General features: G+C 45.4%; 8 protein-coding genes and 1 pseudogene across 20 annotated transcripts; 3 read left to right on the forward strand and 6 right to left on the reverse strand.

Moving 5' to 3' along the window:
• Positions 1-12976: 12976 nt before the first annotated feature.
• Positions 12977-42740, reverse strand: ARL3 (ADP ribosylation factor like GTPase 3). 2 transcript variants are annotated; one of them, XM_043925511.1, is made up of 6 exons: positions 42581-42739; positions 36656-36799; positions 33005-33121; positions 23537-23587; positions 21754-21939; positions 12977-13255 (listed from the first exon to the last, which is right to left on the reverse strand). In XM_043925511.1, the coding sequence occupies exons 1-6, from the start codon at positions 42581-42583 to the stop codon at positions 13208-13210; spliced, it is 549 nt and encodes a 182-aa protein (XP_043781446.1). In that variant the 5' UTR covers positions 42584-42739; the 3' UTR covers positions 12977-13207. The 2 variants fall into 2 exon arrangements, with proteins under 2 accessions (XP_043781446.1, XP_043781447.1); XM_043925512.1 differs by lacking the exon at positions 23537-23587 and having other exon boundaries at positions 42581-42740.
• Positions 42741-42872: 132 nt separating this feature from the next.
• SFXN2 (sideroflexin 2) lies at positions 42873-67645 on the forward strand. 8 transcript variants are annotated; one of them, XM_043925506.1, is made up of 13 exons: positions 42893-43002; positions 45781-45918; positions 57710-57871; positions 58043-58213; positions 59321-59419; positions 60155-60230; positions 60553-60638; positions 61905-61965; positions 62315-62381; positions 62968-63017; positions 63319-63368; positions 65399-65446; positions 66307-67645. In XM_043925506.1, the coding sequence occupies exons 3-13, from the start codon at positions 57711-57713 to the stop codon at positions 66404-66406; spliced, it is 969 nt and encodes a 322-aa protein (XP_043781441.1). In that variant the 5' UTR covers positions 42893-43002; positions 45781-45918; position 57710; the 3' UTR covers positions 66407-67645. The 8 variants fall into 8 exon arrangements, with proteins under 8 accessions (XP_043781440.1, XP_043781441.1, XP_043781445.1 ...); XM_043925510.1 differs by lacking the exon at positions 45781-45918 and adding an exon at positions 57391-57592 and having other exon boundaries at positions 42988-43002; XM_043925505.1 differs by lacking the exon at positions 45781-45918 and having other exon boundaries at positions 42873-43002.
• A 4049-nt stretch (positions 67646-71694) lies between these two features.
• Positions 71695-130824, forward strand: WBP1L (WW domain binding protein 1 like). Of its 2 annotated transcripts, none has more exons than XM_043925346.1 (4): positions 71695-71888; positions 116637-116739; positions 125692-125853; positions 127154-130824. In XM_043925346.1, exons 1-4 carry the CDS (start codon positions 71799-71801, stop codon positions 127897-127899), a joined length of 1101 nt encoding a protein of 366 aa, XP_043781281.1. In that variant the 5' UTR covers positions 71695-71798; the 3' UTR covers positions 127900-130824. The 2 variants fall into 2 exon arrangements, with proteins under 2 accessions (XP_043781281.1, XP_043781282.1); XM_043925347.1 differs by lacking the exon at positions 71695-71888 and adding an exon at positions 94703-94952.
• Positions 82543-82656, reverse strand: LOC122709747 (annotated as a pseudogene).
• LOC122708799 (NADH dehydrogenase [ubiquinone] 1 subunit C1, mitochondrial-like) lies at positions 112834-113317 on the reverse strand. The gene has a single exon (XM_043925348.1). The coding sequence runs from the start codon at positions 113300-113302 to the stop codon at positions 113072-113074; it is 231 nt and encodes a 76-aa protein (XP_043781283.1). The 5' UTR covers positions 113303-113317; the 3' UTR covers positions 112834-113071.
• A 6626-nt stretch (positions 130825-137450) lies between the features above and the next one.
• LOC122709499 (steroid 17-alpha-hydroxylase/17,20 lyase-like) lies at positions 137451-143581 on the reverse strand. Its single transcript, XM_043926919.1, has 8 exons — positions 143132-143581; positions 141400-141538; positions 140944-141173; positions 140076-140162; positions 139471-139686; positions 138985-139154; positions 138379-138482; positions 137451-137882 (listed from the first exon to the last, which is right to left on the reverse strand). Exons 1-8 carry the CDS (start codon positions 143426-143428, stop codon positions 137596-137598), a joined length of 1530 nt encoding a protein of 509 aa, XP_043782854.1. The 5' UTR covers positions 143429-143581; the 3' UTR covers positions 137451-137595.
• A 15010-nt stretch (positions 143582-158591) lies between these two features.
• LOC122708760 (protein MIS12 homolog) lies at positions 158592-160560 on the reverse strand. Its single transcript, XM_043925242.1, has one exon. The coding sequence runs from the start codon at positions 160299-160301 to the stop codon at positions 159696-159698; it is 606 nt and encodes a 201-aa protein (XP_043781177.1). The 5' UTR covers positions 160302-160560; the 3' UTR covers positions 158592-159695.
• A 3529-nt stretch (positions 160561-164089) lies between these two features.
• Positions 164090-192556, reverse strand: LOC122708757 (steroid 17-alpha-hydroxylase/17,20 lyase). 4 transcript variants are annotated; one of them, XM_043925234.1, is made up of 10 exons: positions 192527-192556; positions 175299-175336; positions 169750-169990; positions 168037-168175; positions 167584-167813; positions 166715-166801; positions 166110-166325; positions 165624-165793; positions 165018-165121; positions 164090-164521 (listed from the first exon to the last, which is right to left on the reverse strand). In XM_043925234.1, exons 1-10 carry the CDS (start codon positions 192539-192541, stop codon positions 164235-164237), a joined length of 1527 nt encoding a protein of 508 aa, XP_043781169.1. In that variant the 5' UTR covers positions 192542-192556; the 3' UTR covers positions 164090-164234. The 4 variants fall into 4 exon arrangements, with proteins under 4 accessions (XP_043781169.1, XP_043781170.1, XP_043781168.1 ...); XM_043925235.1 differs by lacking the exons at positions 175299-175336; positions 192527-192556 and adding an exon at positions 192301-192406; XM_043925233.1 differs by lacking the exons at positions 175299-175336; positions 192527-192556 and having other exon boundaries at positions 169750-170199.
• A 1876-nt stretch (positions 192557-194432) lies between these two features.
• BORCS7 (BLOC-1 related complex subunit 7) lies at positions 194433-205286 on the forward strand (the record flags this gene model as incomplete). The annotated part of the gene is made up of 5 exons (XM_043925243.1): positions 194433-194642; positions 202261-202323; positions 202427-202470; positions 203595-203615; positions 204402-205286. Coding segments are annotated over 5 exons (390 nt in total), but the record flags the coding sequence as incomplete, so codon positions are not given.
• Positions 205287-205601: the final 315 nt, after the last annotated feature.

A 205601-nucleotide genomic window follows, 5' to 3' on the forward strand; every position in this document is an offset into this window, starting at 1 on the left:
TGGAGGAAGAGAAGCCAGGAAAATCTTGAACGCTGGGAAGCATGGAGGTTGGGTGGCAAGGTGAAAAAGACATCCTACCCTCATCCCCTTTGGCAGAGCTTCTCAAAGTTCGGTGTGTCAGGAGCTTGTTAAAAAGAGCTGATTCCTGGGGCCCTACATGGACTCAGTGGGAATCACTGAGGGCAACATGCTTTTGTTTTGTTTTTGCCGAGGCATGCTTAATCTTAGCTCCCTAGACCAGGAATCAAACCGAACAGGGATTGAACTCTGCCCTCGGCAGTGGAAGCGCAGAGTCCTAACCAGACCATCAGGGGATTCCCAAGAATCACATTTTTAACTTCCTGGTAATTCTGACACATTCTGGGGTTTGAGAAGTGCTGCCATGAGGGACTGGCCAGGGACCTGCTTGTCAGACCTGTGGGTAGGGTGGAAGGATGGGCAGGGCACACCAAGCCCTCTTGGGGGAGGAGCCAGGTGAGGGTGGGTGGGGGCTAATTTTTTAAAATCTATTTTTAATTGAAGGATAATTGCTTTACAATATTGGGGGCTGATCCTTTAAAAGATCTCTGGTTTGTTGCCTAACACTTTGCATAGATCTGCTTATGTGTAAAGTAGAAGGGGCAACCTTTCCTGGGTGCCTTGTTCTCTTTCCCCTTGTCTGGGTGGAATCAGGGCCTGAACGCCTCCCACCCCAGAAAGGCTAGAGCAAGACAGGGAGCTATGGGTAAGTCCTTCACCAGGGGTTCAAACTTCACCGACAGCTAGTCACCCCCCTTCTCAGGAAAAGGGTGCAAGTCCGTCCCTGTCTCCCGGTCAGTAGGGCTGGCCAGACCAAAGTCTTGGTCTTGCTAAGTTCCTCCATCCTCCTATCCTAATGGGGTAGAAAATGACTCAGTGTGCAGTGGGTGGACCTTGATCACCGCTCCCCCTTCCCCACTTTGGCAAGGAGCCAGAGCCAGGAGCGCAGGATGACAACAGCTGGCCTGCCCCCTTCTCTTCTGCACCTGTTTGGGACTATTGAGGGGAGGCAGATGGCTAGAGCCTGTACAGTGCTCCTCCAACCCAGGGTGGAAGGATGCCTGGGGGCAGGTGCTGCTGGACAGATAGACATTTAACTCTACTCACATCTGCTCCCATCTCACTGTCGCTTTCTTTCGCTTTCTCCGGTTGTCAGGAACCCTGGGACATTTTCTGTGCCAGGAGTTGGGAGCCAAGACGGAAAGCTGCCCGATTTCTTTCCCACTTGGCCTAGTTTTGGTTTAGCGGATGGAAGAGGTTCTTTCTCCATGTACATCAGTGAGACTGGGATATGGAGGGGAGACTCTGGTGGGAGTGGGAGGGTCTTGAACCCCACCAGGCCCCACCTCTGAAAGCCCACCCCAGCAAACAGACACCCAGGTACACAGGCTGTAGGCAGCCAAGCAGCTAACTGTGTGTAGTATGGCCAGGGGTGCCTGGGCAGCCAGGGAGCCCAGGAGAGGCTAACCCCATCCAGCTGTCCCCAGCTACCCAGCTGTCCCTGGCTTTGTCGAGCAGCTGTCACCCACCTCCCAAAAGTGTCAGAGGAGGGGCAGAGGAGGCCAGGAGAGCTGGAGCTGCCCCAGGAACCGGGCCGGGGAGAGGAGGTGTGGGGGGCCTTTCTCACTCTACGCACTCGGGACACCCCCACCCCCGCACCCACAGGCACGCCCTGTGCCTCCCTCCGCGAAGCGCTCAGGCTCAGAGATACTGGCTCTGCCCCCCGCAAGCAGTGTCTTCCCGCCCTCCCCAGGGAGGCCATCACTCCTCCCCTTTCCGGGCAGGGCAGGGCAGGGTGTCAGGAGCGGAGCTCTTCTCCCCCACCCCACTGATGGCTCCTGTGGGCCAGATGTGCGGAGCCCGCAGGGAGGCGACCGCCGGGGGGTTTCCTCCGCCCGCCACCCCCGCGGGCCCGGGCTCTTTCATGTCGCTGCCCTCCCTGGTCCCAGCCCCGGAGCTGAGCAGCTGCGCCCCGCTTTCCGCCCCCAGCCTCTCTCCCAGCTGTCTTTGGGGTGGGGCCGGGCAGCTGGGGAACAGCTGCAAGGCGTGGGGTGGGGAGGGGGGGTAGTTCGAGTGCCCTCCCGCAACAGCCGGAAACAGTCTCCTTGCCCAGGCCGGGTGCAGGGGGAGGGTAAGGCCTGGGGGATGGTCGGCCCTTGCGCCTCTCCCCCCACCCCAGCGCATCTGGCCTGGCCTGCTGAGTGCGGGGCAGACCCCAGATCAAAGCCCCCTACGGGCTTCAAAGGGCACTCTAGGGGCGGGAGAGGAGGGTGGAGCAGTGGGGGAACACTCTGAATGGGGAGGCCGCTGAGTCAGTGCACCAGGGCCCTCTCTGGAGGCTGAGACCCTAAGTTCTAACCTCCTTTCTGGGTTCTTCTAGGTCCTGTTCACATACACCCACTCCACCATGCCCTTTCCTCAGACTCCTTCATCTGCTCCCATATGAGGGTGGGGGAGAACCCGAGAACACTTTCAGGATCAGACCTGGCCCCCTGGGGGATTTCCTACCCCATCCCATCTCCGCCTTCTGTAGATTGGGTGTGGGGTGCTGGGAGGTCCAGGAGTTGCCCTTCCCCAGCCTAGTGCTCCAGGCCTACAAGCAAAGGGTGCTGTGGGGTAAAAGGGAGGAGGAAAAATGATTCCTGGACATCCCTGGACAGACCCACCACACTTTACCCATCTCCTATAGCGAGGTTCTCCCTATAGGCTTTTGGAAAACTCTTCCTTGGAGGGGCTTTAGCAACAGTGGTCTCTAGAACCTAGGATCTTGGTACTGATTCTAGAACTCTCTGAATCCAGTTTTTTTCAGTTAAAGAGGCAAGGAAGGAAATAGAGGACACTCTTCGGTTGCCCCCTCCCTTTCCTCTGCTAAAGTGCTGAGGCAAGAGCCTGGGATTTGGGGCTAAGATTCTGGAAACTTCGTTAGAGGCTGCAGGGAATGGGAAACGGATCAGTGTTAGGAGGCAGAGGCAGCTGGGGCTGGGGCTTCTGGTGAGAGGTGAGAGGTGAGAGGCCCCCAAAACGGGGCCCGGCCTTCAGGATACCAGCTTCTTCCTCCAGCATCTGTCTTCCTCCAACACTCTACCCCACCCACCTGCCCTCCAAAGTCTTTCTTCCCTTCCAGGGCAGGATGTATTCACTCTCTGCTTGAATTCCTCCAGGGACAGAGAACTCACAACCTCGAGACACCCCTTCCATGATGAAAGCTCTTACAAAGAACAAACAAATCTGGTGGCTAGAGCTTTGGCCTCTACCACATTCTCCAGTGTATGAGAACCACATCCCCTGAGTGAGGAAGGCCTTTACAAGCCCAGGACTTCTTCCCTAAAATTCCCTGTCCCTGGCATTTATGATGCCGGGACTTGCCAAAGGACTTCTGCACTGGGAGGCTGGATGTTTCCTCCACAGGCGACCAGTTTTCCTTAATTGCTGTGTGGTTAATTCCTCTCAACTGCAGCAAACTGGGTTATTTATGATTTCTCTTTGCACTTAGATCTTCAATAATTGGGTCTTTTTTGAGAGAGAACCCATCTGCTCAATGCCATAGGTTATTTCTCATGGTTTACATTGAGGCAAGAAAAGGGTGATGTGTGGGGTCGGGTGCAGCGTAGTTTGCAACAGCCTGTAGAATGGGGTCTAGAGGTGGTATGGGCAACATCTAAGAATTGCAGATAAGAAGTGGAATGAGGGAGCAGGCTCCCAAGAACCATGCCGTAAGGGCAGTGTAGACTTCTACCCCACTTGAAAAAAAAATGGGAGTGAGTCACTTGACATATGGGTGTCCTGGCTGCCTGGCTGTGAGTTGAATACTGTCCTCAGACACTCTCCATGTGTGTGCCTGCTGCAGGGCACTGAGCAAATGGGCAGCTCATGGCTTAATGCATAGGGACTCTCCCTCCACACCAAATGCCATCCCTGCCAGCTGCGGCTCCCTGAGCCCCACCTGTCAGGTCATCTGCTTAGAGTCAGTCCTCCAGTAGCCCATGTGGTTCCGTGCCCCAGTAACTGCTCTTCTGTCTGCCTGGATTGCCTGTCCAGCCTCAGAGTCTCACCTTCTCTGTGCATTCCTCCCCACCTCTCTAGAGGGGGTATGAAAAATAATGAAAGATGTGTGTGAGATCCAAGGTGGGGCTGGTATAGGCCGCTTTCTAGCATTGATAGTTATCACGATGTTCAAGTTCCTTTGGGCCAACCACACTCCCATGCACTTAGCACTCTCACTTGATATTCTAACTCATTGTGATTTACGGGTCAGGTTAGAGGCTGCATAGCTTATGTGTCCGAGTAGCCTGTGCGTCCCTGGAGGACGTGAAATATTAATCATCTTTGACTTTTCAGAGCCTAAGAAACAGTGCCTGTTTCATTCATTCACTTATTCATTTATTCAACTAATAATTATTGCTGTCCTTCTAATATCGGCCTCTATTCCAATGCTGGGGATACACTGGTGAATGGAATACACAAACTCCACTCTCTTGGAGCTAATAACTTGGTGGGAAAGAGCTGACAAACAAGAAGTCAGTAGAGGGACTTCCCTCGTGGTCCAGTGGCTAAGACTCTATGCTCCCAGTGCAGGGGGTCTGGCTTCAATCCCTGGTTGGGGAACTAGATCCTGCATGCTGCAACTAAGTGTTCGCATGCCACAACTAAAGATCCCATGTGCCTCAACTAAGACCTGGAGCAGCCAAATGAATTAATAAATATCTTTTAAAAAGAAATCAACAATTGTGAGTTGGTGATAAGTACCAAGAAGGGAAGTAAAGCAGGGACAGGGCTTGTCAGTAGGAGTAAGGAGGTATGGCAATTCTTATATATGTAGGTGGTTGGGGAAGGCTTTGCTGAGAAGGTGACATTGAGTGGAGATCTTAAGAATATGAGGAGGCAAGATCTGGGGATATTTGGAGCAAGAGAGTCCCAGGTGGAGGGAACAACCACAAAGGCTAAAGGCAGAAGACGCTTGTTTCAGAAAGAGCAAGGAGCGAGTGACTGGAAAGGTGGGTGAGGGGCAGAGCAGGGAGTGATGAGGTCAGGAAGGCATGAGTGAATGGGGGCGGTGACCGGGGGTTTAGGAGGGGGCCAGGACATGAAGCACTGTAGGTGCTCTGCCTCCACTCAAAAGATATCTGCTGAATAAATGAATGATGGATTAATGAATGAACATTGAATGCCTGGGCCGTCGGGGCTCTGAATGTTTCCCAAGGGAGCCCTGTGGGCTAGAGGCTGTCAGGCCTTCGTCCTGGGGAGGCGGGACTTGAATTGTGCCCTAAAGGAGGGGTGAGCAAAACAGAAGAGAAGACAGACATCCAGGAGAGGAGGTCTCTATGAACACAGGTGGGGAGATGAATCCCTGTCAGGGGCAGCAGGGATTGCTCATCCGGAGCTCAGGGTGTGTGTGATTGACAGGTTGATAAAAAAAGATTTGAGGTCAGACTAGAGGGGCCTCTAACGATAGGATAAAGCTTGACCTTGCGTGTCCCAGAGCAGTGGGGCCTCCACAGGCATCTGAACAGAGGAACTGAGTGTTAGAACAATGGCTCTTCTGAGCAGTAAGGGGTGAGCGGCCAGGCAGTGGGGGGCAAGGGGACCAACTAGGAGGCAGTGGGAGGTCTAAAGGAGCAAGGAGGTTGGGGGGTGGCGGTCAGGGTGCAGGTTGCCCCATCCTGAACAGCAGGAAGGACCGTGGCTGGACCTCTGGGTCCCGCTGCTCAGGCCGAGAGATGGAAGCTGGGGTCAGGCCTGCTCCTTCCCTGCCAGCCAGTCGTGGGCCCCAGAGTCAGCAGAAAACCCCGGCCCTAGGGAGGAGGAGGCGGCGGCGCAGAGCCAGAAGCTGCTGAGGGAGCGCTGGCAGCAAGATGCCATTGTACGTCCGCAATCAAGATACTTCAGAGGAAATCAAAAGCACCAACTGGGGAAATGATGTGTGCATGCTCTTGCTTTCTCTCTCTCTCAAGCACACACACAAACTTCTGCCTCCAAAATGGGTCAAGTGAAGGCTGTGGGCGTGGGCTGGGGAGGAGGGGCTGGAAGGAGAGGAGGCCCAGGGCCCCGAGCAGCCTGAGCGCTCATGCCCACTCACCCTCCTGGCATCGGGGTTGGCAGCAGCTGCGGGGTGGGGTGGGACGTGAGGATAAATATACACCTCCCCATGCATATGGATAATGCACACAGCTGCCCTGCCTGCTTTGCGCTCATTAGGACCAACTGTTTCAGGAGCGGTGGCAGGCGGGTGGGAGGGGGTGATGTGCCCATTCACAGGCTGGGGGTAGGGGGGCTGCTTGCAGCTGTGCAGACACCTCCCCCTGCCTGGATCAGCATCCCAGCCCCTGAATTGCCCTGTCCTCCCTCTTTTCCTTCCTCCCAACCTGCTGCTCTCCAGATCTGAGGGTCTCAGGGTGGGAAGGGGGCCTGGGGAGTGAGTCAGGAGGAAATCCAGGCTGCACCCCCACCAGAGCTGGGGAAGTTGAGGGGATGGTTGGATTGTATGGCATCCTCTGGCCCCAGGATGGGCTGCTGCTTGCAAACCCAAGCTCCTTATCTGTTTCTCTCCCAATGCCATCTGTAGCATCCAGGCAGGAAAACTGCTTCGACCCTGTCATCTGGAGGCTCCGGGGAAACCTCGTTCATATTCGAAAGCTCAGACCAGGCTTGCTCTGTGGCCCCAGATAGAATCAGAGGGTCTTGGGAGTGATGGTGCGATGGCACAGGCTTCTGCCTTCTCGGCAGCAGTGCAGGCTGGTGGGCTCCAGTTCACCAGAGCAGGTCGTCCAGGAGAGACTGGGGACTGCATTGGTGATGTGACTGTTGAGAGCCTGGCCCAGGGAGATGTCTGGCTGATGTAATAAGTATGACTGGCCCCAGCTGAGGGGCCCTCAGCCAGTGCCAAGACTTGCACCCTGGTGGGGTCAGGGGGGCATCCTTTCCCATATGGGTGTGCGGAGGCTGCGTGACAGCCTTGTCCAGTCTCAGGAACTTGCATTCCCATTCTGTTAACAAGGCAAAGATAGGGGCAGGCAGTGTCTGTGTGTGACTCTGCAGTCGGCCCTTTCTCTTGCCCTCCAGTGATCTAAGTGGGCTCCAGGGACTTCTACCACTTTACTGCAGCCCGTCTCTCCTCCTTTGGGGCCAGGGCACTGGGTGGGGGCTGCAGAGCCCTGGGGGAGAATGGAGGTCCAAAGGGTCACAGCCTCCCCAGCCTTTTTCCTTTGTTGTCAGGGCGGGGCCTGGCCACCGCCTGCCCCCTCTGCTGGTGGCCTCCAGAGCAGCAGCCACCTCTGGGCTCTGTGAAATTTCCTGTGGATCTTAAAGGGGTGGGTGGCAAAGTGAGAGAAAGAGAGGTAGGCCTCGGCCTGGTTTCCTGGAGCCCCGCTCCCCACTGTTCCCAGCTCCGTGTTTAGTCAAGAAGGCACCCTGGGGAAAAATGGTCTTTCTAGTTAAAGGGAACCCCAGCTAAACCATTTTCTTTTTTTTTTTTTAACCATTTTCTAGTTGTGTGATTCTAGGCCAGTGACTTAAGGTCTGAGAGCCTTGGTTTCCTCAACTGGAAGAGAAGGGTAGGAATGGTTACCCTGTGGGGCTACAGAAGGATCCAATCAGTGAATGACTAACAGGAGGAGTCGTTTGTTGATCTAAATGGTGGTTCTGCCCTCAATCCTTGCAGCTCTCAGCTTCAGGAATCCACCTGAGTTCTCCTGCAAACCTTGTCCCTCCTTGACTCAGCTTGCTCTCTGCCTTTCTGTCATTAATATTTCATTTCTTTACTGAAGGCTTTTTGTCCCTGGGACACTGGGACACTGCTATTCACTCTGGGAAAAGAAACCTCTCCCTGCTCCTTTGTGCAGGAGCCCTCAGCTCCTTTTCTGAGTTCAGAAGCCAAAAGGGGAAAAGGTTTCATGAGACAGGCTTGGGGCCCAGCAAACAAGCCCAGGTGAAAATCATGACCCTGCCCCATTCTCCTGGTGTGATCTTGAACAAGTAAATCCAATTCTGTGAGCCCTATCCTCAAACTGAGTGATAACACCTACAGTTATTAATGTTGTTGCAAGGATTAAATGAATGATAACGGCCAACTGCCTGGTACAAGTGGATGCCCTGGTCTGACCCTGCAGGGGCCTGGTTGTTGGCTTATTACCACATGCTCGTGTCTGTCTGGTTCCGGACACACGCACACACACACGCACATGCACACGCACACACACACACGCACACAACACAGGACACAGTGCTGGACCAGCAGATTTACTGCAGGGAACAGGAGCTCTCTTCCCCTCCTCCCTGCCCGACTCCCATGCTGCAGCTTCTCCGTGTTCTGCAGGGTTGGAAAAGGAAATTACTGAACAGATTGCAATTAAGGGGGAGGTGGGGGGGAGAGAGAGACAGAGGCCCTGAAATGCAGCTTGACTGAGCGCTAAACTGTGTTTTTGCCCGGAGCCAATCAGGAGCCACTGACAAGAGCCTGTTCCCACTTACAAATCTAATTGCAGGAGGTGGGGCTAGGGTGGCCCAGGGAGCCCCCTGGAGAGAGGAGGGGGCTGCCAGCACCTCTGGGAAGGCTGCTGGCCCTCGCAACATGTGGGGGACAGTGTGGAGGGCAGAGGTTCTTGGAGGCCTGGGAAGGCCTAGACTCCAGAATTTTTGCCTGTTATTATAATAGCTACCCATGATTTAGTACCTTCTCTGCACCAGACATTCATAACTTCATGTAGTTTCTCGGAGACTCAACAAGGTAGGTGATTACCTCATTTTACAGGAAGAAACTGAGGTACAGTGTTCCTACTATGTGCTAGCTGTTGCCTTCTATCTACATCTATTGCCATTATATCTCTTTTCAATCTCTCTACCAGTTTTGTCCCGTTTCACAGATGAAGAGGCAGGACTCCAAGAAAGGAAGCAACTTGCCTGAGATCACAGAGCTGATTTATGGATGGGCAAGGATAGACTTCTGGGTCTGAGTCCAGGGAACACAGTTTAATTGTATCTCTCTGTCACTGTATTGAGCAGGGCATTCTGGGTAGAATTGTCAGATTTAGCAAAACAACACAATCAAAACTGGGATGGCCAGTTAAATGTGAATTTCAGGTAAACCACTTTTTTTATGAGTATTGTGTCTCAAATTGTGCATGGGATGTACTTATATTCAAAATGATTCTTTGTTTATTTGCAATTCAAGTTTAGCTGAGTGTCCTGCCAGTTATCTGGCAACACTAGACTTTCTCTCTCTTCCTGCCTCCAGCTCCCCTCTATTCTGCCAACAGCTTGCCTTTAAAGGCCAGCCCTTGGGACCAGCCAGGCTGGTATGTCTCTAGGCTGCTGAAGTGAGGCTGCCGGAGGGGAAGACAAGCTCTTCTCCAGAGGGCAGAGCTCTGGACCGGAGCCCACTCTGCCTCCTACTGTGTGACTTTGGGCAAGTCTACTCCCCTCTCTGAACCCTGTCTAAAAGGAAATAGTATTAGGTAATAGCCAGTGTCCTTGCAGCCCCATTTTTCCTAATTTCTCCCCTTTTTTCTGTCTGTGCAAAGGACGGTACCAAAAAAATCTGATTGTGCTGCCATGGGGACAGAGGACAACAGTTGGGACAGGGGACCCCCACCCCCACCCCCGGCCAGCAGCACTGATCAGAGAAAACCCCTGGTGTGGACTTGGAAGGCTGGGGGCTGAGACAATGAGCCACTATTGTGTTACTGTCTTTGTCCTGGGGGGGTGGTGGCAGCTTGCGCTGCCTTCAGACCTGGGTTCCCGGCCCACTGGCACTAATGACTCTGTGATCTTGGGCAAATGCTTTAACCCAGGCCAGCGCCTCATTTTCCTTAGCTGTAAAGTGGGACTAACGCTGCCCTATGATGTCAATGAAGGGTCTGCTATGTGAGAAGGGCTTAATAAAGGGTTATGTTTATTGGTGGTGATGGCGTTCGTGTCACCCCCTCCTGTAGAAAGCACCCTGAGAGATGCTGACCTCTGAAAGGATGAGCTCACTGCAGCCCTCTCCCCTTCTAGCAAAGGACACGACGCTTTCCAGGCTGCCTTCATTTCAGCTAAATTTTATTTGTCGGATTTTTGACAGACGTCTAAATTATACATTGAATTTTCCACATGACCAAATACCACGTCCCTTCCTTTGATTATCATTTTCAAAAGAGACTAAAAAAAAAAAAAAAGAACTTTTCGATGGAGCAGACTGAACCCTGAAACCACATGGAGTGCAGAGCTAAAAATAAAAGGAAGTAAGAACTGGCCCCTGAGAAGGAAAGAGAAATCAAAGCAAACTCTGACGGGAATCAAGGGACGAGTCCTGGCGAGGGTGACATGGTGTCACCCCCGGGCCAGGCCGGATAAGGAGCGGCCGACAGCGAGGGTGGGGCCCAGAGTGGCGCAAAAATAGCCACGGCTTTAGCCCAGAGGGGAATAAAAGAAATTTGTTAAAAGCCAGGAGAGAGAGAAGTGAGCGGGAGGGAGGGAGGGGGCAGGACCGCGTCCTTCCCGCAGTTTGGGAGCTGCGGACCTTAACCCTGGCACATCTCTACCCGCCAGCATAATCGCTGACTTTCAGCTGTGCGCCGACATGTTCCCCAGCTCAGCCCACATCAATGACACCCTTGTTTCCATAGTAACCAAGGGAGAGTGAAGGGGAAAGGGTGTGCTGCCCTGGGCTCGGGGAAGCCAGCCAGAAGGAGCCGCACGGAGGAGGTTGGGAGGAGGGGAGGGGAAGGACTTTTTCCCACAGCTGGTCTGAGCACACATCCTGGGGCCCCTGTCCCAGGCCAGGCCTGCCCTCTGGCCTCCACCCCTCTCCCCTCCCTCTGCACATTCAGATGCAGTCGTGCCCAGAGCCACTCACCACTGAGACTCCCTGGGAGTGGAAAGACCCAGCATCCCCCTTCTAGCTTACAATTCTGTCCTTCACGGTGGGGGGCCAGGGGCGGTGGGGGGGGGGAGTAGGGAGAGAGGAAAGGGGACTTTAGAAGCATTTTGTTTTTACAAATGCCTGCTTTCAAACTCTGCGATTTTCAGGCTCCTCTCATCTACCCTGTGAGCCCCGGGAGGGTTTGGTAGGGCTCAGAGGGAAGATGAAAGCCTGTGACATCCACAATGTCTCTGTGTCTTTAGCTGAAAAGCAAAGCTGAACATTCACAGAGGCTGTTATCAGACAAGGCAAGTGGCTTCTGCCTGCTGGCTGAGGCCCTGGGCAGGGGCCCCTTTCAAACAGTTCCCTAAGTTGGTGGTAAAAGGACAAAAATATTTCACAGACCATCCACTGCTAGAGTCCAAGTTCCACATCGCTGTGTTCGCAAATCGCAGACCTCAAAGCAGGCATTTTGCCCCTCAGATAACATCCGTGCTGCACTACTCAGAGGGAAAAAACATTTTCACGTGCTAGAGCCATATTTGCAGCCAGATTGAAGGGGGATTTCTGGTCCCTTGTAATTCTGTTTTGCCTCCTTTCAAAGGCATCTGGGTAAGACAGACAAGCCTAAGGAGGCTGCAGGGAGCAGCAAGCTCACAGTGGTTTAAAAACCCTCACCTTTTGTTTTGCAAGTCCTCACAGGTCTGTCCACAGCCACCCCAGGGCACCTTTTCATGTCTGGCCTTGTTAATGACTTTCACCCCAGACCGCCTTTGAAGCGGGCCATGCCTCAGCCTCATGGGCACAACTTGGTCCAGAAAGGCTGGGAACTGAGGGCCAGGGGCCGGAGCAAACCCTGCTCACATGCCTTGGTGGGTTTGGGAAGGGCTGCCTCCCAGGATGTGAAAAGCAGCTGGCCAGGGACCCATCAGCCACTGGATGGTCTCTTATTCATTCTCTGAAAACCCTGGAGGCCAGGCACCAGAACAGAGCTCGGTTGGGAAGCCATCTTCCCTTGTCTGAAGGTTGGCTCACCTTCCCTTGTCTGAAGCTGGGGACTTCTTATGGCTCAAAGAAACAAGCTCTTTTTGCAACACGGGGCAGGAGAAAGCTCCTGCCATTCCTCCCGGATCAATCTACAGAGGACACATTTTGCTGGAGAGAGGCTGAGGGGACCAGAACCTGGGGTGACTCTGGCTTCTCTGGGCAAGCCCCCCCAACCCTACCCAACCAAGCTCCTCCTGGCAGCAAGCGCTCTCCACCCGTGAGCAGCCCACACCACCAAGTTGCCAGCACTGTAAAAATTGATCTCTTCTGAAGATCGATCTGCCTGGCTTTTCTCAGTGGAGCAGGTTCATGGTAAAGCTGCATTTATTTTTAAAATCTGATAGCAGCGGCCTATTGTGATCATTTAAACATAGAATTCTTTGAGCTTTAGAAATCCCTTCTATGGGACGGCCATGGAGAAGGCAGCTAATCTCGGAGTCGGCTGCTCACTGCTCCATTGAACTGGAGAAAGCCTGTTTACGCTAGCCTGAGCCCTCCATGTGAGGGCTTTTTAAAGACCTTGTAATTTTTCTGGAATTAAACCTCCCACCTCTCCTTACATTCCAGATGTCATTACAGTCAAAAGTGGTAAGAATTTGCTTCCCTGTGTGGCTGGCTGGGGGGCTGGGGACGGGGTATGTTTCTGTGGTGACTTGTCTGCAAGAAAGGCTTTTTTTTCCCCTTTCCAAAGGGTGAGGATTACATAGTCTCTTACCTGCATGACAAGATGGTTTAATCATCGGCTGTTCCTCACCTCCCCCTCCTCTCCCTGGCCCCTGCAGCTTCCCACCCAGACAGGCTGCAGCCCTGGTAATGGGTGATGGTAGAAATCACTGACCAGCAAGAGCAAACACTATCTTGGCTCAAAACCACAGGGGAAAGTAAGGACAGGTCAGGAAATAAGTGACCACAGCCTAAGCTGCTGCTCCTCTTCCTCTCTCCCCCACCGGTTTTTTTTTTTTTTTTGAAAGAAAAAAGCCCACTGGAATTGTCTAAACTGCAATGCAATCTCTTGCTCATTTAAAAGATCTCATTTTCTAATCATGTGCTTTGAGACATTTAATACTATTTCAATTATGCAGAGGAAATAATATAATTCCTTTATTTGAAAAATGATACTGAACCTCAGAGATCAGTTAAATCTACGGCTGGAATGGGGATTCTTTTTAAATGGTGTTGCTCCTTCTCTTCATACAGCTGTAGCTGTACACAGATGGAAAAACATTTGGTCAGAAAGCAGCAAATTAGTGTTTTTCAGGACAGAATTCAGCTCCCGCAGCTCCCACATCTCCATTCGTCGAGATTTTATTTCTTCTTTGGGTTGACATGTTTGCAGACCCAGTTCATGCCGTCCTTTGAGGGAAATGGGTAGAGAGGCAGTGTTAGTTGTAAGAAAGGCACCACACACTCCAGCCCTCGAGGGGAAAGAGGGTCCCGGGTCCGCCCTCCACAACCATGGGCTCAATGGTGCTTGCCTGCCCCAGGGGCCCACCTGGGTGACCAGGGACAGTGACCTCCTAGGGAGGAGTGGGGAGGCCTCTGAGAGCTTGAAGGGAAACGGGAGGGGGAGTGTCAAGAGCCTGAACTTGAGATGGGTCCTCAGGAACTCCCTCTGAAAAAATAAACACATCTGCCTGGATCCCAGGCCTGATTGAGGAGCTATCAGGACAGATTCCAGCCATTTTTGGCTTTTTCTAAAAGCTGACCTTTGCTAGGGCATTAAATTCAATAATAAGCCACCCTTCTGGTACCCCGGTGTGTTTACAGTGTGACAGTGTACACTTAGGCTAAATTAAATTTCTTTTTGGAAAAACAAACCAACTGCAGTGCGCGTTACTAGATACACACTGGGGCAATGTGTATTCATTTCTCTCTGTGCAGCACCAGGGAAGGTTTAAAGGGGCCTGGCCTGGTTCTTGCAGCTTTAAGCAGTACCAAGCAGAGGGACTGGGGAGAAGGTTCCCTTAAAGGCACAGTAACCTTGAACATGTCCTCTCTTAGAAGGCTGGAGGAGGACAGAGGTAAAATCCACACAATGTCTACGTACAGCCACCTGGCAGGTGGCGTATCTTGTGGATGCCAGGCCCACCAGAGATGACCTCTTTTTCAACCCCCTTAGGAGCCATCCCTGAATGCTTACTCTTTCCCCAGAGTCTCTGTGACCCCCCGAGTTGTGTGGAATTCTCCGAAGTCCAAAACAAAATCAAAGGAGGCCTCTGCAAGGCACCCCCCTCTTTTTCCCCTGCTTCTGTCACACACGGACATCTCAGGGCATACATGACATTCAGAGCCCTGCATTTCCTGTGACCAGGGAGCTAGTCGTTGAACCTGAACAGCTGAGACAGCTTAAAGTAATAAATATCAGCTGACACCCTTGGCCATTCGGAGCATTAATCCCATAAACAATACATCATGGCAAAACAACCAGCAGGCATCCTATCTCCTGGCTAATCTGACCATAACCTGAATTTACAGTGATTAAAACTCCGCCAGTTGCCATCAGAGCACTTGGTTGGGAGAAGCAGAATATCTGATGGCTGTCCCAGAGCAGACCTTAGAGGAGGCTGGCCACGGCCCACTGCACAAAACCACACAGAGGTGGACAGCACCTGGCAGCGGCGGGGACTGGGGTTTGCGGGGGGATGGCGAGGTGAGAGAAGGTGGACTCCGATTACAACTGGGTTAGCTGCTTACTCTGAAAAGCTGAGGCCAGTTTTAAGACCATTTTTATGAAAAGGATTAATTTAAAGAGAAGGATGTTTAATTTTAGGAGCTAATTGGTTTCCAGGAAAAAAAAAAAAAGATCACCTGCCAGGAGACAAAAAAGATTTTACAAATAAAAGAGGGATGAATAAGATAACCATCTTCTCTTTGCCTTCGAAGGTGAATAGCTCAGCACTTACGTGGCACTTTCCATCTTTAGGAACCCGCACAAACACCATCAAAGGTGCGTACCTCAATATTCCCTGCTCTATAGAGAGTTGCACTATTTTATCAAATCATCTTCTTAGAGAAATCAAGAGCAGTGTTCCCACTGAATACTGTCTTCCCTCTTGTTTTATGGCTGATTATAGAGGGGGCTGGGCTTCTTTTATTGTATGTAACTCAACATGAATGCACTCAAAGAGATAGGAAAAATATTTACTCAGCTGCAGGAACCCAAGGCAGAATGTGGAGGGTGAGGGGCAGCTTTCTACTGGGTATCTGTTATGGAGGCCGAGGGGATTTAAATGGGGAGCCCTGCTGAGGGGCAGTGTCCTCCAGATGTGTGTGTTAGAGCCCCAGTCCTGCCAGCAGAGGGCGCTCAGAGGTCGGGCCCCACCAGCTGACCTGCTGGCCCCAGGGGGTTCCATAGCTGCTGCCTGCAACCCCGGAGTGTGGGAAGCTGGGGAGACTTAACTCTGCTCTGGCTCGGGAAGGCTGCCCCATCTAAAGTGTTTGGAGGCTGGGGGTTTGTGCCTTTCCTGTTACTGCCCAGAGGAGAACCTGAACTGGAGCTGGGAGGTGTCAGGGAGGCAACAGTCAACAAGGATGTTACTTCTAAGGTGCCCACTGGTAAGGAAAGACTCCTGAGGGGAGGGTCCATGCCAGACTGGCTTGGGGTGGTGTTTACAGAACTTCACATGATGGCTGGCCTGCTTGCCTGCTAAGTTACTTCAGTCGTGTCTGACTCTTTGCAACCCTATGCACCATAGCCTGCCAGGCTCCTCTGTCCATGGGATTCTCCAGACTTCTCCAGTATTCTCCAAAAATACTGGAATGGGTTGCCATGGTCCTCCTCCAGGGGATCTTCCCAACCCAGCAGCAGACACTTAATTGATATCTTTTAATCCCTGTAACAACCCTGTGAAGTAGGTACTTAGGGATGAGGAAATGGGGGCACAGAAGAATGCGTGGCAAAGGCGGGCCGTGAACCCAGGTAATTTAGTTCCAGTGCCCGCGCTCGCGCACCCCTGACCATTTCTCAATGACTGTGGGCAAGTGCCGGGGAGGAGCTCTGTCTCAGGCTTAGGGAGAAGCTGCGCTTACCCTCAAGTTGGCAGAGGGAGCAACTGCAGTTTTTTTTCTTATGACTTTCAGCTGAACACAGGGGTATGAGATGGAACAGCCCCAGACAAGCACCCGGCGTGGCTCTGCTGCAGCTCTGAAGGTGCCAGAGGTGGCCACTCACCTCTCAAGATTCCTAGGCTGCCATGTACTGATACTTGTGGACTCCTACATTTTTATCTCGCAGCATGATCCCAACACATTAACTCTCTGCAAGCCTGCAATCTCCAGCGGAATCTCTCTCTTTAGAGACAACATCATAGCAAAAGGAGGAACCTTAAATCAGCAGCCACATCACTCTGGCCTTAATTTAGCAAGGCTCTGATCTTCTTTTAAACAGATGACTGAGAAAAAGGTGATCGTTTACCTGAAGCAGGTTATTGCTCTGCTTCCAAAGAAGGAAATGAACTCGTAGCTTTGTTTAAGGGTTGAACCTTTACTGTCAACTGGTTTGACCAAATTTCTGCAAACTGGATCTCCCTCACAGGGCTGACCATCTCATGGTATAGTCCTCCCTTTTTGCCTCCACTGCACCCCCCCCTCGGACCAACCTTGCTGAAACTGAATTTGAATTGATTGGCTTCAATTCAATACTAGAGACTAAGGAGAGGCACTGAACCTCAAATACTGAGCTTTGTCTGGCCTCTTTCAGAGGAAATAACTTCTACCATGTCATGGGATTATTCCCTACTAACCACTGGGAAAAATGGAAGGTGGCCCCTCACCACATGGGTGGAAACCTACTTGATCACAGATCTCTCCATTTTGGGATTAAAGGCATGATGCCCTTTCTATGGGAAGAGAGCACCCCTCATACTCTGATCTCTCTGCAATGCATCCGTCACTGCTCAGTGGTAGGAAGGAAGCAGTGGCAGCCATGGTCGGGTGGGTCTGGTTGTTTAACGCCACGAGGACTACACCGTCACATCAGTAATTGCTCAGGCCCGTGCTGAGCAATGCAGCCTATTCCTTTGTGCCACTGGGCCCCCAGGGTCAAGGAGCAGCTGGAGGCAGCATACATAAAATATTGCTTGCTATTAATACTTTTTCTGGTGACAAAAGGCACTGCCCCAGAGAGGTAGCAAAATTGCATGGCCCAAGCTTGCTTTCCTAGTCTACAGAGAGGGTTGAAAATTTAAAAATAAACCTGAGGTCTGACTTGCAGATAAGCAGTTCCATTCACCCTGGGAGTCAAAAATAACTGAACCAGGCCTAGAAAGAAGTTGTAAATATTATTTAAAAAAAAATACTGAAATTCTGTTGGCATATTAAGGAAAAGGTTCCCTTGGATCAAGGAAAAAGAAACAAAAACAAGAACCTGGGCTAGTGAATGTTTAGAGTTCATCTGCAAGGCACTCTGAAGGACAGCTCACACGTCAGGACTCAGATGGCTGGAGGCCCTTTCTGTGAAGGTGAGAGCTCTGGGAGCCAGATTACGGCTCCTGCTCAGAGAAGGAAGACAGGGCATGTGGGAGCGATGTGAAAAGAAGGTATGGATGTGAGGTGGGGGCATGGAGAGCGATACCCAGGAGGACCTTCTCCTAGCTTGAAGCTACTGGTGTAGGCAGATCTCTCTTATGACTAAGGTTAGAGCCCAGGTTGAAACTGCTGATCTCTGCTTTGAAAGGAAATTCTAAAGCAGTATAATTTTAATTACACACACACACACACGATGTTCTGGGGAGGCAATGTCTTCAAACACCCGAAACTACCACTGCCAGGGAGAGCTGTGGTTTGGGACTCACATTCAGGTCTGCAGGTGGAAGAGGGACTGATTTCTTTACACCTTTCTCTGGCTCTCAGCCAGATCCTTTGTTCACGATTTTCCAGACACCCAGGGAAAAGCAGAGAAGAGTCCCAGGGTTAGGTGTTGTTTATGAGAAGCCCTGGCAGCCCTGGATGCAGACGGAGGCTGCCCCATATTTGCAAGGGGGTCTGCCAGAGCGGGCCGTGGCTTTTCCCTCCTGGACACAGTTCAGTTTCTCTTCGCCCTGCCTTCATCTGCTTGACATAACTGGGTCTCTCTGACCACTCCTCTGGACTACGGGGCTCTCCCTGGCAGAGTTTCCAAGACTGATGCTCTCCTTCAGCTTTTAGTGCCCCTTACCTGCCTCTGCTCTCGACAGCTTCCCCTGAAAACCTGCTTTAATTACGTGATGGGCTGCCTCCTCATCACCATCAGCCAGGCAAACAAAGACCGGTTCCCAACTCTCTAGAAGCCCGCAAAGCCAGTTTCCACATCCAGAGCCAGGAACTGCCTGTCCTCCTTATAACAACTGCACATATTTGCCATCAGGTAGAACAAGAACCTGAAATCCATCTCAGGAATCACTAACTCCCACAATCTCGAATCATGTGTTTAAGCTGCTCGGCTAAGGAGAAGTGAGCTCCCTGCCCGAGTGTCTCCTTACCTAGCAGATCTGTTCCCCTGACTCACCCACTTGAGGGTTATTTAGCAGCAGAGGACAGGTTTCACAAACGCATTTGATCAGGTATACACATATATCTGGAACAGTAACAGAAATTCCAGGTTTTTTGTTTTTTTTTTTTAACTTCTGTACATTTTCTTTCAGGGTCATTAGGGCTGTGGTACCAGTTGCTTGACCCCCCGTCACGACTAAGCATTTTGGCAGCTCTGCCCATTGCTGACCAGCTTCCAGGGGGACCATGGGTGGGAGGGTGGAATGGGAAGATGAGATAGGAAGTTAAGGAATTTTAAGTAACTTTTTCACAGAATCTCTGTCTGAGAGTAAAGTCTTTCATTTTTAGGAATACTTAAAGCCTTAATTAGTACCAGTCATTAAAAGGCCTGCTCTTGAACTAAGCAATGCAGGGAATTCTCTTTTTCAAGTGAAAAACAAGAAATTGGCTGAGTGGGCAAGAGCTTAGGTCAAAGGTATTACCTAATAGGGACGTGGTCAGTCAGTGCCTCACAATGAATGTTGTTTCCACAGAAAACTCCACGACCTTTCTCCAGTCCCCAAAGGTTGCCATTAAAGGACAATAGACAGCAGATTCCCTTCTTAATTAACATTTTTATTAAATAACCCATTTCAAATAATGGTTAAATTCTCTAAATTTATATCATTCTATTAACCATAATCTAATCTCATTAACCTTGAAATCCCAGTCTTAACTACCCAATTCTATACACCATGGTACTATCTACTAAACTAATTAAGTGACCTTCAAACTATTTCTCCTCCATATCAGATCATTATTTTTCTTGCTCACGGTTCTTTGCTGGATCTCTCGTGATCTCTCACTTCCTGTGAACCTAGTTTCTGAAGGTCCCTGATCTGGGAAGAACTTTCTAACAAAGTCAAACCATACAGGACTGTCTGACTTGATTCCTGCCTGCCCCCACCCTCTATCCAGTAGCTCATGCCTCTTTCCCAGGCTGAAGATCCTGTGGCTTAAAGGGAACTCCATTTCTATGGCAGTTCGACAGCTGGGAGCAGGGAGTCCATTCTCATCTCTGCCTAGCCAGGGTGGGAGGGGTGGAGGCTGGAAGGATAACAACCACCACGGCCTCCCACCTCCTCTGAGGAAGCACCCTTGGCCTGAATGCCGCTCCTCTAAAGACTGATTCGAGGGGACCCTAGTTCCTCCTTTTCATATCCCTAAGGCTGGCTGAGGAAACAAGAGCCTCACTGCTAATTCCAGCTTTGGTTTTTCTTCCTTTTGACACTCTGGCCAAGAGAAAAAAGATCACAGAGCTGTCAATTCCCACTTTCTTAGGAGTATGCTTACAAAAGGTATTTCTTTTCTTAAGCTCCACCTTTAGAGTCCCCAGACGCAAGATCCTCTACTTTCTATATTTGGGCTCTAAACAATTTCAGAGAGGCATAGTCCTCTTGCTGAAGTGGTCTGTACAAACACAAGAAAGCTGTTTCTTTTCCTGGGCCTTACCCTCACCAAGATAACCCTAGGCCCCATGAGCGCCATCTTATGCACAATTGAGAGAAATACTTTAGGTAAAACTTGATTTTTGTTTAAAAGTGAAAAGCTAAATAAAATGATCAGAATTTACCTATTCAAAAACATCCTGGGTTGTAAGACTTGTTGGACCAACTTGTAAATTAAGCTGAAAAATACCCAATTAATTCAAAACCTGATAGATACATACAACCATATATGTGACTGTAATTTTATAGAGGAGACCTGAGAAGAATAAAATTAATGATAGTTTCATTGCTGAGTGGGATTAGAGGAAATGAAAGAACTTTTTAGTTCTTAATTTTATGTAGTACTTTGATATGATTAACAATGAGAATATATTGCTTTACTTATGTATTTTTGAACACACTGTGGGGCTTGTGGGATCTTAGTTCCCTGATCAGGGATCAAACCTGGGCCCCCTATATGGAGTCCTAACCACTGGACAGCCAGGGAATTCTCAAGAATATATTGCTTTATAACCACAATCTAGTAAAGAAAGGAAATAGATGAGACTTAAACCTGCCCCCTCCCCAAACCTAAACCTCATAGAGACTCACAGAGCTCCTGCTTTCCTTTTGGGGACATAGCTGAAACAACCTCTGGCTACATCACACACACACACACACACACACACACAAGAGCTTCTGAGAGCAGGTATGGAAGGGTTTGGAGCAGGGGGCACTTGTCTTGTGCTAACTGGTCTACCCTCAGATCCAGCAGCAAAGCACTGAAGGGGCCCTGGCAGTTTGTCTAACACAGAGGGAAAAAAACAGGCAGCGCACAGATGGAACAAGTGAGATAACTCTAGGAAGGGATTATTTGCTGGAGATAAAAGCGATCAAATTTGTCAAATATCTGCAGGGAAAGGGAAGAAGAGTGTTAGGAGGCAAATGGAAAGACGCTGCCAGACAACGATGGAGAACCAAACCAAGATCATAGTAAAGCAAACTGGCCACACCACCAGAGACACATGCCCTACGGCGATGAGGGGAGACACCATCTCTCTAGACGCTGGTGCTCCCTCACAGCACCCTGGAGCGGTACTGTCCCGTTCTCATGGTACTGGGTCACCACCCTGGCAGGTATACCAGATGTTGAAAATGAGGCTTATGGGGCATGCTGGGGGCTTCAGAATCAAGAAGCGGTCCTAGAGGGCTGACTCCAAGGGTTGACTGGTTTGAGGTTGCTTGGTAGGACGCATTGGAGCTGCAACTGTTGATCATTCTTTGAGGATACTGCCTCTCTGGTGTCTGGGTTACCATCGTGTTCTGTCCCAAATTAATATCAAATGAAGGGGAGCCTGCTCTTCTGGTACACAGTTCTTGGTGTAAAGCGTAAGGCTTTTAGGCGGCAGAAACCTCCTTGTGGGACACCAACCCAAAGCAGCAGGAAATAGACACCAACCCTGACGGCAGTGGAGACAGCCAACAGAAAAAAACAAAACACTTCTAGGATAACTAGTGTGTGGTTGATGGCTCTGTTACCTTGAGAGTGCAAGGTAACAGGGCACTGGTATTAGCATCCATAATACCAGATGCAACACAAAACCCTCAACCCAGTCATCAGAGAATCCTAGAGTTGGGAAAGCATTTTTGAAATCTTCTGTTCCGACCTCCTCCCCAGTGGGGCAGCCTGTTGCTTGTGTGGGGTCGTTTATCTCTGGCTTTCTTGGACCAGTTAAACGATATCAGATTGGTTGCTAAGGAGGAAAGAATCAGATGCCTCCAGGCCCTCCACATCCTGGAATGGTTCATCTGCCCATCAAAGGCTATTTGTTTCATATCTTTTTCTATCTAGATCCGTGCAACCAATGAGACAGGCTACCTTGGTTGCCAGGTGACCGAGCCCTCCGGTAACCTCACCTGAACGCCCTCTCCCGTGAGAGCGGAGCAAGACTGGATCTGCCAGAACCGGTCACGGACGGTGTGCAGGTTCAGCCCTTCTGCAATTTCAGAGGCAGGGGCTGCTGTCAGCAGATCCTGCTTATTAGCAAAGATGAGCACGGGCACACAACTTAGCTTTTCTTCCTCCAGTAATTCAGCTAGTTCCTGGATCATTTGGGGAATAGATGGGGAAGGGGGGGGGGATGAAATCTATGATATTTAACCATGCACTTCTAATTGAAACTAAATAAAAGTTAAGCTGATCAACTAGCAACTTTCAAGGGCAGTGGTTCTCAAACTTGAGCGAGTGGAAGAATCCCCTGGCAGATTCCCGGGCCCACCCCAAAGATGCTGACTTTGGAAAGTCTAAGCCAGGGCCCAGGAATCTGCATATGCTCCTACTAATAAGGTAGTTCTGTTATAGGGGGATTCATAAATCATACTTAGAGAAACTCAAGGGAGAACAAAAGTTGTGGTTAGACATTTAAAACTTACCCAAGGTTATTATATGCAAATAACTTTCAATGCATATATATACACACATATACATATGTATATATGTATGTATATGTACAGATACATATGTAGTTTTAAAAACTTGAATAAAAATGACAGTTGCTTTACAGACTATAATTCTGATTCATCAATCTCTATCTCCAAAACATGCATGCGTGTGCATTACACTTCCTTAAACCCACATCCTAAAGTAACTGCATTAGCCTATCTGACAAGGTCACTGAGTTTTAGGTGATAGTTTGGGATCTAAACTGTATGTTAATTCTGTCTGCAGCAAGTCTGGGAGAAGGTATACACTTACCTAAAAGCCAGGACCCACCCCTTCTCCCCTCGACCCACATTTTAGCCACTTAAAACACTGGAGCTCTAGAGAGAACTAGATGGTTTGACAGGCAGATCCCTGTCTGACACCTTTCAGCCCCAAGTTCACGTGTAGCGCTGGTTCACATGAGTGATGGTCCAGAAATCATCAAGGTATGGAAGGGAGAGGGGCTGTCTCCAGGCGAGTTCTCAAACTAATTTCCAGGGAAAAGGAACATAAATGTGGGGACTTCTACCTTTGGAAGGCCATGTGTGGTAGTTTAGGTCACTGGCCAAGGGCTGTACTAAAATGTAAAAATATAAGCACACTTCCCCAAAGACGTCCATGTTACTGCTCACTTATTATCAGTGTACTAAGCCTGGGTAAAATGGTCTATATCCGCTGCATCTCTATTAAAATTGCATTTGCTAATTGTATCATGTAATCACGCTGACATGCACCCTGCACTGGAAGCAATATTCAAAGTATACCTATCTCTTGGCTTGAAAAGAAGAGCAGCTTAGTCTTGGCTTGCACATTTCTTCCCATACTTTCTAATTTGTTCAAGTAACCCTCGGATCAATTAAGTTGGTATTGAAAAAAAATGCACATAGAAATGGTAGGTGAACTGTCCTTTGGATTCACTTCTCTGTGGCCTGGGAAAAAACCTGGAGAGCTTTTGGGCATGGTGGTAAGTTCCACTTGCTTGTATCTTGTTTATTTAATTTGATTAAAACTAAAAGCCTTTAAATGAAAAATTGTTTAAAGAATTCTCAACTAATTTCTTTTTAGGCAAGTGGTATTTTGCCTACTTGCCAGAATGACTGTCTTGTTTAAACTGCAGAGGTTAAACAAAAAATACTTTTCCTCACTCTTATACATTTACAAAGTGGATTAATGAATACCCAATTGTTTGGGAAATATCTCAACAGAACAATTATTTACCTGACCTGTCTCTTCAAATCTTTTTCTGTCTGCGCTGTCAATTACATATATCTGTAAAGTGAAAGAAGAAGGTTATTTCAATGAGCAGATATGGAAAAAGACAGGGCAGTACATATATCTGTAAAGTGAAAGAAGGTTACTTCAATGAGCAGATATGGAAAAAGGGCAGTTTCTAGCGAAGGAGCAGATGATTCCTCATTGGCAGAGTTCATGTTAGCACAGCATACAGAAACTGAGCTGGTCACTCGTGTCAACAATGGACACAAAATAAACTGATTAATTAATTAATTAAGACGCCGAGAAGATACCTCTGGCAAAGCTCCAAAGTAAGAAGTAAGGTGAGCCAAGCAGGATAAAAATAGCTACATTTAATGGGAATTCACTAAGCATTCTTTATCCTAGATTTACTCTATTAATCCTCATTATCACTCCATGAGATAGATTTCATTTTTTTAAATATCTATTTTTATTTATTTGTCTATGCCAGGTCTACTTGTATTGTGAAATGTGGGATCTTTAGTTGCAACATGCAAACTCTTAGTTGCAGTATTTGGGATCTAGTTCCTTGACTAGGGAAATGAACCTGAGGCCCCTGCATTGGGAGCATGGAGTCTTTACAGGGACTATAAATTAAGTTTTTCCGAGGAGCTTCACCTTAGTGAAATTAGTTGACTCTGTAGGCAGAAACAGGTTAACAGAGGACATTTACACCTTGGGAAAATATATCACTGATGAGGCGTCCCTATATTTAATTATTTTAATGAGCATGTGACACTGTTAAGAAATAACCACAGAATTCTTCAAAACTTGTACACATCCACGCATGTGTGCTCAGTTGCTAAGTTGTGTCTGACTCTTTTGCAACCCCGTGGACTGTAGCCCACCACACTCCCCTGTCCATGGGATTTTCCAGGCAAGAATACTGGAGTGGGTTGCCATTTCCTTCTCCATCTAGATTTCATTTTTATCCCATTTTATACATAAATAAACATAAGCCGAAAGAAGTTAAGTAACTTGGCCCAAGTCATGTCTAGTACTTGACAGAAAGGAGATTCAAACTCAGGCATACGTGACAACAAAGTACCCAGTTTTTAAAAAATGATTTATTTGGGTGGGCCACATTTTAGATGCGGAATTTTGACTTGAAGCATGTGCAACCTTTAGTTGAGGCATGCAAATTCTTAGTTGCAGCATGTGGGATCTAGCTCCCTGACCAGGGATGAAACCCCGGGCCCCTTGCATTGGGAGCATGGAGTCTTTGCGACTGGACCACCAGGGAAGTCCCCTCAGTTGTTCTTAAACATTCAGCTATTTATTCTGTGTCCAAAAAAGGAAGGGATGGTGCTTGGAGACATTTACAAATCCTGTAGTGCTCGAACGTCATCCTTGTGGAAGTACCATTTTGATTATGAACTGTAAGCTGTCTTCAGGTTCCAGTGATGTCCCCCTCATTCCTACCTTCAGAGGCTGGGAGGTTAAGATCAAATACTGGAAACAGCAGGTGTAGAGGCTTTGCCAGAGTAAGAGAAATTTTGTGACTTACTGTAAATTACAAATCCCAAGCTTTCTCTCCCATCACTGTATTTTATTTCTTGCATAAATAACATTGATATAACAATAAGGGAAATTAGGTAAGATCAAAAAAGAAAGAAAAATTACCTATAGTTACAGAACCCAAGAACATTTATTATTTTAATTTCCTATGAAAGTTCCCTTCTAATTCTTCTTCATATGGAAATTTAAGAAGAAAATCAGGTATATAATTTTGTAGTCCTTTTTAAAATCAGTGTATTAAATGTTCTCCCAGTTGCTAATCTTAAAAATTATCAAAATTTCAAACTCTCTCTAAGGAAGTTAGAATTGTTATTAAACTCGCGGTATAATGGAAACATCCTTTTAAAATAACATATTTATTTAAAAACACAATGAAAAACAATCTTCAGCTCCCACCTTTACGAGGCTTATAATTCTGTGCTACTCTGAAAACTTGCACTCTCTTGAAAGAAAAAAAAATTAAAATTCCTTTGCTTAAGTTATTGTTGTTTAGTTGCTAAGTCGTGCCTGACTCTTTGCAACCCCATGGACTGCCAGGCTGCACTGTCATTTAGAGTCGCTAGTGTTAAACATTATACCAGGGACCAGGTTCAGCCTTTTCTCTGAAGACTACCCTATGTTTCCACTTGTGTTTCCTTCAGGGAGAATCACAGGAAGAGGAAGGATGGATGTGTTTGGTCTCAGTACTTATTTGTGGTCTTATTATTGTTATTGTTAATATTACTCTGACTCAATGTCAATGCATACCACAGAGATACAAAATTTGATACTGTGTGGTAATTCACTTTGCAGAACATGCTGGTAGCTTATTTTTCCACTGGTGTGTCTCACATTTTCAAAGTAGCACACACAGTATAAACACAGATGTAGAAAGAAGGAATGCAATGGGAGAGTGAACCTCAACACAAAAGATCTGATTAGAACTACTTGGGAGTCTAGAGTGGATTAAAATGATATTCACTCAGGCAAGAGAAGGAGATGATGTCTGGGAGGGAAAAAGGGTCAGGTGATGCCTGGGAGGGCGATCTGGGCTCAGGTTACAAAGCAGGAAAACATGTGCTTGGGGGCAAAAGGTATGAGTAAGAAGGTAACAGTAGAAGAGGCTGAAAATACAACTAAAGATACAGTTAATGGGAATTCACTGGTGGTCTGGGGGTTAGGATTCAAGGCTTTCACTGCCTGGGCCTAGGTTCAATTTCTGGTCAGGGAACTAAGATCTCCCAAGCTATGCAGCGAGGCCAAAAAAAAAAAAAAAAACCAAAAAGATAGTTAAGAAATCAGTGTTTGGAACTTCCCTGGTGGTCCAGTATCTAAGACAGCACTTCCAAAGCAGGGCGTCTGGGTTCGATCCCTGGTCAGAGAACTAGCTCCCACATGCTGCAACTAAGAGTTTGCATGCCAAAACTAAGACCTGATGCAGTCAAATAAATAAATAAACTTCAAAAAAAAAAAAATCAATGTTTGATAAGATTAAAAACAGATGGGAGAGAATAATCAGAAACTAAAAGAGAGTTTTAACAGTAGACAAAGAAAGATGACCAGTCAAATACCAAAGAATTCAGAGGCTTAAAGTCAACAAGAAGGAAGTTTTAACTTTTAATTATTTGCTAAATTACTTGCTGGGCTTCCCTGATAGCTCAGTTGGTAAAGAATCCACCTGAAATGCAAGAGAACCCAGTTTGATTCCTGGGTTGGGAAGATCCCCTGAAGAAGGGAAAGGCTACCCATTCCAGTATCCTGGCCTGGAGAACTCCATGGACTGTATACAGTCCATGGGGTTGCAGAGTCGGAAATGACTGAGTGACTTTCATTTTCAAATTACTTGCTATTTATTGCTTTGACATGAAATTTCACAAAAACATTTTCATTAAAAGATTCCAAAGGAGGATTTTCCTAAGCTATACATAAATTTTCCCTATCATTTAGCATTTTTCTTACATAACTTTTATGAAATTTGAAAACTACCGTACCATAATTCCAGGAGGAAGGCTATAAAACACTGCCCCACTTATTAAAAGGGCCAAGTGAAAAAGTCATAAGCACAAGCCCATCTCGTGATCCTACAAATCTGTTTTTCTGTGCTGGCACATGCCTCTCCTCCTGGTAACCCCCTCCCCAGCGCTGCCCAGTTTCTTCACGCAAGTATCTGTTTCTGGTCAATAGCTAAGGATAAGTGTTAAGGATAACTGTTCAGTCGTGTCCGACGCTTTGTGACCCTGTGGACAGAGGCTTCTCTGTTCCTGGGATTCTCCAGGCAAGAATACTGGAGTGGGTTGCCATTCCCTTTTCAGGGGGTCTTCTCTGACTCAGGGATTGAATCCAGGTCTCCTGCACTGCAGGGAGATTCTTTACCGTCTGAGCCACCAAGGAGGCTTCCCGCTCTGGTTAAGAACAGCCTTTTTTTCTTCCTTTCTTTTTCTCATTAATAACATGGGTGTTAAAAGAAAAAAATAACATAGGTGTTGAACCAGTCATGCAAAATATATATGTATATATATTTAAATTTAATCCAAAAACAGATAATCAAAAAACAGTATCAGAGAAAGTTAAATACAGTGCTTTTAATTGATCTTATAAAACTCTATGGATCTTCAAAAATTGTCATAAACCTACTCCAAAACTGATAATCCATGGCACTCAGAATGAGAATGATGCTTTAAGCAAAGCCAATTCACATCTTCATTGGCAACGGCTTTGACATTTTTATTTGGTTGAGGGAAGACCACCTAGAGGAAAAGATTTTCTTCTGGATGGAAGTTCAGCCAACTCTGCATTATCTGGAGACTGATTATCCAGCATGTGAATGGGGGGCTCTGTGTTTCTCCTCTTGCTTCTGGGCCTCCTCCCTCCTGCTGCCACCTTTTGGCCAATTTATTGCTCCTGAGTATTTTTCCACCAGAGGGGTAGGCAGAGACAAGAAGACATGACACTAAAAAGTGTGGCTTTTTATTGAGCACAATAAAAAAGTCTAAGCAAAAGTCTAAGAGGAGGTTGAACCTGACTGACAAGGAAGTTTTCTGGATAATCTGTGGTTTTCAGTTATGTGTGCTCTAGTAGTACTGATGCTCAAAGTGTGAATGATGTGATGGAGATAATACAAGAGACGGTTGTGGAGCTCTATCTCACTTGATGTCATTTGGATATGGAAATGATGACAAATTTTATAAACTATGTTGTGTTTAAACATAAGACTAGTAATGATAAAGTAAATGGAGTTTGGTAGTAATATTAACATATACCTTGAAAAAAAGTGATGTGCTTTTAATCTATCAAAAGGCCGTTATTTCCTGGCATGAGAGAAAGGGAAGGCATCCTACACCCTCCTTTCTGTCATACCTCAGGGTTAATTTCTTAGTCACTTCCCGCAAATTAATAAAGCTAAAGTCAGATGTTCTCTCAGTGTCATCATTCCTGAGAATAACTCTGTACTTTCAGGAGTTGCTCTGATTCTTTCAAACCTCTAGAGAAACATACAATGTTCTAAAGTGGGAGTTGGCACTCTTTCTGTAAGGGGTCAGGTAGTAAATATTTTCAGCTTTGTGGCCCATACAACCTTTTACAACTATTGAACTTTGCTGCTGCAGTGCAAAAGCAACCATAAAAAGTAGGTTAAAAAAACAAAAAAAGAATGTGGCTGTGTTCTAAGAACTTTATTTATGGGCACTGAAATTTGAGTTTCATATCATTTTCAAGTGTCATGAAATCTTATTCTTCTTTTGATTTTTTTTTCCCCAATAATTTAAAATGTGAAAACCATTCTTAGCTCATGAGCTATACAATAACAAGAGGCAGGCTGGATCAGTTTGTCGACACCTGCTCTAAAGCAAGAATCTATTATGGCATTCTAGAAAGAATTGAAAAGAGTTAACCAGGCAACGAAATGTGTCAAGCCTCAACCCTGGTCTTCTAGGCAGCGTGGAGTCTAGGATAATAGGTCTTTTCAACCAACAGTGGAAGACTATTAAATACAGACAACCAACCAATATAACCCATCACCACTGCCACTCCAAGCTGCTACAAAACGGGCAGACAGGCTAAGAGTCACAGGGCCTTAGAATCTGACCCTGGGGACTCAGCTGCTCCTCAAGACTTATTTAATCTCAAACGACACTGGAAAATAACAAAAGGTTTGACTCTGAATCCAAAATATTGTCAGATATGGCAGTGCAGTATACCTGGAGAAAGCTCCTATAGGGTTATTCTGAACTGATTTTACGATAATTCCCAGATGCTCTCTCTCAGCTAATGGGGAGTGCAGAATCCAAGGTCATATCACAACTCCCTTGCAGTCTATCCTCAAGGTGTTAGAATGATTTAAAGTTACCCTGACCTAGAAGTTTCTGAGACCTCTTCATGGAGCCTTACAGACATTAACGTCCTCATATACAGCTCTCATTTGGACATTTCTTTCAAAGTACCTAATGGAGCAGGTGAACAGATAGAACTGTGATTTCTCTCAATCACCTGCTGTTCCCCTACTCTTGACTCAAAAAAGCAAAAGAGAATCTATAGCTTTTTCTTCCCTCCAGTTTTATTGTGATATGATTGGCATAGAGCACTCTTTAAGGTGTATGGTATAATGATTTAACTTGAATCTATAGCTTTTTTTTTACTAGCCTTATATCCTGCAAACTTGCTACAATCACTTATTAGTTCCAGGAGTTTCCTGTTGATTTTTGGGATTTGAAAGACCGAATGTTTAGTTTTTCTAACATGCAGTTTCCTATAACAATTTAAAGGCTGATTTCTACACTTCAGGTATTTATAAGTGAAATAATATGATGGCTTATATTTGATTTAAAATACTTAAAAAAATAAAGTGGTGGTAGGGGAGATGAAACAAGATTATCAAAAGTGAAATTAAGGAAGCTGAAGGATGGGGTTTCATTACTTTTTTGACCTCTACATAAATTTAAAAATTTCTAAAATGATATTTCAAAGCCAGATACATTATTTCAGATTACAGAAGAAGTCTCTTTCTGTATTAAAAGGGAAAATTTTTCTTTTCCCCCCAACATTTCTCTTCTGTTTTCCTAGAAGGTATACAATACATTTTGGAAGAATAGTTGGCTGAACAGATGGATAAATGGATGGATGGACATGTCTCATCTTCTTCTTATCCATTTAAATCTTCAACTTGGCACCAGGAATATACTGGAACTTACCTTCATCACAGGCCAGAAATATGATGAGCCTTTGTGATGCCCATCTCAGTACCTCAACTGTGTTTACTGATTTGATGATAGTTCAATTTTATATTTTGGTATTATTTCCCATTTAAGAATTGGGAATAATAAATGAAATTGCTACTTCTCATAAACCCTCTGTGAAGCAGATGCTCCATCCTCTTCACAGAATTAATAAGCCCCTGGACTTGACCACAATGATACAGAACCTCAGAATCTGAGAGCTGAAAGGGAATTTAGAAGTTATAGAACTCCACATTCTACCTAATGTCGGAATCCATCTATAATGATGATCCATTTCATTTATTTGGTACTTTTCTAAGCACTGGGGATAGAACAGCTGGGAAAAAAAAAGGCAAAGTTCCTGTCTTCATGGAGCTTACATTCCAGTGGGGGAGAAAGGTAATATATAAAGATGTGTCTGAGGTGAGGGACTATACCATGAGAATATCTAAGGAAAAAGAATTCTACCATTGGAAACAGTGATGACAAAGGCCCGGAGGTGGGAGCATGCCTGTTTTCTAGGAATGGCAAGGAGGCCAGTGTGGTTGGTACCAGGTGAGAGGAGAGGGGCTTGAAGCCAGCAGCTGGGGGGCTTTGTGGGCCACTGCAAGAACTTTGGCTTCTACTCTGTGCTGGGAAGCATGTTTTGACAGGATCACTACAGCTATGGTGTTGAGGAGAGACTTCGGGGAGACAAGGCAGAACTTAGGAAACTAGTTAGAATGAAATTGCAACAACCATTGCATGTTAGCAGTGGAGGTGGAGAGAAGTGGGCAGATTCTAGAAATGCTCTGAAGGTAGAACTGACAGGTTTGGCTGACAGAGCAGATGCAGGGAGTGAGAGGAAAAGGGGCCCAGGGTGAGTCCAATGTTTTGGGATGAATGGGACTGCCATTCACTGAGAAGACTGGAGGAGAAGCAGGTTTGGGGAACGGGTGGATGAAGATAGGAATTTGGCTTTTGACACACTGAGACTGAAGGGAATTACTAGCCATTGGTGTGCAGATGTCAAATAGTTAGCTGGCTGTATATGATACTGAGTTGCGGGTTGGAGAGAATAGTTTGGGACTCACCAGCACGTAGGTGGTGATTCACACCTTGGAAGTGGATGAGGTCACCTAAGCTGAGACTTAGAGAAGAAAAGCACAGGCCTGAACTTGGGCACTCCAACATTTGGAGGTTGGGAGATAAGGAAAAGACAGCGATGGAGATCGAGGAGGGGTAGCAGTGGGTGTCAGACGATGAGATGGCTGGACGGCATCACAGTGAAATGAATATGAACTTGCGCAAACTCCGGGAGATGGTGAGGGACAGGGAGGCCTGGCGTGCTGCAGTCCATGAGGTTGAAAAGAGTCAGACACGACTGGGCAGCTGAACAACAACAGCAAGCCAGTGAGACAGGTGAAAAACCAAGACAGAATGGAATTCTGGAAGCCAAGGAAAGACAGTGCTTCAAGGACAGCATTCCAGCTCTGTTCCATGGGTTGACAGTTCTAGTGAGATAAGTAATGAAACCTGAACATGGGACTCGGCACTAAGGATTCTCAGTGAGCCTGAATGGAGGGTTCCGAGTGCCTGCACGGAGAGGAAGTGAAGACAGAGAGCACAGAAAACTCTTTCAAGGAGTTTGTTATAAAGAGAGGCTGAGGAATGGGACAGTATCTGGAGGGGGGGGATGTACAGGAAGACGAGTTCTTTGTTTTAAACAAGAGCAACTACAGGATGTGTGCATGCTGATAGGAGTGAGCCAATAGAAAGAGACTCATTAGGAAGCAGTCTTACAGAGGGAAGCTGTCTGAGATGCAAGGCGAGTTCTATTGACTCTGAGGATATCAATGTGTTTTGCAGCTTATTGTCCCTCATCATAATTAAATTCAAGCTTTCAGTCAGAGGTCAATGGAAATATTATGTAACATTTTTTCCTACCCAAGCTCACGAGAGGCCCTGGTGTTAGGGTATGACCATGAGAGTGAGTGGCTGAGGTGGGGTGGATGACAAGCTCGCTGGAGGGGAGCTGAAGGAGCTGAGACTGAAGTATCGGATAAATCGTACATAGACAGTGAAATTTCCAAGAATCCTAAAACAGTAGTTCTAGAGAACTTGGCAGTGAGCAGGGAGCTCGACTCAGCCTCTGCCTGCGTGAATGCTGCCTGAGCTGGGAATCCCAGTGCATGAGCAGCTTCTACTTCTGGACAGTCACAATTATAGGAAACTTTGTCCTTATTCTGCGTTAAACCCTAACAATCCCCAAAGTGCTCTTTGCCCGGTCCTCTAGAACTAGTCACAATGAAACTAACTGGAAACAGTTCTAAGAACTTTCTCTTCCAGGAAGGACATCTTCAGGTCTTTCAACCATTTCTCATACATCCTGGTTTCCAGGACCTTCACTATCTTGATTGCCCTCTTTGGGATATACCTGACTTAATGATTTTCTTGGAGTGACGGAGTCAGTGGCTCTCTCTTCTGACTTTTCTGTTGTTCCAATCACTATGGTAATTAATAAATACTTTATTTGCCAGGGTGGGTGTGGGCACAACACTGTTACTGAGCGACAGCAAAATATCTTACACAAAGCTCCACAATCTGTCTGCTAGCCCTAAATTCATCGTGACAGAGAGCAATGTTGTGGCAACGGAATTATTGACAGGATAGATCATCACAGGGTAAATGTTAGCAAGACAGGGCAGAAGAGATTATGAACTGATGAATCTGAAGGAATACTTACAAGAACATCAGTGTTTTCAAAATAATTCCTCCAGTATGGTCTGATTTTCCTCTGTCCGCCAATGTCCCAGACATTCAGTTTAAAACCTTGTGATTGTACACTTTTGATGTTAAAACCCTGAAACAAAAACACCAAGTTATTTCAAAACAGAAGGGATATATGTATACCTATGATTGATTCATGTTGCAGTTTGACAGAAAACAACAAAATTCTGTAAAGCAATTATCCTTCAATTAAAAAAAGAAAAACACACCAAGTTTTACTAGACTTTGAGATCACATTTCTGACAAAGGTACATTTACCAGCTATGTTATTTGTTAATTCTGAGATACTCTGCGGGATAAGAAACAGATGATATTGAAAACAGTTTGCTCTGATAGGGAAGAAAAATGTACTTACATGTGTTCCCATCACTTGGGTTGGAGTTGGTGCTCATGACATCATGCTGAGTGCACACAAGCATGCCACTACTGGGAATGAGAACTACTCAGATAATAACACAAACCACCTTCAATCCCCATCAGTCCTCAAGATGGTAACATTTAATAGGATATTACATGTAACTAACAAACAAAGCTGAATCTGCAGACTCAACAGAACAGAACTAATGCGAAATTTAAAGAGTCAAGAGCTACAGTCTGGAAGACTGGATTCTTCAAGAGCAACTCAAAATGAAAGAAATTTTCCTCATATGAACTGATCAGGAAAAGGAAGGAGCTGAACTTAGGACACGAAGGGGGAGGCTGGTTTCTAACTAGAGTAGTAGCCCTCGTGCGGGTGGTGATGAAAACAAACCAACAAAATGAACATGTGAAACTGTTCTTTAATAGGTATCTCTGATGAACTTGAAAGGTTCATTTTCAGGACAGTGATGCCAGGTGGAACTTTGGGGCAGGTGAGCCAATCAGGGGCAGACAGAATGGTGAGCTGGGAGTTTGGGTGCAGAGAAACAAACTAACAAGAACTTTGGGGTTTGACGAGAAGGCATTTTATAAGCAAGAATTTAAAAAAAGAAAAAAATCTTCTGGCAAGAACAACATAGTGAAATCAGGATTTGAAAAACCCAATCAACAGCTTGCTCCTATAGAAGTGACATTTCATCCAGAAGAGCTGGAGTTAGGTGGGTCTGCAGATGCCTCCACAAACATTTGCCTCTCCTGGCAGCTTGCCAGCACAGAAGGACAAGACACAGGCAAGGGTATAGGAACATAGCCACCCAATTTCCACCAAGGAGACTCAGTCACTGGAGGACAACTGGGGATGATGCTGACTACAGCTCCTCGAAAATGCCAATGACTGAGTAAATTAGAAGTTTTAGAACTCTTAAGGGAAGTGCCTTACGCTTATTGTAAAAGGTAGCTTCATTCTGACTCATTGACAAAACCACTTTTATGCATTTAAAAATCCTACACTTAACTATGTTATTAAATGTCAGACAATGAATCCTTTCTGGAATGAGGGAATAAATAAGAGTAAATCCTGGAATTTGACCATATGTTAACTGTCTTAAAAGTCTGTAAGTCACCAAACCTAACAAATCTGCTAGAAATTATTCTAAAGAAATAATAATGAATGGGTGCAAACATTTAGAGACATGTACTGTAATAGTACTGACATATAGAACAATGTAGAAAGACGTTCAAGACGTTATTATGAAGTGAAACAGATGATAAAAAACAGTATACTCTGTATGAGCCATTTTCCACTTTTTATTTTCAACATGCCCACCAAAAAAACCTAAAAGGATACAGTTTCAAATGTTAACAGTGGTTATGTCTGACTGGGCATTATAGGTGATGTCTAGTTTCTCAATTTTACATATTTACATATTTTAAATTTACTATTGTAAGCATCTATTATTTTTTCTAATATAAAATAAAAACACATCATAGGTGTGTTTTAAAAGACTAAATACAAAAAAAAAAAAAAAAAAGACTAAATACAAAAATACATTTGTTCTAAATACAAAACCTTGACTTAATATAGTAACACATCAAATAGAGCCTGAAAATTAGAACTGGAACTTGGGGTCCATAACTAGGACTTGATGTTCCTCCTCTCAGTATTGACCTCCTCATTTCAGTGGTGCTCTTGACAGAGACAGCCTATCTCTAATACTTAAAAACAAAACAAAACAAAACAAAACAAAACAACGTAGTCCTTCTTTTTCTGGCAGAAATCCTGACACACTAATAGGTGTTTTCAGCTCGTCTAGACTAGACTACTGTAATTTGCTCCTCCTCAGGCTATACATTAAATTTGTTCAGAAGCTGTAAAATTGCTCATTTGGTAGCAGTTGAAATGACTTTTCTGTAAAGAGCTGCAAATCAGTTAAGACTCGCTGGCCATCAAGTATACATACCAGCATGGCCATTCAAACAAGACATCGAGCTCATCGTAGGACAGTGACAGAAAATGCTAAATAACTCTGGTTTTGCTAAAACCTCTTGTCCAAACACTTCAAAGTAAGACCAACAGGGCTGTAATTAGTTAGGAAGCCCAAAGGCCTGGCCAAAGGTCAAGTTTTCTCAGGATTTCTTGTAGGAAAGGAGACCTAAAGAAACCTACTAGGGTTCTTCCAGGCAGGACTTGTCTGCAGCATCCATGCTGGGAGTACCACTAGCCTTGGCTTTTGCTTGCTTAGCCTTAGAAAAGAGGAGGGTTGATGAGACTGGATTTAAAAATATGGGCAGGGACTTCCCTGGTGGTCCACTGGCTAAGACTCTGTGCTCCCAATGCAGAGGACCTGGGTTCGTTCCCTGGTCAGGGAACTAGATCCCACATATTGCAACTAAGAACCAGAGCAGCTGAATAAATAATAAAAATAAAATAAGAAGCTTAAAAAGATAAAAGTAATTGGGTTTTTTCTTTTAAAAATTGACATACGTTTGTATTTATGAAGTCTGAAAAATATACACTAACAGTGGTTTTTCTCAGGGTACTCTGCTTTTTTTTTCTTTCTCTCTGTGCTTTCTGTATTTTCTACATGTATTGATTTCAAAATCAGAGAAGAATAACCAGGATCCCTCTCTGGTGTTCTTAGTAATTACTGTGTTCTAAATTGCTTAAGTATCTGTGAATTTGTAATATTGGATCTTCCACAGAGACTACTTGGAATAAGATTTCTAAGTTGATGTGTATTTTTCTACAAAATCAGAGAAGATAAGGCTATTTCTAAAAAGGAATCACTTAGATCTGAGGGAACTGATGTGTCTTGATATGTATAGACATATATATTTAAATGATTTCTTTTTAAAAAATTGTTGTAAAATATACATAATATGAAATTTACCATTTTAACCATTTTTAAGTTTGGTTTACTGTTGTGTAACCATCACTGCCATCCATTCATCATCTTGCAACTCTGACACTCTATGCCCATTAGACAATAACTCCCCATCCCTCCCCATCTCCAGCCCCCTAATCACTACTGTTCTCTTTCCTGTCTCTATGAATTTGACTACTTTAACTATCTCATATAAATGGAATCTCTTGATATGTTTTTGAAATATGAGATTATTTTGAAATTGCATAGACTTTTCTCAGTAACAAAACTTACAAACAGACACAACTCTATTCCCCATTTTGTCTTTCACTTGCTATTAGCGTCTTCCATGTGTCACGCAAGCATGGGGGCGAGGCAGAGCTCACCTGTGTCGGTGTGATGTGGCTGATGTCTTCAGATGCCAGCTGCTTCAGAAGAGTGGTCTTGCCAGCATTATCCAAGCCCAGGAGAAGGATTCTCACCTCCTGGTCTGGTGCACTTTTCAGTTTGCGCAGAATTGAGAGTAAGCCCTTGAATAACCATGAAGAACAGAGGTTACTTTGGGGGCACTGACTTTGATATTACTGGGTATCTGAACATCTTCTCCTTGACAAGAGTTCTTGGTTGTGGAGAGCTTATTGTTACCCATTTTAACATCATTTATTCCATTTGCTTATACGTTTTTGGCAGAAGCACTTTAGTAAATTCAGCAACTTAATAAATAGCTTAGCTCATTCTTGTTCCTCTTATTAATCCAGCTTAGCAGTTACCTTAGATCTCCTGGGAGTATGTACTTGTAACCAACTCATATTCCTGAAGCCCTTTATATACACTTAAGAGTACAGACTCACCATATCTGACTGTAGGAAACTGATTTTTTAAATTTTTTCCCTTTATACTAGAGTGAAGTTTCTTGTGGGTAAGGACTGCAGCTTTCATCTCCCACAACGCCTGGCACGACACCATGATAGTTGCTGAACTAAACAGAATTACCCACCCAAGTTAATGCATGATTTCAAGGTACTATTTCAAAAAGTCATAGAAAATTCTACTTGGGCTTTTTAGAAAAAAGACTTTGTTTCAGTTCTTGTTTAAGCCTTCATCATTCAAAATACTCTATCATCTTCTAACTTTCACATGATCCTTACAGGATGCACATTACAGATTTATCTATGTTCTTCAGATGAAGAATCTAATATTTAATACAACAGAGACATTGAGGAATTGAAAGGTCATTTTGGAAGCAAAAAATATCAAAATTTAACCAGGATATTTTTGACTAGTAATCTCATATTTTTGTTTCTGGTTTTTGTTATTACTCTTTTTAATGGATGGAAATAAGTCATGTTGCTTTTTAGCTAAAAACATAAGAAAAATCTTATAAGATAGTTGTTGTGTCTTGCAGCTGACAATCATTTTCCAGTGAGGCATAGTTACATCAAGAATCAAAGAACCCCAGAGTTTAAAGGGCATATAATCTAATCTCCCAGCCCAAGCGGAAATTCCTTCAAACTGAGTCTTAGAATTATATAAAATGGTTATGTTTTTATCCACTTTGCATCAGGAAATAACTCAAACCAGTCAGTTCACTAAGATCAAACGCTAATTCTGTGAAATAATTTTCAACAATTGAGACTTTGGACAATGATATGCAAATATGCATAATTATAAAGAATTCCTTTCTGCTTCAGATACACTTTGTTTACCACTTCTAGTCTTGTATTCACACTGATCACATTAATCTCTCCATGCCTCAATTTTTACCAGCAATAAAATGTAAGGTTTAGGTTAAGAGACAAATTCTATCCCACAAGATTTTGAGAATAGAGAATGAACAGATTTGAAACAAACAAAAAAAGATAAGCAAGGGTTTTTTTTTTAATGGCATATTTTTTTTTCTTTTTATCTAATCCAGCCTTGAATTATTTGACACTATTCCTTTTTAAAACTCTATTTATGAGCAATCTCCCTAGCTTCTATTAGCTACATTGCAATCACTCATTTATAATACCACCTTTCAGAACAGTTAAAATTAGAATTCTGAGATCCTCAGGGGACTGGTGATATAAAAAGGCTAAGAACAGGGAAAATACATTGTACTATTCCTCCTGAGTTCCTGATTAGATGTCCTCATTACCCCTTCCAATAAAATTCTATAATAGCTGGAATTTATCACATTGGTACATTAAACAACAGTATAAGAAAAGAAAGTTCTTCTCATGCATCATTTACTAGTGAAGAAATTATGAAAAAAGGTATGTTTTCTATAAAATATTTTCAAGGTTTAAAGTAAACAAATGCTTTATGTTTTTCCTCATGTGTCTTTTTCAAAAAAATCACTAAATACAAATACTGCTTTCTATAGGCTGAGAGCTTTTACATACTCATTATGTTCGAAATTGAATGATTAAAAGAAAAATATAATTTCTATTCATCTTGAAAGGAGAGAAGCAAAGCATGGGTGAGAAAGAAAACATTCCAACTACAGCTAAGCATTATTAATCTAATGGTATAAAAAAATAATATCTCTACATTTCCAATGAGCAATTTTTCCTCATTAGGAGACAATAACTTCACATGTTTCACTTTTAAATGAAATTACAGAGAAATGGAAAGTTCAGCTAATATTTTCTTCCAACAAAATGACAAATGGCATCTCAAGCATGGTCTCAGCAAGACAAATGCAAATACAATACAGCATCATATTAACCCAACTCCTGAGGACAGGGGATCACAGGATTATCAGGGTTTGCTAAATAGGGAAGACGGTATTTATAGATATCAGGGTTCTGCCTGAAAGGGACAAAGTAAGCTGATTTAAGAGACTGGACAAAAGTGCAGAATAAGTCTACTCTGTGCTTCTATTCATATATATTTATATTTTAATGTCAAACGAAGGGAAACAGCCATTATAAGTCAATTTTATTATGGGGCTGAGTTTTGAGGTATTCAGTTCAGTTCAGTCGCTCAGTCGTGTCCGACTCTGCGACCCCATGGACTGCAGCACGTGGACTGCAGCATGCCAGGCCTCCCTGTCCATTACCAACTCGAAATACAAGGAAATGAATCTTTAGTGTACTTTCGGTCAATATAATCTATTCATTCATTTATCTTAAACACCCATAATGTGCCCCAACCAAGTACAATGACAACAGAGATAGGATCTCTGTGTAGGATGTGTACTCCTATGATGTGAAATAAAGGCAATTTAAGAAAGAGGAACTTTAGTTAATTGGGTATTGTGGGTTATCAGCAATGTATCCACACAAGTTACCGCACCCTGGTGGACAGAAGCATTCTGACTCAGCCACAAAACATTTGAACAGTTTTTTATAGGCAAATCATGAACAGATATGCTGTTAACGATGGATATTTTATCTGCCTCAGTTTAAACTCAGCCACTGGCAGAGGCCTAGTGTGCTGACCTAAAATGACACAAACTAGGTCATTCAAAGAAACTGGGATGATGGAGAGGGAGACAGGAATATGTTGGTACATGGAAAATATATGTGGCTGTGAGGAGCAGCTAAAAATTAAGTATTAAAATTAGTAAGCCAACTGGCAAGTACATGCACTCCCCATAACTACCTTAAACGGAACAGACTTTAATTTATTTTTACCTCACCAAAAAAACACTGGTGCTGCCCAATGAGGCCTTGTTAATTTCCAGGAACTCCTATAGTTTTGTTAGGGAGAACTTCACCCAAATCTTGTCTTCTTTCTCCTTATCTCTCTACTAAATAAATACAGTGTTCCCTGAGGAACAAAATACTGGCATCTCCTCAGTTGGAGTGGGTTCTTACTTCATCAGTCTTAATGAAAAATACATTATGGGCTTTAGAGTTTCATAGACTTTTATTCAACATCCCAATGGGTAACCTCCGGCATAGCTTTATCTAGAAAATGGGAACAATATTTATATCTCAAGAAAAATGCTATGAAGATTCAGTCAGATGATGTATGAAGCATGCACACAGAGGGAACTCAAAACAGTTGTTGTGTTTATATGTTTCTACTTTTCACCGACCATTTTTGACCAGAAAACATAAACTTGGGAACAATCTTCAAATGTCAAACATATTTGATAAATACCACTAACTTTATATATTCAGAAATTACTCCATAAATAATTCCTGAATGGAGGATTCATCTATTAAATAACAGTGATTAGTTATGCACAAAAATTACTGTCAACTTAGTATTTCACCAAGGACTTGGTATCCTAAGGCAGGGGTAAAATAGCTGACCTTCTAGGGGTTCAGAGAAATCAATAATGGGTTTTTGTTGCTGTAGTCCAAATTTTAAAAGAATAAATATATATTAGTCATAGCTGAAGGATTAAGACAATAAATAAACCTGGAACTCTTGTAGAGTTACTATGGGGACTCATGGTTATCAGATATGACATACTTAATCATACCACTGACCCTTTAAATTCCTTGTTCCACTTACAGTTCTAAGAATAGCCATACTTTTGGAGATGGAAAAAAAGTGTATTTTGGAAATCAGATGAAGACTCCTGAATAATTTGCCCTAATTCCTTATTGTTTATTGTAGGAAAAAAAATAAAAAAAGAAAAACAAAATCTGTCTTGATCACTGAATACAACAGTTGTATACAATAGTGTTGTATACACTGTCAATTTGTTGTATAAAGTGTCAATCTGTACCTGGAAAAATAAGCAGTGGCTAATTTATTGTGGCTTGTAATTATAAATTAAACAATCATGAAATTACACAGGCCACTTCACTGATAAACTGGGAAAAGTTAGCCAGCTGTCATGCGTTTCTCCTTTATGATGCCATCCCTTTCTCTGTTGGCTTGGCATGCCTTTTTCATTTCAATTCTAGTTATTTTCTGTGTAAATATTTATGTTTGTACTCATTTGTTGAGAAAAACTTAGCCTTTAAATGGACAGCTCATGTATAAACGATTAATAAAAAGCAAACATGTAAAAATCTGTTTAGCCTGAGGTTAATAAAACTGCAATGTAGCAAGTGTTGAAATGTGATTGGCAACTTCAGATCCAATAATGTTACTTCTTTAACAATCTGACAATGTTAAATCAATTGAAATAAATTTTTCCTATCAAAATTTACTCATTGGATGATCTAACCAAGTGTACATGTGTTTGTTTTTTTTTTTTCCTTCTGGACATCTAGCTTTTTCTTCATAAATCAATAGAAGTGGTTCAACAGTTCTAAAAGTCAAAAAGGGACTGGAGTTGGGACAGGGAAGTAACTATAAGCTTGAGTGCTAGCTCTCTGCAGTTGGTAAATTTATCAGTCTGCTCCAAACGCTCCAAAATAAAATTTTTCTTCCACTAGTTTTAAAACCACTCAATTTCATTTTAATACCCTCCAATTAACTGCAGAGAAATCAACAAGGAACAGTGTCAAGCGTCAAATACGTCACATAATTTACGTATTTGGGAAAGCTTTATTCTGGCTTGAAGAGAAAAAGCTAGCCCCAAATTGATGGTCTCTCTCCCTTTTTAATCTACTCCAAACTGAGATTAAGGCCTTTGCTTCTGGTGTGGTCATATGCAAAGGAAGGTGACAACAGGTCCGAAGTAAATACTAAGGATCTGGCAGCAAATCTGCCTCCACCAACACGTACTGAACAGGAGACTGGCTATCACCAACAACCAGACCTTGCAGAACCCTCAGCAAATAAAAAACTCGGGACTGCAGAAGCGCGCCCGACACGCAGACACAGAGACTGCTTAAAATACACGAGACAACCCTTCCGAGCGGCACCTCTTTGTGTCCGGGGATTTACACCCTTACCCCCCAAAGGCCCTCACACAGCAAAGAACAGGAGAGCTAGGCTACCATCTCCCCTGGTACCGCCAGCACGACCTCAAAGACAGCAGCGCTGGCCCTTCTCCCCGCTTCTAGCCGGGCACTGGTGAACCCCACTCTCCTGCGGCACTTGGAGGCCGATTCCTTGGGAAGATTTAATCCTGCGTGCAGAAGCTGCTCTCCGCAGCTCCTAGGATCCGCCCTCATCCCAATCCCCAGAGTAATGATGGAGCCCTGGCTGCGTACCGCGACAACCCAGCACCCTTCCAGACCCTTCCCCTAGTTTCGGACAGGTTGCAAGCCCCGCCTTCCTCCCCAGGCCCAGATTCCCTCCAGGGCCCACACTCGGGGCTCCCTGCCGCCCCCCGAAACCAATCCAGGACCCGGACATCAAGCTGAGCGCCAGTCCGTTCTCTCCTGTCTTTAAGCGCGGTGGCCTCCCTTGGGCCAGGGGGAGGGAGGCAGGTGACCGACCAGATCCGGAGGGACCCAGGCCCCCACACTCACCATCCTCCCGCCGAGTCCCTCCTCCTCCTCCTCCTCCAGCCTCCCCCGTTACCAGGGGCAACTGCTACGGCGCCGCCCCCGACGTCCCCCGTACGCACGGCGGAGGAGCAAAGCAGCAGGACGGGGCGGGGTCCAGCTCCTCTTTCCCCAATGTGCGCAAGCGCGCCAATGTGCCCTCCCACTGCGCAGGCGGGCTGCTGGAGCGGCCGGAGTAGGAGGCAGGCTGCAGAGACCTGGGGAATGGTGAAACCTCGCCCACGTGGCCGGCGGGGGCCACCCGGCTTGTGATTGGTCCAGAGGGAGGGCGTGAGGGCGGGGCGAGGGGAGGTTCCCGGACGGAGGCCAGAAGTGCATCCTGGCCTGGCTGCCAAAGCGCGCTGCTTCTGGAAGCAGCTGTGTCAGTGCGTTTCTCCCGGGACCAGGTAAGGCTCTTGAGAGGAGGCCTCCTGCAACATCTACCTGTGCCAGGTTTTATTCCCTACAGCCCAGGAGGGAATTTGCGTTTCTGTCCTGACTCTGCCCAGGCGAGGCTGCAGCGCGGGCTGGGCTTCCACCTGCCAAAGCCACGTGGCAAGAGAAGGAGCTACCTGTGGACCTCTATGGCCTCCAGTACCTTCGTGTGCCAGGCTGAGGAACGGGGGCGTCATGGGTTGCGCACCCGTCTCCACACATCTGTGTTAGAATCCGGGCTGGAGGAGTCCTCGTGGTGGGAGGCTGCCTACAGGAGGGCAAGAAGCTGCCTGAGGACTGGCCGTGAGGGCTGGGATGAGCTGATCGCTTACGGGGGTGAAAGGCGTTTGGGATGGATGGCTTTGCTGAACTAAGTTGGCAGGGTCGGTGCGCCGCCTGCAGCCCTGAAGGAGGCAAAAATGGGCCTCCACTTCTAGGCAAGAAAGAGTGAGAGAGATTCTGGGTGCTATTTCCCACCCCTTCCCCGTGCAGAGGACAGGAAGAAGAGTTACCATATTTGTGCCAGGTCCTAGTCTATACTCTGGAGACACAGCAGGGGGCTCAATCTGCCCTCATGGAAGTTACATCCTTCCTAGTGAGATGCTTTTCATACAAGATTTCATTTCATTCTCACAGCCCTAGAAATTGGTTATTTAAAGGGTTAAGAGTGGGGACTTGAATCCAGTACTTTCTGACTCTTGAGGAATTATTATTTTTGGCCGCTCCTTGCGTGGCATGTGGGGATCTTTGCTCCCCAACCAGGGATTGAACCTGTGCCGTTGCAGTGGAAGCAGAGTCTTAACCACTGGAATGCCTGGAAAGTCCCTGGGCTTAGCTATTGTTAATAGTTTCCTCCAGGTTTTGGGCTTTGCTGCTTTTAAGACCAGCAGGTTTTCAGCCTAGTTAAGATCCTTGGAATGAAGGCAGATTTTCCCTGAATGGTTCTTAACAATTTATGTATTCAAGTCAAGTTTCCACCTATCTCTAGCCTGCTGGTTCTTCTGTGAAAAAGGCAAAGCAGACTTCTTTTCCGAAATTGCTTGGAGTCTAACATCATGGCTGCCAGGGAGTCATTTGATTGTACATAGGCATATACTACCAGGGTCTGCTGGTTTAATTATTAGTCTCATTCTCCGAGTTGAGCTAGGTAGCCTTGACACCAGCCCTTGACTTCTCAGTGGACTTTGTGTTTTGAACTGCTTGAGTCTTTGACTGCCTTGATCTTCCTCTGATGGGAGTACCAGCGATGATGTTTTGTTTTTTTCCCCTAGTAGGGGATTCAAATAGATCTTGGGTGCTTCCCCGCCCTTGCAAAAGGACACTCTAGAAGAGTTTGGAAAGCCTGTTTCCCAAACTCTGATACTGTCTGCTTGAGAAAATCAGCTCTCCCTGGAAGGACGAGCATTGCTTAAGGAGAGTTAGTAGGTTATATAATTTTTAAAATATTTTCCCTTCTTCCCTCCCTTTCTCTCTTTCTTGAGACAAGCACCTTTTAATGGATAAGAGGACCCATCTAGGTGACTCTAAGCCTTGTGACTTTGTGGTCTCTCTCTCTCTTTTTTTTGTCCACTCTGCACTGCCCCATTGGCAGTGAAGGGTGGAGTCCTAACCGTTGGACCGTCAAGGAATTCCTGTCTAAGCCTTATAACCTTGGGAAAATACGGCTCTAGCTGTTATCAGATTTTTGGATAAATAAGACTACATCTGTTTCCTGCTCACATTTGTATCTGCCACAGTGTAGGACTATGTGTGCCATAAACGCTCACCACGCTAGCTCAATGCATGGGAACCTCGTTGGCATCAGTTTCTCCATCTGTAAGCTGAGATCTTGGATCCCTAATGTTTTTGAGCTGTGACATTCTCTAATCCTGGAAGGAAAGGGAAGTATTGGTCAGTCACCTGTTTGATTTCCACCTCTCCCCCATTCCCTGTAGTGGAACCCTGGATATCATAGTCACCTTTTTAGGAAGTATTAGATATGGCTTGTGTAGGAGGACGGAGTGTAACTGCTGAAAACTCAGCGACCAGTAGGACTCAGTATAGGAGGGGTAGACAGTTTGCAGCTTCATGAAACAAAGCTTGTTCTTACTTTTGTAACAAAGGCAGGTTCTGAGTTTGACAAAAAAAGAAAAGATGTGGGGGACATCCTTGATGTCTGGAGAACCCAAGAATAAGTCGGAATGCATTCCGTGCAGGCAGTAAGTGTTTTTAGAGGGCAGATGAGGACTATAGCATGCACCTTACGTCTGTCAGGGGAGGCAGATTTTACACTGATAAACATCAAGAAAGTGACAATTACAAAAGTCCCTCGTGCTGCAAATGAGGACAAGATACTATGGGATTATGTAACCGAAGGGCTTGAGTTTGCCCTTAAGGAATCACAGAACTGTCCCCTTGGGGGCCAATGGAATGGGAAAAAATGTTAAGACATAGAATTTAGATTTTTTTTTTCCTTTTATGTTTTACGTAAGACAGGACAAGGATGTTCCTTGGTAATGAAGGCAAAGATTCTTGCATGACTTAGCAAATGATTACACATTCATGGTAGAAGTGCTTTCACTGCGAAAGAAAGAGGATTTTCCAATGTTGGATTGTTCAGTTGAGAGTGGAGAGGGATGGCCGAGAAGTGTGTGTGTTGTGTGTGTGTGTGTGTGTGTGTGTTGAAGGGGAGGCATAACATTGGGACTGTCTCCATCTGGTGCAAGTGTGGGGCTCTATAAGCCAAGGCTTACTGTTTTTCCTTCCTCTAGAATAAAGGGGAACTCTTTCCCCCTCCTGGCTTCAGCTGGGACTGGGTGAAATGCCTTTGGTCTTTGGACCAGCCCCCCTGCAGGAGCCATGTCAGCCTGTCCTTAAAGGACAGAGCCTGGAGCTTCTCCTGGGCTCTGGTAGGTGTGAGAGGGGGACGTGTCCCCCACCTTAACAGTCTAAAAGTTGATGTCTGCTTTCGCTCTACCTCATCTGTTGGCTGCTTCTGCCTGCTCCCTCTCTAGTTGTGCTCAGATTTTTGATGGGTTACCTCTTAAATATAGTGGTCTTCCTGGGTATTTCCTTGGATCACTGCTCTTCCCAGTCTGCAATTTCTCATTTGAAAACTTTATCTTAAACCACCCCCATGTTGCTCCCTCCCTGTTTTACTTCTAACCCTGGTCTCCATGCTGGGTTTTAAGCCCAAATATCCAATTGCTGACTGACTGGACCTCTTCTTTAGCAAATACTCGAGTTACTTTGCTGGGCATTGAGGCAACAGTGGTGAGCAACATGGACACGACTCCTGCTTTAAGGAGCTAATGGCCTAGTGGGGGACGGTGGGCATTAATTCAGGTAAAACCAGACTATCACACATGGCATGGCTCTGAAGGACAAGTACAGAGCCAGGAGCTCATAGCAGTGCATGCGAGGGAGGAAGGGCTCCTTCAGAGACTTCTCTGAGTGAAGGTTTCAACCAAGATCTGAGGGGTGGGTAGGTGCTTGTCATTCACACTCTCTGCAGAGCAAAAGGCTACTTTTGGAGGAGGGCAGGGGAGTCCTTGAGATTATTTGCTAATGCACCTGCTTTTAAGGCTGCTATTTATTCTGAGGTGACTTTGCTGTAACTTCCCTTGCAGCTGTAATAACCCATGGGTCTTTACTGAGGTAGTGTCTTGAGTGGAAGTTCCCTTTCATTCTACTATATAATATAAAACATTTATTCTTTATTAGGTCTATGGCTTCCGTCAGCAATATGTTTCCTTCCTCTAATGGGAAATCCTGGCTTTGTTTGCTCAAGTCTGTGAGTGCCTTGGATCTACATGATTGTATAACTCAAGAAGATAGCTTTTATTTTTTAATTATTTTCTTTTGGCCACACTACGTGGCATGCGGGATCTGGGTTCTCCAACCAAGGATCGAACTCGCACCCCCTGCAGTGCAAGTGTGAAGTCTTAAACTGGACCACCAGGGAAGTCCACCTAGCTTTTTTTTTAAAAAAAACATGTTAACCACTATCATTTTCACTTTATATACTTTGGCACTGAATTATTACAAAAATTACTTCTGTAACTTAAAAGTTTTCAGAATGAGAAAAACAAATGGCCAAAAACATGAATAGATGCTTAATCTCATTAAGAATCAAGAAAATACAGTTTAGGAGCTTCTCTGATGGTCCAGTGGTTTAGATTCTGTACTTCCACTGCAGGGGGCACAGGTTCGATTCCTAGTAAGGGAACTGAGATCCAACATGTTGCACAGTGCTGCCAAAAAATTTTTTTTTAATAAATTTAAAAAAGAAATATAAATGAAAATGACAATATTATTTCTGCCCATCATATTGGAAAGGAAGAAAAGATTTATTTATCCATTTTGGTAAAAGTTTGACTAAAGGAGCATTATCATATACACCTGGTGGAAAAATCAATTTGAATTATATTTATAAAGATTTCATTTAAAACATGTACGTCCTTTGATCTGGCAATTTCACTTCTAGAAATCTTTTTTTTTTTTTTTTTAAGAGATCTATCTTAAAGGTATAGTTGTGGCATTTCCCTGATGGTCCAGTGGTTAAGACTACACTTCCAATTCAGGGGGTGCAGATTTGATCCCTGGTCCGGGAGGGAACTAAGGGGTTTCCCAGGGGGTGCTAGTGGTAAAGAACCTGCCTGCCAGTGCAGGAGACATAAGAGATGCAGATTTGATCCCTGGGTCTGGAAGACTCCCTGGAGGAGGGCATGGCAACCCATTCAATATTCTTACCTGCAGAGTCCCACAGACAGAGGAGCCTGGTGGGTTACAGGTCATGGGGTTGCAAAGAGTCGGACATGACTGAAGCAACTTAGCACGCATACCAGGGAACTAAGATCCCACATGATGCAGTCAAAAAAAAAAAAAGATATAGTTGCCATATACACAAAATAATGTGTATAAGGATATTGTCAGCAGTGAAAAATTGAGAATAACCCAGATGTCTACCAAAGGATGAAATTAAGGCACATGGAATAGTATGTAATAATTAAAGAGTGAGATGGAGCTGTATATATAAAATGGAGAATTCTCTAAGATGCGAAGCAAAAAAGTAAGTTGTGTATCAGTGCCGGTTAGTTTATTGCTCCTTAGCTCCAAATCTACCCTTCTTCATCGGGTCTTGTGATCCTGGACGTTGTAAACCTTTTTCCTTTGTCCTCCGGTATGATTTTAAGCTCTACCAGTAGAGGGCGCTGGAGGAGCACCGATGAGAAAGGGGTAGTCTTCCCGGTGCCTGGGTGCTTGCCTCCTGTCAAGTTTCAACAACACCCTACCTGGCAGCTTCCGGTTGAGTTCCCTCAGCATCCCGGTGCGCAGCTTCCCAGAATCTCAGTGGCTTCCTGGTGAGTTTCATCAGCCCTCCGACTCAGCGTTCCAGGTCATCCAGTTTCCTGCCTGCCAGCCCTTCAGGGAGCAGCACCTCAGCAAACTTTGAAGAAGACTGCCAAGGCGTGCCTGTGAACTTGTAATTCAATATATATGGAAGATTCTCAGGTGATTTTTTTTTCCAAGAAAAAAAGACAAATGATATAGAAGTTAAGTCTCAAAATTATTCCTTAAGAAAACAAACAAAAACAGATGAGCAGGTATTATTTAGTGAAGAGGGAGAGGAAGAGCCTCCTGGACCGGCATTTGCAAAGGAGAAGCATGAGGACTTCCCTGGTGGCTCACACGGTAAAGTGTCTGCCTACTGCAGGAGACCCGGGTTCAGTCCCTGGGTTGGGAAGATCTCTTGGAGAAGGAAATGGCAACTCACCCCAGTATTCTGGCCTGGAAAATCACATGGACGGAGGAGCCTGGTAGGCTACAGTCCATGGGGTCGCAGAGTTGGACACGACTGAGCAACTTCACTTTCAGAGACAGATGGCAGCCTCTTGCGTTTGAGGAAGTCTCGTAGCACTTGAAACGCAACATGAGGAAACTCTAACTCAATGTTTTCTCCCTTAAAGCCAGTTTTTCTGTATTCTCAGCATGTTACTGTCCCAGTCAGAAACCCTATCACTCTAGGTATTGTGATGGCCAGAGGAACTCACCAGGACTCCCTCTCTGTTCTGCTTCCAGTTTGAGGGGCTGCTGAGGGAGTGTTATAGCCACGCTTTCTGGGAAACAAACTCACTCAGAAGGACAATGCAGATAGTGGAGTGCAGTTTATTACGCCGGTGGGCCCAAGGCAGAGTCTCCTCTTAGCCAAGGACCCCGACCAGCATTTGTGAAAATCTTTTATACCCCATGTGTATGATATGTACGTGTCCAAACCCACTACCCCAATTCCCTTGAGACTTACATAAACAAAGGAAGGGTAAATACAACTACAATAACCCCATCATTCACGTGTTATGTGTTCAAACAGTCAATAATCAATAAGCCCGCAGTTATATTCCAAATAGTTAATAACTGATAAGCCTGTGCTTACATTCTGATAGATAGTGTCCGGAGGCAGGGGTGATTAGTGTCTGTTTTCTCTTAGGTGATGAGTGACCTGGATATGATCTTCAAGGTTCCCCTGTCCGGAGGGGGTCTTATCCTTCCATTGTCGTTCCCACAGGCACTAAGCAGAGAATTCAGAGTCCACTGGAGAGGTGGCTGAGCACGATCAGCACAGACAGGCCTGAGATGGAGTCCAGGCCCTATGAATTCCTTCTTCATTCCCCTCTCTTGATGCTCTTAGTTTCCGTAACGAGCATCATTCATTGAGATATATTGTACCTTAGCCCTCCTGCCACCCACATGAGAGAATGTTATCAACCTCTGTGTCACAAAATTCACAAGGCATTGTAGGAAGCAGGGCCCACAGAGCAGTATGATTAAGATTACTATAACAACAGTTACAATGGTTTTCCACCAGTCTCCCTTTACCCAGGAGAGGACTGAAGTCCAAAAGGGAATATTTTCATTAGACATGGCTTTCACTTGATTTTGCATATCCTCCAAGGCAGTAGATACATTTCCAGACAGGTCAGGGATGTACACGCAACATTCGACTTTAATTACGGTGCAAGTCCTTCCTTGGGCTGCTGTGAGTATGTCTAATGCCATCCTATTTTGAATTACTGCCTTCCTCATCTGAATTTGTTCCTTGTTCAAAGCTTGAATGGCTTTTGTACTGTCTAAGAGGGCCTGTTTAGTGAAATTAGTTAAGGCCTCTACCTTAACCATGATATCCGTTGTCCCTACAGAGGGTACAAACAAGGCAGCAAGATAGTCATACCATTGGAACACAGATTGTGTCCATCTTGCATGCAGATAAGGCAGGTTTACTGGAGGCTGGTGTAGGCTAGGCTTAATTCTGCCATGGGCAAAAGCAAATCCTAATGTGCAATGCCCCACCCAGCCAACTGGTAACCATGGCCATAAGTTAAACCCACAGAGCCACTGGGTCCCATTGGGGGCTACCCAGCGGATTCCAGGATTATATTTCCAGTCGGAACCAGGCCACTGAACAGACTGATTGGGGTGATAGGTAATTTCCAAGATTTGCTTACATTGTTCAAGGGACAAATAACCCATATATTTTAATTCTTTTGGGTCTAGGGGGTGGTCTCCAAATCCAACTTTCTGTTCTTTTTGTTCCCAGCAAATAGTAGCAGGGGTAATCAACTGTCCTTTCTCAGGAGTCATCCAGAAATATTCATCTCAGACCTGGTAGTATTGCTCAAGGTACCGGGAGGCCTGTCCCCCTTTTGTTAAGGGAGCCCTTTTCCTCTTTAATTTTCATATATGAGGTATAAGCCTTTGTTATCTCCATAAGGCTGGTGTTCATGTTAAAAGTAACCCTATGTCCCTGGCCCATTGATGGCTTCTTCTTATACCAGGAGAGCAAAGAAAGGTTATGGTTGGTGAGAGAGAGGAACGGAGTGGCGATCCCCACCAGGGGAGTCTGTCCATTACTGACAGGGGCATAGCCCCACATACCCAACAGTTGGCAGAGTTGTGGCCCACGAGATGAAGACGTTGTCCTGTGCAGGAGCAGTGGTCAGGTTCAGAATTGCATTGGTGAGGCCGAGCAGCAGGAGTCGTTTACCCAGCTCCATCCTGTAGAGGGCTCGTCCGGGACCTCGTTTTCTTCTTCCTCCTCAGAATGATCTTGGTTTCCCGTGGGTCAGTGGGGTCCTTCTGGGTGGTCCACTTGGCGTCCTCCGGGTCAGTGTGGTATGCCTTCTTTGCTCTGGTGTGATGGATCAAGGGACAATACCTGCAACTTTAACTGCAGTAGGGGTAGTTAGAATAACATAAGGGCCCTTTCACCAAAGGGCTAGCAAATCATGTTCCCAATCTTTGACCCATACTTAGTCACCAAGTGTAAACTCATGAATCTGTTCCCCAAGGGGGAATGGCACCCTTTCTTGTACAAACTTAGTTACCCGATTTATTACCTTACCCAGTTCCATCTGCTGTGAAATCCTATCCCCCTTACCTGAGGCAAATTTGTTGACACCTGTTTTATTATGGGAGGAGGCCTCCCATACACAATTTCGTATGGAGAATAGCCTTGGGACTGTGGGGTCATCCTGAGTCTGAGCAGAGCCATCGGAAGCAAGTCCACTCAGGAGCAGTCAGTCTCTCTGATCCACTTGGAGAGTCTCTTTAAGTGTCCGGTTGGTTCATTCCACTATCTCAGAACTCTGGGCCTATATGCAGTGTGCAGTTTCCATTTGATGTTAAAAGTTTTGCTTACTTGTTGTACTAAATCAGCTGCGAAAGCCGGGCCATTGCCTGATCCAGTGCTAGTAGGAAATCCAAATCTGGGAACCATTTCCCTAAGCAGGCACCAGGCTACTTCTGATGCTCTTTCAGTCCAGGTAGGAAAAGCTTTTACCTATCTCAAGAATGCACATGTCATGACCAGCAGGTAATGGTAGTGTTGGTGAGGTTTCATTTCAGTGAAGTCCACTCCCAGGTGTTCAAGGGGCAGTGTGCCTTTCAGCTGAATACCCAGAGGATTTTGTCTGAATACCCGAGAGGCAGTATTAACCTGTGAGCAGGCAGCATGGCCTAGGTGGGTCGCTTGGTGTGTTTGGCTTACCAGAGTGTGTGCCAGCTCCTCCGGTACCAATAATTTGTCACTTGACAATTCCCACCATCTCTTTTCAGTCTTGATGGCCCCTTCTGCTCTGGCTAACCCAACAGCTGTTGTCCTTGTTTTATCAGGCTAGTGCCATCAGTATATAGGACCCAATTAGGGTCTGGAACCTTGAGCCCTTTTTTAAAACAAACCCCAGATACCTTACCTCCTCTTTGTAGATTGTGCCTTCTTTTTCAACACCCGGTAACCTGCTTCCATCAACAGCTGGAGCAGTGCATTTGTCCCTTTCCAGCATTTTTCCTTGGTCTCAGGCAGCCAGCAGCAGTTCATCCCCGTATTGTAGGAGCTGACATCCATACTCTTCCGGATGGAATGAGTCCAGATCAGAAGCCAAGGCTTCCCCAAAGATGGCTGTGGAGTTAGCCTTTGTTATCTGGTGCTCCCGACTGAATCTTCCCATTCAAAGGCAATGATGGGCTGTAATGCTGGGGTGAGGTGTATGCAGAAGAAGGCATCCTTGAGATCTAGGCAAGTGTAAATGTTAGTCCTCGGTGGGAGGAGGCTAAGCAAGGTATAGGGGTTTGGAACAGTGGGGTGTAAAGTCACAGTAGCCTGGTTGACTAGCCTGAGATCTTGTACAGGCCTACAGTCCTGTCCTCCTTCCCTTTTGACTGGCAGGATTGGCGTACTCCAAGCCGACTGGCACTCTACTAGAATGCCTGTTTGTTTCAATCTGTTGATGTAGGGCAATATGCCGGTTCAGGCTCCATCCATAGCGGGTACCGGCGCCCTCTAACCAGAATGGTACCTGGTTTGAGTTCCATTATCACTGGGGCGTGATGTTCAGCCAGCCTGGGGGGAGGGGGGCGTTGTCTTCCACCCAGACCTCAGGGAACAATTGAGTTAGCTCTCTCTTGCTCTTTCGGCCCACCCAGCTCTGCCTTCAGGGGCTCATGCAACCTCCACTCATCTTGGGTTGGCACTGAGAGAGAGGGCAAATAAGTCACAGTCCGTCCAGAAGGTGGGCCTCTCCTCAGGGGAGAAAGTCACCTGTGCTCCTAGTTTGGAGAGCAAGTCTCCTCCCAACAGGGGTACTGGGCACTCAGGAATGTAGAGGAATTCATGAATCACTTGGTGCCCCCCCATCTGACATTTTCTGGGCTGGCAAAATGATTTAATCATCTCTTCTCCCAACACCCCAGTTACAGCGGTAGTCTTTTTGGACAGTGGTGCCACAGGTTTTGTTACTACCGACAGTTCTGCTCCTGTATCCACCATGAAGTCAATGTTTTGGTCCCCCACTTTTACGGTTACCATGGGCTCTCAGGGACCAGATATCTGAGCCCTGGCAGCCCTAGTTAATTTCCAAGTCAGCAAGCCCCCAAACTGCGGGAGCTTCCTCTTCTTTCCTTGCCTTAGGGCATTCATTCTTCCAGTGGCCAAAAGCTTGCACCAGGCACAATGGTTTGGCTGTAACGGGGACCGGGGCCTCCCTTGGGACCAGTTGAAGGACTGTCCTGTCCCTGGGGCAGAGGTTTTCCGGAGGGCCCGAGATAGACTTTTCCAGAGCAGCAGCTAGCACTGTAAGTCTCTTGTCTGTTCTCTTTTATTCCCTGCGGCTCTCTGGCGGAGCGCAGTCTCTGCTTAATTCCAACATCTCCCTCCCCCTCTTGTCAGTACTCACCGGGAGAGGCGGGTATAGCTTGGGCGGTTCGGTTGGAGCCGGATCCTGGAAGTGTTGGCCAGAGGCTTCTGTCACCGGGATCGGAGCCTGCCCAAACGGCGGCTCTACGAACTCCGGGAAAGCTGGCGGAGGAGCAGTGGCTGTTGCAGAAACTTCACCTGGCCCTGGATCGGGCATTAAGGCGGCCTCCGGTCCTGGTGAAGCACTGGGAGGCAGGCGTGTCATTATCCAGCATGGGGGAGGGGTCAGGTCATCCCCGTCCAAATCCTGTAGAATTTCCTTTTTTATCATCAGTCAATTTTTGTGCCATTAATATTTTTCCCTTTCCCTTCTGGATACAGAACCTTGTCCAAGTAGGAGGGTCTCAAGCTAACCCTAGCCATGAGTCAATAGATGGGTATTGAACCAGGTGTCCTGGCTCTCCTGTGACTACTGTATAGATTGCTTCCATTATTTTTAAGGTCACGGTGTTCTCTGGTGGCCATCCTGCTCCCATAGGGGTCCATTCGACCTCACAGAGTATGTGGAGGCAGTTAGGCTTCATCTTCACCCCATAGTCTCCTCCTAATCCCTTCTTTAAATTTTTAATCATGCACTCCAATACAGTTGCCTTAGATTCACTTTCCCCCATCTTGCTTACCTTCTCAGACCTTCTACTTTTTCTTTTCATTCTGTCTACGAAGTTCTCAGTACCCTATGTACTTCTGATATTTCCACTCAGTGACACTTAAATTGCCATTCTGCCTCCTTCCTAATTGGGGTGAGAAGAGCCTTACCTGCCAGATCCCAGAGGGAGAAGGGGGATCAGCGTATCTTCACCTGCCAGTCAGCACAGCTGAACCAGAACATCACATGGTCCAAGACTGTTTCTCCCTTAAAGTCCACTCTGCCTTGGTGGGCTTGATCAGGTGCGGATGAAAACACAGATGGGTTAAATATCTCATGTCCCAGGCCATCTCCGGAAAAGCCAATTCATACTCACTTCTGTATCCCCCTCCTTCTAGCCTAACAATTCCGAGGGGGTCAAGAATTTCACAGCAGACGGGACACCTCCTGGGGGAGGGCAGAATACGAGCATACAAGGACCAGTTTCTTATCCTAAAAAATCCCCTGGCGATCGCTTGGTAATAATTTTCCCCGAGACGGCGTGGACACACCTCCTAAATGTCCTTCACAAATTTCCTTCCTAAACCCTATCACGCTCGTCGACTTGTGTACCAAGCAATCGCCACCTGCCTATTCCAGGCTCCTGTGGGTCCCCACTCCTTCTAGTCCCTCCCAGGGGGGTGATCAGGCCCCATCTTCCACCCTGCTGGGTGGGTTCCTCCTCACCTGAGCGCTCAGTTTCCCTGCTGCCGTCCACTACCTGCTGACGTGAAAGGTCCAGGCGTTGAAAAGCAGAATCCTTCCAGAGGGGCGAGGCGCCTTCCCCCCTCTAGGAGATTCAAGCTACAAAGCCTGGGGGTGGCCTCAAATGAGACCTGTCTCCTCAAAGCGAGGAGTTTCCTGGCCCATGCACCAAATGTTATAGCCACGCTTTCTGGGAAACAAACTCACTCAGGACAATGCAGATAGTGGAGTGCAGTTTATTACGCCGGTGGGCCCAAGGCAGAGTCTCCTCTTAGCCAAGGACCCCGACCAGCATTTGTGAAAATCTTTTATACCCCATGTGTATGATATGTACGTGTCCAAACCCACTACCCCAATTCCCTTGAGACTTACATAAACAAAGGAAGGGTAAATACAACTACAATAACCCCATCATTCACGTGTTATGTGTTCAAACAGTCAATAATCAATAAGCCCGCAGTTATATTCCAAATAGTTAATAACTGATAAGCCTGTGCTTACATTCTGATAGATAGTGTCCGGAGGCAGGGGTGATTAGTGTCTGTTTTCTCTTAGGTGATGAGTGACCTGGATATGATCTTCAAGGTTCCCCTGTCCGGAGGGGGTCTTATCCTTCCATTGTCGTTCCCACAGGCACTAAGCAGAGAGTTCAGAGTCCACTGGAGAGGTGGCCGAGCACGATCAGCACAGACAGGCCTGAGATGGAGTCCAGGCCCTATGAATTCCTTCTTCAGGAGAAGTAGTCACTTTGTAATATCCACAGGCCTTCTTTTGGTTATTAGACCAAAGGCTGATTCACATACTGTGGAGAAGGGATCTTACAAATGTAATTAAAGTCCCTAATTGGTTGACTTTGAGTTAATCTAAGGGGAGATTATCCTGGGTGGCCTGATTTAATCAGATGGAATCCTTTTAAAAAAGGGCTGGGCCCCCTCCAACCTGAGGTTAGGAATCCTAAGAGGTAGGTAGACAGACAGGTAGGTAGATCTCCTATTGATTCTGTTTCTGTGGTTGAGCTCTGACTGATAGAATTCCTGCTATACCCAATCACTTGGCACATCCTCAGATTTGGCTACTTTAAAAGCTTCTCTGCTTTTGGTCTTCCTTCCAGATCTGGTGCATCTGGGTTCACTTGAGCCCAATTTCTTCTTGCCTGGATTATTGGGGGGTTCCCTTCCAGCTGGTCTCAGCGTCCTCTGAGGTCTTGCCACACCCTGTTTACGTTCATGTAATTGCCTAGACTGTTCTTTCTAAACTACACATCTAATCTTATCACTCTTCCTGAAATTTGTTAGTGGCTTCCTGAAACTTCCAGGCAGAAGTTCAAAAGCCATAGCTTTTTTACATGACTATTTTTTTCTCCTCTCTGGCATATAGATCATACGTCTCTTGAAAATTTTTTTTAGTGGTTGCCCTAAAGTTTGCCGTATATATTTACAACTAGTCCAAGCCCACTTTCAAATTATACTGTCCCACATCACGGGTGGTCCAAGTACCTTAGAGTCTTCCCGGCTTCTCCATCCCATCTATTATAGCATTGTTGTCATTCCTTCTTTTTTTTTTTTAAGTAAAGATTTATTTATTTTATTTTTGGCTGCACTGGGTCTTTATTGCTGTGTACAGGCTTTCTCTGGTTGTGACAAGCGGGGGCTACTCTCTAGCTGTGGTGCGCTGACTCCTTATTGCCGCACCATTATGGAGCACGGGCTCTAAGGCATGTGGGCTCAGTAGTTAACAGCGCATGGGCTTAGTTGCCCCACAGCATGTTAGCAGGGATCCCCTTAGCAGGGATCGAACCTGTATCCTCTGCATTGGCAGGGGGACTTTTAACCACTGGACCACCAGGGAAACTCCCATTCAGTTTTTTAAAAATATGCATTTATTTATTTATTCAGCTGTACTGGGTCTTCATTGTGGCATGTGGATCTTTAGTTGCACCATGTGGGATCTTTAGTTGTGGCATTCAGGACTTTTCATTGTGAAATACAAACTCTTAGTGGCATGTGGGATCTAATTCCTGACCAGGAAACAAACACGGGCTTCCTGCCTTGGGAGCACAGGAGTCTTAGTCACTGGACCACCAGGGAAGACCCCCCATTTCCGTCTTTATCTGTGCCTGTTTCTACTTTCGATGTGATCCCATGTCTTTTCTCCTGCAGAATGATCTCTCCTACCTTCTGGGGCTTCACCCACATTCCACTTCTTTTGGGAAGCCCCCCCTTGATTTTTGTGACCCCGTCCCCAACTCAGCTTCCTCTTACCTTGTGCTTATCGTAGCCATCCGTGTTATCTGCTGTTCCACAGGTGGGCTCTTGTTCTCCAGTCAGACTCAGCTCTCCAAGGACAGACCCTGTATTATCCCTTTCCCCTTGCTTGCCCCCCGCATGATCATGCCCTGGGCTGGCCACTGGCAGGCACTCAGGAAACATTTGGTGTCCAGTGGCCCAGATGAGTGACAGTTCACTGGGCCCTTCCTGACCTGAGTGAGGCGATGCTAGTGGCTGGGGTAAGCTGTCTGTCTCCTATAGTGGGAGGTGCTCAGGGCCTTTGGGGAAGGTTTTGATTCGGGGGACAGTCCTCATTTCCCCTCTGTTCTGAAGTTCACAATTTTGTGTATGGGCAGGATGGAGGCTGACCTGTCTGACTTTAACATTGATGCCCCCCGTTGGGACCAATGCACTTTCCTGGGGCGGGTGAAGCACTTCTTCAATATCACGGACCCCCGCACAATCCTGGTACCAGAGCGGGAGCTGGACTGGGCCAAAGTGATGGTGGAGCAGAGCAGGTGAGCGGCTGGGGGATGGGCCAGGACAGCATCGGTGGGTGCCCTAGGGGACAGGTGGAAATGGAAGATGAGGGGATAGGCAGAGAGCTCAGGGAGGTGGGGGAACCAAGAGCAGGATGACTCAGGGCGGAGGTTGGGAGGTAATGCCCGCCTGTTGTCTTTGGGTGACAGGATGGGGACTGTGCCCCCGGGCACCCAGGTGGAGCAGCTTTTCTATGCTAAGAAGCTGTACGACTCAGCCTTCCACCCTGACACTGGGGACAAGATGAACGTCATTGGGCGGATGTCCTTCCAGGTCCCCGGCGGCATGATCATCACGGGCTTCATGCTCCAGTTCTACAGGTGCGACTGGGGAGCAAGGCAGTGCCACTTAGGCGCCACTTAGACCTGCTAGGGAGGGAGCCATAGTAGGATAATAGTAATAGCCATCTTTACTGATTCCTTACCGGATACCAGACACTGTGCTCAACTGTTCGCATATATCACCTCATTTAATCTCAGCAGCCCTACAGAGAGGTACTGTTTTCATCTTTATTTTACAGATGAAGAACTGCAGTTTTAGAGAGGTTATGTAACTTGCCCATGTGCACCAGCCAGGAAGTAGTGGTGCCTGGCTATATGAACTGAGGCAGTTCTCTCCAGGACACTCAATGACTGAACTCTTCTACTCCTTTAAAAAGTACTATTGAACAATGAATTTAGTGTATTTTTATAACATAATATCCAAAAAATTAAAAAATGGGAAGACACTTTCAGTCCAGTTGGAGAGAGACTTTCTCTGTTCCCCTTCCTCTTTTCCCTCCACCTCTTCCCTCCCTAACACATTCGGTTAGCCAATTGTTGAGCCAGACCTTGGGCCAGGTAGAAAGTAAAAGTGTTAATCGCTCAGCTGTGTCTGACTCTTTGTGACCTCATGGACTGTAGCTCACCAGGCTCCTCTGTCCATAGAATTCTCCACGCAAGAATACTGGAGTGGGTTGCCATGCCCTCTTCCAGGGGATCTTCCTGACCTGGGGATCAAACCTGGGTCTCCCACATTGCAGGCAGATTCTTTACTGTCTGAGCCACCAGTGAAGCCCACCCCTCAAGGAGCACCCAGTTTTGTTGAGACCAAGAAGGAAACAGTTACAGTCTAACTTGCCAAGTGGTAGGCTCGGGGCAGAATATGGGGTGGTGGGAGCAGACATCATAGAATGACTAACTGTGTCTCAGGAAGGACAGGGAAAGGGTCAGGAAGGTTCCAAGGAAGAAGAGATCTCTCCAGAGAGCAGGATTCAGCCGTATACCAAGAGGCTGGGGATGTGGATGTTCCAGGCAGAGGGGCAACCTGTGCAGAAGAGCAGGTACAGGAGACAGCATGGGAATGGCCTGGGGAGTGGCAGGTTTGATTGGTGTCCCCAAGCCCTCCTCCCATCCTCTTCCTGCCTCCCTCCGCCTCTCTCCTGGTAGGACAATGCCAGCAGTGATCTTCTGGCAGTGGGTGAACCAGTCTTTCAATGCCTTAGTCAACTACACCAACAGGAATGCGGCTTCCCCTACGTCGGTCAGGTAGGAGGCCTGAACCCCTGCTGTCTGTGTGGGCCTGGAGCTGTCTTCTTGCCTTGGGGGGAACAGCCCTTCTTAAGGGGTTCCAGGGCTGTCTGTCCTCCCTGGGTGGGGCCTGCCCTGGGTGGGTGACCAGGTCTCTCTTTTCAGGGTTTGGAAGTACTAGGTGGACTAGGAGAGTATCTTCTTCCTAGATGAATTCAACATTCACTCATTCATTCATGCTACCAATATGTCTAGAGTGTGTATTAGGTGTTGGACAGGGTCCTAGGGGCAGGGGATACATTTGAGTAAGATATGTGTGGTCTCTGGAGTTTAAGGTCTTTTTAGGAAAATAAGCATAATGGTCTCAGTCTGTGATAGCTGCCATTAAGGAAATAAACAGATGACATGCTGGAGAATGGCAGAAGGGCGTCTGTACAGGTAGGCTGGTCAGGGAAGTCCTTTCTGCAGAACTGATGTTTCAGCTGAGTTTTGAAAGGTAAGGATTTAGCCATGCAAGAGCCTGGGGAAAGATTCCCAGGAGAGGGAGTGGCAGCATGCAGAGGTTCTGAGCAGGCAGGCACTTGGTGTGTTTAATGTACTGAAAGGAGCATCTGAGTGAGATGGAGGGAGATCCCAAGCTGAAGCTGAGGTTTTCAGGCATGAAGCCACATTTCCAGCCTTTATCACTCAAGCTTTGGTCCTGCCCTCAGCCACCTGGAGTCCCCACTCCCAAACATCTCTCTCCTCCACTAGGCAGATGGCTGTTTCCTACATCACAGCCACAACCACCGCAGTGGCCACTGCTGTGGGCATGAACATGTTGACAAAGGTACAGTCTGGGGCTGCTATGGACATGGTGGTCACAAGGGGGCAGCAAAGTCCTAGGGAAAACTTTTTTTTCCCCAGGTATGGGTGGTTTCCCAGACTGGAAGAGTTGGGTTTGGGTCAGAGCCTAGCCAAGTAGTGGGAAGTTCAGCAGGGCTGTCCCACGTTGGTTTTTCTCCGGCCTTTGAGGGAATTTGGGTTCCCTGACTGGATGTCAGGATATGTGGCAGTAGTGAGGTCTGATTTCTTATTTTATCGTCCTAAAGCCCCTTCCACCGCCATCTTCCAGGGAGCTGACCTACTCCCCTTGTCCTCTTCCCCCACAGAGAGCCCCACCCCTGGTGGGCCGCTGGGTGCCCTTTGCCGCCGTGGCCGCAGCTAACTGTGTCAACATCCCCATGATGCGCCAGCAGTGAGTACAGGGATCCCTTTTCCTCCCTGTAAACCGCAAGGTCAGCAGGGACAGGGCAGGCGGCCAAGGCAATGGGTGGCTTTGGTGGCTGAGGTGGGGGTGGGGAGGGTGCATCCGAGGATCGGTGGCTCCAATAGTGATGGCTGCAGGAGTGGCAGGTGACCTGGGTTTTGTCTGTGATGAGTGCTGTGGGAGTCATTCTCTGGATGGATTTGGAGGTTTAGCATGGACCTGCGGGGTTTGGCACCAGCTCAAGTCCTTTCAACTACAACTGTATTTAAGTCGTGAACTTGGCCTACTTCCAGAGCCCTGGGGATGGCTCACAGAATGAAATGCAGCAGAGCGAGGTATCCGAAGATAAAACAGAACCAAGAAGCTCTGAGGGAAGCCAAAGGGGTAGATAGATGTTTTCCAGCTGCCAGGCTCTAAGCTTCACAGCAGGAAAGGGGAAAGGAGAAACCCACTGTGTCTCACAGCTCTTGTTCCTTGACTAGAGAAAGCAAAGATATTCCCCTGCCACAAAATTTAATGATGTAATCGATGTAAAGCACTCAAAATAGCACCTGGAATGTAATGTTAAGCATTAGCTACTGTTCCCACAGTTGCCATTGATGCCTTCCTGGTCATCACCGATGTCATGAGGCACATTTTCTTAGGACCAGTAGTCAATGGAAAGTGATCACAATCACCCTTGTAGAAAGAGCACACCGTAGAACAGCCGTGTGTGCTCTCTACTCGACTCCTCTTCCCCTCCCCCATCCAGTTGCTCCTTCCAACGAATGAATGAGTCCCCACCACCACCCACCTGGTCTTGGATGGAGTGCTGGCTTGAATATAACAGCCAGAGCGGCTCATGTTTGTGGATGGGTCATGGAGTCAGGCACTGGACCCAGCACTTGGCAGGCATCATCCCGTTTAATCCTCAACGAATCCTATAAAGTGGGCACGGTGATTATCCCCATTTTGCAGATGAGGGTAACTATGTCTTTAGAAGGACTAGGGAACTTGCTCAGGAGCATACACTTGCTCTGCAGCTTCCAGATCCAGCCTAGGCAGCCGGCACCTGGCACTTGCTCTCTGAGCCTTTCCCCTAGATATCTGCGGTATCACTCTCTGGAGTGGGGAAGGCCGCTCCAAGGGCCAGGCTGCAGGAGGTGGCTTCCTAGAGCTGGAATGCCCTGGCCCTGGTCCCCTGGTGTGTCACATCTCTGGCGGGCTTCCAACACACCCCTTTCCCGCGTCCAGCACCTCCTGTCTGTGTTTTAGGGAACTCATCCAGGGAATCTGTGTGAAGGACAGGAACCACAATGAGATCGGTCATTCCCGGGTGAGCAGAGGCCTGCCCTGGGGGTGGGGGGAGGGAGTTCCCTCTCAGACCCTGTCCTGTTCTTAGCACTCAGAGCAGGCCTGGGCTAAAAACCTTTTCCCTAGCGCCATCCTCCTTCCTCATCAGTCTTCCCTCCATATCTCTGTTCATGTCATTTCTGGTCCTGAAGCCATAAGAATGTGGCTGGGTGGGAGAGGGTCAGGTATGGTCACTTAACCCCTGACAGGTCCATCCCTTCCCCTTTACCAGCTCAGACTGACCGTGACTCTGACCCTGGCCCAGCCCTCTGATGCAGCCTGTGGACTCCGTATGAAGTCATAACTGACAGCTTACTTTTTTCTGTCCTCAGAGAGCTGCAGCCATAGGCATCACTCAAGTGGTTGTTTCTCGGATCACCATGGCAGCCCCTGGCATGAGTAAGAAGGGGAAGCCCTCCCATCCTGGGGGACCCTGGCTTATGTGATGGAGACCTCAGCCACACTTGGGGTGGGGGGTGGGACCCCAGCCTCTATAGGCATTCTTCTCAAACTGGTTTGCTTGAGTGTTGAGAGCCACTGGAGAGTCATACCGTAAATCCTGGAATGTCAGTTAATCAGAGATTTGGTGGAGAAAGTTGTTTTCATTTAACAAATATTTCTTAAGTTCCTTCAATGTGTTGGGGAGATAGTGGTAGAGAAAATAAGTTCCCTGCCCTGGTTTTGCCTCCAGCAGGGACAGGTTACAGAGCAGGATACAAAACATGCTTCAAAGATGGTTGGTTGTGAGAAGGGTGTTCTGGGCCCATGGTACCCATCCTCCTATGGTTATAGGACTGCAGGTCGAGGAGTCTGGGAAGCATCTTCTTCTGGTACTTGGGGGAGAAGTGGGTGTGGCCATTCCTATACATCCTTCTCCCCAATGAAAAGTATTTTCTGGAACTTCTGGGTAAGGAGGGGGAACCACTCAGTCTGTGATCTGACTTCAGAAGGGGAAGTGTCACAGCCTTTTCCCTGCCTCTTCCAGTTCTGCTGCCGGTCCTCATGGAAAGACTGGAGAAGCTGCGCTTCGTGCAGGTGAGTGGACTCTCCTTTGTACCTTCACTGCCCGGGGCCCCAACCACACCCGTGCTGGGGGTCCCTGACCCTCTCACCCTTCCATCTCGTTCCCATCCCCGCACTGCACTCCAGGAAGGCCCCTCCCAGTGTCCTGGCTGCCCGAATCTCAGCCTTGTCTGCTAAGAGCAAGGAGACTCCCACCTCCGCTGCAGAGCCAGGGTTTCCTGCTTGTGGGTTTCTAGCTGGCTTGCCGATGTGGGGTTCACCTCGAAGTATGTAAGTCCCACGTGGGTCTGTCTTTTGTCTTGTTTCTGCACAGAGAGTCCGGGTTCTGCACGCCCCTTTGCAGGTTCTGCTGTCCGGGTGCTTGTGAGTAACGTGTTTTCTCAGTTGGCGTCTGTGGTGGGGCACCCAAGATCTGTCTTCCTATGTCACCCATGTGGGAAGACATGTACTCCTTTACCTGACTTCAAAAGCACCCAGGCTTGAACACCTGTGGCCCCTCTGACTCGTCCCATCTTTCCAAGGGCGCTGTGCTGGCCCTGTGCACACACCAGGGTGTAAAGCAGAACCCTTGGGTGTCCTCCATCCCCAGGGTCTCCCCTCCAGCCTTAGGTCTGCAGTAGTTTTAGAGAAGAGACAAAAATGATAAGATCATACAACCACAAAAGAGAAATAAAAATTATGTGAAGTGACAGAGGGGTCAGCTCACACCAGTGGTGAATTTACACAGTATTACATGTCATCTGGGCTTCCCAGGTGGCACTAGTGGTGAAGGACCTGCCTGCCAATGCAGGAGACTTAAGAGATACGGGCTCAATCCCTGGGTCGGGAAGGTCCCCCAGAAGGGAGGGCATGGCAGCCCACTCCAGTATTCTTGCTTGGAGAATCCCATGGACAGAGGAGCCTGGTGGGCTACAGTCCATAGGATCGCAAAAAGCTGGACATGACTGAAGTGACTTAGCATGCACACGTCAGTTATACCTCAATATATCCGAATACAGTGAGACGTGAAAAATGACAGAGCCTGGGCCCGTCACGTGTCCCAGCCTCGCACAGGAGGAAAGCACCATGACTCCCGGCAGCGGTCTTAGGTGCCTGCCCTGGACTGGACAAGTCCCAGCATTCATCGTGCTTTGTGAGGCCATGAGCTAATGACCACAACCTAAGCTCGTGTGTATTGGATGTTTCCTGTGTGCCCCCACTGTGCTGATGTTTCCTGTCTATAATTTCACCTGATTCCCTGAGCCCTCGAGGTATACATACTGTCAGCGTCTCCTTTCCCAGATGAAGAGACTTGCCCAAGCATCTCTAGTTGGTAATTGCTGGAACTGAGATTGGATCCTTAATAAGTCTAACATTATGCTAGACTGTCTTCTTTTTTTTTTGGCTGTGCAGACTTTTCTCTAGTTGCAGTGAGCAGGGGCTACTCTCTAGTTGCAGTGCACAAGCTTCTCATGGCGGTGGCCCCTCTTGTTACGGAGCACGGGCTCTAGGCTGAGCGGGCTCCGTAGTTGCGACTCCTGGGCTCTAGAGCACAGACTCAGTAGTCAGAGGTGCATGGGCTTAGTTGTTCCAAGGCATGTAGGATCTTCCCATCAAGGACTGAACCCGTGTCTCCTATGTTGGCTGGCAGATTCTTTACCACTGAACCACCAGGGAAGTCCCCACAGACTGGCTTCTGCAAATTGATTTGCCACTGAGGGAATAGTTACCATGGGCTGGATGTGTCCCTTGTGTTACGTTGTTTAATCCTCACAGTAACCCTGCCCAGTAGGCACTCTTGCCTTCCCTCCCCTGGCTCAGAGGGAGCTTGCCCCAGATTGCACAGCTAAGAAGTGGCAGAGCTGGGACTTGAACCCAGGTCTATTAGATTCCCAGATTCTGTAAAATGTAGTCCTGGGCCCACATCCTCTGAGAACTTGAGAATAAAGATTCAAGCCCTTTCCTGGACCTACTAAATTAGCAATGCATTTGAGCAAGCTCCTAGAATTCCTTGTGTGCCCCATGAAGTTCCGGAGGCTCTGCCCTCATTGTTCTCCAACAGCCCGGGGGTTCAGCAAGTACAGGAGCCTGACCCTGAGTTCACACCCTCCTGCTTTCCCCGAACACCAGAGGGCACCTATGGTCATGAGCACCGCTGCTTACACTTCCTGGTGTCTCCATTCCCTTCTTCATCTGCTAGAATGGCAGGTGGGTGGGGGTGAGGGGTGCAGGGGGGCTGGTTTTATCCTGTGCTGGAGTAAATCTCCAGGTACCTAGAGACCAGAAGAAGGGTTGAAGGGAGAGAAACTTTGGGTTCAGCTCCCCCATCCTTTGGGGAATCTCAGCCACGGAGTGTGGATGAGTCTGTGAGATGCCAGACATCCCCTAATGCTTTGGTTTCTCCTTTCTTCCAGTCTCATCTTCATGGTGCCGGTGGCGTGTGGGCTGTTCCCGCAGCAATGGTATCAGCTGTTCATTACCTACTTGTTTTTACTGAATTGCCTGTCCCTGCTCTTGCTGACCTGCCTGCTGTCCTGAAGAAGAGGGAGGGGCAGGCAGGGCAGCATCTGTCCGGGGACAAGTGTGAACTCTGTAAGTGTGAACTCTGGGCCTCTTGACTCCAGGTGAATGGGAAACCAAAACAGAGCTCCAAGGGGCAGAGGGATTTTGCTCATTCCCAGTGGAGCACAGGCTGCCTTGGAAAGATGGTAGGGGAACAGTAAGAGACTTCCTGTCCCTGCTGGTTGAGTTGTTAGACCCATCTCCCATGGCTGGATTTGGTCTTTGAAATCGAACAAGAGGGTAGGTACTCATTCTGGCTGATGTTTGCCGGAGGGTGGATGCCTTGGACCTCTCAGCTTCCCTTGCGTGTCCTGGGAAGGGTGCAGGGGGTGGTTGAGAAGAGATGATGACAAAGGGAAAGGGAAGCATCAGATGGGTGTCGGGCGGGGGCAGGGTGGCGGAGAGGACTGACTCCAGGAGACCAGATGTAACCTGAATGGATACAGAGAAGATGCCCGTCTCCCTTCTCCTAGTACTCCCAGCTCAGTAGTCATCTACACCTCTCCTGTGTTCCAATCACCGTGCTTGTAATCTTGGAGAAGGTAGAAGTTTGGCACCAGGGAGAATGAAGTCAGAGCTCAACAGAAGTAAAAAGCCAAAAAGTAAAAAGCAACATACTGTGCCCTATAGAAGCCATTTGTAATTCTGATGGAAAAATGGGCAAGGGCTTCTTAGAGGTGGCAACTATGTTGGATTTTATCTCAGGGAAATTTGCTGTCCGTCCAGGGGGCAGGCTCATAACGCCCTTCTCTCTTCTCAGTGAATTACCGGTTTCCTATCTGGAACCTGAGCTCCAGGACACCATCAAGGCCAAGTACAGAGAACCTGTGCCTTATGTCTACTTCAATAAGGGCCTCTGAAGGCCTCACCCCAGCATGGACCAGTCCACATACCAGCTCACAGAGAACCTGTGTCTTATGTCTGCTTCAATAAGGGACTCTGAAGGCCTCACCCCAGCATGGACCAGTCCATACACCAGCTGTGGATTCCTGTGCCTCATTCCTCTTTGCCGACAGGGCCTGCAGGCCGGCGTGGATTCGGGGGCGAGGGGGTGCAGTGGGAGGATGCCTCATGCTTCTACCCAGGTACCTAAATTTATTGGACTCCAGAGGATAAAAGCGACCAAGGGGAGAGAGGCCAAGGCTTCTATCTGCTCTTCCTGAACCCCCATCTCCTAGACACCAGGAGCTGAGACCCCCTCGGGGAGAAGGTGCTAGGTCCTGAGGGTGACGCTCAAGTAAACCGTTTGGAATAAATTCAGAAACCTGAGATTCTGGTTCCAGCTGGGGTTGAGGAAGGGCCCCCTTTCTCTTCCTCCTCATCTGTTCTCAGTCAAGGGCACCCTCCCCGCCGGGAGGGGGGTGTGGTTCTGGCTCCCTCAGAAAGAGGGAGGGGAGAGGCTGGGTCACTTTGGACCTCCTCTTTGTTCTTGCCCACTCTCCTCCCCAGGGCCCCCTGGGCAGAAAGCTTCTTTGGGAGTCTTGCTAACCTTGAGAGTTTTTATCAGGCACCCAGGAGTTTTTAGTGCCAACCCTCTCCCCACTTCCCAAAAAACACAGGACACAGTGAGGCAGCAGAGTTTCATGGTGCTTCAGACCCTGTCTGTTGACACTGGCTTTGTTCTCCTAAAATCATTATCTGATTCTGCTTCTCTGTGTCTGAAAGATAAAACCACTGACTGGGTAAAAAGGGCATAGGTACGCATTAACTGCATGTTTCAGTGGGTATAATTTCCTGGCTGCCTCCCTTCCTCAGCCTGTTGGGTTAAACACCAAAGAAAGACTGGTGGGGACTGAATAGGAAAGGGAAGTTTTATTTGGACGCCTCTGAGAGGAAACCAACCAGGACCAAAGAGCCTTAAAGGACACACGGCCAAGTGTAGCCACTCTCCCTTCCCCGCCAGGGTGCTCTAGGTTATTTTGGAAGCCCCTGAGGGAGAGGGGGCTGCTGTAGCCAACCTGGGGCCAATGTCTTTATGAGTTTTGTCTAGTAGAATTTACTGACTGATCAAAGGGTATCACTGTGAATCGAATACATTTCTTGAAAGACCACAATGAACTGTCTGCACACTGAGTTAATAAAACCTAGATGGAAAGCAAGATCTGTTCTTACTTTGGGCTTGGCATGGAGGAGGGTATCACAACTCTAAGGGGAACCTGTCTGGTGCCCAGAGGCCATTGTTTGTCTCCCTTATTATGGAGGAAAAATCTACCTGCCTTTGCTGGAGGCTCTAGAGTGTTTCCTGGACTGGATGTGTTGCTTGAGGGCGAGAGCTGGCAATCCATGGCTTGAGGGTTCAGGTCTGCCTGTTTTTATGTTCCTGGGAAATAAGAATGGCTTTTAAATTTTTTAAAGGTTGTGAAAAAAGAAGGATGTGTGAGACCCTATGGGGGTGGCATGCAGAACCTAAAATATTTACTATTTGGCCCTCTACAAGGTGTCCCCTACTCTGGAGTAATGGTTCCTAAGAAACATGCCTGAGATTCACCCGGAGGGCAGATTATAGGGCCCCCTCCCTAGAATTTCGAATTCTGTGGGGCTGGGATGGAGCCTGTGGATTTGTGTTTCTGGTAATTGTGACGCTGATACTGTTGTTTTGCGGACCACTTTGAAGGACCACTGCTCTGAAGAGAAAGGGCTGCCTCCTTGAGGTCAAAGCACTGACTGCAGTTTGATTTTTCCCCCATTTAAAAAAATGAAAATACAATTCACAAAACATGAAATTCATCCTTTGAAAGCATGAGTTCAGTGGTTTTTAGCATACTCATAATTTCATACAACTGTCATTATTCTCTAATTCCAGAATATTTTCGTTATTCCTGAAAGAAACTCTGTACTCATTAGTAGTCATTCATATACCCTCATCCCCCAGCCCCTGGCAACCTCTCATCTATCTTCTGTCGCTATGGATTAACCTATTCTGGACATTTCATATAGATGGACTCACACACTATGTGGTCTTCTGTGTCTGACTTCTTTCACTCAGAGTATTTTCCAAGTTCAGCTATTCTGTAACATATGCAACTTAACTTTGGCTGATATCTGAGCAGAAAAGCCTGTGTCTTTGGAGCTGGCTTCCTTGGGACAGGAGATTTGCCTTCAGCTTTGCTCAGTTCCAAAGGCAAATAGGAAAAACATTACCAGAGCTGGCCAGAACTCGGCAGCAATTCTGAGCTGAGGTTCTTTCAAGAATCCACAACCTTCTTACTTTTCCAGCTCCTTAAGCCTCCTGGCATTCCTCCTTTCTTCATAGACAATTCCTCCTTTCTTCATAGACAATTACTCTTGGAAAAGTCTGGAGTAGAGAGTGACTGCCGTTTAGAGGCAGATTAAAAAGTTCACTCAAACTGCATCTCAGTTTGATCTTGTAAAAGCCTCCGATTTCTTTGAGTTGGCTCCTATGAGGTGTGGAACGAGATGATGAGGGTGACTAAAATGCCTCAGTGAGAAGTTCTAGTTCAGATTGGGCAGGGTGTCATGTTTGTCCTGTCCTGTAGCTCAGTTCAAGCTCAGGTGAAGAGAGAGAGGAAGTTGAGAAAGGACAGAATCCCTTTCTGTTTGTCAAACTGAAACCTTTGGAGTTGCCTAATGATAATGATGTCTGGCTTTTTTTTTTTAATTAAAATTTTGTTGAAGTATAGTTGATTTACAGTGTTGGGTTAGTTTCAGGTGTCCAGCAAAGTCAATTAGTTATACATGTATCTACTCTTTTTTAAGGTTCTTTTCCCATATAGGCCATTACAGAGCATTGAGTCAAATTCCCTCTGCTATACAGTAGGTCCTTATTAGTTATCTGTTTTATATATACTAGTGTGTATATGTCAATATCAATCCCCCAATTTATCCCTTCCCCTGCATATTCCCTATTGATCATAAGTTTGTTTTCTGCATCTGTGACTCTGTTTTGTAAATAAGTTCATTTGAATCCTTGTTTGTTTTTTTAAAGATTCCACTATAAGTGATATATGATATTTGTCTGTGTCTGACTTATTTCATTGACTATGACAATCTTTAGATCCATCCATGTTGCTGCAAATGGCATTATTTTGTTCTAGTTTTTTAAGGAACGTTCATGCTCTCCATAACAGCTGTACAAATTTACATTCCCACCAACAGTATAGGAGGGTTCCCTTTTCTCCACATCCTCTCCAGCATTTATTGTTTGTAGATTATTTTTTTTTTTGGATGACCATTCTGACTGGTATGAGGGAATACCTCATTGTAGTTTTGATTTGCATTTCTCTAACAATTAGTGATGTCAAGCATCTTTTTGTGTGCTTTTTGGCCACCTGTGATAACTGACTTTTATGCGGAGGACTTAAAACTCCTTGAACTCCTTGAGGCCGGGATTGAGACTCTGCGCTAAGAGAATAATATGGCCCCTGCCTGTTATTCGATCTTTTCTTCTCCTCTAGGGAGTCTGATTGTGGAACGAATGCATTTCTAAGAGATTTAAGATTGGGAAAAATACTCGTCACTCTTTGCAGCATTTGGGAAAGTAGGATCAACAGAGAGAGAACCAATTTCTTCACTTACCTGTTTCCTACTTTGCCACCATTTAAGCCAAGAACAAACTCCCCTGGGCTCAGCTATTGGCTAGACCCTGCCAGGCTCTAAAATGCTTTGGCAGACTTTTGAGAGGATATTGTCAGCTAAGGGAAGCTGGCTTGTCTGCTGCGAGTCTTCATTTGTTTACTTTCCCAGTATTGATTGAGCTCATGGTTGGGCCCTGTACATGGTTGTAGGGATTTCTTTAAAAAAAAAAAAAGAAAAATGAGTAAGACATGGTATGGCCATACAAAAAGCTATAAATTTAGTGGGAAGGGTCAGGCAGGTAGAAACTATACACTGTCTGCTGTTTTGTGAATCCAGAAGAAACGAGGGCGAGAACTAGGAATTTGTAAAGGGCAAACTATATGTGTATTTGGGCTTCCCTGGTGGCTCAGATGGTAAAGAATCAGCCTGCAACGCAGGAGACCTGGCTTCCATCCCTGGGTTGGGAAGATGCCCTGGAGGAAGGCATGGCAACCCACTCCAGTATTCTTGCCTGGAGAATCCTCATGGACAAAGGAGCCTGGCGGGCTACAGTCCATGGGGTCCCAAAGAGGCGGACATGACTGAGCTAATAAGCACAGCATAATGTGTAAATGAAGTTAAGTGTACTGTTTACTGTCTAGCACAGTACGTTGAGGATCTCTTAACTGTGGGGAATGAGCAGAGTGCGCAGAAAACGTAGTGGCAGTAGGTGAGATAAAGAAGTATGCAGAAAGGACCATACTGATAAGTTTGGAAGATAAATTCTGTAGGTAGTTGAAGTATTTTGAGAGGGGAAGTCCTGAGACAATGATATTTGCTTTTAGGTAGTAGAGCACCCTTGTTCTGACCTGTGAAAGGAATTCTAGAGGGAAGAATTAGTAACTGGCTAGGCAGCAGGAAGCCTGTCTTGTATTTAATCAGAAAATGAGAACACAGATTGAAACAGTGGAGCTATTTCTGAGGTAGAGTCAACAGAATTTCCTCCCTCAAGAACTTGGGTTGAGAAAGCACTGTGCCTTAGGTAAAGATACTATCTGACATGGAATTCAAATTGACCTAAGCTGCTGCTTGAGCAATTTGAGCCGAAGAGAGGGACCGACCCTGGTACTGGGGCTGTGCTTAAAGACAAAAGACATCAAGAGATTTTTAGATTACAGTTGCCTTCTTCTTTGAAAGCGCCCGGTTACTTTCTAAAAGTAATTTATTTTCCAACACTCTTTAGAATTACCAAACCTCTTTGCTAAACCGTGGAAATCTAATACTTCCGCCACACTCAAGATGGTAAATATCAGACTTAGCCTTTTCAACCCACGTTTTGGATGGTCCCGCCCCCCGTCGGAGCTACTTCCGCCACTCTCTGCGGAGCGGACGCGTTTATACCGCCTCCCAGCACTCAAGATGGCCCGGCTTCCTCCTACTTTCCATTGGCTGAATTTCTCCGGTTTTCCGTCTTCATAAGGAGGCGGAACTTCGATTTGATCGACAGCTTTTTTAACCAATGGGCGAAGGGCAAGGGCCAATGAAGCGTAGGAACTGGAGAACCACCCCAGTGTCTGGGAGGGCGTTTGGGCTGGGGCCGGGTGGAGCGGAGCCGGAAACGGGAGGGGAGAGTGAAACAGGAAAAGAAGGGAAGAAGGAAGAACAGGGAAGAGGAGGAGAGGGAGGAGGAGGAGGGAGGTGGCGGCGCCGTGGCGGAGGAGCAGGAGCAGGAGGGGGATGGCGAGGAGAAGGCTCCTGGGTGGCATGGCGCTCCTGCTCCTCCAGGCGCTGCCCAGCCCCCTGTCAGTCAGGGCTGAACCCCCGCAGGTAAGGGGGAGGGTCGTGTGGCGGCCTGAGGGGCCAAGCTGGGGGCCTCGGGGTCGTCGAGGCGTGGCTGGAGAGGGCCTGAAGGAACGTTGTTACCAAGAGTTGCGGGCTGCTGAGACGGTCACCCATGCTTGAGTGGACAGGATCTGAGGGGGCGTCGATGTTTAGCCGAGGGACACCTGTGACGGTTTTGGTATCAGGGAGGAGGCAGAGGCATGATGCCAAGCGAGTTGAGGGGCGTTTGAGGCGGCAGTTCAGTCAGGTGGGCCGGGAATGATTGTGAATGGATAGTGGTATCAAGCGGGGTGTGTGTGGGGTGCGCGTTCGTGTCCTCCAGTGGAGCAGGTCTGTGAGGCAGCGGTGCCGCGTGTCCGTTGGTGCGGGTAGGGGTACGTGGGTTATTGAGGCGGCCTGAGAGGGCGGTGGGGCTGAGAGGATACCTATTTCCAGCTGGATCGGGGTATGTTCTAGGGGCTTCTTGCCCCATTTTAAGTGGTGTTGGAGGCGGGACTCTCGGAAGGCAGGTGGGATGAAGTAGCCTGGGACCCCTCAGCAGCGGCGCACACCTGAGCTGTAACAAGTTCTTACTATTAGGCTGACTGGCCTGGGGAAGCCAGTGACTGATGCTGTCCTGGGCCAGCTCGGAGTTTGGAGCAGAGGGTGGTGCTGGTGCCAATACGGCCAACAAATGGAGCCCCCTAGCTTTTCTTGCTAAGGTGGCTTGTGCAGATTTCAGCCGCTGCTGGCATTTCGAAACTCTTAATGGGAGCGTTACTCTTGGTGCCAGGTTGGGTGGGGTGCAGTAGGGGGAATCACCCTCCTTCCCTTCTTTGCATTTGGCAAGGCTGTACTGTTCTATTTTCTCTGTCTCTTCAGAAAGGCCTGCACACACAGACACACAGAGCAAGATGACAGAGTCTATATAGTATAGCTTAGCACTTGAACTTGGTGTGGTCAAGAGTAGCAGCAGAATGCCAGCAAAAACACTTACCGTTTTTCCTAGGAATTTATGAGCATCATGTTATGCCCATTAGTATCCTCTATTTAAAACATTAATTTTTTTTAAAGAGATAAAATTTATATAACATAAATCGTTTAAAACCATTTGACCATTTTAAGGTGAACAAATCAGTGGTGTTTAGTACATTCACAGTGTTGAGCAACCACTGCCTCAATCTAGTTCCAGAATATTTTCATCACTTGGGAAGAAAACCCCCTATCGTTAAGCAGTTCCTCCCTGTTCCGCCTCCCCACAGCCCCTGGCAAACATCAGTCTACCTTCTGTGTCTATAGATTTATCTATTCAGGATATTCCATGTAAATGGAATCTTACAATATATGACCTTTTGTATCTGGCTTCTTTCCCTTAGCATAAAGTTTTCAAGGATTATTCACATTGTAGCATGTGTTTCTTTCCTTTTTTGGGGTGAATAATACTCCATTGTGTGGCTCTTCCAGAATTTGTTGTTTCATCTGTCTGTGTAAGTATCACCTGCTCTCCTCAAAGACTATGTATATTAGAAATAACATGTGAAAGGAACAGCGCTCATTTTCTGGCCCAGCACATTCCCTTTTCTTGGGCTGGGACTCTTCTGTTCTAGGCTTTGTTGGGGTTCTTTCTTTTCTCAGTTAAAATCATAAACTGGCAGGAGAAATAAGTTTTCTTTATTAAAAAAGTTACCGCCCTTAGGACTGGTCAAGCTAAGAAGTATAGATATTGAGAGAGCAAAATATAGAACAAACTGTTGCTTTTCCTTTATACCTGCACCTAAGTATCTCTAAAGACTGTTCCCAGTAACCAGTAATTAGCATTACTAGGGGGTTGATTTAGGAACAGTGCAGGCTTTGAACCTGGGTTCCCTGGGCCTGTGGACTGCATCTCCCTAGTGGAGAGCAGTGATTGGCATCTGGTGGCAACCAGATCCATTTCTTTAACCGGATGGAAAATGAAGGTTCCTTCCTAGGTCATGGAAGCCTAGGAGGTGGAGAGACGACGTGGGAGGGATCCTCAGTGTAATGCCCTAGTTGCCATTTGTGGATCACAGGCTGTTTGCTTATCATCTCTCTGGCACTTCCGATACTTACTTGGGGGACAGGGCGGCTTTTGTACTTTGTTCCGTTTGGATGGATGCTAACACTGGACGGCAGCTATTAGGTTGTTACAGGTCCTGCAGAGAAGGGGAAGTTTCTGAAATGTGTAGTCTCTCCCCCTGACCCTTTCCCCCAAACACTCCTGCCTTCATCTTATAGACTCTCTTTCTCAGTATCAATGGTGAGAATTGTTTTGTGAATTTTAACCTTGGAAATGGAAGTTACTCTATAATAATTAACTCTGAATCCCCCACAGTTTAGTCAATTTAGGTTTTTTTTTTTTTTTGGCTTACAGAAATCAGTGATGAAAAAAAAAATTAAGAGACCACTTGGTATAGGATGTACTTCAGGTACTCGCTGTCCTTGTTTCAACAAGTGGCTTCTGGCTAGCTCTGAATTGAGGAGGACTCTCTGTACTCTTTCCGTATTGAAAGTGGTATGGGTACCTCATTGCATTTTTTTCCTCTTGACATGGCTCTATCAGATACAGTCTTTTTTTTTAAATTGAAGTGTAATTTATTTACAATGTTGTGTTAGTTTCTGGTGTACAGCAAAGTGATTAAGTTATGTATATATGTGTGTGTATCTCAGTTCCCTGGTTGCTCAGACAGTAAAGAATCTGCCTGCAATGCAGGCGACCCAAGCCCCTGGATCAGGAAGATCCCTGGAGAAGGAAATGGCTACCCACTCCAGTATTCTTGCCTGGAGAATTCCATGGGCAGAGGAGCCTGGTGGGCTGCAGTTCATAGGATCACAAAGAGTCAGACAAGACTGAGTGACTGACACACACGTGTGTGTGTATAGAAACATGTGCATATATATGCGCACACACATGTACATTTGTATGTACATGTGTATATATACACATATGTGTATATAAACACACATGTATATGTGTATATACAGATAAATTCTTTTTCATAATACAATCTTTTTTAAAAACCTGCATTTCATATCAGATAATATTTGGCAGCTTTCTTTCTCTGGTTCCAGCTCTGCACTGGAACAATTATTTCCTGCCATCCTGGCCCAGATAAGTTCATCAGTTTAATTCCCTTCTGTGATTAGGAACTTAGACTTAATTCTCCTATAGATGCTTGCAACTTAGATGTGATTCTGTGAATCTATAAAGAATAAAAACAGCCATGGAGTCTCCAAACAGAAAGGCCTTGACATTTGTCTCTTTCAGTTGAATTATGATGGAGATACAGAGTTTCTTTCTTTCTCTTGTTGGTTAGATATCTGACTGTAGTATTTAAAGTTTTAGTAGAAATGTCTTTTTCCATAAAGTGATCCAACCGATGGGTTGGGTGCAAATCTATAGAGATGTGGTCCTTACCTTTCCTCTGCCATGCTTCAGACTTTGAGCTGGACAGGGGCCCTAGCTCATGATTTGTTTTTTCCCACCGCACCCTCCAATAGTGTATCCCTTCCCCCCACCCTTACTTATCTCTACTGCCTTAGTTCTCAGTCCAGAAGCCCTACTCCACTCTTCTTTCCTAACTACAGCATTATAGTGCGACCACCCTCATTCCTTCTTGTGAGTTATGAGACTTTCAAATTCTTATCCTCTTTCTTTCTCTTTCTTAGCCTGTTTTATACACCAAAGTGAAGAGTTGTCTAAAATCAACACCATGAGTTGCTTATGTAAATCCTTTCAGTAGATTCCAGCAAACGTTTACTGAAACGTTCGTTCTTTGCAGCAGGCTATTATTATTCCTAGGCACTGGGAACCCTCAAATGAGTAGCCAGCTCCCTGTCCTCAAGGAGATGATAATCTTGCGAGAAAGACAGATAACAAACACTGATTTGTAATCTGGAGGGATCAGTGCTGTAATGGTTGTTCAGTTGCTCAGTCATATCCGATTCTGCGACCCCATGGACTGCAGCATGCTGGGCTTCCCTGTCCTTCGCTGTCTCCCAGAGTTTGCTCCAACTCACGTCCATTGAATCGGTGATACCATCCAACCATCTCATCTTCTGTCCTCTCCTTCTCTTCCTGCCTTCAGTTTTTCCCAGCATTAGGGTCTTTTCCAGTGAATTGGCTCTTTGCATCAGGTGGCCAAAGTATTGGAGCTTCAGCATCAGTCCTTCCAGTGAATATTCAAGACTGATTTCCTTTAGGATCAACTGGTTTGATCTCCTTGCTGTTCAAGGGTCATAAGGAGTGTAACAAGTCCCTATAATGGGAGTGCATACAAAGGACTATGGGAACCATGGCTAGGGCTGGGGGAAGGTGGGGATTTAGGAAATGCTTCATAGAGGGAGAGGCATTTGGACAGGGCTTTCAAGGTTGATCTCTAGAGAAGGAAATGGCAACCCACTCCAGTACTCTTGCCTGGAAAATCCCATGGACAGAGGAGTGTGGTAGGCTATAGTCCATGGGGTCGCAAAGAGTCAGACACGACTGAGTGACTTCACTTTCAAGGTTGATAAGATTAAGTAGGGTATCTGTGGACCAGGAATTGGGGGGGGGGGGGGGGTGTGGTTACTCCAGTATGAAAGAGTGGGAATGGAGCTTTTGAAAGAGGCCCACAGTCTGTGGTGGAAGCTTTGCCTGTGGGTGTGCAAAGGACTGTGAGAGTAGGTTGAGACTTGAAAGGTGGGCTGCAGTTAGATGGTAAGGAGGCCTTTTATCCATTGTTGAAGCAGTGCTGTCCAGTAGAACTTATATGATGTTGGAAATCATCTGTATCTGTGCTGTCCATGTGTGGCTACTAAACACTTAAAATGTGACTAGGTTAACTGAGAAACTGAATTTTTAATGACATTTAATTTTTTCATATCAACTTTATTGAGAGATAATTCACTTGGCAAAGGATTCATCCTTTTAAAGTGTACAGAAAATATATTTTTTCAGCAAGTCACAGGGTTGTGTGAGCATCTCTACTATGTAATTTTGGAACATTTTCGCCTCTCCACGCAGAAACTCCATAACCATTAGCAGCCCTTCCCCATTACACCCCTTCCTCCTCCAGCCCCTGCAACTGCTAATCTACCTTCTGTCTCTTTGGATTTACCCATTGTGGACATTCTGTATAAATAGAGCCATATACCATGTGGTCCTTTGTAACTGGCTTCTTTCACTTAGCATGATGTTTTCAAGTTTCTTCCATGTTGATGTATTGGTATTTCTTTGCATGTATCAGCATTTCATTCCCTTTTTTATGGGCAATATTCAGTTGCATGAATGTACCACATTTTATTTGTCTATCAGTTGATGGACATTTGGGCTGTTTCCCCTTTTGGGCTATTATGAACAATGCTGCTGTGTACATGCATGTACATGTTTTTATGTAGATATGTTTTCATTTCTCTTGGGTATGTACCTAATAGTGAAATTGCTGGGACTAATAAGTCTTTGTGTAACCTTTTGAGGAACTGCCAGACTGTTTTCCAGAAGTCTGGAATGATACGGTATGATATTGTGGCTACTGGCCACCTATTAGATGATGCAGATCTAACAGTTTTCCAGTGTGGAGCTGGAATATGGTCTCATGTAGTGGTGGAGTCATGGGCTTCAGGGGCAGACTATGTGAGTTCCAAACTTGATTCTTCCACTTACTATCCTTGAGCAAAGTATTGAACTTCTTTGTGCCTCAGTTTCCTCATCTGCAAAATGGGAATAGTAATAGCATGTACCTTATAGATTTGTTGGGAGGTGAAAAGACATACTGTATGTAAAGCTTTTGGAGTATACTTAATGGTTATTAAATATAATAATACTTATCCCATGGACAGAGGACCCTGGTAGGCTACAGTCCATGGGATTGCAAAGAGTTGGACACGACTGAATGACTTCACTTCACCACTATTATTATTTTTGAGGGTCCTCAGAGTTCATTGTGATTGGTAAGTTGGTGTTACCTCTCAAACTAAGTTCAGAAACTGAGATTTGGGGAGTTTGAAGTGACTTCCTTGATCCTGTTCTATATCTGAGTTTAAGTTTGATTCTGATCTTTTACTTGTGTAGGTAACTTTTCATGGTGAACCTATGTAGAGTGGTGTTCTCAATTGGGAACAGCTTTTCCTGAGGACATTTGTCAGTGTTTGGCATCTTTTTTTTTTTTTTAAGTATTTATTTTTGGCTGCATCGAGACCTCGTTGTGGCATTCTGGCTTTCTTGTTGAAGTACTCAGGCTCAGTTACTGTGGTGTGTGGGCTTGCTCCAGGGCATGTGGGCTCTTAGTTCCCTGACCAGGAATGGAACCCACATACCTGGCATTGCATGAGAGTTTCTTAACCACTGAACCACTAGGGAAGTCCCTGGAAACATGTGATTGTCATAACTCAGGAGCACTACTGGCATCTGTTGTGTGAAGGCCAGAGATGCTGCTAAACGTTGAGGGTAGTCCCCCCAACAACAGAGAATTGTCTGGCCCAAAATGTCAGTAGTGCCAAAGAGGAGGAACCCTTGTATGGTACCTGCTGTCCCCTTACCGGCTACTGTTCAGAATCTTGGGATTTGAGGTCAGCTTTAAATGGCAACCCACTCCAGTACTCTTGCCTAGAAAATCCCATGGACAGAGGAGCCTGGTGCAGGCTACTGTCCATGGGGTCGCAAGGAGTTGGACACGACTGAGTGACTTCACTTTCTTTCTTTCTTCCCTATGAAGAGATGTGTGTGAAATAACCTCTGACAACATATTTCAGGTGGGACAGTTTAAAGCTTTGATGTCCTGAATCTTGATTACTCTCTGATATGTTGACGTGAGTTACCAGTCAGCTCCGCTTTGTCAGCCAACATCAACAGTTTTGACAAAAGCACATTTTTTTCAGTCTGTGGTTCAGTAAGCAGGTGAGCCTCCCTCAGTCACCCCATCTTGAACTTTCTTTCCTCTCACTTTGGTCTACCCTTGTGGTTTCACTTTAAGAACATGTTTGTTTTCGCCCCAGTGAAAGCGGGATGGCCAGTTACTTCCTTTTCTGTGTCCTCCATGGTCCCATAATCACTCCTAACTGAGTCATGTTCTTAGAACTTTTTCCTTTCCTCATTCCAAGTCTTGGCTCTCCTCTCATTTTTGGCTTCATGAATGTTAGTTCCCACACATGCTCAGCCTGCAGAAACCATTAGATGTCCTCTGGTCGCCACGATGGAAGCTCACGGTCCTGGACCTCAGTGACGCTGTGTCTGGAGGAGAGTCCTTTTTGCCAGTCCCCAGGATGCAGCTCATCTGTGGATACCGGGCACAGGCTGACTACTCTGTGGGTGCTGTGGGGAACTTAGAGGGCTTTGAATTTAAAATTCCAACTCCTATAGAATGCCTGGCCAAGTCACGCACCTGAGGGCCTCTTTCTTTCTTGCCTTAAGTAGCTGGACTGATGTTTGAGGGACCGTGAAGACCAGGTAGTCCAGTGATGTGGGTTCATTCCTTGCCCTGCAACCTCAATGGTAGGCTTTGTTGGGGACACCGAGCCTCCTCTGACCACAGAGCGTGGCCACCGGGTGACAGGGAGTGGTGATAGTGGATCAGGGTGACCTGTCTGCTCAGCAGCACACGACAGAGAGCCGTGGGCACCGCCCTTTTGGCCCATCCTTTACAGATCCACTGGGTGGAGCAAAGTCTGGCCAAAAACCCACATGCAATGTGGAAACCACAAACAAAGAAATACAAATAAATCCAGAATACTGCAACCTGGGAGGTAAGGAAAAGGGAAACAAATCTCATTCTATTGAATTCTGCAGCTTGTTGATACAATTCTGGGCTTTCCCAGTGTGGGAATTAAAGTCTGTCATCCTCTCATACTTGTGAGTCTTGCCTGGATGGGGTTTTTTTGGATCCTCTCACTCACTCAGCTACACTCCCATAGCTGGATTTATTTACTTATGGTTTTCATCTTTCCATGCTTTCTTCTGTGGGACAGCAGATGAGCTGTGTATCTTCTGTTCCTGGTGCCATCATCACTCATAGTGCCACGGCTCAGTTTTGATTCACAATAGGTGTTTTAAATAATTTAAATTTGTTTTGGAAGAGATGACAGTAAATGTAAGATGTTGTAAGAATATTTGTGGCTTGGAAGCATGAATCTTAGAGTGAAGTTATAAAAACATATCTGTTTTGATTTTTAAATATGGAGCAAGACAGACTATGTTGTAACTATTTTATTATACATTCTTATAGATCAGAGGCATGCCGTTCATGGAGAAAATAATCATATTTTTCAAAATTGTACATAACTGTTCTTTGTCCGCCATTTAAAAATTACATTCCTCATCTAAGATTTCACCTGGCAATTTCCCTCCGGTTGTGTTAAAAACCAACCAAACACAGAATGAGAGCACCATAGCTTAGTTTATCAATCGGATTTACATATTTGTGGTTTACTTGGGAGAGAAAGTTAATATTTGGCTTTCTGCACTGGGATGTTGGAGCACTGTAGCTATTGGGGACTTGAATATAGAGTTGACTAGTATAAGAAGTTCATCCTGTGTGCTTCTTTCTTCTTTCTTGAGTCCCTTATTTTTAAATATGCAAATCCCCTTGCTGCTGTTGCAGTGGATGGGGGCGAGGAGCAGAAAACCTGCTCTGATCTGATTTGGCAGAAGGTCCACTCTGGCTGTCTCTCCGTTTCCTTTCTTAGACCCGATTGCTGCTTTTCTTTGGGCTTTAAGTTACCTTTTCACATCAGTTTTTAATTACACAAAAATAACAATGGCTCATAACAATAGTAAGTAACAGAGAAATACAAAAATACTTAGAGGAAAAATTGAAAGTTTGTGGTTTGGTGTGTATTTTTGGTGGCTTCTCTGCTTATGCTGCATATTTATAGATACAGTAATATAACTCCTATGTATAAACTTATATACACATAAAATACATGAAATTGTTGGTATGGGTAGCATTCTTTGTTTTCTTTCATTTGTTTTTTTAAATTTTATTGGAGTATGTAATTTTATTGAATTTATGAATTGTGTTAGTTTCAGGTGTATAGCAGAGCAAATCGGTTATACATATAACCACTATTTTTTAGACTTTTCCCATGTGAGCCATTAGAGTATTGAATAGAATTTTTCATTTGTTTTTGAAACAAAAATGGATACTTTACATATAGTATTTTAACAATATGCACTTATTAAAAATCTTCATATATTGTAGGCTTCTTTTCATATGGCATGTATGCCGTGTGATTTTTTTTTTTAATGCCTGTATGTTATTGCTTTAGATCATAAGTTATTTAACCACCCCTCCATTAATGAACATACATTGTGTCCAAGCACAGCATTTTCACACTGTGCTATAGAGACCATTGTTGCACTTATTGCTGTCTGCAGTCTGCTAGATTCCTAGACGTGAAATTGGGGTTATGGGGTTATAATGTGTGGACATTTGGAATTCGGGGCCAGGAGTGCCAAGTTGCTTACCAACACGGTTGTATCAGTTCACATTCCCATTAGTAGGGCTTACTTCCCCACACACGTGAGTATCATTTCTTCACCTGCACCTTCTGCTTATCCTTGAAGATGTGTTTTCTGATTCTTAACACAGGCTCCTGGAGAACATTTCGGTTTACTTCCTCAAAGGCCCAGAAGTCTCCTCCCGGTCTGCAAACTGGTTGCTCCCTTTGCTGTGGAGCAGGATTCACCCAAGGGCAGTGAGCCTGTAGCCAGAGGAGGGTAGAAATGCCTGCCCCTCTGCTAAAAGAAGTGGTTTGTGGTCCCCTCGAGAATGTCAGGCAGCTGGCCTGGAGCTGTTGGCTAGTTGCTGTGAGGCACACGAGTTTAATTTCAAGCCCAAACTACCACCCTTCCATGGTGGTATCCCAGAAGAAGAGATGCTTAAAACTGACGTTGTTGAAGAGTGCAGACTCTAGAGCCAGATTACTTCCATATAACCTTGGGCTAATTAGTTAACTCAGTATCCTCATCTGTAAAATGGGATATTAGCACCTAGCCTATAGGCAGTACCTGCCACATAGTAATTACTGGGTAAATGTTAACCTTTGTTGTTGTCATTATTAATTATTTTAGCTCTGGTGAACATTAAGCCTTCCCCATTCTCTTACTGACACAAGACTTATTTTCGGTGGAGGGATTTAAGAATACATTTTGGTTTACTCCTTGTTCAAAATGAACATGAATCACTTTACATATCATCCCCCTTGGCAATCAGGTGAGAGGTGTTTTTTCAGCAATTTTATTTTGGACAGGAAAGTAGGACTTACTGGTGGGTATGATTAAGGAGGAGACAGCACCATGGCTCTCACGAGTGCAGGGTCTGCCATTTGTCCAGGGGGCCATGATTAGGAATGTATTTGACCCCACAGCCATCCAGGGTGAGCCGCTCTTCTGTGCCCATGTTTTCATCCTCATTAAACTTAGTAAATCCTCACTTCTTGGAGATGTGGATCTTCCGATGGCCAGGGAGCTTGAACTTAGCCCCGAGGAGGACTTCAGTCACATGCTCCTTGTCCTGCTGCTTGGTGTGGATAGACATAATTTGGCCAACGTGGACCCTGACCACTGTGCCCTTTGGAAGGCCACTGGGGCCTTCCAAAGACACTGAGCCTACTGGTTTGGAACCTTGATTGGGGACAGCATGCCAGTCTTGAAGGTCCTGGAAAGGGCTGTCACCAGGATCCCTTTGAGCAAACTGCACAGGCACCAGGCTGCATATACTGCTGAGGAGGCTGCTATTTGCAGCCATTGCACCAGGCCCCCATGATCAACTTGCTGCTGCTGCTGCTGCTGCTGCTAAGTCGCTTTAGTTGTGTCCGACTCTGTGCGACCCCATAGACAGCAGCCCACCAGGCTCCGCCATCCCTGGGATTCTCCAGGCAAGAACACTGGAGTGGGTTGACATTTCCTTCTCCAATGACCAGCTTAATCGGCTGCAAAACAATTGGTTTCTAATAATAAAATGTAAAATTATTTATTCTTAGAGCAGGTAAGTTAGGATATATGCTATTATTGTGATATACACACCATTGTACCCTCTTGAGCGAGGAAAAGAGTGGGGGGTTTTGGATCGTCGTTCATTCTGTCCACAGCACTGCCACTTGCAGATCTGCCTGCTCTCAGCTCACAATGTACTGTACTGAGCTGAGGGGCTCCCTGAGGCTTCTTGACACCAGTCCCCAACCTCCGTTTGGTACTTCCTATTCTGAGTTGAGAATGCTTTCTGAGGCTTGCTTTTATTTTATTTTTGTAATACAGCTTTTGTTGTTGTTGTTGTTGTCGCTCAGTTGCGTCCAACTCTTTATGACCCCATGGACTGCAGGATGCCAGACCTAATACAGCTTTATTGAGATATAATTCACATACCATACAATTCACTCTTTTGGAATATACAATTCAGTGAGTTCTAGTATATTCACAAGTTTGGGCCACCATCACCACTATCTAATTTCAGAACATTTTCATAGATCACAAAAGAAGTACTGTTATCAGCAGTCATTCCCACCCCTCCTTCCAAGATTCCCCAAATCCCTGGCAACTACTAATTGACTTTCTGTCTCTGTGGACTTGTCCATTCTGATCAATTCATGTAAATGGACTCATACACCATATGCTATTTTATGACTGGCTTCTTTCACTTAGCATCGTGTTTTCAAGGTTCGTCCATGTTGTAACGTGTCAGTAAGTCACTCCTTTTTAAAAAGTTTTTATTGGAGTACAGTTGATTTACAGTGTTGTGTTTCTCCATGCACGTGTGCTTAGTTGCCCAGTTGTGACTGACTCTTTGTGACCCCATGGACTGTACCCTACCAGGCTCCTCTGTCTAAGGCATTTTTTCTAGGCGAGAGTACTGGAGTGGGTTGCCATTTCCTTGTCCAGGGGAGCTTCCTGATCCAGGGATTGAACCCATGTCTCCTGCATTGCGGATGGATTCTTTACTGCTGAGCCATCAGGGAAGCTGGTGTTGATTTCTGCTGTACAGCAAAGCAGATCAGTTCTACGTGTACCTATATCCACTCCTCTCTTAGATTTTTTTTCCCATATAGGTCATTACAGAATACTGAGACAATTTCCCTGTAGTATACAGTAGGTCCTTACTAGTTGTATATTTTATATACAGTAGTGTATATATGCCAATCCTAATCTTCCAGTGTATTTCCTGCTGGTAACCATAAGTTTGTTTTCTGCATCTCTATTTCTGTTTTGCAAATAAGTTCATTTGTACCAGTTTTTTAGATTCTGCATATAAATGATATATGATACTTGTCTCTGACTTCACTCAGGTCCATCTCTGTTGCTGCCATATGTCATTCCTTTTTTATGGCCAATTAATATTACATTGTGTGTATGTAACACATTTAGTTCTTAACTGATAGACATTTGGGCTCTTTCCACTTCCGGGCTATTATGAATAATGCTGCTTTGAACATGAATATACAAGTTTTGAGTGGACATGTGTTTTCTTTCTCTTGGTTATATACCTAGAAGTGGAATTGCTAGGTCATATGATCACTCTGCTTAACTTTTGAGGAACTGTTTTTTGTAGCGGCTGCACCATTCTATATCCCTACTACCAATTTGTGAGGCTTTTAGCTTCTCCACATACTCTTTAACACTGTTGCCTTTTTTTTTTTTTTAAATAATCATAACCATCCTGGTGGGTGCATCCCATTGTGGTTCTGATTTGCGTTTCCCTAATAACTAGTGATGCTGAGCATCTCTTTGTGTTCTTATTGGCCATTTGCATATATTCTTTGGAGAAATGCCTGTTCAATCCTTTGCTTACTTTAAAATAAGCAGTCTTATGTGACTGAAGGGACAGCAGTCTTCACATGGAATCCCAGTGAGTGACTGCTCAAGGAGAGATTTTCCTTTAAAACCAGACTTTGTTAGGGTTCTGGCGCTCTACACCTAGCCATGCTACCTCTGATTCTCATGACCCAGGGCCAATTACTTTAGCTCACCTAGTCATTTCTGCTGTAAGAGGCCCACAGAGTCTACCTTCTCTTAGTCAGAGTCTTCTACCATCTCTTGTGGAGATTCATGATGCATGTGTTCTATAGTTATGCCTCTGAAGAATCCCACAGTTAACACTTATCAGATATCATTATCTAATATCTTATCAGATAAATGGTTTGCAAATATTTTTTTCTGTTCTCTGTTGATTTTTTCCTACTTTGTTGATGGTGTCCTTTAAAATACAGCTGTTTTTAATTTTGATCAATGTCACTTTATGTTCTTTTGTTAACTCAAGCTGTTGATGTTCCCTAGTTCTTTTAGGGCTTTCTAAAACTTAATATTATTTAGGGTAAAAAATGGACATTATTCAGAATAAGATCCTTTATTTTACTATGGAGCATTTTAAACATTTACAAAAATAATGCTAAAGAGAATGGTATAATACAATGAAGTACCTACGTACCTACCTCCTAACTTCAGCAATTTAGCATTTTGGCCAGTCTTGTTTTTATCTATATCTACTTTAACTTCCATTCATCCCCACTGCAATTATTTTGAAGCATGTTGCAGACTTCCTATCATCTCAACCATAAATAGTTCCATTTGAATCTCTAAAAGATAAAAGGACTTTGTTTCAGAACATAACCACTCTTCCATACCACACCCTAAAAACTTGACATTCCTCAACATTCCTTAACATTACAGGAGAGGATCTTGCATGTGAAAATGTAATTTGGATCTAGAAGTAAAAATCCAATTAGAAAATTCAGCTAATTATGATAGTTCTTCTGTTTTCATAAGGAATTATCCAGAAGAGTTACGCCACTTTAAAAAAGTGACACCCTTCAGTCCTATGGGTATCAAAAAGTGCTCTTCCAACCACAGGTTTTTCTTTGTTTACTTGAACAGCTCTAGTGGTGAAGTTTTAATCATGGCAGTCCTCTTCTTTATCCCTCTGAAATCTTTGTCTGTTTTTTAGGGGGTGGGGGACACACGCATCCATTTCTAGCCTCCGCTCAGTATATAAAGTGAAAGATTAACTTCTGACTAACTTTTGCCCTCAATTTCTAGTGTAGGGAGAGGTTTTGGGAAAATCTTGTTCAGAGATTGCCCAGAGGCTCAGAGAAACACGGGGGATTGAGGAGACTAGTGCTCATGGCTTGTCTTTCAGCTGTCCAGGGCACAGTGTCTCCCATCCAGAGCCTGACTTGACTACACCTGCCCTCAGAGTACAGTATGGGGGGTGGTTCACAACTGATGAGCAGAGATGGAAAATAGAATTTGGAGGCTGAAAGATGCGATAAGATAATATTTCTATGAACAGATGTTCAATAAGAAAGGCTGTGCTGTTTGAAGTATAGGAGGCTTAGGGTTAAACAAGCTGCTTAACTGTGGGACGCTTCAGAGGCTTACCTGTAAAGCACATGCACCGTGAATCTCTAAAAGAGACCGTAAATTTCTTCAACCATGTGAGCATCTTATCACAGAAATGGCTGCCTTGGAGCAGCCTCTGGGTGATGCTGATAGATGTAGTGAAGGCTCAGAGAGGTGCAGTAACTGACCCAGGGTCATGAGAATGAGTGGAGTGCCAGAGCCCTGACAGAGTCTAGCTTGCAGGGAAATCTGCCTGTAGGCGGTCACTCACTGGGATTCTATGGGAAGACCTCTGCCCCTTCAGTTAGAAACCGTCGGTCTAGCCATAAGTCACCTAGCATTTTCAGACCTTCGGTGTACTGTCCGGCAAGTGGGAGTGGTGATAACTGCCTGGCCCCATCATCAGCTGATGTAAGGAACAATGAAAAGAGATGTGAAAGTAGTTTATAAACCTTGAATTCTTTGCAAGGATGATGCTTTATTGTGTCTCTCACTGGTCAGAGCCTCCTTTTCTGTAATACTGAACACACCTTGCCAAGGATATGCATCTTGAGCAAAGTGAAGGACTTTGGAACGGTGAATATACAATAGGATATTGGTACCTGCTGCCTTTTTTCCCTGAGAGGTACAGTAGCCTGCACGGACTTCTTGCTGTGATGGGATGCTTTCTCTGGCATTGACAGGCAGACTCTTTCCCACTGAGCCACCAGGGAAGCCCAATGGGATGCTTTCTCAAAGGCCCTGCCAGCATTTTCTCCCCTAGACATTAGGCATACAGAGTAGGGTCTGCCTGCCCACCTTTGCTTTGCTCTCATGCTTTCTTCATGATTTGGACCCATGGTCAAAGTGTCTTTGAAGTCGGTTTACATACTGCTGTCATCCTGTGTTGCTTCATCCCTTGTGGCCTGGGAATCCACAGGGTTCAGGTGTGGCCTGTGGTTGGCCATAATGTGATGAAAGGTCCAGCATCCTTGGCATCTGGTGGATTCCCTCTCCAGTTTCACCACCTTCAGTCATCATCTTACTTGGGGTGTGGACGTGCATGTTCCAGAAGTTTCCACACTCCCTACAACTTCTGGGAAGAATAAGTTGTCTTAAAGTTTTCTGCTGGTGTTTTTGACCATGAAATCTTAGACCTGAACGAAGTATGGTTACCGAAGGAAGGAGGAGGTAATATTTTATTTAGATAAGATCCAGGAACTGAGAAAAGGCTTGGTGCCAGGAGCTGTGTTTCCAGCTAGGCTTTATTAAGTCTCATAGTCCTTTAAGCAGAAAAGGTGACTTCCAGGTGTTCCTAATGGAATTTCTGGTGAATGGGAGACAAAACCAGGACCCGCTTCATCCCATTCCCCATAACTGAAAAACTATTACTGGGGCGTTCAGTCAAGTCCCAGCTGTGCCTTGAGGAAGGGAGTTTGGCTTTTGAGATAGCTTAAGTGCTTTAAATTCCTCAGCTGAGAAAATTGGAGGTGGATAACCAGGTTTCCCAATCCCTTCATCAAGCCTTATGAGCTCAGAGTACCATCCAGGTGCTCTCCTTATCTCACAGCTGTTTTTCAGGTTTCTGTGACCAGGAAAAAGTCACCTGCCCTAATGTTTGGGATTTAGCTGTATTAACTTAATTTTTACCATTTTCTCTGTAGTTGTCAATTCCCTCATCCATGTGACCATTTTTTCTTGAAGGCCTGCTTTGTGCGATGCATTGCTTGGTACTGTGAGGGACACAGAAATGAAAGTTATGTACCTTGCCCTTTAGTTGCTTATACTATACAAGAAGAGATAGGCCTGAGGATAAATGACTTTGCTGACACATAGACAAGGGAGCGGATCTTCTTACAAAGCACAACCAAGATCTCACATTGGAGAGTCTGCACACTTGCTCCTATGACTTTGCACCCAGAGAGCCCAGAGCACCCAGAATCCCTGAATCTGCAGGGATTCAGAGTTGAGGTATCTTGAATAAAATGACATGATGTTGGACCTTCCAGGGGCCTGCCACCATTTCACCAAAAGTGGGTTGAATCTCTCTTTGTCCTGCTCCTAAGTGGAAGCTGAAATCAGATTTAATGGAGGCCTTGAAGACCAGTTTCCTTAAATGCAGTTCTCTTTCCAGGTCACATGTGTGTGTATCATGTATTTTGTGTGACCTAGGTGCCCTCTTTTCTTCTTATTTTGATCTTTGGTTTAGAGAGCAGTTTGTGAGGAGACATGAAATCTTTCTGGGGACAGCCTTGAGTTGTAGCTTGCTGAGTTTCATGTAGTTCTTGGCTACTTGCCAGTTTGGTTGAGGTTGAACTGTTTTCAGGGCAGGAAGAGTGAACCTAGCATTTTGGTATAAAAACAAACAAGGTTGCTGTTGTACTTGATAAAGCGAAAGCTGTGGACCCAGCAGCAGCTCATTAACCATCAGTGACAGCTCCTGGTTAGTGGTGAGTTTCAGAGACCCCTGGACTCTCCAGAGAGGGCAGTAAATATTTATCCACGAAGGTAATAAACATCAACAGAGTGATTGATTGTCAACAAAAAAGGATTTTCTTGTTAAGGGGCAGATAAGCAGGAGGCAGAAACCTTAGGAAGCTGTTGTAAACCAGTTTCAGCTTCTGCTACTTTGACCTCTCTATTTAAAAGATTAAGGCTGTACCATTGCATGGATGTCTTCCTTGCACCTCCCACATCCCCCCACAAAATCAGATTCAAGATTTATCATATTTTAGGAGTAAATATAATTAAACAGCAAGAGAATCTAAGATACTTAACAAAACAGAAGTTCCTGCCCTTGACATTTATAGTGCTACCATAGTCATCAGAAAGAAAAAATGTGCCACTTACAGATACTCAGTAAACAAGCACATATTTGCTGGCCTCTGCACTCTACCCCCAGCTGATCTTTGCTTCATCTTCTTCAGCCTTTTTGAATGCCCCATGTGCCTTTGTTTTCATGCTTTTGGTCATGCTTGGCCTTGCTTAGCGCTTTCACCTTCTCCCCCAAACCCTACTTTTTTTTTTTAGTTAGCCATCTCACGGTGACACTTTCTTTAGCCAGTCTGTCCCTCAACAGCTTCCTTTCTTCAAGCTCGTCTTAGACTTCTGGCTCTGCTCCTTCCCTCACTTTTATTATAGGGTGCCATTTGTTTCTGTCTGAGGTCTTTTCTCCCTCACTGTGTAATTGAGTAAGTCACTCTTTCAGGGCAAGGCCAGTTCATCCAGTAGCGCATCTTTCTCATCCTCGTGGTCTATTCTGATGGCTGGATATGACTGTGACTATCATGTCACAGAAGGGGGGAAGTGATGGGTATAATATCAAAACACTGTGTCCATGCATGTTCAGCCGTTTTGTCCAACCACACAGGTTTGGCTAAAATGCTGGCTCCAGCTGCCTACTAGGTGTGTGTTTTTGAATGAGTTACCTAACTATACTGAAGCACCTGTTTTTCATCTGTAAAATATGAGATAGCAACATGGGTTCAGGTTCTCCCTCTCTGAAATATATCATCTGATGTTTAACAAGTGATTGTGTACTGCAGTTGAGGGCTGTTTACCCAGCCGACTTCTGGGAAGACTCAGGAAAGTAGTAGGAGAGCATCCCTGGGTTTTCACGGAGGCCTTGTAGAAGAAACAAGCCCTGTGCCTTGTAGAACTCCTTGTCCCTGTCGGAACCCAGGAGAGGTGTGTTACCTTGCCTCGGCAGGCTTGCTCCTTGTCTGCCTTTGTCCAGCCCCAGGACACAGATAAGTTAGTATTCTTGGTTTCTGGCAGCTGAGCAGTCCTTAACATTTCTACTTGGCAAGGTTCTGCAAATCTTTGTTCTGGGTTTGGAATTCGTCCCATGGCATTCCCCAAAATAATTACTTCAGGATCCTTTTATTGATGCCCAGCCTCACATTCGTGACAGGACATCTTGGTTTGACTTTGATTGTGGCAGTCCTGTCAATCTGAGGTTTGGGTTAGTATTCATTTTTGCATTTTTTGAGTCAGAACTCGAAGGCATTTAAATGTGCTTGTGCACAGCCTGAGAGTGATAAGAAAGGTCTTTTATTTTTATCTTAGATGTTCTGTGTCTGCATCGCAGCCTCTACTCAAAGCGCCTGGAAATAAAAGGCTTTAGGTCTGGAGATTACCTCCTGCCCTGGAAGCTGGCAGTTGCTATCCTGTTCTGACAAAACCCTCTTTCTTCAGATTCCTTCATTGCGAAATGAGAAACTCAGAGCCCTCAGCCCTAGTCTCCTTTAGCCTCTGCTGGCCAATGAACACTTCACCAGGTTACCTGAGATCCAAGGCATGGAAGACCTTCCATGCCACCTTGCTCCTTGTGTGGGGACCGGTTGCATGTTGGCAACTTTTGAGAACTTTAGGACTGCCCCAGTCTTTTACCTCATGGAGCTCAGGCCCCAAAGTCAGTCAGAATGGGAGGCCCTGACCCCATCCTTGGGGACACTACTGTCAGATCCAGTGTTAAGTGACAGTCTTACAGACAGGGTTCCAGAGCACTGACTAGGGACATGAGTGTCTGCTTAGCGTTTAGCTGACCCTCAGTTCTGGCTTTTGCTTTACTGGTAACTTCTGGTCTAATAGCATGACTCCTGTATTATTGTAAAGGAAAGAGTCTTTGGAGCCAGAGACGTCATTGAGATCCTTGCTGTTACTCTGCCTGCTATGTGACCTTGGGCAGGTCTCCATATGCCTCAGTTTCTACATCTGAGCAGTAAGGCTATTAATACCTACATGATGGGATCATGAGATGTTGGTTAAATGAAAGTTCTCAACATAAAGGCTGGTTTCATTGTCAGTACTAGCAAATAACTTATCTCTCCCTGCCTCTTTCCCAGAATTTTTTTTAAAATATTTATTTTTAAAGTTTTATTTATTTAGTTTTGGCTGTGCTGGGTCTTGGTTGCTGTGCAGGCATTCTGTAGTTGCAGTGAGCAGGGGCTGTTCTCTATCTGCAGTGCATGAGCTTCTCATTGAGGTAACTTCTCTTACTGATGAGCACATCATGCAGTGTGCTTTTAGCATGCAGACCTCAGTAGTGGCAGCTCATGGGTTCAGTGTTTGTGGCCCCCAGGCTCGAGAGCACCGGCTCGGTAGTTGTGGTTCACAGGCTTAGTTGCCCCTTTGCGTGTGGAATCTTCTGGAGCAGGGATAGAACCTGTGTCTCCTGCATTGACAGGTGGATTCTTTACCACTGAACAACCAGGGAAGCCCTTTCTCATAATTTTAAAGATTTTAAATGCAAAGGCTGCCTAGGAAAATGTTGCCAGAAGATTCTTAAATCAACTATAGTGAAGGAATGAATTTCACTAGCTATGAACATATATTATGTTGCAGTGAGTGAGTGAGTGAAAGTCGCCCAGTCGTGTCCAACTCTTCGTGACCCCATGGACTATACAGTCCATGGAATTCTCCAGGCCAGAATACTGGAGTGGGTAGCCGTTCCCTTCTCCAGGGGATCCTCTCAACCCAGGGATTGAACCCAGGTCTCCCACATTGCAGGTGGATTCTTCACCAGCTGAGCCACAAGGGAAGCCAAAGAATACTGGAGTGAGTAGCCTATTCCTCCTCCAGTGGATCTTCCCAACCCATGAATCGAACCAGGGTCTCCTGCATTGCAGGCGGATTCTTTACCAACTGAGCTATCAGGGAAGTATAGCTGTTGCAGTATGTCTTCTTTAATAAATTAATCCAGAGGGTTTCAACATTACTTTGTCACGACTCGGGGCCATAAACAGTTATTAAACTAGAACATTTTGACAGCATAATCCTGGTCAGTTCTGGTTTAGTGTGATTTGTAGCATGCAGGATCTTAGTTCCCTGACCAGGGATGGAACCCCGTACCCCTTGCAGTGGAAGCACAGAATCCTAACCACTGGACCACCAGAGAATTCCCTCTCCCCCCCCCTTTTTAAGTTGGTGAGTTCAGCATTGAATCAAATTCTACATTGTGTCAGGGAGATGACTAAAATGGATTTGACTTAGCTTTGGTCCACCATGTATGAAACTGGATCACTTATATAAAAGAATCTTTTTTCAGACTAATAGAAACTACTGATTATCATTTTGCCTCTTAAATCCCCAAATTGACTACTTTGTCCCTGGGTTGTGGTAATATTGGTAAGTCATGGCAAAAAGTGAACTTGCCTTCCTGGGAATGCCTGCATTTGCCATTTCAGCTGCTCTTTCTCCTCATCCCCCAGATTTTGGAGCTCAGTGAGGGTTGGTCAGAGACTAGGGGCAAGGAAGAGTAGATCAGTGAGGGAGATGCCATTCTCAGCGGTCACTTTGTTAAGAGTGTATGATGTTGTTTTCAGTTTAGTGCTGCCTTGTACACAGAATCTTATCATCTTGTAAGAAGATAAAAGTTGACAAATGCTGATTAGAAACACTGTCTTGAGTAGCATCCTTAAAAGAATGATTTATTAGGTTGCGAGGAAATTGGGAAGCCTGTGTTGCCATTTTGATCGTTTAGATTGAACTTTGACAAAATTATCTTTGGATTTCTAGTAATCTTGTTGCAGTTCCACTTAATCAGAGATGACTGCTGATAAATATTATTTAGAAGTGTGGAAAGTTTCCTTTGTCCACTAGAGCAAGGATTCTTGACTGTCTTGCTCACAGAGGTACCTCCAGCTCCTGCACCAGTGCCTGGCGTACTGTGGGCGTTCAGGAGGTGTGGATGAATGGATGAATAGTATGCTTACGCCGTGTGCTCTTTCCACAGAGCTGTGCCTGTCACGCTGTCTTGTCAGTTAGGTTCAGAGCAGAGTTGCCCAGAAGGGGCTGAGGATGCCTTTTTCACCAGTCTTATTGTCAGAGTTAATAATGCTGGGTGTGTTTGGGGATGGTCTACGTTTGAGGAAATGAAAAGAGTGTGTGGAAAGCTGTCTCTTCTCTCTTCCCCAGAGGGATATGTCTCAATGTCCAGGCCTGCCTGACTGGCAGTTCAGCCTATATGTGAGGGCAGAAACAGGACATGGGCTAGACTAGATGACTACGTCTTGAGGGTACATATTCGCTGAAGAGTGGCTTCCTAGTCCCCAAACACCTGCAGTGGCAGAAGCCACTTCACCCCTCTTCCTTTCTCTATAGCAATGAGGCTGCTAGTCATTTCTTTGTGAGCCTCCAGGAAATGGCCCAGCTGGCTTGGCTTATTCATTTCCTTGTCAGGAAAGTCGATGTGACCTTGACCGTCAGTGGGAGACCTGTAGCAAGTACACTGTGTGTCTGGCTGAATTCGCTAATGATTGAAAAGTACTTTTGGCAAGTCACCTTGCTGTAAGTGTTAGGTGCTGCTAATTTATTGTCCTCAGTAGAGATGAAAGATAATAATTTGCAAGAATCATTTCTGATTTACCTGGGTCTGCCCAGCACAGTGCCAGTCCCACGGGGGCCTTCGCTGAGTATCGCTGAAAGAAAACTTGCAGAAAATAAAAAGAGATATATTTGCTTTGAGTGATGGAAATATCATTAATCTGCAGCCTAGGAAGTTATTAGAAAGTAACTGGGTTTACAAAGTTCCTCTGAAGATTGTTCTCCTTGTGAGATGTTTTTCCAAGTCCAAATCCAAACACAGACCCTTGCTACTGTTGTCTTTGCTAAAGGTTTCATGGCTGGAGGGAGTGAGTGTGACCTGCTGTTTAGGGAACACTAGCCAGACAAGAGCTGGCTTACACCGCTGACTGGGAAGAGTCAGGTGGGGACGCCAACCCCGGGGCCTTTGCTTCCTGTACTAAAGCTTGCCTTTAGAGAGCCATTTCTCTATAAACTGCACTTAGAGAAGAAAGTCTGACAAACCTAAGGAAGTGAACTTTTCAGAAGCAAGAGTCGGTTTAAATATAGAGATCTGCTTCACTGGCAACTTGGAGGCTGCGGTGGGACTTGTTGTACCTTTTGTAAGACAAGTGAGGAAAGATGTTGGCACCTGTACATGCAGTCTGTTTATGAAACATAAACTCTCCTGTCAGAGCAAGGGCTCGAGAGGTCAGCACCCAAGGTAATGTGTCCTACCTTCGCTGGGAAAGAGGTGCCCCTCCCAGCTCTCTCTGAATTGCATCCATCCCTTGAGAAAGTTGGAACAGCCAGGCGTGGTGCACTGTTGGGCACTGGTTCTGGCAGAGGTGGGAAAATTTCTGTGAAACTGACAGCTCCTGGGCCCGTTTTCTTAACCAAGGAGGAGAAACAATTCCTTGGGAGCTCTTAGAATCCCATCATTATTCAGAGAAATGTAGCTCTTTGCAGTGTTAAAGCCTTGATTTATGTACAGTCCAGCCTGCTCAGAGCCGAGGGGAGCAAAGGGGAGAGGGCAGCGGCCTTGTCCCCGTCTCACTGTCGGCTCCAGTCCTAGGTGGGTCCAGGGTTGGACTTCATAGGTTTGCAGCACATCCTTCTCAGTATTCTACAGCAGCTGTCTGGAGTTTTTTTCTGCCGTGCCTGAACTGATGTCATTTCCCCCTTGGCAGACAGCTTCAGCTTTGCTGCGTCTGAGATATGTCACGAGAAGGTGGGGGTGGGTCGGAGCCAGGCAGGGGGGAGAAGCGAGGAGAGCAGGAGGAAGAGTGCCTGCTTGGTCCCAGAACTCTGTTTACTTTTTCTTCTTTGCTAAGGAAGGCCGGGTAACCGGGAACGCTGAGCACCAGACCCGCCAGGGGAAATGCTCCTTCCAAGACCTTAATTTTTCAAAAGCCCTTTGTTCCCAACGTTAGTGTGGACGATGCTCTTGCAGGATGCCTTTCCTTTTGGGTCTTAGACAGGTAATGGAACCAGTGGTCCGGGGATTGGGTTCGGAAAGGGAAGAGGGTGGGAGCTTACTTATCTCACTACTGCTTTGGGTGGAGGGAGCGTTTTAGAAAATGTCTTGCAGTTACAGCAGGCCAGCTCCCTTACAGAATTTTCCAGGCTTTTCTTCCTGCTTTCTAGTTGCTCCTTACTCCCCTAGTCACCGGATTCTTAACCCCCCTATATCCCTGAGATCTTGCTGGGGTGTCTGTTCTGGTTTTCCATTAGACACCATAAAACGGTTGCCAAAGCCTTAGTGAGGAAACAGTTGAGGGGTGAGGCCGGGAGGGGGAGAGGCACAGCAGGATTCCTGATCAAAACCCCTTTTATTCCTTCTCCATTTTGATTGGGTTAGTTAGCAGAGATTTCTTCACAGTTCTCTGCTTCTGAAGAGATTCTGAGCTGGGGGGGGGGGGGGTCCTTCTTTTATAGGGAAGGGCTCCTTTTAGAGACTTTCTCCTTTTAAGCCTGTGGTCAGGGCTGTGGGTTTGAGGGACGTCCTGAATGTCTCAGAGGGGTGGGGGTGGGACTGACCACATTTTGGTCTTCCTGATCGAGTTTTCAAAGCCAGCAGACCCCTGTGGCAGACACTTGATTACTTTGCGAGCTGCCGTTTGAAGTAGGGGCACTTGAATTATAGCCGGTAACCTAGTGTGGAATGAGAAAACAGTAGCGACCAACTGCGGTCTTCTGAGAACACAGCTGTTGCCAACTATTTGTTCCAGGGCTTCTGAGATCAGGCCACCCCTGCCCCCTCTTTGGTCTGAGAGGCATGTCTGTATCGGAATGTGTAGCTGTAATCAGCAGTGGCTGTAAGTGGGGGCAGGGACAGACGCACACCCTCCTGCTGCCTGTTCCTGGGTGAGAAAAAGCCACAGATGTGATCAAACCAGAAGTCTTAGAAAAGAAGTATATTTGCTGCTAGGGACTGCTGGTTTAACGTCACTCTTAGAAAAGGGCTCGAGTGTCCCTTGGGTGGCCTGAAATTCTTCTAAAAGTGAGCTTTTCTGAAAAGCTCCACGCGTTCTATTAGTGCTTTTGTTAATGGTCAGAGTTCCTTTGATGCAGAGGTAGGCAGAGAGAGTGGGGACCCTATTGGAGCACCTCCTCTGTCCCTCAAGAAAGGCTGTCCTTTTGACTTGTGGGCAGAGTAAGCCCTGGCGAGGATTTTGAGCAGTGTTGGAAATAGGAAGCATCTCCTGCTATGTCAGCAGACGGGGGAATAGCAGCTGGAAACTGCCTGATACAGTGGAAAGAGTAGGACTGGGGAGCCAGAAAGACCTGCCTCTGTATCTTGGCTCCCCCGCAGGGTCTCAGAGGCTGCATAACTTCTCTGAACCTCGTCTTGAAAATAATAAAACCTACTGGAAGAGTTATTGGGAGAATTTGACGAAAGAATGTATTTAAAACACTAGCACTCTGGCTGACTGAGAATAGACATTTAGTAAAAACATAAAGAAACAAGAAGCTAGAGGACTGGTTTCTAGACAGAGGTGGAGGATCTAATGGCAGGAGCTCTTGCCCTGGGATTTGGACATTGTTTGTTGACTGAGACTTGGGAGGCCATTGCTTACTGTAATCCGTACTGTAGTGATGACTGTAATCCGTGCTCAATCCAGTAACCTCCGCAGTTAAGTGAGAGGATGCAGCGCTGGGTGGCATGGCATGAAGGGCTGGGTTGGTTGTGGGGAACATCTCAGAGGCTGCCCGGCAGGGATGAATCTACGTTCTTGTTTCTGAATGGGTTCCTGGTAGAGGGCTGGACTTGAGGACCTCATGAGGCCCTTTCTATCCCAGCCTTCTGTGATTCAAACTTTGCCTGTGAGAACCCTGAGTATCTTTGGTAACATAATTTTGTATATTTCCAGTGTTTCTGTGTCTAACAGTGAAGCTGTGTTCTTTATTGGACCTATGTAAAAGCGAGCCTTCTAAAAATTACTTGGTGATAATTCTATTTTTAAGAAAATGATACAAAACATATATGCTGTGAGTCTTTATTATACTTTATATATATATATATATACACATACACACACGCACACAGATATATCTATGCTTTCATATATTATTTCCCTCTTAATACACGTAACACACCTATCTTATGTGGATTGCGATTCTGTTTCTCTGGTAGTGTGTGCTGAGCCTTACAGAAGGTAAGCCACTTGTCCAAGGTTGATCAGCTAGCTAGGGAAACAGTCATTAATGTTTATTTGTTTTTGGCTTTTTTTGTTTGTTTGGTTTCTTTTGTTTTAAAAATTTTAAACCCAGGCATTCTGATTCCAAAGCCTGGTGTTTTCCTTGCTATCTACTGGTGTCTATGAAAGTGGAATTGGATTAATGCATTGCTCCCGCCGGGGCATATTTTCTGAAGTTTATTTCTAGGTGGCCCAGGTACCAGATGAAATGAAAACACGTGTCTCTGAGTGCCCTTTTGCATTTTACTCTGTGAAAGATTCTCATGCACATCGCATCTACTGAATAATGCCACTGCACTTAATGAACGTGGACCTGGCACAAAGGATAAATAAAGCACCGTGCTTACTTCCTAGAAATCACACTCTAATGCAGTCATTCTCAAATGCATAAAAATCACCTAGGAGTGGGGTGATTAGAATATAGATTCAGTAGGTGTGGGGCCAGGGCCCAGGAATCTTCATTTCTGTTAAGTTCCCCAGGTAATTCAGACCTGGTAATATCTAGCCACACTTGGAGATTTTCCGCCTCAACTTGGCCCACATGCCTCACCCCCTTCCCTGCACTTGAGTAGCTTGGATATAACTATAAGACAGTGTGCTAAGCCTGAACCAGAGGATCCCCAGCAACTAGGACAGCAGAGGGTGGGAAAGCATCAGGCTTGGGGAGCGGGATGGGCATGGGAGGCTTTCCTGAGAAGGTGCTTCTTGTCTGAATCTCGAAGGATGAGTAGGAGTTTACCAGACATATGAGCTGGAGAATGAGCATTCCAGACAGATCAGGTCGGGAGTGTTGTTTTTGTCTTCTCTTGCAGATGAGAAGACACTGTCATCCATGAGTCTGGGTATTAGGTGTGCCTGAGATAAGACAAAGACCTTGCTTCAGCAAGTTGGTGTCCTTTATGACACACAGAAGGAAGGAAAGCATGAGGGGCCTCAGTCGAATAATGAGTGTGGCATGAATTCAGTGTCTATAAAGGGCAGCTAGGCCTTGTTGTTTAGTTGCTAAGTTTCATCCTGCACCTCTGACTCTTTTGCAGTCCTCATGGACTGTAGCCCACTAGGCTCCTCTATCCATGGGATTTCCCAAGTGCGAATACTGGAGTGGGTAGCCATTCCCTTCTCCAGGAGATCTTCCCAACCCAGGGATTGAACCCATGTCTCTGCATTGGCAAGCGGATTCTTTACCACTGAGCCACCAGGGAATCCTTAGGCTGTGTTAGTTCTTCCAGTTAAGGGACAGTTAAGATAACCCCCCGGAAGTTACAGGGTTGACTAGAGAATAGTATTTTTGTGCTTATTGGGGCTGAAGTTCTGAAGAGAATCACCTGCTGTACTTCTGGGCTATGGCACCACATGGAACATTTTAGGTATAACATGTAGTTGAGCATGCCATCCCTTCTTTATCTGGCAAGATCAGAAAATGAGTTTTCTGGTTACGGGGGAATCTATCCTGTCCACCTAGCAGATGGATTACTGATTTTCAAAGAACAAGATTACAACAGAATGTTCTTGGTCTGCTGATTTGAATGAATTCTATTTCATGTTTAATTCAGAAGGTATTGATTTTATAATGCTGGAAATTCTTGTGACCAACATCTCTATCTGAAAAGCATTGAGCACCTGTTCCACTCAAAGCATATCGTGGATACAGAGGGGTAAAAAGTTTATCCCCGTCCTCACAGGTAGGGGGCGTAGAACAAGGTCACAGATGATGGACCTTTAGGCAGGTGGCGGTGAGTGACAGTAGGAGTGGAGTGGTACGGTTCAGAGGTGTGGAAAGGTGGCTTTTGCAGGTGGTCCTTTGCACAGTCCAGTGGTCTCAGTTGTTGCACAGTAGGTGTGTGGAAGGACCAGTGTGAGTTCTAATTGCTAGAATGCAGCCTAGATCCATCAGGACAATAATTTATATTCTGCACCTCGAATGTTGCCTTTCTCTAGGATCATTGTCCCCTGAGATGTCCTCAATGATGAAGTGTGATGATCCCTGGTACTGAAATAAGTCATCCCCAGTGAAGCTGCAGTGGGTCTGGGGCCCGTTCAGGCATGGGGCCCTGCCCAGGTTGGAATGTATGGGGTAGAGGCACAGGGGGTGTTTACTGTTTTTGTTTGTTTTTTTAAGATTCATCTGTTTATTAGCCACACTGGGTCTTCGTTGCTGCACAGGCTCTCTCCAGTGGGGCTGAGCCTGGGCTACTCTTCGTTGTGGTGCATGGGCTTTCTAGAGCACAGGCTCAGTAGTTGTGGCGCAGGGACTTAGCTTCCCTGCATCATGTGAGATCTTTCTGGAACAGGGATCAGACCCATGTCTCCTGCACTGGCAGGTGGGTTCTTAACCACTAAACCACCAGGGAAGTTTTGTGTTAGGCCCTTGTGTGGCCTGATGCTGAATATGACAGAGTAGCCAGAGTGTTGAACCCTGGTTACTCCCTGGACACTGTCAGAAATCTTTGGGACTCCCAAGGACAGCACTGAAATGTTGTGATGGAGCCGCAAGTGGGGAGGGCATGCTCAGGGAGAGGGCTGAGGGAATTTGCTAACTTCTAATTTAACCCCTATGCTGCCGGGCATGATACTTTGATTATTTCATCATGACAGCCCAGGAGGTAGGAGTTCTTATCTCCTTTCTCCTGTGAGGCAACTGAAACTAAGAAGTTAACTCTTCGAGATCACAGAGCTCCAGTGTGGCGGTGGTAACTCTGGAGGCGCATGTCTTCAGTGCTGTCCTGCTCTTGCATGTCATAGGGAGCGTTTCTGCACCAAATCTGCTGCCAGACCGCCTCCCCACGGCCCTGTTCCTTGTCTGGGTTGAGTGTCCCCGTCACCATTACCCTCCTGTGTGGGCTTCTTTATCCTTGATACCAGGCTTAGGACATAGTAAGTGAGACTCTGCTGGAAGGGGACTGGCTTTATATGATGCAGCAGACACCAGGGCAGCACTCGTTTATACTACCAGAGGTGGAAGCTAAAACTCGTATTGGAACTGATTTGTCAAAATCTGTGAATACTACAAGCGAGAGCTCCATAGAACACCTCAGTTCCCTACTGTCACCTAACAGAAAGGGTGTTTCTCATCCAAGCCTTTCACGTGACTTTATAAAACACCCCCCACCCCCACGCCGCCCCGCCACGTCTCTGTTGCAAGAAGCTGCTTTTTTAGAGGAATGTGCTTGTTTTTTTTTTTCACTTTCCTGTTATCAAAGCAAAGAGAAACCAGCAGACTGGACAGTAACTCAGTGGAAAAGAAGACTGTATCTGCTGATTTTGAAACTTTTACCCAGAATGGCGCCAAAGAAAACATTCACTGCCTCCAGTAATATCCCATGAGTTTGATCCACCCCCTCCCACCCCTTTTCCTTGAAGAGGTAAATTTTAGTCCAGGAAAAGAGTAATATGGGGCTTCTTGGGGGGAATAAAAACCAAACTGTGCTATAAAATTTCTTCCCCTGCCCTGACTTCCTAACACCTAGATGAAAGTTCCTCCTTGGCACTAACCTTGATTCTGTTTGTGTATTTATAGTGACAGTGAGCTGAAACAGTCCTGCAAATTTGACCTGGTTTAGCCATTTCTGTGCTTGCTCTGTAGCCATTGCCCCTCCGTGAACGGCTCAACTGGACTTGAGCTGGACCTACCTCAGGAGAGGCGTCTGTTGCTGAAAATGGAGATTCAGTGTGATGTCTCTTGCTTGACCTGTCTTGTTCTTTTAACTGAAAGAGATGGGAGGGGCAGTGGCAGAAAATACACATCTCAGGAGAGAGGGAGACAGGCTTTGAAGACCAGCGGCTGGAGTGTGACACAGTGACTTCTTTTCCTGCAAGTGGTGAATTGTTTGCTGGGACTGAGTTGCAAAGAATACGTTGGTTCCATTGGACATTGCATCAAGGGGTTCAGAGTATTCTTTTTTTTTTTTTAGTTCTACCACTTTATTGCTACCAACCCAATTCCCTCCACCCTCGTGCACACATGCTCAGTTGTAATCCCATAGACTTCCGCCCACCAGACTCCTCTGTCCATGGACTTTTCCAGGCAAGAATACTGGAGTGGGTTGCCATTTCCTTCTCCAGGGGGTTCAGAGTATTCTTTATTGTTCGGTTCTCTTGCTTAACACACATGTTCTCAGGAGCTACCACTGAACTGTGATGCATGGTCTCGTTATGGTTTCAAATATTGCACAGCCTGTCGTATGGTTTTCTTCAAGGGTTTGGAAATGCTTGAGTCCTCCCCCCGCCCCCCCACCAGCAGGCAGTAGTGTGAATACCTATGACCTCCCACTCCTTGGGGTGTGGTTCTGGAGTGTGGTGAGGAAGCCTTGGATAGGCTGGGATAGGCTGCCAACAAAAATAGAATGTGCAATCATTTCCCTGTCTTGGGAGTAAGATTCCGGGTTGATGGGCTAGGCTGATTGTACTGGGTTACTGTACGCCCAGAGAGCCGTGGGTCCGTCTCAAGTCATCATGTGAAATTTCATTGCCACATCTCTGGCCTAACCCTTGGAGGATTCCTTCGCGCTGCTGCTTGTATAACGTAGCTAAGAGGCATGGGGAGCATGGGGGAGGAACAGCCCGTGGGGATACTGCATCGTCAAGTCACCAGGATGAGTACTTTCTGAAGGTTTTTGTGGGTCTAATCCCTTGCTGGATTGTGAGATGTGCACTTGTGAGATTGACTTCATCCTTCTCTTAGGAAATTTACAGAGTGGTTGGGGAGCCCAAAGGACAATCAGGTGACAAAGACTGGATGAAACACAATTCTGCACTGAGTTGTGTGGTTCAGTTTGGCTGGAATGGTGGTTCTAAACTGAGGGTAATTTCCCCCCTCCACAAGGGACTTTTAGCAATGTTTAGACATTGTTGATTGTTGCAAAACCAGCTAGGGGTGGAGTGGGGTATAGATATTGGCATCTATTGAATAGTGGCTAGGGATGCTTCTCCACATACTATAATGCACAGGAGGGTCGCCGCAGCAAAGAGTTATCTGACTCCATATGTCAGTACAGTTGTCCCTCAGTATTCACAAGAGTTTGGTTCCACAAGCCCTGCAGATAAGCAAAATCTGAGGCTGCTCAAGTCCTCCATGTAAAATAACTGTGTACCCTTGGCTTTCAGCATATGTAGGTTCTGCATCTGTGGATAGTCGGGGATTGATCCTGCAGGTACCTAGGGCTGATAAGCCAAGGTGGAGACAGGATGGGCGGAAAACTACTGCTGCATAGGATGCGGCACTTTGCTCAGGAGGCAGTCACAAGCCACAGGCCTCAGGGCAGGTGAACTGAGATGTTTTAATAAAGAGGAAGGAAGTAGGGGTACTTTTTCCTGCTGCTTTCTAAGCAATATGCATTATCTGCCCAGAAGTTTAGAATCTTAACATCTTGGTTGCCCCAATCAGCAGAAACTATGCCTTCTCAAGGACAGGTTTAGAGTTCATTTTTTATGGCCAGTAGATAAGATCAAACCCTTTTGGAACTGATATTTTATCTCTGAAAAATCTGTACAACCATCCCCAGAAGGGTAGAATCTCAGAATTGCCCAAATAGCAATAACTTTATACAGCTTAAAGAACAATTGTTTAGTCACTCAGTCATGTCTGACTGCTGTGACCCCACTAACTATAACCCACCAGTCTCCTCTGTCCATGTGATTTTCCAGGCAAGAATACTGGTATGGGTTGCCATTCCTTCTCCAGAAGATCTTCCCAACCCATGGATGGAACCTGCATCTCCTGCTTGACAGGCAGACTCTTTACCATTGATCCTCCTGGGGAGCCGTAAAGAACAATTAGGCTACGCTTATTTTAATAACAATCCATATTTCAAGCTGGATGCCTATTGCTGTGGCCCTTTGTTCTTCAGTCGCTCAGTTGTGTCCAACTCTTTGTGACCCCATGGACTGCAGCATGCCAGGCTTCCCTGTCCCTCACCCTCTCCTGGAGTTTGCTCAAACTCTGTCCATTGTGTCTGTGATTCCATCCAACTGTCTCATCCTCTGTTGTTCCCTTCTCCTCCTGTCTTCTATCTTTCCCAGCATCAAAGTCTTTTCCAATGAGTCAGCTTTTCGCATCAGGTGGCCAAGGTATTGGAGTTTCAGCTACAGTGTCAGTCCTTCCAATGAATATTAAGGATTGATCTCCTTAGGATTGACTAGTTTGATCTCCTGCAGTCCAAGGGACTCTCAAGAGTCTCCTCCAGCATCATGGTTCGAAGGCACTAATTCTTCAGCACTCAGCCTTTTTAATTGTCCGGCTCTCATATCCATACATGACTACTGGAAAAACCATAGCTTTGACTATATGGACCTTTGTAAGCAAAGGAATATCTCTGCTTTTTAATATGCTGTCCAGGTTTGTCATTGCTCTTCTTCCAAGGAGCAAGCGTCTTAATTTCACGGCTGCAGTCACCATTCACAGTGATTTTGGAGCTCGATAAAATAAAATCTGTCACTGTTTCCATTGTTTCCCCATCTGTTTGTCATGAAGGGATGGGACCACTATCTTCGTTTTTTGAATGTTGAGTTTTAAGCCAGCTTTTTCACTCTCCTCTATCACCTTCATCAAGAGACTCTTTAGTTCCTCTTCACTTTTCTGCCATTTGGGTGGTGTCATCTGTATATCTGAGGTTGTTGATATTTCTGCTAGCACTCTTGGTTCCAGCTTGTGCTCATCCGGGAGGGCATTCCGCATGATGTACTCCGCATAGAAGTTAAATAAGCAGGGTGACAATATTCAACCTTGACGTACTCCTTTCCCAATTGTGAACCAGTCTGTAGTTCCATGTCCAGTTCTAACTGTTGCTTCTTGACCTGCATTATAGTCTATCTTTGATAACAGAAAAGGGGGATACTAAATTTCCCTTCTTCTAAATCTGGTGTCTCTTAATCTTTAGATGTCAGGTCTTAAACTTCAGAAAGTTCTTTAAAGTTATTCAATATTTTGAGGAAAGCGTCTGGATTCTGAAGATTTTAAGAAGTCTTGTATCTGTTCACTGAGGGTAACATTTTTAATGTCACCCTTTGTTGAGGTGGAAGCCAGTGTTTTCCCTGAACTTTTTACTGGCAATAAATCTCTGGTACTGGTCTCTAGTGGAGGAAGATATGGTAACCTACTCCAGTATTCTTGCCTGGAGAATCCCATGGACAGAGGAGCCTGGCGGGCTACAAGCCACAGGGTCGCAAGGAGTCAGACGTGACTGAGTGACTGAGCAATGGTCTGTAGACAGGCAGGCACATGACTGATAGGTCTCATTATTATTAATACTTCTTTTGCCCCCAACAAAAGCCTGGTGCAGTGGGATGGCACTACTGAGGAAAAAATAGGTTAAATTTAGAATTTTGCTTAAAGTGAAGAAGGGCTCTGAGATTCCATGTGTCCTTCACTGTCCAGTGAAACTGCAGTGAATCTTTCTCAAAGTACATCAGCAGCAAGTTAACATGCACCTTCACTATTCCATAGCCCCTTGAAAACTGCACCTCTTTTTGGGCAAAGTGATTATTTGATTTGATGAAGAGCCATGTTCAAGGTAAAGCAAAGACTTTCATGAGCTAGAGCCCAGTCATGGAAAGAATACTGAACCAGAAGTCAGAACATCAGAGTTTTGACAGTCTCAATTCTGTCATCTGCAGCCTTTGGCTAGGTGTCAGTTCCTCCTTTGTAAGATAAGGGTGATAACACTTCTGATCTCTTGTTGGGTGCTGGCTGGCAGGCTCAAAGATGAGGCTGACTGTTAAAGAAATTTGAAAAGCTTTTGAGTCCTGTAAAAATGTGTAGTATATAAACTGACTAGATATATGTGTGTTGTGTATATAACCATCATTGCTTCAAATTATGACCCTGAGGCTTTGCCACATTGTTGGGGAAAAAAGAGAATGAATTCTGTTGATTGGACTGTATTTGTGGCACAAAATGATCCTGAATATTTTAGGAAGATTTTCAGCAATAAGAACTGAAACAGACGCTTTCTTTTTTTTAACCTAACAGTTTACTAATTACAAAGTTCCTCAAAGGCAAAGTCCATGTCTTATCTGTCATTTTTGTGCCTGTCAGCATCCAGCGTGAAAGTTTAGGATAACTGTTAATCATTCAGGTTTTTTTCCCACTGAAATTCAGGCTTTAGATCCAGAAAACTTGTTCTAGCTGTGTTATCACTCTGAATCTCGGTTTCCTGGTTTCCTGTAAAAAGAGAGGAATATGTAACTTGGGTAAAAACACCCAGCCAGATGCTTGATGCCAGCCAGGCACCAGGCAGAACTTGGTTCTCTGTCTCATTTCCTGAGTGTTGTGGCTGGAGGTTTTCCTGACTGGCTAGAAGTATTCTCTTCAGTCAGTGAAGAGGGACCCTCCTCTTTGTCTAGGTACCTGTTTTACATGGCATGTGTAAGATGTAGCTGGAGCCTCAGTCTAGAGAGTTCAGATGTCTGCCATTTATATTTGGGCCCCTGAGCAGGCCTTAACCTCAGAGTAAGAGGATAAATGAGGTATTAGTGAACTTGAGAGCAGGAGGAGCTCATCAGATGCCCACAGGGGCTAGTCAGTGACATGCTTGAGTCAAGCAGATGGGGTTTTTGTACAAGTAGGGGTTTGGGGAGGCTGAGGTGGAGCTAGAGGCCATGTACGTCCATGACCCTATCTAATATGGCCCCGGGATTTTCAGAAGCTGGAAATCAGAATTTCTGTATGAATCCTTTTCATTTTAAGATGTTCACAGTTAATTTCATTTTTTTCTAAAATTGTAAAACAAATGTACCACATGGATATAGAACTCAGTAGTGGGCCCTTTGTGGCCCATGGGCCAGCAGTTTGTAATCCCTGCTTTCAAACAGGAGGGACAGTGATACAGCTAATACAGAAGGAAAGGACTTGCCCTCCTGACCAGCTGTGGAGACACTATAGTAGAATTGCCTTCCTGCTCTGTCTGAGTGCCACTTGCTTTGTCACATGCTACCTGCTATTTTGTCCCTCAGCTTTGCACCAGCTCTTGCTGAAAATGACGGCATACTTCTCGGTGCATTTATTCTATGGCAGAAGACGCCAGTGATGAGGGATTGCCAATATACCTCAAGGGAGAACTGTTTTTCCTTGTAAGTGTCCGGGGGTGAAAGAGTGGCAGGTTAACCCAGTTTCCTGAGCTCTACCACTGGCCAGACCCCACAGGCCTGCATGCACTGGGACATCAACAAGTAGCCTTTAATAAAACTTTGGTCTATGTTGCAACTTCCGATCTTTGCTCTGGGATTTTCCTACCAGGATCAAGTGGCTTTTTCTGAGTTTGTTATTCAGGTTCCTAATAGCAACACAGGAAATGGGTTTTAATTTCTTTGCTGGCTGCTCTGTTTGGGGGCTGTTTAATGAGGCTCCAGTTGCAGTGTAGCTTTGGTTGTAGCAGGACTGGTGTGGATAGCAGCATACCTGACGTTTCTCCTTTTAAAAAATTATAATTATGATCTGTTTGTATTTTTTTTATGAAATGAGGCAGGAGAGCATAAGTAATTTTATGTGCTATGATTCTAAGTGGGAACTCTTGAGGGTAACTGTTGTGATGTGTTTAAGATTATAGAAAGAGATAGACTCTTCACTTTTAGAGGTAAAGAAATGTGTATGCTGTATATTTGTTATAAATTTAGGGCAGTGGTTGTTGAATTTGAATATATATGAGCATAACCAGGGGACTGTGCTTTTTTTAAACTTTTCATTGTGTAGTATAATGTAGCTGATTAACAATGTTGTGAGTTTCAGGTAGACAGCAAAGCTGTACATATAGATGTATACACTCGGGACTGTATTTTAAAAGGCAAATCCGCAGTCTCTACCTCCAGAGGTTCTCAGTCTACATTCTTAACAAACATCCCAAGGGATTTGGGGCCTATGGACCATACTTTGGGAAATGCATCTCTATTTTGTTTCCTTTGTTGTATAAATGTGTTCATGGCCACTGGAGGGCAGATTGACTTACTTGTGAGATGCCTTGGTTTATTCTGATTCACTGTGTTGTGGTACCTCAGATTCTTGGAGAGAGTCAGTTTCTGAGAGTCCTAGAGAGAATTGTTCAGGAGACCCTCACAGGTTGACATACAGGGACCAAGTCCCTTCTGCAACAGGGGTCTCAGGAACTTTCCTTCAGCAGCGCACACAGCCGCCAAATCTTGAAGCAGCTCCCCACATTGGTTGTAGGCTTTTTCCAAGTGTGTCACTAGCTCCAGGGTTTAGCTTTACCCTTTGAAGTACTTTACAACCAGTGTATGGGAGACTGGGTGCTCCTGAGCCAGGCAGCTGGAGCTTTGAGTCCTTAAGGGGTGAAGCACACTATCAAATCTGAGGGGTGAGGCTGAATCTTACCAGATTAGATTTATTGGCTTGATTAGAGAAGCATGCCCAGGCTATTTGTCCTTCCGGAAAATGACTGAGCTCAACAAAATAGCATAAAAATCCATTCCTAGTACCCTAGTGCATACAAAGCAGAATCTTGGTTCACATCTTAGCAGGGGCTTGCCCCTTATTAGAAAGGAAGAAACCATAGCTAGCAAAGCTTAAAGGAGTAATTGTTCTGTGTAGTATACCTTGGGAAGAATACAAAAGGAGAATGTGACAGTCCCTACCATCAAAGGGAGATTAGAGTAACAGGTGGGAAACAATGGGCCGGGACTCCCGTACAATCATCCCTCTGCTTCAGTTTACTTTCCTTCATCCCCAACTCTTCTGTAATGTCCTCCCACCCTTGGGGACTTCCCTGGTGGTCCATTGATTTAGACTTTGCTTCCAGTGCAGGGGGCATGGGTTCCATTCCTGGTTGGGGAACTAAGATCTTGCGTGCTGCACAGAGCAGCTGGGGAAAAAAAAAAAAACACACCTGTACCTTTGAGCAGTTCTTCTTTCCTTCAGCTCTTCAAACAGCCTTAAAACTATTAGTAGGAGAAAAGTGATTTTAACTTCCTTTTGATAAAAATAAAGGTAAATTCACAAAACTTTATAAGGAGTGTATTTATATTTTATGACCACTTGCAAAGGACATGAAAGTGTTTCAGTTTTAGAATTTAAAGATTCTGTCTCGGCATGCAAGTGTGTTCAGTCACTTCAACTCTTTGTGACCCCGTGGACTGTAGCCTGCCAGTCTCCATCCATGGAATTCTCTGGGCAAGAATACTGGAGTGGGTTGCCATGCCCTCCAAGAGTCTGTCTAGGATAGAACAAAAATAGCTGATTCTGAGTTAAAGGTGCTTGTCTGTTGTACAAGGCATATGAGGTCTGGCCTCATTCTGAATTCTCAGTACTTCCTTTCACACTGCTGTTCCTTAGATTCACTGTGCTCAGCCATGCTAGCCTTCTGTCTTTTCCTAGAGCACACCAGTTTCATTCTTGCACTGGTGTCTTGGCATGTACTTGACATTCTCTCTGCCTAGAACACATTTCCCACAGATCTGCTTAAGCTGGCTCCTTCTCATCATTCAGGGCTCAAGTCAGACATCACCTTCTTAAGGAGGCCTTTCCTGACTGCCTCATCTAAAGCCCTTTGTCCTGTTATCCTGTTTTAATATCTTTATGAGGCTTATTAGTACTTTAAATTCTAATTTCACTTGTTAATTTTCAGTCTTCCCTTACTGGAATATATTTAAGATCTTTTTTGTCTTGGTTGTTCTCTAGTTTCAAACAATATGCCCAGATGTGAGTTTAATTATCTGGAAATTCCATCTTTAATCAGTTGTCTCTTTAAATATTGACTCCATTTTCTTCTTTCTTTCTTTAGCGTCTTTTTTCTTATTTTCCATTTTTGTGTTTTCTCTTAATTGGTAGAAGCTGGTTGCTGGTAATTTTCTCAGATCTGCTTTCCAGTTTACTGATTCTCTCTTTAACATGGTCTAATCTCTGTGTAAACCACCTGTTGAATTTTTAATTTTAATAACTATTTTTCTACAAGTTGTATTTTTTTCCTGAAATCCATTTGGTCATTGTTTCTTTTTTAGTATGTTCTTTTCTCATGGTTTTCATTTTTTCTTTTTGGCTTTAATCATTTGAAACATGTATATGTATTACAGTTTATCTGATCATTCTATTAAGGTTTTTTTGGAGAGTCTTACCCTGCTATTGATTGAATTTCCCACATCTTGTTTGTATTTTTACATAGTTTTTATATTTTGCTTGAGCTCATCTTCAGCAGAGAGCTTTATTTGTGGGCATCTTTCATGCTGTGATTGAGAGTGGGTCTCTTTAGAATTTTACATTTCTTCTGCCAGATATCTCATTCTGGGACTACTTTTTGTGTTAAACTTTTGGCCTGGGGATTCTCAGACTATGTAGTTGAATTGAGTTCAGTCCCTCAGTCGTGTCCGACTTTTTGTGACCCCATGGACTGCAGCACTCCAGGCTTCCCTGTCCTTCACCCAGCTCCTGGAGTTTGCTTAAACTTATGTCCATTGCATCGGTGATACCATCCAACCATCTCATCCTCTGTCATCCCCTTCTCCTCCCACCTTTAGTCTTTTCCAGCATCAGGTTCTTTTCCAGTAAGTCGGTTCTTCGCATCAGGTGGCCAAGGATTGGAGTTTCAGCTTCAGCATCAGTCCTTCCAGTGAATATTAAGGACTGATTTCCTTTAGGATTGACTGGTTGGATCTCCTTGCAATTCAAGGGACTCTCAAAAGAGTTTTCTCCAACACCACAGTTCAAAAGCATCAATTTTCGGCACTTAACTCTCAATAGTTCAGATCTCAATAGCCTGTGGAAAGGCTTGTAGTTACAAATTATTAGAAGAGATACTTTTTCCCTCTCAATTCAGACCTTTCTTATTGTCGCTGTGTGCCAGTGGGCTCTTTTTTCTAGTCTGCTTTCTCTCTTTGAGGGTCTTCACCTTACATTGGAACTCAGTTCCAATTCCCTGTTTTAGGTGGACTCAAGAAAATAAAACAGCTCCTTTCCACAGCAACTGAAAAGGCCTGATCTCATTTATCACTGTAGTTTGTAGTTCCCCAACTCCAACATTTTTGGTCCTGGGGTTCTTCCTTGCTTTCAGCTATATAATTAAAAGAATATTATTATTATATTTTTAAAGTTACCTACTCAGCTATATCATCAGAAGCAGGATCTTTCCCCCTAGAGTCTCTTGCTCAGTGCAGTAGCGTAGCATCTAACACAATGCCTGGCTTGTGGAGAAAGTGATATCAATACATGTTTGTTATTCAGTTTTAGAAATGGGTGTTTCCGTTGGGAAACCATTCCTCTTCCCTGTAGAGAAGGCCAGAGATGGTGCTCCAAATTCACTCGTATCCAACAGCCAAGAGATGCAGCGTTTGTGAGTTAGCTACATGTGAAGGATTTCAGTTTTCCTATTTTTCACTGCTAAAACGTTAGTGCTTTCCTAAGGGCATGAAGATGCTGTTGCCAGTTGCTAGCAGGGTTTTCCAGCCCCATAAATTAGCAAATTAAAACCATCCCTGGGGAACTATTATTGCCCAGTGTCTCTTTTTATGCTGGCATTTTGAAAGTTCTTACACTGATTAAATTGACCTTTACAGTGGCTCAGCTAAGAATAGCAACTCAAAGACATGGAAACTCTTAAGGAAAATGATGTTAGTCCCATAGTTTATGCTGCCGCCAAAGAGATGAGATAATTTATTGCATATGTGCAAAGGCGTACTATTCATCCTTTTCCATTGTAAAAAATGTTCTTTCCAGTTCAGTGTTGGTCTTGCTTACTGGGTTCTTCCTGCCTGTGCTTTTTGTTTGGTGACCATATATGCCCTGTTTCTTAGAGCAGCTGGTCACTGTGCTACCAGAAGTCACACCTATAACAAATGAGAATTTTGAGGGTCATCACCACAGTTATTCTGAGGTGAAAGACCTCAGCATAAGATCATGTGCTATTCACTCAAAGTTCCTTTTTAACAAGTCTGCATTTTTTGTATTTTGGGGCCAGGAGTTTGTGCAAATGCAACATTGCTGAGAAGTATCTTTAAAATGCAAATCTCATCTTATCCCCACTTACCTAACTCCCTACATACTTTTTCAACCATCTCCTAGCTCAAGGACTTTCCTTGTACTATTTCCTTTGTTCTTCCCACCCCTCTTCCTTGGTTACTAACTTTTTAACCATCCTGGCAATCTCAGTTCAGGCTTACCTTTCTCACAGCTGTCTGGACCTCCTTAGCTAGTTTCTAGTTCTTATCTGTTGTAAACTCTTACCAAATGAGGTGTTTTTCCTTCCTACTTGCAGTTTTATCTGTATGATTACTTTATCATCTTTCATTAGACTTTAAGCTCCATGAGGGTAAAGACCATGACTGTTCTGGCCTTTATTTATTTATTTTTAAGCTTGTTTTATTTTTTTAACATTTTGTTTATTTATTTTGGGCTGTGCTGGGTCTTCATTGCTGCATGCAGGCTTTCTCTAGTTGTAGCAAGTGGGGGCTGCTCTCTAGGGGTACACAGATTTCTCATTGCAGTGGTTTCTCTTGTTTCAGAGCACGGGCTCTAGGGTGCTCAGAGTTAAGTAGCTGCAGCAGGCAGCTCAGCAGCTGTGGCTCACAGGCTCTGGAGTGTAGACTCAGTAGTTGTAGCGCATGGGCTCAGTTTCCCACAGCGTGTGAAATCTTCGGACCAAGGGTTGAACCCGTGTCCCCTGCATTGGGAGGTGGATTCTTAACCGCTTGTCCGCCAGGGAAGTCCCACTTTTCACCTTTTATTTGCTCCTTGTGTTCCCCACTGCTATTTCAGTGCTGGTGCAGGGTAGGTACTCAATAAATGTTGAAGGAATGGGTGAAGGCCCCATGTTCCACAATGGGATGAAACACCATTTTACTTTTCAGAAAATTAGTGTGTGAAAATAATGACCTTTCAAGCAAAGAAGGGAGGAGCCCCAAGCATGTTGCCCCTCCTCACTGCCAAGTAGAAAATGTTCCCAAAGTCAAAGAGCTCCTTAAGGGCAGGGACCTTATCTTTTCCGTCAAAGACAAAATGTTGATTGTGTTTGGGGATTTTAGTGGATTTATTTAAGCATATCAAGTATTAAAAGCAAGTGAAGAAGTATAACTTAAACCAAGGATGTTCTAGTTTATTAGTTAAAAGCTCAGACTCTGGAGTCAGATGAATTAGCTAGCTGCGTGGCCTCAGGCAAGTTACTTAGCCTCTCTTGACTTCAGTTCTCTTTTACTACCCATTTCATCCTCTTGTAAGGAATTTAGAACAGTGCCTAGCACAGAGCAGGTACTCAGTATTATTCACCCCAGCTCATTCTGCCTTCATGGAGGCTGCATAGCCATTGTTTCATTCACCAAACCTTTGTGTGCCCAGCACTGTGCCCATTCTTGGAGTTGGGGATGGGGATTAAGGAGACAGAGCTCTTGCCCATAGGAAGGGCACAGTTTATTCTCTCATTCACTCTTTATTTATTTATTTTTTTTGAGAGGATTCACCTTCACTTTCTCCTCTAGAAGAAAACAGTATTTGGGTTCTTTTGTATTTTAGACAATAGAATAGGAGTAGCTCTACCACCCTGATCACTAAAGAATAAATGTTTTGATTAGAAATTAAAAGTTGATATAAGGAGTAAATCCTCAAAAAAAAAAAAAAAAAAAAAAAAGGAGTAAATCCTCCAGTAGTGATTTTTTAAAAATCTATATCCTTAAAAGGTTTTCTTACCAATGTGTCCTTAATTATCATTGACCCTATTATCAGATGGTACTTTCCACATTAAAATACATTTAATAATTTTTCTTAGAATTGATATTCTATACATTGTCACAATATACATAATCTGAATAATACAGAAGTATTTTTTAATTTAAACATGTAAAACACAAATGCTGACTTGACATATATTCACACGTAATTCCTTCTCTCACGTTTACAACTCAACAGATTTCGTGAATCCAGAGGAACTGCTATAATCACTATATGGAACATACTATTTTAGTATTTCAAAAGTTTATTCCAACCCATTTCTTCTTTTATACTCTAAAACATCTTCATTATGTTGTTTGATGAGATAGATCCACAAAAACACGGAGGTGCCCAAGGTCAATCCAACCTTCGGCCAGTTAGGGCTGCCATGCAGCGGTTCCCGGATGTAGAACTTTGACCGCGATGAAGAGACAATCGGGAACCTAGCCGGGGCCAGCAGCTTCCGGAATGGGCGCAGCAACGCGGACGGCGCCATCTTACCTGGCTTCCTGGGCTCTGCCTCCTCATTCACTCTTGAGGAGGGGAGGGGAGGGGTGGGATATTAACTTCCCACTCGAGACTTAGCCTAAACAATGTAATTTGTGTATAGTCCTTGGAGATGCTTGGAAGAAAAGCAAAGGATACTCATGAAGAGTGCTGAGAATTTTTCATATTTGAACTTTGCATTGCATTCTCTCCAGTTCCTTTTTCTATTCTTTATGTGTCTGGAGCAGCCTACATTGCCAGTGAGCTTTACTGTTCTGAGAAATAGTTCTACGTGAATGCACAGTGCTCTTTTATTGAATGGTCTCTCATTGAATGCAAAGTGCTCCTTATTGAATGGTCTTTCATGCCCAGCAGTAATGACTCAGAGAATAACATTGATGTTAAGAGCTCAGAGAAGTTTAGTTACTACTGAAGTTACCACAGTTAATAAGCATAGTGTGAGAGCCAAACTTTGAACCCAGATCTGGCTGAATCTTAACCATTTGGATCTTGAGCTGCTTGGAGATCCTGAAAGTCCTCTGGGTGACTTCCTCCTACAGGGAAGGGTAGAAGAGCACCAAGCAGCATTTGCACACCTCTATTCTTTGCTTTGACTGAGAGGAGACATAGGTTACAGGAACTTTTGCATTGGCTGCTGCCAAAAGGATTGGGAGGTGGGTAGGGTGGTAGACTCTTCAAGTTGAAGGAGACATGAGTGAGCATCTTAACTAGCTCTTGGGCCACTGAGTGACTTGCCCAGAGTCCTGTTCCTCAGTAGTGGCAGAGCTAGGACCAAACCGAAGACTTCTGGATTTTCTTCTCCTACCTTTCTCTGGAGGAGCTCATCATGCTCACATCTCACTACCCTCTTAATCCATCATTTCTTCCATGTAAAGGTCCATGAGTCCATGTCTCGTCTTTAACTGCCCACCTACTTCCCTTCCTCCTGTAGCAGAAAATGACAGTTCCCATAACCAAGACCATCCCAGACAACTTGGGGACTCTGTTTGGGGAGAGGAGAACAGGGGGTGAGATATCCTGGGTAAAAAGTATTTGGGAAACTGAGTTAAATGATGCTGCCACAGTCTGCTGTCCTTGGGAAAGTGGAAGGAGAGCAGGGAACAGAGCAGGGTTCTGTTTACATCAGGCTTCATGTCTTGGTGGATGGGAAAGCCAAGAGAAAAGCTGACACCAGTAGGTGTCACCATTAGCTGACGCCAGTGATGCCAGTTGTTTAGATTTCAAACACATTCCATTTCATGCCTCACAGAGGACCAGTTGACTACTCTGTGTCCCAAGCCTGGACCTCATCTGATACATTTTTTTGAGGTAGAAGTGTCACTGGATTCTTTCATGTGTCGAGGTGTAGGCAACACAGTTTTTTTTTTTTTTTTTTCGAAAAAACTATGTGGACAGTTTGAACTGTGCTCTTGTGAACTGGGCCAGAAGAATGGCATTTCAGGGCCTGGCAAACTTGGGAGAAACTTTCATGTCCCTAGGAAAGCAGTGTTTTGCTCTGAAGTCAGAGGAGGTGTGTTCTAGCAAAAGCATCGAGCCCAGATCTGCTTTCTCCACATGCATCAGGCCTCAGAAGAGACATCCTAGTGGACAGCCACCTTCTAGGTGTGCCATTTTACTCATGGTGGACATGTGGAGGTAACAATAGAATTCTGTGTGTAGCACTGTTACGGAACTGTCGTCGTGAGAATCAACAAATGTCTTGCTTATGTTTCCTTCTTCCTAAACCCCTTTCCATCAGGGTGTAAGACTCTTAAAGACCAGGAAACACCTGAGGATGTGGTGGAAACATTCTCTGAGCTAGGCATCTGAGTGTTAGCTGTGCCCTTTCTTTTGTCTTCGCTGTGTGGCTTCAGGTCTCCAGCCTCTAGCCCTGTAGACAGTCTCTGGATTGCTTTGTTTACACCCTTGGCCAAGTAGACAGCGTAGTAGAGCAGGGCCCAGAGAACAGGAACCAACTATGTGGCTTGAGTTTCCACTGGCAGGCGTCCGCCCGGATGTACACTATGGGCAGGGTCAGCCTGAGTAGCAGCAAATACAATACTGTGGTTTTAGTTTCTTTGCTGAGCAGGGTTTTTTCCCTTCCTAACTGCTTCTTGAGGTTAGGGACAATGTCTTATTCATCTTCATGTCTCTCATACCCAGCCCAGTGTTCGGCACAGAGACGGTGTCCAGTCAATGAGTGTGTCGCTTCTTTAGGATAAATGTTGAAAGCCACATCTTACTAGGTCTCATGCACTGTGGCCCAGAGGACATTGGAGGCTGAAGTTTATTTAAGTTATTATAAACTTAATCATAAATAAGTTATGAAGCTTAGTTGTAAACTTACTGAAGTTTATTTAAGTTTCATATCTTAACTGTGAAATATAAAAGAAACCTTTCTACCTCTATTCCCATCCACCAGTGCTCTGAATAGAATTTGGCAAAATGCTAGATGGTTACTCAGCAATGCCCTTTCTATAACTGTCCCTTTCTAGATCCAGTCACAATTATTAAGAGATCATCTGATAAGCAAAAAAAGATGAAGCAAATTGAAACTGCATTAGGTCACCTAAGCAAGTCACTCTTAAGACTGAAGAATTTTAGTAGCAGGTTTTTTAGCCTTCTTCTGAATCACGCTGTAATTAACCTTGGAGATCATGTGTTTTAAAAGGAGGATGGACTGGCTGACCAGATGCTAATCCTAGAATACATACTGCCTTAATTATTCCAGGAACTTTCACAAAGAAGCTGGTTTTATTTAAAATGTACAGCCAGTTACAGGAGAATCATGACCGTCTTATGGGCTAAATTAACATCAGAACATGGAGTGCTTCAGCTTGGACATAAAGCAAGGAGGACTCTGCTCTGTTTTTCTCTCTGAGAACTCTGCTCTTACCACTTGGCTTTGTGTACTGAATCTTCTTCCCTCTTTAATAAACCGTATTATTTTTCTTAAATCTACTGTTGTTGCGTGGTTCTTCTTTTTTTTTTTTTCTAAATGGAGTAAATATTGGTACAGACTGTTTGGTGGAGGATGGATAGGCGACCAGAAAGAGGGGGATAAGAAGAAAGTGTTAGTTGCTCAGTCATGTCCGACTCTTTGTGACCCCATGGACTGTAGCCTGCCAGGTTCCTCTGTGCATGGAATTCTCCAGGCAAAAATACTGGAGTGGGTTGCCATTCCCTTCTCCAAGGGATCTTCCTGACCTAGGGATTGAACCTGGGTCTCCTGCATTGTAGGCAGATTCTTTACCAATTGAGCCACCAGGGAAGCCCTATGAGAAGAAAAGTGGTATTTAAAAGCTATAATTTAATGTGCTAAAAGTTTTTAAAATTTCTTTTAGGATAAGGAAACCTGCGTGGGTACCAACAATCAAAGCTACATTTGTGACACAGGACACTGCTGTGGACAGTCTCAGTGCTGCAACTACTACTATGAACTCTGGTGTAAGTCCTTGCCTGGGGGTTTCTTGGTGTCCAAGCATCTAAGTTCACCACCTCTGCTCATTGGGAAACTGAAAGCTGGTCAGCCTTGTTGCTACTCTGTTGGTGGCAGTGTTGGTGAGCAGACTCTGCTAGGTTCTGGAAGCAATCCCTCTGTAGAGGAGGAGCGCTCCGGTGCTCTTTGGACACCGTGAGCTAAAGACTGGAAAATATGGTATGAGCCCTCCTAGGAGGCCATGGTTAGCAGACCTGCTGCAGAAGCTTCTGAGTGGGATTCTCTTGGATGCCCTCTCCAGGGTGTGCCAAGCAGTGGCAACAACCTATGCCCTCTCACGGGTCAGCCCAGCTGCCCAGACTCCCCATCTTTGCAAAGAGAGGTTTGCAGCAGCCAAGGTGCTGTGGATGCCGGGCTTCTCTCTGGATAGCTGTAATGCCATTTTCTTGTAAAAAAAAAAACAAAACAAAAAACAACCACCACCAGGACTTCCCAGATCCCCATAGATCCTCAAGGAGCTGCCTCTGTTTCTGAGGGTCCCTCTCAGTGGGATAATCTTTCCTTAGGTTTTGACCAACAGAGCCCTCCTGGAGAGGAGGAATAGAGGTTCAGCCCCCTTTGTTCCTTCCCCAGATCGCAAAGTGGAGTGTCTGGAAGCTTCTCAGTCCACCTAACCTGTTACTGTCAGCTCAAAGCCATTTTGAGTTGTCAGCTCCACCACCTTGTCACTGGCTCGGTGGGGGCCAGGACCACTTGCACCTTCCTGAGCTGTACAAGGATGGGGACATTGCCCTGGGCTTCAGGGAGTGACCTATACTTTGAGAGTTCACTGAAGCACTTTGTACTCTGATCTTCCTGAAACTCAGATGAAACACTGGGGATACTGGACAAAGAAGGGGAGGGGAGGATGGGAGAGTCCTGAGGGCAGAGCCTTGCCAGGTGACCAGCACTACAGTGGTTCTCAAGCTGTCTGTTGATAGAGGAGGCAGTAGATTGTTTTCCCAGAGAATTATAAGCCCCCATCACTTCCTCCATGTGGAGACAACCTTTGCCACTTGCTTCACATCCTTGCCGTCACCTCCACATCTGCCCTTTTCCCCCTTCTCCTTTCTGATCTCCCCATTCACCCCACATCAGGTATATGTCAGAAAGCAGCTAGAAAGGCTGTTGTTTAAAATGGAAAGGAAATTAGACTCATAGCTGGGAAGCTTCTCCCTCTGAATGCAAATGCATCTTGTAGCCAGTGGGAGTGGTTCCTACAAAGAAGACCTCACCCTCATACTTCCCTTTTGATGACTGGCTTTTCTGCCTCTCTGAGGAATTTCAGGGGTGATTAAGGGCAGACTCTTTCCCAAGGAGAGAACAGGGTTCAAAATGTCCCCATCAGTCCTCCAAGTACATAAGCAGCAGCAGCACAGGCAGGCCTGGAGTTGTTGGTGCTATTTTAGACGGGGTGGGGCCGAGGGACTCACTGGAGAAACACAAAGTGCCAGGCAGGTGGACAGACTGTTTAAATGTTTTAAAATGCAGATAACCACAGGGTTCAAATTCTCCCTCTCACCCCTTATTAAAACAAAAGTCTAAGCTGGGCTGCCAAGAAGCCACAGAGCTGCGGTTTGTTTCTCTGGGGCCCGGCCCAGGCGGCGTCAGTTGCGGAAAGGATGGAGTTGCTGATGGCCCCCATCTCAGATTGACAGAGCCTCCTGAGGCACTGGCAAAACAGACTTAATACCCACCAGAATTGGGTCATGAATGCCAAGGCTGGAGGTGGGGTGACGGGGGCAGGGAGATGTGAGACATAGGTGTCAGCGAGGCAAGTGGTCTGGGAACCAGGCACTTCACCCCACGGGCCTAAAGAAAGCCAGGGGAAGAGCTGCACAGTGGCTAATCACTCCTCCGGTCGTGGTCAGCTGGGGAAAGGAGGAGACCAGACAGAGACTAGTCTGGCTGGGGAGGAAAGACTCACCCCCGTACAAGATGGCCCGTGCTTGCCGAGTTCTCAAGAGACAGAGACTAAAAGCCTGACTTCCTCTTTGTGCCCAGCAATGGCTTTTTGGTCAGAAGATGCCCAGTGAGCGTTGCGCCTCTCTCCGGAATTCTTTGGTTTTTGTCCTTCTTGAGGGCCTGGCCTTGGCCTGGTGTGGAGAGGAGGGAGGTCAAGTGTAGGAATGAGCCCTTTCAGTTCTCATCGGAACTGTGCTTCTGGTCACTTTGAACCCTCTTCTCTCTAATTGCCTCTGAACTCTGCCTGAGTTATGAAAATAATGGGCTTTGGGTTATTCTTTTAGTCTTTTTCCTTTGGAAGGAAAAGATCTCAGCCAGGAAACCCTTGGCAGAGTTTTTGTCAGACAGAGTACCTTTTTAACCATAGTTGCCTACCGGGAAGGCCTCGGGGAAAAATAAATGCCATTTCCATCAACCTTCATACCACTGCTAAGCCAGATTATCCTGTGTGCTGAGGACTGGTGTGCACACACATGCAGAGCACACTTTGCACAGACGCACAAGCACATAGACACACACAGACCTAAAACTTCAACCAGCACCCTTTTCTCCCCTGTCTTTTTAATCTCTTGTAATATAGGCCATTGTCATTAGTGGGTCTGCATCGGTTCAAGAGTGAAAGTCCTGTTTTACCACCGCCATGGTTGAGGCTTTAAGACCTGGCCTTATCATCCCATGTGTTTTTATGGCTCTTGTACTTTCAATCATCATTCAATCGTTTATTCAGCAAACTCTTATTCCAGTGGTTTCAGACTTTGGCAAGCGTCTGCGTTTCCTGGAGGACTTATTAAAGTGTGGATTTCTGGGCCCAAGTCCCAGAGTTTTTGATTTAGTAGGTCTGAGAAGACCTGAGAATTTGCAATTCTAACCCAGTTTCTACTGGATGAGGTGGCCTCTTCTGTGTTAAAGCATGTGGGGAGACAGAATCCTTGTCATCAAGAAGGGAGTCTCTAAGCAGAGAGAGGAGATAATACAACGTGCCTCACTAGTAATGCAAAGTAGAAAGTGGAGTGTGTGTGCCAGGACCACTGTGTATGTGCTAGGAGAATTTGCTTTCGCTGGACAGGATTCGGGCAGGCTGCATGGAGGTGGTAGCATTTGAGTTAGGCCTTAAAGAAAGGGTGGATAGGATTTAAACACATGGAGTAGGATAGGATGACTTCTCAGGCAGAGGAACGCCAGACACCATAGGTCAAGGCTCCATGGGAAAGAAGAGAACATGCATCACATTAACCTTTTCCCTGGGATCGTGCAGTTTACTCGGGAGACAAGGGTGCTGGTGTGCATAAAACTCTGCCGTGGGCTGGGCACCCAGTAAAGTCTGCACACACGTCAGTTCAACCTGCTCTAAGGATAACCCTGCCAGATATGCATAGCCCATTTCTCAGGACCTGGGGTGTTCAGTCACCAGTCAGTTGCAGTTGAGTCGTGGGGTCAGTGCACCTTACACAAAGCCACCCCCTTCCAGAACTCTTAAGTGCCAGGCCAGAAGGTGGTGGGCCCAGGTCGTGGAGGGTCTCGAATGTGCAGGTTTGAGAACTCTGCATGTGGACATTAACTCAATTATCCTCACAATGACCAAGTAGGTAGAAACTGTTATTCTCCCCATTTTACAGATGAGGGAAGTCAAGGCAAAATGACCAGGGTCACAAAGCTAGGATATGAAACTTGTCCAGTCTTTCTGATGAAGTTGCAAGTCCTCTGAAGTCTTCATTTCCCAAATTCAGGCCTTTTCCACAATGGAAAAGGATCTCCTGCTAAGAGCTGTCAAGGGCTAAGGAGGATACCCACCATCCTATGGTGTAGGAGGAGAGCTAGTGGACAGTATACTTTGGCTTCCTAATGAGGAATTTCCTGCCAGTTGGGGAGTGGTGTTTTCCCAAGTTTATAGTGAACTCTGGGGCACATGACTCAGTTCCTACATTGGACTGTGATTGTTTTTAAAAACATGTTTTCCGTTTTGCTTAGCATGACAAGCGTGCCCCACAATGAGGTCACAGCTTTCAAAGGTCACTGGGGAATGTAATCTGTGAGTAGATATGTGTTTGGGGAGGAGGGCATGCTTCTGTCTTTCTCTGTGTGGCTCTTTCTTTAGGTTTTCCTTTTAAAAAACTTTCCTCCTTGTTTGTGAAAACTAGTGAAAAGATCAAAAGTTTGCACAACTCCATAGGGACTAGTCTAGATGGTATCCCTTTTAAAGCTGTGGGGACATGGCTTTGACTACAATCCAGTAGGATCTGTTGTGTGAGGGTCAGACAAGAATGCCTTCTGTCTTCCCACATTAACTCCATCAAGTGGGACCAGTCCTTAGGTGGCTTTTCTGGACCTATGCTAATGCCCCATTATCACACTTGGCCCTTTCTGCTCCCACATCAGTTTTCCCCTAGTTTTGATCCTTACTATTACTTTGTGATACTGTATTAGAAATGCAGAAATTGGAACTCAGTTTGAGACTTTATATCATACAAATGGTACATAGTAGGGAGAGTTTTTCTACCCATGCTACCACATGAAAAGTAAGCAACTGATGGAATTTCAGTAAACATATGAGTTTTCTGGTGCTGTTAGATATGACTGCAGTAACTCTGCCAAAGGTATGCCTTCTACTTGTCTCATTTCTTCCCCCAGTCTCCCACCCTGCCTCATTTTTCCTTTAAAAAAAAAAAAAAAAAAGACCTCTATTTCTATTATACTTCTAGTTCAGTGGAACTTAGGCTTTTTCTGGAACAAGGATTCTCTTAAGAATCTGAAGAACATTTGCAATCTCCTCCTCCAGAAAAGCCTATAAAGGATCAGTCTGGATAGGCTGGAGGTTATGCTCAGTAATAAACAAGTCCAAACTCCTGGAGGTCCTAAAGCAACAGGTTTATTGCTCACACTCTGTGTCCATCACAGGTTGGATGGGAGCTTTGTTCCTACTTCTTTATCCTCTGGGGCCAGACTGACCCTGAAGTCAGTCTAGAATGTTATGACTTGCTATAGCAGAAGGGAATCTAACAGAGGGTCTCACATTAGCAAGAAATGTTCTGGCCTCTTAATGACATCTGTCACTTCCAGTCTCAATTGGTTAGTTAGAAGTAGCCCCAGAATGTCACCTAATCATAAGGGGGTCAGAAATTCAAGCCTACCCACATGCCAGGAAGGGGGAGAACCAGAAATATTTGGCCAACATGAAAACCATGAAAAAAATCTCTGCTATAATAGCTAAGAATTTTTGCCTTAGATCATATATAGTGCAGCACTAAGGTTTAAAGTTAATTTACCTGTAGGTAAGAAACAACTGGAAAAGTGACAGGAGGCAAAAAGTAGAGTTAGGTGCTGATTATCTCATGGGAGAATGTACTTCTAAAATTATGAAGTAACACAGAAGCATAAAGGATTGTGATATGATGCTGGGCAAGTTAATATAGGTAATATAAAAAAGTGGTTAGCCCAGAATCTTTTAGACTTGACTCTAAAATATTCCCTGGTGGCTCAGAGGGTAAAGCGTCTGCCTGTAATGTGGGAGACCCCCGGGTTCAGTCCCTGGGTTGGGAAGGTCCCCTGAAGAAGGAAATGGCAACTCACTCCAGTATTCTTGCCTGGAGAATCCCATGAACGGAGGAGCCTGGTAGGCTACAGTCCACAGGGTCGCAAAGAGTCAGACATGACTGAGCGACTTCAGTTTCTTTCTTTCTTTTTCTAAAATGTTCTCAGAGACAGGCCCTTCAGCATGCTTGCTTATGCTGCCTCCCTTGGGTGTGACCTTACCCTAACCCTGCAAGGCTGGGAGCTGACCGGACCGTAGAGGCAGGAGATGTCACAGGGCAGCAGTGGGAAGCCACTTCACTCCCAGGGCTCCTTTCCGGCCTCAAAACCTTCCCCGAGGGCTCCACTAACAGGACCCAGTCAGCCAGCATTGAAACGAGAGAAGTGTAGGTTAAATTAAGCAGATGTCCGCTGTGACTCTGGGAAGGACCACAAGGGAGACTTCGGACTTAAACTTATGTCTGTGTTCTCTGGTTAGGAAGGAGGTTTTTTTTGTCTGCCTATGGGAAAAGGGGGAAAGATCCTCTCCTCATTGTCCTCCGCCTGTTCTGTCACCAGACCTCGGCAGAAGTTTCTGTTGAACTGTGACATGTGCTAAAAGCAGCAAGGTGTCACGCAGTGGTGTTGCCAGCCTGCCAGGGCTGGAAGGCAGTACTGCTGTCCTGTCTTACCCCGTAGGGGTGGCCCTGTGGGTAGATTCAGAGAGGACACCCCTGGGGGACAGAAAGAAACACCCTTGGTGTTGCCAGAGGCCACACCCTAAATTTCAGTGGGCTCTTTCAAAATATTGTGTTCTGGTACAAACAGGAAAAAAAATCAGGGGTTTATTCATTTGTAATTGTTTACCAGGGGGCTTTTTTTTTTTTTAATATTCATTCTGATAAGAGATATAGAAATACTTAACATTCTAAACACAAACTTATAGTTACAGAGCAGATGATTAAAAAAAATATGTAACATTTGTAATGGAAAAAATTGAAGTTCCTCAGAAATAGGGAGCAAATGAAAAATAATATAATCTAGTCTCATTTAATAAAAACGCACCTTAAAATTATTCCTCAGATTTATTTTAATTGAGAAAAAGTATTTTTTTTCCCAAAGAAGTACATGTTCATCTTAGAAAATTCAGGAATTGCAGATAAGCAAAAAATAAGAACTGGTAACAGAAAATCCTATTGCCCAGGAATAATCTCATGATTAACTTCCTGATCATCCCTCTGGATATTTATACTTTTTTTTAAGCAAAAGTTGGGGTCCTATTTTATGCTGTTTTGTAATTGCTTTTTTTCCCATTTAGTATTTGAAATGTCTTATTATGTCAAAAATAGTATTCTGTGGATAATTTTTTAATGATTCATATCATTTTCATTGTATGAAGACATTCCCAGAGGAATTTTTATTTATTTATTTATTTTAAAAATTTTTAAACCTATTCTTCAGTATCATCAGAGAGTTCACAGTGGAGAAAAACCTTATGAGTGCAGTGAATGTGGGAAATCTTTTACTGCTAGCTCTAGCCTTTGGTATCACCAGAGAGTTCACAGTGGAGAAAAACCTTATGAGTGCAGTAAATGTGGGAAATCTTTTACTGCTAGCTGTGGCCTTCAGTGTCATCAGAGAGTTCACCATTGAGAAAAACCTTATGAGTTCAGTGAATATGGGAAATCTTCTGCTAGCTCTGGCCTTCGGTATCATCAGAGTTCACAGTGGAGAAAGCACTTATGAGTGCAGTGAATGCAGGAAATCTTTTATTAATAAATCCAGTCATTTTGATCATCAGAGAATTCACACTGGAGAAAGGCCTTTTGAGTGCAGTGAATGAGGGAAATCTTAATAGTGGATCAGGTCTATTTGGTTATCAGAGAGTTCACACTGGAGAAGGGGCCTTATGAATGCAGCTAATGAGGAGAGCGGAGAAGGCAATGGCACCCCACTCCAGTCCTCTTGCCTGGAAAATCCCATGGACGGAGGAGCCTGGTGGGCTGCAGTCCATGGGGTTGCTAAGAGTCGGACGCGACTGAGCGACTTCACTTTCATTTTTCACTTTCATGCATTGGAGAAGGAAATGACAACCCACTTCAGTATTCTTGCCTGGAGAATCCCAGGGACGGGGGAGCCTGGTGGGCTGCTGTCTATGGGGTCGCAGAGAGTCGGACACGACTGAAGTGACTTAGCAGCAGCAGCAAACCTATTCAGAAATGTATTCATTTTTTTTTAAGCCAGAAAAAATAAAAATTAGTCACAGATATTTTTAAGTTTTAACTTACTTTGTTTCCAGTTTTATAATTTGAAAGAATAAAATAAAAATTGGGAGAAGAAATTAAAATTTCTTCTCATAATCCCACAACTTAAAGATGTCACTATTTTTGTGTTTTTCTTTCCAATCTTTTTTTCCCCTCTAATCTCTATTTATTTTTTAAAGCAAAATTGCCCATTTATTAAACAAATTAGAAGCCTTTTCTGTATACATGTGAAGATTGAAGAGGGAGTCTTATATTAGGGTTTGCCAGGATTTTATAAATATGATCAAAGAGAACATCAGTGAGAAATGAGAAGGAACAGTCCACCTGGGGAAAAGAGAGCTGTGGGCTTCTCCCCTGCTCCTCTACTCCTCTCTGGAGCCAGGAGGAAGAAGGGGAGACCACTGATACTCCCCAGTCTAAGCTAGCTGCAGGCAGAGCGAGGGAGGTGGGGGAGTGGATTGTTTGTGACGATGTGAGATGGAATTGTACCAGCTCATGTCAAGAGCAGAGGAAGTTGTTTATACTCTCCAGGGAAGTAATGGGCTGAGGCAATTAGAATTTTTCCACCTCTAACTTCCATGACTTCTGTATGATGGAGGCAAAGTGGCAGAGGAAAAAACTTTTATCAGGCAGGCCCTCCGGGGTCCTCTGCAACTGCTTGTCTGCTGAGTTGTGGGGATTCTGAGGGGCTCTTCATTCTTGGTGAGGAGCCTGGGAGCCATCATTTTGGGCCAGGGCTGGGGAGGGGAGATGGGCATCAAGAGGGGCTGAAGCATTTTCTCAGATCTCTTAAGAAAGGAAGGGCACATTTTCCTGAAAGGTAAGCATACTTAATGCCCACCAGACCTAAAATATAGGAGAACCTAGGGTGCTAGACCAACACCTCAGCACTCCTCCCCTCCCCCAAGAGCCTGGGGGCACCCCGGAGTGAGTAACCTCTTTTAGGGTCACTTTTCTTAACATTCCTGCCCTCTTCCACCCCACATATCTTTCACTCTGGTACAAACATTTATGAAAATTGAATACAGGTTCTGAATGTAACTTCCAGGCAAGGCTCAACAGTACTAGCTTCAGCGAGGTGCACACCATCCCAGAGTCTCCCTGTGCTGCGAGCGGCCCCTCCAGCTGGTGTCCCACTGGCATTCACGGTGTGCCCGCCCCTCTCTGTCTCTCCTCCCCTCCCAGGGTTCTGGCTCGTGTGGACCATCATTATCATCCTGAGCTGCTGCTGCGTCTGCCACCACCGCCGAGCCAAGCATCGCCTTCAGGCCCAGCAGCGGCAGCATGAAATCAACCTGATCGCCTACCGGGAAGCCCACAATTACTCAGCGCTGCCATTTTATTTCAGTACGTACTCCAGAAGCCACCAAACCCACTCTCAGAGGGAGTGGAGGGGCGGGGGGCGGGTAGGACACATAGACTGTGGGCCTCAGGGGTTTGCCTCTTTATGCCTAGAGCAGGGTCTCAGAAGTGGGAACAAGAGGGTGTGCACCTTGAGCACGGAGAAGCCAGGGCTGTGGATGGTAGCCCCTGGGCCGTTCCATTCCACACTGGCTAGGTTCTCACTGCATCTCTGCTCCTTTAGATTTTTGTTCGGCAGGTTGTTGAATGGTGTATGTTGTGAATGAGTTGAGATATTGAGGTCAGTGGCCTTGAAATCTCCATTTTGCTTCCTGCCATGTGATATGCCTCAGCAGAGGCTGCCATAAAAAGGGCAGGAGTGGGAGGTGATATTGGGATTTCCTGAGAACCAAGAAACTCAGTGATTCACTGAAGGGCACACTCATCTGACTTCCCTGGAGTTCCTTCCACTAATCTCTCAAAGGATTGGTGGAGGCCCAGTGGTGCAGCCTGTCCAAAGGCATTCTGCAGTGTGTTCCACAGAATAAAATAGTTGTGAATTTGGAATTCCTCATCTAGAAGAGTTAAGTGCTTAGCACAGTGGCCGGTGTATAGTAAGTGCTCAATAAATGCTAGCAATCACTGTTATAATTAGATCATCTGTGTCTCAAAGCAGAAGATTACTCACCTGCCATATTCCTAATAAGCCTTGATGACAGGTCCCTGTGTTGGTAAGCCACCTACCTGCTCTTGGTCTGAAGCAGGATGGGGTTTGGTGTGTCTTTCCAGCCATACTAGGGTGAGAGGCAATACAGATATCCAGCCTCCCAGAGAAAGGCTCTCTTCATGATGTACATCTGGAAAATCGGGGAAGTGGGTGCAAAGTGGAAGAAAGAAGTGTCAGGATGTTTTAAGTTAGGGCCCCTAACCCTGAGGCCTAGGGGATACAGATGGCAGACACAATCTGAGCCAGAAACACAAGACTTAGGAGCATGTGGAAACAGGTCCCTTCCAGACAGAACTCTCTTGGCCATTCACCACATTTGCTGAACCTCTGCCTTAACTCCAGATGAGCAGAAGTCCTTGCCTGTGAAGCAGCTTTAGGGGCTCTCAGATTTCAAGAAGCTAGCATAGGTACTCTTAGTCTGTCCCTCTTTCTCTGCAAAGTCGCTCACAGCCCTTTGTCCTGCCTGCACCTGAGAGTCGTCACTTGGTGGATATTCTGGGGGTGGGATGTGTGAGCCTGCAGTCTGTCCTGTAACAATTGCCAGTGCAGTAATTTCTCCTCCCTACCTCCCCGTTTTAGGGTTTTTGCCAAACTATTTACTACCTCCTTATGAGGAAGTGGTGAACCGACCTCCAACTCCTCCCCCACCATACAGTGCCTTCCAGCTCCAGCAGCAGCAGCAGCAGCTACCTGCACCGTGTGGCTCTGCAGGCAGCAGCCCCCCAGGCACCGACCCCACCAGGGGCTCCCAGGGGGCGCAGAGCAGCCCCTTGTCCGGGCCCAGCAGAAGTAGCACGCGACCCCCAAGCATCACTGACCCTGAGCTCTCCGACGTGCCAGCAGACCCAGCAGCCACCAAAACCCCTGGCATGGAGCCCAGCGGCTCTGTGGCTGGCCTGGGGGAGGTGGACCCCACGGCCTTCCTGGACAAGGATTCCGAATGTAAGGAGGAGCTTCTGAAAGAGTACAGCTCCGAGCAGGGCAGCGCCCTCCCTGACAACAAAGACAAGACACCTGGCAGACACCGCCGCTTCACGGGTGACTCAGGCATCGAGGTGTGTGTGTGCAACCGGGGCCACCATGACGACGACCTCAAAGAGTTCAACGCGCTCATTGACGATGCTCTGGACGGGCCCCTGGACTTCTGCGACAGCTGCAACGTGCGGCCACCTGGTGACGAGGAGGAAGGTCTTTGCCAGCCCTCCGAGGAGCAGGCCCGGGAGCCCGGGCATCCACACCTGCCAAGGCCACCTGCCTGCCTGCTGCTGAACACCATCAATGAGCAGGACTCCCCAAACTCCCAGAGCAGCAGCTCCCCCAGCTAGAGCAGGTCCTGCCTACACCTGAGAACTTGGCCATGCAACCAGGGTAGGGGAGAACCATGCGAGAAGCATTAAGTAACTGTGTTCCTTCCCCCCTACCCCGTGCTCCTGCATTTTCCTGCATCTCCAGGTACAGTTTGGGGTGTGGGTGGCTTGCCCCCCGACAGAAGCACAGTGCCGTGGAGGGCTGAGAAGTTATCCTGTGACTCATTCCTCATACCCCACCCCATTCCCCTTTACCTCTTTTAAAGTCACATCTCACTACCTGCTTGGGTCAGAGAGATGTGTGTTCAGAAGCCCCCAAGGAGGGGATGAGACCGTGCCCTGAGGTGACTCTTGGTGATGGAATGGATGTGCTTTCCGGTGTTGGTTTATGAGAACCTTGCTGCATCTCTGTCCAGAAGAGGTGGCTGGTCTCAGCCCTGGATGAAGAAGGAAGCTCACAGAGGCCCAGGGATTGTTGCCCCTTGCTACCAGCATCTGTGGTGCCAGAATTGTGTTCTGCTGTGGTGGGGAGGAGAGTTGACTGGCAGTGTGGTGGGTTGGTAAGGGACTTGTGCTCTCAAATTCCAGGTGACGAGCTCGCAGTGGTGCCAGGGTGTACTGGAGGGGCCCCTCCCTTCCCAGCAGGGTCTGGCTGGCCTCAGGCTGGAAAATTATATACCTGCCTTTGGTTTTGTTTTGTTTTTTTAAAGAAAAAACAACAACAAAAGCAAGCTGAAAACAACAACTTGACCAGTGGGCAGGCAAGAATTCTGTTTTGGAAAAGGGAAGTTTGTGTCTTTTTCTCAACTTGGCCTTCAAAGAGCCTGGCTATAGTTGAGCCAGGAGATACATAATGTGCAGGCTTGGGTGGAGACTGTCTCTGGAACTCCTGTGGGTGAGCAGGAGGCCCTGCAGTGTGGCAGCGGATGGAGGTGCAACTTCCCATTGTCCCTGCCCTTTGACCTGCGCCAACGGGTGACCAGTGCCCTCCTCCCATCCCAGACACACATCTGCCGGCCTTCACGTCTCACTGTTCTCTACGAACAAATGAGGCTGTGGGTCCTGAGAAAGGGCAGGCCCACAGTCTGGCTCTCACACAGTATTTTCTCTTGATTCTGAATAAGTTGTTTTGTTTATTTGTTTTTTCAAACTGACCACTTGGAAAAAAAATGCCTTGGTTATCTGTGGTTTTCATGCCCTTTGCCTGCTCTGCACCGCCCCTTGAGTGGGGTATCTAATTTTTGTAGCCTATGTAAAGAGTCTCAGTGGCCCAGATAGGAGGGTGGAGGCAGCCCTCCTGAAGGACCACAGGATCCTTAATTCCTGTAGTTTTGCTTCAGAAACCAGGTGAGCTTTGATAGGAATAATCTGAATGGAGAAAGCAAACTGCCGAAACTAACATTCCCTGCCCAGCCCTGTTCACATGAATAGCTTGGTTCTTCCCCCACTCTTGAATGATGATATTCAGAGTAGGCGTTGACGTTTTGGTTAAGAAAGGAAGGTATATATCTGTATATATATATATGAATACACACGTATCCATGTGTATGTGTATATATATGTATATGTATATAAACACATACACACAAAATAGACAAATCTGAGGCTGTGAGGTGAACAAGTGTCTGCATTTGGAGTCCACAAAACCAAAATCCATGTTGAACAAGTGCAGTCTGTATACGATGACTTTTCCAGTAACCTGTGTGTGTCTGTCCATTGTGTGTGAGCCCCCAGCCCTGTTTTCCTGTGAATATACTTTGAACGGCAGCCACTCTGCTCACATTACCATGCGTTCGGAGCAGGCGCAGCCCTCTCAAGGTAATTTATTTTACACATTTACTGTTTACTGAGCAAATGTCTGACTGTGCACTCGGGTGTACTCAGCAGTGCTGTTGACGGCAGTCCCCACTTTTGCCAGAGATACTGTGCTCTGAGTAGAGGTTTTACTCTACCCCTCACTGCAATTTGCACATTGCTCCATGGACACGCGGAGGCCTGTGTCCTGTTCCCCGTAAGCGGAAAGTGCTCTGAACCTGTCCGCTTTCCCCGGCTGCTCCTAGCCCTCGGCATCGGCCCCCAGGGGGGTCCAGACCCCTTCAGGACAGAGGGCCAAGGTGGAACCTCAGACTGAAGCTTGACTGGATCTTCAGGGTCAAGCTCAGACTGCCTTTGGCCCAGGCATCGGCCCTACCCAGAATTGCCAGGAGGCTTTGACGGCCACCACAGTGCCATAGGGCTTACCTCCCTCTGCTGAGGTCCAGCACATGGCCGACATGTGGCCAGAGCAGGCAGGCGTGTGCCTGCAGCCCCCCTCAGATGCCTTTCCTGACGCCTTTTTTTTTTCATCCCAAACAACTCACTGAAGTGTCTCAAAGGCTATCAAGTTTTACCAAAATGAACCCTGTTTGAGTTAACTGGTCAAAGGGGTGGATTCTGGCCCTCTGAAGATTCCTTCTCCAGTCAGATTGGGGAACTGGTGTGCAGGTTTACTGCTGGGTTCACTGCAGTGTCTGACCCTAAAGGCACGAGAAGAAGAGAACGAAAATGTGGCAGGTGGAGCTGGACTCAAGTCCTGTGTCACCGCCTGGCCCCTGCTGCCTGAGGCTGCCCTGCACATGGACGCACGGGAGTAGGGAGCTGAAGGACCCTTGAGGGGCCGGGGAGATGGAGGGAGCCTGGTATTCCAGGCAAGTGAGAAGAAAGGGATGGGTCAAGGGTTTGGTGCTACAGTCGGAAGATTTGCAACTGCTAACACATTCCTGTGTGAGGCACATCACCCTTTGTCAGTTATTGTGAATATGTGTATTTTAAGCAATAAGATTCAGCTGGTCAGACTTTTCTGGGCAGTCTCGGTGACGCATTTCCTGTGCTGTGATTGTTCTGAAGACAGAGTGGCTCTAACCACTGTGAGAAGCCCAAATAAAATCCATCCCCAAAACCTGATTACGCTTTTTCCTTGCAATGTTTGTTCCTTTTTCCTCCTCCCCTTGAGATTCCTCACCTTCTCCACATAGAGGCCAAGAGACATCACAGCTGTCAGGACAGGCAGCTGGGCTGAGGTTGCTGAGGGCACTTTCTGTCCTGAGGACTTCCCCTCAGACCCCTTTCTCTGCCAAGAGGATATTTCTGAGTTCTTCATAAAGTCCTACAAACAGGTTAAAAGCAGACCCCCCCTAAAAGCAGAAACACATTTTGTTAGAGAGTACATAGCTAAGACATGATATTTAAAGGAAGCAAACTCTTCTGGGGAACTCTTGTATTGGTACGGTAGAGTTGTGGGTGGGTGCTTGGCCTCGGAATTTAATACACAAGATGCAGCATGGAGTCCCTATTTTGTGCTCAGCACTGTACTGGATCCTGAGGAGAATGTGAAAGAAATGTGTAAGACAAGGCCCCTCCTTCTAGAGGTTCAGTTACAGTGGAGAGGACGAAGCAAACTCATGTGAAATAGCTAACCAGCAATGTGAGGGCAGTTGAGAGGAAGTGGGCACTACAGATTCAGAGAAGCTTGAGGAGCATGGGGGTAGTTCAGGGCTTCCATTCCAGGCAGGGACCACAGAACTGATTTTCAGGTGTCTGGGAGCCACTGGTATGCCAACATGTGCCATAATGGGCCCATGAGCCTTCCCTCAGACTTAATTGTCACTTTACCCTCTGCTTAAGACTGTCCTCCTAGCACTTTGAGTCAATGGTATTAAAGTCCCTTCTCCAAAACTGGGAAGGAACAGCCTTCTGCCTCTACCCAGAAAGAGGGGAACACCCTCACCCAGTGAGACTTCTCTGGGCCACATGCAGGTGGGCAAAGCAGGATAATGAGTACCCACAGAACCCTCCCGTGAGGTCTTGCCTCCCCAGGTGGAGTGATGGGCCAGTAGGGTATGCTGACAGAGAGCATTGTCTTTTCTAGCCCCTGGGTTTGCCCAGCAGTCAGCCCGGTGGTTTCTGAGAGTGCAGGAATGCCAGGCATGCTCCTGGCCCCATCTGACCCTGGGCCAGAGGATGCAGCCCTGGCCCTTCAGTGACTCTGGTGGGATGGTTGCTGCCTAGTTCCTTCTAAACTGTTGGGCTCCTCTAGGTAACCTCAGGGGAGCCATGTTAGCATCTAGGGACAGTTATGTTCTAAAGGCACAGGAAGGAACTGGCAGAGTACATCATTCTTAGCTTCTTAAGCTAAGGTCTGAATGGTACAAAAACAAAATGGTACAGCTATTGCAGGTTGCATACCAGAGGCTGTTCGTCTACTCTTACTGCCCAGGTCATTAGCGACCCCCTCACAGGACCCCAGGCTCCTGGGTCACTGAGTTCCTGATTTATCAAATGAGGTGCAGCATTTGCTGTCTTTACCATCCCTGGTGACCAAGTTCAGGTGGAGACCATACCAGTGCCTTGAAAGCACAAAACAGTAGATTTGATGAACAAGAATTTCAAGAAACACCCCCTGTTGTCCAGTTTGCTATATTTTCAGCCAGGGGGCAAAAATCAAGGTTTAGCTCAGGAGAAGGAGCAGGAAGTGGGTTTGGCTGACTGTTGAAACCTGCTGGAAACCTGGTTTTCATTGGAAAGGGCCTTGGGTCTTGTTCATTTCATTGGAAAAGGCTGTGGGAGATGTTTGGGATACAGTTCCCAGCTGGGACAGGCGACTGGCCTTAAGAGCTGAGCACTTCCGAGCACCTACCATGTGCTAGGCATTGGGGATGCCTTAGACCTGGCTTCTCTTTAGAAGAGCTAATAATAGTCTAGCAAGGGAGAAGGGCACATGAACAGTTTTAGCAGTACATGGTAAGTACCATGAAACGTGTACACAGGATGCTGTAGAGGAGAATGTAGCCCACCTGAGGGTTCAGGGCAGCCTTCCTGGATCTGGGACCTCTAAACTGAGCTTGCCAAGTGAAGAAAGGTGGAAGGGCAATTCCAGGCAATCAGTCTGCAGATTATTGAATGCCAACTGTATGCCAGGTGCTGAAAAGCACAAAATTAATGTGGGAAACTTAAAACAGGAGAATGTGGTGTCATGTCTAAAACTGAGCAGTTTCATCCCTCTAGGTAATTGCCTTCTGGAAAGTGACAGGAGATGAAACTGGAGAGGTAAGCTGGTAATAAAAAGATTTTAATGTGTCCTTATTTATTGACTTTATTAACACCAGGTCTTTAGCATAAGCATCTTACCTATATTTTCTTATTTTAGCCTCAAAGCAGCCCTCTGAAGTATGGGCTATTAATTATTCCTGCTTTATTAATTGGGATGAAGCATTCAGAGGAGTTAATTAACTGGTCCAAGATCACACAGCTGGTGGAGTTGTGGTAGAGTCAGGATTAAAACACATCTGTTGATTGCCAAAGGACTGCTTAACTAGTTGGCCAGAGAGTGAAGAGTTGTATCGTTTGGGCTCACAAGCCACGTGAACTTTTTCTTTTCAAAGGTGAGAGGGAATCAGAGAAGGATGTGTTGAGCAGGGGAGTAAGATGGTAGCAATTGAATCAGACATGGCTTCCTCTGGAGCTACTTTATTCCCTCTTCCTCTCCCCTTGCCTCATTATAAGCCCCCACAGAGGCCCCACACCCAGCCAGCTTTCACCTACCAGAGCCCCTCAGTGCTGAAATGGCAGGTTGTTCAGTAACCCCTTGGAAACACTGTAAAATATTCAGGAGTTATTTGGACCTTCTTTGTGTCTCTTCCTTGCAAGAGTGTTTCGCTCTTCCTCAGAGATTAAAAACAACAACAACAACTTTGTGGCAGTTGAGAGGGAGAAGAGGATTTTTGTTTGAGCTAAAATTTCTCCTTCTGTATCAGCCTGCTCCTCGCCACAATTTAACCTTCCCTTGAGCATCTTCTCACTAAGGAGTCTCAAGAAACAATACCACTGGAAAATGTTACAGAACATCCTGGTGTTGGAACTGTGAAAAGTTGTCTTTGGGGTCTCCACCCACTTCCCACCTGCCAACCTGCCCTGGCTCCAGCAGAAAAGGGGGCAGTGGGCAAGGCCATCTGGAGCTGCAAGAGGGGGGCCTCCTGTGGTCCTGTCCTGCAGACAGACCCATCTGGATACCTGCTCCCCTCCCTGACCAAGCTGGTAGCCTTTGGGAGGTTTGTGTAAAACCCTTAGAGAAGGTCTGATTTGGTGGGTCTGGACATAGGCACTGAAAATAAAACCAGAATCTATTAAGCACTGAACAGGAAATGGAGATTCCTATTTGGTCCTTAGCAAAGGACCTTTGGTCCTCTGAGGTTGGTGGTGCTATTTCTACACACCCATATTACAGGTGAGAACACAGAGGTTCAGAAAGGCCTAATCAGTGGCCTGTGCTCACTGGTCCATAAGTGACGACTCTGAGAGAACTTGCTCCTGCAGCCTGACCTCTTTTACCTTTTGTAACTTCTAACAGTGTGAACCTCTCTTCTCACACAGCCCTTTCTGCTTTTCTTCCTCACCAGAACCTCAGATAATGGCAGCAGGTGGTAAATTACCCCACTTTCCCAACGAGAAGTCAACAGTGAGCCTAACAGTGAGAGCCTGAGATCCCTGGGGACCAGAACCCGGGGCCTCCTCCTGCAGGCCTTCCCCCACCCCTCTAGAGCCTCTGTGATTAGATTCCTGTCCTGAGATGTGTGTTTGTCCCCACAAGCGTCTCGCTGGAGAGAGGGCTCTTCATATGCTGCAGGTTTAGTGGCCACCAGAGGCCGACCAGAGCATTCACACACTCACCCACCCACACCCCACTAGGTTACCAGTGAGGGGCTCTTCTCCTCCCCTCAGAACGGGGACTTTGGGGAACCACTCTTCTGACGACAGGGACAACCTGTTTCCCCTGCGAAGGCCAGCTCTTACAACTCCTGAGAACTGATCATTAAATTTTCAGGAGTTTATGAGCTATTTAATCACAAAACTTATATAAGCTTGCAATTGAGTAAATTATATGTAAAACAAAGGTAATAAATACACAAAACTGATCATTTCCTAGTTATTTTACTACATTGCTATTATCAGTGCCCTTGAGGTATATGTCTATGTAGGGTGAGAATATTGTATAATGGTATTAACTGTGTAATATAATGACAAATAGTATGTTATGCTACTGGGAGTCTCTTCCCCAGCTCCTGTGTGACATTATATTGGTGGCTTGAAATTGGTCATGATGGGAATGTTCACACCACAGTGAAAAATCAGGGCTGTTCCCTCCCACCAGCACCAGATAACGAGTTGTTCAATGTTTATTTGCCATCACACCACTACTCTGGTTAAGGGCAGCCTGAGGCTGAAAAGGTGGCTGTATGGTCTTGATGAAGACCGAGCTTTGCCAAAGATCTGGATTTCCTTCTGCATAAGGAGTTAGGGTTCTTTTATCACCAGACCAATTAGTTGAGTGATGTAGAGAATCTGACTCATTGCTCTTGTGTGTCTAACCTTCTGCTTGTCAGGTTGTCATTCAGCCAAAAGAACACAAGAGGGCTCAGTCTTGAATTCCAGAGATGCTGGGACAGACAGTGTCCCTGGCGGTCACACCCGTTTGCAGCCCACGCAGGCGTTCAGATGCACACGTGATTCCACACCAAGGAACGGAAGCTGAGCACTAAAAGGATTTAGGTCAGTGGAAAATGGCCTTCCAGGCAGGGGAAGGGCAGTTTGGGCAGGTGTCAGAAGTCACTTCCGGAAAGGACACTCAACTGTACTCTCTCTCCCCAGCCAGACAGCCAAGCCCTTCTGCACAGATGCAGAAGACCTGTGGGGAGAGCGTGCTGGCTACTCATTCCACATCACTGAAATATTCCGGGTTCTTGCCCCAGCCCTGCAGCTGAGTCGCTGGGTGATTTAGGGCACGTTATCGCCCCACACACCTGCCCCCTTGGCCCTCAGGTTTCTCCCCTTCACCTCTCATTTTATGGCCAGACAATGGTCTGAATCAGTAGCTGGGAAGTGGTTGATTCCATCCCAGTTACACTTGCCCACTTCTTCTAAAGGGGATGTTGTTCCTTTCAGAGTCTGAGCAGATTGGAGCACTTCCCTCCTCCAGCTGGGCCGCTCTCCACTCTCTGAGCCAAGGGCTGCTCAGCTCTGGACCAGCGACCAGCCGGCGGGGTCAAGGAACCCGGGAGAAGCAGGGGGCCACCTCCAGTTTAACCCCTTTCTCCTCAGCTCGCGGTGGTGTCATCTCTCTCGGCTCCTGTGCTGGGGGCTGAGTCAGCCTCAGCTGCCCACTGACTCCTCTGGGCTCTTTAGCAAGGCCTCAGGGTCATGGGCCAGAGAAGGCCAGGACTGAGTTGGGGAACAGGAGTCAGGTACCCCTGGATTAGCAAAGCTCTTTGAAGGAAGAAGATGCTGCTGTGATGGAAAGCCATGACCCTCCCTCCTTGTGGGGCTCCCTTGATTTCGTCTGTCTGGAACTTGGCCAGAGGGTCTCAGGCTTGTCCTCCCAGCCGGTCCAGAGCCCTTCTCCAGTCAGGACTGGGTCGCTGATGATCTGACCCTGGTCTGGCTGGCGCCAGGGAGCTGTGGTTGGGGCCTCTCTCTAGGCTAGAGAGCAAGGGCCAGTTTCTCCCAGGGCATCTCAGGACATCGTTTGCTTGCGGACTGGCCAGCAGCCAAGGTTTAAAGATGCTGGATTTAGGGTTTGAAGAAGGTTCTGTTTTCTAGTAAGGCATTTACAGGCTTCCTGGGGTTTGGGGGTGGGGAGTGGGGACAGAGCCTCAGTGTTTTAGCAGAAGGCTGCTGTGGAAGCCCTTCCCTGGTGGTGGTTACTCCAGCACAGAACAAGGAAAAGGAGACCTATCAGTCTTTGGGGACCAAGACAGAAGGAGGAGTAGTGGTGGGTTGAGTTTGTGGATTACAGACAACTCCTCCAAAGACAAACCTTTGAGGTACACACAGCAATGACTGGATCAAAGCCAACATGACCTGCTGCTCTACTTTCAAAGTGTAAACTTAATCCCACTACTTCTTGCCATCTCCCCTGCCATCCCCAGGGTGTAAACCACCATCGTTTTGCTCTCAGGGACCAGCACAACCTCCTCCACCAGTCCCAACTCTCATCTCTCTGCAGACCAGTTTCCACTTGGATGAACTTTAAAAAATATGAACCAGACATTTCCACTTAAATGTATAAACCCTCCTATGACTTCCTCTCATACCTGGACTAGAAACCGGAACTCCTTCCTGCTACTTAGAGACACTCTGTGGGACCTGGTCCTGCCTGCAGTCCCTTCATCAGGGACCATTCTTCCCCTCATTGGCATTGCTCTAGACGGAGTGGCCTCTCCGACGATGAGAGCCTTTTCCATGCGGCTCCCACAGCGTGGGGCACCTCCCCCTAGTTCATGCCTCCCCCAACCTTTCATTCACAATGGCCACCCCCACCTTGACCATTCACCTCACATCATAGGCACCCAGTATAATTGACTCCAAAGCACTTATGAGTTTCTGAAATGTTCATTTGTCAGCCCTCATTAGAATTTTAAGTTTCATGAGGCCAAGGAGCCTGAGGGTCCAAGGAGAGTGAGTGGCACATAGTAGGTGTTCAATAAAATACTTGTTGAAAGAAATGAGTGAACAAATGAATGAGCTGCTCAGGGAACTTTGGAGAAAAAACTGTTTTATGCGCATCCCTGCCAGGGCTGCAGGCTGGGAAAGAAGGCAGAGTGGGCGGGGAGGAAGAAGGAGTGGTGGGAGAGGGTGGGGGAGCTCCTCTAATTCTGTGGGGTGGGGTCACATAGGGTGGAGTCATGAGGTGCTACCCTCAGCCTGGGCTTCCTTCCAGGCCTGGCGCACCTCGATCTTCACCTTGAAAGGTTTGATCTGCAAGACAAAACTGGCATTGCCCTCCAGACAGGGTAGCTTCCCATCATCCGGGATCTCCAGGTTGAACCTCTGCAGCAGCCGGGACATGAAGAGGAAGAGCTCCTGGCGGGCTAGCATCTCACCTACGCAGGAGCGGGGTCCTGCTCCAAAGGGCAAGTAGCTTAATGATGGCGAGATGAGTTGCGTCCCCGTGGGGTCCAAGAAGCGCTCTGCGGACATGGGGAGGCATCAGCTGGTAGCCAGGGCCCGTGTCAGTAGAGTAGGGGGAGCACAAGGCCCTGCCTGGGGAGCCCCAGTCTGAGAAGGTGGACAGCCTTCTTTGGGGGGCAATCTTAGGAGAGATAAATGTCCTGCTCTCAGGTAGCCCTTAATCACACAGAGAAGATGGAATATTCAGGAAGGATGAAAAGGTGTATTAAACAGGTGAAAATGGCACCATCCAAGAGGAGAGGGGGCTGACTTCACAGGAGACATATGCCTGTAGGTCTTCTTAGGAGAGGAGGCTTGAGTTGGTGGAAGGAGAATGGGAAACCCAGCTGTGAAGAATCTGGGTAAGTGTAGGGTAGGCTGGGGGTGTCAACAGGTCCATATAGTGGGAGTCAGGAGTCTTCTAGTAGGAAGCCTGGCAGAAGGGAAGCAATGCTGGAGAGGTGGGCACAGAGCGGGCGGCATGGCCTGGGAGGGAAGGACAGAAGAGGGACTCACCGGGCATGAACAGGTTGGGCTGGTGCCACTCCTTCTCGTTGTGATGCAGTGCCCACAGGTTGACCACAACGTCTGTGCCCTTGTCAATGGTAAAGTCGCCAATGCTGCCCCAGAGAGGGAGAGGAAAAGAGGGTCTGGAGTATTGTCCTTCCCCACCTGCTCTGCCCCAAGGCTGCGTGGTCCCTACCCTGGGGAAAAGAGTCCTTGGCTCCCTCATGCCCACTCCCGCATCTTCTCCTCAGCTTCTACCAGAATGAATATGAATCCCGCACTCTATTCCCGACTAGCACTTAGTATCAACACTGTGGGTCTGTTAGGGCCTTGGGTGTGCATACTGAGCTGGTGCGTGTGAGCGTGAGTGTGTGTGTGTGTGTGTGCGGCTTTTGGATTGGGTCGGAGCATGAGTCTCCCAGGCAGCAGGCAGCTTCTGAGGGAGGTCAGGTCGATGGGTCGGTGGGTGTCAGTGGGTATAGACACACTCGTCAGGAGGGTCGTGGGTAGGATGATCGGTTGTCAGTGATTGACTGTAGGTTCACCAGCCAGCTGGAGGGGTCAGATCCTGGAGGGGGGACCAGGTGGGTGGATGTCCTGGGAGGGATGGCACACCTGGAGTCAATGATAGCTTTGTGGGGGATCAGCGTTGGGGCCACAGGGCGGATTCGGAGCACCTCTCGGATGGTCGCCTCCAGCAGGACAAGGCGGTTCCGGTCACTGATGTTTGGGGTGCGACTGAAACCTATATTCTGGTCAATGTCATCCTGGATCCTCTTCTTCAACTGAGGGCCAGAACAGGGTGGATGTTACCTGGGTGTATCAGCCTAGGAGAAGCAAGGGCTTAGAAGAATCCTACTGTTACATCCAAAAGGGCCCAGACCCAGCCCAGCGGTGGCTCTGCAACCCCAGCTTTGCTTGCAGAAGATGGGGCAGCTCCGCCCAAGGACCAGAGCCAACCACTGCTTGGGCAAAGGGGGCAACAGCCCAGTCATCCTGCAAAGAAATCCCAGGGGTATTGCCTCTCCCTTTCTCTGGAGCAGAGGTGAGTGTGTCTGGGGTCAAGAGTGCTTGGGAAAGCTCGGGTAGAGAGAAACTCACTGAAGGATGGTGTAGCAGGTAGGCCACGATCCACTTTATCACAGAGGTGCTGGTCTCCACACCAGCCCCGAAGATGTCCCCTATGGTAGCGAGCATGTGTCTATTTGAAAGCAGCTTTGAATCCTGGTCTGGGCCAGCGTTGTTATTGTCTGCATTCACTTTGGCTTGGATCAGTATGTGCAGCAAGTTAGTGATGGAGTCACTGCTGAAGTTCTCCTGGTTGGGGGAGATTGGGAGATTATGATGAGGAAGGAGCCCCATCTGCAAGCCCTGCCATACTCTCACCCAGACTGTAGACACAAAGGCTCCTCCCACTTGGAAATGAGGGAGTGGAGTGAGGCTAGTCAGGACCCATGAACTTGAGGAAGTGGAGAAAACACTGGGCCCTCTTTAAATTTGCGGGGTGGATGGGTCCCTTCCAGGATCCTCTTCAGTTCCTCACTTCTCTATTCCTATTTATTAGTTAAGTCAGTTTTTATTGAGCACCTACTACATGCCAGACTCTCTGCTAGGTGCTGGAGATCCTACACTGTCCAAAATGGACCCAACCCTGCTCTCCTGCCGCTTTCCACCTAACTCGTCCTCTCTTCTGCCCTATCACCTACCTGACATTTTTCAAGGATTTCATTCAGCAATTCATTTCGCGTTTGAACACAACCCTTCATCTTTTCCATAGCTTTGCTGGGGAAAATCTGCAAAGTGGAAATGTTAGATTCTACCTGTCCGTCCCTGGCAAGTTCCCACTCTAACCCCAACCTTCAGCCAGAATGGAAGGCAGCATAGGGACCCAGAATGGGGCCATCAGTGACAACCAGGACAATTCCAAACAAGGGAGAAAGGAGTCACCTCCACTTCCCCTTCCCCCTTCAGTCAAACATCTAGCGCTGACTGAGACTTTACTCAGTAGTAACACAGACTTGAGTCTCAAGCCGTGATTAAGTTCCTTAACTTTTTGAAGCCTGTATTTCATCTGCATGGGGATAATAAAGCCCACTTCCAAAGGGAACGCATGATGAATGCCTGTGGAGCTTTGGTACTGGCACATGGCATTTCCCAGTTGCTCAGCGGGTAAAGACTCTGCCTGCAATGCAGGAGACGTGGGCTCAATCCCTGGGTTGGGAAGATGCCCTGTAGAAGGAAATGGCAACCCACTCCAGTGTTCTTGCCTGGGAGATCCCATGGACAGAGGAGTCACGCTGGTACCAGTTCGTGGGGTCGCAAGAGTCAGACACGACTGAGTGACTAAACAATACCACCTAAAACATTATCATCAGTATTAAAATGCATATGTTAGAAGCTAAACCTATTCTGTAGAGAAGCAGCAAGGTCTTGAAGAGTGAGAGGAGGTAGAGGTCACTGTGATTGAGGTAGTCAGAAAAAAATGTGGGTCTGGAGTGAACTGTAAGAGGAAAGAACTGGGGATGCTGTCAGGGTCTGCTGAGGTCTGCCCATAGGGCCTCTCCACATCCTCACCTTCAGCACAGGGAATATGTCTAAGAGAAGTTCCTTGCTCAGAACCTCCAGGATGCCACCACTGGCATTTTGTATGGCCTTCAGGGCAGGATCTTCATTCTTGAAGGAGAAGTTGAAGCAGATAAAGCTGATTATGTTGGTCACCGCCAGAGAGAGAGGCTCAGACAGATCTATGGATTCTCCATGCTGGGTGGCCAGGAAATCACACAGCACATTGGCTTCCTGATTAACTGAGGGGAGAGAGGGGTGTAAGGGTGGGCATGGAGCCATCCCTTCACCCCCGTCTCCACCAGTTCCATCTTAATCTAAGACAGAGAGCAGATGGCCAGTAGATGGCAGCGGTAGCCAAGAAAATGTGGAAAGGAGGTACCCAGCGGGGTGGGGGTGGGGGGGAGAACCCTCCCCCTCCCCAACCCTCTTCAAGCTCCTGCAGCCCAGGGCCAGCCAGGCACTCACTGATCTTCTCTAACTTCAGGCTGCCATCCTTGAACAGGGCAAAGGCATTCAGTGCCAGCTTCCGATGCAGCTGCCAGTGGGCACCATGGTCGGCAAAGGCAATGCCCTTTTGGTTGTCTGACAGGATGTCTAGAGTGGCCTTTGGAAAGCAGGAAAGGACATAGGACATAGGACTCAGACCCCATCCACCCACCCTCACCGAGAGGAGTGAGGCTGGTACCTGTCGTGCAGCCTCCTTGTAGAGTTCCCTGCTTCACTCCACCCTGACTGCAGGGCCTTGGTAGGACAGAACCTACGGCCTAACACTCCCAGTTCCAACGGAGAGACAGAGTAAGGAGAAAGAAAGAACCCCGAATTAGATTTTCAGAGCAATGACAGGGTGAGGCAGCTGTGATGGGATGGACTCTCCAAACTTGTAGGAGCAGAGATTGAGGACACACCAGGCCCCTGGCCTTCCCTGGGTCCTCTGGGGATGGGGGCTGCTAAAGGCACAGCAGCTGAGCCCCGTTTAGTTCCCCCTTCCATTGCCAGCTGTGTGCCCACCACAGGGCCACATCAGAAGAGCGCACATGTCTTGTCCACCCAGCTTGGACTTGGGCCAAGCTGCTTCTTCCCAGAGGACCCCCAAAACTATACAGGTCCCCCAGACCTCCCCTCTTCTATCCCCGGATCTGCAGACCCCATCAGATTAGCAGCCTCCTTCCTTTTTGCCCTGGAGAGAAGAAGCCCAGCAGAGGTGGAAGAGGGAGGGTAGTTGGCCCACAGACCAGGCCGACTGGCCCAAGGAAAGAAGAGTCAACCCTTGGTCTGATCAAAGATGAGCAGCCAGGGGGCCTTGCCCAGGATGTTCAGGGGAGTACTCAGCAGCCAGGTGCTGTGTCGGAGCCCGGCAGTGTTCCTGGATGACTAGCTCCCACTCCCTTCTGCTCCCAGGAGCAAGCAGAAAGCTTGAAAGCTTGAATCTTCTGTACCCTCCGTGAAAGTGCTCGCAGAGGTCAGCTCCCCAGGGCTGGGGCAGCTCGAGGAAGCTCCAGGGAAATAGTGATCCCAGCCCTCCAAGAATCAGGGTACTTCTCCCTCATAGCTTTTTGCGGAGGACAGTAATCACTCCCATTTTTCCGTGTGAACAGCGTTCATCAAGGCTAGTTATTGAGAACATCCAGCACTGGGCTAAATGCTTTACATACACTCTTTCAGTGAATCATGGTAGTCTAGGCTCAGAGAGCTAGACTCTTGGGCTTCCCATGTGGTAAAGAACTTTCCCGCAATGGGTGAGACCTGGGTTTGATTCCTGGGTCAGGAGGATCCCCCAGAGTCGGAAATGGCAACCCACTCTAGTATGCTTGCCTGGAGAATTCTGTGGAGAGAGGAGTGTGGTGGGCTAGTCCATGGCATCGCAAAGAGTCAGTCAAGACTGAGTGGTTCACACTTTCAGTTTTTCAGCTCGGAGAGATGATGTAATGGCTCCCTGACCCCCTCAAACCACCACTCCCACCCTGTCCCACCTCCAGAGAAACCCAGAAACTAAAATCTTCCTTTAATTCTTCCTGCCTAGTTTAGAGGCTGGGTGAAGTCTGAGGGGTCGCTCCCCACCCACAGCCCCACCAGTCTGTGTTTGGAAGAATCACAGGTTGCTGGAACTGGAAGGAGCATTGCAGGCAGGCATGGCCTTGGCTGAAGAGCTCAACATGCCCAGGGGCTGGTGAGGGGAGGGATGAGAGGCATTGCTTACCACTTTGGGACGCCCAGAGAATTCCTTGCCCTTCTTGAGAAGCACCTCCCTGGCCAACTGGTGATTTCCAATCATCACAGTAGTCTTGGAACCCAAACGAAAGGAATAGATGGGGCCATATTTTTCCTGCAGCTTGAAGAAGTTCTCGTGCTGCTGGCCACGTCTGGGGAGGAACAGCAGGCTGCCCACCAGGGGCAGGGATGGGAGGCTCCTGGGGTACTTGGCATCAGAGCGCTTGGTCTTGGACCAAAATAAATAGGCCAAGGTGAGCAGAAAGACAGCCAAGAGCACCCACATTGTGTCTGGGTGGAAGCAGGCAGGACAAACAGCTGTGGAATGGCTTCAGCCACCTTAGGATGCAAGAAGGCCTTTTTAAGGGCTCCCCTGACCTTTTCCTTGACTTTATGTTATTGCTCGCCTTGTGGAAGTTTATCCTGGAGCACAGCCAGGAGTCCTCTCCCAGAATGGGGAGGGGAGAGGAGGCTTCTTTTAAGAGCTGGCTCCACACCAGGGCAAACCCCTAGGGGAGGGGCTAGGTAAGGGCACAGACAGCTAGTCCCTGTCCCTTGCTCACTGTCCATCAACATCTCCAGAGTGGGCCAGAAGCAAATGATATCTGGGTCAGGAATCACGGCTTGGGACTCTCTGTGTGATGAAATCACAATCAACAGACAGCTATCCAGTTTTATCAGCTGAGGAAAGTGAGGCCTCCTAGGGTCAGGCTTGAATAAAGTCACAGAGATAGTGTTGGCCTGAATCCAGTTCTCTCCATTCCTTGTTTGCTGCTTTTGCCAGAGGGAGTGGAACCCTTGGGTTGACAGCAGGGGCCCTAGAGTCAGATGGGTTTAGGCTCAAATTCTAGCTTCTACGCCTTACAGCTATATGACTCAAAATGTTTTAGTATGTTAAAGTATGCATAGCATAAAGTTTACCACTTTGAGTGTACAATTCAGTAGCATTGAGTATACTTCATAGTGTTGTACTGCCATCTTCACTCTCTACCTCCAGAACTGTTTTCATAACCCCAAAGAGAACGTATACCCAGGAAGCAATAACTCCCGCTCCTCATTCCCCCCAGTCCCTGGTATCCTCTAATCTGTCTCTGTGAATATGCCTGTTTCACATAAGTGGAATCTTATAACATTTGGTCTTTTGTTACTGGCTTGTTTCACTAGGCATAATGTTTTCAAGGTTCATCTACTCTGTAGCATACGTCAGGACTTCATTCATTTTCTAAATATTCGTTTATTTGGTTGTGCTGGGAGTTAATTGCAGTCCTCAAGATCTTCAATCTTCATTGCAGCACGTGGGTTCTAGTTCCCTGGCCAGGGATTGAACCTGAGTCGCCTGCATTAGAAGTGTAGAATCTTAGCCACCAGACTACAAGGGAAGTCCCCTTCATTCCTTTTTATGATTGAACACCATTCTGTTAAGTGGGTATACCACCTTTTGTTTGTTCATTCATCAGTTGATGGACACTTCGATAGTTTCCACTTTTGGCTACTGTGAATAATGCTGCTATGGACATGGGTGTACATGTCCATAGCATGTACATAGTATCTATTTGGGTCCCTGCTTTCAGTTTTGGAGAGGTAAATACCTAGAAGTGGAATCGCTGGGTCATATAGTAGTTTTATGGCTACTTACCTGTTTTAAATTTCAGTTTCCTCCTCTATAATGGGAATAACAGTGGAATATATTTCTTTTTTAAAGTTTAATGTTTATTTATTATTTTTTAATTGGTTAATTAACCATTGGCTTCCAAGACCTTAACTTTTCAAAAGCCCTTTTTTCCCAGCGTTAGTGTGGATGATGCTCTTGCAGGATGCCTTTCCTTTTGGGTCTTAGACAGGTAATAGAATGGGTGGTTGGGGATTGGGTTCGGAAAGGGAAGAGGGTGGGAGCTTACTTATCGCACTAGTGCTTTGGGTGGAGGGAGCCTTTTAGAAAATGTCTCACAGTTACAGCAGGCCAGCTCCCTTACAGAATTTTCCAGGCTTTTCTGCCTGCTTTCCAGTTGCTCCTTACCCCTCCGGCCACTGGGTTCTTAACCCCTCTGTATCCCTGAGATCTTGCTTGGGTATCTCTTCTGATTTTTCATTAGACACCGTAAAACCATTGCCAAAGCCTTAGTGAGGAAACAGTTGAGGGGTGAGGCTGGGAGGGGGAGAGGGTTCTCCATAATTGGGTTAGTTAGCAGAGATTTCTTCACAGTTCTCTGCTTCTGAAGAGATTCTGAGCTGGGGTGGGAGCCTTCTTTTCAAGGGAAGGGCTCCTTTTAGAGACTTTCTCCTTTTAAGCCTGTGGTCAGGGCTGTGAGTCTGAGGGACGTCCTGAATGTCTCAGAGGGGTGGGGGTGGGACTGACCACATTTTGGTCTTCCTGATCGAGTTTTCAAAGCCAGCAGACCCCTGTGGCAGACACTTGATTACTTTGCGAGCTGCCGTTTGAAGTAGGGGCACTTGAATTATAGCCGGTAACCTAGTGTGGAATGAGAAAACAGTAGCGACCAACTGCGGTCTTCTGAGAACACAGCTGTTGCCAACTATTTGTTCCAGGGCTTCTGAGATCAGGCCACCCCTGCCCCCTCTTTGGTCTGAGAGGCATGTCTGTATCGGAATGTGTAGCTGTAATCAGCAGTGGCTGTAAGTGGGGGCAGGGACAGACGCACACCCTCCTGCTGCCTGTTCCTGGGTGAGAAAAAGCCACAGATGTGATCAAACCAGAAGTCTTAGAAAAGAAGTATATTTGCTGCTAGGGACTGCTGGTTTAACGTCACTCTTAGAAAAGGGCTCGAGTGTCCCTTGGGTGGCCTGAAATTCTTCTAAAAGTGAGCTTTTCTGAAAAGCTCCACGCGTTCTATTAGTGCTTTTGTTAATGGTCAGAGTTCCTTTGATGCAGAGGTAGGCAGAGAGAGTGGGGACCCTATTGGAGCACCTCCTCTGTCCCTCAAGAAAGGCTGTCCTTTTGACTTGTGGGCAGAGTAAGCCCTGGCGAGGATTTTGAGCAGTGTTGGAAATAGGAAGCATCTCCTGCTATGTCAGCAGACGGGGGAATAGCAGCTGGAAACTGCCTGATACAGTGGAAAGAGTAGGACTGGGGAGCCAGAAAGACCTGCCTCTGTATCTTGACTCCCCCTCAGGGTCTCAGAGGCTGCATAACTGCTCTGAACCTCGTCTTGAAAATAATAAAACCTACTGGAAGAGTTATTGGGAGAATTTGACGAAAGAATGTATTTAAAACACTAGCACTCTGGCTGACTGAGAATAGACATTTAGTAAAAACATAAAGAAACAAGAAGCTAGAGGACTGGTTTCTAGACAGAGGTGGAGGATCTAATGGCAGGAGCTCTTGCCCTGGGATTTGGACATTGTTTGTTGACTGAGACTTGGGAGGCCATTGCTTACTGTAATCCGTACTGTAGTGATGACTGTAATCCGTGCTCAATCCAGTAACCTCCGCAGTTAAGTGAGAGGTTGCAGCGCTGGGTGGCATGGCATGAAGGGCTGGGTTGGTTGTGGGGAACATCTCAGAGGCTGCCCGGCAGGGATGAATCTACGTTCTTGTTTCTGAATGGGTTCCTGGTAGAGGGCTGGACTTGAGGACCTCATGAGGCCCTTTCTATCCCAGCCTTCTGTGATTCAAACTTTGCCTGTGAGAACCCTGAGTATCTTTGGTAACATAATTTTGTATATTTCCAGTGTTTCTGTGTCTAACAGTGAAGCTGTGTTCTTTATTGGACCTATGTAAAAGCGAGCCTTCTAAAAATTACTTGGTGATAATTCTGTTTTTAAGAAAATGATACAAAACATATATGCTGTGAGTCTTTATTATACTTTATATATATATATATACACATACACACACGCACACAGATATATCTATGCTTTCATATATTATTTCCCTCTTAATACACGTAACACACCTATCTTATGTGGATTGCGATTCTGTTTCTCTGGTAGTGTGTGCTGAGGCTTACAGAAGGTAAGCCACTTGTCCAAGGTTGATCAGCTAGCTAGGGAAACCGTTATTAACATTTATTTGTTTTTGGTTTTTTATTTTGCTCGTTTGGTTGATTTGTTTTGTTGTAAAATTTTTAAACCCAGGCATTCTGATTCCAAAGCCTGGTGTTTTCCTTGCTATGTACTGGTGTCTATAAAAGTGGAGTTGGATTAATGCATTGCTCCTGCCGGGGCATATTTTCTGAAGTTTATCTAGGTGGCCCAGGTACCAGATGAGACACGTGTCTCTGAGTGCCCTTTTGATTTTACTCTGTGGAAGATTATCAGGCGCATTGCATCTACTGAATAATGCCACTGCACTTAATGAACGTGGACCTGGCACAAAGGATAAATAAAGCACCGTGCTTACTTCCTAGAAATCACACTCTAATGCAGTAGTTCTCAAATGCATAAAAATCACCTAGGAGTGGGGTGATTAGAATATAGATTCAGTAGGTGTGGGGCCAGGGCCCAGGGATCTTCATTTCTATTAAGTTCCCCAGGTAATTCAGACCTGGTAATATCTAGCCACACTTGGAGATTTTCCACCTCAACTTGGCCCACATGCCTCACCCCCTTCCCTGCACTTGAGTAGCTTGGATATAACTATAAGACAGTGTGCTAAGCCTGAACCAGAGGATCCCCAGTGACTAGGACAGCAGAGGGTGGAAATAATCAGGCTTGGGGAGCGGGATGGGCATGGGAGGCTTTCCTGAGAAGGTGCTACTTGATCTGAGTCTCGAAGGATGAGTAAGAGTTTACCAGACATATGAGCTGGGGAATGAGCATTCCAGACAGATCAGGTCGGGAGTGTTGTTTTTGTCTTCTCTTGTAGATGATAAGACATTGTCTTCCATGAGTCTGGTTATTAAGTCTGCTTGAGATAAGACAAAGATCTTGCTTCAGCAAGTATTGGTGTCCTTTATGACACAGAGAAGGAAGGAAAGCATGAGGGGCCTCAATCCAATAATGAGTGTGGCATGAATTCAGTGTCTATAAAGGGCAGCTAGGCCTTGTTGTTGTTTAGTTGCTAAGTTTCATCCTGCACCTCTGACTCTTTTGCAGTCCTCATGGACTGTAGCCCACTAGGCTCCTCTATCCATGGGATTTCCCAGGTGCGAATACTGGAGTGGGTAGCCATTCCCTTCTCCAGGGCAATCTTCCCAACCCAGGGATTGAACCCATGTCTCCGCATTGGCAAGCGGATTCTTTACCACTGAGCCACCAGGGAAGCCTTAGGCTGAGTTAGTTCTTCCAGTTAAGGGACAGTTAAGACAACCCCCTGGAAGTTACAGGGTTGACTAGAGAATAGTATTTTTGTGCTTATTGGGGCTGAAGTTCTGAAGAGAATCACCTGCTGTACTTCTGGGCTATGGCACCACATGGAACATTTTAGGTATAACATGTAGTTGAGCATGCCATCCCTTCTTTATCTGGCAAGATCAGAAAATGAGTTTTCTGGTTACGGGGGAATCTATCCTGTCCACCTAGCAGATGGATTACTGATTTTCAAAGAACAAGATTACAACAGAATGTTCTTGGTCTGCTGATTTGAATGAATTCTATTTCATGTTTAATTCAGAAGGTATTGATTTTATAATGCTGGAAATTCTTGTGACCAACATCTCTATCTGAAAAGCATTGAGCACCTGTTCCACTCAAAGCATATCGTGGATACAGAGGGGTAAAAAGTTTATCCCCGTCCTCACAGGTAGGGGGCGTAGAACAAGGTCACAGATGATGGACCTTTAGGCAGGTGGCGGTGAGTGACAGTAGGAGTGGAGTGGTACGGTTCAGAGGTGTGGAAAGGTGGCTTTTGCAGGTGGTCCTTTGCACAGTCCAGTGGTCTCAGTTGTTGCACAGTAGGTGTGTGGAAGGACCAGTGTGAGTTCTAATTGCTAGAATGCAGCCTAGATCCATCAGGACAATAATTTATATTCTGCACCTCGAATGTTGCCTTTCTCTAGGATCATTGTCCCCTGAGATGTCCTCAATGATGAAGTGTGATGATCCCTGGTACTGAAATAAGTCATCCCCAGTGAAGCTGCAGTGGGTCTGGGGCCCGTTCAGGCATGGGGCCCTGCCCAGGTTGGAATGTATGCGGTAGAGGCACAGGGGGTGTTTACTGTTTTTGTTTTTTTTTTTAAGATTCATCTGTTTATTAGCCACACTGGGTCTTCGTTGCTGCACAGGCTCTCTCCAGTGGGGCTGAGCCTGGGCTACTCTTCGTTGTGGTGCATGGGCTTTCTAGAGCACAGGCTCAGTAGTTGTGGCGCAGGGACTTAGCTTCCCTGCATCATGTGAGATCTTTCTGGAACAGGGATCAGACCCATGTCTCCTGCACTGGCAGGTGGGTTCTTAACCACTAAACCACCAGGGAAGTTTTGTGTTAGGCCCTTGTGTGGCCTGATGCTGAATATGACAGAGTAGCCAGAGTGTTGAACCCTGGTTACTCCCTGGACACTGTCAGAAATCTTCGGGACTCCCAAGGACAGCACTGAAATGTTGTGATGGAGCTGCAAGTGGGGAGGGCATGCCCAGGGAGAGGGCTGAGGGAATTTGCTAACTTCTAATTTAACCCCTATGCTGCCGGGCATGATTCTTTGATTATTTCATCATGACAGCCCAGGAGGTAGGAGTTCTTATCTCCTTTCTCCTGTGAGGCAACTGAAACTAAGAAGTTAACTCTTCGAGATCACAGAGCTCCAGTGTGGCGGTGGTAACTCTGGAGGCGCATGTCTTCAGTGTTGTCCTGCTCTTGCATGTCATAGGGAGTGTTTCTGCACCAAATCTGCTGCCAGACCGCCTCCCCACGGCCCTGTTCCTTGTCTGGGTTGAGTGTCCCAGTCACCATTACCCTCCTGTGTGGGCTTCTTTATCCTTGATACCAGGTTTAGGACATAGTAAGTGAGACTCTGCTGGAAGGGGACTGGCTTTATATGATGCAGCAGACACCAGGGCAGCACTCGTTTGTACTACCAGAGGTGGAAGCTAAAACTCGTAATGGAACTGATTGTAAAAATCTGTGAATACTACAAGCGAGAACTCCGTAGAACACCTCAGTTCCCTACTGTCACCTAACAGAAAGGGTGTTTCTCATCCAAGCCTTTCACGTGACTTTATAAAACACCCCCACCCCCCAACCATCTCTGTTGCAAGAAGGTGCTGTTTTAGAGGAATGTGCTTGCTTTTTATCACATTCCTGTTATCAAAGCAAAGAGAAACCAGCAGACTGGACAGTAACTCAGTGGAAAAGAAGACTGTATCTGCTGATTTTGACAGTGTTATCCAGAGTGGGGCCAAAGAAAACATTCACTGCCTCCAGTAATATCCCTGAGTTTGATCCACCCCCTCCCACCCCTTTTCCTTGAAGAGGTAAATTTTAGTCCAGGAAAAGAGTAATATGGGACTACTTGGGGCAAATAAAAACCAAACTGCTATGAAATTTCTTTCCCCTCCCTGACTCCCCAACACCTGGATGACAGTTCCTCCTTGGCACTAACCTTGATTCTGTTTGTGGATGTGTGGCGATGGTGAGCTGAAACAGTCCTGCAAATTTGACCTGGTTTAGCCATTTCTGTTCTTGCTCTGTAGCCGTTGCCCCTCTGGGAACGGCTCAACTGGACTTGAGCTGGACCTACCTCAGGAGAGGCGTCTGTTGCCGAAAATGGAGATTCAATCTGAAGTCACTTGCTTGACCTGTCTTGTTCTTGTAACAGAAAGAGATAGGAGGGGCAGTGGTAGAAAATACACATCTCAGGAGAGAGGGAGACAGGCCTTGAAGACCAGCGGCTGGAGTGTGACACAGTGACTTCTTTTCCTGCAAGTGGTGAATTGTTTGCTGGGACTGAGTTGCAAAGAATATGTTGGTTCCCTTGGGCATTGCATCAAGGGGTTCAAAGTATTCTTTATTGTTTGGTTCTCTTGCTTAACACACATGTTCTCAGGAGCTTCTACTGAACTGTGACGGATGGTCTCGTTCTTCATTTCAATTATTGCACAGCTTATCCTATGGTTTTCTTCAAGATTTGGAAATCCTTGGGTCCCTGCAGGCAGTGGTGTGAATACCTATGGCCTCCCACTCCTTGGGGTGTGGTTCTGGAGTGTGTTGAGGAAGCCTTGGATAGGCTGGAATGGGCTGCCAGCAAAAATAGAACGTGTAATCATTTACCTGTCTTGGGAGTTAGATTCATGGTTGATAGGCCAGGATCAGATTGTGCTTGGTTATGTAAGCCCAGAGAGCGGTGGGTTGGTCTCATCATGTGAAATTATGTTGCCACAATCCTGGCCTAACCCTTGGAGGATCCCTTTGTGCTGCTGCTTGTACAGAGTAGGTAAGAGGCATGGGGAGCATGGGGGAGGAACAGCCCGTGGGGATACTGCATCGTCAAGTCACCAGGATGAGTACTTTCTGAAGGTTTTTGTGGGTCTAATCCCTTGCTGGATTGTGAGATTTGCACTTGTGAGATTGACTTCATCCTTCTCTTAGGAAATTTACAGAGTGGTTGGGGAGCCCAAAGGACAATCAGGTGACAAAGACTGGATGAAACATGATTCTGCACTGAGTTGTGTGGTTCAGTTTGGCTGGAATGGTGGTTCTAAACTGAGGGCAATTTCCCCCCCTCCCCTTGGGACTTTTAGCAATGTTTAGACATTGTTGATTGTCGTCACAACAAGCAGCCCGTGGTGGAATGGGGTGTCGATGCTGGCATCTAGTGAATAGTGTCCAGGGATGCTACTTAACATCCTATAATGCACAGGAGGGTCCCTGTAGCAAAGAATTCAGTTCAGTTCAGTTTAGTCACTCAGTCATGTCTGACTCTTTGCAACCCCATGAGCGGCAGCACGCCAGGCCTCCCTGTCCAGCATCAACTCCCGGAGCTCACCCAAACTCATGTCCATTGTGTCTGTGATGCCATCCCACCATCTCATCCTCTGTCATCCCTGAATTATCTGACTCCAGATGTCAGTACAGCTGTCCCTCAGTATTCACAAGAGTTTGGTTCCAGAAGCCCTGCAGATAAGCAAAATCTGAGGCTGCTCAAGTCCTCCATGTAAAATAACTGTGTACCCTTGGCTTTCAGCATATGTAGGTTCTGCATCTGTGGATACAGCTCGTCTGGGATTGATCCTGCAGGTACCTAGGGCTGATGAGCCAAGGTGGAGACAGGATGGGCGGAAAATGACTGCTGCATAGTGCCTGGCACTCTGCTCAGGAGGCAGTCACAAGCCACAGGCCTCAGGGCGGGTGAACTGAGATATCTTAACAAAGAGGAAGGAAGTAGGGGTACTTTTTCCTGCTGCTTTCTAAGCAATATGCATTATCTGCCCAGAAGTTTAGAATCTTATCATCTTGGTTGCCCCAATCAGCAGAAACTATGCCTTCTTAAGGACAGGTTTAGAGTTCATTTTTTATGGCCAGTAGATAAGATCAAACCCTTTTGGAACTGATATTTTATCTCTGAAAAATCTGTACAACCACCCCCAGAAGGGTAGAATCTCAGAATTGCCCAAATATCAATAACTTTATATGGGTTAAAGAACAATTGTTTAGTCACTCAGTCATGTCCAACTGTTGTGACCGCACACAGATATATATATGCTTTCATATATTATTTCCCTCTTAATACACGTAACACACCTATCTTATGTGGATTGTGATTCTGTTTCTCTGGTAGTGTGTGCTGAGCCTTACAGAAGGTAAACCACTTGTCCAAGGTTGATCAGCTAGCTAGGGAAATGGTTATTAACATTTATTTGTTTTTGGTTTTTTATTTTGCTCGTTTGGTTGATTTGTTTTGTTGTAAAATTTTTAAACCCAGGCATTCTGATTCCAAAGCCTGGTGTTTTCCTTGCTATGTACTGGTGTCTATAAAAGTGGAGTTGGATTAATGCATTGCTCCTGCCGGGGCATATTTTCTGAAGTTTATCTAGGTGGCCCAGGTACCAGATGAGACACGTGTCTCTGAGTGCCCTTTTGATTTTACTCTGTGGAAGATTATCAGGCGCATTGCATCTACTGAATAATGCCACTGCACTTAATGAACGTGGACCTGGCACAAAGGATAAATAAAGCACCGTGCTTACTTCCTAGAAATCACACTCTAATGCAGTAGTTCTCAAATGCATAAAAATCACCTAGGAGTGGGGTGATTAGAATATAGATTCAGTAGGTGTGGGGCCAGGGCCCAGGAATCTTCATTTCTATTAAGTTCCCCAGGTAATTCAGACCTGGTAATATCTAGCCACACTTGGAGATTTTCCACCTCAACTTGGCCCACATGCCTCACCCCCTTCCCTGCACTTGAGTAGCTTGGATATAACTATAAGACAGTGTGCTAAGCCTGAAACAGAGGATCCCCAGTGACTAGGACAGCAGAGGGTGGAAATAATCAGGCTTGGGGAGCGGGATGGGCATGGGAGGCTTTCCTGAGAAGGTGCTACTTGATCTGTGTCTCGAAGGATGAGTAAGAGTTTACCAGACACATGAGCTGGGGAATGAGCATTCCAGACAGATCAGGTCGGGAGTGTTGTTTTTGTCTTCTCTTGTAGATGATAAGACACTGTCTTCCATGAGTCTGGGTATTAGGTGTGCCTGAGATAAGACAAAGATCTTGCTTCAGCAAGTATTGGTGTCCTTTATGACACAGAGAAGGAAGGAAAGCATGAGGGGCCTCAATCCAATAATGAGTGTGGCATGAATTCAGTGTCTATAAAGGGAAGCTAGGCCTTGTTGTTGTTTAGTTGCTAAGTTTCATCCTGCACCTCTGACTCTTTTGCAGTCCTCATGGACTGTAGCCCACTAGGCTCCTCTATCCATGGGATTTCCCAGGTGCGAATACTGGAGTGGGTAGCCATTCCCTTCTCCAGGGCAATCTTCCCAACCCAGGGATTGAACCCATGTCTCTGCATTGGCAAGCAGATTCTTTACCACTGAGCCACCAGGGAAGCCTTAGGCTGAGTTAGTTCTTCCAGTTAAGGGACAGTTAAGACAACCCCCTGGAAGTTACAGGGTTGACTAGAGAATAGTATTTTTGTGCTTATTGGGGCTGAAGTTCTGAAGAGAATCACCTGCTGTACTTCTGGGCTATGGCACCACATGGAACATTTTAGGTATAACATGTAGTTGAGCATGCCATCCCTTCTTTATCTGGCAAGATCAGAAAATGAGTTTTCTGGTTACGGGGGAATCTATCCTGTCCACCTAGCAGATGGATTACTGATTTTCAAAGAACAAGATTACAACAGAAAGTTCTTGGTCTGCTGATTTGAATGAATTCTATTTCATGTTTAATTCAGAAGGTATTGATTTTATAATGCTGGAAATTCTTGTGACCAACATCTCTATCTGAAAAGCATTGAGCACCTGTTCCACTCAAAGCATATCGTGGATACAGAGGGGTAAAAAGTTTATCCCCGTCCTCACAGGTAGGGGGCGTAGAACAAGGTCACAGATGATGGACCTTTAGGCAGGTGGCGGTGAGTGACAGTAGGAGTGGAGTGGTACGGTTCAGAGGTGTGGAAAGGTGGCTTTTGCAGGTGGTCCTTTGCACAGTCCAGTGGTCTCAGTTGTTGCACAGTAGGTGTGTGGAAGGACCAGTGTGAGTTCTAATTGCTAGAATGCAGCCTAGATCCATCAGGACAATAATTTATATTCTGCACCTCGAATGTTGCCTTTCTCTAGGATCATTGTCCCCTGAGATGTCCTCAGTGATGAAGTGTGATGATCCCTGGTACTGAAATAAGTCATCCCCAGTGAAGCTGCAGTGGGTCTGGGGCCCGTTCAGGCATGGGGCCCTGCCCAGGTTGGAATGTATGCGGTAGAGGCACAGGGGGTGTTTACTGTTTTTGTTTTTTTTTTTAAGATTCATCTGTTTATTAGCCACACTGGGTCTTCGTTGCTGCACAGGCTCTCTCCAGTGGGGCTGAGCCTGGGCTACTCTTCGTTGTGGTGCATGGGCTTTCTAGAGCACAGGCTCAGTAGTTGTGGCGCAGGGACTTAGCTTCCCTGCATCATGTGAGATCTTCCTGGAACAGGGATCAGACCCATGTCTCCTGCACTGGCAGGTGGATTCTTAACCACTAAACCACCAGGGAAGTTTTGTGTTAGGCCCTTGTGTGGCCTGATGCTGAATATGACAGAGTAGCCAGAGTGTTGAACCCTGGTTACTCCCTGGACACTGTCAGAAATCTTCGGGACTCCCAAGGACAGCACTGAAATGTTGTGATGGAGCTGCAAGTGGGGAGGGCATGCCCAGGGAGAGGGCTGAGGGAATTTGCTAACTTCTAATTTAACCCCTATGCTGCCGGGCATGATACTTTGATTATTTCATCATGACAGCCCAGGAGGTAGGAGTTCTTATCTCCTTTCTCCTGTGAGGCAACTGAAACTAAGAAGTTAACTCTTCGAGATCACAGAGCTCCAGTGTGGCGGTGGTAACTCTGGAGGCGCATGTCTTCAGTGTTGTCCTGCTCTTGCATGTCATAGGGAGTGTTTCTGCACCAAATCTGCTGCCAGACCGCCTCCCCACGGCCCTGTTCCTTGTCTGGGTTGAGTGTCCCAGTCACCATTACCCTCCTGTGTGGGCTTCTTTATCCTTGATACCAGGTTTAGGACATAGTAAGTGAGACTCTGCTGGAAGGGGACTGGCTTTATATGATGCAGCAGACACCAGGGCAGCACTCGTTTGTACTACCAGAGGTGGAAGCTAAAACTCGTAATGGAACTGATTGTAAAAATCTGTGAATACTACAAGCGAGAACTCCGTAGAACACCTCAGTTCCCTACTGTCACCTAACAGAAAGGGTGTTTCTCATCCAAGCCTTTCACGTGACTTTATAAAACACCCCCACCCCCCAACCATCTCTGTTGCAAGAAGGTGCTGTTTTAGAGGAATGTGCTTGCTTTTTATCACATTCCTGTTATCAAAGCAAAGAGAAACCAGCAGACTGGACAGTAACTCAGTGGAAAAGAAGACTGTATCTGCTGATTTTGACAGTGTTATCCAGAGTGGGGCCAAAGAAAACATTCACTGCCTCCAGTAATATCCCTGAGTTTGATCCACCCCCTCCCACCCCTTTTCCTTGAAGAGGTAAATTTTAGTCCAGGAAAAGAGTAATATGGGACTACTTGGGGCAAATAAAAACCAAACTGCTATGAAATTTCTTTCCCCTCCCTGACTCCCCAACACCTGGATGACAGTTCCTCCTTGGCACTAACCTTGATTCTGTTTGTGGATGTGTGGCGATGGTGAGCTGAAACAGTCCTGCAAATTTGACCTGGTTTAGCCATTTCTGTTCTTGCTCTGTAGCCGTTGCCCCTCTGGGAACGGCTCAACTGGACTTGAGCTGGACCTACCTCAGGAGAGGCGTCTGTTGCCGAAAATGGAGATTCAATCTGAAGTCACTTGCTTGACCTGTCTTGTTCTTGTAACAGAAAGAGATAGGAGGGGCAGTGGTAGAAAATACACATCTCAGGAGAGAGGGAGACAGGCCTTGAAGACCAGCGGCTGGAGTGTGACACAGTGACTTCTTTTCCTGCAAGTGGTGAATTGTTTGCTGGGACTGAGTTGCAAAGAATATGTTGGTTCCCTTGGGCATTGCATCAAGGGGTTCAAAGTATTCTTTATTGTTTGGTTCTCTTGCTTAACACACATGTTCTCAGGAGCTTCTACTGAACTGTGACGGATGGTCTCGTTCTTCATTTCAATTATTGCACAGCTTATCCTATGGTTTTCTTCAAGATTTGGAAATCCTTGGGTCCCTGCAGGCAGTGGTGTGAATACCTATGGCCTCCCACTCCTTGGGGTGTGGTTCTGGAGTGTGTTGAGGAAGCCTTGGATAGGCTGGAATGGGCTGCCAGCAAAAATAGAACGTGTAATCATTTACCTGTCTTGGGAGTTAGATTCATGGTTGATAGGCCAGGATCAGATTGTGCTTGGTTATGTAAGCCCAGAGAGCGGTGGGTTGGTCTCATCATGTGAAATTATGTTGCCACAATCCTGGCCTAACCCTTGGAGGATCCCTTTGTGCTGCTGCTTGTACAGAGTAGGTAAGAGGCATGGGGAGCATGGGGGAGGAACAGCCCGTGGGGATACTGCATCGTCAAGTCACCAGGATGAGTACTTTCTGAAGGTTTTTGTGGGTCTAATCCCTTGCTGGATTGTGAGATTTGCACTTGTGAGATTGACTTCATCCTTCTCTTAGGAAATTTACAGAGTGGTTGGGGAGCCCAAAGGACAATCAGGTGACAAAGACTGGATGAAACATGATTCTGCACTGAGTTGTGTGGTTCAGTTTGGCTGGAATGGTGGTTCTAAACTGAGGGCAATTTCCCCCCCTCCCCTTGGGACTTTTAGCAATGTTTAGACATTGTTGATTGTCACAACAAGCAGCCCGTGGTGGAATGGGGTGTCGATGCTGGCATCTAGTGAATAGTGTCCAGGGATGCTACTTAACATCCTATAATGCACAGGAGGGTCCCTGTAGCAAAGAATTCAGTTCAGTTCAGTTTAGTCACTCAGTCATGTCTGACTCTTTGCAACCCCATGAGCGGCAGCACGCCAGGCCTCCCTGTCCAGCATCAACTCCCGGAGCTCACCCAAACTCATGTCCATTGTGTCTGTGATGCCATCCCACCATCTCATCCTCTGTCATCCCTGAATTATCTGACTCCAGATGTCAGTACAGCTGTCCCTCAGTATTCACAAGAGTTTGGTTCCAGAAGCCCTGCAGATAAGCAAAATCTGAGGCTGCTCAAGTCCTCCATGTAAAATAACTGTGTACCCTTGGCTTTCAGCATATGTAGGTTCTGCATCTGTGGATACGGCTCGTCTGGGATTGATCCTGCAGGTACCTAGGGCTGATGAGCCAAGGTGGAGACAGGATGGGCGGAAAACGACTGCTGCATAGTGCCTGGCACTCTGCGCAGGAGGCAGTCACAAGCCACAGGCCTCAGGGCGGGTGAACTGAGATGTCTTAACAAAGAGGAAGGAAGTAGGGGTACTTTTTCCTGCTGCTTTCTAAGCAATATGCATTATCTGCCCAGAAGTTTAGAATCTTATCATCTTGGTTGCCCCAATCAGCAGAAACTATGCCTTCTCAAGGACAGGTTTAGAGTTCATTTTTTATGGCCAGTAGATAAGATCAAACCCTTTTGGAACTGATATTTTATCTCTGAAAAATCTGTACAACCACCCCCAGAAGGGTAGAATCTCAGAATTGCCCAAATATCAATAACTTTATACAGGTTAAGGAAGAATTGTTGTTTAGTCACTCAGTCATGTCTGACTGCTGTGACCCCACTAACTATAACCCACCAGTCTCCTCTGTCCATGTGATTTTCCAGGCAAGAATACTAGTATGGGTTGCCATTCCTTCTCCAGAAGATTTTCCCAGCCCAGGGATGGAACCTGCATCTCCTGCTTGACAGGCAGATTCTTTTTTTTTTTTTTCAAAGCTTTTAAAATAGACATATTTAATGTACAGGATTGTATTCCAGGTAAACACAGGCTTCTTATACTGATGAATATTTAATTGCAAATATGAATACCCTAAATTACACTTCTATATAAAGGAGAAACTTCAAATTCTGTTCTTTAGGAAGACATGGAAGGCAAGTAATAACTTAAGAGAAGTTATTGCCATTTCTCCCCTTTCCATGGCTGATCTAACATTTTACATGGATTAGTTACAAAAGGAAATATTAGGTTCCATTGAATTTAAGTACAAGATACAGCTAAAATTTATCACTGAGAGTTTCTATGAGTGTGAATAAATAAGTTAATTAAATATTAGGTTCAAGGCAGATTCCAAAACTAACTGAAGTATGACCAAAAAAATGGTATATATACCTAATAGTCAGTTAATATAATCTTTGCAATTCAGTATGTTCCAGGCTTCCTTTTCTATGCCAGTGAGATGCTTCCTTTTTGTCCAATGTCTTCCATTGCTGGGCTCCAAGACATTAAACTCTTTAACATCATCAAGGATTTATCTTAGAAACAAACAACTTCTTTCTTCTTTCTAAAGGTCATGGTTGTTTTTTCTGCTACTTGCTTCTTTCAGCTAGTCATTAACTTCTTAGTGTGAGAAAAAAGTTACTGGGCAAGAACAAGCAGTCTGTGTTGGCTGTCCCACAGTGTGGTGACTGGTTAATAAAGAAGACACCCACTTAACCTTTGTGTCATTTCATTTTATCCAAAGAGTAAGACAAAAAGGTCAAGGTTACAAAGGACTCACGACCAAGGTACAACTTTTACAAATATCTTTGAACGGCCAAGGAAAGCTTTACTTCTTCAGTCATGCCCCCAAATGAGTTCTTAATGAACCAAGAATCCCTTCCCACCCATTACAGACCTCTAATCACAGATGCTTCAAAGATTAGTTCAATATAAAGCACAGATGCTTCAGGAGAGTGGACTAAAAAAGAGGAGGATGTGGAATATAAGAAAGTGTGAACAAACAAACCCTCCCAAAAATATAGTGTTCACTAGGATTAAGGATATCATCGATATAAATCCCGTACCAGTCCACCTTGAGAAACTCCTTTTTCTATTGAGAAATCAAGATATTTTCAATCGTTTGCTTTCCTTTTCCACATTCTCTCTGATACTCTGGAGTTTTCTGGAGTTCTGGATCAGGAACACCAAGCCCTCCCTAAAATCACTAGCCCCATGGTCTCTGCCAACATTTTCAAGTTCATCAAACAAAGACAATGTCTGTTTGAGTTTGGCCTGAACGTTTTTTTGCTCTTCTAATTCTGCAAGAAGGGCCTGCTTAGTGCACAATTCAGTCTTATACTTCTCCTGTAACTGTTCAATTTCTTTTTGGAGAAGGTGGAATTCTTTCTCACTGTAAGAATGTGTCTCCTGAGATTTATCTTCTGGAAGCAAGACATTTGGGGGAATCCGCAAAATCAACTGTAAGAAGAGCTGCTCCATTTTGCCAAAAAGGTTATCAAAACGTCCTTTCATGAAGCAAAGAAACTCTTCTGTGCACTTGCGAATCTGGACTGCACTAATCGCACAGTCTGGGATGCCATCCAGCTTCTTTAGAATAACCTGTTCAACAGCCTGCATCACCTCAAACAGGTAGTCTTGAAAGGCAATGTAAATCCTAAGCATGCAAGTCTGCGGTGTGAAGCCAAAGAACTGGGCCTCATAGGCCATTGGATCAACAGATATCTTGGTGGGTTTTTTTTTTGTTTGTTTTGCTTTGTTAATTTTGATTGTGAACAACCCAAGCGACTATGAGAGTGATGAATTCAACAGGCAGATTCTTTACCTTTGAGCCTCCTGGGAAGCCCTAAAGAACAATTAGGCTACGCTTATTTTAATAACAATCCATATTTCAAGCTGGATGCCTACTGCTGTGGTCCTTGTTGTTGTTCAGTCACTCAGTTGTGTCCAGCAGTTTGTGAATCCATGGACTGCAGCACGCCAGGCTTCCCTGTCCTTCACCCTCTGCTGAAGTTTGCTCAGACTCATATCCAGTGTCGGTGATGCCATCCAAACATCTCATCCTCTGTTGTCCTCTTCTCCTCCTGTCTTCTATCTTTCCCAGCACCAGGGTCTTTTCCAATGAGTCGGCTCTTCGCATCAGATGGCCAAAGTATTGGAGCTTCAGCTTCAGTATCAGTCCTTCCAATGAATATTCAGGATTGATTTCCTTAGGATTGACTGGTTGGATCTCCTTGCAGTCCAAGGGACTCTCAAGAGTCTCCTCCATATCACAGTTCGAAGGCATCAATTCTTTGGCACTCAGCCTTTTTAATTGTCCAGCTCTCATATCCATACATGACTACTGGAAAAACCATAGCTTTGACTATATGGACCTTTGTAAGCAAAGGAATATCTCTGCTTTTTAATACTCTGTCCAGGTTTGTCATTGCTTTTCTTCCAAGGAGCAAGCGTCTTTTAATTTCACGGCTGCAGTCACCATTCACAGTGATTTTGGAGCTCGATAAAATAAAATCTGTCACTGTTTCCATTGTTTCCCCATCTGTTTGTCATGAAGGGATGGGACTGGATGCCACGATCTTTTGAATGTTGAGTTTTAAGCCAGCTTTTTCACTCTCCTCTTTCACCTTCATCAAGAGACTCTTTAGTTCCCCTTCACTTTTCTGCCATTTGGGTGGTGTCATCTGTATATCTGAGGTTGTTGATATTTCTGCTAGCACTCTTGGTTCCAGCTTGTGCTCATCCGGGAGGGCATTCCACATGATGTACTCTGCATAGAAGTTAAATAAGCAGGGTGACAATATTCAACCTTGACGTACTCCTTTCCCAATTGTGAACCAGTCTGTTGTTCCATGTCCAGTTCTAACTATTGCTTCTTGACCTGCATTATAGTCTATCTTTGATAACAGAAAAGGGGGATACTAAATTTCCCTTCTTCTAAATCTGGTGTCTCTTAATCTTTAGATGTCAAGTCTTAAACTTCAGAAAGTTCTTTAAAGTTATTCAATATTTTGAGGAAAGCGTCTGGATTCTGAAGATTTTAAAAAGTCTTGTATCTGTTCACTGAGGGTAACATTTTTAATGTCACCCTTTGTTGAGGTGGAAGCCAGTATTTTCCCTGAACTTTTTACTGGCAGTAAATCTCTGGTACTGGTCTCTAGTGGAGGAGGGCACGGTAACCCACTCCAGTTTTCTTGCCTGGAGAATCCCATGGACAGAGGAGCCTGGCGGGCTACAAGCCACAGGGTCGCAAGGAGTCAGACGTGACTGAGTGACTGAGCAATGGTCTGTAGACAGGCAGGCACACAACTGATAAGTCCCATTGTTATTAATATTTCTTTTGCCCCCAACAAAAGCCTGGTGCAGTGGGATGGCACTACTGAGGAAAAAATAGGTTAAATTTAGAATTTTGCTTAAAGTGAAGAAGGGCTCTGAGATTCCACGTGTCCTTCACTGTCCAGTGAAACTGCAGTGAATCTTTCTCAAAGTACATCAGCAGCAAGTTAACATGCACCTTCACTATTCCATAGCCCCTTGAAAACTGCACCTCTTTTTGGGCAAAGTGATTATTTGATTTGATCAAGAGCCATATTCAAGGTAAAACAATGACTTTCATGAGCTAGAGCCCAGTCATGGAAAGAATACTGAACCAGAAGTCAGAAGATCAGAGTTTTGACAGTCTCAATTCTATCATCTGCAGCCTTAGGCTAGTGGTAACACTTCTGATGTCTTGTTGGGTGCTGGCTGACAGGCTCAAAGGTGAGGCTGACTGTTAAAGAAATTTGAAAAGCTTTTGAGTCCTGTAAAAATGTGTAGTGTGTAAACTGACTAGATATATGGGTGTTGTGTATATAACCATCATTGCTTCAAATTATGACCCTGAAGCTTTACCACATTATTAAAAAAAAAAAAAAAAAAAGGATGAATTCTGTTCATTGAACTGTATTTGAGGCACAAAATGATCCTGAATGTTTTAGGAAGATTTTCAGCAATGAGAACTGAAACAGAAGCTTTGTTTTTTAATCTAACAGTTTGCCAATTACAAAGTTCTTCATAGGTAAAGTCCATGTCTTATCTGTCATTTTTGTGCCTGTCAGCATCCAGCATGAAAGTTTAGGATAACTGCTAATCATTCAGTTTTTTTCCCACTGAAATTCAGGCTTTAGATCCAGAAAACTAGTTCTAGCTGGGTGATCACTCTGAATCTCGGTTTCCTGGTTTACTATAAAAAGAGAGGAATATGTTAAATGGGTAACAACACCCACCAGATGCTTGATGCCAGCCAGGCACCAGGCAGAACTTGGTTCTCTGTCTCATTTCCTGAGTGCTGTGGCTGGAGGTTTTCCTGACTGCCTAGAGGTATTCTCCTCAGTCAGTGAAGAGGGACCCTCCTCTTTGTCTACGTACCTGTTTTACATGGGCATGTGTAAGATGTAGCTGGAGCCTCAGTCTAGAGAGTTCAGATGTCTGCCATTTATATTTGGGCCTCTGAGCAGGCCTTAACCTCAGAGTGAGAGGATGAATGGGGTATTACTGAACTTGAGAGCAGGAGGAGCTCATCAGATGCCCACAGGGGCTAGTCAGTGACATGCTTGAGTCAAGCAGATGGGGTTTTTGTACAGTAGGGGTTTAGGGAGGCTGAGGTGGAGCTAGAGGCCATGTATGTATGTGACCCTATCTAATATGGCCCCGGGATTTTCAGAAGCTGGAAATCAGAATTTCTGTATGAATCCTTTTCATTTTAAGATGTTGACAGTTAATTTCTTTTTTTTTTTTTAATTGTAAAACAAATGTACCACATGGATATAGAACTCAGTAGTGGGCCCTTTGTGGCCCATGGGCCAGCAGTTTGTAATCCCTGCTTTCAAACAGGAGGGACAGTGATACAGCTAATACAGAAGGAAAGGACTTGCCCTCCTGACCAGCTGTGGAGACACTATAGTAGAATTGCCTTCCTGCTCTGTCTGAGTGCCACTTGCTTTGTCACATGCTACCTGCTATTTTGTCCCTCAGCTTTGCACCAGCTCTTGCTGAAGATGATGGCATACTTCTCGGTGCATTTATTCTATGGCAGAAGACGCCAGTGATGAGGGATTGCCAATATACCTCAAGAGAGAACTGTTTTTCCTTGTGAGTATCCGGGGGTGAAATAGTGGCAGGTTAACCTAGTATCCTGAACCTCTTACCTGCTGCTTACACCGCATAGGGCACCTCCCCACAGTCTTCATGCCTCCACCAGCCTTTCATTCACAGCGGCCACCCCACCACGGCCATTCCCCTCACATCATCAGTACCCAGTATAATTGACTCCAAATTGACTCCAAAGCACTTATGAGTCTCTGAAATGTTCATTTGTCAGCCCTCACTAGAATTTTAAGTTTCATGAGGCCAAGGAGCCTGAGGGTCCAAGGAGAGTGAGTGAGTGGCACATAGCAGGTGTTCAATAAAATACTTGTTGAAAGAAATGAGTGAACAAATGAATGAGCTGCTCAGGGAACTTTGGAGAAAAAACTGTTTTATGCGCATCCCTGCCAGGGCTGCAGGCTGGGAAAGAAGGCAGAGTGGGCGGGGAGGAAGAAGGAGTGGTGGGAGAGGGTGGGGGAGCTCCTCTAATTCTGTGGGGTGGGGTCACATAGGGTGGAGTCATGAGGTGCTACCCTCAGCCTGGGCTTCCTTCCAGGCCTGGCGCACCTCGATCTTCACCTTGAAAGGTTTGATCTGCAAGACGAGACTGGCATTGCCCTCCAGACAGGGTAGCTTCCCATCATCCGGGATCTCCAGGTTGAACCTCTGCAGCAGCCGGGACATGAAGAGGAAGAGCTCCTGGCGGGCTAGCATCTCACCTACGCAGGAGCGGGGTCCTGCTCCAAAGGGCAAGTAGCTTAACGATGGCGAGATGAGTTGCGTCCCTGTGGGGTCCAAGAAGCGCTCTGCGGACATGGGGAGGCATCAGCTGGTAGCCAGGGCCCGTGTCAGTAGAGTAGGGGGAGCACAAGGCCCTGCCTGGGGAGCCCCAGTCTGAGAAGGTGGACAGCCTTCTTTGGGGGGCAATCTTAGGAGAGATAAATGTCCTGCTCTCAGGTAGCCCTTAATCACACAGAGAAGATGGAATATTCAGGAAGGATGAAAAGGTGTATTAAACAGGTGAAAATGGCATCATCCAAGAGGAGAGGGGGCTGACTTCACAGGAGACGTATGACTATAGGTCTTCTTAGGAGAGGAGGCTTGAGTTGGTGGAAGGAGAATGGGAAACCCAGCTGTGAAGAATCTGGGTAAGTGTAGGGTAGGCTGGGGGTGTCAACAGGTCCATGTAGTGGGAGTCAGGAGTCTTCTAGTAGGAAGCCTGGCAGAAGGGAAGCAATGCTGGAGAGGTGGGCACAGAGCAGGCGGCATGGCCTGGGAGGGAAGGACAGAAGAGGGACTCACCGGGCATGAACAGGTTGGGCTGGTGCCACTCCTTCTCGTTGTGATGCAGTGCCCACAGGTTGACCACAACGTCTGTGCCCTTGTCAATGGTAAAGTCGCCAATGCTGCCCCAGAGAGGGAGAGGAAAAGAGGGTCTGGAGTATTGTCCTTCCCCACCTGCTCTGCCCCAAGGCTGCGTGGTCCCTACCCTGGGGAAAAGAGTCCTTGGCTCCCTCATGCCCACTCCCGCATCTTCTCCTCAGCTTCTACCAGAATGAATATGAATCCCGCACTCTATTCCCGACTAGCACTTAGTATCAACACTGTGGGTCTGTTAGGGTCTTGGGTGTGCATACTGGGCTGGTGCGTGTGAGCGTGAGCGTGAGTGTGTGTGTGTGCGGCTTTTGGATTGGGTCGGAGCATGAGTCTCCCAGGCAGCAGGCAGCTTCTGAGGGAGGTCAGGTCGATGGGTCGGTGGGTGTCAGTGGGTATAGACACACTCGTCAGGAGGGTCGTGGGTAGGATGATCGGTTGTCAGTGATTGACTGTAGGTTCACCAGCCAGCTGGAGGGGTCAGATCCTGGAGGGGGGACCAGGTGGGTGGATGTCCTGGGAGGGATGGCACACCTGGAGTCAATGATAGCTTTGTGGGGGATCAGCATAGGGGCCACAGGGCGGATTCGGAGCACCTCTCGGATGGTCGCCTCCAGCAGGACAAGGCGGTTCCGGTCACTGATGTTTGGGGTGCGACTGAAACCTATATTCTGGTCAATGTCATCCTGGATCCTCTTCTTCAACTGAGGGCCAGAACAGGGTGGATGTTACCTGGGTGTATCAGCCTAGGAGAAGCAAGGGCTTAGAAGAATCCTACTGTTACATCCAAAAGGGCCCAGACCCAGCCCAGCGGTGGCTCTGCAACCCCAGCTTTGCTTGCAGAAGATGGGGCAGCTCCGCCCAAGGACCAGAGCCAACCACTGCTTGGGCAAAGGGGGCAACAGCCCAGTCATCCTGCAAAGAAATCCCAGGGGTATTGCCTCTCCCTTTCTCTGGAGCAGAGGTGAGTGTGTCTGGGGTCAAGAGTGCTTGGGAAAGCTCGGGTAGAGAGAAACTCACTGAAGGATGGTGTAGCAGGTAGGCCACGATCCACTTTATCACAGAGGTGCTGGTCTCCACACCAGCCCCGAAGATGTCCCCTATGGTAGCGAGCATGTGTCTATTTGAAAGCAGCTTTGAATCCTGGTCTGGGCCAGCGTTGTTATTGTCTGCATTCACCTTGGCTTGGATCAGTATGTGCAGCAAGTTAGTGATGGAGTCACTGCTGAAGTTCTCCTGGTTGGGGGAGATTGGGAGATTATGATGAGGAAGGAGCCCCATCTGCAAGCCCTGCCATACTCTCACCCAGACTGTAGACACAAAGGCTCCTCCCACTTGGAAATGAGGGAGTGGAGTGAGGCTAGTCAGGACCCATGAACTTGAGGAAGTGGAGAAAACACTGGGCCCTCTTTAAATTTGCGGGGTGGATGGGTCCCTTCCAGGATCCTCTTCAGTTCCTCACTTCTCTATTCCTATTTATTAGTTAAGTCAGTTTTTATTGAGCACCTACTACATGCCAGGCTCTCTGCTAGGTGCTGGAGATCCTACACTGTCCCAAATGGACCCAACCCTGCTCTCCTGCCGCTTTCCACCTAACTCGTCCTCTCTTCTGCCCTATCACCTACCTGACATTTTTCAAGGATTTCATTCAGCAATTCATTTCGCGTTTGAACACAACCCTTCATCTTTTCCATAGCTTTGCTGGGGAAAATCTGCAAAGTGGAAATGTTAGATTCTACCTGTCCGTCCCTGGCAAGTTCCCACTCTAACCCCAACCTTCAGCCAGAATGGAAGGCAGCATAGGGACCCAGAATGGGGCCATCAGTGACAACCAGGACAATTCCAAACAAGGGAGAAAGGAGTCACCTCCACTTCCCCTTCCCCCTTCAGTCAAACATCTAGCGCTGACTGAGACTTTACTCAGTAGTAACACAGACTTGAGTCTCAAGCCGTGATTAAGTTCCTTAACTTTTTGAAGCCTGTATTTCATCTGCATGGGGATAATAAAGCCCACTTCCAAAGGGAACGCATGATGAATGCCTGTGGAGCTTTGGTACTGGCACATGGCATTTCCCAGTTGCTCAGCGGGTAAAGACTCTGCCTGCAATGCAGGAGACGTGGGCTCAATCCCTGGGTTGGGAAGATGCCCTGTAGAAGGAAATTGGCAACCCACTCCAGTGTTCTTGCCTGGGAGATCCCATGGACAGAGGAGTCACGCTGGTACCAGTTCGTGGGGTCGCAAGAGTCAGACACGACTGAGTGACTAAACAATACCACCTAAAACATTATCATCAGTATTAAAATGCATATGTTAGAAGCTAAACCTATTCTGTAGAGAAGCAGCAAGGTCTTGAAGAGTGAGAGGAGGTAGAGGTCACTGTGATTGAGGTAGTCAGAAAAAAATGTGGGTCTGGAGTGAACTGTAAGAGGAAAGAACTGGGGATGCTGTCAGGGTCTGCTGAGGTCTGCCCATAGGGCCTCGCCACATCCTCACCTTCAGCACAGGGAATATGTCCAAGAGAAGTTCCTTGCTCAGAACCTCCAGGATGCCATCATTGACATTTTGTATGGCCTTCAGGGCAGGATCCTCATTCTTGAAGGAGAAGTTGAAGCAGATAAAGCTGATTATGTTGGTCACCGCCAGAGAGAGAGGCTCGGACAGATCTATGGATTCTCCATGCTGGGTGGCCAGGAAATCACACAGCACATTGGCTTCCTGATTAACTGAGGGGAGAGAGGGGTGTAAGGGTGGGCATTGAGCCATCCCTTCACCCCCGTCTCCACCAGTTCCATCTTAATCTAAGACAGAGAGCAGATGGCCAGTAGATGGCAGCGGTAGCCAAGAAAATGTGGAAAGGAGGTACCCAGCGGGGTGGTGGGGGGGAGAACCCTCCCCCTCCCCAACCCTCTTCAAGCTCCTGCAGCCCAGGGCCAGCCAGGCACTCACTGATCTTCTCTAACTTCAGGCTGCCATCCTTGAACAGGGCAAAGGCATTCAGTGCCAGCTTCCGATGCAGCTGCCAGTGGGCACCATGGTCGGCAAAGGCAATGCCCTTTTGGTTGTCTGACAGGATGTCTAGAGTGGCCTTTGGAAAGCAGGAAAGGACATAGGACATAGGACTCAGACCCCATCCACCCACCCTCACCGAGAGGAGTGAGGCTGGTACCTGTCGTGCAGCCTCCTTGTAGAGTTCCCTGCTTCACTCCACCCTGACTGCAGGGCCTTGGTAGGACAGAACCTACGGCCTAACACTCCCAGTTCCAACGGAGAGACAGAGTAAGGAGAAAGAAAGAACCCCGAATTAGATTTTCAGAGCAATGACAGGGTGAGGCAGCTGTGATGGGATGGACTCTCCAAACTTGTAGGAGCAGAGATTGAGGACACACCAGGCCCCTGGCCTTCCCTGGGTCCTCTGGGGATGGGGGCTGCTAAAGGCACAGCAGCTGAGCCCCGTTTAGTTCCCCCTTCCATTGCCAGCTGTGTGCCCACCACAGGGCCACATCAGAAGAGCGCACATGTCTTGTCCACCCAGCTTGGACTTGGGCCAAGCTGCTTCTTCCCAGAGGACCCCTAAAACTACAGAGGTCCCCCCGGACCTCCCCTCTCCTTTCCCTGGATCTGCATGCCCCATCTGACTAGCCGCCTCCTTTCTCTTTGCCCTGGAAAGAAGCCCAGCAGACGTAGGAGAGGGTAGTTGGCCCACAGACCAGGCCGACTGGCCCAAGAAAAGGAGAGTCAACCCTTGGTCTGATCAAAGATGAGCAGCCAGGCGGCCTTGCCCAGGATGTTCAGGGGAGTACTCAGCAGCCAGGTGCTGTGTCGGAGCCCGGCAGTGTTCCTGGATGACTAGCTCCCACTCCCTTCTGCTCCCAGGAGCAAACAGAGAGCTCGACAGGTTGAATCTTCAGCACCCTCCGTGAAAGTGCTCGCAGAGGTCAGCTCCCCAGGGCTGGGGCAGCTCGAGGAAGCTCCAGGGAAATAGTGATCCCAGCCCTCCAAGAATCAGGGTACTTCTCCCTCACAACTTTTTGCGGAGGACCTCAATCACTCCTTGTTTTCCATGTGAAGGCTGTTTATTGAAAACTTCTAGCACTGGGCTAAATGCTTTACATACACTCTTTCAGTGAATCATGGTAGTCTAGACTCAGAGAGCTAGACTCTTGGGCTTCCCAAGTGGCTTAGATGGTAAAGGACTTTCCCGCAATGGGTGAGACCTAGGTTCGATTCCTGGGTCAGGGAGATCCCCCAGAGTAGGAAGGGGCAAACTACTCTCGTATGGTTGTCTGGAGAGAGGAGTGTGGTGGGCTAGTCCATGGGGTCACAAAGAGTCGGTCAAGACTGAATGGCTCACACTTTCAGTTTTTCAGCTCGGAGAGATGATGTTGTAAGGGCTCCCTGACCCCCTCAAACCACCACTCCCACCCTGTCCCACCTCCAGAGAAACCCAGAAAATAAAGTCTTCCTTTAATTCTTCCTGCCTAGTTTAGAGGCTGGGTGAGATCTGAGGGGTCACTCCCCACCCACAGCCCCACCAGTCTGTGTTTGGAAGAATCACAGGTTGCTGGAACTGGAAGGAGCATTGCAGGCAGGCATGGCCTTGGCTGAAGAGCTCAACATGCCCAGGGGCTGGTGAGGGGAGGGATGAGAGGCATTGCTTACCACTTTGGGACGCCCAGAGAATTCCTTGCCCTTCTTGAGAAGCACCTCCCTGGCCAACTGGTGATTTCCAATCATCACAGTAGTCTTGGAACCCAAACGAAAGGAATAGATGGGGCCATATTTTTCCTGCAGCTTGAAGAAGTTCTCGTACTGTTGGCCACGTCTCGGGAGGAACGGCAGGCTGCCCACCAGGGGCAGGGATGGGAGGCTCCTGGGGTACTTGGCACCAGGGCGCTTGGTCCTGGACCAAAATAAATAGGCGAGGGTGAGCAGAAAGACAGTCAAGAGCACCCACATTGTGTCTGGGTGGCAGCAGGCAGGACAAACTGCTGTGGAGTGGCTTCAGCCACCTTAGGATGCAAGAAGGCCTTTTTAAGGGCTCCCCTGACCTTCACCTTGACTTTATGTTATTGCTCGCCTTGTGGAAGTTTATCCTGGCGCACAGCCAGGAGTCCTCTCCCAGAATGGGGAGGGGAGAGGAGGCTTCTTTTAAGAGCTGGCTCCACACCAGGGCAAACCCCTAGGGGAGGGGCTAGGTAAGGGCACAGACAGCTAGTCCCTGTCCCTTGCTCACTGTCCATCAACATCTCCAGAGTGGGCCAGAAGCAAATGATATCTGGGTCAGGAATCACGGCTCGGGACTCTCTGTGTGATGAAATCACAATCAACAGACAGCTATCCAGTTTTATCAGCTGAGGAAAGTGAGGCCTCCTAGGGTCAGGCTTGAATAAAGTCACAGAGATAGTGTTGGCCTGAATCCAGTTCTCTCCATTCCTTGTTTGCTGCTTTTGCCAGAGGGAGTGAACCCCTTGGGTTGACAGCAGGGGCCCTAGAGTCAGTTGGGTTTAGGCTCAAATTCTAGCTTAAACGCTAACTATATGACTTTAAAAGTTTTAGTATGTTAAAGTATACATAGCATAAAGTTTACCACTTTGAGTGTACAATTCAATGGCATTCAATATACATCACACTGTTGTATAGCCATCACCACTGTCTACTTCCAAAACTGTTTCATAACCCCAAACAGAAAGTATACCCAGGAAGCAATAACTCCCCCTCCCCCCTCCCCCCAGTCCCTGGTAACCTCTAATCTGTCTGTGAATATACCTATTTCACATATGTGGAATCATATAACATTTGGTCTTTTGGGACTGGCTTGTTTCACTAGGAATAATGTTTTCAAGGTTCATCTACTTTGTAGCATACATCAGAACTTCATTCGTTTTCTAAATATTTGTTTATTTGGTTGTGCTGGGAGTTAGTTGCAGTCCTCAAGATCTTCAATCGTCACTGCAGCATATGGGTTCTAGTTCCCTGGCCAGGGACTGAACCTGAGTCCCCTGCATTAGAAGTGTAGAATCTTAGCCACCAGACTACAAGGGAAGTCCCCTTCATTCCTTTTTATGATTGAACACTATTCTGTTAAGTGGGTATACCACCTTTTCTTTGTTCTTTCATCAGTTGATGGGCACTTCGATTGTTTCCACTTTTGGCTACTGTGAATAATGCTGCTATGGACATGGGTGTACATGTCCATAGCATGTACATAGTATCTATTTGGGTCCCTGTTTTCAATTTTGGAGGGGTAAATACCTAGAAGTGGAATCGGTGGGTCATATAGTAATTTCATGGTTACTTACCTGTTTTAAGTTTCAGTTTCCTCCTCTATAATGGGAATAACAGTGGAATATACTTTTTTTTTTTAAGTTTAATGTTTATCTATTTATTTTTAATCAGTTTATTTGCTATTGGCTGGATCCTCATTGCTGTGCAGACTTTCCTCTACTTGTGAGTAGCAGGGGCAGCTCTAGTTGCAGTGGGGAGGCTTCTCATTGCAGTGGTTTCTCTTGTGGAAAATAGGGGACGCAGGCTTCAGTAGTTGCTGCACATGGGTAGTAGTTGCGGCTCCGGGGCTCTAGAGCACAGGCTTAGGAGTTGTGGTGCGTGGGCTTAGTTGCTCCATGGCATGTGGGATCTTCCTGGATCAGGGATCAAAATATCATGTCTCCTGCATTGGCAGGCAGTTTCTTTACCATTGAGTCACCAGGGAAGCCCTGGAATATGCTTCTTAAAGCTGTCATGACTCACTGAGATAATGCATGTAAAAGTGCCTCTTGACATGAAGTGCACGCTCATTCAGTATTTACCAGAATCACTGTAGTGTCAAAATGGCCTTCCTTGTTTTTCTGAGTTCTTATTAGTATATCTTCCTAACAAACAAAATCCTTATCTTCTGCTGCACACCTTCAGTGGCTCAATCAGTATTTATCAATGATTTGATAATACTAGGTAAAGGCACAGTCACAAGAGAGTGTCAGTCATCACCAGGGTGACTCCTGGTGTCATTCATCGTAGAGGAGGTGGGTCCTCAGGCAAGTACCCGTGACCTGCTGAGTGAGACTCACAAAGGCGGGAGGTGGAATTTCTGCCCCTCTCTGGGGGTGATCTGCCAGTGTCTGTACTTTGAAGAGTACGGACTTGTATAAGGGCTGCTGGAATTAAGCAGGAAGGCGGCAGGGCAGGGAGCTCAGGAGAAAGATGAATCCACAAGGCCTTGTAAAGCAGACTGTCTCATTGCCCACTACTTCAACAGTTCAAATGTTGTTCAGACTTTTAAGGCCATTTGGAGTCAGGTATGAGCTGGAGTAGTCTTCATGAAAGCAAGGGGATTTGAGCTAAGCCTTGAAGGAGAGATTAGGGTGACTTAATAGGCAGAGGCACGGGGTGAGGGGAGGAGAGGCACTGTTGGAAGGGAGAGCAGCAGAGTCAAAATACGTGGAAGCTAGAAGAGGCACAGTGTGTGAGATGGTCTTCATTGCAGACATGACGTGGGTGTGCCAGGGGCAGTCCCTGAGAAATAAGATCTGACAGGTACATTGAATCAGGCTCTGGAGGCCTGAATTGGAAAGCTAGGGAGGGTGGGGAGCTATTCAAAGTTCCATAGCAGGAAAGTAACAAGGACACAGTGGAGGGTGAATCTCGCCTCAGTGCTAGGCAGACTGGATGAAATCTTGTATAACGTTTGATAGCTGGATAGGAAGTGGTGAGGCCTAAGATTCAAGCAGGGCCCTAAGTGGGGTCAACCAGCTGGTAGAGAAAAATGAAAGGACTTTCTGTCCCTCAAGCAAATGCCAAGGTGATTCTCTGATATTTCACATCCAAACACAAACAAGAAACAGGAATTTTTAAAAATTGTTGCTTCACATCCTTATCACTATATTATAAAAGTTATACATGATAATTACAAAAAATCTGGAGAATGCATATAGCTAAAAAATAAAAATTTCAAATATATTTTTTAACTTAATGATGCTATATATATTTTTTGGCATGGATAGTTTTCTGTTATTAAAAATTTTTCTACAGCATTATTTTTAATGGCTGCATATTATTTCATTGTCATATGTATTTAATATGTAGAACATAGTTTAACTGACCCTGTATTGTATTATTGGACATTTTAGGTTGTTTCTATTTTTGTCTTTGTTGTTGATATAAACAACACTAAGGAATAGCCTTGTGGTGAAAACTTTGGATATGACTGTTATATCTTCTTAGGATAGAACCCAAAAAAGTGGAATAGTTGGTCAAAGGCTATGGATACATATTTTTAAAGACTCTGACAAATACTGAATTATTATTAGATGCATTATATTAGTAGAATTCTTAGTATCCTGCCATTCCTAGAATACTAAGTTGATTCAGTTGTGTCCAACTCTGTGCAACCCTATGGATTATAGCCTGCCAACCTCCTCTGTCCATGGGATTCTCTAGGCAAGAATATTGGAGTGGGTTGCCTTGCCCTCCTCCAGGGAATCTTCCCGATCCAGAGATCGAGCCCATGTCTCTTATATCACCTGCACTGACAGACAAGTCCTTTACCACTAGCACCACCTGGGAAGCCCTAGAATAATACTAACTTATCCAAAGAATTGTCTTTTAATACAGAATTGGATTCTGTTTGTAATTTACTTAGGATTTTCTTTCTGTTGCATCTCTGGTCATATGAAAAAATGGGTTGTAGTTTTCTTATTTATGGATTGTCAAGTTTTACTATTGTGATTTTGCTAGTTATGTAAAGTTATTGGAGAAACTTTCAATCTTTTTCTATGTCCTAAAGCAGATTAAATAGCATGGGAATTATCTATTTTTTGAAACTTTAAAGAAAGGTGACCATGAGAAGTGTCAGGCCCTACCACTTTTGGGTAGAGATAATTCTTTTCCAGTTTCTTCAGTAATTATTGATCTCCTCAACTCTTTGAGACTTCCTGAGTCCATTTGGCAATTAATATTTCTTAATTTTTTTTTTTCTATTTTTTTCTTGACTTGTCAGAACTTTTATTAATCTTTTCAATGAATCTCTCCTTGGGTTTATTCATCAAGTCTTTGATTGTTGTGGTCTTATTTCATTCTCAGTGTGGATAAATGATCAATGCAAAACATGTATAACTTTATACTAGGATTCAGACTGAAAGCTTATATGAATTCTGCTTCCCCTGCATCCTTGTTTTCCTTGTTCCTTGTCAAAAAACATAAGACCCATTATCTACTAGAACTTATGACCTGGGAACTCTATTCTTAGGTGCATAACCAACAGAATGTGTACATATGTTCATCAAAAGGCATGTCCAATAGTGGCCATAGCAGCACTGTTTATAATACTCCCCGACTAGGAAAAACCCAAATATTCATGGATTGTAGAATGGATGACCTGTCATCCATCATAAAGGGGGTATGATATAGACATGAAAATGAATGAAGTGCAGCTCCATATACCAATATGTATGAACTGCCCAAACATAATACTGAGTAAAGAAACCAGGCTTATAAGAATGCATTCTGTGTAATTCTACTTATATAAAATTCAAAAACAGATCAAACTAGTCTATGGTTATAGGAGTCGGGATAGTGGTCATCCTTGCAGGATGGTTCATGGCTGAAAGGTGGGGATTCTGAGGGACAGGTGATGTTCTGCTTTTTGATCTGGTTTCTGGTAACACAGGGAAGTTCACTTCAAGTGGGACACCAATTATCCATATGTAAATTATACTTCAATGAAAAGTTTACTTTAAACGCAACACTGTAAATCAACTATACTCCAATATAAAATAAAAAATTTTAAATAAAATAATCATGAAGAAAAAAATTTACTTTCAAAAATTGGGATGTCTATGGAGTTTGTGACCTCCTGAGATTGCATGCAACATTTGCATGTACATATAAATATATTTTTTTCTGGAGAGAGGATTCATAGTTTGCATTAACTTCTTACAACAGTGACTTCATCATTGACTCAGGGATTCCTGTATCCTCACTTAGTCCTACCCTAATCTTGCTTTGTCAGTCTCCTCCTTCATGTATCCTCCCATCTCTTCCCTCCCTCTCTCCGAAAATTGTCCCCTGACTGCTCTGGTATTCTCTCTTTCTAGAACAAGCATACTTCCTTACTTTCCTTATTTAGTGATTCAATATTTACATGTATTTCAAAATGATGACCATGATATCTAATTGCAATCTATCACCATACAAAGATAATACACATTTATTACCTGCTGGGGTCCAGCCTCAGCAGGATCCAGGGGGTACCCTCAGGATGAACGGCGTTGGCGAGAGAGAGAGAGAAGACACGTGAGACTAGCCTTGATAGGGCCAAGTCTGTGTTTTACTTTTTGACAATCGGTTTTATACCCTTTCACAGAATGTTTTCAAGGTACAAGATGCTTACTCATGATTACACAGGATTAGCATTACATCATTTTGATTTTTAGGAAAAGCAGGATTTTTTTGCTTTCTAATTCTATAGTAATTTTTAGCACATGATCTTCTGGCCTTGGGGCTATTAACATTCTATGCAGGTCAGGTGATTGTAAACCTATTTTCCGTTTTTATGGTGACCTTAACTGAAAGGTAACAGTGTCATAGGGAAATAGTACAAAGTAGAATTATATTCTTGTTAATACAAAAATTAATCTTTCTGCAAAAGTTGTCAGTGTGTTTATCTAAGAAGTTTACCCCATACTGACTCTGCAACTTTGGTGAGGCAGCTTTTGCCTAGCACTCCTGACTGACAATTAACAACCATCTCATTGTTACCATACTAGGGCTAAGTTCTTATTTCTCTAGATCTTTAACTATATTAACAATGGTTTTTATAACACAACCTTAGCACATTAAAGGCAAAAATACAGCAAGCATAAACACAGCAAGCAAATCACAACCCAATAACCACCTATAGAATAATTTTTCTTATGTTTTCTAGTAGGACTCCTTTACCCCTTAAAAGGGCTCTATATCTATTAGGGCTTTTATATAATCAGGTTCTTTATGCTATTTTATGATTAGGATATTATAAGCAATCATGCATATTAGGACCAAGGGCATAAATGCATTTGCCAAACAAACTAAAATACCAGCAAAGGAGTTTAAATTAAAACACTCCTTTCACCCTGAATAATCTCATAAAATACCACCACCTGGGAAACTTATTGATTAAAGTTCTAAATTGATTCTTATTTGGGAAGAGATCGGGGAAGGCCTTCCTGCCTGTGTCAGAGAAATTAGGGAGTAGTCCATTGAGGCAGGCATCAGAAAGACAGATATCATCTTTAAGGTGAGCGCCGGGGGCAGCTTTTCGAAATCCCTGAAAACCTGATCTGCCTTGCCTGTCAGGCTTTCTCCTGTGACCTTGTCATGGGTGGGATCTCGTGAGCTGGCTTTTTCGAAACACCTGAAAACCTGATCCGCCTTGCCCGTCAGGTTTTCTCCCCTATGGCCTTTTTAGGGGTAGGGTCTCGTGTGTTGGCTCCCGGCAATTACCTAAATTCCTCACACTGTACATTTCATACCTGTGACATATATTTTGCAGCTGGAAGTTTGTACTTCTTAATCTCCCTCATCTATTTCTTTCCTCTTCCTACCCTCTTTCCCTCTGGCAACCACCTGCTTCTTCTCTGTATCTATAATCCTGTTTCTCTTTTGTTATGATTGTTCATTTGTTTTGTATTTTAGGTTCCACAGATAAGTGATAATAGTACCAAATTTGTCTTTCTCTGCCTGATTATTTCACTTGGCATAATACCCACTGGGTCCATCCATTATCCATTTCATTGCAAATGGCAAGATTTCATTCATTTTTTAAATGGCTGAGTAGTATTCCTTGTGTGTGTGTGTATATATATATATATATCTGTATCTATATATCACAACTTCTTTATCCATTCATCTATTGTTGGGCACTTAGGTTGCTTCCATATCTTGGCTATTATAAATACTGCTGCAGTGAACATAGGGCATGTATCTTTTCTAATTAGTCCTTTTGTTTTCTTCAGATAAATTCCCAGGAGTGAAATTGCTGGATCTAATGGTAGTTCTAGTTTTAATTTTTTGAGTAACCTGCATATTGTTTTCCATAGTGGCTGCTCCAATTTATGTTCCCACCAAGAGTGCACAAGGGTTTCCTTTTCTCCACTAATATTTGTTATTTGTTGTCTTTTTGATGACAGCCATTCTAATGGGTGTGAGTTGATACCCCTGCTGTCATTTTGAATGAAGACACCTTTTGTCCAGGTTGTTGTTTGTTGTTCAGTCACTAAATTGTGTCCAACTCTTTGAGACCCTATGGACTGCAGCACCTACCAGGCTTCCCTGTCCTTCACTATCTCCCGGTGTCCAGGTAAAGCAATGGAATTGATACTCTCTTCACTGCCCACAGACTCCAGATCACCACACCTCCACCTCTGAGAGCGATTTCTTGCTCCTTTGCAGTTCCCAGTCTAGATTTTGGGCATGAGGCTTACATGATTCCTCTCTTCTTGCCGTAAACATACTGGACTTTATGGTCCTTGGAGGATAATCGTTCAACTTCCCATCCTTAGAGTTTCTTCACTTCAAATTCAAGGATTGTCATCCTTCCTTTCATTTCAATTATTCTGAATTTCAAGTCCTATTCTCCACCCCTTTCCTTTCATGCTCAGCAGATAATCTTTCCTTTTACTTAAGGAATTGGAGAACTTTAAGTTCTCTCTCTCTTAACTTCCACTTTATCATTTCCTTTTTTCCACCTTAAAGAATTGCTACAAAAAAAAAAAAAAAGAATTGCTACTTCTGTTTCTAATCAATCTCTCTAACACTTTGGCAAAATAATAATAATTTTATTGAGCATGTGCTGTGTATAATATGTGCTATCTCATTTAATCCTTATTAAATAGTGCTATTAAATGGGCTATAAAGAAAGCTGAGCACAGAAGAATTGATGCTTTTGAACTGTGGTGTTGGAGAAGACTCTTGAGAGTCCCTTGGACTGCAAGGAGACTGACTGATTGGAAAAGACCCTGATGCTGAGAAAGATTGAGGGCAGGAGGAGAAGGGGATGACAGAGGATGAGATGGTTGGATGGCATCACCGACTCAATGGACGTGGGTTTGGGTGGGCTCTGGGAGTTGGTGATGGACAGGGAGGCCTGGCATGCTGCAGTTCATGGCGTCGCAAAGAGTTGGACATGACTGAGTGACTGAACTGAACTGAACTGAAATGGTGCTATTATTTTCAACATCTCCAACTGACTCATTGGAAAAGACTCTGATGCTGGGAAAGATTGAAGGCAGGAGGAGAAGGGGACAACAGAGGATGAGATGAATGGATGGCATTACCAACTCAAAGTACATGAGTTTGAGCAAGTTCTGGGAGTTGGTTATGGACAGGGAAGCCTGGCATGCTGCAGTCCATGGGGTTGCAAAGAGTCAGACACAACTGATCAACTAAACAGAACTAAAATGGTGCTGTTATTATCAGCATCTCCATTTTATAGTTGAGACAGACATAAGGACTTGCTTGAGGGCAAATAACTAGTCAGCAGTGAAGCTGGAATTTAAGCAGTCTAGAACTCTTAGTCTTTAACTGCAGTGCTATTTTGCTTCTTATGATATTTTTGTTTGTTTTACAGTTGCTCAGTCATGTCCGACTCTTTGCAACCTGATGGACGACAGCATGCCAGGTTTCCCTGTCCTTTACTGTCTCCCAGAGTTTTCATCCTGTCTTCCCCTTCTCCAGCTGCCTTCAGTCTTTCCTAGGACCAGGGTCTTTTCCAATGAGTTGGCTCTTCCCATCAGGTGCCCAAAGTATTGGAGCTTCAGCTTCAGCATCAGTCCTTCCAGTGAACACCCAGGACTGATCTCCTTTAGGACGGACTGGTTGGATCTCTTTGCAGTCCAAGGGACTCTCAAGAGTCTTCTCCAGCACCACACTTTGAAAGCATCAATTTTCCAGCACTCAGCCTTCTTTATGATCTAGCTTTCCCATCTGTACATGACTACTGGAAAAACCATACCTTTGACTATACGGACCTTTGTAGGTAAAGTGATGTCTTTGCTTTTTAATATGCTATCTTGATTTGTCATAGTTTTTCTTCCAAGAAGCAAGTGTCTTTTAATTTCATGGCTGCAATCACCATCCACAGTGATTTTGGAGCCCAAGAAAATAGTCTGTACTGTTTCCATTTTTTCCTCATCTATTTGCCATGAAGGGATGGCACCAGATGTCATGATCTTCATTTTTTGAAGGTTGAGTTTTAAGTCAGCTTTTTCACTCTCCTCTTTCACCTTCATCAAGAGACTCTTTAGCTCCTCTTCACTTTCTGCCATTTGGGTGGTGTCATTTGCATATCTGAGGTTGTTGATATTATATTTCTCCAAGCAATCTTGATTCCAGCTTGTGCTCTAGGCGGGCATTTTGCATGATACACTCTGCATGTAAGTTAAATAAGCCGGGAGACAATATACAGCCTTGATGTACTCCTTTCCTAATTCTGAACCAGTCCATTCTATGTTCTATGTCCGGTTCTAACTCTTGCTTCTTGACCTGCATACAGGTTTGTCAGGAGGCAGGTAAGGTGGTCTGGTATTCCCATCTCATCCAGAATTCTCCACAGTTTGTTGTGATCCACAAACTATGGTTTTTCTAGGAGTCATGTATGGATGTGAGAATTGGACCATAAAGAAGGCTGAGTGCTGGAAAATTGATGCTTTTGAACTGTGGTGCTGGAGAAGACTCTTGAGAGTCCCTTGGACTGCAAGGAGATCAAACCAGTCAATCCTAAAGGAAATCAACCCTGAATATTCATTGGAAGGACTGATGCTGAAGCTGAAGTTCCAATACATTGGCCACCTGATGTGAAGAGCTGACTTGTTATAAAAGACCCTGATGCTGGGAAAGACTGAAGGCAGGAAGAGAAGGGGAAGATAGAGGATGAGATGGTTGGATGGCATCACTGACTCAATGGACATGAGTTTGAGCAAGCTCTAGGAGATGGTGAAGGACAGGGAAGACTGGTGTGCTGCAGTCCATGGGGTTGCAAAGAGATATGACTGAGTGACAAAATAACGACAACACAGTGAAAGGCTTTAGCGTAGTCAATGAATCATAAGTAGACATTTTTCTGGAATGCCCTTGCTTTTTCTATGATGCAATAGATGTTGGCATTTTGATCTCTGGTTCCTCTGCCTTTTCTAAATCCAGCTTGTACATCTGGAAGTTCTCGATTCACGTACTATTGAAACCCAGCTTGAAGGATTTTGAGCATTACCTTGCTAGCATGTGAAATGAGCACAACTGTGTGGTAGTTTGAACATTCCCTGGCATTGCTCTTCTTTGGGACTGGGATGAAAACTGACCTTTTCCAGTCCTGTGGCCACTGCTGAGTTTTCCAAATTTGCTGGTGTTTTGAGTGTAGCACTTTTAACAGCATCATCTTTTAGGATTTGAAATAGCTCAGCTGGAATTCCATCACCTCCACTAGCTTTGTTCATAGTAATGCTCCCTTAAGGCCCACTTCACTTCATACTCCAGGATTGGAGTCTGAAGACTCCACCTAGAGTCTGGCTCTAGGTGAGTGATCACACCATCATGATATAAATCTAAATTTTTTGTGTACATACATTTTGAACCAATTATTCCAACTCTAGGAATTTATATTGCAGATGGTTCATGGTTCAATGTACAAAATGAACAATGTGCAGCCCCCATCAATAGGAAACTGAAATAAAATGCAGTCAGGAAAAGGAGGAAACACTTTATATACTTATTATGGAAATATCTCCCAAATATATTGCTAGGTTTAGAAAAACAAAAATAAGAATGATGTGTATTGAATTCCCCCAATTGTGTGAAAAAGAAGGAGAATATATGTACTTTTTTGCTAGTATATAAGGTGTCTCTGAAAGAACACTCAAAAAGCTCATGAATTTGGTTGTCAATGGGAAGAAGAATTAAAAACACACAAAAGCTGGAGATATGGTGGTGGTGGGAAAAAGAGTTTTCAGTGCCTACCCTTTTATACCTTTTAAAACATTGAGGAGATTTACCTGGTGGCCCAGTGGTTAAGACTCTGACTTCCACTGCAGGGGACATGGTTCCATCCCTGGTTGGGGGAACTAGGATTCTGCATGCTGTGTAGCCAAAAACAACTCTGAACCATGTAAATGCATTACCATTTCAAAGTTGAGTTAAACATTAAAGAAAGAAGAAAAAGAAGAATAGAAATAGAAACTGTATTAACTGACTGTGTTAATATATTTTTTGAAAAAATAGATGCCTCCACCAACCACCCTGTTCCCTCAGACCTCCCAGAGATTCTTGTTTCATTCATCATTTTCCTCTTGTATCTTCAACTCACCCTCTTGGTTGGCCTTTTCTCCTCAGTTGACAAAATACACCTAACACTTTTATCACAAACAAAATTTTAATATCCTCCACTGATGCTATGTTCCCCTCTAATTTTCCTTTCATTTCTCTCCTCCAGTTTGCAATCAGACTTCTTGGTAGAATAATATGATGAACATTTGTGTTTCTATCTTATTCTCCATTCATTGTACACTTGCAGTTTGGCCTCTGACCCACTACACTGGTAGATCCATGGGATGTCTTTCAGACCTTCTATCCATCTGTCTATCTATTAATTATTGAGATAAAGTTGATATTATAATAGTTTCAGGTGTATAACATGGTTCAAAAACTTTAAAGGCTATATTTCATTTACAATTATGAAATATTAGGTAAATTTCCTGTGCTATACAGTATATCCTGTAGCTCTTTTAATACATAGTAGTTTGTACTTCTCAATCCCTTACCCCATCTTGCCCCTCCCCTCTTTTCTCTCCCAATGGTAACCACTAGTATGTTCTCTATACCCGTGAATCTGTTTCTTTTTTGTTATGTTCACTAGTTTGTTTTATTTTTTAGATTCCACATATAAGTGATATCATACAGTATTTATCTTTCTGTGACTTATTTCATTTCATTATTTCTCTGACTTATTTCACCATAATACCATCCAAGTCAATCCATATTGTTGCAAATGGCAAAATTTCATTCTTATTTGTAGCTGATTCAAATACCATTGTGTGTTTGTGTGTATATATATATATACATATACATATGTATATATTTATATCCCACATCTTCTTTATCCATTCATCCATTGATGGACATGTAAGTTGCTTCCGTATCTTGATTATTTGTAAACAATGCTGCAGTGAACATTGGGGTGTATCTTTTTTTTTTTTTTTTTTTGACTGCACTCATGTGGCTCATAGCATCTTAGTTCCCTGACCATGGATTGAACCCTGCCCCCCCAGTGAAAGCACTGAGTCCTAACCACTGGAGAACCAGCGACATCCCTGCAGGTATCTTTTTGAATTAGTGTTTTCCCTTTTTTTCGGATACATTCCCAGAAGTAGAATTGCTTGGTTATATGGTAGTTCTACTTTAGTTTTTGAGAGAAACTTCCATATGTACCATTTTTCAAAGTGACTGCACCAATTTACATTCCCACCAACAGGGCACAAGAGTTCACTTTTATCCACAGCCTCACCAACGTTTGTTAATTGTGATCTTTTTGATAACAGCTATTATGAATGGCATCACATTGTGGCTTTAATTTACAGTTCTCTGATAGTTAACAATGTGAGCATCTTTTCAAGTGCCTGTTGGCCATATGTCTTCTTTGGGAAAAAGGTCTATTCAGGTCTTTTGCCCATTTTTTAATCAAGTTGTTTGTGGTTTTTTTATGGTCAGTTGTATGAGCTGTTTATATATTTAAGATATTAACACCTTATCTGCCATATTGTTTTGCAAATATTTTCTCGCATTCAGTAGGTTGTATTTCTGTTTTGTTGGTGGTTTCTTTTGCTGTGTAAAAATCGGGTGGAGAGGGAGGTGGGAGGGGGGATCTGGATGGGGAATACATGTAAATCTATGGCTGATTCATATCAATGTATGACAAAACCCACTGAAATGTTGTGAAGTAATTAGCCTCCAACTAATAAAAAAAAAATTAAAAAAAAAGCTTTTAAGTTTAATTAGGTCTCATTTGTTTATTTTTGCCTTTATTTGCTTTTCCTTAGGAGACAGATCCAAAAAAAGAAAATTGCTACAATTTATGTCAAAGAATGTTCTGCCTATGTTTTCTTCTAGGAGTCATATGGTTTCCAGTATTACACTTAGGTCTCTAATCCATTTTGAGCTTTTTAAATATAGTGTTAGAAATGATCTGTGCATGCTAAGTCACTTCAGTGGTGTCTGACTCTTCGCAACCCTATGGATTGTAGCCCAAAAGGCTCCTGTGTTCATGGGATTCTCCAGGCAAGAATATGGGAGTGGGTTGCCATGCCCTGCTCCGGGAGATCTCCCTGCCCCAGGGATGCAACTAGCATCTCCTATGGCTCCTGTGTTGCAAGTGGATTCTTTACTGCTAAGCTGCTGGGGAAGCCCAACTTCATCCCTTTACATGGAGCTGCTTTCAGACATTCTCTTGTAAAGACTCTCAATTAGCATTATCAGTTATTTTCATCTTCTTTACACCTTCTAATGTGAAATAACACATAGCTCTTGATTCCTGGTAACTCTTTTGTTTCTCTTCTAGTTCCCCTTGTCTTCTCATGGATGTCAGGTTTACCTAGTCAGCTGTCTTTGGCCCTTCTCCACCTACATTCTGCCTGAATGATCTCACACTTTTCAAGGTTTTATCTATCATCAATACTCAATCTTTCTTTTTTTTAAAATGGTCATTTTTCTGCCAATGCTCAAAGTTTAGCAAATACGTACTGCTTTTGACCCTCACAGCGTTTAGAGATGTCTGTCATTGCCTCCTATACTCAAGTGACTTCACCCACAGTTTGTGCATTTGTGTCTTGTGACCCTGATTGAAATAGGAGGATATGGCCAAAGGGGAATCTATTATCAGGCTGAGTTAAGCCAATCAAATTCTTTTTAGGAACTTGACCCTGCACTGTCAGGAACAATGTTGATTTAACAACCTTAGTCACAATGTGGTCTGGTGGTACATTTTCCTTTTCATCCTTGTTAGTCGCATAGGCATGTCCAACTCTTTGCTACTCCATGGATAGTATCTGTCCATGGGATTTTCCAGGCAAGAACACTGGAGTGGATTGCCATGTCCTTCTCCAGGGGATCTTCCAACCCAGAGATCAAACCTGGGTCTCCTACACTGCAGGCAGATTCTTTACCAACTGAACAACCTGCAAAGCTCATTTCATCCTTCAGTTCAGTTCAGTCGCTCAGTTGTGTCTGACTCATTGCGACCCCATGAATTGCAGCGTGCCAGTCCTCCCTGTCCATCACCAACTCCTGGAGTTTACTCAAACCCATGTCCATCGAGTCGGTGACGCCATCCAGCCATCTCATCCTCTGTCGTCCCCTTCTCCTCCTGCCCCCAATCCCTCCTAGCATCAGGGTCTTCTCCAATGAGTCAACTCTTCGCATGAGGTGGCCAAAGTATTGAAGTTTCAGCCTCAGCATCAGTCCTTCCAATGAACACCCAGGACTGATCTCCTTTAGGATGGACTGGTTGGATCTCCTTGCAGTCCAAGGGACTCTCAAGAGTCTTCTCCAACACCACAGTCCAAAAGCGACAATTTTTCGGCACTCAGCTTTCTTCACAGTCCAACTCTCACATCCATACATGACCACTGGAAAAACCATAGCCTTGACTAGACAGACCTTTGTTGGTAAAGTGATGTCTCTGCTTTTTAATATGCTGTCTATGGTAATAACTTTCCTTCCAAGGAGTAAGCATCTTTTAATTTCATCCTTAGGTATCAGTTATACATTTATCATCTGACTGTTAAAAAATCTTAGTTTATGAAAACATTTACATTTTAATTAACTTGTAAAAAATAAAGCTACCATTTCAAAATAAAAACAAAAATCCCCCCAAACAGTGGTCTATCAGTATCCATGGGGTGTCGGCTCCAAGACCCCCATGGATACCAAAATTCACAGATGCTCAAGTCCCTTACATAAATTGGCATAGTATTTGCATAGAATCTACTCACATCCTCTTGTATCTTTTAAAATATCTCTAGATTACTTATAATACCCAATACAATGTAAATGCTATGTAAATAGTCACTGGCCTACAGCAAATTTAAGTTTTGGTTTTTAGAACTTTCTGGAATTTTGTCACCCAGGAATGTCATCTATATGAGGTTGGTTGAATTTGTGGCTGTGGAACCGGTGGTTGCAGAGGACTGGTTGTACCTTTAGTCAAAACGGCCTTTTTCAGAAATGCTGATTGTGTAAGGTAGATGATAAACTGATCCACTCAATAGTAAGGCAAGAATCACCTGTTTGCCAGTGTAAAAATTCCTTCCAAGAGTACATATATACCTGGTGAGGGTGTAATTATGATCCCTGTTTTCTAGATCAGGAAAATGAAGCTTGGAGAGATTAACTAGATCTGTTCAAGATTGATCCCACAGCTGGAAAATGAGAGTGCCAAGGTTCAAACCCAGGGCTGACACCAAAGCCTGTGCTCTTAACTACTGAGCTCATGGTGCGGCAGCAAGAGAACCAGGAACAGGCGCGGAGTCACACGCCCACTCATAAGAAGGCACACGGTGCACAGCTCAGCCTCCCAGCCTTCCCCCAACACAGCCTCGCCTCCCATTCATTAGCACCCAGAGGGAAAGGCAGAAAGGAACTGGAGCTGCCTCTCATAAAGGCTGCCCCCAACTAAGGTGGGCACCAAGCAAAGTCTCTGGCAGATATGTTTACACAGAAGAAGAATGCCAAGGGCCACGCTTCCTGCCCTCAGAAAGCTTGGTCTAGTTTACACCCAGAGATCATGTCCTCAAATTGCCCACAAATACATGGTGTGCTCAGGGACTGTAATACATGTGCACATACACATCATTGCGTGCAGTACATGTAATAGTCATGTAAATGTGCATGTATATGGAGAGCACTCTAGATTTTTCTCTAAAAATACCCTAGCAGCTCCATTCTACTTAATAATGTAATACTTGATATAGCTGAGCTAAATGGACTCTCAACCTAGCTATGAGAAAAATAAAAAAGGTTTACTAAACAAGAGTATACCTAAGCTTTCAGGGTTACTGGTTAAACTATTAAGGACTCTTTCAAAGTAACCTCAAGCGCTTAGAAGTTTTCCATTTACATGCAAAACCAAGACTAAGGTAATTGCAAATTCCTTAAGGATCATGCTAGGTAATATGTGATTTATGTTTTTTATATATACATATGGGCTTCCCTGGTGGCTCAGATGGTAAAGCGTCTGCCTGCAATGCGGGAGACCGGGGTTCCATCCCTGGGTCGGGAAGATCCCCTGGAGAAGAAATGGCAACCTACTCCAGTACTCTTGCCTGGAAAATTCCACAGACAGAGGAGCCTGGTAGGTTACAGTCCATGGGGTCGCAAAGAGTAATAGAACATTGTTTGAAAATCACTGTATTTAAGATTTTAAGCTAGTTAGTTTAGTCTAGGCTTCACTCTACTTCCTCAAATATTGCAAGTTAGTATGGATTTACTACACATGATGAAATTTAAGATATAAAGTAATCAAAATTCTAAGAGTTAAGCAATGATGAAAAGTGGGAAATCAGCATAATGGAGATAATTAGTTGTCACAGCTTAAATTCTAAGATCATATACCACAATTTAAAAATGAAATGTAGAAGTAATCCAAAAGAAATAATAAAAACAAATATCTATTTTAATCAGTGTCTTACTTTCTCCCATTAATTATTTCTATCCCATTTTAGCTAGGATTTCACAAGGGAGACAAAGTGATAAAAAGGGACCATTTTTGAAAAATTAGAAATATCCTAGGACCACAGTGAAAAACATAAAAAAATTTGGTCTATAGGGGTTCAGAACAAGCATCCCCCAAATGGGCTACTCTTACACAAGACTTATTTTGAACTAAATGCAATAGAGACTCTGTGGGTTCAGGAGAAATTCACTGCTTCTGTCTTAACTACCTAGAAGAATTTGAATTGGAGATTTTTCCTAGAAAAAGTATTTACCAGAGATAAAATTTATCTTAGTGGCCCCATCTTTATGACAGAACAAATACCTAGTTATTAAATATCTGCTGTTCTTAATCTCCTGAGAATGAACCCTCCTGTCCTTGGAAGACCTAGACTCCCTACCTCATTTCTTAGCTCAGGATGGCATAAGTACCTCCTTTCACCTTTCTGTCTCATGTATGTGGAGTCTCTGACCTCTTATGTGTGTGCATTCCCATATATATGAAGTTAAATTTGATTTTCTCCTGGTAATCTGTCTCATTTAATTCTTAGACCAGCCAGAAGAACCTGGAAGGGCAGAGGATAGTTTATTCCTGACAAGGCTCAGTCTTGAAAAGAGAGAGATCTCTTATTCTCCAACAATAATGCAAATTCTCCATTTGGTTGGAGGACATGATAAAAAAATGAGAAGGTACATTTCAGTGATTTTTAAAGTTCCACATCCTCAACAACCATTCAAAGTACTGCCCATTAAGGAGGGGACTAAGACACCCCCTCACACCTCACAAATCAAAAAGGGGGAGGGGCTCAAAATTACACTAAAGATTGCTTCCCTGCATTATAAAACTCAGTATGAAGTGTCAGTGAGAAGTGTTCAAGATTGGGAATTTGGCTTATTTGAGCCTCACCCCCTTTACTGACCTAGTGCCCTGTCCACCTGAAAGCCCAATGGACTTGCAATGTAAGGGGCTATGATGACTGTTATTATAAATTGACACTGTTCCTACCATCACTAATTACCTTCAAAGAACCAGGCTTCCTGGAGTTTAACAAATGAATGAAGAGGACATTAAAAAAACACAAAAAACAAAACTGAAGTATCTTTAGTGTTTCATCTTCTTAGTGTAGTTAGCCATGACTCACTTCAAATAAGAACTCACATAAAACAAATATTTTTTTTTCCTTGGCATAACAGACAAACCGCAATTAACTTTTTTTTTTTTTTTTGCTTAAGTATCCTCAGGAAAAAAATAGAAGAACAAAGAAGACCACAGCTAAGTTTTTAGGTAAAACAAAAGTTATGCTCTGTCGGGAGTAGTTTTCTTCAGGATCTGTTCAAGATGACCACAAAGATAATGGAAGTTTCTCCCCTGCTCATCCCAAACATGTTGCCAGGGCTTCAGTGATGGTGGTTTGCTCATTTACATAGAAGTGACTCAGGGGAGAGCACTTGAAAAGTACTCCTGTTTACCTAATAAAACTCAATGTTCAGAATTAAAATTGGGCCCGTCTCATATCATCCGCTTTGAAAGGACTCATTCATAGGTGACTCCTGGAGCAACTGAGGGGAAGACAGTCACAAGTCATTAAAGTCTCCCTCCCTGGAGAACAATCTCATTGATCAAAGCACCATCATGGTTTCCATGCTGTACTCAAGAATCTTGTCTCTAACTGTAGACAGAATGGTTACTTTTCTTCATGCTGTTTTTGCATTAAGCTTAAAACTGCCTGAAAGATGCAAAGAATTTTATGATGGAAGATAATTTCAGTCTATTCAAGCAACCTTGGTGAAGTCAGCAAAGAATGAGCTGAATTCACCGGATGCTCTAAGTTGGTTGCAGAACCTAGATCCTCCCTACAATTGTATGTCACATTGCGTGTGTGCATATGCACATTCTTCTGAGAAAAATACCACAATTTTGATAGAATTCTCAGAATATGTAAACAAAACTTTTTAAAGGACTGCAGACATAGAGGTGTCCTTTGTGAGTGAATGAAAGCACTTTCATAGAATGTGTGTCATTAACTTTTGTTTGTGCTTTTGAACATCCACAGGTTTCCATCCAAAAGTATTAACACCACTGACCACAGTGAGAATTTGGGGGCCAATCTGTACAACCCTTTCCAATTTTCCAAATCAAGGAATCTAGTACACACAGTGGGTTCCTAACAACATGCCTCCAGAATGATCTGTAGCCATAGTTCAGGCCTTCACACTGAGGCCTCACAGAGAAGCTCATGTACTCTCATCTCTGAATCCTCTGGTCTTAGTCCCTCTGGAACCTCAGTGTCCTCTAATTTAGGGAAAATGATAATAATGGCACCAAACATTGCATATAATTCTTGGAAGTTGAACCAGTATTGAACCAAAGAAGCTAATGTTCCCAACAGACTGGGCCATCTTGATGCCAGTTTCAGCACAGCAGTTAATAACTCTGTCAACACTTGTCCCTGAAAAACAAACAGAACTTCAATCACAAACCCACAAACAATCCTAGCATTTTCTTCAAGGAGGATTCTTATAACAACTCGGGACACCAGTACCTAGAAATGCCCTTCCTCTATCACTACTCCATGAGGTCCTACCTCTCTGGGATAGAACCATGGATGTCTTCCCCCAGTTCTACCCCAACTAACCTGCCTCGTACTCTCTCTGTCAGCCTTTGTTCTCCTAGAGGAAATCACTCATCTCACTCCTTTATCCACCTCCTCTCCTGGTTCACTCACCGTGAACAAGAGCTGAGATCATTTCCTTGGGCAGAAGGAGGGAGAGATGGAAGATACTACCAGATACTAGTAATCTTTTATTTTTGTTTTTCACCAAGGCACAAGTATTTAGTAATGATCTTTGCAAACTTCTAAAGCGTTATAAAACTACATTAAGGTGAATAATCACCATCAATTAACTCACCAATCCTAAAAATGAATGGGCTTCCTTGACACTCTTCTTGTCACTAATGTAAAAATTTTTGCACCAAATAATCAGAACCTGTCTCAAATCTAATTTTCATCACATAACTTACATGTTTTAAGGACTTAGAGTAAAGATCCTTGTCATTTATCTGATATATACATCTTGCAGGTGACTATTTTCAAGCCTCTGGACTTTCTCAGTCACACTCATGCCCCATGCCCATCATTTTTTAGTGTTGTATTCAGCTCTGTTTCAGTCACACTTCTGCCATACTCGCCTTGCTCAGTCCCATCTAAGCGCCTGTGCTGAAGCCTCCATTATCCCAAGAGGACCCCGTTCTTGACTATGACTTAGCACATGTCATGCACTGAGATGTTGGGATCCCCTTCCTCACGGGATGCCTCTTCCTTCTCCCTTACATCTGGTGTAGGCGGCCTCAATTCATGTTGTAGAATAGTGAATAAACATTGTCTCCCCACCTCTGAGACACTGATTCACACCCATTACTCTTTCCCCAGACTTACTGCAGTTTCTCTGTTGGAGTGGCTCTACACCGACCCTTCTTCTGTTACCGTCACACCAAGCAGTCCTTCCTAAGACAAATACTCACTGAGCCTCAATCAAAGCCAGGCACTGCTGTCCAGCTGGGAATAAAATAATGAGCCAAACAGATAAAAATCCCTGCCCTCATGGAGTGTGCATTCCAATAGGGGAGAAGTAGATGCCCTAGACAGCTCACATTCAACTTGAAGTTCAGTATAATTCAGTTGTTTTGATTTTACATTGAGTCAAGCAACTGCCCAGACTCCTGTGGTAGATATTCTGCAAAGACAGATACCACCAACTCCTCCTAAATCTGCAGACACAGGACTACTCCTCTCATCGAGAGGCAGAGTCTGTTTCCTTTCTACCTGAACCTGAGCTGCCCTGTCACTCGATCAACAGAAGCCTCAGAAGTTACCACTGTGCCAGTTCTGGATCTAAGAAGCCCAACAGCTTCCTCTGATTGGGAAACCAGGTACCACATAAAGAAGCTCAGCCTATCCTGCTAGAGAGAAGGCCATGCAGAGAGAAAGACCCCAAGGAGGAGAACCGTGGCACCCCGAGTGACAGCCAGGACAAAGGCCACAGACACGTGAGTGAGGCCACTTCCTACCTTCCAGCCACCAGGTGAATGCAGCCCCTTGAGTGAGCCCAGAAAACATCACTGGAGCAGAGACCACCACCTATGATGAATTTCTGATCTATAGTATCGCAATCAGTAAAGTGGTGGTGGTTTTAAGCCACTAAATTTGGGGGTGATTTTTAGGCAGCAATACATAACAAAGATCCTGCCTTCGTGAGACAGAGTTCTTAGCCAGAGTCAGGGGTGGTATCTTCTACATGTTTCTAGGCCTTCATTATATCCATTACAGTTAGGGCTTCCCTTGTGGCTCATTTGGCAAAGAATCCACCTGCAGTGCGGAAGACCAGGGTTCAACCCCTGGGTTGGGAAGATCCCCTGAGGAAGGGAAAGGCTATCCACTCCAGTATTCTGGCCTGGAGAATTGCATGGACTGAACAGTCCATGGAGTCGCAAAGATTCGGACATGACTGAGCAACTTTCACTTTTCACTTTAGGCAAAAAGGAAATTACCCAGCCAAGATCTGATGAGTGACTATTTTTTTGTTTGTTTTTTAAACACTTTATTGAGTTAAAAATTACATACTGTAAAGTTTGCCCACATAAAGTGTACAGATGGTTACTTGAAGTAACCATCACAGAATCCAATTTTAAAATCTTTTCATCACCACCCCCCAAAAGAAACCCCACACCCACTACAGTCACTTCCTATTTTCTACTAACCCCCAGCCCAGCCCTAGGCAACCACTGATCTACATTCTTTCTGTCTCCATGGTGTCGCCTAGTCTAGACATTTTGTATAAATGGGATCATACACTATATGGTCTTTTATGACTGCCTTCTTTCACTTTGCACTCTGATTTCCAGAGTTATCACATTATTAAGCTCAAAAGTCCAGTGTTCACTAAAAAAAAATCACAAGGCATACTAAGGAATAGCACAGTATGATGCACTCAAAGGAATAAAACACATCAATAGAAACTGTCCCTGAGAAAGACCTAATGTCTGATATACTAGACAAAGACTTCAAAGTAACTGCCTTAAGGATGCCCAAAGGACTAAAGGGAGATATGGAAAAAGTCAAGAAAACAATGTGTGAACAAAATGGAAATATCAATAATAAGACAGAAAACTTAGAAAGAACCAAAAAGAAATTCTGGAGCTAAAAAATATAATTGAAATTAAAAATTCATTAGAGAGATTCAAAGGAGATTGAAGTAGACAAAAGACTCAGTGAACTTGCACATAGGACAATGGACAGATTCTGATATCCTGGTTTGCAAAAAGGATCCACTGAGGTAAGCTGTCATTGACTGAACATATTTCAGACAAGTTCTGATGATTTTCTATTAGTTTTCTTTTTTTTTCTATTCTTTTTTCTATTAGTTTTCTATTGCTGCATAATAATATTACCACAAACATAGTGGCTTAAAACAACACATGTTTATTACCTTATCATGTCTGTGGGTCAGGAATCCAAGGACAGCTTTTCTGGGCCATGCAGGGTCTTAGAAGGCTGCAGTCAAGGTTGTGACCAGGTTCTCATCTAGAGGCTGGACAGGGGAAGGATCTGCTTCTCCACCTGCCTGGTTGTGAGTACTATTCAGTTCTTTTCGGTTGTTTGACTGAGAGCCTAATTGTTTTGCTGACTGTCAGCTGGAACTAGATGATACTTACAGTTCCTTGCCGCATGGAGTTCTTCAATGGCCGCTTGCTTCCTCACAGCTCAAGAGGGAGAGACTCCAGCAAGATGAGACTTACAATCTTATGTAGTGCAATCACATAATCTCATACAAATAATCACATATCTCCCAACACCTATGCATATACGATTGTTTGGAAGCAGGTCACATGTCCTGCCCACAAGTAAGAGAGGGTGATTACACAGGGCATGAACACTGGGAGAGAGGGATCATAGAAGCCAGCTGTCAGTGGCCAGTTTACTTACCACAGGTGGCTACTTGTTACCATGGCTATAGAACAACTGATCTTTTCCCAAGTTTATGGCTGTGAAGCAACTGGAGTCTCCTGCACTGCTGTTGGGAATGCAGTGGTAAATAACTTTGGAAAATGGTTTGGCAGTTTTTTGAAAAGATAAAGATTTACCATATGACCCAGCCATTTCATTCTCAGATATTACCCAAGATAAATGAAAATAAACTCACATAAAGACTTGTATGTAAATGTTTATAGCAACTGTATTCATCATAACCCCCCAAAGGAGACAGCTAAAATGTCCATCAACAGGTGAGTGGATCAACAAAATAGATCTATTGATACAATGGTCTATATCTCAGCAGTAAAAAAAGGAACAGACTAAGTGATACACACAACTAAGTGAATAACTCTCAAAATTGTTATGCTGAGAGAAAGAAGCCAAAAAAAAATTTCCTGTATGACTCCATTTATATAAAATTCTAGAAACCCAAACTAACCTATAGTACTAGAAAGCAGATTTGTTGTTGCCTGGAGTGACAGATAGATGGACTACAAAGGGGCACTTGGATACTTGTGGGAGTGATGAAAATGTTCTGTATCATAAGAGTTGTAGTAATTCACAGATGTATATATCCATCACACTCATCAAATTTTACATTAAAAAAATTTGGGGGGGGGGGCATGCTGTGTGGCCTGTGGGACCTTTGTTCACTGACTAGAGATCAACCTGCACCACCTGCATTGGAAGTTCAGAGTCTCAACCACTGAATCACCAGAGAAATCCCCAAATTGTACACTTCAAAAGAATGTAGTTATGTGAACATAAATTATACCTTAATAATGTTGATTAAGAACAAGAATTAAATGAAAGAATCAGAGATATCTGAATATAGACGGAAGATAAAGTTGATATTTAGTATAGGTGATTTTAAACAAAATTTGCCAATGCACCATTCTCTCTGTCTGGTGCGTTGCCCTGAAAAGAAACAGCTACACGAAACACTTCAGATATTAATTCTTTTCAAGGTGATAATCAGTTTGCTTTAATAGAACAAAGGGGTCATTTATCACTGAAAATTACTAGAGAGGTTAAGCATTTTTCATACCTATTGGCGATCTTACTTACTTTTATATTGTCTGTTTTTGTGAACTTTGCCAGTTTTTTCTGTTGGCTCTTTCCTCCTGGATTTTCTGTTTGTTTACTTGTCTCTTCAGCTTGGGAGTTTACTGGAGACAAGGGCTACATCTCATTTTTCTATCCTCAGTCCAACAGGGTTTGGTGTTTCGTTCACGAAATGTTTGTTAAAATTGAATTGAATGATCTTGATTCTCAGAACGCTTGGGAGATTTAATTTTATTATTTCTATTTTACAGATGAGGAACACAAGATGCAGACGCTGAATAATTTGCAGTCACACAACTAACCGGCAGAATTGGGACTGTAATCCATCACACCTTTTAATTTTAAACCATAGGTTTACTGAAATTGTCCTCCATCCTCTTCGTTGATGTTTCCCTGAGCCGCGTCTTCTTCAGGATATCTACTAAGTATTTTAAATTAAAGTGAGCAAAGGTCAACCTCCGCTAGGCGCATGCGTCCCTTCCTTTTCCCACGGTGGGGGAAAAAAAGACACCACCTCTTTTCCTTCCGCTTTGTACATCTTTTGGCCCGTGCGACTCGCCATCGCCCTTGGGGAGGCGTTCACTGGCCGAGGTGATGGCGACAGGGACCCCAGATTCGCAAGCGCGATTCGGTCAGTCCGTGAAGGGGCTTCTGACGGAGAAAGTGAACACCTGTGGTACTGATGTGATCGCTCTAACCAAGCAGGTTCTGAAGGGCTCCCGGAGCTCCGAGGTAAACTAGGAGTGATCTCTCCGGGCCTAGTACCCTGGGAATTTCTTTTCTTCCTTGTCTGTGTGGAAGGAGGTGGGAGTGGCTGCACTGCATCCTGGGAATTGTAGTCCGTGAACTGCGGAGAAGAGCGGAGAGCTCGTTCGCGGTGAGCGCGCTTTGCACTCTGGGGTGTGTCCCTGGACAGGACTACTGTTTCTACGAGCCGAGGAGGGAGCGGAGAGGAATGGGGTGGGGAAGAAACCAAAAGATAAGAATCGGTGCTTTAAAGCATACATTACCTATTGCATATAGATAACCCTATATGCAAAACAGAAAAAGAGACAAAGAAATACAAAACAGACTTTTGAACTCTGTGGGAGAATGTGAGGGTGGGATATTTCAAAAGAACAGCATGTATACTATCTATGGTGAAACAGATCACCAGCCCAGGTGGGATGCATGAGACAAGTGCTCGGGCCTGGTGCACTGGGAAGACCCAGAGGAATCGGGTGGAGAGGGAGGTGGGAGGGGGGATCGGGATGGGGAATACGTGTAAATCTATGGCTGATTCATATCAATGTATGACAAAACCCACTGAAATGTAAAAAAAAAGAAAAAAAAAAAAAAGAAGAATAGGTATTAACTTTTATTTAAAGGTTTTGTATGACCCACCTATGAAACCATCTATTCCTGGGAAAAAAAAAAAATAATAATAAAGCATACATTACGCTAGGAGGCGGATGAGATAGTGATCATATCGAGTTCCTCATTTGTTTCTCAGAGTTGTCTCTAGTGAAGATCTGTCCCTTTTGGCCCCCAAATTCCGCCTGGTTGTGCCCTAAACATCCCAGATTCCTTTCAGACTTTTTTTCTGCGCTGTCTTCCTTGCTGCACTGGGGGCTTTCTCTAGTTGGGACGAGTGAGGGGCCTCTCTCCTTTTGCGGTTCGCAGGCTTCCCATTGCGGTGGCCTCTCCTGTTGCGGAGCACGGGCTCTAGGGCGCGTGGGCTCAGTAGTTGTGGCGCAGGGGCCTAGTTGCCCTGCAGCATGTGGGGTCCTCCCCGACCAGGGATCCAATTGGCCTCCCCTGCATTGCAAGGGGGATTCTTAACCACTGGACCACCAGGGAAGTCCCCTTCAAGACTTCTATATCGTGTGTCCACACATTCATTCTTTTCTGACTTGTCTTTCTGGTCACGTTTTTGGTTTTCTGTTAGCTTTCTCCTTTGCCGTGATTTTCTTCTCATCCTCTGGCTAGTAACATGAATGGGATTGTTTGATGGCTTTTCACACCAGCAAGCTTTGTATGTGTACGCTGTCTCCTAAAAAAGACCTATCCATTGTACCCTGAGAATTCAACCAAGTGAAATGAAAATATATGTGCACACAAAGACTTGTACGTGTTCATAGACATTTATCCAAAATAGCACAGAATTGGAAGCAATGCCCATATGGCAGGTGATTGGACAAACAAAATAGGTCTAATGACCCAGCTTTTCAACTTCTAGGTTTTTACCCAGGAGAAAGGAAAACGTGTCCATCGTTTTGTTACAGAGACCAACCATGCACATGGTGTATCATGTAAGATGTCCAGGTTTGGATTCTTTAAATGGAAGATATCTTAAATATGCTTGCAGAATAATCTGGGGACAGAGTCTTTAGGTTTCTATAATTTCTCCTATGAAAAAGTTGGTTTAAAGCTCAACATTCAGAAAACTAAGATCATGGCATCTGGTCCCATCACTTCATGGCAGATAGATGGGGAACCAGTGGAAACAGTGGCTGACTTTATTTTTCTGGGCTCCAAAATCACTGCAGATGGTAACTGCAGCAATGAAATTAAAAGACGCTTACTCCTTGGAAGGAAAGTTATGACCAACCTAGATAGCATATTAAAAAGCAGAGACATTACTTTGCCAACAAAGGTCCGTCTAGTCAAGGCTATGGTTTTTCCAGTGGTCACATATAGATGTGAGAGTTGAACTATAAAGAAAGCTGAGCGCCGAAGAATTGATGCTTTTGAACTGTGGTGTTGGAGAAGACTCTTGAGAGTCCCTTGGACTGCAAGGAGATCCAACCAGTCCATCCTAAAGGAGATCAGTCCTGGGTGTTCATTGGAAGGACTGATGTTGAAGCTGAAACTCCAATACTTTGGCCATCTGATGCAAAGAGCTGACTCATTGGAAAAGACCCTGTTGCTGGGAGGGATTGGGGGCAGGAGGAGAAGGGGACGACAGAGGATGAGATGGCTGGATGGCATCACTGACTCGATGGACGTGGGTTTGAGTGGACTCTGGGAGTTGGCGATGGTCAGGGAGGCCTGGCGTGCTGTGGTTCATAGGATCGCAAAGAGTCGGACACAACTGAGTGACTGAACTGAACTGAACTGAATTTCTCCTGTAGACCATTGTCTTGCTCATAATTAATCCAATAGCATTGTATCTTAGCTACTCATTTTCAACAAGTATATTTGATTTTTGACTTAGTTTTATCATAATAGCAACTCTCTCTCCCCCACTCTTCTTTTCCTCATATTTCATCATTTTATTATTATTCCATTAAGTTATATAGTTCCTTTAGCAAGCATGATCTGTCTGCAAGTCTTCACCTTCATATATGAATGTTCAAAGTATTAGTTTAGGGTCTGGTAGAATGATCTTTACAAAATTAGCTTTTACCTTATATCCTTAGTTTCTATTGATAGTGGCTATAAGAAACAACTGTATAAAAAATGTGTTTACCAACTCAGCGACGCGTCCAGGCCAGTGTGGGGTGGGGAGGCCCCGTGTTAACCGGAGCGCTGTGGGGAGGGCCCCGGGGCAGGGGGCAGTGATGCTCCAGCTCTCATCTCCCTCGGGCGGGGCTGGGGTGCCCGGGGTCTTCTCGGGGTGCGAGGGCAGGGCGCCGATGCCCGCAGCGCCTTCCCGCCTCTGACGGCGCCCAGCTCTCAGACTGTTGTAAACTCTCGTCGTTTTGTATGAGCAAAATTGTCTTTACTAAACAGATTTAATAGTTAAAAAAAAAAAAAAAAAAAAAAATGTGTTTACCATAATACTATTGTTGAAGTAATTGATCTGGTGATGCCAGATATGCTTTGTATGAAGTTCCACGTGGTATACTCATTTTAGGATCCAGAGGGCTTCCCAGGTGATTCAGAGGTAAAGAATCCGCCTGCTAGTGCAGGAGCTGTGAGTTCGATCCTTGGGTTAGGAAGATCCCCTGAGAAGAAAATGGCAGCCCATTCCAATATTCTTACCTGGAACAGCCCACGGACCGAGGAGCCTGACAGGCTATAGTCCACAGGATCGCAAAGAGCCAGATACAACTGAGCACACCCTCATGCATCAGAGGAAAATTTACCTGTTTTGAAAAATTGCGTCGCCTTTTACCAAATAAGAATTATGAAACTTACTGTGCTCCATCTTTTACCTTGGTTGCAGTCAGTTTTAGTGGTAGACATATCTACTTCTCCTTTTCATGATTTTTTAGATTCTTTTTCTGTTATTTTTTTTAATGTGTGTGTTTTATGTAGCTTAATTCATAAATCTTCATAATTGCTGATAAAGTAAGTGCTTTTCTTACAGAGAGGAGTTTCACTTGTCCAAGTTCATGCAGTAGTTGGGAAGGGGTAGTACTAGGATTCAAACCTAGGCAGACTGGTTCTAAACCCACACTCTTGGATGCCACTTCTCGTGGCCCCTAGCTGGATTAAGTGGTCAAAAAGCCACGGTACCATGTTGACTCTCCTGACGTGGCTTGCTGCTTCCCGTTCCAGCTCCTTGTGCATTTTTCACAAGAGTTTCTTCTGTAGTAGATTTAGATAGGGTGCTCAGTAAGTGGTATGGATTGAGTTAAGCTGAAACCAGTCCAGTTTTCTGGGACAGAGTTGATACACTTCTCAAGCCGGAACTTTGTCTTTATTTTAAAAATTGGTTAATATTTTATTTATTTATTAAAAAATTGGAATATAGTTGCTTTACGGTGGTGTATTAGTTTCTACTGTACAGCAAAAATGAATCAGCCGCATGTATACATATATCCCCTCTTCCTTGGATTTCCTTCCATTTAAGTCACCACACATTATTCAGTAAATGTTTCTGTTCTATACAGTCAGTTCTCATTTGTTACCTGTTTTATACATAGTAGTGTATATATGCCAATCCCAGTCTCCCAATTCATCCTACCTCCACCTTCCTCCCTTGGTATCTTCGTCTGTGTCTCTATTTGCTTTGCAAATAAGTTCATCTATATGGACTTTGGGCTTCCCAGGTGGTGCCAGTTGTAAAGAACCTGTCTGCCAATGCAGGAGACATAATGAGAGACATAATGAGGGTTCGATCCCTGGGTTGAGAAGATCCCCTGGAGGAGGGCATGGCACCCCACTCCAGGATTCTTGCCTGGAGAATCCCACGGACAGAGGAGCCTGGCAGGCTATAGTCCGCAGGGTGTCAAAGAATTGAACATGACTGAAGCGACTTAGCACACACGCACGCATGCACGCATACCAGCCTTGTCTTTTTACTAGATCTCTTACGTGACACTTATCTTGTACCATATTGCATTTTTCTGTAGTTACTTAGGACTTCCCTTGTAGCTCAGTTGGTCAAGAATCCACCTGCAATAAAGAAGACCCATATTTGATTCCTGGGTTGGGAAGATCCCCTGGAGAAAGAAATGGCAACCCACTCTACTATTCTTGCCTGGGAAATCCCATGGACAGAGGAGCCTGGCAGGCTACCAGCTACCGTGTATAGACTTGCAAGAGTCAGATACAACTTAGTGACTAAACCACCAACAAAGTTACTTATGTATATTTTTGCCATTTCCTTTGCTAGGCCCTGAGGTATGGGAGTATTACTGATTTTCAGTCCTTCTTAGCCCACAGAGCATTGCTTCCCTCTTCATCAGTCTTCAACAAAGCTGTTTTGCGTGAATATAAGACAAACTGGTGTTAAGATAAGTATGAGCAACCTGGAGGAAAATTCATAGAAATGTACAAAGCTTCTGTACTCAGATTGTTTCACAGGTGTGTTTCAGATGTTCTACTTTAAAGAAACTGAAACTGGAGATCTTAGGTAATATGTTATGTGCCTGGCTGGTTTATGTAAACAAATAATGCATCAATGTCAATGATTATGTCTGTCATCATAGAAAAGGCCCTGGTCCTACATGCCAACAGCCCCTGCATTCCAGGCCATCACAAGTCCCATCAGGTCTATCTTCTGAATAACTCTCAAGTCCCTCACCCTGCCTTTTTAAACTGTCACTTCTGTGGTTCAGGTCACTCTCATTACTTTCCTAGAATACTGCTATGTTCTCCTAACCAATCTGTCTGCCTTCAGGCCTGCTCCCCCGACCCCCACCCCTTCTAATCCATCTTGCTCACCACATGCTAAAACAGTCAATCTAATCATGCCACTTTTTTGTAACATTATACTTCTGAATTCTAAGCACCAGCCTTTAGGTCTCAGCTTAGAAGTCACTTCTTTGGGCTTCCCCGGTGGCTCAGTGGTAAAGAATCCACCTGCCAATGCAGGAGACACGGGTTTGATCTCTCGTCCAGGAAGATCCCACATGCCATGGAGCAACTAAGCCTGTGGCTACAACTATTGGCCTGAGCTCTAGAGCCTGGGAGATGCAACTGCTGAAGACTGCATGCTTAGAGCCTGTGCTCTGCAACAAGAGAAGCCACCACAGTGAGAAGCCCACGCACTGCAACTAGAGTAGTCCCTGCTCGCTGCAACTAGAGAAAAACCACATGTAGCAATGCAGATCCAGCACAGCCAAGAATAATAAATAAATAATGAAATCAGGAATTAAAAAAAAAAAAAGTCACTTCTTTTAGGCAGCCTTCCCTGAGCGCCTACCCTGTGTTAGTCACCACTGCCCTCAAGCTCCCCTGGCATCTAATGCATCCCCTCAGCACCTACCCCAGGGTATCGTAGGACCTTTGTCCTCTGTAATCCCAGCCTGTGAGCCCTGAAAGGATGGGGGCTGTGTCTCTTACTGGCTTATAAGTACTTAATAAATGTTTGTTGAATGAATGAGGAAGATACTATTAGAATCTTCAATTTGTTGGTCACCATCCCTTGTCTGTAGGAGTTTGGAGTTTGCCATTTAAAAGTGGCCACAGGGAGGAAACAGGAACTCTGCTACCTGGTGGGAATGCAAAATGATATAATCTTAACAGGGAGGGTGATTTGGCAATATGTAGCAAAATTAAAACCCTCTGATCCAGCAATCACAATTCAAGATTCTGAGTCTATCCAAAGATATGCGGGCAAAAAGATACAAAAAGATATGTAAGGTATTTTTTTAGCACTCCTTATTAATATAATAACAAAAGACTGGAAACAGCCCCAAAGTCTTTAGTAGAAGACTGGTTAAATAATCTTATGAGACATCGATACAGTGGAGTGCTTGGCCGCTCTAAAAGAACAGGTGGAGATTCAATATTTATTGCTGTAGGCCTATCTCAGTATATATTATTGAGTGAACATGGCATGATGTGGAAGAGTGCATATGGTAGGTTACATTTTATGTAAGATGGGCAAAATATATACACATGTCCATTGTTTTATAAAGGAACAATGGAAAGATAAACCAAAAACTAACTTAAAAAATATGTATGCATAGAGAAGAGATACCAGGAGAGGAAGAGGCTGGATAGAAGGTCTTATTTTATTGTTTTGCCTTTAGAAGCCTGTAAAATTTTACTAACTTGAAGTTAAAAAGAAAAATAAAAGTTGCTATAGGGAGAGAAGTCGGGAGGCTGGATCAGTGCTGGTTTCTTGTTAATTTGAAGTCATCTGACCCAAGGGAACAGGGAAGATTGGTAGACACACGTAACAGGAGCTCCCTTTCATGGCTGGACTTAATGTCTGCCAGTAACAGAGTGCCTCAGGAAGTGAAGCACCTCTGTTGATTTATTCTTGCCGTTCCGTGCAGGCCACCCAGCTGAAACAGAGCTCACTCAGCCTCTCTCTCTCTCTTTCTCTCTCTCCACCATAGGGCCCAGCTATCAGTGAATTCATTAAAATCCACTGCCACCTTCCTCCTTTCTTTTCTCTTCCCCAGCTCCATCTGGCCATTCTTCACATAGTGCTTTCCCACTTTGAATCCCAAACTTCTTCCCAGGTCTTTCCCGAGCACCCTCCTCCCCTCCCCACCCCCTACATCTATGTTTTTCATTCCATTTCTAAACAGCTACATCCCATTGTCCTTTAAAGCCCTATCCTAACTCTTGCCCTCTCCCTCCCCCCAAACAACTCCAAATCTCAAATTTGCCTTAGAGAGTCAGAAGTTAGGTTCTCACTGGGCTTGTGGAGCCTAAGTTTGTGTTCGCAGACTTTTCCTCCCAGCACTTGATGAATAAGCTCAGCATTCTGGAGGACTTGATTTCTCAGGCAATGGCCTTTGGAACAGATGTCGAGCCCATGCCAGCACTGCCACAGTGACAATGAAATGGGTTTTCAACATGAACAAATGGGAAATTATCTTCCTTTACATTCGGAGGGTTTGTATTTGTATGGGGTGGCAGAGTAGGGGGAGGAGAGAGGGCCCTGAGAGAACAGCTGCAGAGAGAAGATTACAGGAAGTTTGGAAATTTTGATTATTACCATTTTATTTTTGTCTTCCAGCTGTTAGGTCAGGCAGCTCGAAACATGGTACTACAGGAAGATGCCATTTTACACTCAGAAGATGTAAGAAACAATTTCTGTTACGATTTGAATTTTATGTGCACAGTTTGTGTGGCTTCAGGGAAGTGGAATGCTCTATTTCTCTCTCTCTCTTTTTTTAATGCAGAGTTTAAGAAAAATGGCAATAATAACAACTCATCTTCAGTACCAGTGAGTATGCGCTCTCCAGTGCCTGCTGCGCTTGCTACACAGTCACTCTCTGCAGGCTGCTTCTTGTGGCCTTTGTGCTTTTGCTTATTTTCCTGAAGGCGGGAGCCAGGAGTAAAGTGTCAGGAGGTGGGAGGGGTGCGGGGGGGGGGATTAGTCAAGGATATGTTCCCCCTGGAATAGATGCCTGAGACTGCAGAAGAAGTTGGTGTACAGGGTGCGATCAGAGTGGGAATCACCTTTGTGAACCTCCCTCATATTTTGAGGGCTTCTTAGAAGGAGAGATGCAAACCCCTTAAGGCCAGGGCCCATCCAGGACCACACACATGAGTAGCCCTTGGCACTTGGTGGGCACTTAAGTGGTATTTGTCAACTGTCTGTGCCTGAGGGCTTTCCCAGAGTGGCTGCACCTTCCCTGGGGAATGGAGTACATCAGTGATCTTTATTTTACCTTCCCATGTGCGTGCCAAGTCACTTCAATTGTGTTACCTCAGTTGTGTCTAACTCTTTGGGACGCTATGGACTGGAGCCCTCGAGGCTCCTCTGTCCTTGGGATTCTCCAGGTAGAATACTGGAATGGATTGCCATGAGCCCTAATTGCATACAAATCATCCAGCAGATTCTGAAATATAGAGACTCCCTTTTTCGTTATAGTTTTGGACAAAATTACAATTTAATTAACTCTTCACCTTACTTCATTTTGCTTTTTATTTTATGCAGTTGATATTACACTTACGTACCTATTGGAAATATCTGATTTGGAATTTAACTCTTGATATTTAAATAGCTAAAACATTCATTTTTAGGTTATGTACCTATCAGGTATGTGACCCTTCAGCTCACATACCCAAACTGAATTTGAGCCATCTTTATAGTTGGTTGGACTACATACCTCACTCTGATGGAGTATTATTACATCTTTAGGTGTAAAATCCGTCTTTTCAGCAACTCTGCACTCAGATAGTGAAGAGGGATTCAATATTACAATCTTAGGATAGGATGGACAGAAATAGAAAATGTGACAAGCTGGAAATTTGTCCTTCCTATGTAAATATCTGACCATAGATAACTTCTTCTGGTTGCTACATTTTCTTATGTTTATTTTCCTCTTTCCTTTTCTGATTTAGGCAAGAAGCTATTCAGAAGAAGTAAGTAACCCCAAAGGTAGAGGAGTAGGGGGCCACCTAACTGTAGCAAGCCGGGGGGAATTACACTGCTGGGCCTAGGATTAGTACAAAACTCTGGTTGACATAGACCCTTAAATTGATTTATGTTCTAGGATAGCTCATTGAAAATATAAAGAATATTTCAAAGGCATGCAGTAAGTCAATTCACTTCTAGCACAGGCTTTCTAAAAGCTATAGGGTATAGAGAACCAACCTTAAGGAGTAGGCAACTTTTTACTTTGGTAATATTTGTTAAGTAGAGTAAATGTTCTGCAGTCATTGAACAGACTTGTGTGTTTGTGTGTGTGTATTTTTTTTAAGTGGAATATTTCAGTCCCTAGCAATATTGTTTATATAATAATTGGCTTTACAGATCTTTTCTTCATGTTTTAAACATGTATGGTCGCCGCCAGTGGACCAAAATAAATTTTTGATTTAGCTTCAACAGAACTATGCATATGTTTTGTGCAAATACTCTGTGCAAATCATTTGCACAATGAAATGTCTTCACAGTATTTTTTTTTTTTCCAGTATCTAGTTCTCCATTTTTCTAGGGAGAACATATGATATTGTACTTTCAGGGATAGTAAACCATTACAAACAAAGAATGTAGAGAAATACACCCCTATCTCTTCACCCAGTCATGAATCTGACCCCACTTATAGCCCCCACATTTAAAGCCTAAAGAAAATATGATTGCATAGAGGGGTTGCTATGACGACAAGATGCCCAGTGTAGACAAACTTTTTTCTCTATCCTAATTTATAGTGTTGAGCAGTCTTCAAATCTACAGGACCAGTTGAATCATCTATTGAAATAGAACGAGTTAGAAGAGGGCGAAAGCACTTCTTTGCCTGACCCTGAGGAGGAAGTATCTTACATAACCATGTGCTATGGGTTTGATTTTCCATTTTCTTTTCCAAAAGTTAAGTTAGAAAAGATCTGTGATGATGAACAGTTTCTCCTGAAAGGAAATTAGGTGACTAAATTTTAGAAGCACTTCTTAAATCAAACCAACGCATGCTCTTAATTAATTTTTAAGTTGTTCTGTTAGTTTGATATTAAAGCAAAATTAAAAGAGGTCTTAGTTTTTCCCACAGAATTTTAATATGTCAAAAGCCATGTTGTCTAAATGTGTTTCTTAAGCAAATACTGAGTAGTGTTTTAAATTCAGACTTAGAGATTCTACTGTGAATTTATAAGAATGATTAATATTTTTTAAAGACTTTTTTCTTTTAATCATACTTTCAGGAAATATTTTAATTTCATGGTCACAGAATGATGATTAGGTAATACCGGTTGTTTTCTTTTCTAGTAACTAAGAAGAGATACTTATTTTATTTGTTGGAGCAAATTCCTTCATGAAAATTAGGCAAATGGTATCATATCTGGCCAGCTGCAACCTCCTGCCTTGACCTTCATTCCTAGGGTTTCTTTGTTGTTGTGACTCTTGATTAAGTGGCCTTGGGTTCATTTTGTAATTTTGCTAGTCGTCAGCAAATTCACTTGTATGACATTATTGCCAAGTGAGAACGCAGCTAAATTACCAAGATTGCAGTATAAGGTTGTGCCATGTAGAAAACCTTATGTTTGTAGACATATACCCATGTTCACTGAATTTATCTTATTAAATGTTATTGCCTTTGTTCTCAAGTCTGAATGTCTATGCTTTGTTTGAATTTAAAATGGGACTCCAACCTGGCTTAACTCTGTTCTTAATTCACTAAAATATTGGGAGAAAGCTGACATAAGAAAATCGTGTTTTTACTGAAAGAAGAAAAGCAAATGTGAGTCCAATTTAATTCATATTCTCTATCATCAAGTTGACTAATCATGTTAGATTATATATGTATTCCTCATTTTATATATATGCACATTAACTTAAAGTAAAAAATAGGTCTGAAGGAATTCACTTATGTATTCATTCTATAAACATTTATTATAGTTATTAAATGTAAACAGGCTCAA

The sequence above is a fragment of the Cervus elaphus genome, chromosome 15, assembly GCF_910594005.1.
Source record: "Cervus elaphus chromosome 15, mCerEla1.1, whole genome shotgun sequence".
Lineage (NCBI taxonomy): Eukaryota > Metazoa > Chordata > Mammalia > Artiodactyla > Cervidae > Cervus > Cervus elaphus.

What these genes read in the sequence shown, in the direction of transcription:
- ARL3 (XM_043925511.1), bottom strand. An exon ending in TTGAAAACACTGATGTTCTT is followed by an intron (nt 23,588 to 33,004) that starts GTAAGTATTCCT and finishes TTCACTTTACAG; the next exon opens with ATATATGTAATTGACAGCGC. An exon ending in TCACGGGAGAGGGCGTTCAG is followed by an intron (nt 13,256 to 21,753) that starts GTGAGGTTACCG and finishes TTTCCCTCAAAG; the next exon opens with GACGGCATGAACTGGGTCTG.
- SFXN2 (XM_043925503.1), top strand. Translation starts at nt 57,702, where the DNA reads ATGGGCAGGATGGAGGCTGACCTGTCTGACTTTAACATTGATGCCCCC. An exon ending in GTTCTGCTGTCCGGGTGCTT is followed by an intron (nt 63,369 to 65,398) that starts GTGAGTAACGTG and finishes CCTTTCTTCCAG; the next exon opens with TCTCATCTTCATGGTGCCGG. An exon ending in GGGCTGTTCCCGCAGCAATG is followed by an intron (nt 65,447 to 66,306) that starts GTATCAGCTGTT and finishes CTCTCTTCTCAG; the next exon opens with TGAATTACCGGTTTCCTATC.
- WBP1L (XM_043925346.1), top strand. Translation starts at nt 71,799, where the DNA reads ATGGCGAGGAGAAGGCTCCTGGGTGGCATGGCGCTCCTGCTCCTCCAG. An exon ending in TCAGGGCTGAACCCCCGCAG is followed by an intron (nt 71,889 to 116,636) that starts GTAAGGGGGAGG and finishes AATTTCTTTTAG; the next exon opens with GATAAGGAAACCTGCGTGGG. An exon ending in CTACTACTATGAACTCTGGT is followed by an intron (nt 116,740 to 125,691) that starts GTAAGTCCTTGC and finishes CTCCCCTCCCAG; the next exon opens with GGTTCTGGCTCGTGTGGACC.
- LOC122708799 (XM_043925348.1), bottom strand. Translation starts at nt 113,302, where the DNA reads ATGGCGCCGTCCGCGTTGCTGCGCCCATTCCGGAAGCTGCTGGCCCCG.
- LOC122709499 (XM_043926919.1), bottom strand. Translation starts at nt 143,428, where the DNA reads ATGTGGGTGCTCTTGGCTGTCTTTCTGCTCACCTTGGCCTATTTATTT. An exon ending in ACCTGCTACACCATCCTTCA is followed by an intron (nt 139,155 to 139,470) that starts GTGAGTTTCTCT and finishes TCTGGCCCTCAG; the next exon opens with TTGAAGAAGAGGATCCAGGA. An exon ending in GCCCAACCTGTTCATGCCCG is followed by an intron (nt 137,883 to 138,378) that starts GTGAGTCCCTCT and finishes CCATGTCCGCAG; the next exon opens with AGCGCTTCTTGGACCCCACG.
- LOC122708760 (XM_043925242.1), bottom strand. Translation starts at nt 160,301, where the DNA reads ATGGCCTATGAGGCCCAGTTCTTTGGCTTCACACCGCAGACTTGCATG.
- LOC122708757 (XM_043925233.1), bottom strand. Translation starts at nt 170,046, where the DNA reads ATGTGGGTGCTCTTGACTGTCTTTCTGCTCACCCTCGCCTATTTATTT. An exon ending in AAATCCTTGAAAAATGTCAG is followed by an intron (nt 166,326 to 166,714) that starts GTAGGTGATAGG and finishes TCCCCCAACCAG; the next exon opens with GAGAACTTCAGCAGTGACTC. An exon ending in GCCCAACCTGTTCATGCCCG is followed by an intron (nt 164,522 to 165,017) that starts GTGAGTCCCTCT and finishes CCATGTCCGCAG; the next exon opens with AGCGCTTCTTGGACCCCACA.